Raw genomic sequence first — 288,358 nt, forward strand, 5'->3', positions numbered from 1 at the left:
ACAATTTATTCAGATCTATAGTCAACTATCAAAATATTCAAAAGTAAGATAAATATGCTGATTAAAATCTTTGTATAAATAAGTGAAATTTAAATACAGTTGAACTTCAATGGCTCGAACTCGGATCTTTCGAACACCCGGGATCGCTCGAACTCTTCGCCCGGTCCCGAATTTATTCCTTCTTTATTCTATGTAGTTCTACCTCGGATCGCTCGAACTTCGAAAATTCGAACTCTCGAACTCATTTGGTGGTCCCCTTGGCTTAATTACAGTGATAATTACACCTTTTCAGTCGAACAGACAATTTATCGCCGGAATGGTTTGTGTTTACAAAGTTTTTCACACCTTTGCCTGACATTCGCCAAGCTTCCCCTTTAACCGGTCCGTGCGTAATTTTCACACGCTTATGTAATTAGCGTCGGTATGCGACAAACAAATTAAACAAAGTGACTTTCGTTCACTGCAATGCTTTAATGAGCTTTGATTTATACGAATAAAATTATTTAAAATAATTGATCAGTGTCGGTCTTTATTTTTTTCTGCATAAAATCGGGAGATCCGATGTCGGCTTTCATACTGCTTTAGCATGACTGAACAACTTAGTAAAGGACCCGGAAACGGGAGGATAGCAAAGTCGGGTACTGGAAAGCAATATATTTGATTATATTTGTACTGAACTATGATTCATAAAGGTTTGCTATTCATGACTTTCTATTTGACGCTGTCTTCACCAAAATTCTTATAATTATATTAGTGTTTTATCTGTGTTTTATTTTCGTATCTATGTCATGTTTGAAAATAAATAATAAGGCTTATTTCAGCGTTCGTATTTACTTATCATCTTATCGTACACACATTTAGGTACAATATGACAATATATTACGATGTAAGGTTTGTAACACATCATGCCCTCGAATTCCCAAATTCAAGATGGCCGCCAACTGGATGGCTCGAACAACGGAAAACTCGAACTAATTTCCACAGGACCCTCGAGTTCGAGCCATCGAAGTTCGACTGTATCATGATAAATTTCTATACATGCGACAATAATTACAGGCAATTTAGCAATGTTGCTAAACGAATTTTATCATTTTCCTAACTCTTAACTAGCATATGTTCTAAAAGAAGCTCACCTGTGTTTTGCTTTATTTTACAGTTATTGGTTTTGTGAAATATGGATGTAACACGGGTTAAAGAAAAAGTTTTGGAGGAAGAAAGGAGAAGTGCCACTACAAAGGCCGAAATAGAATTAAAAAAGACTTTCTATGAAATGTGAAAATTGTTTAGTTTAAAATCCTATTCTCCTTTGTTCTTGTTTACATTAATTGCATAAATGACTTAAGATTTTTTCTTTAACACTGTTTTTTAATATCATTCCTTCAGATTGTATTCTAATGTTCTTGATCATATTAAATATTATTCTACATGTCATATTGTAAGGCGATAGATAGTACTTCAAGTCTGAAAAATTTAAATTTGCAATTCAAATTTTTCCTTTCGGTGGGTAACGAGTGTAAAATAATGAAAGATTATTTTATTGTTTGTAAACCAGCTACACACCTGTCAAGTTGATATATTGTTGGTGCATTTATGTAATTGTTTATTTTATCAAACCCACACGTTTTATACGTCAAGTTGTCAGACTGATGTTAGAGAACTGCTTATATATTGATGGTTAGATATTTTGGGAGATCAGAAGGGTCTAGAGAGACCAGGTGAGACCTACGAAATGGGTTTCGTAGATATTAATATTAAGTTAGGCTTTAGATATGACATTTGTTAAGGCTAAAGAAGTTACGAAATAAATTATGGAAGTATGTACGAAATATTCCACCGTGTAAATAAACATCAAAAATGTACAGACTCGTGTTGTGTCGTGTTGTGTTATGCTACACCTGTATCTCAGGCTGCAAGCAGAGCTTTGGGTGTTTTAATAGCTAAATATAAACTGTTTGGCGGTATGCCTCATCATGTTTACAAGAAATCATATGACTCTATGGTTTGGCCGGTTATTGCATATGGAGCCTCCATTTTGGGAACAACAAGATTTACTTGTATTGAGGCTGTGGAAAATCGTGCCGTGCGCTTTTTACTTGGAACAGGAAAATATACCCCTAACTCTGCTGTGTCCGGAGATATGGGCTGGGACCCAGTATTTGTAAAACAATTGAAATCTGTTGCTATTTATTGGTCAAGATTGTCAACTATGAGTCAGACGAGGCTTAATTTGAAAATCGCAAAATTTTGTTGTAGTACAGCAAATAGAAATTGTAGAAACTGGTTTTTTAGAGTTAAAAGTTTATTTCACAAATTTAATAGTGCTGACTATTGTGACTTTAGCTTTCCAGTTATTAAAAAAAGACTTATCCAAAATCTTACAACTTCTGCCATGGACTGTTACATAGATGACTGGGTAATGTCTGTACACAGTATTTTAGGGAAAGATGGAAAAAGTAAAAATAAGTTGCGTGTATATCAAAATTTTAAATTTGATTTTGATTGTGAAAGATATGTTAACATGGTTTTACCATATTGTCAAAGGGCAGCTTTAGCTAAATTTAGAATGGGTGTCGCACCAATTCGCATTGAAACCGGGAGATATGAGAGACTTGATATCAGTGATAGGGTTTGCCCAATATGTAAGATAGAAGTAGAAGATGAGAAACATGTTCTCTTACATTGTTATTTGTATAATGATGTACGCCAGGTGTTGTTTGACAAAGCAACTAGTAGTAGTATAATAAATAGCGTTTCTGGCCCTATTTCACCTAATTTAACATTTAGTCTTTGACCTAAACCGACCAATACCAACCAATTAAAAACCCACAGGTTTTAACTTTACTTTCGTTTTCTCATATTTTCAGAAAACCTGGTTATAAATAGCTGACATATTTTCTGAAAATGTTATATTGGAATTTACGTTGTATTTTCTGAAAATGACTATGTGGGAAACCACAAATTCAACCAATCAAAAGCCTGCCATTTTTCTGCCAAGTTGGCAGCAAACTGTCATTTGCTTTTACTTTGGCCGAATCTTTGGCCGAATCTTTGGCAAACTTTTGGCAAACTTTTGGCAGATTATTTTTATTAATAAAATGTAAGGTATTTGATCTTATCTTCAATTAGTAAGTACATTATCAGGGTACACATAGTAATTAAAACTTTAATTAAGCTTTTAATCCAAAAGTCTGTTTCTATCATAGGATACAGGTTCATCCGATATGTAGAATCTGATGTAACTACCCATCAAAAGCATAAATGTTAATTCTGTAGATGCTGAATCGTTATAAGGATGAATATCAAACATTGTCCCTTGTTTTAGATAAATTTTAATTTTTTTCTTATACATAGATATTAACTTATCAGTGTCAAAGTCCTCAGCTGCCTCAGCTGTTATATTTACATTATCAAATATATCAAAAAATAAAACATTATCCTGAGGTCTATAATTCCGCCACCTAAATATAAAATGTGATATTGGGCTTTTAGTCGGTTTATACGGTTCACTTAAAGAGCTCACACCCTTTAATAAAAATTTAATATCTATTATATAAGTTCCGGTTTTTCTGACTATAAACACACCACTCAAAAGCATATCTAGTACATCTATTTTATATTTTTTGGTCTATGAGTTATAAATCTTCATAATCTACGAAAATTCCAGGTCTTACTTGAAATTCATTTAAATAGTTCATAATACAGCCATATTTTCATATGTTGAATGTATCCAGGCACCACGACGGTCAAAATACTTTTTCATTTGTATGTAATCAAAAGGATGATTATAATAGTATTCAAAGAGAAACACTTCATGTCTCACTTCCTCTACCCTTTTTTCTATTTTCCTGTCTTTCTTTTTAAGTTTAAGAATTATGTCAGCTAAATCATCAAGTCGTTTTGTTGTAGCAACTTCAGAAGCAGATAAATTGTCAACAACGCCTTTTGTTCTAGCTAATTGTGTTTTTTGTTTTAAGAAAACATTTTTTACTTTTGTAATTTCTTCAGCATTAGTGGTAATTTCTTCGACATTAGCGGTTATTGCTTTAGTATTAGCAGTAATTACTTGGGTATAAGCAGTGATTGATTCTCCTTGTTTAGCTGATATTTCAACTACAGAGTCCAAATCATTTATTATTTTTTTAATTTTATCATTAATTATCTTAATTGCTTCAGTATTAGCAGTAATTAACTCTCCTTGTTTAACTGATTTTTCAACTACAAAGTCCAGTTCATTTTTATGTTCTTCAACTTTAGCATTAAATTCATTAATATCTTCTTGTAATTTTTTTTATAATATTACTTAAGTCTGCATACTTTAAATTGTGACGGTTGTCAACAGTACTAATCCAAACTCGAATTTGTTTTTTAAAGTCATCTATTTTAGAATTAAACTCTTCTTTAAGGTTATCTAATGCTGTGTCGTGATCATCACCTCTTTGTGAAGCTGCCTTTTCCAGTTCAGATTTATATTCTGCAAATTTATTTGAAAATGTATCGAGTAAATCTTGATTCCCTTTTATCATTTCAGTATTTAGTTTATTTATTTCTGTTTTGATTTCTAACTGATACATATTTTGTAACTTTTTCTCGGCTTCAATAATCTTGTCTTTTAGTTCTTCATGTTTAATCATACTATCTTTTAATTCTTGAACTTGAGTGTATAACTTTTCAAAATTGCTTCTAAATACTTTTTTTATATTGTCATCTGTCAAATCAGATTTTTCTTCAAGTTCTTTAATAGAATCAGTCATAGCTTTCATTTCTTCTTCAATTTTACCTTGTAATTGATTAATTAATAATGAATTCTTTTTAAAATCTTTTGTTAATTCTTTAATATTCTTTACTTCTTCTTCTAGTGTTTGTTTTATACTTTTGACATCTTCAAGATTATAGTTATCTATTACATTTTGATTTTTTTTAAACACAAATCGTCTTGAAACTGCATCGTTGGGTTTATCTGGATTTCCTAGGTTGATTATTTCATTACCTCCCATATCCAATGCTCTGTTCATTGTGTTATCAAGTTCCTTATTTCTGTGAAGATACGATTCCGTTTCCTTTTTAAGCTTTTTGAATTGTTTTTAGTAGCATAATCACTTAAATCAATATCAAATTTAACTTTACTTATACTTTCAGGTTCACTTATTTGTTTTACATCATTAAAAACTCCCATTATATAATTATTATATATTACCAGTAAAGTTTTTTCTTAAAAACTTCCTTGGTTTGTCAATATATAAGAAATCATATTTTTTATTTGTTGCATTAGCAAAAGAATCACGATCTATATTTTGTTCATTACAAATCCTATCATTTTCCATTTTACCTGGACTTTCAAATAAAATATAATGTGAACAGTTAATTCGAATATCTTTTGGTGTTTTATAGTAAGACTGACTTAAATAAATAACACAACAGTTTTTGTGACGTCCTTGAATAAAGTATTTTGTTATTTCATTTTGAACTTTTTTATCTTCACATACAAAATCATCAAATATTACTACTTTTTGTTTTTCTGATTCAAGATTCTCACAAGGTTCAATTTGGTTGGGATCAGCCGAATATTCAAGTATTTCATTTGGATCTACTTTAATTTTTTTTGCAATTTGGTTTAAGTTGTTAATTAAATCTTGATATTTAGATTGTTCTAGGTTTTTAGCATATAAGTATAATTTATCATAATATATAAGAGGTTTTCGAAGTATATGCATTAAGGTATTTGTTTTTCCAGTTCCGAGATCCACATATTAACATTCTAAAACATGAATCTGGCATAAAAGGATAATATTGTTTAAAATTATTGGATTTATCACTTTTTGTATCATAATTTGGAATTTCCATTTATATAATATTACATTATTTTACATTATTTTACAATATCTTACATTATTTTACATTATTTTACATTATCTTACATTATTTTACATTATTTTACATTATCTTACATTATTATATAAATGCAATCAAATCTTAATGAAATAAGAATAAGAAAAAAATTAGTCGGGCAAAAGATGAGGGATCTTAGAGAAGAAATAATGAGAGAAAAAATAAGAAAAGCTACAAATCGGGATATGTACACTGAAATTTATAAGCCAATTACTGAAGAAATAGAAAGTCAAAAAGAACAATTATCAAGTCAGTTAAAAGCATTACCTGGAATAAAACAACAATTAGCGTTACTAGGTGATGAAATGAAAGACATACAAACATATCAGGGTTTACCACAGCTATTCCAAGAACCACCACCATTATTACCATCAAAACCGGCTCCCTATACACCAATAGATTGGGGAGATGAATTACAGGAATTAGAAGATTATGGAAAAAAAATGGGAATAACTGAAACAACTGATGATACAACTGAAGAATTTCCTGAAATTGTTGGGACAAGACCGAAAGCAAAGGAAATACCTACAGTAGATTTAGATGCTTTTCTGGATAATAATGTTTTAAAAGAATATGATTATTCCAAACCGTCTGAAATATTTGACTTTTTAAATGTAGATGTACTTCATCCTAATAAAATTAATAAAGACGATCTTAAAGACACAATAAATGATGTTACTGAAGATATTAGAAAAATAAATGGTTCAATAACTGGCAAATCAAATTCAAAAGATCCAAATAAGCAAGAAGAAGTAAAGAAATTAAAACATGATCAAGGTGAACTTATAAAGTACAAAGACCGGTTAAATAATATTCTTGGTATGGCTTCTACATATGGACAAGGAATAAAACATCATAACCCATATAAAGTTTCACCAAATGGACAATATGGTAATTTAATTATTAACTTAAATAAACTTTATGGTCAAAACAAATTAATTGCTAAGGATAGAATAACTGGAAAAGAAGTAATTAACACTAAAGTAGATGATGATTTAATTGATTTGATTAATAAAAGATATAACAATAATAAAAAACATTCAATTCATTCAAGAAAAATATTCAAAGAATTAACAGAAAAGTCAGGATTACCTATCAATAAAAGATCTATGAAATTTAAAAAAGTAATTAGGGGACAAGGTTATGAGTATGTCCATGTAATCCAAAAGATTGGTTAATGACTTGGAGTTAATTTGTGGTTCAATTGATGCTGGAAATAATAATGAAGAACTAAAAAATGAAGGTATTAGAATAATTTATGATACTATTAAAATGAATTCTCTTTTACCAGAACAACATGAAAAGTTATATAAAAATTATTTTTCTTGAATTTAAACTTTAATTAAAGTTTTAAAACTTTAGTTTTTAATTATATATAAATGGAACAAAAAATAGTATTAAGTTCTGAAACACTTAAAGATAATAAAAATACTCCGAGTGATTTTACAATCAGATTTAGTCGTTCTTTAATTTTAGATAAAAATAACTTATGTTGTTGGTTTGGATAGTATTAACACTATGACCTATTCTTGGCATAATATTAGTGATGAATATGACAATAAAAGAATTCGTTACAATAATGGTAAAGAATGGAAAGATATTATATTTACAAATGGTTCTTACAGTTACACAGATATTAATAATTATATTAGGGAAACATTAATAAGTAATGATGATTTTGAATTTAATAAATCAGAAATTGCTCCAATAAGTTTGGAATTTTATTTAAGTAGTTTTAAGATTTTGATTTCAATTACAGATAATTTTAAGTTGGATTTGGAAACATCAAATTTTCAAACATTGCTTGGATTTGAGAAAAAATTTGTAAACAAAACTGAATGGGGAACTACAACACCAAATATAACTAACTCTGTGGATACAATTTACATTCATTGTGATCTTATTGATAATTCACTTGTTGATGGTAATTTCAGTGATATTATCTATGCTTTAAGTACTGCAGATTTAACAAGAGCTATCCTTTTACAAAAGAACCACAATAGAGTTGGATATCTGAAATTAATAAATATATTATAAATTCAATAAGAATATATATTACAGATGTATTCGGTAGAATAATTAATTTTAATGAGGTTGAAACAAGTTTTACACTAATTTTAAAAGAAATTAATTAAAACTAAGTTTTAAAACTTTAATTAAAACTTTTATTAAATTTTAGTTTTATATTATGTACAAGAAAGTTTATGACAAAAATAAAGGAATATTTATTTATGTTGATGCTCACACGGGAAAAGAAATCATACATGGAATACCTGTGGTCTCCGAGGACGCGGTCCTTGGAACAGGTATCTTTGACACTTTAACGAAATTGTTTTCAAGCGGAGTTGCATCTTCAATTAGCACAGCTGGGAAAAAAGCTTTGGAAACAGCAGGAAAAGCAGCACTTGAAGTGGAACAAAAAAGGTTGGAACAGAAGTTGGAAATTTAGCTGCAGCTAAAATTGTTGAAAAACTTAAAAAGAAAACCTGCTCCAGCAGTTGGTAATTTAATTGCCAAGGATTACAAGAAAAGATAATAATAGTAAAAATGATGATAATGAGGGGATATTCATATGAGAATAAATAGAATATTGTCAGGATCTGGAGCTTTAGCTCCCTATGGGCATAATGCTCGTGCTGGAACTTCAGCTCAACAAAAACGTATTAACAGATTAATTTATAAAAAATAAAAATTATATTAATATATACATGTTTAGAACAAAACAATATTGTGAAAGATATGAATTAACTCCTATTCAATTAGATACAGCTTAATATCTGTCCTGGGAAATAATGTTTAAACAACAAAAAAAAACGGTTATCACTTTACAATTAATGATAGAAGTTCATATTTTGATTGGTTTAATGCTTATTTTGAAGTAAGTTTTAAAGTAATAAGCTTGCTAATGGTAATAATTATGATGGTAATGATAAAGTTGCTTTAATTAATAATGCAGCTTCATTAATTGATCAGTTAGTGGTTAAACAAAATGGAAAAATTGTTTATGATTGTAATAATTTATACAAAGTAATAAATGTAAAGAGTTTGGTTGAACTATCTGAAGATTATGCAAAATCAACTGGAACAAATGAGTTTATTTATTTAGATACTAACGCTAGCACTGAACTCAGACCTGCCCAAGCTGGATATAATAGTGGTTTCGCTATTAGAAAGGCATTAATCCAAGATAATAAAGAGGTAAATGCTAAGATTCCATTAAATAATTATTCATTTTTTCAGGGTTTAGAAACTAATATTATACCTCCAAGTCAAATTCAAATAACACTGCAGCTGACAGATGATGATGAATTAATTTTTAGAGCTAATGCTGCTGATCCAGGTAGAGTAATTGTAACAAAATTAATTCTATGGGTTCCACGTTTAATTTTCAATGAATTTGGGTTTGATCTAATTACTACTGAAAGATTTAAAAAAGCAAGATGGTCATACCTTCGGGAAATGATGACGCAATCAACTGAGACACAACAAAATAATATAACTTTTAGAATAACAGCTGGTGTAACAAAACCACAACATGTATTTGTTTATTTACAACGACCTGACAAAAGTAATAATCAAGAACACAACCCACATTTATTAGATACATTTAAAGTTAATGCAGCAAATGAAAATTGCACTTTGAGCTCTTGTCGTCTTGAAGTTGGTACGGTGTTTTTTATCCAGAAACAGAATACACAAGTATATCAAGAATATATGATGATGTAATTAATTATTATTATAAACAAAATAATAGACTACTGGAAGTCTTTTAAATAGAATCAAATTTTTATAATTATTTTGGATTTGTTCATTTTAACTTAGAATATAAAAGGAAGTAACTACAGAAGATCCTATGCATATTACATTAACAGCTAATTTAAATATTCCACGCAGCATAATATCGTGTTTACGCAATTGTATTGTATGAAGAAACAGTTGAAATAAATACTATTGGAAATGAACTTGTTATTGTTTAAATAAAATAAATATAATTTATATATAATGACATCAAATTATATTGAATATAAAGTTAACCTAACAGATTGGACAAAAGAAAATTTAGGCACAAGCTTATAATAAAATTCCACATACTTTTAGATTAAAACATGAACATTACGTGGAAACTTCCCTTTACTTTTAGCAAAAACACAAATTAATCAAATTAAAAAAGCTGTTGCAAATAATAAGGGATTAGAAATTACAATTTCAAAGAAACAAATGTCCAGTCAAGGTCAAAATGGTGGATTTTTAGGAGCTTTGGCTGGTTTGTTAGGAAAAACAATTCTTCCAATGGCAGCGAAAATAGCTCCAAAAATATTAGCCCCTCTAGGCATTGGTGCTTTGTCTGGGCTAGCCAGTACTGGTGTTAGTAAAATACTTGGGAATGGTATGGTTTCAGTAGCTAATGATAAGAGAAATATAATATCACCATATCTTACACCTAATCAAAGAAAGCAACTAGTAGGATCTGGAGTGATTAAATTAACACAAAAACAAAAACAAGACGGTGGGTTTTTAGGTATGTTGGCTGCTAGTCTAGGAATACCTTTGATTACATCTTTGTTGAGTGGAAAAGGACTACAGATTGATTCACAACGGAGACCTTACAGACGAATTCCTATAGTAAAAAAAAAATAAAATTTATAAACAAACCTATTTCTAACTTTGAAATTGAACAATGGGTAAAACAATTAAAAATTAAAAACTTTAGGGGTGTATTTAGTAGAAATAATTTATTAAAATTAAAAGAAAAGGACGAGTGTGGAATAATCAATTTAGATGACTCTATTGGTCCTGGAACACATTGGGTTTGTTACTTTAATACTTTGTATTTCGATCCGTTTGGACTTCCTCCACCAAAAGAAGTAATTAAGTATATACCAAATGTAAAATACAACAATGTTCAATATCAAGACAAAACAAGTACACTTTGCGGATATTATTGTTTATTTTTCATTAAAATTTACAAAGATAAAGTACGTTGTATGATTTATTGTATAAAATACTAAAAATTCATAATCAAAGAGTAAATGAACAAACTATTATAAATTTTTTTAATAAAAAAGGACATTTATTTAACTGGAATAATTAATATAATGGGATATTATAATAATATAAATGAAAAAGTAAATAAAATAGAAAAACAAAATAGAAAGGCAATTAATAAAAAAACCTCCATTGTTTTTAACATGTTATACCAGATACCGATGGTGGATTATTTCAATGAAAACTGTAAATGCTAGTCCTGGTTTAGTTCAAAATGGTAATAATGTAACAATTAATTTTAATTGCATCTTAATTATTCTTGTTGATGCAATTAAATTGATAAGGAGAAGCTAAATTACAATTAGAAAATAAAGAAAATGTAATTCTTCAAAGTTACAATGCAAAAATAACAGAAAAAATGAATCTATTTCTATAATTATGCAAATGAATTTAAAATAAATGATGTTATTTATATTAATTCTTTAAACGTTATGAATATTCAGTTAACAATTTATGGTTCTATAATTTAAGTTTTAATTTAAGAGTTAATTTAAGTTTTAATTTAAGAGTTAATTTAAGAATTAATTTAAGTTTTAATTTAAGAATAAGCTAATGTATCAACCATTATCAAGAATATATCTTTTATCGTCATAACATGATAAAGATGTTTTATTTATAACATAACTGGAAAGATTGTGTTTATTAGAACGAATAACTTTAAAGGTGTGATTACTTTGGGTTGAATTAAACAAAGTATCTTTATAATTTTTATGAACTATTGTTTTCTTAACAACAAGTTTTTTAATTCCTTTACATTTTTTAACATTTACTTCGTTTTCTAATAAATATGAATACATTTTACTTCTTAATCCGACAAATTCAACAATGGGAATGCCGGCAGCTTCATCTTTAAATTTTCCAATTACTTTTTTATTATTATCAAAATAAAATTTTGAATTAATATCGTAATCACTATTATCAAATAAATCTTTGTCCTTATAAAAATCCTCATATGCATCTTTGGTTTTTATTTCATAACATAATGAATCAGTGTCAGTGAATAGTAATTTACAATTACCCTCGTACTTTTCTTTAATGTAATTATAATGAAAATCATACATTAAATATTTTGATAAATCTAGAATGCACATTCCAACATAACAAGGTCTGTTTATAACAACTTTCTTTTATTCTATGAATACCAAAAAGGTTAGAGTTAAACATCGTTGAACTAACAAATGAAGGTTTGGCTATGTATTTTAATAAAATATTTTCATCATGAGTTAATTTTAATATTAACCCTCTTGCGTAAATTCTCCATCGTCTTACCGAATACAGAATTGTTCATAACTTAAAAAAGTCTTTTTCAAATTAATTTTTTGCTTTAGATCTTTTTTGAGTATTAAAATCAATATATTTTTTTAACCAAGGAGATGAATCAAAAGTTAATATTTTATGTATTTTTGTTACTTTTAACCCTAATTGTGTATATATTCAAGATTTTTAAAATGAAACTACATAATTTTGTTTTTTTCATTAAAGTTGGAACTAATTTTTTTACATTACTTTTTCCTATTTCAAATTCTGTTTTAATATTTTCACTATAATCAGAAAGCCATTGATCTGGTATTTTAATTTTTCAGGAGCTAAAGGATAATCATTGTGGGTTTTATGTAATTCTTTTGGATATTCAAGATCACATTCAACTATAAAGTTACTTTTACCTTTTGCAATTAATTCTTAAATTGTTTTTCGGATATAAATTTAAAGTTTCCAGAGGGTAAAGGTTGACACATAGCCCAACCGTAAAGGTTATTGGCGTCGAGGTACATAATGTATTTGCTTTCTTCTTTTGAATTATAATCCTTCATATATTTATTGTTTGCTTTACTGTATCTGTTTGAAATATAACTTATTCCTCCTCTCAGTCCCTTTTCAATAAAAAGATACATATCAATATCAGTTATTAAATCTAACTTAATTCCAGTCATTTTTAACATTGCATCCCAAGCTAAACCAGGACTACTAAAATAATGACAAGGATCTAATTTGTAGTACTCTAAACATAGTTTTCTAAAATTTTCGAATACATCAGCTAAAAGTAATACGTCAGTTTTTAAATATAGATCATGATATTCTCCCATTGTTTTAATTTTAAATTTATTCCAAACATTTTTAGTATGTTCATATTCGTTGTCAGATGTATGTGTTTCATTTAAAATTGAATAAAACTCTTCTTTAGAAGGTAATTCTGCTTCTTTGAATTTTTTAAATGAATCCATGTAATCATATGGATAAACACCTTTTGTTTTTAATAAATTAATGCTTTCGCAATCAAATTCTTGAGATAAATATTTGAATTCTGGAATATTTTTTACTAAGTTATCCAATGATTGAGACATAAATTGGAATGAATCAATAAAGACCAAGTCAGAAATCATAAATGCCATATATCTTTCCATATTGTTAGGAATAACATTAATTTCTTTTTTAAATTTCCCTATTTGTTGCATAATAAATGACGTCATAACCTCTTAAATTATGAAAAATAACACGAATTTTATGTGTTAGTTTAAATAATATTACATTCTGAGTGAGCACTTCCTCTGAATTTTCCTGTTATATGACAATGATCACGTACTGGCACTTCACTTCTATATATTTCTTTTTCACAGATATGACAAAACTTTTGTTTTTTAAATTCACTTTCATCTTTTTAGACATTCTTAGTTCTTTGTTAAAGTTAACACTAAATATTTCTTTACAATATTCCTTTCCTCAAGCATTTTTTCAATAAACTTATAAACTGCATTAGGGCCTCTATAAATCTGGGTTGGTTTAGTATATTTATCGTCATAACAACAAACAACTTTATAGCCGTAACCACAATCTATATGATTTTGATATGGTTCAGTAAATGAAGATTCAGTTGATGGTAAAGCAGTTAAAACTTTTTTAGTTATTGATTCAAAATCAGCATAAATTACAAAAGGTACTGCTAAACCTTTATGATAATTTTTAAATTGTACTTTACTTCCCTCTTTTGGCATTTTTACGCCTTGGATACCATTAATAGCTAAACAATTTGGAATATGTTCATTTAATATTCTTTCTTGAGTAAAATGTTGTAAGCAACTTTTACAAAAATATTTTCTATGTTGATATTTTGTTTTTTGAAACATTAATCTATTAAAGTCTTTTATCCAAACATAATGTTGGACTACAGTTCTTGAGGGCTTACAGTCATCATCAGTTATTTTATCATTTATTTTATCGTTAGTAATTAGCAACATGTCACAGTGTTCTTCGTATTGATATTTTGATATGTACAATGGATAAATACTATTTTCTTCATATCCAAATATATTAAATGATATTTCATTTAAAACTTCTATTTTAGGTATTTGATTTAATGTAACAGGAAACTTTATTCCAGTATAATCAAGATCGTTTATATGTTTTTTATAATTTGAAATTTTTTGAGGATTTTTTTCAACAGGAAATTTGTAAGCTAAATGACACCATCTAAAACATTCATTATCATCATTCTTTATATTCATTAATCCTTTCTTCGGATTTTGTAATGGTTTTGGTAATTCTAAATAACTTGAAGCAGCCAACGGACTATACTTATATCTATTTATATAATGAGCATCAACTGACTCTATTCTCCAGCCACTTCCTTCAGAAATCCAATTACCAATTCTATTTATTATTTCATCAAAAGCTTGATGTAAAGTTTTTTTTATTTCGTTTGTGTTAATAATTTCTAAAGCCTTTGATTGAAAATAAGCTGATTTATATATTGTATCAGTTTTATCCATTTTTGCAAAAGTTATTTTTAAAACAACGTTTATTTTTATACCTTTTAAAGTTTTAAGTTCAGATTTAAGTATTTCATAAGAGTCGTTTATAGTTAAATATAATTGATTCTTTGGATCTTGTCTATATGTAATTTTAATTTCAAATTTCTTATAATATTGTTTTGTAGATCTCTCGATTTCCATCTATATATTATATTTAGAAAAAAAATCTTCAAGCAAAAAAGAATTAAAAAAATAATTAAAAAAATAATTAAAAAAATAATAAAATAAATAAAGTTTTAAATTATCTTTAAGAAGAAATAAAATATTTCAATTTATATCTTTTTCCATTAACTTTTGATATTCCACATTTTACTCGGTTTGTCCCTTCACAACACATTTTTATTAACCCAGCATTAATACCAAATTCTTTGGATGCTTTGTAAGTGCTTCTATATATTTTTTCTTCATTAGTATCACAATCGGTTACAATAACTTTTTTAGGATTGTTTCGATAATTATTTGGTCTGGGACAATCACATAATCTTTCAGCATTTTCTTCTTCAGTTAATAGACAACCACAGTCCCATTCAAATAAAGTTCTTTTACGAAGATAAGGATCTATAACATTTTGTAATTTATCAATAACGTGATTTTTATATTCATCGCTAACTATTTGATCAAGTTTTGATTTAATAACATTTCTTCTTTTAAGAACTTTCTTATATGAATTTTTATCTGGATTCATTATTTCTCCTAAAGTGCTAGATAATTTTGACATAATCATTCTATCTACCTTTCTATTAACCATCTATATATAATATACTTATAGAAAAAAATCTTTAAAAACGCACCTAAAGAACATTTAAAAAATAGGTTATATTATCTATATCTTTTGAATAAGATTTTAAAGTCATTTTTTCTAAATTGTTATCAACTGTTAAAATTTTAATACCTTCTTGAGACATTCTGTTTAACCATTCTTCGTGTAATTTGTGTAGTTTTTCTAAATAATCTAAACCAACTTTGTTTTCTTCCGTTCTGTTTCTTTTTTGGAGTCTTTTAAAACATATTTCTGGGTCGGTTTTAACATAAACAAATCCATCAATTGGATTTTTTCCGTATGGTTTTATAATATGATCAGTTAAGAAAAGATTGTATACTGCCCACTCGGGGTCATTTATAACACCGTTGTCGTGATGTTGTTTTGTAAAAACGTTACTGTTAGTTAAATAACAACGTTCAAGGACAGAAACACCATCAAACTGTTTAGCAGAAGATAACATTTTTATATGACTGTTTAAAGTTGTTAACTGAAAAGGAAATAAATATTTGGAAGGTTCTTGAGCAGCAAGTTCAAAAAGGTTATATGAATTATAACTTGCGAAGCTGGAACCTTCGGTTGCACGTGGATCCGTAACATTTTGCCATTCGTGAATTGGTTCTGGAATTATATTAAAATTAGGATTATATTCTTTAATAATATCTAAAAACGTACTTTTTCCTGATGCAATATTACCTTCAACTGATATAATTTTTCTCATTTATATAAAATACTTATAGAAAAAATCTTTAATTAAAGTTAAAGTTAATACAGCTCTTCTTCTTTTTTACTTTTATATCCGTTAAGTTTAAATTCCTTCATATGCATTTCAAGAGGTGTTGAATAATTTTTTTCTTTCTGCATTTCTAATAGTATTGTAAAAATATCCTGAATAACTTTATTTGGATCTTCTTTATTTACTTTTCCAATCCGTGCTTTTGTTATTAGTTGTTTTATTTTGTGATGATGTGCTTTTAAAGTAAATTTCTTGTCGTCAAGTTTAAGTCTGTTAGTAAATATGGTAATTACTGATGGAACAGCGCCAGCAACTGCTACAAATATAGGAATAGCTGGAACAAGTGCTAATGCAGCTGAACAACCAAAGACACCTGCTGTAATATATAATCCGGTACTTACTCTCCCACAAAATTTATAACTTTTTCTGTAAGCAGCAGCTAGTTTAGTTAAGTGAATAATTAACTGATCTATTGTTTCTATTCCATTATTATTAGAAATTAGATTTTTATTGCTCATTTATATAATTAAACTTTTTATTTTCTAAATTAAATTTCTTCCAATTCATTAAATGGTACCCAACTATTAAATTTTTTATTGTAACCTTTCCATTTTACTAAAGCTTGTTTTTTCTTATAGTCTCGTCTAATAACTTTTTCTATTCTAAAAACTTCTTGTGTAGTAGGTAAAAGTTCTTGTTCATAAAATGAACCTTGAACTATTTCATCATTTAAATCTTTAATAGTGTATGTTCTGGGATTTGTATTATTAATTTTATAAATTATAAATATTTCCTCTGTCCAGTTTGGTGTATATCCTTTTTCAACATGTCTTTTAAGTTTGCTTAAACGAACTCGATCACCAATTTTAAATTTTGTTTTATTCTTTGGTATTTTTAAATCACCATATAAATTAAAGTAAACAGTACCTTTATTTAAGTTTTTACTAGCTTCGATTGGTGTCATTTTTATACTAGAATGTTTTGTTTTGTTATATTTATCAACCATATCCTGCAAATTATCTAAATAAGTATAAGTATTATTTGCTGTAAAATATTTCCACATTATTCTTTTTAAACTTCTATTAAATCTTTCTATTACTACAGCCTTTCCTTCATTAAATGTATGATACATATTAATTTTATTTTTATTCAAAAATGATTCAAACTTTTTATTATAAAATTCTTTTCCTTCATCTACCCATAAATTTTGTGGAATCCTTGCAGTCTTCGGAGACTTTTGTCCCTGAATTCTATCTTTTAAAATTATTTTTTCAAATGCTTCAGTAACAGATTCTCCAGTTTTATTCTTTAATGGAATAACCCTAGCATATTTACTAAATATATCAATAACGGTTAACAATACTCAATTACTATGTATATATATATATATATATATACAAAAACAATTACTCCTTTATTATATTTTGAAAAAGCTTGCATGTCAACTAAATCAGCTGACCAAGTATCATCAATATCATTAACAATCACTCTTCGTTTTTGAAATTTTCGTTTAATTGGTTTGTGTAATTCTTCTGCTAATTCATCGCTCCAGCGGTAGCTTGGTGCAGTGATTCCGGGGGTATACTCTACCCCCTTTTCCCGTTTTTTGACTTTCGTTTTTGTCTGGGCGTTAAGCCCATAGGGAACTGTTGTTCCTGTCCCAACCCAAGTGTGTATTTCGTTTTAATTATAGGTTTTACTACTAAATGTTTTGCAATCTTTTCTCCAAATGTTTTTGATTTACTTTTATTTAAATTGGAAAGCATTTGCTTATCACATGTACCCTTTTTTACACCACTGTCATAGCAAAAATCATGGTCCATACATACTGCATCCAGTTCATTGACAGGGGGTCCATTATCTAGGGGGTTCCCCGGCCCACAATAGTTATATCCTGGGAGGGTAAGTCCTTTTTTAGGTAACAAAGGTAACATTGCTTTATGGATATCTAATTTACCTCCAGTTTTGTTTTTAATTAATTTTGATTTCGTTTTTCCGCAAGATTTACATTTTGCTTTTATCATTAACCTCCCGTTTTTTGCTGTAACATAGTGAGGATTTACATTATCTGTAAATTTTCTTTCTTTCAAACAATATATTTTATTTTGTAAACTCATCTATATCATATGTATTTAAAATTATTTAAAGACTAATAATGTAGTTATTAATTCAAAATAAGTTTAAATACCTTTACATTTTATTAATAAAAATAATCTGCCAAAAGTTTGCCAAAAGTTTGCCAAAGATTCGGCCAAAGATTCGGCCAAAGTAAAAGCAAATGACAGTTTGCTGCCAACTTGGCAGAAAAATGGCAGGCTTTTGATTGGTTGAATTTGTGGTTTCCCACATAGTCATTTTCAGAAAATACAACGTAAATTCCAATATAACATTTTCAGAAAATATGTCAGCTATTTATAACCAGGTTTTCTGAAAATATGAGAAAACGAAAGTAAAGTTAAAACCTGTGGGTTTTTAATTGGTTGGTATTGGTCGGTTTAGGTCAAAGACTAAATGTTAAATTAGGTGAAATAGGGCCAGAAACGCTATTTATTATACTACTACTAGTATATGTCCAAGTTTCAACAGGTATTCTGATACTGAAAAAATATGCTTCCTTCTGTCAAATGAAAATATGGTTAAATACACTGCCAAATCCTGTTCAGAAATTTTAAAACTTAGGAAAAATTGTTTATACCACTAATATAGTTTGTTTTTATATTTTATTGTAAATAGAGATGATGTTAAATTCTTTTAAAAGAAAAAAAAGAAAAGAAAAATACTAGTACGCGTTTAATATAGAAAGTATGATCTACTGCTCTGAAAAATGTTGAATACATGATGGAAATTTACAAAAACTGTTTTTTGTTTTTTTTTTTCTAGCTTTGTTCAAAAAGTGCTATTTAAGTGAGTTTGGGGGGGGGGGGGGGTTCTATTCGCAAAGGGTAATTGTTGTATTTTATTCCTGATAATAAAGGGGAAATTGTTTCCCGTTTTTTTATTCTGTACAATTTTAAGGTCTTTAAGTATTGTTAGTTTTTTGGTTAAATGTTATTTACTTGGGGTTAACCGGAAAAAAAATTCCACAAAAAACTTGTTTGATTTTGACAGAGTTTATCCCCCCTTTTAAAAAGGGGTTTTAATTTTATTTAAAGGTTTTTTTTTTTTTTTTTTTTTAATATCATCAATATCTCTGTTGCTAAAAGGTTTTGTTTGAAGCGGGGAATAGTTATTTATTGTCAAAAAAATCCGAATTTTCCCCTGTTATGTATCCACATAACTCTGATTCAAAATTTTGTAGGCTATCCCCTTTTTTTTTACTTAAAATTTTTTTTTTTAATTTTTGATTAAGTCTCTGCTCTATAAAAAGCGTTTGACTTGAAACATAAAGGGGTTTATACTAAAAAATTTTACCGGGGGAATGTTCCCCATAATTGATTTGAAATTTGACGGTTATGCCCTTTTTAAGTTGAATGTCTTGACCAATGTATCTTAAAATTTTCCTTGCAATTCGAGTCAAGCAGAAAGGGTTTTTTGCGCTGTCTTCGGACGTTTTTGTTTTAAAATTTTTTAAATTTTTAGATTCTTAAAAAATTTTTGTTCTTAAATATGTATAGATTTTTTTAATTTGTTTACGTCTCTTATAATCAAATTGTTTAGTACATACTTTGTTTTGTAATCTTTTTTGTGTTTGTTTTGTTTATAGTATTTTTGGGGACTCTAATTTAAAAAAAAATAATAAATAAACCCCCTTATAGAAATTTTACATCCAAACTGCCCAATGGGGCGTTTATGCTGGCGCTAAAAATAAAGCGCGAAGTAGGCTGTGAATCCCTATTGGAAAAAACATTTTCAAAAGTCCAAACATTTTTTTCATTCCACTTCGGGGTTCATTTGTCTTTTCGGCACTTAGTTCATTGTCTGCCGAAATTGAAAATGTTTACCTGAAAATGTTGTGTTTTTCTAAAAATTTACTTGAAATTTTTGAAAAAAAAAAATAGCGCTTGGAAAGCATCAGAAGCCCTCAGTACTTGAAACACGAAGAAAGGGTGCCTCAAATTGCCTAGGCCTCCGACCTTCGGGCCTCGGGGAAGCCCGCAGACCCAGGGCCTCCGCCTGAAAAGTTTGTCCCCGCCTGTGTGTTCGCTTGACCTATCAGTTTGATTTAATAGTAATAGTTTTGTTGTGTGAGAGTGTGTTAAGGATTTTCAGGTGGGAAACATCGGGGGATTTTTCTCCAATATGCGGGCCGGTAGGCCGAGACAGATTGTGCGAGAAAAAAAACCCATATGTACCCTGTTGTTTTTATTCTCGTAACACAGGCTTCTATTATAACTGTTTATGTAGTTTTTTCATTAAAATTTAATTTTTATTTTTATTTAAAATTTTTTTATTATTTTTTTACTCTTTTGATTCCCCTTTTTGCGCCCCGCTGACTGAACACTAAAACTTTGGGTTTTAAATTTTGTTCCCCAGATAAAGTATCAACGATTTTGCATTGTTTTAAACTTTGCATTTCAGTGGCAAAATTGTAAAATTTTTGGTTTTTTTTCGTAAAAAAAAAATCAAAAAAAAAACATTGAGAATCTCAGTATTTTATATTTCTGACTGTATTTTGAATTTGGCGATAACTATCGGTTTTGAAAATTTTTTTTTATTTTTTACTTTATAAATTGGTGTTTTTGGGTAATTCTTTTTGAGCTAAAATATTTTTTCTTTTAAAGGAAAAAATTTTTTCTCCCCCGATAGGAAAAAGGTTTTTGGATTATTTGGGGCAGTTTTCTGTGTGAATTTTTCAAACGTTTTTTTTTTAATGAACTTAAGAGTTTCTGTTTGTATATATCGTAACATTTTTGTAAAATTTTTGCCGTTTTGTAGTTTTAATGTGTGTTTCCCTGTTTAACTTTCTGCAAAGATCAAAGGAAAACTGCCCCACTATGCGTTTAAAAAAATTTATTTCAACCTATTCTTTTTCAAATCTTACTTTTTTAAATTATATTCAAATATATTTCCCGTGGTTGAATCAGGTGCTTTTTTTCAAACAAATTTCAATGGACCTTATTTTAGTATTTTACTGCTCAAATAAATGTTGAAGTCAGTGCCCATTTTTTAAATTCTTTTTATTGAACAGGTTTCGTTTGCCCCAAAAAGCAGGAAGTCTATAAGCATTAGAGCATCTAAACGACATACAAATTAAAAAATGGGGAAGGCCCCATCAATGTGCCATTTTGGAAAAAAATTTTTAAGAACAGACGTGATTTTAAACATTTAAGGTCATGACTGGGAACCCCTTCTTTACGTGCATGGCCAACTTTCCATTTTAGCCAGTAGTTTCGGCAAAAATAGTTCCCCTTTTTATAAACCCATCGCGGGCCGATAACGTTTATCGTAAACAGTTTTTCTATAGTTTTTTATGGAAAATTTTTTTAAAAAAATTTTTAAAGTTTTTTTCGTTATTTAACAAATTTTTTTAACCTCGTGAAGAATTTTTCTTTTACCCTTTATTTTTTAATATATTTTTTTTCGATGTGAAAAAACTTATTGCTTCCTTTTGTTGGAAGTTCATGACTATGGTTTTTTGTAATTCTATCAGAAAATTTTTAAAAGTCGGTTTTTTTCAGGTTTTAAAGGCTATAAAAAACTTTTCTATTTAAAATGCTTATTTTTTAAAATCGTGAAGTATTTTCCATTGTCTGAACATTGTCTGGGTTTTTTTTTTTTAAAATTTTTTAATGACAAAAATTTCTTCCCTTTTATTTTTAAATGAAGTAATGCAAACTTTAGCACGTTTTTCCCAAAAAAAATTTTTGCGGTCGACGGAAAGACAATGTTTCAGTCTGTTGCTATTTTTCGAGCATTTTATTTATTTTTTTTTTAATTTGATTTAAAAATAAAATTTTTTGAATTGGCAAACTTTAGTACATCTTTAAATTTGGAAAAAAAAATTAGCTTAAAAAGTCCCCATTAAATTAAAAAAGGGAATTTGATTAAATTTAGTAAATTGTTTACAACTGTGTGCGGGTCGCGTGAAAATTTCCGCGTGGTATATTCCCCCGCTTGATTTTTCGTGCGGCGTGAGAAAACCCCGTTCCGGGGATGCCCTGAAATTTTGCAGGGGGGTTTGTTTTGATAAAAATTCCAGTATGACAAAAAAATTTCGGAAATGATTTCTCTTCAAAGGGTTAAAAAAATTTTGGGGGTTTGGGGTATCAATTCGGGGTTTTGCTTCAAAGCCCCATACTTTGGAAAAAAGGGGATTTTTTTTTCATAAATATAATTAAGTTTTTCTTTTTAGAATAGTTTCAATATTTTATCTGAATTGGACTGATATGAATATTAGGAATCCAGGGGCGGACAATGATGGGGAAAAACACGAGCGTGCATACTAAATATAATAATATTTCGGTAAAATTTTTATTAAAGGGAAACAATTATACTCTGTATAAGCGGACTATTTATGTGCGTGGAAACATAATTATAGCATTGCATGCTCTCCTTTTTTTGAAAGAAATAAAGAAATCTATCTATCTTCGAAATCAATTATAAATATGTTTGTGTACTGCAATAAAACGAAATATTTTATGATGAGCTAATAGGTCTTTATAGAAACAGGGGCGGATTATAATTCACGCCTTTTTGATAGAGAAATATGACGTACAGCGTATGTTAAAATCACACGGGTGTTGTTAGTTTTAGACATATATACAGAAACCACGTACAAGGTTATCAGGAATGATATTTAATATTCAGGTGCGTAGCAACTCGGTGTGTGCATCAAAGCAACATAGTTTTAAGAAAAAGGAAAGTGCTGTTTGTTTTTTTTTTTTTTTTTTTTTTTTTTTTTTTTTTTTTTTTTTTTTTTCATAAACAAAATGATTCAGACCTTTTTAGATAGTGTTAATACGTGTCCGTATATTTATTTTTAAACCGAATATTATGAACTGATACAATCTTTAATAATCCAGGGGCGGCTAGAAAACTGATACGAACTTTAAAAATCCAGGAGCGGCTAGTCTGGAGTATACTACGATAAATGTCTATGCAGGCGGCGTAATTGTAGGTATATATGATATACCTATATAATGCAAAAATGATTCAGAATGACTTCTGTATCTATTTTTAAAACTTTATTTTCTGATGCGTGGCTTGAGGCCATCGCAAGGGTGCACACTAAAATGTAATAACATTTTGATGAAAATATATTTATTTCTATTTAAAGAAAATAATTATTCTGTATTGAGCAATTATCTGCGTGGTAACACAGCATCCTGTGGAATTAATTTCGAAGTGATTTTTTCCGTGTAGTGCATTAAAATCAAATGTTTAATGACGAGTTGATTCATTAAAATAAACAGGGCAGGGCGGTTACTTAGCATTTTTGCGGTTCGGCGTGTGGCCGTTAAAATCGTACGGACGTTGTTAGTCTAAGCTGGAACAACTGATACGTATTAGACCTTCTAGGCATTTTTGCGGGGTATTTATTTATTTATTTACTAAATATTCAGGTGCGTAGCAACTCTAAAGTGAGCATCAAAGCAACATATTTTGAAAAACAAAATGGGAAAAGTAATAAAGTATTTCATATTAAAAGTTGTCTCAAGGTTTCCGTATCTTGCGATAACTACGCGGCGGCGTGAGAATCACACGGTTTCGGGTATAGCCGTGATAATCGCACGGGTGGTCTTAGTTTTAGACATATATATACCAATATGATAAATGAAATTATTCAGGAATGATTTCTGCATAAACGGGTATAAATAATTGGGTATTCAGGCGCGTATCAAATCGGGCGTGTGCATCAAAGCCACATCCTTTGAAAAAAGGAAACGGCGTGAGAATCACACGGTTTCGGGTATAGCCGTGATAATCGCACGGGCGGTCTTAGTGTTAGACATGTATACTTTGAAAACGAGATGCCCAAGGGTAACATGTCGAGCCGGCCGGCTGTCAAAAGGACTGGGAGTTGCGCACGAAACTCTGTCTCACTGAGACAAACATTTGTGCCAAATAAAACAATTGTGTCAGGTTATTTTATAATCCCACATTCAATGACAAAGCTATTGTCCGAACAAGGTCAATTATAGCCATATTTGAACTTTAAACTCCAAGTGTGACCTTAACCTTTGAGATATTGACACAGGCGTTGCGCGCGATACGCCGTCTCATGGTGGTGAAGAATTGTGCCAAATTATTTTAAAATCCCACATTCAATGACAAGGTCAATTATAGCAATATTTGACCATTAAACTCCAAGTGTGACCTTGACCATTAAGATATTGACGCGGTGTTGCATGCGACACACCATCTCACGATGGTGAACAACTGTGCCAGGTAAATTTTATAACCCCAAATTCAATTGACGAAGTTATTGTCCAGACAAAGTCAATAATAGCCGTATTTGACCTTTAATCCAGTGTGACCTTGACCGTAAGATGTTGACTCGGGTGTTGCGCGCGACACGCCGTCTAATGATTGGTGAACAATTGTGACAACTTATTTTAAAATCCCACAATCAATCGATGACAAACTTATGGTCAGGACAACGAAATACGGACGGACACCGAACAGCCATTTGGACAACGGGCTCTACAAAAAACGGCGTGAGAATCACACGGTTTCAGGTATAGCTGTGATAATCGCACGGGCGGTCTTAGCTTTTAGACATATATACCAGTATGATATATAAAATTATTCAGGACTGATTTCTGCATCAACGGGTATAAATAATTGGGTAAGTAGGTCAATCAAAAAATATGAGCCGTGCCATGAGAAAACCAACATAGTTGGTTTGCGACCAGCATGGATCCGGAACAGCCTGCACATCCGCACATTCTGGTCAGGATCCATGCTGTTCGCCTTCAAAGCCTATTGGAATTGGAGAAACTGTTAGCGAACAGCATGGATCCTGACAAGACTGCGCAGATGCACAGTCTGGTCCGGATCCATGCTGTTCGCAAACCCACTATGTTGATTTCCTCATGGCGCGGCTCAATTATAGTTATCAGGTATGAAACTCTAAGACTCTTTTAAAATATTTTTCAGTAAGTGTTTAACAAACTGGATGGGTTTAAACTGGATTGGAGTTAAATGGAAAATCATATTAAAGAAACGATCTTTTATGAAACTTTCAACATTTATTTTATGTTTTACAATTATAGGAACTAAACACCAACTGTTACAATGTAGAATGTATAATAACGTGTCTTTCCTAGTAATGCCATAGAAGCACAGATGCAAATTTATTTCAATATTAAAGACTTATCCATCATTTAAGGGAAGAAATTCTCAGCCGATTAAGATTATAGATCTATGTACTGAATTTGCACAACTCAAAAGCCACTAACCCACACACCCTGTGGTGAGAATTTATGAATTTACCTATATTCACCTTTATGTTGCATATTTGAAGTTCTAACAATGTACTTTTCATCATTTTTCAATTAATCTAACTTTAAATTGAAAACCTCCTAGAAACTGTGATTCTATAAAGTGCACACTTGAAGATAATCTGCTGAATATAATCATCATATATGAAAGTCCTCCTTAAATCAAATTTCACAAATTGAATAACAAATTCATCTTCTTTGACCATGTATAAAGGCCTGGCATATGGTATGAACTCCACTGGACAGCATGATGTGCCAAGAAAGCAACTTCAAAAGCTGATGTCTGACCTAAAATAGATAGAAAAATATTTTATAATGATGTCACTTAATTGCAGTATCAAATGACAAATATATTGCATACAGAAATAGCTAAATTTGGTTTTATCCAAAACATTTTCCTCATTCTTTTGAACAAGTCGGCTTTTTGCTTAATAATATGCTACTTTATATGAAGGTCACACTGACATTCAACATTTTAATGTAGCGAAAAAAAACAACAACAAGAAAACAAAACAAAAAAACAACAACAAGAAAACAAAAAAAAACAACAAGAAAACACATGATATAACTCATGATAGTGTTAGTTCTTGTGTTCAATTCTCTTAAGTCAAAAAAGGACCATAATTCAAGATAATTTCAACCAAGAGTTACCTAACTTGGTTTTTGGTAGGTTTGTTGACAAGATCTTATATAAATGCTCATTTTCTACCAAATTCTGATCAAACTAGCTTATTTTTATCAATATCTGGACAATTTTAGCCTATATTTTCTTATAGGTCAACTAGCATATTCCCTATATATCTATAATCCCCACTAACCAGGATCCTGTCCAAACCAATCTGATAAGGATCCATAAAACACCTGTGGACTTGACATGTAGTCCATGTCAGAGGATCATAAATTTTAGAGATATGTACTTTACATAATTGGTTATTTCCAGTGTTTTGCATTTTATTGATTGAAATGCAGCTTTTTTCAGAATACACATATTTTTTAGTTGATGATATACTAATTGTAATTTCTCAGTCATGTTGAGTAATGTCCCAACCAATTAAAATTTAACTCTTACAGCAATGCAATTCTCATCCTTCTAGAAAACTTTACCTGTATCTAACAAAAATAATTAAAATGTTTTTATAAAACACATTAAGTGAAGTGGCAAGTACTTTTTATTCAATTATTATTATCACTGCTGGATTTTATTAGAAATTAATGAAGCGCTCATTGCGTTTTAATTAAATTTATCATTGTAATAAAAACTTGATTCATCATAAATGAAAGTATTATTGTATCTTATCACTATTAAGCCCTAATTTAATCAAGTCTTCTAAACTTGTTGTAAAGGTAAGAAGTGATTGGCTGTAAAGATGAAAATGGTCACATGCAATCTGTGTACTGAACAGCAGCTTTATAGTAGCTTATTATGATAAAACAGAAGCTAGTCTATCAATAGTCTAGCCTTGTAAATTGTCCCTTACTGCAATGCATTGCAGAGATAATTATCATTATGGATAATGTTAATCAAATTTCTAAATAAAAACGGGGCATAACTCTGAAAATATTGCTGACAGCCTCCCTTGTCAAACATGTGCATACAGTACCTTTGAAAGCTAAAATATATTTAACTTAAGAAATAAACTTGAACCAATGCTTACGCCAGGTTGATGGATAATCCACCTATGCAGTTCACAGCTCGATGAGGTGAACATATTTGTCAGGTTTGTTTGAAATCCTTCAAGGGGTTCAAGAGTTACAGAACGGAAGGGAAATTGCTAACCAACAGACAGACAGACGACACCAAGCGATAACATAATACGCTCCTTCAGGCGTATAAAAAGGAATCGAGATCTTTATAATGGTGATACAAGTTGTGCGCAAGTTTGGTTAAAATCAAATCATAAATGAAGGTGCTATTGTGTAGACAAGGTCAAAATAGCTAATTTTGGCCCTTTTAGGGGCCATAACTCTGGAACCCATTACGGGATCTGGCCGGTTTAAGAAAGGAACCAAGATCTTATAGTGACACAAGTTTTGTGCAAGTTTGATTAAATTCAATTCATAAATGAAGCTGCTATTGTGCAGACAAGGTCAAAATTGCTAATTTCTGGCCCTATCAGGGGCCATAACTCTTGAACCCATAATGGAATCTGGCCAGTTCAAGAAAGGAACCAAGATCTTGTGGTGATACAAGTTGTGTGAAAGTTTGTAGAAAATCACATCATAAATGAAGCTGCTATTGTGCAGACAAGGTCAAAATAGCTAATTTTGGCCCTTTCAGGGGCCATCACTCTGGAACACATGATGGAATCTGGCCGGTTCAAGAAAGGAACTGAGATCTTATGGTGACACAAGTTTTATGCAAGTTTGGTTTAAATCAAATCATAAGTGAAGCTGCTATTGTGCAGACAAGGTCAAAATAGCTAATTTTGGCCCTTTCAGGGGCCATAACTCTGGCACCCATAATGGGATCTGGCCAGTTCAAGAAAGGAACCAAGATCTTATGGTGATACAAGTTGTGTGCAAGTTTGGTTAAAATAAAATCATAAATGAAACCACTATCGTGCAGACACGAAATTGTGGACAGACGACGGATGAAGGGCGATCACAAAAGCTCACCCTGTCACTATGTGACAGGTGAGCTAAAAAGGCAAAACAAAATATTGATATAAAACATTACAAATATCACTGACCTTGAAAAGTTCTCTATCCAATTAGAAGTACTTCCACTGATGCAAGTGTTAGCATGAAGTTCTTCGATTTCATTGTCTTAACTGGAAGTATATTAATTTTTTAGATTACTGTGTTAAGAAAAAAATTATAGTGCAAAAATGATATAAAGCACAGAGGTAAAAAAAAAACAATAACATGTTTATAAAGCAAATAAAGGACTTAGTTTTACATACATGTACCTACATTTGGTAAGTATTCCATGTTCAAAGACATAGGTTTCATATTCATAAAGTTCTCCAGATTTCCTTACAAGAGAAATTTTGCATTATCAAAAATATTTTATGTCAACTGTCACCATAGTAATTACATACATAATATAATGAAAACACTTTAACTGCTTTACAAATTTTAAGTATTTTACTCTCTAAATCTTAACATTAGAATGATTTTAAAGTCTAAGAACTTTCAAAGTTTGATAAATATGGGCGAAGTTTTTTTTTTTCAAATCCTATTGTCATACTTTTCCTTTTAAAAATATCTGTCTTTACTGACACTACAAATTATCATGTCTATATAATGCACTAAGGCATATTTGCCAGTAAACACACTGATATCTGTAGACTAGCTCCTAGACTATAATATATCTTTTTTTGAAATATTTCTAAAATTGTGAATATAGCTAGTCTACATCCTGTGATTACATAAAAGTAATTTCTCCAAAATAAAATCACTAAATTGGACTGGCATCTGACACTATTACATCAAAGTAAGAAAAATGACAAAGGTTGAATTTTTTTTTTTACTAATTCTTAATTATCAGTCTAGTGGCTAGTCTATGAGATTTGTAACTTATATAGTATAACTTACAAATACTTTTATAAAGAACCATTCACCATGTTCATATAGATCTGTAAGTATGTCCATCCTTACCTAAATCATTGAACTGTTTTGACAGCCTGTCCAGCTGCAGATATTGGTTAATCTTTCCCCATTAAATTAAAGATGGTCAGCATGATCAACCATTGACTTTCAAGTACCAATCTGAAATATGCATTTATATGTGTTGATAATATAGGTTTGTTACAGTGGACCTGGGATCAGCTATGAGAAAATATCTGAAATGCAGACAACAATTTTATTTTATATATATGGAAAAAAAAGCCACCACTTGGAATATACTATTTCTAGTTAATATTAATTTAACTCAATATCAATAAATGGGAAAGTATCAATGGTCATTAAAGTTATATAAAGTTTCACTGTAGATAACATAATGTATAACGATGCAAAATTTTTTTTAGTTAGCATTAATTTTGTAGTAACTATATATACATTAAAACTCCTGATTAAAATGATCTGGAACACATGCTTTACTTAATAAAAATGTATTAGTGATAACATGAGAGCCCTTCTGAAAAAATGTTAATGTAGAAAATGTAATACTTAGGACTGGTGAATATTAAGTTATGTTGACACCCCCCATGATTTCTGAATGAAGGAATAAGCTGAACAATAATGGTAGACAGTTAAACCCTTATATATCACAGGCAAGATAGACATAGGAAAATATGTGTAAAATTGTTTTAAAATTGGCCCTGCTGTTTCTGACCAGAACATTTTTAAAGTTTCCAATATTACAAATATGGAAAAAGTGACAATTACCCCTGACACCCACGTTTATAACAAAAAAAATAAAATAATTTGTACAGTTGTACAGTCTTTATAGAAGGTCATAAAAGGCCCATTTGTGTGAAATTATTTCAAAACTGGAACAGCATTTTCACATATAGATGTTGAGCGCAAATAACCAATCTGCGCTATTTACCAAACGCGCAGCGCATATAACAAATTTTTGTACGTTGGTTATATGCGCAACGATTTACCAATCGTTGCGCAGGATAAATTTAACCTGCCCGATTTACCAAATGCGCAGCGCAAATAACAAATGTAACTTTATATATCAAAAATTTGCATTTCGTGTTTGATAAATCATGCAGTTGGTCAATTTATTAATAAATATAGATGTCAAATGCTGAATATCTCGGTACTTTAATTAAGTGTCATAAATTTTTTTCTACATCAGTAAATTCACGGCAGTCGGTAACCAGGTTTCAATACCTCCAATCTTATACAAGATGCAATAAAACCCAAACATGCGTGAAGGTGTGATTTCCTCCAGCTTGCACACGTCGTCCCCTGGTATGTTTTATGCTATTTTGATAATTTTCTACTTCACCCGAGCACACACTTAGCAAAATATCGTTTTTATTATATTGAAATATCTTGAAATTTCCCAATAATATTCTTTCTACCAACGGGAGCATATCTCTCAACATGTCTAAGATAAAAGATGAAATAAAAAAGTCACAGAATTAAAAGAAAATTCTTACAGATCTTATCTATATTATTATTATTATTATTGTTATGATTATTATTTTATTGTACAAAATCGATTGAATAAAGAGTAGGCCTTTGATTACAGACTAAAACTATAGAGTGTTTTTACAAATCTAAATGGATCTATAATGTTACACCTGTAACTTACGTGGGAGGTCGGTCCTGCGCTAATAGTAAAGTTTGAAATTACACTGTATTTCAGATATATTTCATTCATAAAACATACTATTTATGTAACTTTCAAATGAATACTGTAGAAAAATGAATAGAAAAAAGAGTGATTTCTGTCATAACGAGAACGAAATATTACATTTTTTATCTGCGCAAGATGTGTGTCTGCGCTAATAATAAATCTTGAAATTACTCGGATAACTTGAATATCTTTTATAAATCATATTAACTTTTTACTTTGATTAACGATTACAGACTAAAACTATAGGTTTTTTTACAAATCAAAACGGATCTATAATGTTACACCTGTAACTTGCTTGGCAGGTCGGTCCTGCGCTAATGGCAAAGTTTGAAATTACACTGTATTTCAAACATATTCCATTCATAAAACATACTATTTATGTAACTTTCAAATGAATACTGTTTGAAAAATGAATAGAAAAAGAGTGATTTCTGTCATAACGAGAACGAAATATTACATTTTTAATCTGCGCAAGATGTGTGTCTGCGCTAATAATAAATCTGGAAATTACTCTGATAACTTGAATATCTTTTATAAATCATATTAACTTTTACTTTGATTTACGATTACAGACTAAAACTATAAGGTTTTTTTTTACAAATCAAAAAGGATCTATAATGTTACACCTGTAACTTGCGTGGCAGGTCGGTCCTGCGCTAATAGCAAAGTTTGAAATTACACTGTATTTCAGATATATTTCATTCATAAAACATACTATTTATGTAACTTTCAAATGAATACTGTAGAAAAATGAATAGAAAAAGAGTGATTTCTGTCATAACGAGAACGAAATATTACATTTTTAATCTGCGCAGATGTGTGTCTGCGCTAATAATAAATCTGGAATTACTCTGATAACTTGAATATCTTTTATAAATCATATTAACTTTTACTTTGATTTACGATTACAGACTAAACTATAGGGTTTTTCTCGTTATGACGGAAATCACGCTTCTTTCTATTTTTTTTTACTCCGAAAACATTTTTATGAAGTTACATAAATAGTATCTTTTAGAATTGAAATATGTTTGAAAGATCAACGTCAGTTCAGAAATTGCTATTAGCACAGGAACAACTCCCGCGCAGGCTACGAATGAAACATTATATTCAGATTTTCAAAAGCTACATTTTTAGATTGTAATCGAAAAACGAAGTAAAAGTTAAAACGGTTTATAAAAGATATTCAAGTTATTGGAGTAATTTTCAGATTTCTATTAGCGCAGGACACACATCTTGCACACCTACAAAAAGTAAAAATTTTGTTCACATTTTGAGGAATTTTATTAGTTATTCATTCTATTTATCTCACTATAAAACATTAAACAATTATATAAGTATAAAAGATCTGTAAGTTCGTCTTTTAATTCTGCTTATTTTTGTTTTATTTTTAATCTTGGCATGTCAAGAGATATGCTCACGTCGGTAAAAGATTGCGCTTTTCAATATGATGAAAGAAAAGCGATATAGTGAAATGTGGTAAGTGTGTGGCAATTCAGTCTGTTATGTAAGTTCTCCTTTATGTTCTAATATTCGGTATAAATGACTGCGTGTGATCGAATGAAGTAAAATACTTTAGTTATAAAAAGAATAGAGAGGACGATGTGGCTATCCGAAGGAAATCACACCCTTTACGCATGTTTGAGTTTTATTGCATATTGTATTTATATTGCAGGTATTGAAACCAGGTGACCGACTCCATGAATTTAATGATGTTGAAATAAATTTATGACACATTTTTTTAAAAACCAAGATTTGCAATATCAGTCTGTAATTGTTAAACAATGTAAAAGTTAGCATGGTTTATGGCAGATATGCATATTATCAGAGTAATTTCCAGATTTTCTATTAGCGCAGGATCGACATCCCGCACAGGCTACGGCGTTTAAAAGTTAAAAAGTATAAAAATAAATAAAAAATACTTGTGTTATTAAATATACTTGGGATATTTTGTATCATTTTAATGTTTTTTAACACCTATGACAAATGACTCTTAATACCGTCATCAACAGAAATTTATAGGCCATAAACTACCAGGGACGTGAGAATCTCATTGAAATTACCGCATAAATACGCTCATTTACTTTAAAAAATGTTTTTCTTTTTCTTTACAAATTCACATCTTTACGCGTGCCTGATCACCGTCAGTTTTACAATTTTATGTAGGCCTACAAGTCTAACACTCTAATGATATTCAATTTTATCGGGAGATATCATCCATATGTTAAAAGCGCAGACTCATTTACCAAACGCGCAAGACAGTTGCCCTGCGCATATAAGAAATATATAAGGTTGCCCGATTTACAAATCGTTGCGCAGATAACAAATTGGTTATTTGCGCTGCGCGATTTACCAAATGCGCAGATTGGCTATATGCGCGTAACATATATACATATCAGGAAAAGTGACCATGCCCTCTGGCATCCATGTGTTCATGCTCAGATGAGCTTAAAATGCAATTAATGTAAGAACATTTTTAATAAGATTTGAAAAAAAATACCAGTAAAATTTGACATGTATATGGAATAAGAAAGAAGACAGGGAATTTGAATAAGTAAGAAGAGAGGGAATTTGCCTATTAACACAGACCATTCTGCTTTTTAATTTAAATATACCACCAAATAGTTTTGCATAAAAAAGGAGTTTTGCATATCTTTCTAAAATGTGTTTATTTTATAAATTCATTTTTTAATTTAGTATAGTTACATAGACATGCACATGTGGAGAATAATAAAATGAGGGTTCCAGAGACAAAATAGAAAGAAATTCATCATGTTCATCATATTTTCCAATTTGCAATCACATAACAATAAGATTTCAATCACAGAATTAGGTATAATTATACTTGCTATCAGAAGTCTAAAAGTGAAGAGACTTAAACTGCATAAAAATGTTTTATCAGCTGTTTAAGAGATTTGAACCTGTTTGAAGATAACCATAGACTTAAAGTAACTTTTACATATTTTGTTACCTTAAAAGAATAATGATGCACAAATTGTTATTAAGATAGTAGTATGGTATAGTTCATCCTTCACCTTCATTTTGGTGTGAGGGGGCACTGTGAGTGTGGCCAAGTGGTTAAAGTCTCTGGCTTCAAATCACTTGCCCCTCATCAATGTGGGTTTGAGTTGCACTAGAGGCGGAATTTACAGATTTTTCAATATATATGTTTACATATATTATGTACAAAGCCTGCTGTAATGAGATTTTTCTTCTGGGTTTAATGAATTGTTATTAAAAGACAAAGAAAATCTCCTATATAAGTGACCCCTCCCCCACCCACCCCTCAAATACCAGACTTTTTAATCCCCAATATACAAGATCCTGTCTGGTTCAGTCTGAGTATATATGGTCCATAAAACTCCTGTAGACTTGACATGTAGCCTAATTATTGTCAGAGAATCATAAATTTTATTGCCTACAGATAAGTTAGTTATTTCCTGTGTTTTGCATTGCTGTTTTTTTTTCTTTTTTCTTTTCAGAATGTACACAAAATTATTTTAACTGATAATATACTAATACTGATTGCTCAGTCATGTTGAGTAATGTCCTGGCCAGTTAAATTATAACTCTTATAGCAGAGCAATTCTCACTCCTTAACAATAAAATAATTATTTAAGCGAAATTACAAGTTTGTTTATTCAATGATTATGATCTTCTTATCAAAAGTAACAAAATAAAACCAGAAAAAAATGATAATTGCTGAATTTTATTAGAAATTAAAGAAGCGTTCAGTTGCATTTTAATAGATAAAAAAGGGATATGGACAGAAGGATTTTACATATTAAAAATGCATAATTCCCCTAGTGCTGTCTAAATAATGTTTCTTTTATGTATAATAAAATCCAGCAATAAAATTATATCATTGTTCAAAATACACATAATTTATTATTTCTAAAAGCTAAGTGCCTGAATGCATTTTTTACATTTTTGATAAAAAAAACAGCAATGATGAGATGTGTTGAAAAACGTAGGTTCGGGTGAGGGGGTTTACCCATACACATTTAACCCTTTGTCATGTATTTGCAGAATATATTTTAAATATTTGTTTTCTCAGAAACTATATTCCAAGTGATTGCAAAGTATTTGCATCAGACTTTCGCAAACAGTCTGCAAAACGTATCACACTGAAGCAAAGGGTTTGCAAATAAACACTTAGATAAATTACAGACTGCAAAGGTTTTGCAAATAAATACTTTATTAAATTAGCAGACAGCAAAGCATCTGCAAACAAACACTTAGCTCATTTACTTAGCAAAGGTATTGCAAATAAACACTTTGTACAGAAATGAAAAAAGCAAAGCATTTGCAAATAGTTAACACAGATGAATTTGCTTTCCTAGCTGGTTAGACTCTAGGTACAGGAAGTAATTAACCATTCTGTTTTCTGATTGGTCTATATTCAAATGGCAGGATTTTTGAAAATATTGTGAGGAAATGTTTACATATCAGTTAGTAGAAATATTTTGGTGATGCAAACTTGTGTTAAACAGATTATTAATATTCTAATTATTTTTTTCTGGATATAAACTTTGTTGAATAAGGATAATGCAATACCATGTTGTTAAGCAATAAGACTTCCAAGAACCAGAGAATATTGCAGCATGTAGAAAGGTAATGTTAATCAAAACACTTTTTACTCAAGCAATTGTTGAAACTTACATTATTACATGATTTTAGTTATTGTTACTGAATGATCACTGAAATGATTGACTTTTAATATTTATTTAAACTGCAAAATTTTAATGGTTTTGTGAATTTACATCTGTTTTTCAGATATTAAACAAAATCCTTTTCTTTGAACCTCAGAAATTCATTTTATGCTGTTTGTTACGTATTTGCGAATACTTTGCATATTATTTGCATGCAAGTTGCAAATACTTTGCTATCACTTTGCGATTACTTTGCTATCAGTTTGCGATTTATTTGCCGAAGTTTCAGCTGCGAATTCTAAATTGTTTGCGAAGTATTTGCATTCTGTGTGCGTTGTGTATATTTGCAAAAGCTTTGCAGAATAGTTGCACGTTTCGTTCCATTTCTACTCCTCTGCGGAATATATTCAGCAATCATGTGCTGCAACTGTTCTGCAAAGGTTATGGCAAATATTTGGCAAAGATAAAAAGTATATTCTGCAAAGGCCTTGTTTTTGCATGGGTATACTCCATTGATAAAATACACTTTATTCCAATTTTCAATGTTAGTTTATTATGAGATTTTGTCATGTGATGGAAAGAAGTCATCAAAATTATAATTTCTCTCATTCCTCTGGTCTAAAGTCACTTATAATTATAACTGTAAATATTTCATTTCTTGTTTCTATGATCTGTCATTTTCAAAGTCCGAGCCAAAAGTAAAGAATCCCCCTCCCAAGTTCTGACCTAGGCTTATATACAAAAGCATGTACCCTCCCATATTTGGAGTGTATCATAGTGATGAAAGACAAAGATTACCCCTAATATTTATGAGGATAACCGTTGACTGATGGTACCATCCCAAATATGGAACCACCTCTAACTCTAACAAACCAGACATGTTTACGATGGTACATGATGACAACATACCCAGATAAAATGATACAAAATGATACACACTCCAGTCCCAAACAATTTATGGGGGTAACTGGTGAATGACATCTCTAGTAGCAGAGGCCAAAGTTTCACATCAGTAGAATCAATTAATAAATCAACTTTAATAAGACTAGCTGCTAAATTTACAACAGATGTAATTGTTAAAAAACTTGATTTATTAAAAATATGATAAAAACACTGTTTTATCTTATAACTTTGTTTATTTAGCCCTAATTCAATCAAGCTTTCTAAACTCCTTATAAAGGTGAGAACTGATTTGCTATAAAGTTGAGAAATATCACCTGCAATTTATTTACTGCACAGTAGCTTATTATGATAAACAGAAGCAAGTCTATCAATGGTCCAGACTTGTGTATTGGCCCTTACCTCCAATACCAGACCTTATCATCCCCATAGGCCACATACCAGGCACACCAGAATCAGTGTCTTTAATTATTACTTACTGTAACAGTAAAACAGAATTAAGTTAGCTCTGTGTATATTTAACTGTTCTTGAAAAAGGGTCGCTAAAAAGCTCTATGGAGCTTATGTTAATTGTTTCACAAAGCAAAGGTAAATAAAAAATTACCTTTACCTCTACCTATTCCAACTTAGTTAAAATAATTGGACGTTCAACTTGTTCTATATTTGGGTGGTTTTCAAAATAATGAAGAAAACGTGGGACATAGAGCTGAAAACCTATTTCTTACGGTGGTCACCTATTTTATATGATAGCAAATACTTCAAATTTCAAGGAAATAACTTTGGGAAAGTGTTGAGAAAAAACTATCAGAAAAAAGTTCAGCCTTTATTTTGAAAGTTCAGTGAATTTCAATTGCAGTATGATTGGTGATAAATGTTGCAGTGTTTTATGATAAGGAAATATATTAACAGTTATATTTTCAACATATATGATAAGTAATAGGTTAGACTTACAAAGCCTGTTGAGATCAAATAATCTGTAATAATATTAATTTCTTCATACTTACACTGACATTTTCTCAGAAAAACATTTTCTCTCTAGGCTCATCTCAACAGAGGCAAGAGATATTGTAAATTTTGTCAGAAAGTGGTATCAGAGAGGACTGATTTTATGGCCAAGCGCTTTACATTTAATGACTCTAACCACTGATGCCAGTCTAGTAATAGGTGTAATTTGTATGGTTTGAAACTTATTCAATCAAATGTTTGTGGACATTGGTTTTTTAAAATCAGCCTTTCTGCACAAATCTGACATGAAAATAAAATTTTACCTAGAAAATTTTTTGCTTAATGAAAATTCATTAATATATTATTATAAAACCTATTTTTTCCTCAAATTTTGAATGTTTAAAACATGCCAAATTTCAAGAATGTCCAGTAATCTTAATTTCTAAAATTTTCAACTCAAAATTGAGTTCTATTGCAGATGCACAGGGGACACATACTGAAAATCAGTATAATATTCATTCATTATTAGTTTACTGTTCATAAAAAAAAAATCACAACAAACACATGCTTATTCAACAGCATGTGTTCCTTTAAATGAAAAATAAGTGACTTTAAACATAACCAACACATTGAAATCATTTATTCTACATGCGCTGCTTACTGAGAGTAGAAAATGACAAAATGCCATGCATGGTAAAATGTGACAGTAAAATTCATACATACTTTATTATGTTACTAAGAAGATGCACAGGGGACAAACTGCAGCAAAATATATATTCATAGAATATGTTCACAGTAAGTATTTTTTTTCAACTACACAGTATTCACTTGTGAACATTTACATATATAGGTAAACTTAAGAGCTTGAGAAGCAAAAAAAAATGATGTTTCCACTTTTTAACTTGAAAACTGGTTACTTCTGAAAAAATGCAAACAATGCATTTTAAATTGTCCAGAGTTTCTTATATAATGGTAGATTAAATAAATGTCAAAAAAGGGTGCACAGGGGACACCACTTCTGGCTTTGTGAATGTTGAACAGTCCTTAATATGTGAACTCCCTTTTAAAGAAAAATTTGAGGCGTGCCATGAGAAAACCAACATACTGGGTTTGTGACCAGCATGGATCCAGACCAGCCTGCCGTCCGATCAGTCTGATCAAGAACCATGCTGTTCGCTTTTAAAGCCTATTGGAATTAGAGAAACTGTTAGTGAGCAGCATGGATCCTGACCAGACTGCGCAGATGCGCAGGCTGGTCTAGATCCATGCTGGTCGCAAACCAACTATGTTGGTTTTCTCATGGCACGGCTCAAATAAAGTATAATCTAATTCTATTTAAAAAAAAAATAAAAGAAATCTGACACTTAACAACTAAAAAGTTACAAAGGGGACATTTTTGGGTGTATAGACATTCATCAAATGTCTGAGAAAGTTGATCTATTAAACAAAAAAATACATACTGTGTCTTCACAGCTGAAAGGATAAAGATCTTAGAAAAACATTAGGACTTTAGAAAACTAATGGGGTTATGAAATTGTAGTGTTCCACATTAAAATTTGTACTTTTTCACTATATTTTTGTGAAGAGGGTTCCATCACAAGATGTGAAATATTGGTTAGAGTAAGATGTTGTTGGTAATGAAAAAAAAGAGTATTTTGCTTTAAATGTGTAGAGTTTAAGCTTACTGGAACCACACTCTCGAGTCCGCTTCTTGGAATAACCAGTACTAGTGTCATATGAGAAGTACTGACCCCACTGCGGCTTGAACCCACGACCCCTGGATTGAGCTGAGCCAACAACTTACATACTACATAATTTAACATAAATCAATGAGGAACTCATGCGGACGCATTGGTTGATAGGGCTAATACATTGTCCTACAGAGGTGAAGGCCCCAGGTTCGATTCCTGGCAACTCCAATTGCGGTGTGACTTTGGGTAAGGCACTTTATCACGATTGCCTCAGTCGGCCCAGCTGTAAATGGGTACTCGCAAATTGCTGGGGGTAAGGTATAATTGGTTTTAAATGTTCTTAAAAAAGGGTCGGTCAAAAGCTCTACAGAGCTTATGTTCATTGTTTCACAAAGCGACGTTAGATAAAATTTACCTTTAACCGAATCCCCTTTTGATCAATGTAAGTTTTTTTTTAAATTAATTTCAAAATTGTGACACAATAGGCATTTAAACCTATAGAATTTCATGGGTCAGCAGCGATGAAAATTTTATCAGAAATTAACTACTTCCAATATTTTGGTCTTTCGAGTGTTTAACGCAAGTGGGGACATTGCCCATACAGTATATCTATTATCATATACAGCTGCTCAGTAGACCTAGATCTATATTGTAAAATTATGTCACTCTGGCCAGTCTTTGTCTGAAGAAGTCTTAAGAGCATCCACACTACCAGTAGGTGTTATTAAACTGGTTGTATGTAATCTACTAGATCCATATTATATGTGGAAACAGATAAATAAGATAAACAAGTGACTGTCAATCAGAAAGATCTAAAATCTACAATATTTTATTTCAAAAGTGCAGATCTACTTACTTTCGATTTCGCAAGCTCCGCCATCTTGTCTCTCCAGGCGGCGAATGATGAAATTAAAACGTGCGAATCACGCTTTTCTCCAAAGGTGTAATTACACCGATAACAGATATTTGCCTATGGGTATGTCAAGCAAGTTATTAGAGTCTTAAATTAACAAGAAATTTTACTGAAAAATAATAGGACAGTTTTGAAATAAGCAATTCATTATTTGCACACCGCGGCCATGTTTTTCGTAGATTTTTAGACAAAAAGGTCATTTTCAGAGCGTGTAAATCTTATTATTTTGAGTAGCTATTCACAAACAACAGTCCCATGCACAATATTTAACACCTCTAGCAAGTTTTAAGACAGTCTGATCCGTGAAAAAGATAAGTTACTGTGTTCTGCAGGTTTTTTTAGAAGCACCATAAAAGCCGGTAAAATACGCCAAATTGGGCATATTCAAATCAATATATTTAAATTTCAGGAATATAAAATCAAAATCAAATTATGTAAGTTACAAAAGCTGTCTTTGAGAATTAAATATGCAAAATTTTGCAAATATTGGACAAAGAATAAGCATTTGGGCAGGTTTTGAAAAACATATATAAACCGTGGACCTGGTCACGACCGTGTGATAATCACGCTACACCTGTCGGTATAATTTTTGACGATATTACAATAAACTGCTCAATAATTGAAACATTTCGCGAAAATTTTGTTATATATAGGCTTAAAAATATTACATACAACTATGGCTTTTTTAAGTATAAATTACAAATTAATGAATGATGGACATTATTAACTGTGGTGATAATTTGATTTATTTACTCGTGCGTGCATTTCAGTTAAAGATGAAAAAAGGTACACTTTACGGAACTTATTATTCAAATTGTATAAAACAGTATATATTTATCAAATACAAAAATCACTTTCACCGGTATATGACCTTTTTCATTATCATGATATTGACAGAAATCTTTTATGAAAACAAAAACATTTTCCTACTCCACAAATCTTCATGGTCCATGGACCCCTGTTATGCAAAATTGCCCATCAATTAGCGACTATTACATAATCGCTGATAAGCAGCAGATAAAACGGGGTTTTTAGATCGGTTTATCGTGTAGGGCACCTCTTCACAAATGTGTTATGGTCTTACTGCGAATATTGTGAAAGTGTTATTGTAATACAATAATTTTTAATAGCAAATAGATACTTTAGGTTAATTGTAAAATGTAAGATAGTATGTGTTTTAGCTGGAACAACTGATACGTATTAGACCTTCCTGGTTTTAGACAATTATAAAATGTGTTGTTGTATGTGGCCAAACTTGCGGTAAATGCTTTTCGAGGAAATTCACACTTTATCAACAAGAAATAATTCACGATGGTACAAGTGTAGTAAATGTAAAAAGTTCTACCTTAAGTCTTCAGCTCTGAGGAAACATTCCCAAGTTCATGAAAAGAAAAATAAGTGCGACAAATGTTACATCTAGACGAACACATCAAGTCATGCGGACTAAACATGCGTTGTGAATGTGAAGTTTGTGGGAAAAATTCAAACAGAAACGATATTTAAATAAACACATGCGGTGTGTGCAAAGACAAGTTGAACTTTATGAGTGCAAAAAAAAAAAATTTGGAAATAAATATAACCACAAAGCATCACTTCATTGTCACTAGAAAAACTTTTCATGAGCCAGTCATCCCCATTAGGAAGGTGTCTACGTTTCTAATCTTGTTCAGTCCATATGATGCTAAAAACTAGATACTAATTCTTTGACCAGTTTTACGAAGATAAGCTACAGTGCACATGATTGAAAAACAATATGTATGCGTAGCAATTTACTGTTATTTAAAATGCTATACATCAATAGTTTGAGTATGGAGTTAAAGCAACTTTGCGAATAAATACCTGGAGCCCTTAATATGCTAATAACGTAATACAGACCTTAGCCTGGGAATCCAGACTGACAATTTCTAACTTTTTTTCTACCTGCAAATTGATAATATCAGAAACTCGACGAATGCCAATTAACACTAATTAGCGCAAATGAAGTCGGATCAATGCATAGATATTATGTATTATTTCTTCTAACAAAGCACACATATTATCAACGGCTTCCCAGGCTATACAGACCTTAGCTTTTTATGTCAGGCTCTAATGACTTTTTTAAGACGAATAAGACTTTGCTAGTAAGACACAGAACGGCATCCACTTGATTGCGTTGCGTAGCGACCCGCTCGAAACTGCGTTGCATCAGGTTTTCAGCCGATTTTTCAGAAACAAACCCGAATAATTTTGTGAAAATATACACGCTTTATTTTAAGAGGTAGCCCTTTACATAAAAAGTGTTTTAATAACTACTTGTTCCCGATAAACACTATAATATTTGATGCAATATTGTCAAAAATCTCCTTCCCCCGCCGGACTGTACAGAAGTGTTTGAATAAACGGCACAAATCTCAGTTAAATGGACACATTTGCTAAAAAATGGACACATTTGCGCTTTAGGTTCACCTATCGTTTTCATTTGATCCGTTATTTAACGGGTAGAAAGTCCTTTAAATCATACTTACAAGACCGGAAATTTATAGTAACGGCCATATTTCGCCATCTGATCTGCGTAAAATTCACCGCTCAAACAACGTTGGAACCACTTGATCTGATAAAGCTATGGCCAGTGTGGATTTGGTCGGCCGTTCGAATCTAGCATTAGCAGAATTATGTGGCATAACTGAGATGAGTCAATAAAATTTTATTGTTTTGAAAAAAATAAGTTTTTGTTTTTTCTTAATTGACGAAAATGTGATGTATTCGTTGAAAATTTCGTTTTTCTTTGCCCATTTCTGGATGTGAGATATTCGATTTGGGGTGCCTTTGAAAACCTTAGTCCAACGTATACATCACATATTATGTATCATATACGTTTCATGTGCGTGCTTTTTTTCACATGTGATCTATTCGATCGAATTTTTCACTCGTGCTACATATTCGCTCTTAGACTAGTGACGCGGCAAATATGCCACTCATACTTCTAAATTAATTCTATCAGTTTTTGAACACTATACATGTTTTTTATATTGCTTTATTGGTATTTAATCCGGATTTCCTTTCATGGGATATTAATAAAAGATAATCTGTTAATCTCTGGTCAATTTTTAAAAACAATTTCTGCATTCACCTTTAAGATTTTAACAAGTTTTAGCTGTCTGTCCTGTGAATCTATAAAACAGCTAGTTTTAATAAGACAAAAAAGATGTAACAGAACAAGTTATATTTATTTTGTACTAATATAAGACAATCGGGATTAACATGAAGAAAACCTCATTGCACCATGCAAAATGACGTGAAATGTTTCGTGCAGCTTATAAAAATATTGTCGATATGATTGAGGATTTTTTTTACTGGAATATTCATAGATATTTCTCAAGATGGGCTGGAAAATATTTGCGTACCTTAGTTGTATTATCCTTTGTATTAGCGGTAAGTTTACATTTGCTATGAATTTTCCAACTCTCATCAAGATCGGTAATTGCCACTAACCAGTTTTCACACTATCATCAACCTCTACATAACAGTCAATATTTGTATCTCCCAAAGGGTGTTGCTCTACAGAAGTTGCACTGTACAAGCTTATGACACTCGTACGGTATATCTTAGAAAGCGATTAACTACATCATTTAAGCATTTCTAAATCACAAAACACTAAATGTTGTACATATTACGCAGCACAAATACCAGCATTACGGTGGCATGAAGTCCATTCAATATCTGTGTTATAGAATTCCGGTTCTAGGTTACGCGAGGGGCGTTTCACTTTTCATACCGGATCTGCTATTGCATTCTATGTTCCCAAAGGATCTTCTTACTTTGGTACTTCACTGTATTCTCCCAAATTCACCGCCAAAGTAAAACTCGTAATTTCAGGAATTTCACACAATCCTAGAGGCTCCTTAAATTTTTAGATGTTTACCATTTGTTCAAGGAAATAACGGCAATCCAGTCTGACAATTTCTAACTTTTTTTTTCTACCTTGCAAATTGACATAATATCAGAAAGTCGATGAATGCCAATTAACACTAATTAGCTCAAATAAAGTGATATCTTTAATGAATAAATATTAGGTATGATTTCTTCTGACAAAGCACAAATATTATCAACGGCTTCCCAGGCTAACATGTATGTAATTTTTGTCCCATCAGCATGTTGAACAATTCTCCTCTTTGGCGATCTTATCAGTACGTCTACGGCACATATTCTGCTAAGCCACCAGACTGATAAATCCTATTCCTAAACTTACATTGATTTATATAGGAAAATGATACATTTACCATAGAAAATGTCATAAATTACACATTTCTATTTATTATATACCATCCCTGATATTTCCTTAAAAAAACAATTCAATACCTTTACGATAGTATATTTTTCTTTAAAATAAGTCAATATTTGGTTGCTTCTAAATTCGTTTGAAAAAAGTCTCTCAAATTCAATATGCTCTCTCTATATATTTGGCAGAATTACACGATAACCCTGTTTTTACTAATTATTTTTTATGGAAAAGTTAAAGTTAAATTTCCATCCCTGATATCTTTGGAAAGTTCAACATGTCAAGAAATAGTTTAACAAAACTGATATACACAATGAAGAAAAGAAATAGATTTATTCGTTAATTTATCAGCTAATACATGATCTTCCTACGAACTCATATTGGTATTCGAGAGTTAAAATCCATGTGCTATAATGAAAATAATCAAAGCCTTGAGATGTCTGGTGGTTGCGGGTTTTGCTAGAGTTATTTTCATTTTAAATGCCAATCTATAAATATACAAGTATAAGAAACAAATACTAATGTGCCTCATATCTAAGATAAACTCTGCCTGACCTTACATGAACAGCTGGAAGTCAGTGATGTAACCATGTGCTGGAATATCTAATCATTGACAGATCTTATATAATCTAAATGGCCAGCGTGAATGGATAGAGGATGAATAAGAACTGCTTGATCATTGATAATTAATCCGCATTGTTCATGAATGGGACTACTTTGTGTAGCACATGAACAAATTCCTTTGGATGTGATTTGGAATCAAATAAAGATGCTACATGATTGTCAGAAATACACTTAACTTTGGTAGCGGGATAAACCCGCAACCAAAAATGAAAATTAGGCCTATTAAAGGTATAAAGTGTGTGTGTGGAAAGGGGCAAAGGGAACGGAGAAATTTTTCGGTTCATACAAGCTGCGACTGAGTGTGTGCGGAAAGGGGCAAATGTAACTGAGGAATTTTTCGGTTCATACAAGATGACTTTTTCATTTTCATTACTTGAATCATCTGACTACACATCTTACACCAACTAGTTCATTTGCTAAAGTTTAGCTCTTAATACTGATTTTGTAATGCTGAAAGTCTTGCTGTTATATTTAACAAACCACTAAATGTAACTTTGTGAGCTTTTACACCGATATCCCACATTTCAATTATGTTAGCTACTCTTACTTGTTTTTAGTGATGATAATTAAATGATAGAAAGATAAGATAATATCTCTAGTTTCATCACCATATTCGTGTTTTTACTGTAATAGCTATGTATTTTACCGCAGCAGGGACTTCTGCTACATTCTGTCACTCATAAATTATGAATCGTTTTTAGATATCTGATTCTATGTTTTAACCTTTAGGATTCACCAAATTAAAAAGTTGTTCATCGGATTTGCCGCTCGTATTTTCAGAAACACATTTTTTTGTTGTTTAGTTTTGGGCTTGCGCTCGCCCCACTGAAAAAATCAATCCAAGATTTGTTGGTTTTTAAAATAAGGTACAGTCTTATTGCAGTACGTTGACCATAACCACCTCACACCTACAAGGGACCCCACAATCTCACACGCAATACCATTCAAAGAACAATTCATTCCTGGAATGGTCTCCCGGCCCCTACATATAGGCCTACAGTCCAGCCCCAGTTTGATTCTATTCACTGGCAACTGTAACTTTCTAATCTATATCTATGTTTTTATCTTAGTAATTGTAGTTCTTTTTAACTTTGCACCTATAATGAGCTTGCTCATCTTTTAACAGTCTGTCCCAAACAAAGCGCCTCCCAGTTATAATCAGAATTGACTGATGGGCAGCACACAGTAGATGTAGATTTTAAAAGGTTATTTCCCCTTAATTAAGCATTCTGTACAGTACGACATTTTCTGCGATTTAGTTTACCAAATTAAGTTGCTGCAAAAATCGGATTTATTTCATTGAAATAGGATGAAAAAAAAAAACCCCAATTTATTTGATAACATCAATCTACATTATTTTGGTAAGGGTAAATACGTATTGATCACTGGCACTAGAACCGCAAATTTAGCTTTGAGTGGCTTATTTTCATAAATATGTGCATTAGTTTTCAATTTATAAAGAAATATAAAAGAAATGGTGCCTTCTTATATATTACGTCCCATCCTCTGTTCTTATATTAAGATTATTTTAATATAAGAACAGAGGATGGGACGTAATATATAAGAAGGCACCATTTCTTTTATATTTCTTTATAAATTGAAAAATAATGCACATATTTATGAAAATAGGCCACTCAAAGCTAAATTTGCGGTTCTAGTGCCAGTGGTATTGATGCATGTCTGTTTTCTGGTTTTCCTATCCAAAATTATGATCAGCATTTGTATAAGAAAATGGGTGGGGTAAGGAATTTACATTAGGAGTTGTGTTCAGACCAATGTAGATTTTCAAATTTTCCAATCTTTGAGTAGAATAATGTCAATGCAAGTTAATCTCCATTTCAGACCTTAATTGAGACTTTTTTTCCGTTGACTTCAGAAATTTTGAAGTTAGAAGTTAGTGTTGTGCATAAAACAGCACGCTCGACTTTTCTCAGTGCCTGACTCTGAATTAAGAGCTTTGCCAGTAAAAGGGACATAAAAGTCAATAGTTTTTAAAGTAACAGAGATATTGGACATTATATAAAACTTAAACAAAAATATTCTAAGTTAAAAAGGGACATGACTCTGTCAAAATTCAAATCAGAGTTATGGGGAATGTTTCTCCTGGAGTAGACTTTGATAGTAAATAACTACTGGTTGGCGACCCAGAATTTCGGACGACCCAGAAAATCGAACAGTCGCGTAAACGCTTATTTTGGCGTAATTTTTTATCATTTCTTGACAAGTACATAGACGTTTGCATTATGTGCAACATCATCTGCAATAATTGCAAATCAGTAAGTTAAACTTTCAAAAATGGAATATTTACATTTGTTCACGAAATGTTGTGACAGCTCTCACACGGGGGGAAGCTGCATATGTTTTCAGTGCGCATGCGCATACACGTTTTGATGCCCCAACATTATTCAAGGGGAACTCATCTACAATCTGCTAAATGCCGACGAGAGTATTGCGTGTTATAAAACAAGTATCAATATTTTCCCATCAATACCACGAGTAAAATGCGTTTAAATCAAATTGTTTTACCTAAAATTTTGTGTCGTATGTAGGCCAGCTGGATTTTTCAAACTCTCAGCAGCATCAAACATTTACAGTTGAATGTAAACAAGGTTAACAATACTTAAAATGTCTTTTTATCATTAAAACCGACCTAAACGTGATTCTGCCAAACAGAAGTGATGATAATTAGTATTTTCCTACTGTCCGATTTCTGGGTCCTGCAACACGCTGAAAACGTTAAATTTACGTACCCTCTTTCGGGCCTCAGTGACGTGTTCAGTTTATTTTTATATACAAACAAATTTGTGTTTAGCAAAACCGAAGAACTGAACTTGATTCAGGTATCATTTCATGAATCTTGAATTAAAAATAAAAATATGACAGATGAAAAGGTTGTAAAATTGTCCGAATCTGGGTCGGCAACCAGTACTTTAAGTTTCAAGTCAAAAGCTTTAATAGTAACAGAGATATTTGACTTTATCAAAAACTTTACAAAGTCAAGTTAAAAATGCTACATTTTCATAGCAGTAAATATAAAAGTCACATATCTATGTCATAATTATGGTTTAAGGTTATGCATTGTTGTATATTACATATTTTCTAACAGCATTTTCAAACACACATTATTTGATTACACTGTACAGTACTACATGCCAGTGTTATAACCTTTTTTTCACGTGTTTGCTTTGCAGGTCAGAATGCACAGGCACGGGTCCAGTGTACATTTTTTTGTTTAACAGTGTTTAATATAATTTTTCTTCAAACAAATATACTTTATATATGTTAATCAAATGAAAAAAAAAGTCGATGGCAAAAAATCCGGTCATAGTGTCATATACATTGAAAAGGTGAACTATGCCGAGCGTAACGCAATGGGAAGCTACTCGGCAAACTTGTGGAACAATGTAAATGATACTATGACCGGATTTTTTGTCATCGATTTTTTTTTCTTTTGACTAACATATATAAAGTATATTTGTGTGAAAAAAATTATATTAAACAAAAAAATATACACTGGACCCGTGCCTGTGTCAGAATGTACCCAAACCAAAATGTACCCATGTTTTCTCAATCCCTGGTGAATTATTTTTAGTATAAAAGGGCTGTAGATTCTATTTTAAGGTTTTTATTAGTTGTTCGAAAGCCACAACAAGAAAAATATATTTCTTCGCTCTTTGCTCGTTCCTGATTTTCTCAAAAACAAAAAGAAATATTTTAATTATTTTTTTGTTTGCCGCCTCAATTTTTTCAGAAAAAAATCCTATGAACAACTTTTCACTTTGGTGTGGCCTTAGCCTGACCAATGCAGACCAAGATCAGACTGCACCTCCATGCAGGCAGATCATGGTCTGCACTGTTCGTTGTTCAGTCAGTAAATTTTCAGTGAACACCCCTTGGAATAATAAATGGTTTTGCCAAAATTGAATGATGGACAAGTCCATTTTAAAAATTTAGCAGGCTAAGGGTTAAAGTGTTTATAAACATGTATTTGAATAAATATACTAGATCTAAAATTTAAATAATGACCATTTTACCATTTAAGAATCAAATTTCTAATATGACTAGGCAACAACAATATTATGTTGACGTCAAGCCGATCACGGTACGCATCGAGAAATAGCGCTTTCAAATTTGATCAAATAGCTAGTTTACTTTTTAACACGTTTAAAACGAAATGTCACATCGCACAACTACAGTCTAACCCCTCCAAACGGTCACCCCTGATCGGTGGTCTCCCCTTTCCAACAGTCAGTCTGTGATGCCCCCGTCAGTTTTTACTCTATTTAATTACCTGCTTCAGCAGTCACCCCTCATCCGCGGTCAGCGATTTTGCCTCCCGGCCACCATATTTACCCCTATCAGCGGCCAATCATTTTTATTTTTCCAAAATCTCAGGACCGTTCGAGCACAAAGAACGTATCCGAAAATATGTACATTTGTTTATTTAGCGACGGATTGTTTATTTTGCGTGATCTTTGATTTTAGACAAAAAGTGCGTAGAGTAGTTTCCCTTTACTGAAATGGCGAAAATGACAATTTTTGTTGTTTACTATAACAGGCCGGAGTTGTCGATTGCGAAGAAGACATTAGTATTGCGAAGTTAAATGCACGTCAATGTTTTGTGGTAAAATGATGAGTAAATCGAAAAAGAAACAGGCCTTAAGTTATGATTTAACACTGGTCAGAAGTCTGAAATATATAAATATTCTGGCTGCCCTCTGATCAGCAGTCACCTTGCTTTAGCGGCCAAATTGTCTGTTTCCCCTGGCTGGCTGCTTAAGAGAGGTTAGACTGTATCTTGATTAATTTAGACACACATTTAAGAAATAATCTGTAGCAAAACAATGTTATTAAACTATTTATACATGATGGGCGGTTATACGTCGAGCGTAATGTAGCCTGGGTGATTATTTCGTATGACATATAACCGGCGGAGTGTATAGATAGTGTTAAAATACAGTTTTGCTATAAATTATTTCGATTCTAATACATCTTTTATTGAAAAATGAGATAGAACTGTTTCTTCACCAAATGGTAGGTAGTTATACAAGCCTGAACCTGAAATGATAATACGTCTTGCGGAATAGTTCAATTAGAGAATTATTCTGCACACCGAATTACCAGCTCAGTGTGTGTGTAAATTAATCAAGACAGTTGCACCGGGTGACATTTTGTTTTAAACATGTTTTTATGTAAAATATTTGATCAAATTCAGGGGTGGTATAGTACGTCATCAACAGGTGCGCGCAACACTTCCCGATGCGGCTTTTTTATGTCAAAACACCTCGATTCGGTAAGTAAACTTGCGATTATTTCATTGGTAACGAATAGATTTGGAAATGACATATAGTCAAAAGTACCAAAATGTGTCTCTAGTTTATCACTGACGTTTGCATTTTTCAAGAAAGTCTTACATTTAAGAGAACATTCGAGCACAATGCACTTCATGGAAACACTTCCCCATTCACCACACCGTATTATATCGCATAAAAAGAGTTTTCATGCATTTCTAATGACTAAATGCCTTGACGGGTGTTCTTTTATGGCAAACAGAGGTCAGTGATACCTTAATTAATTATTGGAATCTATAGTTTCAAAGGATTCAGTAATATTAAATTTCGCCTTCCCGGTTCACCAGGTAAAACAATGCACTTCCCGGCTCACCGCCCATGTGACATCGTGTTTGACTTAATTATATGTTGCCTTTCAATTTATTTTGACGCATGGTACTTCGGTTGCCATACCAGCAAAACTAGTATTTAGCAATGAACGTTTATGTCAGTAAAAACAGTGCTTAATTTACCTTCAAGGGCTATATTATGACAGATTTCTCTTTCTTTTTCAGATCACAACAGAAACACCTGAGCTATTCTGTTTATCAGAATTAAATTACGAAGCTAAACACTTGGGGTTCAGCAGTATGATATCCGTAGACAGATGAACATAAACTGCATATAGTAATTCATGCATTTCTCGGGAATAAAGTGACACGTCAAAAAAATTTTTTATCAGAATTGTAGAAAGAACAATACCTGCTTGTTGTGGATGTTTGTGAAAAAGTCAGAAATGAAGACCACAAAAGTAGTCGTTGTTTGAGGTTCACTCACTGGCAATATGTGCAGACACCGTTCAAAACAGCTCACTGTTACGTGTGACCACTACCGTACCATATTTTGCCATGAATAGCTTTTGTAGACGGAATTTAATGTGATTTCAAACAATTGTGATTTTTAGCTCACCTGTCACAAAATGACAAGGTGAGCTTTTGTGATCGCGCAGTGTTTGTCTTCCGTTGTGCGTCCGTAAACTTTTTGCTTGTGACCACTCTAGAGGTCACATTTTTCATGGGATCTTTATGAAAATTGGTCAGAATGTTCATCTTGATGATATCTAGGTCAAGTTCGAAACTGGGTCACGTGCGGTCAAAAACTAGGTCAGTAGGTCTAAAAATAGAAAAACCTTGTGACCACTCTAGAGGTCACATTTTTCATGTGATCTTCATGAAAGTTGGTCAGAATGTTCATCTTGATGATATCTAGGTCAAGTTTGAAACTGGGTCACGTGCAGTCAAAAACTAGGTCAGTAGGTCTAAAAATAGAAAAACCTTGTGACCACTCTAGAGGTCACATTTTTCATGGGATCTTCATGAAAGTTGGTCAGAATGTTCATCTTGATGATATCTAGGTCAAGTTTGAAACTGGGTCACATGCGGTCAAAAACTAGGTCAGTAGGTCTAAAAATAGAAAAACCTTGTGACCACTCTAGAGGTCACATTTTTCATGGGATCTTCATGAAAGTTGGTCAGATTGTTCATCTTGATGATATCTAGGTCAAGTTCGAAACTGGGTCAGGTGCGATCAAAAACTAGGTCAGTAGGTCTAAAAATAGAAAAACCTTGTGACCACTCTTGAGGTCACATTTTTCATGGGATCTTCATGAAAGTTGGTCAAAATGTTCATCTTGATGATATCTAGGTCAAGTTCGAAACTGGGTCACGTGGAGGCAAAAACTAGGTCAGTAGGTCTAAAAATAGAAAAACCTTGTGACCACTTAAGAGGTCACATTTTTCATGGGATCTTTATGAAAGTTGGTCAGAATGTTCATCTTGATGATATCTAGGTCAAATTCGAAACTGGGTCACGTGCCTTCAAAAACTAGGTCAGTAGGTCTAAAAATAGAAAAACCTTGTGACCACTCTAGAGGTCACATTTATCATGGGATCTTCATGAAAGTTGGTCAGAATGTTCATCTTGATGATATCTAGGTCAAGTTCGGAACTGGGTCACGTGCGGTCAAAAACTAGGTCAGTAGGTCTAAAAATAGAAAAACCTTGTGACCACTCTAGAGGTCACATTTTTCATGGGATCTTCATGAAAGTTGGTCAGAATGTTCATCTTGATGATATCTAGGTCAAGTTCGAAACTGGGTCACGTGCGGTCAAAAACTAGGTCAGTAGTTCTAAAAATAGAAAAACCTTGTGACCACTCTAGAGGTTACATTTTTCATGGGATCTTCATGAAAGTTGGTCAGAATGTTCATCTTGATGATATCTAGGTAAAGTTCGAAACTGGGTTACGTGCGGTCAAAAACTAGGTCAGTAGGTCTAAAAATAGAAAAATCTTGTGACCACTCTAGAGGTCACATTTTTCATGGGATCTTTATGAACGTTGGTCAGAATGTTCATCTTGATGATATCTAGGTCAAGTTCGAAACTTGGTCACGTGCCTTCAAAAACTAGGTCAGTAGGTCTAAAAATAGAAAAACCTTGTGACCACTCTAGAGGTCACATTTTTCATGAAAGTTGGTCAGAATGTTCATCTTGATGATATCTAGGTCAAGTTAGAAACTGGGTCACGTGCGGTCAAAAACTAGGTCAGTAGGTCTAAAAATAGAAAAACCTTGTGACCACTCTAGAGGTCACATTTTTCATGGGATCTTTATGAAAGTTGGTCAGAATGTTCATCTTGATGATATCTAGGTCAAGTTCGAAACTGGGTCACGTGCCTTCAAAAACTAGGTCAGTAGGTCTAAAATAGAAAAACCTTGTGACCACTCTAGAGGTCACATTTTTCATGGGATCTTCATGAAAGTTGGTCAAAAACAATGTCATACTCAAAACTGGGTCATGTGGGAAGAGGTGAACGATTCAGGACCATCATGGTCCTCTTGTTTATTGAAACATCTTTTGTTTTGTCTGTCTGTGTTGAAGTCACAGAGTCTATTCAGTGCTTCTTCTTTCTTCTAAATAACATTTGACAGATTTTGATGAAAGGCAACAGCAGTATTAAACTTTGTTTGAAATCGTGTAGTTGACACTAATGCTCATAACGGGTAAAACACAACAATGTAGATATTCTTGTTATTTCTATGTTTCGGTCAATAAACATTCACAGATTATACTACATTGCCACTTTATCAATTTTTGTGTGTTTTTAATGAAATTTCTGAGTTATAATTAGTGTAGTTGCGCAAAACCTCAACATTTTCCAGTTTAATGGTTTCAAGAGGTATTATATTCTGATTTTTGTTGATTTTGAAGTATAGGCAGTGCATCTCCACTTAACCTTTTTATAATTTTCATAATTACAAAAACATGTACATGGTGTATATCGTGGCAATAATTGGTTTTAACGGTAACTTATCAATAACATTCAGAGCTTTCTTCTCCGTGTAATTCCTTCCTCTATAGATGTTGACATATTCTTTGACATTTTTTTCCACAGCTGTCGTCTATTCAGAATGTGGATGAAAACAAACGGCCATTTAAAATAAAAACACCTTTAATTTCATAATAACCATGTTGTTAAGGGTATTGTGCATTTTAGAATATGTGATAATAAATTACCAATACATGTAGTCTTTTATCTTTTTCTTTTACACTAAAATTACCACAAAAGTTTTGTAATTATTTGAGGGTTCCCTGTTGTGTCTAAATATTTCCAATTTTTGAGAATATGTGACATAGAGATGTACTCTACTTCTTGATCGAAGAAAATTAAAGCATACAGTGTGGAACAAAGTTGTCAGATATGCGATCTTAAAGGGCCGACTTGGTTCTCCAGGCAACTTTTATCAGTAATCTGCTTACCACTATAACATGGAAAGATAATGGCCATTATGCCCAGCATGAATTGCAGGGGGGCAATGGATTTGGTCACTTTTCTGAATCAGGTGTGTGTTATTTCATGTAGAAACTTCACACTAGAAAGATTTTTCTGAGAAAAAAAAAGAAGTCAAACCCTGACTCTCAATTATACATGTATTCACAAAGAACAATATCAAAATGTACAAATTTAAACTATTCAGCACTATCGTTATTATGATGTTATGGTATTTCTGCAATGTTCACTTTTCCCTATCAAAAGGGTACTGCCATATTGAAATAGGAAGTTTGTCAAGCATTAAAAATAACTTTGTCCAATTGTTATAAAATGAATAGAACAGAACAAAACAGAACAGAAAATATATTATTCCAGTCTCATTTTCTTCATGACAGGCATACAGACAGACACACACATTACTCCCATTTATGGCCCATATATGGTTGTCCATCAGGGTTTGGATATAATCCTCTTGTAAATAATAACACACATTCAGGCATTATTTCACGTTTACAGTAAACAACATTCTGACGCTGTGCAAGTTCTCGTTTTTTGTTCTGTTAAGGTAATAACTTCCATCCTCCTAAATTATCAATAACTCTCCAAAACCGTTTATAAATACATTTCCGTATTGGAGGATTGTATTCAGAGGGTTCTTGTCCTTCTGCGCCTAAATAACTCTGTGATACTGTGACACATGGGCTCATATAGCAGTGAATACATTTCAAATCATCATTGTCATCACTAGGATCTGGGTCATTATTTGGGTCTTCTGGGTCTGGGTCATAATTGGGTTCTCCTTGATCTTTGTCATCTGCAGCTTGTCCATAAGAAGTTGCCGCCTCTGCACTAGATGCACACACTGTCTTTTTCCTTTTGCGGGTTGTGTTTTTACCTTCAGGACAAAAATAAAGCAGACATTTAGTAAGCATAACTTCGAATAAAATTAACAACCTTCCAAAATACATGTTATGTTATATAATCATTATTTTGTTTCTGTGATCTTACACTTTACACAATATCAATACAAAATAATATATCATCATCAAATGTCAACAGAATGGACTGTTACATTCAGATTTTACTTCACAGCAACTCTAATTATTTTGCAGAAATAATGTTTTTTTATGGCATCAGTCCGTAATGAAAATATATTTCATGTTATTATTTCCTCAATTAATTGATTATTCCTTAGTGCAAACTTACTTATTGTTATATAAAATTGTCATTATAATATCAAAATATTTATTATTCTTGATAAATGTAAAAAAACAAATTCCAGGAATTGAAATAATTACCTTTTTGATCCAACTCGTTATATTCCCAATTATTATGAGCAAACAATGCTTTTATTGTCTCCTCCTGTTCTTGTGTCACTTCAAGAAAAATAGTTCTTGTCGTCATTATGTGGGCATGTATGCAAAGGCTTCTTAGCAGAAATGTAAGCAGGGCTAATATGCTGCTGTATGTTCAGGTCAAATTGGTCAACTGCTGATGGTCAATCTTGATAAACCGTGTTTTTGTCTTAGCCAATGAAACACTTTGAGAGCAAAATGAGCGGACAGTTTGAATTTAGATTTTGACAGTTACTGTCAGAAAAATATTTCAGATTATTTCATTTGGATATTTAGATCTGTTTAAAAAAGAGACTATAGGAAATTTATTAATTATTTGGAAGTATTCTACCATAGCACTGTACACTGACATTTTTAGCGCTAATTTTCAGAACATTTGGATATTATATACATGTACTAACTGGAGGAGCTGAGAACATTTACTCATATTGTTTATGAAATACATTTGTACTAGATTCTAGCATACTTAAGGTGAATTTCAATTTTTAGCTCACCTGTCACATAGTGACAAGGTGAGCTTTTGTGATCATGCAGCGTCCGTCATCCGTCCGTCCGTCCATCCGTAAACTTTTGCTTGTGACCACTCTAGAGGTCACATTTTTCTCGGGATCTTTATGAAAATTGGTCAGAATGTTCATCTTGATGATATCTAGGTCAAGTTCAAAACTGGGTCACGTGCCATCAAAAACTAGGTCAGTAGGTCTAAAAATAGAAAAACCTTGTGACCTCTCTAGAGGCCATATATTTCACAAGATCTTCATGAAAATTGGTCAGAATGTTCATCTTGATGATATCTAGGTCAAGTTCGAAACTGGGTCCGTGCCATCAAAAACTAGGTCAGTAGGTCTAAAAATAAGAAAAAACTTGTGACCTCTCTAGAGGCCATATACTTCGCAAGATCTTCATGAAAATTGGTCAGAACATTCACCTTGATGATATCTAGGTAAAGTTCGAAACTGGGTCACGTGCCATCAAAAACTAGGTCAGTAGGTCAAATAATAGAAAAACCTTGTGACCTCTCTAAAGGCCATATTTTTCATGGGATCTGTATGAAAGCTGGTCTGAATGTTCATCTTGATCATATCTAGGTCAAGTTTGAAACTGGGTCATGTGCCATCAAAAACTAGGTCAAGGTCTAAAAATAGAAAAACCTTGTGACCTCTCTAGAGGCCATTTATTTCATGAGATCTTCATGAAAATTGGACAGAATGTTCACCTTGATGATATCTAGGTCAAGTTCAAAACTGGGTCACGTGCCATCAAAAACTAGGTCAGTAGATCTAAAAATAGAAAAACCTTGTGACCTCTCTAGAGGCCATATATTTCACAAGATCTTCATGAAAATTGGTCAGAATGTTCATCTTGATGATATCTAGGTCAAGTTCAAAAGTGGGTCATGTGCCGTCAAAAACTAGGTCAGTAGGTCAAATAATAGAAAAACCTTGTGACCTCTCTAAAGGCCATATTTTTCATGGGATCTGTATGAAAGTTGGTCTGAATGTTCATTTTGATGATATCTAGGTCAAGTTCAAAACAGGGTCATGTGCAGTCAAAAACTAGGTCAGTAGGTCTAAAAATAGAAAAACCTTGTGGCCTCTCTAGAGGCCATACTTGTGAATGGATCTCCATAAAAATTGGTCAGAATGTTCATCTTGATGATATCTAGGTCAAGAACGAAAGTGGGTCACATGCCATCAAAAAGTAGGTCAGTAGGTCAAATAATGAAAAAACGTTGTGTCCTCTCTAGAGGCCATATTTTTCATGGGATCTGTATGAAAGTTGGTCTGAATGTTTATCTTGATGATATATAGGTCAGATTTGAAACTTGGTCAACTGTGGTCAAAAACTAGGTCAGTAGGTCTTGAAATAGAAAAACCTTGTGACCTCTCTAGAGGCCATACCCTTGAATGGATCTTCATGAAAATTGGTCAGAATGTTCATCTTGATGATATCTAGGTCAAGTTCAAAACTGGGTCACGTGCCATCAAAAACTAGGTCAGTAGGTCTAAAAATAGAAAAACCTTGTGACCTCTCTAGAGGCCATATATTTCACAAGATCTTCATGAAAATTGGTCAGAATGTTCATCTTGATGATATCTAGGTCAAGTTCAAAAGTGGGTCATGTGCCGTCAAAAACTAGGTCAGTAGGTCAAATAATAGAAAAACCTTGTGACCTCTCTAAAGGCCATATTTTTCATGGGATCTGTATGGAAGTTGGTCTGAATGTTCATTTTGATGATATCTAGGTCAAGTTCGAAACAGGGTCATGTGCAGTCAAAAACTAGGTCAGTAGGTCTAAAAATAGAAAAACCTTGTGGCCTCTCTAGAGGCCATACTTGTGAATGGATCTCCATAAAAATTGGTCAGAATGTTCATCTTGATGATATCTAGGTCAAGTTCGAAAGTGGGTCACATGCCATCAAAAAGTAGGTCAGTAGGTCAAATAATGAAAAAACGTTGTGTCCTCTCTAGAGGCCATATTTTTCATGGGATCTGTATGAAAGTTGGTCTGAATGTTTATCTTGATGATATATAGGTCAGATTTGAAACTGGGTCAACTGTGGTCAAAAACTAGGTCAGTAGGTCTTGAAATAGAAAAACCTTGTGACCTCTCTAGAGGCCATACCCTTGAATGGATCTTCATGAAAATTGGTCAGAATGTTCACCTTGATGATGTCTAGGTCAAGTTTGAAACTGGGTCACGTGCCTTAAAAAACTAGGTCAGTAGGTCAAATAATAAAAAAACCTTGTGACCTCTCTAGAGGCCATACTTTTCATGGGATCTGTATGAAAGTTGGTCTGAATGTTCATCTTGATGATATTTAGGTCAAGTTTGAAACTGGGTCAACTGGGGTCAAAAACTAGGTAAGTAGGTCTAAAATTAGGTCACGTGCCGTAAAAAACTAGGTCAGTAGGTCAAATAATAAAAAAATCTTTTGACCTCTCTAGAGGCCATATTTTTCAATGGATCTTCATGAAAATTAATCTGAATGTTCACCTTGATGATATCTAGGTCAGTTTCGAAACTGGGTCATGTGCGGTCAAAAACTAGGCTATAAAAATAGAAAAACCTTGTGACCTCTCTAGAGGCCTTATTTTTCATGAGATCCTCATGAAAATTAGTGAGAATGTTCATCTTGATGATATCTAGGTAAAATTCAAAACAGGGTCACGTACCTTCGAAAACTAGGTCAATAGGTCAAATAATAGAAAAACCTTGTGACCTCTCTAGAGACCATATTTTTCAGTGGATCTTCATGAAAATTGGTCAGAATTTTTATCTTGATAATATCTAGGTCAAGTTCAAAACTGGGTCACATTTGCTCAAAAACTAGGTCACTATGTCAAATAATAGAAAAAACAACGTCATACTCAAAACTGGGTCATGTGGGAAGAGGTGAGCGATTCAGGACCATCATAGTCCTCTTGTTTAAATGTTGAGTTATAAAGAATTACGTCCAAAGTTAATGAAACCTTATCATTATACTCGTATAAGTGTGTATAAAATTTAGAATTGCTACAATCAAGTAATAAATCTACTTTCGTTGATTTGTGTAAATATATAACATTAGCTGATAAAAAGGAAAATGTTGCTATGTCTTGAAAGTGTATGTGCGTATGTTTATGTCAACGGCTTCCACTGTGTAAGGGTTTAAATAAAAAATCAGTAAAATTTCCTATTTTAAATAATCTTTTATACAACAACATTTTCACCAACTAAACAGTTTAAGAAAAGTAAAATAATTTACATTGCAAGTAAAATTGTTCTACCACTGTTCAAGCTCACTTCGATTTTTAACATGTAGCTGGGTGCACTAAGATTTGCAAGCAAAATCTGAACATTAGTCAAATGTTAAATCCTGAACCGCTTACTAGTGTAGATTCAATCGATGTCCCATTCTACTACGTGGTAATTATAATTCGGTTGCAGTCACTCTTGTTCTTTCCCTGCGCACATCTAAAACTCCTTAATAAGAACATTTCATTTAAATGCCATCAGATTGACTTGGACAATCAGTGAAGATACATATTGACTGAATTTATGACAAATTACCTCCCTTTATTTTCTATGTAAATGAGCAGCTTCTAATGAGATTGGTTTGAAACGTTATTTATGTCTTCCATGGTAAGAAATAGTCATGTAAGATAACTCTTGATTGAACGTTTTTTGATATGAATACTTTTCTAATATATTGTTGTAAAAGCTTGTACTCTGTATCTTCTACATGCATATACCAATGCATGATTACCTCCCCTGATTTTAATAAAAAATGGATTTATCTCAGTAAGTATTTATAGGACTCATTTGAAATTTCATTATTGTCATTAGTTGGACTGGGACAATCAGGGTAGATAATTATGGACTGATTTTATGTCAGATTACCTCCCTTTGTTTCAAATTAGAATGGGTGTATCTCAGTAACCAATGAAGATACTGATTTGAAATGTCATTTATGCCATCAGATGGACTCGGACAATCAGGGTAGATAACTTTTGACTGAAATTACCTCCCTTTATTTTATGTAAATGAATATACCTCAGCAGCATCTAATGAGATTGGTTTTAAATGTTCTTTAAGTCTTCCAGGGTAAGAAATAGTCATGCTAGTACAAAAATGCAGCATTTGAGCATAGGACCTTCAAACTTGATATGGAGATTGGCCCTGACTAGTATGTGACCCATAGGTCAAGAAAATATTTATCTTGATGATATTTAATGTGTATGCCCATGTGATCTGTGTCAAACAATGGTTCTCAGGTGAGCGATATAGGGCCATCATGGCCCTCTTGTTACTCTTGTCCGCGCTCTAAGTTGAACATTTCTCATCCGATCTTCATCAAACTTGAACCAAATGTTTTTGACCATAACTCTTCGACCAAGTTCATTAACTAGCCAAATCGCCCGAGGCACATTAGAATTATGGCCCTTGAATTACCCAGAGTCAGCCTTTTTACTCTTCAAAGGTATATTTGTAGTGAGTAAACAGTATATTATAAAGACTGACTGGCTATTTAGATGATTAGGCAGTTGTGGGAGACATGCGCTTTTCACAAAAGCAGCTGTAGTTGGCACTGTTACCAGCAGTATAAACTCTAGACCGGATGTTTCGTGATTTGTTTAAATTGCTCTGTTATCAACAGTATCGACCAAGACTGGATGGTTGGTCAAAACTGGCAGTGTTACCAGCAGTATCGACATAAACTGGATGTTTGATATTTTATATCGGCCTAGATTGGACATTTGATAATTTACTAAAATTGGAACTGTTACAAGCAGTATTAACCTAGACTGGATGTTTGGACAAATTTGCACCGTTACCAGCAGTGTCGACCTAGACTGGATAAAAGGAACTTTGAATATCTTCTTTTCTGAATCCATAATAGCTAAAGCCTTGATATTTATATAAACTTAACTCTACTCTTGTACCATTACCTTATACAAAAGCACTTAAAGCCTTTTACACAGATGAGCACTTTAGGGTCAATGACCCTCTTGTTTTATTCTGATACTGATGAGTGGTGTTTTACTATATTTATATTGGCATTTCATTTTATAGCAAGAACATATTTGCTAATGTGTATTTTTAAAATTTTCAATTTTCGCTTTAATGAGGGTTTTTTCTAATAAGGTGGGTTTATGAGTATTGCTAACAAATGATTTTTTTTATTGGTTCCAGGAGTAATATCTTACTCTACCTCAAGTGCCGGATCACTGTACACAGCTTTGACATTTGGCTATAACAACCTTGTGCGTCCATCCGGAACTACTGCAGTCACAGTCAGCTTCGGAATCCTCAGTGTTAATCACCTGGTGAGTTATAACATGTCCATGTACCCGTTACACTCAGCAATGGTGAGTTATAACATGTCCATGTACCCGTTACACTGAGCAAAACTTTGTTTAAAGCACACTGCAAAATAAGCATTCTTATTTCCAACAACATTTAGCTGACCAGACAGGAAAGGCTACAATCGCTAAATTGAATCGTTTATATAGATAAGATATTTGAAAAATACCTAGCCAGCTTACAGGCCTTGACACTAATTTTTTTCAGTGGTGTCCCAGAAGGCACCCTACCTGTAGTGGTGTCCCAGAGGGCCCCCTACCTGTAGTGGTGTCCCAGAGGGCCCACTACCTGTAGAATTTGGTGTCACTCACCAATACAAGGGATCCCTCCAGTTTCACGGTGAGGATGCGTACACCGGATATTGCCATTTAGTGATAAGGTATTTTCCGAAAACGTGTTTATTTTTCGTCAACAAGGTAAGTAAAACACCTATTTACTATTGTATTATACTTCTATAGAAGAAAAGATCATTGTTTTTAATAACTAGATACTGTGTATATGCTCTCACAAGCGTAAAATGAGTCAATCTTATGAGGAAACACTAAAATTTGTGATAAAATGACATCTTTATCAACTGATAAATTTAGGTCGGGGACACATTTCTCCCGGTATCATCACTTATTGTCTTGTGATAAAAATTCTGAATCGTATGATTTATTTAGTTACATACAAAGAAAATATGTGCAAAATTTCAGCTTTGTAAATGTTCAAATGACGGAGAAATCGATGATAAATGAGCGTCGATGGTGTACTGTGTATTGCAAATATATGTACTGAGTATTGACTTGTATCACATTTTACTGTACTGTGTATTGTTTACATTATCGCTGAGTTTTATAGAATTAATCTTACAAAATGTACATTATCATTTCCTTTCCAAAGTACAAAACAGTAATTTCTTTAGCCCTGAAGATACGTGATGTTTTACATTGATATTTATAGCGTTTACTCTGTTGTAATTCATGTAATAAGCTCTAAACGTGACTCTCAGTCACCATAGTGCAACAGCGGGCAATATGTTTTGTTACGTTTAGCAGTTGTTAATGTATATATATTTTCTATTCTTCCATTGAGCATTGATTAAGTTGATTTTACACGAATTATCTCAAAAACAGTTAAAGGTATCTTTTATAATTTTGCATTGGGATGCCACTAAGACTTACTCTCAATATCTAGCAGAAGGCCCTACTTATAATTACTATATTGTGATTTTTCGTTGCAGATTCAACTTGTTTATGTGTGTTTATGCCTGGCTCGACGAACGAATTTAAGACCATTGTATGTCATTTTGTTGAACACCACCCAAATGACGAGAATATTATAGAGACCAAAACGGCAAAAAAAGTAAATTACAAGATAGTACCAGACATATGCAGAGAAAAAAAGCAGAAAAAACTGTTGATTCAGAAAATATCAACATACTTGTTTCAAAAAAGGAACCCGCTTACAAAAGGGACCAATTTGCAACAGAAAGAAACCTTTGATTTGGACAAATGGTGAGTAGCCTGTTCATTGACGGCAGTGGAAATGTATGCAACCTACCTCGCCATCTAGCAGAACTCAACATTTACACATGCTACCAGTACAAAAATATAATCTAGAGACACATACACGGCGGTGTACATGGAACTTTCAATGTTACACAGAGTGCAATTCCATAGACAGGGTTTTCAGAGAGTATTGTTATATAGTCTATGAAGAATGTGACAAAATAGATGGATGAATAAATAGCCTTTAATCAGTTTGGTTGCCAAGAAACGTTTTCTTCGATTTTATAGTTTCCTATATTTCTTGACGTCACAAAATGTTTTCATCGACAACTTGGTTGATATGAGGTATAGTGAAGACTACAAGTTGTTTTAAAAAACAGGCTTATAACTCTTCCACTGATTTTACAATTATACAACTTCTTGCATAACAGAGACCGCATTTCTGACGTTAAATTAAGAGGAAAGAGAAAAGCAAGACAGATGAATACTTATTGACATTAAAAGAAGCAGCTAGTTACTGCATAAATGTGATGAATGTACATTACTTCCACATAAGATTGGGCATTGATACTGAAATAGGTTCTGTTGTGACAGATTTATTTTACCACCAAGTAATATTGTAAAAGTCATGTTTTACTTTGATAAAGAACAAAAGTCATGTACATTGAAATATTTATTAAACAAACTTGAAACGTAAACACAAATTCATAAAATAGCAAAGATAATAATAAGATAGTAGAAGAACTCTATAAGATTTGTCTTTCGTTCTAATCCTTTCCACCAACTGTACTTGTAATGTTAGTATATAAATATAGTTATGTATATTGTTGGGAATAAATATGTTTAAACCAAAGATTATAAACATTTGACATTCAACATTTTGAATACATGAAAATAATCAAAATGATCTTCAAGTGAGTTCCCGATCGTTTTTTATAGTTCGAAGTTGACCTTGACAATAAATATACAATTTTTGTCAACAGGGAAGTTGATCACATAAAAGTGATAACGAATTGTTTGCATAGAAATGCCATATATCTTGCAAATGAAGTGTGCAAAATACTTTCAAGAATAACACATGGCACTGTTCCTCCTACTTTTGACACAAATTGCTCAGTGCATATGACACCCATTTTGTTTCGTATGAAGCAAGTGGTGAGCTAATTACCTTTCAGAACAATGCATTTAAACCAATAAAATAGCTTTGACTATATTATTTAAGAAAATTTCAAGTGAAACTAGTTTGAAGGTTCTACGTTAAATGAGTCTAGGGTTATTGAGGAGAAACAACTTTAAAAGTTCAAAGCCCCTACCATATTGACCTTTGAACTATTGACACCATAATCGATAAAGGTCGTCTATTGACCAAGGTTTATGTCTCTTTGTAGTATGAAAGCAAAAGGATAACATATTTTCATGTTTGCTCTTCATATAAGGTGAGACCTTTTCCACACCTGTCGTCATATCCTGTGTTCCATTATTATAAAACATAAATTCACGGCTGAACTTGTGGCTGGGTCTTTACTCGGCAGTGGCTAGTCTTTAGACAGTTTCTCGGAGTGACTATTGGCATGCCGCTGTAATTGTAAGCTGTAATATCAGTGTTCAAACTGGTGCTTGTTATTATCGCTGTGAAGTCTAATTTCATCTGCAAACAGAAAAAGACATTCCATCATTTAGGCCAATGGAATTACATGCCTCGTCTATCTTATGACCATAAATGCTGAAAACATGCTTTAATTTTGGGCTCACTGGATCAAAGATCAAAGTCACAGGGGCCTGAAAATGGAAAACAGTTTACTTGAGAACAACTTGACCCAGAATTTTGTAACTTAATAGTGTGACTGGACATGCCAAGTAGATGATCTCTGTTGCAACCATTAGTGTCTCTTTGTCTTTCGCTCCTATCCTCTGTTGACTTCTTGCCTATTGCGACTATGCATTGGGGGACTAGGGAGACATGGGCATCTTCTAATTTGAAAATGAATTGCCCTCCTTCGAAGGAGGATGGGTATATTGTAAATATTAATGTTTGATGATGGATGTTGGTCGGTCTGTAGACAAATCAGTTTCCGGATGCTAACTGGAGAACGCTTGGTCTAGGATCATGAGTCAGGAGATTTGTCATGACCAGCAAATGACCCCTATTGATTTTGAGTTCAGTAGGTCAAAGGTCAATATCTTATTGACAATAGAACTTTCTTGCCAGGAAACTAGATTATGCTTTGGTCTAAGATTACATTTGATACGGAGGTCATTTAAGACTGGTAAATGACCCATAATTATTGATTTAAGGTCAATACGTTAAATGCCCAGTGGGCAGTGACCAAATAATTTCTGTTCCTTGTCAGTTACTTCATGCAAGTGTTCTACAAGCTCTTGTTATAACTAGAATCTCCAAACATCACATAATTATCAATTAGTCTATGACCTTTGCTCACATTTACTGTTATTCCCCTTGTTCCAGTAAAAGCAGGGTGTTTCCCATTGATTTGTTAAAAAAATGCTTATAATTCAAAAAAGATTTTGAGCAAAATTAACCAAACCTAACAACATTTTCAATTAGCTTTGCTCATATATTATTTTGTTTTACCCCTTGATTTGGTAAAAGAAAGGTTGAAAATGCTTATTGAATAAAAGTAGTTTAACTAGAACCTCCAAACTAAAGCTAACTGTTCATACCCATTACCAGTAGCTGTCAACCGCTGCCCACATCAGTCCTCTCAGTGCTTTGATTTTTTATAGTGCGCATTTTAATGCAGTTTTTAAACTTTGGATTTAGCAGTAACAAAGATATTTTAAGGATATGTATGATAACAGTTGTGACTGCTATTCATACAGTAATGTAGATGTCTATAAGTAGTTTATTAAAAGTCTCTTGTAATTCATTTATGAATGGCAATGTGCTTTAGTTATATGTAAATTCTTAGTATAACATGTTTTAAAGTGATAACAGCGGGGAGCGGTGGTTTAGTGGATAAGGTGTTGGCTGCTCAATCCAGGGGTTGTGGGTTCGAGCCCCACTGGGGTCACGACCATGACTTCTTATATGACACCAGTACTGGCTTTTCCAGGAAGCTGTCTCGAGAGTAGTTCCAATTGAATAAGCTTGAAGCTTTCTTCACAATTTAGTATAAACTAACAGGATAACATGTTTAGTTCCATGTAACTATATTGTACATTGATAAGACTATAATAATTATATAATAAAATTGTAATGTTAATAGACAAAGAGATAGAATGTTGGGCTTTTAATTGAGGGTAATGCCAAACTTGTTGCTTCAGAAATGAGAAAAAATCCTCGGTTCAGTATCCAAAACAATGATAATCAGGCTGTAGATTAGCCATCTGTGTGATTATTTGGTGGGCTTTTTAATCAGAAAACATTCCTTTAGACGCCTCTTTCTATCCTCGAAACCAGGTAGGAATCTGGTTTTTTTCTGTGGTGACAAAAAATTGTGTCTGTAAGACACTTTTTTGTATTAATTTTTAGTGTATCTCTAATATTAGAGATTTTTGTATTAGTCTTGAAACTTTGAACATTCAAAAATGGCTCAATGGTGGTCGCCAAGATCACTCTGTGATCTCTTGTTTGGTTAGTAATTACTTTTTTAATATTAAATAAATCATTTAAATCATTATGTTGATTTTCCAGTAAATGTTTTGACTACTATACAATTCCGATATAATAAAATAAATATTGCATTCCCGAGAGGGTGATATAAAAAGAGTTCACCCCACAAAATATGAATATAGACCTTGGCCAGCACCTGTCTCACGGTGAACATTTTTAGCTCACCTGTCACATAGTGACAAGGTGAGCTTTTGTGATCACCCTTCGTCCGTCGTCGGTCTGTCCATGCGTGCGTGCGTCCGTGCGTCCGTCAACAATTTCTTGTCTGCACGATAGTGGTTTCATTTATGATTTTATTTTAACCAAACTTGCACACAACTTGTATCACCATAAGATCACGGTTCCTTTCTTGAACTGGCCAGATCCCATCATGGGTTCCAGAGTTGTGGCCCCTGAAAGGGCCAAAATTAGCTATTTTGACCTTGTCTGCGCAATAGCAGCTTTATTTATGATTTGAATTTTACCAAACTGGCACACAACTTGTGTCACCATAAGATCTCGGTTCCTTTCTTGAACCGGCCAGATCTCTTAATGGGTTCCAGAGTTATGGCCCCTGAAAGGGCCAAAATTAGCTATTTTGACCTTGTCTGCACAATAGAAGCTTCATTTATGATTTGATTTTAACCAAACTTGCACACAACTTGTATCACCACAAAATCTTGGTTCCTTTCTTGAACTGGCCAGATTCCCTCATGGGTTCTAGAGTTATGACCCCTTAAAGGTCCAAAATTGGCTATTTTGGCTTTTGCAGCCATATAGAGACTTCATTTATGGTTTTATTTGATACAAACTTCCAAAATATCTTCAACAACAATAAATCTTGGATTCCATGACAAATCAGATCCAATCGTAGGTTCCAGAGATCCTGTATATTTATATCTTGATTACCTCCCCTGATTGTATTCAAAATGGATTTATATCAGCAGGGCTTCAGAAATTTGCCGGTTTGTCGGTTTTGGACCGAATTTTGACTTTTCAGACCGATTCGTGAAGTGAAAAAACGAAAAAAATCGGTCCCGTAAAAATGGAGAAAAGTATAAATTTCGGTCTGATATCTCAATACACGATCACCTGCCAAGTAGGAAATTGTTGGTCACACCTTCAGATAATCAATAAACGTGTCAATCGGTCTGATTGTCACTTTGATAATCGGTCCGTAATTAGCGCATGACGCAATCAGTGCTCGCCCGGCACATCCTTTAATGTTTGCAGACAGCCCACTGCAGTGTATTAAATATTTTCGACTGGTTTCCTAACGTTTCTGACTGGATCCAAATCATTTCGACGGGGATCCACTTCTTTTATTTAGAATCCGACGGATGGTTTATTTCAAAAGGCTATGTTTGATCACGGTAACAAACAAATGGTCGCTGCATTTAATCAAAGAGCTATAATTGTACATTATAGGTCTTTGATTTAATGAGACATCACACAGAAAACCGATAAAAATAATTTTTATAATTACTTGATTTGAAAAAATTACATGATTCATTTGTTGGGGCTCCAGTTGAAACAAATGCAGAAAATCGTCTTTGCAACCCGACTGTACAAAAAAGAAAAAAATGGACGGGCAACCACGAATGATAAAGAAAACTGGAGTGGCACAGTTTATCAAATCGGTCTTTTAAAAAATGTTTCAAAATGAAATTTTGTTTACATCAGAAGAGCATATAACTTTATAAAATGTAGTTGCTTATTGAAGTAAAACGTAAGTGAAATGAAATATCCGTGGCCAACCCGCGTGACGTTTTGGTACTATACATGCGGGAAATTCGATCTCAGCGTTCAAATAACGTACACATTCGGTCCGCGGCAGAGTATTCTTTAAATACTGGGGCTGTTTAGCAGAGAATATGTGTCGTGTAACTCACTTTGACGCATTGTATTTTATAGAATTCCGTCAAAGAATGAGGAAATATCACAAAGTATCTGCCGTGTATACGGTAGTGAAGTCACGTGCGTTGGCTTTTAGACTAGTTACGCACACGGTGTCAATGCCTCGTATTATCTCGGAAAAACATCGAAATTTAAACAAAGTAACGATCACAAATAACACTGAATAACTGTCTTCATTGCATGGTAACGCGTGGTGACTGGTAACTCAGTTTTAATGCATGACATGCTTATTTCTTTACCCTATCACGTTTTACAAAATATGTAATATTGGGAATGCGGTGGTGGGGTAGCGCCGATGTCAGGATTTTCGTTTCGGACCGATTGAGTTATCAAAATTTCCGGAGCCCTGTATATCAGTAAGTACTTATAGGACTTATTTGAAATTTCATTATTGTCATTAGTTGGACTGAGCCAATCAGGGTAGATAACTATGGACTGATTTTATGTCAAATTCCCTTTATTTCAAATTAAAATGGGTATATCTCCGTAACTAATGAAGATACTGATCTAAAAATTTCATTTATGTCAACAGATTTATTTGGCAGATCCTTCTTTTGTTCACTTACAATATTTTTTTTATAATTACTTCCCTTTTACATTACTATAAATAGCTTATTTTTAGTAACTTTTTTATTATTGGCCGTAGGGAAAAACCGAGACCACTTTTCTGTGGTACAACATGGATAGTACCTCCAATTTTTCGGTGTATTTTGACATATCTGTATCTTGTAAGAATTGTTTTTTCTTTTTGGTTAAATTTCTTCCCTTTGTTGTTCCTGTCCTTTGGACTTAGATATTTTTTCTGAGGACCTTCTTGTCCTCAAGTGCAATGATAACAGGTGAGCGATATAGGGCCATCATGGCCCTCTTGTTCATATCACCCTCTCAGGAATGCAATATTTATATAGAGTCACTGAAAAGGAAACGGCTTCTTAAACATAGATTGACATTTCAAACATGACACTGTCCCTGTTGCTTTGTATAATTTTAATACAAATCTTTTATTATGAACAAGAAGTACACTCTGATCAGATCAAAAGATTATGTCTTAATACTGTATAGATAATCCAAATTCCATTTATACCTTAATACCTAGTAATCGCTTGTTAATCTGAAAGGTGTGTAGATAGGATATCAAACTTTATAAAGACCGATTTGTTTGTGTCTCAAATGTGGAAGAAAAATTACATAGAACTAATTAACCATAAGTCTTGAAAGTGTGCAAATACATGTGTACTCAAAATACAAACCTCATTTTAAACTGAAAAGTAGTTCTAAGCCCTCATAAAATTATCCGTTTGCAAAATATTACTTAGAGACGCACCACAGAGTACATTCTAATGTATTCTTTTATATTTCTGTGATGGCAATTATTGTACGACTACAGTTACCTGAATCAGTGGGGCACCAGAATCGGTGTACTTTCAATTTTGTTTAAGCATGCGCTTTGTTTGAACAGGGAGTCGTATAACATCATAAGCTTTTGCACTGGTTGTTGAAAATATAATAACTATCCTTCTTTTGTTCACTTACAATATTTATTTTTTTTTAATTACTTCCCTTTTACGTTACTATAAATAGCTTATTTTTAGTAACTTTTTTATTATTGGCCGTAGGGAAAAACTGAGACCACTTTTCTGTGGTACAACATGGATGGTACCTCCAATTTTTAGGTGTATTTTGACATGTCTATACCTTGTAAGAATTGTTTTTTCTTTTTGGTTAAATTTCTTCGCTTCGTTGTTCCTGTCCTTTGGACTTAGATATTTTTATGAGGACCTTCTTGTCCTCAAGTGCAATGATAACAGGTGAGCAATATAGGGCCATCATGGCCCTCTTGTTTGAATAAGTAACTCATTGTGTATATATAGAGATTTCAATACACTCAGGTGCCTGCGGGTTTGTTTTTCTTCTGGAATTTGATTTCAATGTTCAAGTGTATTTATAAATACAGGTCTGCAATTAAACATAAACTTAAGACCCATGAAATTAACCAAATACATGTGCATGTATTAGCAAAATATTTGACATAGATTACTTTAATACAGACTAGATAACAGATCTTTTCTTCGTTTTAAAGAGTAATATAATGTACATAGCTAAATTTCTGATTGTTGTTTCACTTGTACAAGACATAAGATTACAAAATCCAGTATACAACGGATTTGCAGAATAATGCGCTGGTATATATTTTTCACGAAGATCATGGTAAAAAGGACATATTAACAAGAAATGTAACTCATCCTCTACAATGCATTCACAGTAAAAGCAGAATTGATTTTCCGGTGGAATATTATAGTACCTCCCTTGCTCTATCATATTATACTATAAGGTGAGAATCTAAATGCAGCTAAACTCTTTCTGTATTTACTAATATTGACACAAACTATATAGTTTTCTTTTCCATGTTGTAATTTAAATCTTTGTAGTAAGACAATTTAACACTATTGCAACATTGATTTCTCCAATTTTGTAGATATTGATCCTTCAACCTTTGAACATATTTATTTAAAAACAATTGGTGGTTTTCGACATACTGTGCTTCCCATATATACCCAAAACCATTTTTAGCTCACCTGTCACATAGTGACAAGGTGAGCTTTTGTGATCACCCTTCGTCCGTCGTCCGTCGTGTGTCCATCCGTGCGTCCGTCAACAATTTCTTGTCTGTACGATAGTGGTTTCATTTATGATTTTATTTTAACCAAACTTGCACACAACTTGTATCACCATAAGATCACGGTTCCTTTCTTGAACTGGCCAGATCCCATTATGGGTTCCAGAGTTATGGCCCCTGAAAGGGCCAAAATTAGCTATTTTGACCTTGTCTGCACAATAGCAGCTTTATTTATGATTTGATTTTTACCAAACTGGCACACAACTTGTATCACCATAAGATCTTAGTTCCTTTCTTGAACTGGCCAGATTCCATTACGGGTTCCAGAGTTATGGCCCCTGAAAGGGCCAAAATTAGCTATTTTGACCTTGTCTGCACAATAGCAGCTTCATTTATGATTTTATTTTAACCAAACTTGCACACAACTTGTATCACCATAAGATCTCGGTTCCTTTCTTGAACTGGCGAGATTCCATTATGGGTTCCAGAGTTATGGCCCCTGAAAGGGCCAGAATTAGCTATTTTGACCTTGTCTGCACAATAGCAGCTTCATTTATGATTTGATTTTAACCAAACTTGCACACAACTTGTATCACCACAAGATCTTGCTTCCTTTCTTCAACTGGCCAGATTCCATCATGGGTTCCAGAGTTATGGCCCCTTGAAGGTCCAAAACTGGCTATTTTGGCTTTTGCAGCCATATAGAGACTTCATTTATGGTTTTATTTGATACAAACTTCCAAAATACCTTCAACAACAAGAAATCTTGGATTCCATGACAAATCAGATCCAATCATAGTTCCAGAGTTATTTATATCTGATTACCTCCCCTGATTGTAATCAAAATGGATTTATATCAGTAAATACTTACAGGACTTATTTGAAATTTCATTATTGTTATTAGTTGGACTGAGACAATCAGGGTAGATAACTATGGACTGATTTTTATGTCAAATTACCTCCCTTTATTTCAAATTAAAATTGTTTAATCTCCATAACTAATGAAGATACTGATCTGAAATTTCATTTATGTCAACAGATTTATTTGGCAGATCCTTCTTTTGTCCACTTACAATATTTTTTTTTTTTAATTACTTCCCTTTTACGTTACTATAAATAGCTTATTTTTAGTAACTTTTTTTATTATTGGCCGTAGGGAAAACACGAGACCAGTTTTCTGTGGTACAACATGGATGGTACCTCCAATTTTTAGGTGTATTTTAACATATCTATACCTTGTAAGATTTTTTTTTCTTTTTGGTTAAATTTCTTCCATTTGTTGTTCCTGTCCTTTGGACTTAGATATTTTTTCTGAGGACCTTCTAGTCCTCAAGTGCAATGATAACAGGTGAGCGATATAGGGCCATCATGGCCCTCTTGTTGTTAAGATTCTTCCTAACATAATATAAATGTAGCCCAGTTTTCATATCCCAGTCTATCAAAGTGTGGAAGCATATTATAAGCTAGTTTTATATATCTATTATTGCCAGTTTTAAGTATCCCCAGTGAAATGGAATTCATGAAATCATGAATTTTTCATCACCATTATGAATTATTTATGAACTGTTCTGGATTACTTCCTAATCTAACTTCATGAAGTTTTATGCATGAAGTGTCGTTTGATCTACTTCATGAAGATATCAAGCATTGTTGACAGATTCATAAAATCCTGAAATATTCATGCACTAGTTTAAGAATGAATCAAGATTTTTTCACGAATGTCAATATACCTACAGAATTCAAGAAAAATCCTTGAAAAAAAATGATGAACATTTTATGAGCAGTTTAAGAATATTAAATTCTTAAAACATTCTTTATGTGTTCTTAAGAAAAAGTCATGAATATTCAATGAGTATATCTATGATTCATTAAAAGTACTAAAATTCAAAACCTTTTTCAGGAATGTTCATGAACATTAAATTCATGTCACATGATCAGTTTCCATTATTTTGTTGCATGCTGGGAAATTTTTTGCACATGTGATTCAGCAATTTTTGAGAAGTTTGTGCAGAAAATGAGAAGGAAATATTTATCATACTACAGTTAGGAATGGTTTAAAAGGAACATGAGTATACTGAATATCAGATAAGTAATTATGGTGTTGTTATAAATCGTTCATTTTAAAAATAAAAAATCCTTCTAAAATGTCACAAGTTTATACGACCCTGAAGCAAAGCTAGTATCTAAATTTCAATCTTGAGATTAAAGTAAATTATACATTGTTTAACTTAATGTTTTGTTTTTTATACAGCAATTGTTTACTTTTTATTATGCTCCCAATCCCACTCCAGTTTACTGTTTGACTCAACATCTCATTTGTTGAGGGTGGAAAATTTACATGAAGTCTTCATGAAGAATTATTAATGCACAGTTCAAGAATTTTTCATGCAAAATACCCATGCTTGATTTCATGCATTTTTATGCATCCATCAATTTTACTGAAAATAACTCATGAAGTATTCATGGCAAACATGTGAACTGAAAATGAGACAATGAAATTAAGAACAAAAACTTCATGCATTATTCATGAAGAGTTTTTTGAAGAATAATTGCATGAAGTCTTCATGGACATTAATTAATGCATAGGTCAAGAATTTTTCATGCAAACAATACATGCTTGATTTTATGCATTTTGTTGTTCATAAATTATTCATGAAGTTACATTTCATGAGTTGTTGATGAATTTGTCTCATTTTCAGTTCACTTCTTCCTCATGAAGACTTCATGAAGTCCTGCATGAAGTAATCATGCAAACTTCATGAATCCTTCATGAAGTATGAGTATTCATTTGACAGGGGTTATTGCTGTGGCGGGTCAGGGTTTGATTCCTGACGCAGTCATCCTTTTTTCTTGATTTAGAATTTTTAAAATATTTTAGAAACAAAAATTCATATTCTAATGTTCATAATATGACCAAAGCTTCAATTTGAAAGAAAGATTATTTTTTAGCCAAATCTGGAAGCATGTCGCTTTAAACTAAAAAAAGATTAAATTACGTGTTTTTAGCCCACCATCATCAGATGGTGGGCTATTAAAATCACTCTGCGTCCGTGGTCCGTCCGTCCGTCATTCCGTCCGCCCGTCAGTCCGTCCGTTAACAATTTCTCGTTATCGCATCTCCTCAGAAAACTACTGGGGGGATTTTGACCAACTTGTCAAATGATGTATTGGTCCCTATTTTGTGTCCCCTGAAAATCAGACTGGTTCAACAATTTTATGAGTGAGTTATGGCCCTTTGTTTATTTCTATAATTTATATAGATTTATATAGGGAAAAACTTTGAAAACCTTCTTGTCCAAAACCACAGAGCCTAGGGCTTTGATATTTGGTATGAAGCATCATCTAGTGGTCCTCTACCAAGATGATTCAAATTATTTCTCTGGGGTCAATATGGCCCCGCCCTGGGGGTCACATGGTTTATAATGACTTATATACGGAAAAACTTTGAAAAAACCTCTTGCCCAAAAACCACAGGGCCTGGGCTTTGATATTTTGTATGTGACATCATCTAGTGGTCTTCAACTAAGATTATTCAAATTATACCCCTAGGGTCAACTATGGCCCCGCCCTGGGGGTCATAGGGTTTTTACATAGACTTATATAGGGAAAAACTTCTTGTCCAAACCACAAAGCCTAGGGTTTTGGGATACTTGAATGTAGCATCATCTAGTGGTTCTCTACCAAGTTTTTGTTCAAATTATCCTCCTAGGGTTAAATATGGCCCCGCCCCGGGGGGTCACATGGTTCATATAGACTTATACGGGGAAAAAGCTTTTAAAATGTTCTTGTCAGTAACTACAACATTCAAACTTGGACCACATGTATATTTTTGAGTGGCAAGATGAACCTTGACATGAGATGACCTGTTTTTTGACCTAGTGACCTACTTTCACATTTCTGTAGCTACAGCCTTCAAATTTGGACCACATGCATAATTTTGTGCACTGGAAAAAACTTTGACCTTTATTTTGACCTAGTGACCTATTTTCACATTTTTGAAGGTACAGGCATCAAATTTTGACCATATGCATAGTTTCGTTTTTTCAAAATGAAATTTGACATTGATTTTGACCTAGTGACCTACTTTCACATTTCTCAAGCTACAGCCTTCAGATTTGGACTACATGCATATTTTTGTGTACCGAAAAAACTTTGACCTTGACATTGACCTAGTGACCTACTTCCACATTTTTGAATGTACAGGCTTCAGATTTGGACCACATGCATAGTTTTGTATTCTGAAAAAAAATTTTTGACCTTGATTTTGACCAAAGTGACCTACTTTTACTTTTTCTCAAGCAACAGCCTTCAAATTTGGACCACTTGCATAGTTTTGTGTACTGAAATGACCTTTGACCTTTACATTGACCTAGGACCTACTTTCACATTTTTAAGGTACAGGCTTAAAATTTTTGGACCACATGCATAGTTTTGTATCCGAAGTAAAATTTGCCCTGGATTTTGACCTAGTGACCTACTTTTACATTTCTCAAGCTACAGTCTTAAAATTTTGGGACCACTTGCCATAGTTTTATGTACCGAAATGAAACTTTGCCCTTTAAGATTGACCTAGTGCCTACTTTCACTTTTCTGTAGCTACAGGCTTCAAATTTTAACCACATGCATAGTTTGTGTACTGAAAACAAACTTTGACCTTGACATTGACCTAGTGACCTACTTTCACATTTTTGAATGTACAGGCTTCAAATTTGGACCACATGCATAAATTTGTGTTGTGTACGGAAATGAAATTTGACCTTGAGCTAGTCAATAAGTCTTGAAATTTGGAACACTCAAAAATGGCACATTGGTGGGCGCCAAGATCACTCTGTGATCTCTTGTTGTCATTTTGGACATTGCGGTTTATAGATTTTGTACCATACCCTGTTACCAAGGTGATCTAGCAAGGTGTCAGCAATATGACAAGATTCTGCATACATATGAGCCGCTGATGCGCGTTGTGATAAATGGAAGACCGCTGTATTTATGGAACTATATTTTCTAGCCGTTTCAAAAAATTACAAATTTGGCATTTTACTGTTCCTCAAAACATTGGGACGGCAGCCCCATCACAGCTCCTATGCCCATGTAAAGAGCCTATCATAAACAGTAATTAAAATTACTAAACTGGTTGGAGTAAGACATAAATTACCTTAGTCAAATCATTTTATTTTGTGTGTACAGTAGCTATATTCATGTTCAAACACACGTCACACTCTATCACTTGAGGTAGAGCTATATCACGGGTACTAAACAGTGCCTGCGGCACTGCCTGTGCCGACGAGGATTGAAGGCACTTCGCTTCCTGTACCGCGGGTACTTCGTAAATTTTTTTTACAAACGAGCGAGATGGGTGAGTGATTTTTTGTCATTTTTATCATTTTGAAACTGCATGAAGCATTTTTTTTCAAAATCGGGGAATGTAGCGGGGTGTAAATGTATCTTATCTACATAGACATGCTTAAATTTGTGCAAAAGATCAATTTCCTAGAAACGTAAGGACAAATAAGTTTGGAATGAAACGTGATTTTTTTTCACATCATGACTGTTAGACTCATTTCTTTTCGCTGACCAAAACGTTGCCGTCTTTGCCGTCGTAAATCATATTTATAATGACATGTGATCTGCTAAAACAAAAAAATTTGTCCAGAAAATTCCGAATTTGAACGTATGCCAATTTTGAAAGTGCCGCGGGCATTCGACGATGCCGCAGCCCCTTCGAGGTGCCGCAGGCACTTCTAAAGTTTCATAAATTTGGCCCATAACTAACCAAATCTCAAATAACTCGCATTCGTACGATTATATTTTATATTCACAATATAAAAAATTATAGCAATCGGTTATCTCGCGGGTAATCTTAAAACTCTAGTACGCGATTGTTCCGGTCAGTTGTTTTCCCAACAGTAGCCTTTGAAAATTGCCTCTCCTGTCCGTCCTATGCTGCCCGATATGTTTTTCCCTTTTTTTCAAAGTTTTGTTTGCAGGAAACGAATAGGTTTTTACGTACATGTAAAAATTCTCCGTTTGATCGTTTATGAGCTTACTTATTAAGTTTCTCCATTTTTCTGAAAACATTTTTACAAATATTATATAATTATTATAATATATATATATATATATTTTAATATTTATATTTTTTTTTTTTTTTTTTTTTTTGGGTAGATATACTTAATATTTCCAGAACGTTAGGCTATTAAAATAACTACAGAAAATTTCAACTCAATATAGTTTCTGATTTTAAAACCGAAATAACTGTCTATAGTAAATGTTAGCTGTCCACAATGGGCTCTTACACAAATGGTATCGAGATTATAATGTGAATCATCGCAATAATATTTACAGGAAACTTCTGACTATTGAGACTCTTTTTAGAAAACTTCGCTTTTTCTTGAAATTTCTTGAAGTATCGCGACAGCTACCTACCTATCTCATGGCAGAGTTTATAATGCAGAAAATTCGGTCAAAAATGTGCTTCCGTGATGTAGTCGGAGAAGTCTCTAGTAAATAGATCCTAATTTTTCCTTTTTTTTCGCGCATTTGCGCGTAAATTGGGAGCCAAATGAGCTTTATTTAACTCGTGGAATGAATTTTTTAAATAATATAGGACACTTTTCATGCTAAAATACTCGCATGTTTTCGAGTTGTTTACGTTGAAAACAAAGTGGGGTTTTTTTTTCTGCTGACCGCTTTCTGAAATGCGCAATATGAGGGTACCTGACTTCAGTTGACTTGCATTTCACTGCATACTATTAAACATCCCTTTTTCTTCGTTTACTTGAAGGAAATGTACGGGTATCTTGTGGAAAATAGGTCTACGAGGGGAGGGGAAAATCTAAAACTGTAACAAATGTTCTAAAGTAGCTGAATTTTTACTGAAAATTTTTATTGGTATTAGCCTATACCACCATAATGGATTGAATTTAAAGCCTTAAAAAGGGTTTTTTGGTTCCTTTTATTTTACAACTATGAAGTCAATTTACTACAGTATCAGGGGGCATTTATTTTTCTGCCCTTCTATTTCTCTGTTCTTCCATTTGTCTAGTTTCGGCCAAATTATGTGCGCGGCGATACTTTTTGAAAGTGCCTGCGCACCTCGAAGGGCCTGGGGAAATCGTCGAAATGCTGCGGAAACCTTTCCAAAATTGGCATAATGTTCAAATTCGGAATTTTTCTGGACAAATTTTATGTTTTTTGGGAGATCACATGTCATTTTAAATATAATTTAAAACCGGCAGAGACGACATCGTTTGGGTCAGCGAAAAAAAAATTTTGAGTCAAACATCACTGATGTGAAAAAATCACGTTTCTTCCCAACTTACTTGTCCTTAGTTTCTAGGAAATTGATCTTTTGCCACAAATTTTAGCACGGATATGTAGATAAAAATACATCTACACCCCGCTACATTCCCCGATTTTGAAAAAAAAAAGGTTCATGCAGTAACAAATGACAAAAATGACAAAAATCACTCACCGTTCCCGCTCGTTTGTAAAAATTGACGAAGTACCTGCGGTACAGGAAGCGAAGTGCCTTCATTCTCGTCGGCACAGTCAGTACCGCAGGCACTGTTTAGTACCCGTGTATATCTGCCAATAATTTTCGAAGGTGATATGCACCCGAATCCAACTAAAAACTCCACACCCCACTACAGTAACTCACTGAATCCGCCCCTGGTCGCTGGTGCATTTATGGGTGGGTGGAGAGTGATTAATTTTGAGCCCTGATAACACAAGGAATAAATGATATAATAATCAAATAAAACAAGTAACTGTAGTGTAGACGAAACATACCTCAAGATGTAATTTGTTAAATGTCCAGCATTGAAACTGAATACATCTATATGTACATTTTGTTTGACGCTGCCGATAAACAACACTATCTCGGACCCATTGTAAGACAGTCTATGATTGGACGATGTAGCTTATATTGCGTCACCAATAAATTCACAGTATTGGAAGGTGTATTACAAAATCACATATCAGTTGGGCTAAGTTTTCGTAATTTATAGCGGAAAATCACTGAAAAGCGCAAGATACATGGGTGCCGCCATTTTATTTTTGCACGTAGTTTTTGTCTTAAGACAAAAGATAAAAGTTAGGGGTGCCCTGAGGCACCCCTAGGAATAGTCCTAATTTTAGTCTTAATTTCACATATAGTGCGCATTTTTCTTGAAATGCAGTTTTCACCTAGTTTTGCACTTAGGAGTGAAAACAAACTTAAGATTCTTTATGAAACGCACCCCAGTTTATGCAGAAATGGAATGAGCAGTTACAGTCATCTAGCAAATGTATTACCTACAGAATATTTAAAACAGACTTCACTTTTGAAAATTATTTTAATTTACTTCCAAAAGACTTGGGTTTGCCATTTTGTCATTTTAGATGTCGTAACAATAAATTACCAGTAGAAAAGGGTGTAAGATATGACATTGATCTTAAGTCAGAGAACTTGTCAGTTGTGCAATAATAACTTTGTAGGGGATGAGTTTCATTATATTTTTTGATTGTGTACACTTTATTCCTGAAAGAAAAAAATACATCCCAAGAGATCTAAGAACACGCAATATTGTATCTTTTCAAAAACTGTTCCAAATCTCTGATAGAACTGTTTTGTTAAAACTTGCATTATTTGTTAAAAATGTGATGCAAAAGGTAAAGTAATGTTACCACCTTCCATCTACATATTCATAATATAACTTTACATTTTCACATATTTACACATGTCTAGTCACGTTCAGATAGAATTATTATTTGAAATATGTTTGAACTCTCTTGAGACTATTTTGTAGAAATTGTTTTGTGCCATGCAGGTGCCCTTAGGGGCCTTGTATTGAAAATAAACTGAAACTGACACTGGTACAAGATAACAGTTAGGCCTAATATGTGACACACTGTCTCCAGCTAATTGCATTATTAGTTGTATTCTTTACAAGGATCTAACATTAAAATACAACATTTGAAAGCAAAACATGTTTGGGGAAAGATCTATTTATATCTATTCTCCTGTGCTTGCAATTGTTCTTTAATGAACACCCAGGAAAAGTGTATGACTTTACAGTGTGCTAAATGCCACTTGTTCATGCATATATTTGATAGCTGTTTTTCTATAGGTAATATAGTCCGTGGCTAATTGTCTAAAATGACGAGTTTGTGATTCTTTTTGCTATTTTATGAAGTTGTATTTTTCTGAAAGTTCAAACAGTCTTTCAAACTCCATTGATAACATTTTTTTATCATTAAGTATAATAAAAATATTTAACGACATAATATAATAAAAGATGCACAAGATGTAAAGATAAAATCACATGATGAAAATAATATATGACATGATATAATATAGAACGGACACAATGTAATAATTAAAGTATGGACATAATATAGTAAAGAATGCACATAATGTAATAAGTTGTCTACATGATGTAAAGATGTTTTTATATAAAATAACCAAAAATATCATAATATTACTATAAATACACAACATATAACAATATAATCACATAACATAAATATGTTTGCACAACAGGTAAAGAAATTTTCGGTACATAATATAATAAAAACAAACATAATAATTGATTTTCATGACTACAAAAGACAGTGCCAGTGTTCCATAACATATTGTCTTGTAATTAATCATTCATCTTGTTCTAGTTAATGTTGTTTTTTTTTTTATAAATTTTGAAAGGATGCTACTGTCCTATTATGATTGAATAAATGGTTATACCCTATAGAAAATTTTCTCTGGATTTCCAGTGGAATGCCACTGGTCTTTCAGCTGAATTCCCCTGGAATCCAGCGGTAAAATTGGGCCCCGGGATTTCAATGGAATCAGTGGAAAACCCCGTGGTTTTCCACCGGTTTTACCATTGTATCCAGTGGAAAAGCCACTGGATTCCAGTGGAATACCACTGGAAATCCAGCGGTAAAATTGTCGGTATTTCATTGGAAACCAGTGGAAAGCCACTGGTTTTACCACTGGTATTCAGTGGAAATGCCACTGGATTCCAGTGGAATCCACTGGAATCCAGCATAAAATTGTCCGGTATTTCATTGGAAACCAGTGGAAAGCCACTGGTTTTAAACCCCTGGTATTCAGTTGGAAATGCCACTGGATTCCAGTGGAATACCACAGGAATCCAGCAGTAAAATTGTCCGGTATTTCACGGAAACCATTGGAAAGCCACTGGTTTTTACCACTGTATCGAGTGGAAAAGCCACTGGTTTCCATAAAATACCATTGAAAAACTTGTGTAGTTTTTTAGAACATCACATTGTTCTACCAGTTAAATGCCCATACTCAGAAGGGCAACTGAGTTTTTTCAGGTAATTATAATTAAACAGTCCCAGAAATAAATCAGAAAATTTTTGAAGTTTTTTTCCTATAAAACTAATAAAAACAAATAACCCCCCGGCTGGGGCCTCTTTTCATCCCAGGTGCATAATTTGACCAATCTTGCAAAGAATCACTAGGCAATGCTAAATACCAAGTTATCAAGGCCAAGGCCTTGAACTTTCAACATGAAAGATTTTTAAAAAAAAAATCCTATATATAAGTCTGCGTAAAACTTGGGACCCCCCGTGGGGGCCCTCTTTCCCCCCCACCCCCCCCTTGGGTAATAATTTGAACAATCTTGGTAGAGGACCATAAGGCAGTATTGCGTACCCCAAAAATCAAAGATCTAAGTCTTGTGGTTTCAGGCAAGAAGATTTTTGAGTCGGCTAAAGGCTGAAAGCCTTTGACGAGTCCTTGTATCCAACGATTCTCTAAAAGGGCCAAATAACCAGTGAAGGGATGTAGTTTCCATTAGATTTCTCAAACTTCAAACAGTTCACTGCATGAATGAAGTTAAGTTGCGTCAATTCCCTATTGCTATGACCAATATACGATGTAACTGTCATATTTATGACTTGTAAAATTTTGCAATTCTCGAATGTGACTACCTTAAGCATAAATTGTGCATTTTAAGAATTGCTTTAGGCTTACAAAGCTTGGGGGAACATCCAGCGAAAGACAAAAAATAAATTCCAGCAGGGCTCCAGATAAGATGCGTATTAGTGAAATTACGTATAGAATAATGCAAATACGCATGTCTAATAATTTCTAAGCGTAATAAAAACGTATATAAAAAATTTTTAGAAACGCACACAATGCTTTTTTTTAAAAAAAAAATCTGAATCGTCTGGATGCGTTAGGTAACATAGCCAATCAGCCTTAATTCTCCCACATTGAACGTAAACACGCATCGTATGATTTCTATAAACTTTGCGTGGGTTGAATTTTGCAGTCAGTAAACGGATAAATTATCGGAAGAAGAAGCTCTTACTGGTTTGTTTAGTTACTACTGATATTAAAAATGATTTTAATTCTTATTTTTCGAGAAATAAACAAATCGGCGAAACATTAAATTGTATTTTCTTGTAGTTTTTGAAATCGAAAGTAGATTCCCATGCAAAAACAAGGCCTTTGCAGAATATACTTTTTATCTTTGCTAAATATTTGCCATAACCTTTGCAGAACAGTTGCAGCACATGATTGCTGAATATATTCCGCAGAGGAGTAGAAATGGAACGAAACGTGCAACTATTCTGCAAAGCTTTTGCAAATATACACAACGCACACAGAATGCAAATACTTCGCAAACAATTTAGAATTCGCAGCTGAAACTTCGGCAAATAAATCGCAAACTGATAGCAAAGTAATCGCAAAGTGATAGCAAAGTATTTGCAACTTGCATGCAAATAATATGCAAAGTATTCGCAAATACGTAACAAACAGCATAAAATGAATTTCTGAGGTTCAAAGAAAAGGATTTTGTTTAATATCTGAAAAACAGATGTAAATTCACAAAACCATTAAAATTTTGCAGTTTAAATAAATATTAAAAGTCAATCATTTCAGTGATCATTCAGTAACAATAACTAAAATCATGTAATAATGTAAGTTTCAACAATTGCTTGAGTAAAAAGTGTTTTGATTAACATTACCTTTCTACATGCTGCAATATTCTCTGGTTCTTGGAAGTCTTATTGCTTAACAACATGGTATTGCATTATCCTTATTCAACAAAGTTTATATCCAGAAAAAAATAATTAGAATATTATATAATCTGTTTAACACAAGTTTGCATCACCAAAATATTTCTACTAACTGATATGTAAACATTTCCTCACAATATTTTCAAAAATCCTGCCATTTGAATATAGACCAATCAGAAAACAGAATGGTTAATTACTTCCTGTACCTAGAGTCTACCAGCTAGGAAAGCAAATTCATCTGTGTTAACTATTTGCAAATGCTTTGCTCTTTCATTTCTGTACAAAGTGTTTATTTGCAATACCTTTGCTAAGTAAATGAGCTAAGTGTTTGTTTGCAGATGCTTTGCTGTCTGCTAATTTAATAAAGTATTTATTTGCAAAACCTTTGCAGTCTGTAATTTATCTAAGTGTTTATTTGCAAACCCTTTGCTTCAGTGTGATACGTTTTGCAGACTGTTTGCGAAAGTCTGATGCAAATACTTTGCAATCACTTGGAATATAGTTTCTGAGAAAACAAATATTTAAAATATATTCTGCAAATACATGACAAAGGGTTAAATGTGTATGGGTTGTCTATGTTTCTATGACTCAACTCATGTTTGGCGAAACGAAACAATTTTTTTATGAAAAGATTTAAATAAGAGGTAATTTAACCGTAAACTTCAATGTCAGATACTGCCAATTGCTGCTAAATGTCTTCGTATCATCACAATTTGTAAAATATATTGTTCAAACTGGAGAAAAGTGTAATCGTATCCGGATATAATATTTTGGGTAAATATCAAGCTGTGTTATGAAATTTTAAGAAAAAAAAAACTAAAAACAAACTGAAACTGGTAGACTATACTGTCAGTACATCAATCATTAGCCGACTCAGGCCATTCAGGCCTTTGATTAAAGTCTTTTTTCCTTTACAAGTCTATGCAAAACTTGGGACCCTATAATGTAAAACTAATGGAACCCCCAGGGTGGAGCCTCTTTTCACTCCAGGGGCATAATTTGAACAATCTTGGTAAAGAACCACTAGATAGTGTTGCATACCAAACATGAAAGCCCTAGGCCCTGTGGTTTTTGACAAGAAGATTTTAAAATTTTTCACTATATACAAAAGTCTGCATAATCCATGTGACTCCTAGGGCGGGTCATGTGTGACCCTCAGGGAATAATTTGAATAATCTTGGTAGTGGTCCACTAGATGATGCTACATAACAAATATCAAAGTCTTCCTTTCACCACCTTTAATAGCACCTTATCTCACATTTGTCTTCTTTTTTACTTCTACATTTCCCCACCCGCTTGTTTACATTCATGTTTTCTAAATTTTCAGCATGTTTGAAATGCTTTAAACACTTATTTACTGTGCAACTATCTATTTTAAATCATTCTGCAATTTTTCTTCCACTACAACCATGTTCATGAAATGATAATATGGTATTTTTCACAAATCTTCTACTCATGTCACTTTTGCAGACGAAATATGTAAACACCAGTTATTTCCCTTTTAAGATCTTCAGTGCTACTATAAATTGTTACCCTGAAAAATGATCCTACCCTTAATTGGATTTTAATTGGAAGAAATTTGCAGTCCCCTATAAATTGATAACTTGGTGGTCTTTTTGAGGACATTAATTTGGCATATGAGTGTACATTATTACTAAGGAAGGCTTTAGTTCTAAATAATGATGTTTATATTATAACATTTATTGTATCAGATGATTCAATAAATATAATCTGGCGACAGGCTATATATCTGAGATTTTACTAACCCAGAGATAAAAATAGGTATAATGTGAACAAGTTTCAAGATAACATTTGAAAAAATAATCTAAGTATTATTATTTTACATTACAGAGAAATTTCATAGGAATGCCACTGGTCAGTTGAAATCCAGTGGTATTGGTTCCAGTGAAACTCAATGCCAGTGGACTCCACTGGAATTCCAGTGGACTCCGCTAGAACTCCACTGTCAGTGGAATGCCAGTGATGATACCACTGGAATTCCAGTGGAATAACTATAAACTCATGCTTTCAGTGGAATTCCACTGGAAACCACTGGAAACCGCTGGTATTCCACTGACTTTTTTCTATAGGGTACGTAAATAATTTGCTATGTGATAGGACTTTGAAACAATTAAAGAAAGAATAGCAAGAGAAATATCTTCCTATGCTGATAGAACCTTATTTTGGAACTAAGTTTATAATAATAAACTCATTGAATGTTATATAGCTTAGAAATGTAAAACGTCTATTTTCGGTCCATTTTTGCAGTGATATTTTATTTTTGACAATCAAACTGGTCATCTAGTGCACTTAACAAGGTGCCTCAGTGACCAAGTTGTTCAGGTTTTTGGTATCAAATTGTCAAATTTGGTATCAGTTGACTGTTACAGTAGTCTCTGTGGGTTCGAGCCCTGCTTATGTCGTCATGTGAGCCATCCAGCCGACTTGCGGAATTTCAGCGGTTCTACCAGGTGGCCATCCTATGCCTAAAATAATGTCTTGCTCGAAAAGTGTTGTATGCCCTCAACTGTGTTGATGTTATGTAAAACTTTAAACATACATGTACAACATAAGATGGACTGTCTTCAAGAACTGGGCAATAAAGTTCCCTTTTCAAACCAAAACAGTTTAGGAATTTGGCAATTTCCCAGCTTTGAATGGTAAAGGAAGACCCCTGGTGCCCCTCCGGAAATTACCTTTGATAGAACAAATCAGCTGTATTTCTACCTCACACAAAGCAATTCTGTGTCACTTAAAGGATTATTCATTGCTCTGAGATTTCCACCATTGAATAAATGTATAACACCTTAAAACAAGGAAATTCATTGATGCAAGCATCAAAGACACCGCCAAGTGTTATGTCTAAAGTACATTTACTGCAGTATGAGAAATTACCTAATCATTACTGTGTTAGACTGACAGGTTACAAATTATCATCATTAGCACATAGTACAATATATGTTATAAACTGTTAAAAGACAGTCAAGAATAAACATGATAAAGAAGTATTACCCTCTACTTGCAATGACCTTGACATTGCGAGTTGGCGGTCCCTTTACATACAAAATTAGTTATTATTTCATCAACTAAGGTCAGCACCTGTGGAAAATTCTTATATGCAGGTGCATGTGTATGAAGTTTCACATAAATGCAATTTGTTGCGAAATGAGGAAATACTGGAAATTAATTATTTTAAAGTTGTGGTTTACAGAAACCAAAAAAATAACTAAAAACAAAAACTATTATCATTTTCTATTCACTGATAAAATTTCATTGACCTTAGTCACCTACATTATAGATTTCAGGATTCAAATTATACACAGTATTTTGCTGTTTCCGTTGCCGAAGCAACCAAAATTTTTGTCCAAGAAAAGAATGATATAACATGCATAATCTCTATATTGCCCCTACACACAAAGCAAATGTCATGAACCTTTCTTATATACTTTTGGAATATCATAGAATTCAGTTTTTTTTTTCGGACGAACGGTGAACCTGAAGTCCTCTTTGGTTGAACCAAAATGTTACTAGAAATATGTCAGAGTCTGCATGGTCTGGTTACTTTAAAATATACATGTTGTTCATCACATTTCGAAATTTCAATAAATTTAAATTATGCGATCATAAGATTTTTTTTTACATTCACAGGTAGATCTATTAAATTTATAAACACTTAAAACGGAAGATTTATTTTTACAAAAATATATTAATATATGACGGTAACTTAGAAGAAGAATTTGGATATGTGAATACATTTTTGTTTTAAATAACACTTTCCATTTGGTATTAATACATTTCTCCGAGTTATTCTTTTTTTCTAAATATTCTTTTTTAAAACTGGATGTGTCACAAAATGAACAGAATAATATAATAACATCATCCATTCATACATATATATTGATAAAAAAGCAGTATGTTATTTCTAACATGGATATAAAATAAAGAGTTTCTCGGCTAGTTTATTGGAATAAAAAGTGAAGAAAAAACATTTGTTTGTGATGTGCAGGCTAGAAACCTGAACAAAAATAACGAAATAAATGCAAAATCTATGGTTTACTTATGCTATTGTACAATGAATGCACTGATTGTTTGTCCACAAATCGAGTCCTGTGCTGTGTTTAGATAGCAGACCTTATCGGTGACGTCACAGATCTTTACATACGGGAGTGTATTATTTAGCAACCATAATAACCCACTGCTAACTGTGGTATAAATGCCATTGTATCAGGTATAAAGTAGGTTATACTAAGGTCAGAAATAGAAAACTTGATTTACAGTAACCTCCCTTTTCAATAAATCCGATCAACATTTTGACGAATTTTTAAATAAAAAAAAGTATTTGTCTGCTCTTCAAATAAGGAGAGGAATGATAAATAACATCGTTTTATATCACTTGATAATTTGCTTAACATACATTTTTGATCTTTTCTTTTTGCCATTTTTTGTTTATTCACTAAAATCTATTGTGCAATATCGTTGGTCCTTTAACACACTATTCACTGTGTTCTATTTATCGTTTCGAAACTATTCATAACTATCTTTACAAGGTCCAAAATAAAAGTGTATCCTATATACTCGACACCGCCTCCTCACGCCATGTACCCGGATAATCTTAACTCTGTTCTGCGACCCTAACTCAGTGCCAACATGGCTGACAGAAAGACTATGTATATAGTTAATTTCCTTGTCTTTTTTCATGTTTTTATGTGAGTATGCAATGTTAGCGTAAAACTTTTGATAGTCATAATATCCTGTATTGATGACATGTTTTGTGCACTGAATATTTCAATCGAAATGTTACACTATGTGGCTGGAATTCATTAAAATGTACTCAAAGAAGTCTTCAAAATGTACATGTTTTATGTTTCTAACTGTTTTAAAGTACCAGAAATTGCAGTAAGACCTTACTTATTAAATGTATTAGTTCCATAAATATCTCTTTGAAAATGTTTAAAAGTATCAACGTTTGAAATTGATTTTTATAGCTTAAAAATTGTATTGATAATGAGGTAGGTTTAAATTTTCGGATAATTCCTAACTGGTATAGGAAACCGTGCTGGATAAATACGAACTTAGAATGGATAAACACCTAACCAAACGAAAACGGCTGTTCTCTGCTTTTTTTGGACTGTGGACACTCAAGTTCTTTGTACTACCCACCCCTGCAGGGATGTGGGAGATTCATATGTCCAACTTATCCGACTCGTGAATTTTTTTGCCGGCGACAAGTGCATTTTCATCTGTGTGTCCGCGGACAAGCATACTTTTTCAGGATATAAATGAGAAAACATAAAATATCTTTTAGATTGTGTGTTGCTTAAGTGTATGGAGGTGATAAAGATAATGGGTCTTTGTACTAGTCTCGCGCACACTGTAACTCGGTGACTATGATAAAATATCAGAGAGATTTAGATTCAGAGATTTATTTAACGTGGATAAATATAAACTATAACATAGCTTTAAAGCTTTTTTCGACAAACACATGTAAATAAGCTCAAAACATAAGTAAAACAGCTGAAATAAAATGCCAAATATGTTAAAGCCTTTAAAGCAATTAAGCATCTGGCTCTTATCCCCCCCCCTCCCCCCCCACCCCCAAGTAGGTAAGAAACAAATCACAAGTATCACATACATGTACAGCGCATTAAAATAAAATAGCACATAAGTACTTGCAAATAAGGATGAAAAGTAATTTACACATACAGATTTAGCACATTTAAAGCTAACTTAATAAAAAAAGTTTAGCTGACACTACACAAAAGAAATAAGAAGAGTTCACTTTTTTTTTTTTTTAACAACATGCATTTACAAAAAAAACAACATAAAAGAAGAATTTTTTTTTTTTTTTTTTTTTTCACATATCATGCTAAAGGAACATAATCGTGGCGTTCGCTAAGACTACTTCACGTAGCTGTAAGAAATAAGTATTTGCATCATCTGCATATAGCATTTCTGTAACTAAAACTAAAAAGGGGAAAACTAGGGTACACACTGAGAGAACAAAAAGGACATTTAAAGACATAGAAACGTAATCTACTTAAAAAGTATGACAAGTTTGTAAGTTGATGATTCCTCGCTACGGCTGAGACGCATAAGGTCACTGTCATGGAATTATTGAGCCAGTAGTCAGCCAAATTAAAATCATGCACACAGAGATCGCATGTTAGACTAAATTAAAGTCGGAAAGTTTTAGAGCTCTTTCTCTGAATTCATCTGCTTTGCTCATTGCGTGGGCAGTGTTTCGGGCATGACCCCATATGATCCAAAGCTACTGCTTACGCGATTTCTGACTGTTATAAACGTTAAAAGGCATATTTCAAACAGCTTATTTTTTACACAGTTACTGAGATTTGTTTTCTATTTTTATTTGTCATAAATAAAGACCTCGTCTCCAGTCTATTTGCGATTTCATGAAGGTTTAATATTACAAATAGAGCAAGTTAAATTGGACTATGGACAAATGGGTTTTAAGTGTCCGTGGACTAAGTGAAAATATATAAGGATTACCAACACCCCTGTTCCGTCAGTCCAGGCATCATTCCCACTCACACCCACACACATACACTCTTTTCTTTTCCTATTTTCCGTCTGAAAAATATCTTATTTAATAATTAATCATTATCTAATCCATTTAAACAATATCAAAAATATCAATATTATTCCATTAGCACCTCTATAAAAATTATTTACTTATTCGATATACAAGATTTGAAACAAACACAATTCTTCTGAACAGTGTGTGTGTGTGGTGTGTGTGTGGTGTGTGGTGTGTGGTGTGTGTGTGTGTGTGTGTGTGTGAGAGAGAGGAGGGAGAGAGGGTTGGATTCAGAACTTCGAACTTCGGGGGTATTAAAATAATTTCTTATATAAATTATGATAATTTTTGACTTTTTTTATGAGTTATTTTGGAGGGTTTATCCAGATTTTCCTTATATTGCTATTTGCTTGATATTAAAATTTTTGAATTTATATTGACTGTAGTGGGAATACATATAAATCTTGTAAAATTAGTGACAAAGTTTGAAGACAATATGCTTAAAGTAATGTTTACGCAATAATCAGACCATGTACATGTCAACTTCATTCATTTCTATAGATATACTAGTCTAGTTATGTTTTTATCCGTCACGCAATTTTCGTGTAAGTTAGGTTTTTATCCATTCCTCATGTATCTGTGTTTTGGTTTTTATCAAATCAAAGTTATGTTTTTTCCACTTTTCCGCGGTCATTACATTTGAACATGTATTATGGTCAACATGATGTGGGTTAAAAATAGTGTAAACGGGCCTATAAAGCAGTAATTCTTTGCTTTCAAACAACAAAATAGTCGAGCATCTATATGCTAGAAGTATTTTAAAGATTTTTGGTAAAGTTTTCATTGAAAAGGTTGCTTGTTCGTCGTTTTTTCACTGAAAAAACAATGATTTGATATATTTATTATGATACATTTTGAAATAAATATATACTTGATCTATGGAGATAGATATACACCCAACCCAGAATATTCCTTTTATATCATCGTAATATACAGTATAACAAAGTTGTATCGGCTTTACATCCGCCATGTTGGCACTGAGTTAGGGTCGCTGAACAGAGTTAAGATTATCCGGGTACATGGCGTGCTCCTGGCGTCATCGAATTACTTCTGTTTCATGTTAGTAAAAGACTGTGTATAACACAAAATGCAGTTGATCTTTTAGAGATAAAAGGTAAAATGTGAATGTTCATTCTAAAATATTTGGATTTACCATTTGTATCTATTCCTTTTTGCATTTATCTCCATGTTATCAAGGCAAAGAATAATTCTGTTTAATTTATATCCTCTCATTTTATTATTATAATAAATGCTATCAAATTTCACTGATATTGAATAGTTTTGATATATGATGCCAAGTAGCAAAATCATTTTTTTATTTTGTTGCCTCCTCTGATTTTGTCTTTAATCACTATCCGCGATATATTTAAAATGGTAAACTTTTACGTTATAAAACATACAATATGGTTGATTTAGACATATTCTGATAAAGGAATTTATTTTGTTTATGTCAGGTCAACTTTTTGAAGAAGCAAAAGAATACTTAATTAGAAGCGATTTATCTCCCTTTATATATAAGCACAAAATCTACATTTTAAAGACACAAGTTCCATTTGAACTTGTTTAACAGACTCTAGCATTTATGTAACATATAACATACGTACTGTATATTTTGGAAATATGATTGCTAACGAATAATGGAAAATAACAAAAATTTGAAATCAAGATCCCACCATTTATTAATTGATAAAAAATGTTACAGGATTTTTGAAAGATGTTTGATTAATTTCAGAAAATTCTCTTCATAATATATAGCAAAAGATGCCACACACTCGTCTTTTTAGACAATTCGCCAAAGACTATATTACCTACAGCAAATTAAAATATTTCTTTCATTTCTTATACTCTGGAGCGTACAATTGATGTTGGGATGTAAATCACTAATGGTTACACTGTTCTTGAAAAACAGACGTAGCTGAGTTGGACATAATATCAGGCTGAAATTAAATGATAGTAGTAATTGCGTCACAAGTTGGACTAGGGTGTACCATAAAATATAATTTGTTATTTTTGCTTAGTTGCATTCTATGCTTCCAAAAGAATCTTCTAAGATTTTGTTATTTAATTTACAGGATGTGAGAGGTCAAACGTTTTCAGCAACAGGCTGGTTTGATGTGGTAAGTTTACTAGACTTATAATGGTCAGCCTGGTTAGATCTTTTCATCTTTTAAAGATCGTTATTATCTTTTCTTGCAAGAGTTACATTGGTCAACAATTGAATTTTGATATGAGTCATGCATTGTCAGTGCAGATTTACGTATGTAAATAAAGCCTTGACTTTTCTATTCTTTGCTAAAATCTGTGACAGGACCTGCTTTATATCTAAACGAAATTCCGCAGTTTTGAATTATAGGGTTTGTACATTATCATCCTCCTCCAAAACAGAACCGCTGATAGTAGACCAATGATCATTGATAACTTGAAGTCAACAGAGCTAATTTTGTAATTAGAAAAATGTGGGGTATGACAAAGTTTATCTTCAAAAAGAAGTAGATCTACGTTTCAGTACATGAATTGGATACTATTTCAACTCTTTATTAGTAGACAAAAGAATGCTCACCTAAATAAAGATAAAAAACTGAAATAAGAAAGTAACTGTTGACTTAAATAAGTTTGCTTTCTTTATTTTCCTGCTGAAACACCCCATTTGTAGTGCATTTGGAAGGATAGGTGGTCAGATATACACAGGGTCAAAAAATATATATTAATTATTAAATTCCCTTAAAATTTAGTGTTAATGGTTACTGAACGCTTGCTATAAGGGCATAGAAATGATTCTTTTGTTGATCTAATACTTCCGAAAAAAAGCATTTAGTATCAAAACTCATAAAACGAAATTCAGTTTACTTACTTGTTTAAAAATGGGCATATTGTTTTAACAAGGATCGATGTAAAGCTGGTTATTTATTTATAGCAGGAGCTACGGCTCGCGGCGCTACCATGTCTCATTATGGTTAGACGTGATGAAAAAGCTAACCGATATGTGTATACCAGGGCTCCGGAAATTTTGAGAAATCAGTCGAAATGAAAATCATGAACCTTTGGCGGTTAGCCCCACCACCGCATTACCAATATTTAACTCTATTTGTAAAAAGTGTTAGAGTAAGAAATATGCAGGGCATGCATTAAAAAATGATTTACCTGGTCACCGCGAGTACCATACAATGAAGACTGTTTTTAGGTTACGTGTGATATTACTTTGTGTAAATGTCGATGTTTTCACCCGAGAAAAATACGTGCAAGGATAAAAATTGCAGGGGCATTGAACCGTGTACCTTAACTACTCTAAAAGCCACGCACGTGGACTTCGGTACTGTATACGCAGCAAACACGTCGATGATGTTTCCTCATTCTTTGTCAGGAATTTTATAATATACAATGCGTCAAAGTGATTTACTCGGACACATTCTCTGCCAAAACATCTCTGTCCCACCCCCCGTATTTTAAGGAATACTCTTGCCATAGTGACTGAATGGCGTATGTGATGTGAAGGCTGAGATCGTGCAGCTATTTCGTTAATTGTTCTCTTCTGAGGCAAACAATATTTCATCTGGAATCTCATTTTTTAAAAGTCCAGTTTGATAAACAGCGCCACTCCGGTTTTCCTTATCATACGTGTTTGCCAGTCCATTTTTTTTCTTTCTTTTTTTGTCTTTTTTCTTTTATGTACAGTTGGGTTGCAAAGATAATTTTCTGTACTTGTTGCAACTGGATTCCCAACAAATGAATCATGTAATTTCTACAAGTCAAGTAATTATAAAAATTATTTATTTCGGTTTCCGGTGATGTCTCTTAAATGCTGTGTCCATTTGTTTTTACCCATGATGCAAACATAGTCTTTTGGAGAAATAAAAAACATACGTTGGTTTTCTAATTTAAGAAGCGGATCCCCGTCGAAACCAGTTGGTTCAGTCAGAAACATTTGGAAACAGTCAAAAATGTTTTAATACATGGCAGTTGGCGTCTGCAAACATTTGTAGGAGGTGCCGCGCGAGCACTGATTGCGTCACTGCAATTACGGACCGATTATCAAGGTGACATCAGACGTTTGTACGTGTATTATCTGAGGGTGTGACCAACTGTTGCCTGACTTGGCAGGTAATCATGTATTGAGTTTTTCAGACCGAAATTTATACTTTTTTTTTATTTGTTACAGGACCTGTTTTTTTTTATTTTTTCACTCCAGGAATCGGTCTGAAAAGTCAAAAATCGGTCCAAAACCGACAAACCAGCAAATTTTCGAAGCCCTGGTGTATACTATAATTTTAGGTTGAAACCGCAAAGAGGTTGAAACCTATTTTATCACGCCTCCTACAAGATTCTTGCATTTCTATTGGTCAATAGATGTTCACCTGGAGATCAGGATATAATCCATATCCAGCATGTTACATTTTCAGATATGAACTTTGATTAAAACAAAATGGCTGCCGCATCGCTGACATACGTGAATCAAGTATAATAATAATAATAATAATAATAATAATAATAAAGACTTTATTTAACGAGGCTACATATTTCGCCAAAACGATCTTCCATATGTGCCCTCAACATTTTTACAACTTTTACATCAAATTACTAGTGAAGCAATAATATTAAATACAGAATTAAACAATTACAATATGAAATAAAACACAAAAATGTTAATCGTGTAGAAAAATCACAGAAACAAAATTACAAAAATATAATTATATATAAGCATGGAATTTTAATTTTGACTGAAGGATAGTTACCAGAGTACTTCCACTTTAAATAAGCTCTTTTTGTATTTTCAGTTTTTTCTGATTGGCGTACAAGAGAGTTAGATTAATTCCAGATTTTAGTTCCAGATATATGAAAGTGATTTTCTGATTAAACTCTAGATTAGTTAGGAATTATATAGATTAAGGAATCTATTTGGTGATCTGAGATTTCGGTTATGTAGAGTTGAAGCAAATGTGAAATTTTTTTTCATTTGCATGGCGAGTTTTCGTCAGTCATGTATTTGTAAATTATAACAGCTTTTTTGTACTCAACTCTGTCGTTATGATTTTATCCATTTGTAATTCTTTGAAAATAGAGGGTCAGATGGTGCATCTGCCTCTTATACTAGATTTATGCGTAGTCTGCACGTATCTGAATTTTTTCAGTCTCTCAAAGAAGTTCTTTTTGTGCAGTTTCCTCCATTTTGAACTGCAAATAGTCTAGATAGGGGTATGATGTACGCATTGTAGAAAAGGTTTCCCTGGCATGTATATTAAGGAATTGTTTTATCGTAAAAGAAGATAGAGATTACTGTTGCATTTTTTATTGTTTGTTCCACTTGTTAGCTTTCCAGTTTAGGCAATTGTCAACTTGTGAACTCAAGAAGTTTTTCAGATGTAGTGAACGCTCTATTATTCAGTGTTATAGAGTAACCTCGAGAGGTGATTTGTTGGTGCTTGAATCGTCCATGTTGGGGTATTTTTGGAGGACTCTGTATGTTACATAGCTTTGGTTTTGTCTGTATTAGGTTATCATTGCACTATTGATTCAACCATTCTTGAATAGAGTTCTAGGGTTCTTTTGTGCTAGTTTTAAGTTTAATGTTTCTTGGTTGATTGCCCGTAGCACTGATGGTAGCATCATCTGCAAACAATTTCCGCATTTCGATTGTTCATAGTTGTAGGGTAAATCATTTTTATAGGTAAGGATATAAGTTGGGTGTCCTAAGACAGAATCCTTGATGGTATGCTCCAGATGATACTTCCAGAGCCTCAAGTAAAAGGTGGTGGGACACTTGTTACTTTCTGAGATCTTTCTGTTAGGTATGATTGAAGTTCACTGTTAGACGTATGGTTTGAGATATTGTAACATACTAAGTTTTTTCACATGGTGTTGGGTATGGGTTTTCTCGATCAAGGCTTTGTTAAGTCTAGTAATATGGTACCATACATGATTATTGTTATTGAGTAGCTCAATCCTGGGTCCTACTATGGTGTCTTGACCAGTTTCACAATGAGTGATTTGTTCTAAACCCAGATTGTTTTTTATGTTAAAGGTTTTTGTCTTCAAGAAATTGTTTGAAGGTTATCATGAAGACTGCTCTTGTTCATTGCAGTTTGATAAAACAGTAAAATAGAAATAATGGGTCTATAGTTCTTTTATCAGATTTAGATCTCGTTTTTTGTGGATTGGGTTAACTTTAGTCCATTTTAAATGCCAGTAGAGGAATTTAGCTGTATCAATACTGTGGTTAAATGAGTTTTTTAACTAAAGTGTCTTGAAATAACATGACAGCTTAGTTTCTAAGATCGAGCATTATTTGGTCAATGGCAGGAGCTTGTACAGTTCAAGGGTTTCAAGTCATTGTTTCTCTTCGATCAGTATATTTTCAGATGGACCTCGTTGGGGAGTTTTGAAACTTTTGATTCAGTTTTTAGACAATGTGATTTTATGTTTTCTTTTATATAGGGTTTGGTATGTTTCAGGATAGCTATCAACATTCTGGTGCTCTCTTATTGAATATATTGGTAAACGAATTCATTAATACTGTACGCTGCTGCACTTGATAAGGCTCAGTTATTGAGAATCTCTATTTTTCATCATTTATGTAAGGATGTTTGAGTATTTAGTACTGTGTTTCCGATAAGTTCCTTTAAATTTTGCATATTTTTCTTTTGTGTTATTATTTTCGTTGATCACTGTGTTGAAAATAGATTTTTTAGACATCTATTGTTTGGTTGCTTCACTTTTTGGTACGTTTGTTATTTTATAAATTCTCATAAATTACCAGACTTATTGCTTTATCCCTTTCTTGAATTGTTTCAGCTATTGTATTTATTGTTGCTCCATTCAGGTTGATTAGCATTGTTTAACTCGGCATTGTTATTTTGTGGTGCGTGTTTGTTTAAAATGACGTAAAAGTATTAGTAAAATGTCTTGGGGCATCATTCAGCTTCTGGAAATTCGGTCAAGGACAGACACAAGGTCGCTTTGATTTTGTAAATCAGTTAAATAGTTGTCTTTCATTAAATGTTTTCATGCTTCTAATAAGTTCTTTAACGAGTGTTACAGGGCTCAGGTTTTGGCCTTTCTTCTAGTCGTTGGCCACATACCTCAGAAAGTGATAGTGTATTCACTCAGGGTGAGGACTGGTGTACATGTATTTTTATATATGTTATCAGGAACATTTGAATAGATCATGATCAATTTATAGTATGTGGTAGGGGTAGTAACTCTGGTTGTGTGAATTGAACAAGTGTTTAAGGTTATGGTTTTCTGTTACATTGTGCTTCCATGTGGTATTGACTGTTGACTGAATATGTACATAATTATAGTTAAAGTCTCCAAATAATATAACTTTCTTTCCCCGTCTATAAAATATTTTCTCAAGTTATTTCTTTCATTATCATCATCAGCTTGCAGGTCGATGAAGGAGGTCTATTAGATATATCCAATAATATGAAAGATTTTTGATTTTCACATTAACCTCATCCATATTGCTTGCTATTGTTGATATTTATTCAAATCTATCCTTGCGATAGCAAGGGTAACGACAAATTTTGCATTTAGTACAACACCACCTCCATTTGAGCCTCTGTTCTATGTACGGATTATATGATAATTTTCCAATCATTATTTCATTGTCAAGATTAATTTTTCATTAAGAAAATGTTTCACATTAAGCCAGATAAATCGTGTTCATTTTACACTTTCAATTGTTTGTTACTTATTCATCGCAATTTTGTTGCCTTATTATGGTTCATATTTATTTAGGATGCTATATAAGTGTCTTAATACCTGATTATCAAATAGATTATAGGAAAAGAGTTTATGAGTGATTATTTCGAGTGTTAGTAAGCTACAGAAATTATTACTAATGTAAACTTCTGACAGAGTGTTCATTTATGCCACCAGTAATGGCATACATCATTGGTTTTGATTGATGAGTGCCCTTTTCCTTGATTTGCCACAGTGCTTGTTGATGTCTCCCCTTGTGGCGGTTGAGATACGGTTGTTTCCGAGGGCTGTCTGTTGATTGGAGGGTTGCCTTCTGTATCCTTGGGTGTCTCTTGTTGTAATGGGAGGCTTGCTTGATGAATATTTTCTTAAGGTTGCAGAGATTTTGATTTCGCAAATGTGTTGTCCTTTTCATGTTTTTAATCTAGAGTTAGCCTTGCCCAGTTTGGTGTAAGATGTACTTATCATGGTACTGTGATTTGTCCAACTGAACCTTTTTTTCCATTGAAACTATCTGGTGTTCGTCGAAAGAACAAGTGGTCATTGACTTTGCAAAATTTCGTGAGTTTTGAGTTTATTCTGTTTGTGTTTGAGTTTGCGTGGAGAGTTTATCATGCTTCTTTGGTTAATATGGGAAGACATAACGTTCTTGTATTTTCTGATATTGATTGATTTTCAATACTTGAGTAAGAGCCTTTGTATGGGTTCAATTTACTCTGATCGCTGTAGTTTCAGTGCCTCTCGAGACAGTTTTGATACGACATGAAGTTTTTGTTAACATCTCTTGAGTTATGTATTCTTTTGTATCATTCTTCAGAGTTCGTATTTGTTAATGATGTCTGTGGTCTTTGGCTTTCTGGGGGTAAGATGTTTATTTGGTGATCAAAATTTTTCGCTTCATGAGATAGATTTGGTTTCTTTCTATTAGTTTATCTTTGTGACAGGAGGTGCGCCTAGAATAGCAGATTTTTAGGTTTTTGGTGGTTGGGGGGTTCGTGGGTTGATCTATAACATTGGGAGTTTCCTTTTATAATTCTGGACGTAAGTTCCTTTTTTACGGTCAAGGTTTTGACTGTGTTTGTTGTCTTCTATTGTTCCTGGCAGATGGAGTTTGCGTTTTCTGCATGTCTTTGTTTCATTCTCTTCACGTGACAGTTGTTTCCGTTCAGCTGTATAGTCTATAATTCAGCTAGTAAGTAGATACAAGTCTGTGTTTGTTGGCAAATTGTTAGTTCTGTTCTGTAGCAGCTGCAGCGTTGAGACTCGAAAATGTGAAATAGGGTTTTCATATGTAATTTCTGTTTTCATACTTCCTGGTTTTGGTTTTTTTTTTGGTGTTTGTGTCCTCATACTTTTCTTTCTTCTTTCTCATTGGTATGCCATACCTTTTCTCGGTAGAACTGTTGTTTTCCTGCTTTATTGTCTGATTAATTTGTTTGCTGTTTTGATATTTCTTCTTCTCCTGTGTTACAATCTGTGAAATAGTCACTATTGTCAGTGTTTTTGGCAAGTTTTTTTGATGAGTTCAGTCCATCTGCTCTTTATTTCTTTAGTGTGTCTTTTGAGAACTTTGTAATTTCTTTTTTTAAGGGTTGTTCTTTGATTGCTCAGTTGCCATTGGGGAATATCTAATCTCAATTCGTACCAATGTTCATTTTGGGATGTTTGTGTTTTCTGTTGTAAGCTGAATGGTTTTGTACTAATTTCATATTCTCATTTAGTAGAGTTAATTCAATATAAAGAATTGGCTGTTTTGGTTGTTTTAGTTTGTAGTATTTTCAGCTGCAAGTTGTTATTTTTGTTCTGTAGCTTTTTAATCGTCTGTCGCGTATTCATGTTTGATAATTTCTATTGTGCTCTCCGCACTTTTGTGGGTTTTTTTCAAATGTAGAAATTGTTCCTGAGTATTTTGTTTGCTGCTGGATGTTAAGTGTGTTTTGAGTTTTTTGCCGATTGAGTCATAGAATTTTGATATCTATTGATATTGTGTCTGATGGGAGACATATTTGGACTTCTGTGTGTTTTGTTTGTGGAGTCGACGTGGTTTAAAAGAGCAGTTCTATTAGCTGGGGTGGCATGTGAATTGATGTTTGTCGCTAGAAAACTAAGAAGCTTATAGACACGTTTCTTCTTTTTCTTTATTTAGGTTATAGTGCTGTGAAGGTGGTCATCATATAAACCACTCCTAAATGTTTCTCCTTTGTTTTCTCAGTACACTGGGTTGTCTATTTTGTTGGGACTCTTTGCAGATTTGATGTGTATGTATTGTAGCAGCATCATTCAGAGTTATATTGGTTTGGAGCTGTTTATACTTTGCACGTGAGTTTGTCTTGGGCGTGTGATGTGTGGGTTGAATTGTCTTCGTCATAATGGACGATGATGGAGAGATGTGCGTTTCTTGCTAGATTTTATTTTGTGTTGTTTTTCAGTCTCTCCTCTCTGCACTTTCTCATGAAAAGTTTCTATCCAGTCTTCATGCTTGAAGTGCAGCAGCCGTGACATTGTGTACGATAGTGCAAGGGGTTGTGTGTATAATCGCTTCGTAGTCACAAGCGCGTTACGGTTTTGGCGCCGGCTAGACTCGTGGTAATTCGTGTGTTCGTGAGTCCCTTTGCTGTACGCAGAGGTGTTTATTTCTCGCAGTACGTTTATTGGTGTAGAGTGTTTGTTTGGTTCGACTATGATTGCGCAAGTTGTTTTTTTTTTGCGTTGGTACGTGGTTATGTCTAATACGTATTGTTTATTTGTTAGTGTTTAGCACTTTTGATGTTGGGAATCTTGATACATGATAGTGATAAGTGTGGATATGAATCATGATTGTCGCCGCTACTGTTATTTGTGTAGCCTTGGTCGTATGTTTGTCTGTGCTGGCTTCAATTAAGTCGCTTTGGAAAGATCCTCGCATAAGACGTGCCGCATAGTCATTTAGAATGAGGTCTGAGATTGGTGCCGATTTGTTTAGAGTTGTTGTGCTAGACTTTGTAGATCCTATTTGTTTAGATGTTTTTAGTTTGCCCTTCTTAGTCACAGCTGTTAGCGTTAAGGTATCGCAATAAGGTTGTTTGTGTATGTAGATTTACAGTGCGCCTTGGTTATTTAAGCCTTATATAGATAGATTATTTTTGGTTATTTGCCATAGCGACTTTGTTTTTGAGAACTGCAGTGTTTCATACTTTTTGAGTTGTGTTCTGTTTTGACTTTTTAAATATTGTGTATGAAAAGTGGTAGTGACTTTTAGTATGTATGGAATAGATAAATTCTAAGAAATCCTGGGGGGTGATTATAGGAATATTAAAGTCCAATTATTCACATGTGTTATCCATTTAGTATAAAGGACATTCTGATTTTGGTGAGTATTGCACTCAAGAAGGGCATGTCCTACACACATCGGGGTCATCCGACACTTCTTAGAAGGGTCAGATTATTTATTAATCTACTCAGAGTAGTTATCGTTTTGGCTCGTGTAATGTTTTGACTAAATAGTTAGCCTATAAAAGCGGATATTAACTTTATTATGGAGACAAGATTGGTGAAATCCATGTTTATGTTTCAGGTGTTTTGAATAACATCAATAGAGGAAATTGATACATATTTTGTTACTCAGCAGTTCGTTATTGGACAATTTAATCTAGTGCAAGATAATTAAAGAATTTTTAAGCAGGGAAACTGGATGAAATGCTGTTGTTTTCAAGAATTATTTGCTGGACATCGTGAAGAATACGGGTGATTTTCGAATCAAGGATGATAATAACAGAAAGCTGTGTTTGTGTTTCTGATACTAACCCGTTCTATAACTGTGTGTAAATGGGAGCTGTAAATTGGGTTTTGGTGATTATATACTATTGAAATACAAGTAGTTGTGAATTTTAGAGGTGCTGTGTTAATCAGACTATAAAACAATAACATGATGTCCTCTTTCAAAGTGTTTGCAGGCATTTCTGTCACACCCATTAAACTCTGGAATCCATCCGAATAGAAAACACTAGAATATCACGGTTTTAAAATATCGCATCTTGTCACGTAGTATTTGACTGGAGAGAAGAAGTACTCGCTGTATTTTTTTTTGATATAAGTGGTTATTTTTGTGGGAGAGGGGTTTTTGTGCAGAAGTTCAATTTCATTCAAAAAGTTATTAATGTTTAAATTTATGAAAGGAAAATAAAATACGTTTCGTGCAAAATGATTTTATAAGAGATTTGAAATTTGCGCGGGCGTACAGGCAATGTCCATAACCTAAATTACACTATGTATGGTTTTTAATGTTAAAGGTTATTTTGACGGGTTTTGACAGATATTTCATATCTCTAATATACATAACAATTGATTTTTAACATGGTATATAGAAAATTCCTTTTGGTTGCGCAAAATTGATTTTTACTCGGATTGAATTCGGCGAGCACCGGAGACATAATTCCAGATTATCCGATAGTCGGCGGGGGACCCCGCGCCTCATATTATTTGTAATATAAATTGTATTTTGTGTGTAGGAGTTTTATGCGCAGTTATTCTTTCATTTTATACTTACAGTTATTTAATTAATTTACAAAAGTGAAACATAAAATACGTTTTTGCCGCATGAACTTATGTTATAGAGAAGTTTGGAAAATCGGCTTGAGCGCACTGGAATTTCGCGATTCGTGTATAAAATTCCATGATCCGCTTAACTTCTCTTTAACATAAACACTTTTTATCATTTTTGTAAGTTATACATCCTGTTCAATCAGATTTAACATAAATGAATAATTTAGAGAAGTTTATTAAAAAGTTATTTCTGTATACGAGTTACTTTAAGATCTTACGAAAATGTTGTTCGCTTATGCTAATGATTGAAATAAGAGTAGATATCTCCAAGAAATAATTTATAATCATCATCTTGTCCGTTCGGGTCTATTTTAATACCCATTGCATGCTTTTTAGCTCACCTTGAGCAGAGCTTTTGTGATCGCCCTGTGTCCGTCGTCCGTCAGTCGTCTGTCATCAACAATTTGACTGTTAACACTCTAGTAGGTCACCAATTTTGGCATAATCTTAATTTAACTTTGTCAGAATGTTACCCTACTAGAAATCTTGGCGAGTTCGATAGGGGTCATACTGGGGTCAAAAACTCTAGATTCACCAGGTCAAATCATAGGAAAACATTGTTAACAATATAGAGGTCACAATTTTTGGCCCGATCTTAATGAAACTTGGAAAGAATGTTACCCTCAAAAAAATCTTGGACAAGTTTGATATTGGGTCATCTTTGATCAAAAACTAGGTCACCAGGTCAAATCAAAGGTAAAGCTTGTAAACACTGTAGAGGCTACATTTAAGACTGTATCTTCATGAAACTTAATCAGAATGTTACTCATGATGATCTCCAAATCAGTTTTGAATTGTGTCATGTAGTTTCAAAAACTAGGTCTCAGATCAAATCAAAGGAAAGCTAGTTACACTCTAGAGGCCACTTTATGACCGTATCTTAATGAAACCCTGGCCAGATGTTAATCTTGATGATATTTAGGTCATGTTTCTAAAAACTGGGTTACGTGGGTCAAAAAACTAGGCCACGGGTCAATTCAAAGGGAAGCTTGGTAACACTTTGAGGCCACATTTATGACTGTATCTTCATGTAAATATAGTCAGAATTGCCAAATCTTGATGATCTTTTGGTCATTTCGAATCTGGGTCATGTGGGGTAAAAAACTAGGTCACCAGGTCAAATCAAAGGAAAAGCTTGTTAACACTCTAGAGGCCACATTTTTGACTGTATCTTCATGAAAACTTAGTCAGAATGTTAATCTTGGTGTTCTTTAGGTCAAGTTCAATGGGGGTCTTATGGTGTTCAAAAACTAGGTCACCAGGTAAATAAAGGAAAAAGCGAATGTTAACACTAGAGGTCGCTTTTATGACCATCTTAATGCAATTTGCGTCAGAATGTTAATCTTGATGATCTATAGGTCATGTTCAAATCTGGATCAGGTGGGGTCAAAAACAAGGTCACTGGGCCAAATCAAAAGAAAAGCTTGTTAACACTTTAGAGGCCACATTTATGACTGTATCTTCATGAAACTTAGTCAGACTGTTGTTCTTGATGATCTTTAGGTCAAGTTCGTATCTGGGTCATATGGGGTGAAAAACTAGGTTCCCAGGTTCTAATCACTGGAATCAGTTTGTTAAACACTTTAGTGGCAACTTTTAGAACATATCTTAATGAACAACTTTTTTGATGATCTTTAGGTCAGGTAAGCGATACAGGGCCTTCTTGGCCCTCTTGTTTAGGTAAATAATAAACTGTATCGTGTATTGATATTGGCTAAAAGACAGATTCCAAATCAGCATATTCTTTGAAAAGTTCGAAGCCGAAGCATTGATTTTTTTATTCTAAATCATTTTTGTACATTAATTTTTCAATTTTTAGTTAATTGTACACTAATTGTCCGTCTAATCAAATAAATTACAAGTATTGCAACCGGGTATGAAATTTAGTAAAGTAGTTTTTAAGCAAAAGTTGTTTGCAAATTAACTGATATTTGTTGGCACTAAAATAATTTGCATTAATTGCTTTAGATTCTTCGAGGGAAAACAGTTATTTTTAGCTCAACTTAAGCAAAAGTGCTCAATGGTGAGGTATTGGTAGTCACTGGTGTCAAGTCGTTCCGGTGCGTATGCGTTCGGTCGTCAACCAAATTGTGTTTTAATGTCATCATCTACATAACCACTGAATGGATTTTGATGAAACTTGGCATGGATGTTCCTTGGATGGTCCTCTGCTTGTTCAAACTGATCCGATTGGTTGCACATTGGGGCCGCCAGAGCTATAAATAGAAATAATCTTCAATCAACAGCTCTTCTAAACCAATGGTCAATTTTGATTTAATTTACACAAATGGTCCTTAGGTTCACCCTCTACCATGATTGTTCAAAATTGTACTGATTTGTCAAAAAAACATTGTAGCCAGAGGGCATTGGTCACTTTTCTTTTATGTATATATTATGGAAACTATAAATTCTTCTTTGTGTGAAACTGGCCCTTGCCCGATTTAGAATAATTTTTACACAAATGGTCCTTGTGTGACCCTCAACAAGGATTGTTCTAATTATGTTGAAATCATCAATAAAACATGGCTTGCCAGAGGGCGTGGGCACTTTTCCCTATATGTATATAGTAGAGACTTTAAAAATCTTCTTGTGTGAAGCTGCTGGCCCGATTTAAGAATAATTTTACACAAATGTCGTTGTGTGATCCTCTACTGTGATTGTTCAAATTATTTTGATTTTGTCAAAAACTTGGCCGCCAGAGGGGGGCGTGTCACTTTTCCCAGTATGTTTATAGTAGAAAACTTTAAAAATCTTCTGGGTGAAACTGCGGCCTGATTTAGAATAATCTACACAATGGTCCTTGTATGACCCTCTACCAAGATTGGTTCAAATTATTTTGATTTGTCAAGAACTGGCGCAAGAGGGCCGTGGTCACTTTTCCCTATAGTTATATAGTGGAAAATTTAAAATAATCTTCTGTTTGAAACTGCTGGACCAATTTGAAATAACTTTAAACAAATGTTTCGTGTGTGGACCCTCTTACAAGATGTTCAAATTATTTTGATCTTCAAAAAACATGGTGCAGATGGTCTGTGGCCACTTTTCCCTTTATGTATACCCATACTTTTAACCCATAGATTGCCCATAAGGTAAAATTAAAATGGCCACAACCTGTCGTTCTGACATGTACTTTCTTTAGGCTTTTTACATATAGAAACTTTGAAAATCTGATTCTCTGAATCATAATAGCTAGAGCCTTGTAATATTTGGGTGTGATATCAGATTTGATAAGTCTACCGTAATTGTCCAATTATTGCCCTAGGTTCATAAAATGTGTGTGACTGTATATAATATAGGCTAACATAAAGAAACCTAACTCAGTATTTATCAATACACACATAATAAAGCCTTTTACTACAGGTGAGCGATTTTAGGGTCAATGTCCCTCTGTTTATATTTTAAAAACCAATTTTGGTTTGATTGTATATAAATGAAATACGTACATAAGTTAAATATGTTTTAAGAACATGACACACGTGCTATTATGCCCCCCTTTGAAGAAGGAGGAGGTTTATTTGTTTTGCAGATGTCGATCGGTCGGCTTGGTCTGTAGATAGGTCGGTCGTAGGTCGGTTGGTCGGTCGGAATGTGAGTCAATCCGTTCGGTGATAACTCAAGAACGCTTTGGGTCTAGGATCATGAAAGTTGATAGGGAGGTTGGTCTCACAGCAGATGACCCCTATAATTGAGGTCTGTATGTCATAAGTCGAGGTCACACTGACCCTGAATAGTGGTTAAACGGTTTCCGGATGATAAATCAATAACATTGGGCTATGATCATGAAAGTTGATAGGGAGGTTTGTTCATGGACCAGAGATGACCCCTATGATTTTGAGGTCAGTATGTAAAGGTCAAGGTCACAGTGACTCTGAATAGTTAAACGGTTTCCGGTTGGTACTCAAGAACGTTTAGGCTTAGGGTCATGAAAGTTTCTAGGAGGTTGGTCAGACCAGCAGATGACCCCTATTTGATTTTGAGGTCATTATGTCAAGGTCAAGGTACATTGGCCAGGAATAGTTAAACGGTTAATGATCTTTTTGTCCAAAACCACAGGGCCTAGGGCTTTGTATTTGGTATGTAGCAAAATCAAATTGGTCCTTTACCAAGATTATTCAGATTATTTCCTGGGGTCAAATATGGCCCCAACCCGGGGGTCACTTGGTTTATATAGAATTATATGGGAAAAAACTTTGAAAAACCTCTTGCCCAAAAACCACAGTGGGCCTAGGGCTTTGATGTTTTGTATATGACTTCATCTAGTGGTCCTCTACTAAGATTATTCAAATTTTATTCCCCTGGGTTTCAATGTGGCCCCGCCTGGAGGTCACATGGTTTTTATAGACTTATATAGGGAAAAACTTGGAAAATCTTCTTGACCAAACCACAAAGACTAGGGCTTTGATATTTGTAATGTAGCATCATCTAGTGGTTCTCTACAAAGTTTGTTCAAATTATCCCTCTAGGGTCAAATATGGCCCGGCCCCAGGGTACATAAAGACTTGTATAGGCAAAAAACTTAGAATCTTCATGTCCATGACCTACATCATTCAGATTTGGACCACATGTATAGTTTTGAGTGGCAAGATGAAGCTTGACATGATTTGACCTTGATCTTGATCTAGTGACCTAAATTCATTTTGTACCACATGCATAGTTTTTTGTTCCAAAATAAAATATGACCTTGATTTTGACCTAGTGATCTTTTTTTCACATTTCTCAAGCTACAGCCTTCAAATTTGAACCAAAAAGCATTAGTTTTATGTACTGGAAAGAATTTTGGGATCTTGAGATCGACCTAGTGACCTACTTTCATTTCTAAAGGTATAGGCTTCAAATTTGGACCACGCACACAGTTTTGTGTTCCAAAATAAAATTTGCCCTTGATTTTGACCTAGTGACCTACTTTCACATTTCTTAAGCTACAGCCTTCAAATTTGAACCACATGCATAGTTTTGTGTACTGAAACTAACTTTGATCTTGAGATTGCCCTAGTGATGTACTTTCACATTTCTGAAGGTACAGGCTTCAAATTTGGACCACATGCTTTAGTTTTTTGTACCAAAATTTAAAATTTGCCCTTGTTTTTGGGACCTAGTGACCTACTTTCACATTTCTCAAGCTCAGCCTTCAAATTTAAACCCACGCATAGTTTTGTGTACCAAAATGAACTTGGATCTTGAGATTGACCTAGTGACCTACTTTCACATTTCTGAAGCTACAGCTTCGAATTTGGACCGCATGCATATTTTTGTGTTCTGAATTGAAATTTGACATTGATTTTTAGCTCATCTGATTTTTTGAAAAAAAATGATGAGTTATTGTCATCATTTGAGCGGTTGTCGGCGTCGGCGTCGGCGTCTGCGTCGGCGTTGCTGGTTAAGTTTTTGTTCAGGTCAGTTTTTCTCCAAAACTATCAAGCTATTGCTTTGAAACTTGGGAATACTTGTTCACCATCATAAGCTGACCCTGTATAGCAAGAACATAACTCCATCTTGCTTTTTGCAAGATTATGGCCCTTTTGTACTTAGAAAATATCGATTTTTTGGTTAAGTTTATGTTTAGGTCAACTTTTCTTCCTAAAACTATCAAGCTATTGCTTTGAAACTTGGAATACTTGTTTACCATCATAAGCAGACCTGTACATCAAGAAACATAACTCCATCTTTGCTTTTTGCAAGAATTATTGCCCCCTTTTGGACTTAGAAATCAGTTTTCTTGGTTAAGTTTTATTTTAGGTCAGCTTTTATCCTAAACTATCAAAGTATTGCTTTAAAAAACTTGCCAAACTTTTCACCATATAAGCTGACCCTGTACAGCAAGAAATAACTCCATCATGCTTTTTGCAAGGTTTTATGGCCCCTTTTGGAACCCTTTGAAAAAATCAGATTTCTTGGTTTAGTTTTTGTTTAGGTCAACTTTTTCTCTTAAACTATCAAAGCTATTGCTTTGAAACTTGCAACACTTGTTCACCATCATAAGCTGACCCTGTACAGCAAGCAACATAACTCAATCCTACTTTTTGCAATAATTATTGCCCCTTTTGGACTTAGAAAATCATTTTCTTGGTTGAGTATTATGTTTAAGTATACTTTTCTCATAAACTATCAAAGCTATTGCTTTAAAACTTGCAACAGTTTTTCACCATCATAAGTGGACACTGTACATCAAGAAACATAACTCTATCCTGCTTTTTGCAAGAATGATGGCCCTTTTTACACTTAGAAAATCATGGGTAGGACAATATTTCTATTATACAAAAAAAATCAGATGAGCGTCAGCACCCACAAGGCGGTGCTCTTGTTATCTATTACCTTCCTTCACATTTCTCAGGCTACAGCCTCCAAATTTGAAGCACATGCATAGTTCTATTTACCGAAATTAACTTTACCTTGAAATTGATCTAGTGATCTGCTTTCACATTTCTAAGTCACAGCTTTTAAATTTGGACCATAACACATTGTTTTGTACTGAATGAAATTTGACCTTGATTTTGCCTTGAGCTAGTCTTGAAAATTTTGGGAAAATTCAAAATGGTCAGTGGATGGCGCCAAGATCACTCTGTAAACTCTTGTTAGGTTAATAGGTTAAAGGTCAGGTCAGATTAAACCAGAATGGTAGAACTTTTGTTTACAGTTAGCATATAATTTCTGTTCCTTGTGCAATTACTGAATGCATTAAGGGGGGCATTTCGTGTTCGACGAGCTCTTGTTCAAGCTACAGCCTCAAAAGAGCTTGGTTCACTAATGTATGTAAATGGCACCGAATTTAGCCATATTATACATTACTTATTCTACATTGATACATATGCTGTCCGTAACAAGTAAGCACCATGCTTCATATATAAGTAATAAACTTTGAAAAATAATGTGTTGTTGTGTTTATATCCCGGTGTAACCCAAATTCGGCGCTTTAAGAATGGTCCGCGCTCCCGTTTCAACAGAGAGTATTGTTTTTCAAAAGAAACAAACTCATTATGAACAAATACCTCTTAGCATTTACTTTGGAATGTATTTCATTCCCAACGGGCATTTATCAATCGCTAAAATAATAACAAATATGGCTGTAATGACCTCTTTACCCCTCTCTCTGAAAAGTCACCCAATTTCGGCGGTTTTGATTGGTTGAAGCGAACACAGCAAAATCAACTTTGTATGGTGTACCAGAGGTGCCAAAGTCAAGTATACAAATTGTTTAACGTCCAACTGTTTTAAAAAGTTAAAAACTTGAAAACTTGATTTTTTAAACCTGTTTTAAATTATTTACATGTTTAATTTGCAGTTTTCTGTTTATTCCTGGCTACATGTGGGGCAGAAAAACTGTCTCCACGCCTTTAAAACCTTCACTGGTGTGCAAATTTAGGTGGACCCACTTGTTACATTTGTCACACTGCCCCCATTGAACAATTTGATAAATTCACACTGTTCTTTGTCTGGGTTTTGAAATTTCCCACAAACGCAAAATTTACTTTCTTCAGTATCAGAATCACTATCATAGGAATCCTCTGGAATAAACTGTTTTACTTTCTTAGGCTGTGGTTGTTTTCCTTTTGAGCTGTTTGGTTCTGATGATCCTTTCCTTGTAGATTCAGGTGCTTTGATTGGTGGGACAAATTTTCTTTTCCTGGAAGAGGTTTGCACTTCAATGTGGTTTCTGATCTTTGTTGCAACAGCTTCCTCTGTAATAGCCTTTCCACCAACAACTTTGCTGAGAGTGTTTCGAACTTTTGCCACTTTAATATTTTCCAAAATTTTACCACCTCTGCTCTCAAGAAATCTACCAGGAGAGTTAGAACTTGGTTTCACTGTTTCGGATGTTTCAGTAGTTGAAGCCGTCTTACTCTGGTTTACATCTGTTGCAGTAGAGAAACTCAAAGAGGGGGCAATATCAGAGTCCTTCACTACATTTGGATCAAAGGGATATATGCCACTTTTCTTGAAAGCTGCCTGAACATTTGCTGGTGTAAATGTGCTGGAATAAACTTTACAGGCCAGCCTACAGACATCAAAACGCCTGATCACCCTGCCACCGGATTCCCTCATGTATGTATGGCATGCAGCATTCCAAGAAATTTCAAATGGTCCAAAGCAGCTGATATCTAACGGCTGAAGTAAATGGCTACAGTGAGGGGGTAACACAAATAATATAACAGGAATATAAATTAGCAGGGGCCCAGTAGCCCACGGCCCCTAGATTTTGGGCTGGGCCCCTAAATTGTTGGAGAAAATGCCCATATACCTAATGTTAAACATTTATTTTTGACAGTCTGGGCCCCTAAATAAAAATAGCTAGTTTATATCTCTGTATAATATGGTTCTCTTTAGCCCAGTCTATTAGTGTTAGGGAAATATGACTTTTGTGTCCATCATACAGTACAAGAACTGGTGAAGTAGCATCATGTGATGGTAAATATTTTATAAGGTGTTCTTTCATGTACTCGCTGAAAATTTCTGTGTTTGACCAACCGGACTCGGAAACAACACCTGTAGCACCTGCAGTAGCACCTTCAAGTAATTCAGGTAGCATTCTCTTACCTGGAAAGATGAAAATGGTGGTACTTGATTACCCATGGCATTTGCCCCACCAATTACTGTAACTGTTTGAGATCTTCCAGAGGTAACTGCCTGCACCTTATACACTGTTCCAGAGACAATTTTTGGCGGTTTATGATCAATTGACAGGCCCTTCTCATCTACATTAAATATGGCTTCTGGACGATTAAGCAAGTTATTGGCAATAAGAATTGAGTCCAGTTCTTTGAAGTAATTAGTAATGGCCTGCTTTGTAGCACTTCTAGCTCTTGCAGATTCTAGACTTCTTGGCTTTTTAACTGACAGCTCTGGAAATCTACCCAAAAATTTGTACAGCCAACGCAAACTGAGAGGATGTTCCCTTTCTCTGAGGCCCAAGTGCACAGCGTAATCAGAAGCTAGATTTATAGTTTCTGCCCGAGAATAACCATACCCAATCTCTGCCATGGTGTTGAGGTGCTTAGCTAATAATGTTCCTTGTTCTGTAGTAAACAGCTGAGTACGTCCAGACTTGACATTTTCAATAGGAATATTACCATATACTCTGTCTTTAAGTGTGGACACTGGAACCCCATATGACCTTGCTGCCCTTTGAATTGGTAAATGCTGTGTCTTTACTGCATTGTATGCTTTGGCAATTGTGGTCTGATCATATCCCATACGGTAAGGTCCCCTCTTTGATTCAGTAATCTGAAAGCAGAAAAAAAATAACAAAAATCTGATTTATTTCTGATGGCCCTTCTACGGTTTCGTAGTTTTTATTTTCGGCGGGAAATCTACGTCACTGGTCACATGATTTCCCAGTAATGGCAGACGAAGAGCGATAAAATAATGAATGGAAATAACTTTTTTAAAAAGCCAGGTATTAAAAGTTAGACAATTGCATAAGGTAAAACATGTAAAAATATTAAAAAGTATGCATGATTCAATTTTTTTTACCTTTCGTATCTCCATAATTCCATAAAAATCCTAGCGAATAGTAAACAACATCCTTTGACACATAAACATGACCTTTCACCCCCGAAATCTCGCGGGTTTTCACGTAAACATCAAAAACAAAACATCGCTGAATTTAGGAGAACGTCGAATTTGGGTTATGGTAGAAATTTTACTAGGAATATTACTCCAAACATGCCCCACTTTCCAAAAAAATGTGAATTTTCCATGAAATTTGCGACTTTAATTATGATTTTCGCCTTGGCGACATCCTTTACCAGTCTTAATATTTTAACCACTACTTCGTACATTAAAAACCAACAAAAAGTGCAAAAAATCATCGCTGGTGAGCAATGCCGCCATATTCAAAAACGAAAAAACGTCCATCTCAGAGATACATTTTTATCCAAAATTACACAAGCCTCAATTTCGGTAAAATGACATTGAAGTTGACGTCACTTAATTAGATATTTGTTTTCATTAATTTGTTTTTCAAGCAACAGCCATTAGTGTTAAAATCAATAATATTGGACGAAGATTTTTAAGTTTAAACGTTTCAACATTTAGTTATATCGCACTAGTGAAATATCATTTGTAAACCTAATTTTTGAATTAGCGAATTGTTTCCCTTAGAAATCAACACTACACGCCATTATCGGTGGATACATGTCTGAAACTGTGTGTGAGAATACATGCAGTTATTGCTCTGAATATACGTGGATATTTAAAGTGCATGGCGGATTTAATAATTGTTATGGTAAGTGTTAATTTTCATTATAAATTTATTCGTAATTGGAGGCAAAACAAAATGGACAGACCGCTTCGTTTGTTGACATATCGAAGATACAACTCTGCAGTGAAAAATAGCAGTGTTGACATTTCGATTCAACTGTCTGCTGTCAAATACTTTTAATATATTTTCTGTGTATTTGTAAGCTTTCATGATGGCAGAATATACTTGTAGCCAAGACATTCGGGCATCTACTATGTTAAGTACGTTCTGTATGAAACTTTCTATCTAGAAATTGTAAAGAGGTAAATGAACAGGAATATTACAAGATATTGTACATTGTTTAAACTGTCACAGATGTAAACAGTTTAATAATGCACAGTAGAATCTATGAAAATTGAAAATTATAGTACAATAACACAGGAAAAGTGGTGTTTTAAATTGTCACTTTTTGTTGTAATTATAGTAACTAAAATAGACCTCCTGAAAATTTCTTAAAAATTCTACATGCAAATTACAATAAAAACTACTTTTTTCATTCTCACTACTGCCATTACTAGTAGACAGCATGCTGGTAGGCTACTAAATAAATGAGAAATTCTTTTTTTATATTTTTCAGGATAACCTCCAGCAGTAAGAAATTTAAAGGCTAATTGCAGTTTTGAGTGCTCAACAAGTATTGACCCCATACTATGTTCAGCAAGTAGGGCCCTTGTATTTCTGTGAATCCTCATGCAGGTATAAGATTTTGAAGTTAGTGTTTACATTCATATCAGTGTCAGTATCCTCAAATGCACTTTTTCAATATCAATTTTAACTATGAAATTCCATATATCACTAAATTAAATTCCATAGTCTTCAAACAAATCATGACTCTATGAATAAAAGCTTCAGGCATGCAGCGCACATTTTACATTGGAATTATAGTGACACCTTTGCAGAAATTTTGTCAAGTAAAATTATCTAAAGGAAGTTATGTTTTGTTAAGACTTGATGTTACTAATTTCTATGGGTTTTCTTTTCACTGAACTTTCTGTAAATCCCTGAAATTGGGTTGAAAATACTGCATTGCTTTATAATAAAGATGCTATATCCACAGGAGTCTGAAATTCTATCAATAAGACCAGAAAAGTCAATACCTCCTATATATATAAAATAAACACCAGGAATGAAACGTCAAAAACCCAGGGTCCCCGGAAAATACGCACGAAACACAGGGTGATCGCAATTTAGCGAGCGTTGTTAAGAAATAACACTAAAATACACCTACCACACTGGACAACATTCAAATCTGATACACTTTACAAGAGTATTCAGACATTTTCTAAGGTTTTCTGAGATTTTCAGCTGTCGCCGAAGCCATTCGCTGACGTCACAACAACAACAACAATTACAGCGCCGAGATAAAGATAAAATACTTATTTTATCCTTCAAAATTTGTTCATTGAGTAAATAAGTATTAAAATATTTATATGTTTACATCAGTTGATAATATCCACTAGATTCCTTTTGCAATAAAAAGATAATTTACAAAATTTGATCGGGAAAACCCGTAAAGGGAGGTTACTCCTGGGATAAAGCCATTTTACGATGCAGCGGAATATCTAAATTTCAGTAGTAAAATTTGATACTTGGTGTACAATGACTTTTTTATATGAATAGAGCAATATGAAAATGTCTGTTATGTAATTTGAAGGTAAGACAGTACGGGAATTGCTACTTTCTAATTTTATCCCGGACAGGTGTAACGGTCAGTTTTTTCCCCAGTCAGTTTTTTCCCCGGGGAAAAAACTGACAAGTTAGTTTCTTCCCCGGGGGAAAGAATTGACTAGTCAGTTTTTTCCCCGGGGAAGAAACTGACTGGTCAGTTCTTTCCCCCCCTAGTCAATTTTTTCCCTCCAATCGCAACTGGTTGCTCTTGATCATTCTTATGGGGGGAAAAAACTAACTAGTCAATTCTTTCCCCCCTCATCAATTTTCCTGGCTAGTCAGTTATTTCCCCTGTCAGTGAATTGGAACTGGTTATTCTTGGTTATTCTTAACTAGCCTGTTTTTCATTTCCGATAGTCGGTTTTCATTTAAATTTCATATAAAATAAGAAATATGTTTCAGATTTTGTGTAAATTAAAGAAATGTTTTTAAAAGAACTTATTTTAATTTCTGTTGTATTTTTTTATTTGCCTTTTTCCTGTTTCAATTTCTTCTAAGGTAAGGAAATTACTGCTGGTCAGTTCTTTTCCCACGTAGCCAGTACTTGACCAGTAAGGTGGGGGAAATAAATTGACCAGTCAGTTCTTTTCCCCCTAGCCTGTACTTGCTCTGTTAGGTGGGGGAAGAAATTGACCAGTCAGTTCTTTCCCCACTAACCAGTACTTGACCTGTCAGGTGGGGAAATGAAATTGACCAGTCAGTTCTTTCCCCCCTAGCCAGTACTTGCTTTGTCAGGTGGGGGAAGAAATTGACCGGTCAGTTCTTTCCCCCCCCCCCCAGCCAGTATTTGCTCTGTTAAGTGGGAAGAAATTGACCAGTCAGTTCTTTCCCCCCTATCATATACTTGACCCGTCAGGTGGGGGAAGACATTTACTGGTCAGTTCTTTTCCCTCTAGTCAGTACTTGCTAGAAAGAACTGACTGAATCTTCCCCCTCTAGCCAGTACTTGCTCTGTTAGGTGGGCGAAGAAAATGTCTGGTCAGTTCTTTACCATCTAGCCAGTACTTGACTTGTCAGGTGGGGAGAAGAAATTGACTGGTCAGTTCTTTTCCCCACTAGCCAGTACTTGCTCTGTTTGGTGGGAGAAGAAATTGACCGGTCAGTTCTTTCCCCCCAGCAAGTACTTGACCTGTCAGGGGGAGATGAAATTAACCAGTCAATTCTTTCCCCCCTTGCCAGTACTTGACCTGTCGGGTCGGGAGAAGAAATTGACTGGTCAGTTCTTTTCCCCCTAGCCAGATGTTGACCTGTCAGGTGGGGAGAAGAAATTGACCAGTCAGTTCTTTCCCCACTAGCCAGTGCTTGATCTGTCAGGTAGGGGAAGTAATTGACTAGTCAGTTCTTTCCCCCCGAGCCAGTACTTGACTTGTCAGGTGGGGGAAGAAATTGACCGGTCAGTTCTTTCCCCCCTAGCCAGAACTTGACCTTTCAGGTGGGAAGAAGAAATTGACCGGTCAGTTCTTTCCCCCCTATCATATGCTTGACCTGTCAGGTGGGGGAAGAAATTTACAGGTCAGTTCTTTCCCCTCTAGGCAGTACTTGCTAGAAAGAACTGACCGGTCAATTTCTTCCCCCTCTAGCCAGTACTTTCTCTGTTGGGTGGGCGAAGAAAATGTCTTATCAGTTCTTTCCCCCTAGCCAGTGCTTGACCTGTCAGTTGGGGGAAGAAATTGACTGGTCAGTTCTTTCCCCTCCAAAGCCAGTACTTGCTCTGTTAGATGGGGGAAAGAACTGACCGGTCAATTTCTTCCCCCACCTAACAGAGCAAGTAATAGCTAGGGGGGGGGAAAGAACTGACTGGTCAATTTCTTTCCCACCTAACAGAGCAAGTACTGGCTAGGGGGGAAAGACCTGACTAGTCAATTTCATTTTGCCTCTTGACAGGTCAAGTGCTGGCTAGGGGAAAAAGATCTGACTGGTCAATTTCATTTCCCGACCTGGACAGGTCAAGTATATGTCAGGGGGGAAAGAACTGACCGGTCAATTTCTTCCCCCACCTGATGTCAGTATATGTTAGGGGGAAAGACTGACTGTCAATTTCCCCCACCTGACAGTCAAGTACTGGTTGGGGGGAAAAGAACTGACTAGTCAATTTCTTCTCCCCACCTGACAGGTCAAGTACTGGCTAGGGGGGGGGGGAAAGAACTGACCAGTAAATTTCTTCTCCCCACACCACAGGTCAAGTACTAACTATATATAGGGGGAAAGAACTGACTAGTCAATTTCTTCCCAGACATGACAGGTCAAGTATATGTTAGAGGGGAAAGAATTGACCAGTCAATTTCTTCCCCCACCTGATATGTCAAGCATATGCTAGGGGGAAAGAACTGACTGGTCAATTTCTTCCCCCACCTGATAGATCAAGTATATGCAAGGGGGGAAAGAACTGACTGGTCAATTTCTTCTCCCCACCCAACAGGTCAAGTACTGGCTAGAGGGGAAAGAACTGACTGGTCAATTTCTTCTCCCCACACCACAGGTCAAGTACTAACTATATATAGGGGGAAAAGAACTGACTAGTCAATTTCTTCCCAGACATGACAGGTCAAGTATATGCTAGAGGGGAAAGAACTGACCAGTCAATTTCTTCCCCCACCTGATATGTCAAGTATATGCTAGGGGGAAAGAACTGACTTGTCAATTTCTTCCCCCACCCGATAGATCAAGTATATGCAAGGGGGGAAAGAACTGACTGGTCAATCTCTTCTCCCCACCCAACAGGTCAAGTACTGGCTAGGGGGGAAAGAACTGACTATTCAATTTCTTCTCCCCACACCACAATTCAAGTACTAACTGTCTAGTCAGTTTCTTCCCCCACCTGACAGGTCAAGTACTGGACTGGCTAGGGGGGAAAGAACTGCATGACTAGTCAATTTCTTCCCCAACCTGACAGGTCAAGTATATGTTAGGGGGGAAAGAACTGACTGGTCAATTTCTTCCCCCACCTGACAGGTCAAGTATATGCTAGGGGGGAAAGAACTGACCAGTCAATTTCTTCCCCCACCTGATATGTCAAGTATATGTTAGGGGGAAAGAACTGACTGGTCAATTTCTTCCCCCACCTGACAGGTCAAGTACTGGCTTGGGGGGAAAGAACTGACAAGTCAATTTCTTCCCCCACCTGACAGTTCAAGTATAGTGCTAAGGGAGAAAGAACTGACCGGTCAATTTTTTCCCAAACCTGATAGATCAGGTATATGCTACAAATCTAGGGGGGAAAGAACTGACTAGTCAATTTCTTCCCCCACCTGACAGGTCAAGTATATGCAAGGGGGGAAAGAACTGACTAGTCAATTTCTTCCCTCACCTGATAGGTGAAATATATGCTAGGGGGGAAAGAACTGAAAGGTCAATTTCTTCCCCCACCTGATAGGTCAAGTATATGCAAGGGGGGAAAGAACTGACCGGTCAATTTCTTCTCCCCATCCGACAGGTCAAGTTTATGCAAGGGGGGAAAGAACTGACTGGTCAATTTCTTCTCCCCACCCGACAGGTCAAGTACTGGCTTTGGGGGAAAGAACTGACCGGTCAATTTCTTCTCCCCGCACCACAGGTCAAGTACTAACTCATACATGTGATACGTCCCGGATTGTCCGGGATTGTCCCGGAAATTACATACTCGTCCCGGTGTCCCGGACAGTCTTAAAATGTCCCGGAAAAATAAAAATACAGGAACAAATGAAAACAATCCCCCAAAAAACTTGTTTTTGTCTATAATTTGTTAAATTTTACACAATAAACAGTCCCCGTTGTCACATTGTTTATTCCTAATCACTTTATGCCCTCGAGCGGGCGAGCGGGACACGTGTTGATTAAGCCTGCTTTGATCACGCGACGATCTTTTGATGACACTGATTAAGTTACAGTCAGTTATTATGATGACCCTGGTATTTGGGGGGGGGGGGGGGGGGGGGTCGCTTATATAGGAGATTTTCTTTGCCTTTAAGAACTGACAGGATTATGCAATCAATAACTGTTTTATGATAGTTAAATTAGTCGTAAATCACTTTGTTTTTAGCACGTTTGCGGTAAAGGTACATGTAGCCTTTATGGAAGAGATTATTGAAAACGGTCGATTAAACGATAATTATTTTAAAAGGTTGTAATTATTTAAGATCTAGATCGATTGTCACACATATTTTAAATTAAAATGCTGAATGCCTTTGCCGACCGACCCATGAAAATTGACCAGACTCCAAATATTTTATATTGTCGATTTTATCTACAAGATTTATTTTATTCCTTTAAGGATTCATTTAATTATTAGATAAATGTTTAAGCTTTAGAATGATACCAAATTAGCAAGAATCTAAATCACGATGACCAGGTTGATTCTTCGTATATAGTAAGTCTCCTAATTCTGTTCACCTCGGGAACGCAATAAATTCACGTGCCGAACTATAGATGTATTACCCGTATACATGTATACGGTGTATGTCCCGGACAAAAGGTAAAAATCCCGGAAATTTTAACTCAGAATCCCAGAAACGTTCTGAAAAATTATGGCATGTATGACTAACTATATATAGGGGGGAAAGAACTGACTAGTCAATTTCTTCACCCACCTGACAGGTCAAGTATATGTTAGGGGGGGAGGGGGGGGGGAAGAACTGACCGGTCAATTTCTTCCCCCACCTGATAGGTCAAGTATATGCAAGGGGGGAAAGAACTGACTAGTCAATTTCTTCCCCCACCTGATAGGTGAAATATATGCTAGGGGGGATAGAACTGACTGGTCAATTTCTTCCCCCACCTGACAGGTCAAGTATATGCAAGGGAGGAAAGAACTGACTGGTCAATTTCTTCTCCCTACACGACAGGTCAAGTACTGGCTTGGGGGGAAAGAACTGATCGGTCAATTTCTTCTCCCCACACCACAATTCAAGTACTAACTATATATAGGGGGGAAAGAACTGTCTAGTCATATTAAATAGTAATGGCAATCAAACAGAAGTTAAAAAATTTGATTTGACAAAAAAAAACATTGATTAAAGTTACAAAAAAGAAACATACAGGTTTATTCAAATGAAAAACAATACCTGTTTCATCTGAAATTTAAATGGAAAATGAATAGACACTTGTATCCCAAATAACAATACCGAAAGAATCCAGTACTTGAAGGGAAAACTAGGGGGAAAGAACTGACTAACTAGTCAGTTTCTTTCCCTATCAGAAAACTTATTCCAAGGAGGGGGGGAAGAAACTGACTAGTCAGTTTTTTCCCCGGGGGAAAGAATTGACTAGTCAGTTTTTTTTCCGGGGAAAGAACTGACTGGGGGAAAAACTGGGCTGTTACCGGCGCTGTAATTGTTGTTATTGTTGTGACGTCAGCGAATGGCTTCGGCGACAGCTGAAAATCTCAGAAAACCTCAGAAAATGTCTGATTACTCTTGTAAAGTGTATTAGATTTGAATGTTGTCGAGTGTGGTAGGTGTATTTTAGTGTTATTTTTTAACTACGCTTGCTAAATTGTGATCACCCTGTGTTCCGTGCGTATTTTCCGGGGACCCTGGGTTTTTGACGTTTCATTCCTGGTGTTTATTTTATATATATAGGGGGTATTTTTTGTAAAGATAGACTTCTATGGTCTTATTGATAGAATTTCAGACTCCTGTGCTATATCATAAGCACTGTGAATTGGAATTCAATTAAATTTGATAAATACAAGTTAATGTTAAGCAATATCTATAAGAAAGGATGAACTGTTTGGTCAGTGTTGATTCACTCCATTTTTTGATGAGAATTTAATACATTTCTTATAAACTGTTCTTGTTTTTGTATGAAAAGTACAGGACTGCTGTTGGAAGAGGAGCAAACAGTGTGGTATCTATGGTCCACCATCTCTTCAAGCATCATGGCTATGGAGAAAAGAATGTTTCATTACATATGGACAATTATAGTGGACAAAATAAGAAAAGTGTTGTAATAAGGTAAGAATTCCCAATAAATAAAGAAATATTTATTAAGCACACAGAATTTGATATTGAAATATATAATTTTACAGTGTGTTCATACACTTCAGTTTGGAAAGTCACTAGTTTCCAGTTTATATATATAATGTGCATAATTTTATGTAAATGAAAAATAATATCTCCACTGATAAACATTGAATTACAATTTGAATATTGCATACTTACACAACATACTTTATTAAGACTTAGGTGTGTATGTAAAAAAATAAACTGTGTAGCTGGCATTTATTTGTTTTAATAAAGTGATTCTATGTTATATTCTAAGGACTCACTATTGCTAGTTAGAAGTTTTTGTTTAAGAATTCATTGTTTAAATATACCCGTTATTTTAGCTATGGAATGTGGCTTGTTATGATGGGTCTACATGATGACTTGGAGTACAACCAGATTGAGGCCCGGCATACAGAAGTCAGTCCTGAACATGTTTAGGTATATTTGGCTTGAGCCTCTTTAATCAATTATGTTTTTATTAATAATCAAGTATTGATAAAACTTGCTGCAAAGATCATGTCTGTAAAGAGGCCACTTACATTAAAATACCACAGTTTCTGTTTATTTTTGTGTTGTTAAAGAGTGTCTAGCTCACTGCAAGCAAGTTAAACAGAAATAACATAATTCTAATAAAGTAACTGATTTTTCTTAACCAGGTTAAAGAACTATTTGTTAAAATGAGATCAAAATCATGGCCCTTACTTGATGTAGAATATGTGCGATGGTTGAATTTTTTCATGAAAAGAAGTTATTACTGTAATAAAATTCTAAAATGTTATTTAATGTAATTATGTACGGGCTGTCTTTTGGACAGCTGTTGTTCAGGATTGATGAAAAGGTTATGTGTTCTTTGTCTTAAATATTTGATACATTTATCATTACAGAATGTCTAATGCATGACCTGGTATAGTATTCTTGAAGGATTATAACTTCAACACAGAGACGGAGATTAATATTTTTAGGCAGGGGGTTGGCATGACAGGCAAATTCACCAACCGTATTACCATTACTGATTTGGATGCCAGTCACAGTGGTACCTGTATAATGAAATAGCGCTCCTTTGCAGCAACAGCAATGTATGCTCAAAACCAGCAGTGTCAAAGCCATTAATTTGTTTGTTTGTTTGTTTTGGGTTTAACGCCGTTTTTCAACAGTATTTCAGTCATGTAACGGCGGGCAGTTAACCTAACCAGTGTTCCTGGATTCTGTACCAGTACAAACCTGTTCTCCGCAAGTAACTGCCAACTTCCCCACATGAACCAGAGGTGGAGGACTAATGATTTCAGACACAATGTCGTTTATCAAATAGTCATGGAGAACATACGCCCCGCCCGAGGATCGAACTCACGACCCCGCGATCCGTAGACCAACACTCTTACCTACTGAGCTAAGCGGGCGGGCGTCAAAGCCATTAAAATTGAGAACTCAAGTCATTTAAAACGAAGAATGAATGGAAAAAGTGTTTAACATTTAAAGTAATACAGAGAAAGAGCTCTGAAATTTTGATTAATTTGAAAGTGTTTTTGATTTTTTGAAGATGTACTAGACCCAAATTCCATATATTTGGAAAAAAACAAATGATACATATAGTTTATGTAAACATTGAATTAACAACTTTATGGTGTCAACAGTACTATGCATTTGTTAAATATTGACACACTATATACATGTAAAGCTGAACACAGTATAAATGTGAAATTCCTCTAAAACACTGGAAGATTTTTCAACAATAATTGTAACATATATGGTAGTAATGTACATTTTTTTTCATTACAACAGTTTGATTATGTAGATCTACGAATATTTTCTGCTGTATTCAAACTGCATGTAATCATTTCTGTCGGCAGTATCATGTTCATTTTCCCTTTTCATGAACAATTAATTTAACCTGTCTGAAATCACAATATATGTATAATTTGTAAAACATACATTGGATTATTGTGGAAACAATTTAGTGTTTGTATGCCTAATTATATGTTATTGCAGTTAGTATCATCTAACTCTTTTAATACGATCAAGACATTTGATAAGGCAGTTTTCTTAAACTATTACTGTGTGTTAAATGAGATTATGTAGTATTATGTTTACGGAATTAACTGCACAACCATGGAAACATTTTTCTGTTGTTCTATATTATGTCTTGAAAAAAACATTGTTTGAAGAACACTTTTCAATGGTGCATTTTTTTATTTTTACATGACTGTAATGGTAAATGCTGAAAGTGTTCTACAATAACTTAGCAAAAATGTCATTGTTGTCTCATTGAAGCATATACTGCAACTCCATTGTAACCATAGCAACAGAAATATATTGTATTATTTATGAATAATGATCTTCACAAACAAATTACATATCTTATTTTTCTAAAAGAATGACCTAAATTGTTTTTATTCCATAAAAAACAGACATAGCAAATATTCTCATTTTTATCTCCGTTTCCATGGCAACCATATTTTTTTTTGCCTCAAATTATAGGCGTTGCTTAGGGTTATATCTTAGCATATCTGAATGTTAATTATACATTCTGATGTAATTGTTATAAGAGATTTTCATGTTTCCATAAAGAAAATCAATCGGTTGCCATGGCAACAGCACAATTTCAAATGAATTAAAATTTGAGATTTTGCATTCTGAGTTGTTGATCATTCATTATAATAATATTTCAACATTTGATATTGTGCCATTTTAACCTGTAAGTGAACCAAGCCCTTTGAAGCACATGCATAGTTTTGTCTACCGAAATTAACTTTGACCTTGAAATTGATCTAGTGACCTACTTTCACATTTCTCAAGCCACAGCTTTCAAATTTGGACCACATGCACAGTGTGTTGTACCGATATGAAATTTGACCTTGATTTTGACCTTGAGCTAGTCTTTAAATTTGGAACATTAAAAAATGGCTCAGTGGTGGGCGCCAAGATCACTCTGTGATCTCTTGTTAGGTTAATAGGTTAAAGGTCAAGGTCAGATTGAACCAGAACGGTAGAACTTTTGTTTACAGTAAGCATATAATTTCTGTTCCTTGTGCAATTACTGAATGCATCAAGGGGGGCATTTCATATTCGACGAGCTCTTGTTGCTACCTTATTATCAAGAAGTGTTGACAACTCTGTCTCACACAGCAGTCTTTGAATTGCTGACTGCAGTTTGTCACAGGAAACCGCGTGTCTTTGGTATAGATTAAATTACCCAGAATGAGTATTAACACCCCCAAATTGAAGATTCTTTATGTTCTGTTATTGTAAAGTCAAAATGTGGAGCACAGAATAAAATATATGAACTTGACAGATTTAAAAATAAAGGAATTGAAATTCACGTGCCCGTTTTCAAATTACACATTAACCTTTACTGAAAACAAAACAAACAAAACATTTTAATAAGAATATACCGACTTGCAAATGATACGCATATTACTCGAAAGACTTAATGTTGTGACATATTTGCTACCAGATTTGAAATATAATTTTAATAATAATATAATTATGCGACTATGCACGAGCAAATGATGTAGCTGTATAATTACGTGAAATGTTATTTTTATTGAAATATAACCACGCATAGTTGACGAAATATTGAATGCCGCAAGTATTTTTCCGAAATATATTAATTAACACTATACCGAAGTTCAAAAGATATGCATATTACACAAAATGTATGATTTGTAAGTCAGTATATTTTTTATTGAACTATAACCATGCATAGTTAGTGTTGATATTTAACCCTTAGCCTGCTGCAGGTGAATTTAACAGCCTTTGCAAACAGCTTGGAACCAGATCAGATGCCGATTAAATCGGCGTCTGATCAGGTTCCAAGCTGTTTGCTATTCTGACAATATTTCTTCCAATTTTGGAGCAAATTGAATGAACTTTACAATTTAAGCAAAGGACATTTCCAGCAGACGACAATTTATCTAGCATGCTAAAGGTTTAATAAAATTTGTTTATTTTATTATCGTGTTGATATTTAAATAAAATTTGTTTATTTTATTATCTAAAAAAGCTAAAACATGCAGAACAGAACAGATATATTATTTTACCCGTGTACAACAGAAAGGAAGCTTGTTTATTTGTTAGTACATTGGTATCAGGTGTCACCACCATACATAATGCAATCAACAAAATACAATCACTCTGATTAGAGGTAAACATTGATAACACGTGTCAGCTTGTGCAATCCAATCATTTGACAATTTTTAGCTCACCTGAGCACAAAGTGCTCATGGTGAGGTATTGTGATCACACTGTGTTCGGCATCCGTCGTGCGTGCGTCAAGTTGTCCATCCGTCGTCAACATTTGTGTTTAAACAACATCTCCTTCCAAACCAATGAATGGATTTTGATGAAACTTGGCCATGATGTTCCTTGGTCGATCCTCTACCAAAGTTGTTCAAACGGTTCCACTTGGTTGCACATAGGGGCCAGAACTAAAAAAACGAAAAAAGCTTCAAACGACATCTCCTAAACTGACGGTCCGATTTTGAAATAATTTCACACAAATGGTCCTTATGTCACCCTCTACCAAGATTATTCAAATTATACTGATTCGTCAAAAAACATGGCCGCTGGAGGGCGTGGTCACTTTTCCCTATATGTATATAGTGGAAACTTTAAAAATCTTCTTGTATGAAACTGCATTCCCGATTTTAGAATAATTTTACACAAATGGTCCTTGTGTGATCCTCTACCAAGACTGTTCAGATTATTTTGATTTGTCAAAAAACATGGCCACCAGAGGGCATGGACACTTTTCCCTATATGTATATAGTGGAAACTTTAAACATCTTCTTGTTTGAAACTGCTAGCCCGATTTTAGAATAATTTTACATAAGTGGTCCTTGTGTGACCCTCTACCATTATTGTTCAAATTATTTTGATTCGTTAAAAAATATGGCCGCCAGAGGACGTGGTCTCTTTTCCCTATATGTATTTAGTGAAAACTTTAAAAATCTTCTTGTATGAAACTGCAAGCATGATTTTAGAATAGTGTTACACAAATGGTTCTTGTGTGACCCTCTACCAAAATTGTTCAAATTATTTCAGTTCGTCAAAAAAAATGGCTGCCAGGGGGCGTGGTCACTTCTCTGAATCAATAATAGCTAGAGCCTTGATATTTGGCATGTGATATCAGTATTGTAAAGTCTACCATAATTGTTCAAATTATTGCCCTAGGTTCAAAGTGTGTGTGACATGTATATAATATAGGCTAACAAAGAAGAAACCTAACTCTGTACTTATACAAACACACTTGAAGCCTTGTACACAGGTGAGCGCTTTAGGGTCAATGACCCTCTTGTTATTAATGTGTTAAATATGATTACCCCTCAAAAGGACGTACGATTCTGTTTTTATGCCCCCCTTCAAAGAAGGAGGGGTATATTGTTTTGCAGATGTCAGTGGGTCGGTCGGTATGTAGACCAATCCGTTTCCGGATGATAACTCAAGCATGCTTGGGTCTAGGGTCATGAAAGTTGATAGGGAGGTAAGTCATCACAAGCAGATGACCCCTATTGATTTTGGGATCAGTATGTTAAAGGTCAAGGTCACAGTGACCCTGAACAGTTAAACGGTTTCGAAATGATAACTCAAGAACGCTTAGGCCTAGGATTATGAATTTTGATAGGGAGGTTGATCATCACCAGCAGATGACCCCTATTGATTTTGAGATCAGTAGGTCAAAGGTCAAGGTCACAGTGACCCGGAACAGTTAAATGGTTTCCGGATGGTAACTCAAGAACGCTTTGGTCTAGGGTCATGAAAGTTAATAGGGAGGTTGTTCATGACCAGCAGATGACCCCTATTGATTTTGAGGTCAGTAGGTCAAAGATCAAGGTCACAGTGACCCGAAACAGTTAAACTGTTTCCGGATGATAACTCAAGAATGCTTGGGCCTAAACTGTTTCCGGATGATAACTCAAGAATGCTTGGGCCTAGGATCATGAAAGTTGATAGGGAGGTTGGTCATCACATGACCCCTATTGATTTTGAGATCAGTAGGTCAAAGGTCAAGGTCACAGTGACTAGGAACAATAAAACGGTTTCCGGACGATAACTCAAGAACGCATGGGCCTAGGATCAGGAAAATTGATAGGGAGGTTGGTCATAACAAGCAGATGAAACATACTGATTTTGAAGTCATTAGGACAAAGGTCAAAGTTATAGTGACCCGGAACAGTTTAACCGTTTCCAGACGATTACTTGAGAACGCTTGGGCGTAGGATCACGAAACTTGATAGGCAGATTGGTCATGACCAGCAGATGACCCCTATAGATTTTTAGATAAGTAGATCAAAGGTCAAGGTCACATTGACCTGGAACAGTTAAAACTCTTTCCGGACGATAACTTGAGAACGCTTGGGCCTAGGATCACAAAACTTGATAGGGATGTTGACCATGACCAGCAGATGACCCTTCTTGATTTTGAGGTCAAAGGTCAAGGTCACATTGAACCAGAACAGTAGAATCTTTGTTTACAGTGAGCAAATAATTTCTGTTCCTTGTGCAATTACTGAATACATCAAGGGGGGCATTTCATGTTCTACGAACACTTGTTGAACATAGAGTTGATTGATTCAAAAATAATTACTGAGGCCAGAGTTTTTTTATCTTTCGTTTTACGGGAGATTTTTGAAAAATGAGCAGGGGGAGGAGGGAATAAAAATTAAAATAAAAAGCTTGAAAGTGAGCATCTCGGAAAAAAATAAAAATAAAATAGAATTTTTTAAGATTTTTTATATTTTTATTAACTTTCGTTTCAAGTTTTGTTTACTTGTGTTTGTGTGCAGTATTTAATATTGTGATGTATTGTTATGTTTTAAGACTATAAAAGCCATTTATACAGGATGAACATTGAATAAAAGTTTTATGCATGCTGGTGAATAAACTGCTTCAGGCACTGTAACTCACACTGGCAAGTCTTTAAAATTCAAAAAGCTTGTTTTACTTAATTTAAGTGGAAGACAAAAATTATTTTATCTGTTACAACAGCCACAGTAAATTTCAGTAACAGTAAGTAGAGACTAAACACGTCTGGTATAAAGTGGCTTAGTAGTATAGTAGTTTTGGTGGTTTGGTTTGCTTGCATCTTCTGCTGTGTAACCTCGGCTTTTTATACATAATATTTACTTATTGTATCTTTCACCAATATCATCTTTAACGAGCTAACTTTACAGTTTATGCCAGCTCATAATATACTGGATTTATCAGCAAAATAAAGTATTTAATAACTTTGAATAACAGTCACAGTGCAGAGGGCAAGATTTTTTTTTTCAGTGATGAAAAACAAAAGATAATCTAGCAAAAAGTAATCTGAAAATTTACCTCATTTAACTCTGTAATTTGCACCTTTTTATAATACACTTAGTTCAAGTACTGAAGTTGCTTCTGTAATTTGCACCTTTTTATACTACACTAAGTTCAAGTACTGAAGTTGCATCACTTTTTGTCAAAATATTGTCTCCAATAAAAAGTATTCTTTATTATTCTTTATACACTTATGAATTCTATTGAAGTTACAAAAGAAATGGACCATCTGTCTGAGATTTTGCCAACACTACCAGCTGCTTTATGCCAGACAGTCCCAAGCCTGTGTAAAGTGTGAGGGGTCACCATTGAAATAAAAATGTAAAAAAAGATCTGCTGTGACAAACATTTATTTGTTCTGCAAACAACTTATGTTTTGAATAAAATTTAATGTCAAAGCACCTTTGATATTGTAGCTATTACCTTTCTATGGCAAACTTGTAAGTTGAATCTATTGAAAACAAAATGTGAGTAAGACAATCCTTAGACAATTTAATACTTCTAATACTGTCACTTTTATGAAAGGAGTATTATGTACAATAGTATTATTTCCCGAAAAATATATAGTTTGAAAAGTGTCTAAAAAAATTTGGACACAATCATCGTCCATCCACCCGTGTAGAAAGAGAGAAAAAAAACGTTAAAGATTATCGGTAATTATTCAGTGATAAACTAAGTAATGTTGACCTTGTTTTCATGATCAATTTACACCCCCTCTAAGAGCTAAAAGAAGTGTGTCAGTATCTTGACATCTGAAGCGGAGATCAAAACGGTATTTTTGCTCGAGATTGTCATGGCATTACGTCATGTTTTCGCGCCATGTGACATATCACTGTCTGATCGTACCGCATCGGTTCTTAAAATTGCTGAGAAATAGAAACCAATAAAAAATTTCTTCTTTAATTTGTTATCAAAAGCGAATGTGCTATATCCCGTATAAAAGGTAAATGTCTCAAACGATAGTTACTATAGTGGATATCCTACCTCTGTGACCTATTTGCCCTCAAGGAATTTATATTAATGTTTGACAAGAAAAACTTTTAAATTGTTGGTCAAAAAATACATGTACAAAGATTCATTTAAAACTTATTAAAAACCGCAGTGACATCACATTGCTTTATTTTAAAATCGCATTTCTACTTACGTTCACGAGGTCACGTAACCTATTCTGCCGCACTAACATAAATCTGTTTGCCAAAAATCGTCTTACTCCATGTATTGTAATCGCAGCCGCTTCTTCATTATTTAAGATTTTTTTATTCTGTTTTTAGCTCACCTGAGCAATGCTCAGGTGAGTTTTTCTGATCACTCAATGTCCGGCGTCCGTCGTCTGTCGTCTGTCTGTCGTCTGTCTGTCGTCTGTCTGTCAACATTTAGCTTGTGTATGCGATAGAGGCTGTATTTTTCAACTGATCTTCATGAAAATTGGTCAGAATGATAACCTTGATGAAATCTAGGTCGAGTTTGAAAGTGGGTTATCTGGGGTCAAAAACTAGGTCACTAGGTCAAATCAAAGAAAAACCTTGTGTATGCGATAGAGGCTGTATTTTTCAATTAATCTTCATGAATTTTGGTCAGAATGATTATCCTGATGAAATCTAGACCGAGTTTGAAAATGGGTCATCTGGGGTCAAAAACTAGGTCACTAGGTCAAATCAAAGAAAAACCTTGTGTATACAATAGAGGCTGTATTTTTCAATTAATCTTCATGAATTTTGGTCAGAATGATTACCTTGATAAAATTTAGGCTGAGTTTGAAAATGGGTCATCTGGGGTCAAAAACTAGGTCACTAGGTCAAATCAAAGAAAAACCTTGTGTATGCGATAGAGGCTGTATTTTTCAGTTAATCTTCATGAATTTTGGTCAGAATGATTATCCTGATGAAATCTAGACCGAGTTTGAAAATGGGTCATCTGGGGTCAAAAACTAGGTCACTAGGTCAAATCAAAGAAAAACATTGTGTATGCGATAGAGGCTGTATTTTTCCATTAATCTTCATGAATTTTGGTCAGAATGATAACCTTGATGACATCTAGGCTTAATACGAAAACGGGTTATCTGGGGTTAAAAACTAGGTCACTAGGTCAAATCAAAGAAAAACCTTGTGTATGCGATTGAGGCTGGGTCCTCTGGGTTCAAAAAGTAGGTCACTAGGTCAAATCAAAGGAAAAGCTTGTATATGCGATAGAGGCTGTATTTTTCAATTGATCTTCCTGAAATTAAGTCCAAAATGATAACCTTAATGAAATCTAGGCCGAGTTTGAAAATGGATCATCTTGGGTCAAAAAGTAGGTCACTAGGTCAAATCAAAGAAAAACCTTGTGTATGCGATAGAGGCTGTATTTTTCAATTGATCTTCATGAAATTTGGTCAGAATGATAGTCTTGATGAAATCTAGGTCAAGTTCGAATATGGGTCTCGTGCTCTGGGGTCAAAAATTAGGTCACAGGTCGAATCAAAGAAAATACTTATTTATACTCAAGATTTTTGCTCCAGTTTTAATGATAATTGGTCAGAATATTTATTTCCATGAAATCACTAGGTCAAACATGTTTACAACACTGTTATGGTGTCTTATGGTGTGTTTCTTAGGTGAGCGACCTAGGGCCATCTTGGCCCTCTTGTTTGTACTTTCTGGTCAAAAGTCTGAATTTTAAGCCCATAGTATTCATCATTTATTTACTTTTAGAAAGAAATAAGTAACTAAGATCGCGCTGTTTGAATTTTTACAAATGATTATCTGAAATTCGACCGCTTTTATAGAATTTTGTCAACATTTCTGTCGATATCTTATTAAAATCATTATAGAATTCAAAAAGAATTATTTCTCAAAGGGTGTTGAAAACTTGAAGCGAAAATATTAAAAAATGAATGCACTACGCACGGTTTTTGTGTACGTGTCGATGTAAATTAGATGTTACGATAGGTCACACGTGCTTATGGAATGGAAAATTACCGGCATGACGTTTTGATATCTTTACGATTAGCGGGTAAATTCCAGTCAATCCAGGTAGCGACTGAACCATCTCAAAGTTTGTTGACGTTTTGTAGATGTAATTTCTGAATTGTGGTAAAGTAAGGACGTAAAAAAAACACTCGCCTGATCGGTCGAGTACACAGCGAGGTCCACTCGTCCTACTCAGACTTAACTCGCCAATGCGAGCAGGCGAGTGGAATTTTACACCCTGTTAATGCCGATAAATGTACGGCAAAACACGATATTTTGCACGATCCTTCCTGTGAAATTACATCCAGGTGAAAATACACTAATTTTATTTTCTTTGAGACTGTAAACAACCGACCGGCGGAAAAATTAAAATAAAATTCGGGAAAATGAATTTTAATTTTATTCCACTTTTGCAATATTTAGGACCGGCGCTCCCGTAAAACGAAAAATAAAAAAACTCTGGCCTGATTAACTGTTAAAATTAATTCTTTCAGTTCATTTGTATATTTATTTAGATCTTTCTGTAGTCAGTCATAGTTGTATAATGGAAAATATATGACCAACTATTACCCTTACATTTACATTATTAATAATCAGTATTTGCCTCTCATCCTACTTGTATAAATTAACAAATGAAGCGGTTATACAAAAAAAAATTCTGAAAATTCATAAGAGATAACACTGCGTTAATTCTGTTTGATCGTTGATTGTCTGCTGCAAACTTTGTTGCGCAAACGTATTTTAATTTCCTTTCGTAAATTAATTATTCCCCGTCCATGAAATCGGGAGGGGGTATTGAAATGGCGTTGTCAATCCGCAGCCATTTCTCAGTAACTAGCAGGTAGAATTTCATGAAACTTGAAATCAACATGAACCAACATACTGTGATGATGCCTGTCAAGTTTTTAGCTCACCTGAGCAATGCTCAGGTGAGTTTTTCTGATCGCTCGATGTCCGGCGTCCGTCGTCCGTCGTCTGTCAACATTTAGCTTGTGTATGCGATAGAGGCTGTATTTTTCAATTAATCTTCATGAATATTGGTCAGAATGATAACCTTGATGAAATCTAGGCCGAGTTCGAAAATGGGTCATCTCGGGTCAAAAACTAGGTCACTAGGTCAAATCAAAGAAAAACCTTGTGTATGCGATAGAGGCTGTATTTTTCATTTAATCTTCATGAATATTGGTCAGAATGATAACTTTGATGAAATCTAGGCCGAGTTCGAAAATGGGTCATCTCGGGTCAAAAACTAGGTCACTAGGTCAAATCAAAGAAAAACCTTGTGTATGCGATAGAGGTGGTATTTTTCAATTAATCTTCATAAATATTGGTCAGAGTGATAACCTTGATGAAATCTAAGCCGAGTTCGAAAATGGTCATGTCGGGTCAAAAACTAGGTCACTAGGTCAAATCAAAGAAAAACCTTGTGTATGCGATAGAGGCTGTATTTTTCAATTCTTCTTCATGAATATTGGTCAGAATGATAACCTTGATGAAATCTAGGCCGAGTTCGAAAATGGGTCATCTCGGGTCAAAAACTAGGTCACTAGGTCAAATCAAAGAAAAACCTTGTGTATGCGATAGAGGCTGTATTTTTCAATTGATCTTCATGAATTTTGGTCAGAATGATTGCCTTGATGAAATCTAGGCCGAGTTCGAAAATGGGTCATCTCGGGTCAAAAACTAGGTCACTAGGTCAAATCAAAGAAAAACCTTGTGTATGCGATAGAGGCGGTATTTTTCAATTGATCTTCATGAATTTTGGTCAGAATGATTACCTTGATGAAATCTAGGCCGAGTTCGAAAATGGGTCATCTGGGGTCAAAAACTAGGTCACTAGGTCATATCACGTAAAAACCTTGTGTATGCGATAGAGGCTGTATTTTTCAATTGATCTTCATGAATTTTGGTCAGAATGATTGCCTTGATGAAATTTAGACCAAGTTCGAAAATGGGTCATCTGGGTCAAAAACTAGGTCACTAGGTCAAATCAAAGAAAAACCTTGTGTATGCAATAGAGGCTGTATTTTCAACTGATCTTCATGAAATTTAGCCAGAATGATTACCTTGATAAAATCTAGGCTGATTTCGAAAATGGGTCATCTGGGGTCAAAAACTAGGTCACTAGGTCAAATCGAAGAAAAACATTGTGTATGCAATAGAGGATGTATTTTTCAATTGATCTTCATGAAATTTGGTCAGAGTGTTTGCCTTGATGAAAACTAGGTCGGTTTTGAATATGGGTTATCTGAGGTCAAAAACTAGGTCACTAGGTCAAATTAAAGAAAAATCTTGTGTATGCGATAGAGACTGTTTTTTTTCAGTTGATATTTATGAAATTTGGTCAGGTTGATTGCCTTAATGAAATCTAGGTCGAATTTGAATATGAGTCATCTGAGGTCAAAAACTAGGTCACTTGGTCAAATCAAAGAAAAAACTTCTGTATGTGATAGAGGCTGTATTTTTCAGTTGATCTTCATGAATTTTGGTCAGAATGATTGCCTTGATAAAATCTAGGTCGAGTTTGAACATGGGTCATCTAGGGTCAAAAACTAGGTCATATCTAAGAAAATGCTTGTTTTATCGCAAGAGACCAATTTTTTGGTCCAATCTTAATGAAAATTGGTCAGAATATTTGTTTCCATGAAATCACTAGGTCAAACATGTTTTACACTGTTATGGAGTGTTTCTTAGGTGAGCGACCTAGGGCCATCTTGGCCCTCTTGTTTTTTGGATTGGTCAATTTCCCTTAAGAGTTTAATTGCCTTTTATTTAAGAAAAATGCCCAAAAATGTCCGTCCGCAGCCATTTCTCAGTAACTAGCAGTTAGAATTTCATGAAACTTGAAATAAACATGAGCCAACATACAGCGATGATGCCCGTCATTTTTTTTTGATTGGTCAGTTCTCCTTAGAGTAATTGCCCTATAATTGTTTAAAAATCTACAGATTTGTACATATCAAACAAACCAGTTGGTAGAATTTCATTAAACTTCTTTCATTTTTTTCCATGAACATTTATTATAAACATATGAAGTTGTGTACCCACACCTGGCCACCACCTTGCCTTGGTCACACCCACTCCCCCTACCCCCCCCCCCCCCCCCTCCACCAAAAAAAAAAAACATTCCTTTGTTCAAACCTTCCATGAATATTTATCAACTTGCAAAGTTGTACTGTTCCCCCACCTCAATCCTCCACCCAGCTGACTAATGCCCACCACCCCAATCATGCATCCCCCCCACACCTGCCATTTTTAGCTCACCAGAGCCAAAGGCTCAGGGTGAGCTATTCTGATCAGTCACTGTCCGGCGTCCATAAACTTTTACTTTAAACGACATCTCCTCATAAACCGCTAGGCCAATTTCATCCAAACTTCATAGGAATGTTCTTTGGGTGAAGCTCTACAAGAATTGAATTCCATGCAGAACTCTGGTTGCCATGGCCACCGAAAGGAAAAACTTTAAAAATCTTCTTCTCAAAAACCAGAAGCCTAGAGCTTAGATATTTGGTGTGAAGCATTGCCTAGTGGACCTCTACCAAGTTTGTTCAAATTATGACCCTGGGGTCAAAATTGACCCCACCCCAGGGGTCACTTGATTTTACATAGGAAAATCTTAAAAAAACTTCTTCTCAAAAACCAGAAGCCCTAGAGCTAAGATATTTGACATGTAGCATTGCCTAGTGGAACTATACTAAAGTTGTTCAAATCATGACCCCGCCCCAGGGTTACTTGATTTTACATAGATTTCTATAGGAAAATCTTCAAAAAAATTTAAAAAATAAACCAGAAGGCCTAGAGCTTAGATATTTGACATGAAGCATTGCCTAGTGGACCTCTACAAAAAAATTTCAAATCGTGACCCCGCCCTATGGGATTACTTGGTTGTACATAGGAAAAATTTAAAAAATCTTCTTCTCAAAAACCAGAAGCCCTAGAGCTTAGATATTTGACATGTAGCATTGCCTAGTGGACCTCTACTAAAGTTGTTCAAATCATGTTCCCGGGGTCAAAATTGACCCCGCCCCAGGGGTCACTTGATTTTACATAGATTTCTAAAGGAAAATCTTCAAAAAAATTTAAAAAATAAACCAGAAGGCCTACAGCTTAGTTATTTGACATGTAGCATTGCCTAATCGACCTCTACAAAATTTGTTCAAATTATGACCCCCGGGGTCCAAATTGACCCTGCCCCAGGGGTCACTTGATTTTACATAGGAAAATCTTCAAAATTTTTCTAAAAATAAACCAGAAGGCCTAGAGATTTGACATATAGCATTGCCTAGTGGACCTCTACAAAAAAATTTCAAATCATGACCCCCCGGGTCAAATTGACCCCGCCCCCATGGGATTACTTGATTGTACATAGAAAAATCTTCAAAATTTTCTAAAAATAAACCAGAAGGCCTAGAGCTTAGATATTTGACATGTAGCATTGCCTAGTGTACCTCTACAAAAAAAAATTTCAGATCTTGACCCCCCCAGGGTCAAACTGACCCAGGTCCAGGGGTTACTTGATTGTACATAGGGAAATCTTCATAAATTTGCTAAAAATAAACCAGAAGGCCTTGATCTTAGATATTTGATATGTAACATTGCCTAGTAAACTTCTACAAACTTTGTTCAAATCATGACCCCTGGGGTAAAATTGGCCCCGCCCTAGGGGTCACTTGATTTTACATAGGAAAATCTTCAAAAAATTTCTAAAAATAAACCAGAAGGCCTAGAGCTTAGATATTTCACCTGTAGCATTGCCTAATGAACCTGTACAACATTTATTCAAATCATGACCCCCGTGGTCAAATTGACCCTGCCCCATAGGGTTACTTGATTGTACATAGAAAAATCTTAAAAATTTTCTAAAAATAAACCAGAAGGCCGTAGAGCTTAGATATTTGACATGTAGCATTGCCTAGTGGCCCGCTACAAAATTTGTTCAAATCTTGACCCCCCCCCCCCCCCCCCCCCCCCAGGGTCAAATTGACCCAGGTCCAGGGGTTACTTGATTGTACATAGGGAAGTCCTCATAAATTTGCTAAAAATAAACCAGAAGGCCTAGATCTTAGATATTTGATATGTTACATTGCCTAGTAGACTTCTACAAACTTTATTCAAATCATGACCCCAGGGTTAAAATTTGCCCCACCCCAGGGGTTACTTGATTGTACATTGGAAAATCTTCAAAAAAAATTCTAAAAATCATCAGTTTGAGATTTGAAACATGTAGCTCATATTACTCAGGTGAGCGATCCAGGGTCATCATGACCCTCTTGTTTTATTTTATTTACTTTTTTTTTTTTTTTTTTTTTTCATTTTTAATTTTTCATCAGTATTTATTATCAACATAACTGTGATGTTTCGTACCCTCACCCGGTCACCCCCGCTGCCCCCACCAAAAAAAAAACAAAACAACATTCATTTTCTGTTAAATTGATTTTGACTTTTGAAATTATTTGCTTCTTCGTAACATCCTTAACTAACTTTTTGCCGGATATATTTTTTGCCATTCCTCACCACAAACCCTATCGGTGGGGGATACCAATTCATCGTATTTGCTTGTTATTTATGTTATTTATGAATTCTGTCATAAACCCTTACCACAAAAATACGATTTATTAAAGAAATATTGGGGTGTATATTAGAGAAGTTTAAGTCATGGAAATTCATTCACGAATAAAAGGTTAGGCACTAATATATTTTAATTTCCTTTTGTAAATTAATTATTCATGTAACAGTTACATATATATAAATTTTGTCATAAACCCCTATAAAAAGACCATTTTATCGAAGAAATAGAAATACGTGTGTATTTCGGTTATGGAAATTTCCCATGCACTCGCGAGATTTCAATCTCGTATAAAACCGTTTTGCGGGAACGTATTTTATTTTCCTTTTGTAAGTTAATTATTTATGTTATACAAAACAAATGGATTGAATTCTGTCAAAAACCCTTCACAAATACCTTTAATTAAAAATATACAGGTGTATTTCGGTTATGGAAATTGCCCCTGCGCTTGCCAAAATTCAGTCTCGTATAAAATCGTTTTTGCGCAAATGTATTTTATTTTATTTTCGTAAGTTAATTATTTATGTTATATATGATTGAATTCTGTCAAAAAACCCTTCAAAAATACGTTGAATTAAAAAATACAGGTGTATTCCGGTTATAGAAAGTGTATTCCGGTTTTTAGGTGGATTCCAGTTTAATGTGTGACCCCAGGATTCCAGTCAGCACTGTAAGTAGCTTTGACCTTTGTTAATTTACAAAATGTGTCGATTTTAGCATGTAAGTAAAGGATAGTCTGCAAGATAAAATCGTTACACAGCTTGTTGGTGACAGGATACGGGATATACGCTGTCTCGAAAATCCATATCAGGCGAGAGCGAATATGGATTTCCTCGACAGCGTATATCCCGTATCCTGACGCTCGAGCCTGATATGGATTTTTGAGACAGCGTATATCCTGTATCCTGTCACCAACAAGCAGTGTAACTACCGTAAAAACTTGAATATATTACGCTAGCGTGTATATTACACACACCCGATCTAGTATCAAAATCTTGGAAAAAATGCTTACATTGGAATATAATACGCACTGAAAATCAGTCAGAAAACGTTGTTTACAAACTCGAAATCATGCGGCATGCATAAACACAATTTCTCGTGGAAATCGCAGTTGCTGCATAATCGGTTACAGACTACAGTGACAATATCTGAGAGACAAATTCTTTCTAAAGTATTTATGGACCCCAGAAGGGCCTGGGTTTGTCCTGAAAAGGACATTTGGTGTCCCTTCGAAGTCGCTTGCATCGTCGTCGCTGTCGAAAAATCGGCGGATATCGTCTTCAGTAATGCCCGTAGTCGCTGTGTTGGTTTAGTAATCAATGTACTGGTCCCCCTCATCGTCATCGGCAATTTCAGTACCCTCTCTTTCTAAACTATTTTAAAAATGCCAAATCTGGAAAAAAAATGACGGCATCGGGAACTGAACCGGATACTAATTAGAGCTATGGAGGCATAATATACTGTAGATAAGTTTACTGTGAGTAAAGCGTTACAAACGCTTTTTGATTTTCATCGTAAAAAGTAGTAAAAACAACTACAACGTATAGTCTGTCAGTAATTAAACTTCAAAACATTCTTAAGAAATATAACATTTATTTTCAGATATCTAAAAATCTTTTTTATTTTTGTTGTTGATCGATCTGGAGGCCAGTGCATTTAACTGTTAAATTTGAATATCTATATTCTCTTTGAGAATAGTTGTATTTTTAATGAAACAGACACTGTATTTCTTATTGGTATCATTATAGTAAATTTTAATTAAGCCGATATAGCCTTACCCAGCTCGTCAGTGTGTTTCAAGACACTTTCAAAAGATGGTTTTAGTCAGAGCAGAATTTCTAGTATATAATGTAACATGGATTCAAATGGTTTGAATGTTATTACCTGCAGTCCGCAGGTATATTGGAAAGCAACAAGTAGTGTAGCACATAGGTGGTTTCACATGATATTTTACCAATATGCGATTATTTGCTATATAGCTGGCATAGATAATTTTCAGGCAACAATTTATCAATAAGAGTAAGAAAAAATCAGGTTTGTATACTGTTTTAGATATTGTTTATAGACAGCAATAAACTATTGTTTTTAGCCCACCATCATCAGATGGTGGGCTATTCAAATTACTATGCGTCCGTGGTCCGTCGTCCTTCCGTCCGTTAACAATTTCTCATTATCGCATCTCCTCAGAAACTACAGGGGGGATTTTGACCAAACTTTGTCAGAAAGATGTATTTGTACCCTTGTTGTGTCCCCCTGAAAATCAGACTGGTTCAACAATATTTGAGTGAGTTATGGCCCTTTGTTTATTTTTATAATTTACATAATTTATATAGGGAAAAACTTTTAAAATCTTCTTGTCCAAAACCACAGGGCCTAGGGCTTTGATATTTGGTATGTTACTAAGCATCATCTAGTGGTCCTCTACCAAGATTGTTCAAATTATTTCCCTAGGGTCAAATATGGCCCCACCCCGGGGGTCACATGGTTTTGATAGACTTATATAGGGAAAAACTTTGAAAATCTTCTTGTCCAAAACCACAGGGCCTAGGGCTTTGATATTTTGTATGTGACATCATCTAGTGGTCCTTTACTAAGATTATTTAAATTATTCCCCTAGGGTCAAATATGGCCCGACCTGGGGGTCACATGGTTTACGTAGACTTAATTATATAGGGAAAAACTTTGAAAATCTTCTTGTCCAAACCACAATGCCTAGGGCTTTGATATCTTTAATGTAGCATCATCTAGTGGTTCTTTACCAGGTTTTTTTCAAATTATCCCCCTAGGGTCAAATATGGGCCCGCCCCGGGGGTCACATGGTTTATATAGACTTATATAGGGAAAAACTTTAAAAATCTTCTTGTCCATAACCTACAACATTCAAATTTGGACCACATGTGTAGTTTTGAGTGGCTAGATGAACCTTGACATGAGTTGACCTTGATCTTGACCTAGTGACCTACTTTCACATTTCTGTTAGTGTAGCTACAACCTTCAATTTTGGACCACATGCATAGGTTTGTGTACTGAAGTAAACTTTGACCTTGACATTGACCTAGTGACCTACTTTCACATTTCTTAAGCTGCAGGCTTCAAATTTGGACCACATGCATAGTTTTGTGTTCTGAATTGAAATGTGACCTTGTTTTTTACTTAGTAAAGTACAGGCTTCAAATTTGGACCACCTGCATAATTTTGTGTACTGAAATGAACTTTGATCTTGATCTTGACCTAGTGACCTACTTTCACATTTCTTAAGCTGCAGGCTTCAAATTTGGACCACATGCATAGTTTTGTGTTCTGAATTGAAATGTGACCTTGTTTTTTACTTAGTACCTATTTTCACATTTCTCAAGCTACAGCCTTCAAATTTGAAGCACATGCATAGTTTTGTGTACCGAAATGAACTTTAACCTTGAAATTGATCTAGTGACCTACTTTCACACGTCTCAAGCTACAGCTTTCAAATTTGGACCACATGCACAGTTTTGTGTACCGAAATGAACTTTGACCTTGATTTTGACCTTGAGCTAGTCTTGAAATTTGAAACATTCAAAAATGGCTCATTGGTGGGCGCCAAGATGACTCTGTGATCTCTTGTTATTTTGAAAATTAATTTTATTTTCGTCAGTGTCCGTAATCTTCCGGAAAACAATCGCGAATATCTTAATACGCAACACCTACCCAGTTAAGTATTTTAATAGTCAATGAATGTGACCAGTTGAGCTAAAAGTTATGTTGTACTTGAAAGGGAAATACAGTTATGTTTGCTGAAAACAATAACCTTCAGAATTAAGAAATACATATTTCATTGATCTACTTGTAAAACGTAGAATGGAGTAATATTTCCTACATTAAAGCGTAATGGTGTAATAAAAAGCAAGCACGCTATTCACCCATAAGTTACTTTTTAGGCTGAGTTGTTACACATACATCCATAACAATTTCTGGTCTGTATAAGTCTTTTGACTTATACTGTTTCATATAAGTGACTTGAACTGTTACATGGGAGTGGTTTATTGCACATCAAATGCGGGTTTCAGCGTTTCTGTGCTGTCAGCGCTTTGATTTGGAATCGGTGTTGTTCGGGTTTTTTCCAGTAGACTTTGCCATAGTAATTAACAGTCAGTAGACGCTTACTGTTTACGGATGATAGAAGTGTCTCGCTTATTGCTTTGGACATTGAATAACAATGAAAATGAGCATTTGATAATAAGAAATTAGCGCCTTATATATTTTCTACTAGGGCTCCGGAAATTTTAGAACTCTATCGGTCTGAAACGTAAATCATGACATCGGCGCTACCCCACCCACCGCGTTACCAATATATAACATATTTGTAAAACGTGATAGAGTAAGGAAATAAACATGTCATGCATTAAAAATGATTTACCGGTCACCGCGAGTTACCATACAATGAAGACAGTTATTCAGTGTTATGTGTGATCGTTACTTTGTTTAAATTTCGATTTTTTTCCCGAGAAAATACTTGCAGGATAAAATTGCCGAGGCAATTGACACTGTGTACCTAACTAGTCTAAAAGCCAACGCACGTGACTTCGGTACCTTATTTATGATGTTTCCTCATTCTTTGACGGACTTTTATAAAATACAATGCGTCAGAGCGATTTTCCCGACACATATTCTCTGTCAAACATACTCATTATTTTAAGAATACTCTGCCGCAGACCGAATGTGTACGTTATGTGAAGGCTGAGATCGAACTTCCTGCATATATAGTACCATAAGGTCACGCGCTTTGGCCACAGATATTTCATTAAGCTGGCGTTGTACTTCAACAAGCAGCTACATTCTATAAAATTCTCTTCTAATATAAACAAAATTTCATTTTGAAACATTTTTAGCTCGACTATTCGAAGAATAGTCTAGCTATTCTACTCACCCTGGCGTCGGCGTCGGCGTCACACCTTGGTTAAGTTTTTGCATGCAAGTACATACAGCTATCATTTAAAGGCATATAGCTTTGAAACTTATTTATTCTTTTTCTAGGTCAATTACCAACTTCACTGGGTCAAGTTCCATAACTCTAACATGTATTTTGAGCAAATTATGCCCCCTTTTGGACTTAGAAAATTCTGGTTAAAGTTTTACATGCAAGTTACTATCTCCAAAACTAATGCAGATATTGAATTGAAACTTCACATGTGTCTTCGGGGTTATAAAACTAGTTGATAGCACCAAGTCCCATAACTCTGACCTTCATTTTGGCCAAATTATGCCCCCTTTTGTACTTAGAAAATTTTGGTTAAAGTTTTGCGTGCAAGTACATACAGCTATTACTAAAAGGCATATAGATTTGAAACTTATTTTTTCTTTTTCTAGATCAATTATCTACCTCACTGGGTCAAGTCCCATAACTCTGACATGTATTTTGGCCAAATTATGCACCCTTTCGGACTTAGAAAATTCTGGTTAAAGTTTTGCATGCAAGTACATAGAGCTATTACTAAAAGGCATATTGATTTGAAACTTATTTTTTCTTTTTCTAGATCAATTACCTACCTCACTGGGTCAAGTCCCATAACTCTGACATGTATTTTGAGCAAATTATGCCTCCTTTTGGACTTAGAAAATCCTGGTTAAAGTTTTACATGCAAGTTACTATCTCCAAAACTAATGCAGATATTAAATTGAAACTTCACATGTGTCTTCGGGGTTTTAAAACTAGTTGATAGAATCAAGTCCCATAACTCTGACATGTATTTTGGGCAAATTATGCCCCCTTTTGGACTTAGAAAATCCTGGTTAAAGTTTTGCGTGCAAGTACATACAGCTATTACCAAAAGGCATATAGCTTTGAAACTTATTTATTCTTTTTCTAGGTCAGTTACCAACCTCACTGGGTCAAGTTCCATAACTCTTAACATGTATTTTGAGCAAATTATGCCCCCTTTTGGACTTAGAAAATTCTGGTTAAAGTTTTACATGCAAGTTACTATTTCCAAAACTAATGCAGATATGGAATTGAAACTTAACATGTTTCTTCAGGGTTATTAAACTAGTTGATAGCATCAAGTCCCATAACTCTGATATGCATTTTGGTCAAATTATGTCCCGTTTCGAACTTAAAACTCTTTTGATATTTAACATTTTGGGTAATAATTTCCTGCTTCTGTGACAGTATTTCGAATAGTCGAGCTTGGCTGTCTTACGGACAGCTCTTGTTTAAAAGACCGATTTGATAAACACCGCCACTCCGGTTTTCTTTATCATTCGTGTTTGCCAGTCCATTTTTTTCTTTCTTTTCTTTTTTTAATGTACAGTCGGGTTTTTGCAAAGACGATTTTCTGTACTTGTTTCAACTGGAGTCCCAACAAATGAATCATGTAATTTTTAGAAATCAAGTAATTATAAAAATTATTTATATCGGTTTCCGGTGTGATGTCTCATTAAATGCAGTGACCATTTGTCTTTTTTACCCGTGATCAAACATAGACTTTTGAGAAAAAAAGACATCCGTCGGATTCTATATAAAAGAAGTGGATCCCCGTCGAAACCATTTGGATCCAGTCAGAAACATTTGGAAACCAGTCAAAAATGTTTACCACATTGCAGTCAACTGTCTGCAAACATTAAAGGATGTGCCGCACGAGCAATGATTGCGTCACACGCTAATTACGGACTGATTATCAAGGTGACAATCAGACCGTTTGACACGTTTATTGATTATCTGAGGTGTTTCCTGCTTGGCAGGTCATCGTGTATTGAGATTTCAGACCGAAATTTATACTTTTTTTTCATTTTTACGGGACCGATTTTTTTTTATTTTTTCACTCCAGGAATCGGTCTGAAAAGTCAAAAATCAGTCCAAAACCGACAAACCGGCAAATTTCCGGAGCCCTGTTTTCTACATAGAAAAAAACTGTAATACAATATTTTCAATGTGAAACGATCTTCGTCACACTGCCATAACTGAAATTTATTATATATACATATGTTTGTATGATATGACAACATAGTTCCACTGTAACCTAAAGGTTAGCGTGTCCGCTTGAGAGGTCAGGAGTTCGATCCCTAAGAGAACAAGACATTTTTTCTTTCTCTTCTTTATTTCACTATTTTTAGCTCACCTGAGCACAAAGTGCTCATGGTGAGCTATTGGGAGGCCAGAGTTTTTTTATTTTTTGTTACTCGGATTTTGGGCAGAAAAATGTTGACAGGAGGAGGGAAAAAAATAAAAACAAAAATTTAAGGCAGTAAAATTTACTAAAACAACAGACGATAAGTGATCACTTCAAATGTGTTTAATACGCATTTAACATGTAATACAAAGAAAATTACCATTCTGTGTTTAACTTTTTTATTATCTTGAACATAAAATTGATGATTTCAAAAACTTTAACAAAATCACTTTTTGGGCATGGGTACTATTTGCCCTTGGTCATAACATCTCCGGTGAGTATTAAATTGATGATTGAATAGCAATTTTCAATGGTCTGATCGGCAGGTTTCATTTTTAGCATGTGCATACTTTTATTTTTAATTCATAAACTTTTCTGACCAAGATCTTTATTTAATACATTTTGATATTTATTTGTTGTGTTATAAGTCACACTGACACAATTTTATAGGTCATATGGTGACTTTCCAGACTTAAATGGTGCAGGAAGACCCCAGGTACTCCTCCGGGCATCATCTCAGGCAAGAATTGGCATATGGGTAGAATGGCCTACCTTCCGTCAGCCAGCTGGATATCTTTTTCACATGATGACCTGAGTGGGGCTCGATCCCACAGAGGTTAGGGGCAAGTGATTCAAAGTCAGGCCACTCTTTATTTTATATTCGATGGCCAGAAAATGACTGAAAGCATAAGTAGCTAGATAGGTCCCTGAAAAGGATTTGTATGCAATGGAATATAGATAAATACCTCCAATCAGGCAACTTGTAATATATATATATATGTCTATATGTCTTCATAAGCTTATCCCCCTTCATAATAGGGTCCTTCCCTCAGAAAATATCTTTTAAATTATGCAGTTTTCCCCAAAAACTGACTTTACATCAGGTTTTTTATTCCCCTTTGCCCAAACACCAAGCTGTTTTTGCTCCAAATCACAGGCCTGGGCCCCCTCCTGGTAAAAAAAAAAACAACCCAAAATCTGAAACGGATGACTCCTTTGTTTGGCAGCACTTTGTTGCTCCTATACCTCATCCTCATGTAATATATAACTGCCAAAGGCATGTCAAATTCACATTCAGTATTGCCGTTGTTATTTACATCGGGTAAATCTATGTTTTTCTAACATTTTGAGACACCGTTACTGACCGTAACCTTTACAGAACTTGTTTTTCATTGTTTTATTGTCTATATACTAGATCACAAACCAAATATTCCGCTTTTCCATCGCGCATAAATCGTTCAAAGACAATCTTAAATTTCACTCAAGTTTTTGTTTACGTACGGGAGACGCTTCCATTTAAGCGGAAATTGCGCCTATATGACACTGACGGATAATGCGCTGACGAATATCGACGTTGTCTTCGTCGTCAGAATGCAGCAAAACATCGATCGTCGCCCGAAAATAATTTTGAAATTTTTGAAATTTCAATTTTTATTTTTTTCAAAAATGACGGAAAATAGGGTCGGCGGGTCTGAGTAACGAAAAATCAAAGAACTCTGGCCTGATCATGCTGTGTCCGGCGTCTGTCGTGCATGCGTGTGTCCATCCATCCGTCAAGTCGTCCAGCATCAACATTTGTGTTTAAACGACATCTCCTCCAAAACCAATGCAGGATTTTGATGAAACTTTGCCATGATGTTCCTTTGGTGGTCCTCTACCAAAGGTGTTCAAACGGTTCCGCTTGGTTGCACATAGGGGCTGCCAGAGCTAAAAATAGAAAAAACTTCAAACGACATCTCCTCCTAAACCAATGGTCCGATTTTGAAATAATTTCACACAAATGGTCCTTATGACACTCTCTACCAAGATTGTTCAAATTACAGTATTTTCCCTAAGACTTGGGACACCCTAAATCTTGGGACACCCCTAAAATCTGGAAAAATTATTATTTTTCTTGTCCCTAATTTTTTGGACATGTATTTTCTCAGCGTATTTTTCGTCCCTAAGTGTTGGGACTATGGTTGTGTACTGATTCAAGATGTAACTCAAATACCGTTATTATACAGTGTATGGTGCTGTATCGATCAAAATATCAAATAATTTTAAGAACCAAAGACTATTTTTTTAACATTTTCTATGACATCTTTGTCCGGAGCATTTCTTCTTCATGCATGGAGATGTCGCTTGGCACAAATGTTCACCACCATGAGGCAGAGTGTCATGCGCAAGAACCAGGTCCCTAGGTCTAAGGTCAAGGTCACACTTAGAGGTCAAAAGTCAGATATAAGAATGACTTTGTCTGGAGCATTTCTTTTTGATGCATAGAGGGATTTTGATGTAACTTGGCACAGTTGTTCATCATCATGAGACGGAGTGTCATGCGCAAGATATTAGAATTACTTCCCTTTGTTGTTACTACAAATAGCTTATATTCGTAACTTTTTTATTACTGGTCATAGGGAAAAATGAAGACCACTTTTCTGTAGTACAACATGCATGTTACATCCAATTTTCAGGTGAATTTTGACCTATCTCTGCTGGTGAGGATTTTTGTGTGGACTAAGAATTTTTTTTTTTTTTTTTTTTCTTTAAGATTTACGTCCCTTTGTTGTTTCTTTAAGTAACTTATATTGTAACTTTTTGAAATCTCTTTTTTTTATTTGGCATAAATGTTTGCCTCAATGAGACAGGGAGTGTCTTGTGCAACTCCCAGTCCTTTTGACAGCTGGCGGGCACGACATGTTGCCCGTGGGCATCTAGTCAATTAACACCTTTCATTGCCTTTTACGTCAGTCCGTGAAACATGATTTTCATTTCTTTGACAATATCAGTAATTACTTCAATCAACGATGACATGTAAAGTCGGAGCTAAATAATTTTGCCGATAAAATACGTCACACGTTCTACATCCAAAGCTGTCATTGGTTTATCACATGTTTAAATAAAAGTCAAAGATCGAGAGACACGTGGCAGCATTGTGGAATGGATGTCGAATCGCTAATCACTCAGTTGTTGACATGCTGTGTATTGTGTATTATGAACGGAAACGGCAGCAGGTAATATTGATTTTTAGGCTCGATAAAGAGTGCTTTATACAAAGAAATACACATTTAAAAAAATACATTTACGGCAAAAAAGATTTTTTGCCATTGGCGAATTGCAACGGAAACCCTGGGTAGAATATATGGATTCACTTACTTGGTAAATAACTAGTCCTGAGATACTATTAGGGGATATGTTTAGTGTCGGGTTATCATGGTATATATGCGTAACCACGGCTTCTGAAAACGTGTTATTTCTATTGAATGTCAAAATGCACAATTACCATTCAACACATCGCTAAATCCGGAAAGGCACGATGCATGCTTACCATTAACAAATACAGTGAATGTGCAGGTCACATTGTGGCATGACCGAAAACATAATGAATAATGCAGAAGGCACGTGGTTAAAAGGATATGTAAGGTTTCAATTGTCGGAGAGTGAATGCAACGAAACAATCTGCAAATTTGCCTCAATACCTTTTCATAGTGAACAGTCCAGGTGTTGTATATCCGCTTCAATGGAGTTGAAAGCATATCGGTTTTGATACTCGGCTCTGCCAGCCTTTTTTACAGAGCAAGGGAAGTCGATTCACTTTATGAAAGTTATCAGTTTCTCATGAATTTCGAATGTCAGTTGTCTGGACCAGTATCATTTGACAGAATGGTTGGAGACCAGGGATGGATAGATAGGTGCTAACTGTAAAGCTGAATTAACTTTGATTCCAATTGTTAGTTTCTCTTTCCCATCTTCTAGTACTTAGAGCATTGATACTAATCAAAGCCCTGAAAGGCCTGATAGCCAGTGCTTATTGAGTGATATTTCAACCGATACACCTGAAGAATCAACATTTCATTGTGCATAGACAGGTCATGATTTGAACAATGCTGGTAGAGGCCCACTAGACGATGCTACATGCCAAATATCTTAGCTCTGTGCATTTTTGTTCAAGACAATAAGATTTGTAAAGGTTTACCCTATACAACTCTATGTAAAACTAAGTTTGCGCTAGGGTGGGGCCAATTTCAACCCTAACCCTAACTTTTTTTTGTTATACTGGTATTTTCCAAAACTTCTTTTTCTTCCAACAAAACTTTGATATCAAAATATCAAAGTTTTGTTTGAAGAAAAAGGAGTTTGGAATGTACTTACATAAAGCCTAATGGTTTTTATGTTTATGGTACCAAATCCTTACCCATTAATTACTGATTATCACACATGCACAGTTAAACTTTATCAGTTTAGGAACAAATTTTCACCAACCCATCAACAATTTCTTTAAAATCCATCCCTTTCTTATTATGCCCCCCTTCGAAGAAGGAGAGGTATATTGTTTTGCAGATGTTGGTCGGTCTGTATGTAGACCAGTCCGTTTCCGGATGATAACTCAAGAACGCTTGGGCCTAGGATCATGAAAGTTAATAGTATGGTTGGTCTTAACCAGCAGATAAACCCTATTGATTTTGAGGTCAGTAGGTCAAAGGTCAAGGTCACAGTGACCCCGAACAGTTAAACGGTTTCCAGATGATAACTCAAAAATGATTGGCCTAGGATCATGAAAGTTAATAGGGAGGTTGATCATGACCAGCCATGACCCCTATTGATTTTAAGCCAGTAGGTCAAAGGTCTAGGTCACAAAGACCCAGAACAGTTAAACGGTTTCCGGATGATAACTCAAAAATGCTTAGGATCATGAAAGTTGATAGGGAGGTTGGTCATAACCAGCGGATGACCCCTATTGATTTTGAGATCATTAGGTTGAAGGTCAAGGTCACAGTGACCCGGAACGATTAAACATTTTCTGGACCATAACTTGAGAACGCTTGGACCTAGGACCACTTGATAGGGAGGTTGACTGTGACCAGTAAATGATCCCTATTGATTTTGAGGTCAGTAGGTCAAAGGTCAAGGTCACAGAGACCCAGAACAGTTAAATGGTTTCCGAATGATAACTCAAGAACTTTTGGGCCTAGGATCATAGTTGATAGGTTGGTTGGTCATGACAGCAGATTACCCCTACTGATTTTGAGGTCAGTAGGCCGAAGGTCACATTAACCCGGAACAGTTAAATTGTTTCCTGACGATAACTTGAGAGCGCTTGGGCGAATATCATTAAACTTAATTGGGAGGCTGATCATGACCAGCAGATGACCCTATTAATTTTGAGGTCAGTAGAACAAAGGTCAAGGTCACATTGACCCAGAACAATAGAGCTTTGGTGTACAGTGACCAAATAATTTCTGTTCCTTGTGCAATTACTAAATGGCATCAAATGGGGCATTTTGTGTTTTACGAGCTCATTTTTTATGCAAAGATTCTGAAAGCAGAAATCTGCGTCCAGTATGATTTATTAAAAATGTAGCAAAGATAGGGTTTTTAAAAAAAAAAGTCTGCAATTATTGCATTTTTAGCTCACCTGAGCACGAAGTGCTCAAAGGTGAGCTTTAGTGATCACCCTGTGTCCGGCGTCCGTCGTCGTCCGTCGTCCGTCCGTCCGTCCGTCCGTCGTCAACAATTTGACTGTTAACACTCTAGAGGTCACATTTTTGACCCAATCTTAATGAAACTTGGTCAGAATGTTACCCTCAATAAAATCTTGGACGAGTTCGATATTGGGTCATCTGGGATCAAAAACTAGGTCATCAGGTCAAATCAAAGGAAAAGCTTGTTAACACTCTAGAGGTCACATTTTTGACCCAATCTTAATGAAACTTGGTCAGAATGTTACCCTCAATAAAATCTTGGATGAGTTCGATATTAAGTCATCTGGGGTCAAAAACTAGGTCATCAGGTCAAATCAAAGGAAAAGCTTGTTAACACTCTAGAGGTCACAATTTTGGCCCAATCTTAATGAAACTTGGTCAGGATGTTACCCTCAATAAAATCTTGGACGAGTTCGATATTGGGTCATCTGGGGTCAAAAACTAGGTCACCAGGTCAAATCAAAGGAAAAGCTTGTTAACACTGTTGAAGCCGCATTTATGACTGTATCTTCATGAAACTTGGTCAGATTGTTAATATTGATGATCTTAAGGTCCAGTTTGAATCTGGGTCATGTAGGATAAAAAACTAGGTCACCAAGCCAAATCAAATGAAAAGCTAGTTGACACTAGAGGCCACATTTATGACCATACCTTAATGAAACTTGGTCAAATCTTGATGATCTATAGCTCAAGTTCAAATCTGGGTTAGGTGGGGTCAAAAACTAGGTCACTAGGTCATATCAAAGGAAAAGCTTGTTAACACTCTAGAGGCCACATTTATGACTATATCTTCATGAAACTTAGTCAGAATGTTAAACTTGATGATCTTTAGGGCAATTTTGAATCTGGGTCATGTCGGGTCAAAAACTAGGTCACCGGGTCAAATCAAAGGAAAAGCTAATTAACACTGTAGAGGCCACGTTTATGACCATATCTTAATGAAACTTGGTCAGAATGTTAATCTTGATAATCTTTAGGTCAAGTTTAAATCTGGGTCAGATGGAGTCAAAAACTAGGTCACTAGGTCATATCAAAGGAAAAGCTTGTTAACACTCTAGAGGCCACATTTTTGACTATATCTTCATGAAACTTAGTCAGAATGTTAAACTTGATGGTCTTTAGGTCAAGTTCGAATCTGGGTCATGTCGGGTCAAAAACTAGGTCACGGGGGTCAAATAAAAGGAATAGTTAGTTAACACTTTAGAGGCCACATTTATGACCATATCTTAATGAAACTTGGTCAGAATGTTAATCTTGATGATCTATAGGTCAAGTTTAAATCTGGGTCAGGTGTGTTAAAAAACTAGGTCACTAGGTCAAATCAAAGGAAAAGCTTGTTAAGACTCTAGAGGCCAGATTTATGACTGTATCTTCATGAAACTTAATCAGAATGTTAATCTTGATGATCTTTAGGTAAAGTTCGAATCTGGGTCATGTGGGGGCAAAAACTAGGTCACCGGGTCAAATCAAAGGAAAAGCTAGTTAACACTTTAGAGGCTACATTTATGACCATATCTTAATGAAACTTGGTCAGAATGTTGATCTTGATGATCTTTAGGTCAATAGGTCAGGTGAGCGATACAGGGCCTTCATGGCCCTCTTGTCATTTGTGTCTCTTTAAAATTGTGCTTGGTTGAAACACATTGATTTATCTTTATTTCAGAGTTGGACGGACGGTCGATTCTCATGGACACCTAGTAGTTATTCTGGTATCACTGAAATGTACCTTGATTATACGTACTGCTGGAATCCAAAAATTATCATAGATAATAGGTAAACTTAGTAGTTCTAGTACTTCAGGCAAAATTCTTTCTTCATGTAGCAAGATAGGTGAGGTCTTTATTTGCAGGTGTTTTTATTTGCTAATTAAAATACTGCACATACTGACATAGAAAAAAAACGGCCTTTTTATCCAGCTAGTCTTTTTCACTGGTTTGAAGATGTGATTGTAGTTCATTACAGTGTGTAAGGAAATTTGAAGTTTATTATGCCACCCTTCGAAGAAGGAGGGGTATATTGTTTTGCAGATGTCGGTCGGTTGGTCTGTATGTAGACCAATCTGTTTCCGGATGATAACTCAAGAACGCTTGGGCCTAGGATCATGAAGGTTGATAGGAAGGTTGGTCATGATCAGCAGATGACCCCTATTGATTTTGAGGTCAGTATGTCAAAGTTCAAGGTCACAGTGACCCGGAACAGTTTAATGGTTTTTGGATGATAACTCAAGATTGCTTGGGCCTAGGATCGTGAAAGTTGATAGGGAGGTTGGTCATGACCAGCAGATGACCCGTATTGATTTTGAGTTCAGCATGTCAAAGTTCAAGGTCACAGTGACCCGGAACAGTTAAACGGTTTCTGGATGATAACTCAAGATTGCTTGGGCCTAGGATCGTGAAAGTTGATAGGGAGGTTGGTCATGACCAGCAGATGACCCCTATTGATTTTGAGTTCAGCATGTCAAAGTTCAAGGTCACAGTGACCCGGAACAGTTAAACGGTTTCTGGGCGATAACTCAAGAACGCTTGGGTCTAGGATCAGGAAAATTGATAGGGAGATTGATCATGACCAGCAGATGACCCCTATTGATTTTGAGGTCATTTGGTCAAAGTTCAAGGTCAGATTGGCCAGGAACAGTTAAACAGTTTCTGTATGATAACTTGAGAATGCTTGGGCCAAGGGTCATGAAAGATGATAGAGAGGTTCATCATGACCAGCAGATGACCCCTATTGATTTTAAGGTCAATAGGTCAAAGGTCAAGGTTACAGCGTCCCGGAACATTTAAACCTCTTCCAGACAATAACTTGAGAAAGCTTGGGCCTAGGATCATGAAACTTGATAGGGAGGTTGGTCATAACCAGGGCTCTCGCGACTGGGCGACTTGAGCGAAATAGGCGCTCTAGAACTTCAAACTTCGCTTAAATCTAACCTCAAAGCGAAATGCAAGTCGCCCGATTTTCTTTGATTTCGGCACTCGCTAAGTACTGATTTCTGCACTCGCTAATTACTGCTACCCAGACTGTTGACAATTTGCACCGTGTCATAATGAGTATCGAATACACAAACACACGCCGGCAGCATAATTTAAGCTCCGCCTAACTCAGGTACTTGCGAGATTATGCCGAGAAGTGTGAAAGCGAATCAAATTATCCGATACACCAGAGTCTATTGTCTTAAGCCAGTCAGCGCCACGTTTACGTCTTTGACACTTCGCGTTAATTGTCAACATGTTCGAGTGCAAGAAAAAACAATGTTTTATTAAAGAAACTGCTGATTAACTATGTGATTAATTGGAATATGGTTCACAATTATTTGTTATCTATGATAAAAGAACGACATGTAATGTATTAACTACGTTAAATTGACTCCCATCGATGAATTTATTTGAATATGTATTTCTAGATTACTGTACACATTTTACTTTCAGTTTTATATTTCGAGTGAGATACTGACATTCTTCGGTGAATGACTCGGTGCAAAGAGCTATAAAAAATAAATACACTTCTACTTCTTTGCTCGGTGTTAATAATAAACACTTCATACATGTACAAGATATAACCAAAATTCGGCGTGTTACATTTATAGCATCGGCTTGAATTTTGAAAACGACTTTTTTCAGAATTTTGTAAGAAAACGATAACCACTGTATGGGAAATGATCTAACTAAGAAAATGAATGGTCACATCAATGTTTTTTATCAAGAAACAAGAAAATTACAGCCACCTTTCGAATCACTCAACATCATTGCGGTAGAAAGTCTTCCCACTTCTCCCTAAAGTCTCCCCACTTCTCCCTAAAACAGCTTGAGGGAGAAGTGACTTCTCCCAAAAATTTGGACCTAGCTAGACCCCTGATAACCTGTAGATGACCCCTATAGATTTTGAGGTCTGTAGGCTAAAAGTCAAGGTCACATTGACCCGGAACAGTTAAACCCTTTCCGGACGATACCTTGAGAACATTTGGGCCTAGGATCACTAAACTTAATAGGGAGGTTGATCATGACCAGCAGATGACCAATGTTGATTTTGAGGTCAATAGGTCAAAGGTCAGTGTCACATTGAACCAGAACAGTAGAACTTTTGTTTACAGTGAGCAAATAATTTCTGTTCCTTGTGCAATTACTGAATGCATCAAGGGGGGCATTTCGTGTTCGACGAGCTCTTGTTTCAATAAGTATCGCGATATCTCAGACATCCGATCTTATTATAGCTAAAATTTTTGATATTTGTGAATTATGTTGACATTGACAGATTAAAAGGTATTACAAAAAATGTTAAAAATTTTATTAGAATGTATGTACATTATCCATCTTCTTACAGAAACTATAAACTGATACAATACGATGTGTAAAATGTCTAACTTCATAAATTTGAGCTAGAATTACTCTGTAAACTTCTTAACAGTAAGAAATACATTTTGATTTTTTCCATGAATGATTATTCTTTAAGTTCTAAACACTGTTTATGAATATTCTATGCTAAATTATTGTTACAGTATTGACGATGCCAGTATTCTGGCTGATGGTGCCTTGTTGTTTCAAATAGACAGTTCAGGTGTGGTCACATGGTCTCCTTCTGAGGAATTCACTGTCCACTGCTCCATGGACGTTACATTCTACCCATATGATACACAGACGTGCTTCCTCAGTAAGTTATTTAACCTTTGTCTACTGGTTTTCGTTGGCCAGAATGACTACATCTTAGTTACTTGTCTTAGAGGCAAAGTCGCAGAAATAGGGTCAAGGCCTAAATACATATATCCATGTGTGAAAGTACTTGCCATAAGTATTTACCTTACACTCGCAAATATTTTCGTTCGTTTTTGTTATTAATCCCCCGCCACAAGTGGTGGGGGGTTATAAGAATGGTCTCAGTCTGTCCGTCCTTCCGTCTGTCCTTCCATCCGTCCTTCCGTCCGTCTCTCACTTTCGTGTCCGCTCCATATTTCCTAAACCCCTTGAAGGATTTTCATGAAACTTGGGTCAAATGATCACCTCATCAAGACGATGTGCAGAACCCATGAGCCATTCTTGTCAGCTCAAGGTCAAGGTCACAACCCAAGGTCAAAGGTTTGAGCCTTCGATTTTGTGTCCGCTCTGTATCTCCTAAATCCCTTGAAGGAATTTTATAAAACTTTGGTCAAATGATCACCTCATCAAGACGATGTGCAGAACCCATGAGTCAGCCATGCCGGCTCAAGGTCAAGGTCACAACTTAGGGTGAAAGGTTTGAGCCTTCTATTTTGTGTCCACTCTATATCTCCTAAACCACTAGAAGGATTTTCATGAAACTTGGGTCAAATGATGACCGCATCAAGGCGATATGCAGAACTCATGAGTCAGCCATGTCCGCTCAAGTTCAAGGTCACAACTCAAGGTCAAAGGTTTTAGCCTTCCATTTCGTGTCCACTCTCTATCTCCTAAACCCCTTGAAGGAATTTTATAAAACTTGGGTCAAATGATCACCTCATCAAAACTATGTGCAGAATTTATGAGTCAGCCATGCCGGCTCAAGTTCAAGGTCACAACTAAGGGTCAAAGGTTTTAGCCTTCCATTTTTTGTCCACTCTGTATCTCCTAAACCCCTTGAAGGATTTTCATCAAACTTGGGTCAAATGATCACCTCATCAAGAACTCATGAGTCAGCCATGTCAACTCAAGGTCAGGGTCACAACTCAAGGTCAAAGGTTTGAGGTCTGTATCTCCTAAACCCCTCGAAGGATTTTCATGAAACTTGGGTCAAATGATCACCTCATCAAGACGTTGCGCACAATTCATGAGTCAGCCATGTCAGTTCAAGGTCAAGGTCACAGCTAAAGGTCAAGGGTTTACCCTTTCACTATCCATAGCAGTGGCGGGGGATTTAGCTGTCTTTCAGACTGCCTTATTTTACGCTATATTTGTATCCTAAAATTATCTACATGAACTAAAAAAAAACCCTTTATGACCCGGTGGCATAGAAACCGACTTTCACGTAAGTTACCATTGGTGCGAATTCAGTCCAGACTTTTTTTCAGATTCTGTGTATTGTAATTTTATCGATATGCTTTTATTCTTATATGATTTTGGGAAACATATTTCACTTTTATTTCAATATTTATGTACGATTTTATTTTTATCGTGTACTGATGCCAGCTGCTTGAATTGTACATTGAATGAGTGATAATTTTCAAGTCTTGAAGATTTTAGTCGACGCAGTGTTGAATAGTAGTGTATTTAAGATGAATCATGATAAGTGTGACAACTTAGAACAAATAAAATAAACAAGAAATATTTTGAAAAAAGATATTCGGCATTTGTGGGAATTTAATGTTTTGATGTATAGATGGATTTACACATGACACAGATCTTTAGCAACGGAAGTAAAATTTCCGCGCCATGCATTTTGTTTTCTTTGGATGTTGTTTAAATTGCACCATTGTTGCACAATATCTGAATTCTGTTAGAGTTTAGTTTGCACTTATCTAACTCATAATCTGATTCATACGTAGAGGAGTCATCAGCATAGAGGTCTATATTGCCACTCTTTGAAGCAAAAGCGATAACATTGATATATGGTAAGAATAAAAGTGTGCCAAGAATAGAACCTTGAATAGAACTCCAGAGGTTACAAGCATACTTTCTCACTTTTATCACTTTGGTTCTGTTTGATAGATATGATTTGAAAAATTCAACACTTTCATCTGAAATTTTTTTTATAAAGTTTCAATTTATGCAATAAAGTGCTATGATCATCAAGATCAAAAGCTTTTCATAGAGCTGAAATACAGTTCCGCTTCTATTAGTCTAGTTAGTGCTGTATGACATTCCTTGAAGTCCTTAAGGTTTGAGAAATCTGATTCTACAAAAGTCGTTTTCATAATAATATTTGATATATTTGAGAAATGTTCATTTAGCATATTTAATTTATAGTCTGTCCCTCTATAACTCGACCAGTACTCATCAACTTAGCTGGTAGGTAATTACTATGCCGTCATCAGCAGTACTCATGTTGGAGATATTTCTAATATTTTTAGCTCACATGTCACAAAGTGACAAGGTGAGCTTTTGTGATCGCGCAGCGTCCGTCGTCCGTCCGTCCGTAAACTTTTGCTTGTGACCACTCTGGAGTTCACATTTTTCATGGGATCTTTATGAAAGTTGGTCTGAATGTTCATCTTGATGATATCTAGGTCAAGTTTGAAACTGGGTCACGTGCCATCCAAAACTAGGTCAGTAGGTCTAAAAATAGAAAAACCTTGTGACCTCTCTAGAGGCCATACTTTTTAATGGATCTTCATGAAAGTTAGTCAGAATGTTCACCTTGATCATATCTAAGTCAAGTTCGAAACTGGATTACGTGTCCTCAAAAACTAGGTCAGTAGGTCAAATAATATAAAAAAAACCTTGTGACCTCTCTAGAGGCCATATTTTTCATGGGATCTGTATGAAAGTTGGTCTGAATGTTCATCTTGATGATATCTAGGTAATTTCGAAACTGGGTCAACTGCGGTCAAAAACTAGGTCAGTAGGTCTAAAAATAAAAAAACCTTGTGACCTCTCTAGAGGCCATACTTTTGAATGGATCTTCATAAAAATTAGTCAGAACATTCACCTTGATGATATCTAGGTCAAGTTCGAAACTGGGTCATGTGCCTCCAAAAACTAGGTCAATAGGTCAAATAATAAAAAAACCTTGTGACCTCTCTAGATGCCATATTTTTCATGGGATCTGGATAAAAATTGGTCTGAATGTTCATCTTGATGATATCTAGGGCAACTTCGAAACTGGGTCAATTGCGGTCAAAAACTAGGTCAGTATGTCTAAAAATAGAAAAACCTTTTGACCTCTCTAGAGGCCATATTTTTCAATAGATCTTCATGAAAAATGGTCTGAATGTTCACCTTGATGATATCTAGATAAAGCTCGAAGCTGGGTCAAGTGCGGTCAAAAACTACGTCAGTATGTCTAAAAATAGAAAAACCTTGTGACCTCTCTAGAGGCCATATTTTTCATGAGATCTTCATGAAAATTGGTGTGAATGTCACCTTGATGATATTTAGGTCAAGTTCAAAACTGGGTCACGTGCCTTCAAAAACTAGGTCATTAGGTCAAATAATAGAAAAACCTTGTGACCTCTCTAGAGGCGATATTTTTCATGGGATCTGTATGAAAGTCTTGACGATATCTAGGTCAAGTTCGAAACTGGGTCAACAGCGGTCAAAAACTAGGTCAGTAGGTCTATGTCGTCCGTGTGTAAACTTTTGCTTGTGACCACTCTAGTTTAAAATTCAGCCTTGAAATTTGGATGACATGTACAGTTTTGCACACCAATCTTTAAACTGTTTTTCAGTGACCATAAATGTGACCTACTGATCTACTTTCTAATATTTTAGCATCAGTTTGCCATTTGAAACATGTGGTTCAATATACTCAGGTGAGCGATTCAGGGTCATTATGACCCTCTTGTTTTCTTTTACAGCCTGATTAAAAATATCTTTTACTTTTCTTAAACATTAATGAAACCTTGTTACGCAGAATTTTATACTATTCAAATTCTTTATTCTTATGCACATGGTCTTTTTGAAAAATCGCATGTTTTATTTCTTCATTAAACCATGCTGACTGAGTATCACGCTTAACTTTTTAGCTCACCTGTCACAAAGTGACAAGGTGAGCTTTTGTGATCGCGCAGCGTCCGTCGTCCGTGCGTAAACTTTTGCTTGTGACCACTCAAGAGGTCACATTTTTCATGGGGTCTTTATGAAAATTGGTCAGAATGTTCACCTTGATGATATCTAGGTCAAGTTCGAAACTGGGTCACGTGCCATCTAAAACTAGGTCAGTAGGTCAAATAATAGAAAAACCTTGTGACCACCCTAGAGGTCACATTTTTCATGGGGTCTTTATGAAAATTGGTCAGAATGTTCACCTTGATGATATCTCGGTCAAGTTCGAAACTGGGTCACGTGCCGTCAAAAACGAGGTCAGTAGGTCTAAAAATAGAAAGACCTTGTGACCTCTATAGAGGCCATATATTTCACAAGATCTACATGAAAGTTGGCCAGAATGTTCACCTTGATGATATCTAGGTAAACTTTGAAACTGGGTCACGTGCCATCAAAAACTAGGTCAGTAGGTTAAGTAATAGAAAAACCTTGTGACCACCCTAGAGGTCACATTTTTCATGGGGTCTTTATGAAAATTGGTCAGAATGTTCACCTTGATGATATCTAGGTCAAGTTTGAAACTGGGTCACGTGCGGTCAAAAACTAGGTCAGTAGGTCTAAAAATAGAAAAACCTTGTGACCTCTCTAGAGGCCATATATTTCACAAGATCTTCATGAAAATTGGTCAGAATATTCACCTTGATCAAATCTAGGTCAAGTTCGAAACTGGGTCACGTGCCATCAAAAACTAGGACAGTAGGTCAAATAATAAAAAAACCTTGTGACCTCTCTAAAGGCCATATTTTTCATGGGATCTGTATGAAAATTGGTCTGAATGTTTATCTTGATGATATATAGGTCAAATTTGAAACTGGGTCAACTGCGATTAAAAACTAGGTCAGTAGGTCTTAAAATAGAAAAACCTTGTGACCTCTCTAGAGGCCATACCCTTGAATGGATCTTCATGAAAATTGGTCAGAATGTTCACCTTGATGATAACTAGGTCAAGTTTGAAACTGGGTCACGTGCCTTCAAAATCTAGGTCAGTAGGTCAAATAATAAAAAACCTTGCGACCTCTCTGGAGGCCATACTTTTCATGGGATCTGTATGAAAGTTGGTCCGAGTGTTCATCTTGATGATATCTAGGTCAAGTTTGAAACTGGGTCAACTGCGGTCAAAAACTAGGTCAGTAGGTCTAAAATTAGAAAAATCTTTTGATCTCTCTAGAGGCCATATTTTTCAATGGATCTTCATGAAAATTGGTCTGAATGTTCACCTTGATGATATCTAGGTCAGTTTCGAAACTGGGTCACATGCTGTCAAAAACTAGGCCAGTAGGTATAAAAGTAGAAAAACCTTGTGACCTCTCTAGAGGCCATATTTTTCATGAGATCTTCATGAAAATTGGTGAGAATGTTCACCTTGATGATATCTAGGTCAAGTTCAAAACAGGGTCATGTACCTTCGAAAACTAGGTCACTATGTCAAATAATAGAAAATCCTTGTGACCTCTCTAGAGGCCATATTTTTCAATGGATCTTCATAAAAATTGGTCAGAATTTTTATCTTGATAATATCTAGGTCAAGTTCAAAACTGGGTCACATTAGCTCAAAAACTAGGTCACTATATCAAATAATAGAAAAAACGACGTCATACTCAAAACTGGGTCATGTGGGAACAGGTGAGCGATTCAGGACCATCATGGTCCTCTTGTTTTGTTAGCTCACCTGTCACATAGTGACAAGGTGAGCTTTTGTGATCGTCCGCCGTCAGTCCATCCGTCCGTCAACAATTTCTTTTCTGCACGATAGTGGTTTCATTTACGATTTTATTTTAACCAAACTTGCACACAACTTGTATCACCATAAGATCGCGGTTCCTTTCTTGAACTGGCCAGATCCCATTATGGGTTCCAGAGTTACGGCCCCTGAAAGGGCCACAATTAGCTATTTTGACCTTGTCTGCACAATAGCAGCTTTATTTATGATTTGATTTTTAACAAACTTGCACACAACTTGTATCACCATAAGATCTTGGTTCCTTTTATGAACTGGCCAGATTCCGTTATGGGTTCCAGAGTTATGGCCCCTGAAAGGGCGAGAATTAGCTAATTTGACCTTGTCTGCACAATAGCAGCTTTATTATGCCCCCCCTTCGAAGAAGGAGGGGTATATTGTTTTGCAGATGTTGGTCGGTAGGTTGGTCGGTCTGTTGGTCGGAATGTAGACCAATCCGTTTCCGGATGATAACTCAAGTATGCTTGGGCCTAGGATCATGAAAGTTGCTAGGGAGGTTGGTCATCACCAGCAGATGACCCCTATTGATTTTGAGGTCTGTATGTCAAAGGTCAAGGTCACAGTGACCCTGAATAGTAAAACGGTTTCCGGATGATAACTCAAGAACGCTTGGGCCTAGGATCATGAAAGTTGATAGGGAGGTTGGTAATGACCAGCAGATGACCCCTATTGATTTTGAGATCAGTATGTTAAAGGTCAAGGTCACAGTGACCCTGAACAGTAAAACGGTTTCCGGATGATAACTCAAGAACGCTTAGGCCTAGGGTCACGAAATTTAATAGGGAGGTTGGTCATGACCAGCAGATGACCCCTATTGATTTTGAGGTCAGTATGTCAAAGGTCAAGGTCTCAGTGACCAGGAACAGTAAAATGGTTTCCAGGCAATAACTCTAGAACGCTTGGGCCTAGTGTCAGGAAAATTGATAGTTAGGTTGGCCATGACCAACAGATGACCCCTATTGATTTTGAGGTCATTAGGTCAAAGGTCAAGGTCAGATTGGCCAGGGACAGTTAAAACGGTTTCTGATCTTCTTGTCCAAAACCATAGGGCCTAGGGCTTTGATATTTGGTATGTAGCAAAATCTAGTGGTCCTCTGCCAAGATTGTTCAGATTATTTTCCTCGGGTCAAATATGGCCCCACCCCAGGGGTCACATGGATTATATAGACTTATATAGGATAAAACTTTGAAAAACCTCTTGTCCAAAACCATAGGGCCTAGGGCTTTGATATTTTGTATATGACATCATCTAGTGGTCCTCTACTAAGATTGTTCAAATTATTCCCCTAGGGTCAAATATGGCTCCACCCTGGGGGTCACATGGTTTACATAGACTTATATAGGGAAAAACTTTGAAAATCTTCTTGTCCAAACCACAAAGCGTATGGCTTTTATATTTTGTAATGTAGCATCATTTAGTGGTTCTCTACCAAGTTTGTTCAAATTATCCCTCTAGGGTCAAATTTGGCCCCACCCCAGGGGTCATAATTATGGTTCATATAGACTTACATAGGGAAAAACTTAGAACCATCATGTCCATAACTTACATCATTCAAATTTGGACCACATGTATAGTTTTGAGTGGCAAGATGAACCTTGACATGAGTTGACCTTGATCTTGACCTAGTGACCTACTTTCACATTTCTGTAGCTACAGCCTTCAAATTTGGATCACATGCATAGGTTTGTGTACCGAAAAACACTTTGACCTTGTTATTGACCTAGTGACCTACTTTCACATTTTTGAAGGTACAGGCTTCAAATTTGGACCACACGCATAGTTTTTTGTTCCAAAATAAAATTTGACCTTGATTTTGACCTAGTGACCTACTTTCATATTTCTCAAGCTACAGCCTTCAAATTTGAACCACAAGCATAGTTTTGTGTACTGAAATGAACTTTGAACTTGAGATTGACCTAGTGACCTTCTTTCACATTTCTGAAGGTACAGGCTTCAAATTTGGACCACTTGCAAAGTTTTGTGTTCCGAAATAAAATTTGACCTTGATTTTGACCTAATGATCTACTTTCACATTTCTCAAGCTACAGCCTTCAAATTTGAACCACATGCATAGTTTTGTGTACCAAAATGAACTTTGATCTTGAGATTGACATAGTGACCTACTTTCACATTTCTCAAGCTTCAGGCTTTCAATTTGGACCGCTTGCATATTTTTGTGTTCTGAATTGAAATAATCTGTCTACCGAAATTAACTTTGACCTTGAAATTGATCTAGTGACCTGCTTTCACATTTCTCAAGCCCCAGCTTTCAAATTTGGACCACATACACATTGTTTTGTACCGAAATAAAGTTCGACATTGATTTTGACCTTGAGCTAGCCTTGAAATTTGAAACATTCAAAAATGGATCAGTGGATGGCGCCAAGATCACTCTGTAATCTCTTGTTACATTAATAGGTTAAAGGTCAAGGTCAGATTAAACCAGAATTGTAGAACTTTTGTTTACAGTGAGCATATAATTTCTGTTCCTTGTGCAATTACTGAATGCATCAAGGGGGGCATTTTGTGTTCGACGAGCTCTTGTTTATGATTTGATTTTAACCAAACTTGCACACAACTTGTATCACCATAAGATCTTGGTTCCTTTTTTTAACTGGCCAGACTTCATTATGGGTTTCAGAGTGATGGCCCCTGAAAGGGCTAGAATTAGCTATTTTGACCTTGTCTGCACAATAGCAGCTTCATTTATGATTTGAATTTAATCAATCTTGCACAAAAGTTGTGTCACCTTAAGATCTTGGTTCCTTTCTTGAACCGGCCAGATCCCATAATGGGTTCCAGAGTTATGGCCCCTGAAAGGGCCAGAATTAACTATTTTGACCTTGTCTGCACAATAGCAGCTTCATTTATGATTTGATTTTAACCAAACTTGCACACAACTTGTATCACCACAGGATCTTGGTCCCTTACTTGAACTGGCCAGATTCCGTTATGGGTTCCAGAGTTATTGCCCCTTAAAGGTCCAAATTTGCTATTTTGGCTTTTGCAGCCATATAGAGACTTCATTTATGGTTTGATTTGATACAAACTTCCAAAATATCTTCAACAACAATAAACCTTAGATTCCATGATGAATCTGTCAGATCCAATCTTAGGTTCCAGAGTTATTTTATATCTGATTACCTCCCCTGATTGTAATCAAAATGGATTTATATCAGTAAGTACTTATAGGACTTATTTGAAATTTCATTATTGTCATTAGTTGGACTGAGACAATCAGGGTAGATAACTATGGACTGATTTTATGTCAAATTACCTCCCTTTATGTCAAATTAAAATGGGTATATCTCCGTTACCAACGAAGATACTGATCTGAAATTTCATTTATGTCAACAGATGGACTTGGACAATCAGTGAAGATACATATTGACTGAATTTATGACAAATTACCTCCCTTTATTTTTTATCTAAATGAATACACCTTAGCAGCTTCTAATGAGATTGGTTTGAAACGTTATTAATGTCTTCCATGGTAAGAAATAGTCATATTAGATAACTTTTGATTGAACATTTATCGATATGAATACTTTACTAATATATTGTTGTATAGGCTTGTACTCTGTATCTTCTAAATGCATATACCAATGCATGATTACCTCCCCTGATTTTAATAAAAAGGATTTATCTTGGTAAATATTTATAGAACTCATTTGAAATTTCATTATTGTCTTTAGTTGGACTGAGGCAATCAGGGTAGGTAACTATGAACTGATTTTATTTCAGATTACCTCCCTTTGTTTCAAATTAAAATGGGTGTATCTCAGTAACCAATGAAGATACTGATTTGAAATGTCATTTGTGCCATCAGATGGACTTGGACAATCAGGGTAGATAACTTTTGACTGAATTGATGACAAGTTACTTTCCTTTATTTTATGTAAACGAATATATCACAACAGCATGAGATTGGTTTTAAATGTTATTTAAGTCTTCCAGGATAAGGAATAGTCATGCTAGTACAAAACTGCAGCATTTGAGCCTAGGACCCGCAAACTTGGTATGGAAATTGGCCCTGACTAGGTCAAAAGGGACTGTTACAAATAAATGTTTATCCTGATGATATTTAATGTGTATGCCTATGTGCTCTATGTCAAAACTTGATCATATCATTGTGAGCAATGGTACTCAGGTGAGCGATACAGGGCCATCATGGCCCTCTTGTTTTTAAAGGCGCATGTTTTGAAAGAACATCATTAATAATATTATTACAGCCGTTTTCCTTTCTGCGGACTCATCCATGCGTGTGTCCATAAACTTTTGCTTGGGACTACTCTAGAGGTCACATTTTTCATGGGATCTTTATGGAAGTTGGTCAGAATGTTCATCTTAATGATATCTAGGTCAAGTTTGAAACTGGGTCATGTGCGGTCAAAAAATAGTTCAGTAGGTCAAATAATAGAAAAATCTTGTGACCTCCCTGGACGCAATATTTTTCAATGGATCTTCATGAAAATTGGTCAGAATGTTTACCTTGATGATATCTAGGCCAGATTTGAAACTGGGTCACGTGCAGTCAAAAACTAGGTCAGTAGGTCTAAAAATAGAGAAACCTTGTGACCTCTCTAGAGGCCATACTTTTCAATGGATCTTCATGAAAATTGGTCATAATGTTCAACTAGATGATATCTAGGTCAAGTTTGAAACTGGGTAACATATGGTCAAAAACTAGGTCAGTAGGTCAAATAATAGAAAAACCTTGTGACCTCCCTAGAGGCCATATTTTTCAATGGATCTTCATGAAAATTGGTCATAATGTTCACCTTGATGATACATGTATCTAGGTCAAGTTCGAAACTGGGTCACATGCAGTCAAAAACTAGGTGACTAGGTCTAAAAATAAAAAAAAGCGTTTTGACCTCTCTAGAGTCCATACTTTTCAATGGATCTTCATGAAAATTGGTCAGAATGTTCACTTTGATGATACCTAGTTCAAGTTCGAAACTGGGTCAACTGCTCAAAAACTAGGTGAGTAGGTCAAATAATAGAAAAACCTTGTGACCTCCCTAGAGGCGATATTTTTCATGGGATCTGTATGAAAGTTGGTCTGAATATTCATCTTGATGATATCTAGGTCAAGTTCGCACTGGGTCAACTGCGGTCAAAAACTAGGTCAGTAGGTCTATGTTGTCCCTGTGTCTGTGTGTAAACTTTTGCTTGTGACCACTCTAGTTTAAGAAATTTGGATGACATGTACAGTTTTGCACACCAATCTTTAAACTGTCTTTCAGTGACCATAAATGTGACTTACTGATCTACTTTCTAATATTTTAGCGTCAGTTTGCCATTTGAAACATGTGGTTCAATATACTCAGGTGAGCGATTCAGGGTCATGATGACCCTCTTGTTTGAGAAGTTTCTTCATCCATTTTTGATAGCAGCTCATTTTCTATTCTCGTTGAGTTTTTCATTTTCGTGATTTTTGTCTCATTTTGACCTTTGTTATGCATTGACCTAAGCGTGTCATAAATCTACTGAAGACATTCTGGAGGGTTGTAGTGACAGTTCGTACTTCATCCTGTAGCTGAATTATATTCCTAGAGAGCTCAGTAATTTTATTGCTGGTAGAATTAGTATTAAGAGATGACTGTTTTTTCACACTCGTTAATTAAGTGATCTTGTAAAGGCGAAAGTTGCATGTTTGTGAAATCTATGTGCTGATTTAGTGTCTGGCGCAGATCTTTCACAGTCAGACTCAGGTTTAATACAAGTTTATAGATCTCTGCTGTTGAAATTGCGCTTTTTTGGATGCCAGTGTTTGTAATGCTGTGCTATGCTTCCTGTGGTTGGGAGCTTTCACATGTATTCTCACATTGCATACTGGCATCTGACATCATACTACTTGTGTTTAAACTGTTACTACATGTATTGTTTTTGTCTTCAGTATTCTGTTCGCCATTTTCAAAACAAGATAAATTTGGTCCTCTTTCTGCTGCTACTTCTTAACTCTAATGGCGGGGGAGCGGTGCGAAAACCCGATGTTTGAAGAGCGTTATTTATCGTGTTTTTGCTCCGCGCTCCCGCTTAAACGCGAAATAGCAGAAATCAGCCACCATAAATGCGCGTTGTAACTGATAATAAGGGATTCATGTTGAACAGGTGATAAAATTTTTTTCAGCAATATTGATCTTCCATCTCAACTAACTTAGGTTTAAGAAAAATGAAAAATTAATATTTCCATCAATACAAAAAGCTTACGCTTGTAAAGACATTTTTAGCTCAACTTTGCGAAGTATGGAGAGCTATCTTTCTCAACCTGGCATCGGCATCCTTCCGCGTCCGCACTTTGGTTAAAGTTTTGATGCACTTTCACTTCATCTCTGTAATTACTTGATGGATTTGTTTCAAACTTAAAATATTTATTCCTCACCCACATCGTATGGCACAAGGGCCATAACTCTCACACCAATATTTCATGAATTATCCCCCCTTTTCACTTAGAATTTTAGGTTAAAGTTTTGATGCACTTTCACTCTATCTCAGTTATTACTAAATGGATTTGATTAATCCCCCACCATGGCGAGGGATTATAGGAATGGTCTGCGTCCGTCCGTCCTTCCGTCCATCCATCCTTCCGTCCATAACAAAATCGTGTCCGCTCCATATTTCCTAAACCCCTTGAAGGATTTTCATGGAACTTGGGTCAAATGATCACCTCATCAAGACAATGTGCAGAATCCATGAGTCAGCCTTGTCGGTTCAAGGTCAAGGTCACAACTCAAGGTCAAAGGTTTGAGCCTGCCATTTTGTGTCCGCTCTATATCTCATAGACCCCTTGAAGGAATTTTATAAAACATGGGTCATATGATCACCTCATCAAGACGATGTGCAGAAACCATGAGTCAGCCATGCCGGCTCAAGGTCACAACTAAGGGTCAAAGGTTTTGAGCCTTCCATTTTGTGTCCGCTCTATTTCTTTTAAACTCCTTGAAGGATTTTCATGAAACTTGGGTCAAATGATCACCTAATCAAGACGAGTGCAGAACCCATGGGTCAGCCTTGTCGGCTCAAGGTCAAGGTCACAACTCAAGGTCAAAGGTTTGAGCCTTCCATTTTGTGTCCGCTCTATATCTCCTAAACCCCTTGAAGGAATTTTATCAGACTTTGGTCAAATGATCACCTCATCAAGATGATGTGCAGAACCCATGAGTCAGTCATGCCAGCTCAAGGTCAAGGTCACAACTTAGGGTCAAAGGTTTGAGCCTTCCATTTTGTGTCCGCTCTATATCTCCTAAACTCCTTGAAGAATTTTCATCAAACTTGGGTCAAACGATCACCTCATCAAGGCGATGTGCAGAACTTATGAGTCAGCCATGTCAGCTCAAGGTCAAGGTCACAACTGAAGGTCAAAGATTTGAGCCTTCCATTTCGTGTCTACTCTATATCTCCTAAACCCCTTGAAGGAATTTTATAAAACTTGGGTAAAATGATTACCTCATCAAAACGATGTGCAGAAATTATGAGTCAGCCATGCCAGCTAAAGTTCAAGGTCACAACTAAGGGTCGAAGGTTTGAGCCTTCCATTTTGTGTCCAATCTGTATCTCCTAAACCCCTTGAAGGATATTCATCAAACTTGGGTCAAATGATCACCTCATCAAGAACTCATGAGTCAGCCATGTCAACTCAAGGTCAAGGTCACAACTGAAGGTCAAAGGTTTCAGCTCTGTATCTCCTAAACCCCTTGAAGGATTTTCATGAAACTTGGGTCAAATGATCACCTCATCAAGACGTTGTGCAGAATTCATGTGTCAGCCATGTCAGTTCAAGGTCAAGGTCACAGCTAAAATCAAAGGTTTACCCTTTTCTCTATCCATAGCAGTGGCGGGGGATTTAGCTGTCTTTCAGACTGCCTTGTTTAAACTTAAAATAGTTGCTCCACCTTATCACCCAGATCATATGACACAAAGCCCATAACTCTGGTACCAATATTTCATGAATTATGCCCCCTTTTACTTAGAATTTCAGGTTAAAGTTTTCATGCACTTTCACTCATATCTCAGTTGTTACTGAATGTATTTGATTCAAACTTAAAATAGTTATTCAACATCATCACTTACATCATGTGACACAAGGTCCATAACTCTTGCACCAATATTTCATGAGTTATCCCCCCTTTTTACTTAGAATTTCAGGTTAAAGTTTTGATGCACTTTCACTCTGCGTCACAGTTTGGTTAAAGTTTTGCATGCACGTATATGGAATGCCCTAGCTGTCTTCTGATGTTGATATATCACTTTATGCTGTACATATACCGGTATATGAAATGCCTCTACCCATATATACAGTGTTTAATGTTTATACATGTATAAAAAGAGCTTAACACTGTATAGGCGGCATCTGTATTAGCGACTTAAATTAACACGTGTCAAAATCGGTATCGAAAATAACTTTATATATGCGAAAATAAGCTATATATATTTATTTTACTCCCACCCCATCACGCACACCAATAAGGTCCCCCAGCCCCCCACCACCATGCTAATTTAAGACAGATTGTATCCAAATACACACAAATGGGGATAAATTCATTCCATATTCAAGTAGATAATAGCTACAAATTTCAGTCTTTTTGTCCATTTTACAATGTGACAAGTAAAGTGGTAAGTATATATGACTGCATGTATTTCAATTTGAAATAACTCGGTCATTTGAATTTGCACGAAATAAACGGATATCGTTAGCTATTGGACACACCATTCAAGTGCAATGAAGTGTTTTAAAAAATACCTGAGATAAAACTACGAAAGCCCATTAGTGAAAGGACATTTTGCAGGACCTTCCTATGCTTCAGTAAATTTTATGATCCGGTCTAATTAGATCACATCCTCAAAATTACAAACAATGGCCTTGGTAACCGAGGTGACCTATGTTTTATCATGTCAGTTGCATAATAGTTACGTAATGATTTCCCATATATTATTTCAAACAGCAACTTGAATGACGAAGAGCAGCGTCCTCTAAGAATTTATAATACTGTGAAATCATTTAAATTCGCTGGCATGAAAATTTGCGCAAACGGCAATAAAGACAGTTTCGTGCGGGCTTTAATTCGCGCATTTTCAATTCAAGAAAGAAATTTTTAAAACAAATATTTTTTTTTAGAAATCGCCAGCATCACATCATGTACCGCCTGTCAATAAAAGCGGGCCGTTTATGACCTTGTTAAAAAACAATATGACAGTCCAAATTGTTGTTTGACACTACGGTTAGGTAAAGTTTGAAAGACTATCAAAGGCTCGATTAAAATAAAAGAAGTTTGAAGTCTTATTATGAATGGCGCTTGTCCAATTACTATAAAACAACAATGGCAGGTGCGAATAATTATGAAGCTATGCCATTACATTCAATAATGCAGTGTGACAAACTTGAAATTTGTGGACGACGACTGCATTTATACACACATGAATTCAAATATTTACAAAGTTTTCTCTCAAAGATTAAATGATAACTAGAATAAATATTTCGTAGCATTTGTAAGACGATGACAACGATAAAAACTAGCGTAAGTAATTGAAGCGTTCGTAAAGAATAACCAATTAACCAGTTAACCAGTTAATATAGATTAATTTAATCAGATTTCATGATCAATTTTGGTAGAAACAAAATAAATTCCTATCAAAACAAGCTTTAATTAACTGCCGATAAACTGTGACATTTTGAGAAAATTTGAAGTACACGGGTCTTATAACATACCTATATTTTGGGCAGGAAATCAATACGGATAACTATATACGAAATGGTTGAATATTAGCGCGGTCTTAAATACACGAAAATTTGTCCTGCGCGAACAAAAATGATTTCACAGTAAATGTCATTCAAGTTGGAGAAAAATATATACAACAGTTATTCAGTTATTCGAAGTCTGAAGAAGAAAACTCCTTTGGCAGATAAACGAAAGAAAATATGAGATTGCAAATGTAAGGAACAAGTTTTATATTTGTTTTGGGAGTGGATGTAGACTTGGGAATGCATGTTCTTTTGTGACGAAAATAAGAATAAAGCCGATATGATTAATACACGGGTACTAAACAGTGCCTGCGGTACTGACTGTGCCGACGAAGATTGAAGGCACTTCGCTTCCTGTACCGCAGGTACTTCGTCAAACGAACGAGATCGGTGAGTGATTTTTGTCATTTTTGTCATTTTGTTACTGCATGGAGTATTTTTTCAAAAATCGGGGAATGTAGCGGGGTGTAGATGTATCTTATCTACATATCCATGCTAAAATGTGTGGCAAATGAACAATTTCCTAGAAACGTAAGGACAAATAAGTTGAGAATGAAACGTGATTTTTTCACATCAGTGACTGTTTAGACTCGATTTCTTTTCGCTGACCCAAACGATGTCGTCTCTGCCGTCGTAAATTATATTTATAAATGACATGTGATCTGCTAAAACATAAAATATGTCCAGAAAATTCCGAATTTGAACGTTATGCCACTTTTGGAAAAGTGCCGCAGGCATATTTACGATGCCGCAGCCCCTTCGAGGTGCCGCAGGCACTTTCAAAAAGTATCGGGACATATATTTGGCCAAAACTAGACAAACAGACAAATGGAAGAACAGAGAAACAACATTTCCTTCAAGAAAACGAAAAGAAAAAGGGGTGTTGAATAGTATGCAGTGGAATGCAAGTCAACTGAAGTCAGGTACCCTCATATTGGCGCATTTCAGAAAGCGGTCCGCAGAATAAAAACCCTACTTTCGTTTTCAAGTAAAACAACTCGAAAACAAGCGACTATTAGCATGAAAAGTGTCCTATTTTATGTAAAATTAATTCACGAGTAGAATGATGCCCATTTGGCTCCCGATTTATGCGAAAATGCGCGAAAAAATAGAAAACTTAAGATCTATTTATTAGGGACTTCTTTCGACTACACCCACACCACGGAAGCACATTTTTGACTAAATTACTGCATTATAACCTCTGCCACGAGATAGGTAGGTAGCTGTCACGATACTTCAAGAAATTATCGTGATAAAGCGAAGTTTTCTAATAAGAGTCTCAATAGTCAAAAGTTTCCTGTAAATATTATTGCGATGATTCACATTATAATCTCGATACCATTTGTGTAAGAGCCCATTGTGGACAGCTGACATTTACTAGCTAGACAGTTATTACGGTATAAAATCAGAAACTATATCGATGTTTGAAATTTTCTGTAGTTATTTTAATAGCCTAACGTTTCCTGGAAATATTAAGTGTATCTACAAAAAAAAAATTATTTTAAAAATGTTTTCAGAAAAAAGGAGAACTTAATAAGTATAGCTCATAAACGATCAAACGGGAGAATTTTAATAGTTTTTACATGTACGTAAAAACCTATTTTATTCCCTGCAAACAAAACTTAAAAAAAAAAAAAACATATCGAGCAGCATAGGACGGGCAGAGAAGGCAATTTTCAAAAAGCATAATGTTTTGGAAATACAGTTTGCTTCAACTGACCAGAACAATCGCGTACTATAGTTTAAGATTACCCGCGATGATAAACCGATTGCTAAACTTTTTATATTTGTGAATATAAAATATAGTCGTACGAATGCGATTTATTTGAGATTTGGTTAGTTATGGGCCAAATTTATGAAACTTTTCCTAGTGCCTGCGGCACCTCGAAGGGGCTGCGGCATCGTCAAAATGCCTGCGGCACTTTTCCAAAATTGGCATAACGTACAAATTCAAAATTTTCTGGACATATTTTATGTTTTAGCAGATCACATGTCATTTATAAATATAATTTACGACGGCAGAGACGACATCGTTTGGGTCAGCGAAAAGAAATCGAGTCTAAACAGTCACTGATGTGAAAAAATCACGTTTCATTCTCAACTTATTTGTCCTTACGTTTCTAGGAAATTGATCATTTGCCACAAATTTTAGCATGGATATGTAGATAAGATACATCTACACCCCGCTACATTTCCCGATTTTTGAAAAAAATCTTCTTGAGTAACAAAATGACAAAAATCACTCACTGATCTTGCTCGTTTTGCAAACATTGACGAAGTACCTGCGGTACAGGAAGCGAAGTGCCTTCAATCCTCGTCGGCACAGTCAGTACCGCAGGCACTGTTTAGTACCCGTGTAATAACATATTTATCTTTAATCAAGGCATTCTGTACAATAAATTTTGTGATCAAAATCTTTCTTATTGTGGCAAAACAATTCATATTATAATGCTGATTTTATGTAGGTTTACCTATTGTTGGGTGGCCTTTTTGCCACATGTAAAGAGCGCATGCGCGTTCAAACCAAAACATCCGGTAAAACATGAGGAAAACCAATAGCGTTGTAAATTGGTCTATAGCCGCATGTTGATTACATAAGAAATGAATTACTTCTTGACAAAATTATGAGGCTTTGCAAAAGAATTCAAATATTCCTGTCGAATTTTAAATTAATACTGCATTTCTGACACTTTCCGGTAGCCCAGCAAATAGATGGTATTTCGTGATTCAAGTCATATGAAACACTTGCATTTACTACTATTAGTTTAACAAAGCAATGGAAATCAATCCGCACGTACATTACCGAATTGTACGGTGATAGTCGAGCTCACCACGACCATCAACTACACTATACATAAAAAGTTCCAACATTCGTGTACTAAAAACAATTACCATCTACAGTAACCTTTTGTGCTTCTCTGGTAAACATCATTAGCGACAGTATCTACAGTATCTATGTAATACTCTATTTAAATATAACGAAACTTTTTTGAAACAGTATATTAAGTTCAGCCAATTTAAAGTATGCATATATTCATTTCTGTCCAGTCCCGCTGATTTAATTGGTTGGAGAATTATAAATCTGCAACTTTTTTTGGTTGTTTAAGTAAGTCAAAAGTTGGCTTAGACAACTACACCGTAAAAGTGATATAGTCAAACAGAAGACAGACCCGAACCCGCTACCCAGAGATTGGTAGCTGATCGTTTTGTCCACACAACTGAATCTGCAAATGCAACATCATTATGTTAATTAAGAAATGTTTATCATCGAAAACATATGAAGTAGTCATTGGAGAAACAGTTCTAAATGACGGACATCCCAAATTTACTGTCACAGACATTTCGAAAATAAAACTAGAAATTCATGTAATCTACTGAATCATATTTTAATTCAAATGCTTTCAAGTATAAATACCAGTTTATAACTCTATAGAAAGTTAAGTTAAACTAAATACACACACTCAGTTAGAAAAAGCCCAGTACAAACGTATAACACACAAAATGTTCCTATTTAAGGAATAGACGACAAACGAACAAGTTTTTATGCCCCCGGCATCTACTGATGCGGGAGGCATATAGTGATTGTCCTGTCCGTTCGTTCGTTCGTTCATCCATCCGTCCGTTCGTACGAGGTTAACCAAATGGGACCGTTTCGTCTAGCATCAATACCCCTTACAATACCGTCCATCTGTATTGTCGCGGCACTTGACATTTGACGTAATGACATTAAACAAGAAACAACAAAACAGAGTATTTCTTGTCTTTACCACAATATTTCATGTGATATGCATTAATTACTGTGTGAAAATGAATCAGATATCATTCAAGATGTACTTCGAACAACAATAGTCAGCCATTGTCATCATGTGACCTCACATCACTAATTTCGCGGTATAGGTCAACAATTGTGGCAATCAAACTATCATAGGTTAAAAACACTAAATATTATTCAAAACATTGAAAAGCTACTTAAGTCAAACTAACAGGACACTCAAAAGTCATTAAGCGCAAATTTAAATGTTTTATATTATCAGTTTACATTGGCACTATTGAAAATATTCTACTCTGGGCAGTGAACACACCAGATATTGTGCAAGTAAACCACAAGGTCGCGAGCGTGGTCATTATGTATCGGAGCCTAAGACTCGTACTATTACTGAATATTTTATATCTGATACTATTCTAACATGTTTCAATTTACTGCTCTGTATCGTGGGTGTATTTTGAGGAGATGGTTGCGGGGCCCCCATCCCCTCCTCCCCCTTAAAATCCGTCGAGTTTTAATGTTTCGCCTGATACTGATATTTCATTCATTTTTGTGTAGCTGGGGGATGTTAGGTAAAATTTAGTGTCCTCTAACCTATAGGCGGGACTTAGTTTGCATAAGTAATGAGGACAAATGCCGATTAGCTGGTAGACGAACTTGCAAACATTGCGAATGTTTGCTTAATTCATGGATTTTTTTTTATTTTTGCAATGGATATGTAAAAAAGTACGATTTTAATAAATATTGACAGATATTTAGCAATGTAACTGCAGGTAAGAACATTTTCATGTAGCATGCGTAAAATAGGTCACGAACTTAACATGTAAACACTACGTAGGCGGCGCAACTCAAATACCGCGAAATTAGTGATGTCGAGTATAGAATGACTTGATACTAATGCAGATGTAACCTGTGACCATTCCTCATCTTCAGACATCAACTGACCTCAGTTTGACCTTGACCTTGACCTCATTTTGGACTTAGGTTGCTTTATATGGGCCATCTCTTGGTTAACCAAATGGGACCGTTTCGTCTAGCATCAAAACCCCTTACAAGAATGAATTGATACTAATGCAGATGTAACCTGTGACCATTCCTCATCTTCAGACATCACTGTGACCTCAGTTTGACATTGACCTTGAACTTGACCTCGTTTTTGACTTTGTTGCTTTGTATCGACAAGGATGCCACCGGGGGCATCAAGCGTTTATTGAACGCAGCTTCTTGTTTTTAAACTATGATGTGTAATAACGTTTCTCATGTCAGTTTTGGACATTCGCTTCTGAACTCGTACTGCAGAATGTAGCGGCCTATAGAACACATTATATATTTTAGCTCGTCAAGACTAATGTTATTAAGTATCCTAGCTCATATATGCAACAAACCCACGTCTGCCCCGCTGCACACCCACTTCCCCTAACTTGAACAAGCCCACGTCTGCCCCGCTGCACACCCACTTCCCCTAACTTGAACAAGCCCACGTCTGCCCCGCTGCACACCCACTTCCCCTAACTTGAACAAGCCCATGTCTGCCCCGCTCTACACCCACTTCCCCTAACTTGAACAAGCCCATGTCTGCCCGGCTCTACAACCACTTCCCCTAACTTGAACAAGCCCATGTCTGCCCTGCTCTACAACCAGTTCCCCTATCTGCCCAGCTCCACACCCACTTCCCTATAAATTTGAATCTCATTTATTTCATACTGTTTCTCAGTATCCTTTATATACCGTTCACCCATTACGGCCCACCATCACCAAAAATAAATAAAAATACAGGCTCTTTCCTCTTTCAATAGCATTGTATGTATTTGTTTAGGTTGGCGTGGCCCTTATATACAGGGACCCTCACCCTGTATTCATGAATCTTGCAACATCAAGTCGTAATAATGAAATGAATGAACTGGCACGCAGAAAAGTGCCATTCAAATATTCCAAATTTAAATGTAAACACAAAGTCACCGCATCCGAATGTTCAAATGAAGTAAGTATAATTATACTTTTGTTGAGCACTACCACACTAATGCATCAAGCACCACCACAATCTGATAATATTATAATACAAAATTAATTCAGAATTAACAGTTCTGTCAGTTCTGTATTCACTATATTATTCAAGAATTTTAAAGGTGAACTTACGTTTTTAAAGGTGTAGCACTGTTGAAACAAAACTGCATGTCCCTTTTTACTAAAATAATTAACCTTAATTCATCTTAAGATAGCTGTATTATTTTTAAGGTAGCTTTCCACAGACAGCATTCATTTTAAGGTATAGATATTAATTTTTAAAGTAGCAGTCCTAAGGTAGTGAGGTTTATATATTTTAAGGTATTAATTTAATAGGAAACAAAAATAAAGTAAAATAAGGTGTCATGCATCCTTAGCCCAGCACTACAGACACTATCTTTCGGTTCAGCCTGTGCTGGAAAAACCCCAAGAATATATGACATTATACATTCCTTGTGAAAATGTAGTGGTGCCTTAAACATGTTTTACTCAGCTGAAACACTCGGCACTCTAATGTCACACATTCAAAATGCAATCAGCACACCAGACATCACTGACTAAGGAGAAGACACAAACAAAGGATAATGGAATATTTAAATAAAGTAAAGATTCTATCTATATTGCCCAGTTTCTTTTTATGTGAAGACTGCTATTCTTTAATTTAAGTTCCCAGTTGTATGGGTAACAATAGTTGAAATTACCATCTATATTTTTTTTTTATGCCCCCAAAGGAAGGCATATAGTTTTTGAACCTTCTGTCCGTCTGTCGGTCCGTCAGTCTGTCAGTCTGTCGGTCTGTCAGTCTGTCCGCAATTTTCGTGTCCGGTCCATATCTTTGTCATCGATGGATGGATTTTCAAATAACTTGGCATGAATGTGTACCATAGTAAGACGACGTGTCGCGCGCAAGACCCAGGTCCGTAGCTCAAAGATCAAGGTCACACTTAGACATTAAAGGATAGTGCATTGATGGGCGTGTCCGGTCCATATCTTTGTCATCGATGGATGGATTTTCAAATAACTTGGCATGAATGTGTACCACAGTAAGACGACATGTCGCACGCAAAACCCAGGTCCATAGCTCAAAGGTCAAGGTCACACTTAGACTTTAAAGGATAGTGCATTGATGGGCGTGTCCGGTCCATATCTTTGTCATCCATGGATGGATTTTCAAATAACTTGGCATGAATGTGTACCACAGTTAGACGACGTGTCGCGCGCAAGACCCAGGTCCGTAGCTCAAAGGTCAAGGTCACACTTAGACGTTAAAGGATAGTGCATTGATGGGCATGTCCGGTCCATATCTTTGTCATCCATGGATGGATTTTCAAATAACTTGGCATGAATGTGTACCACAGTAAGACGACGTGTCATGCACAAGACCCAGGTCTGTAGCTCAAAGGTCAAGGTCACACTTAGACGTTAAAGGTCATTTTTCATGATAGTGCATTGATGGGCGTGTCCGGTCCATATCTTTGTCATTCATGCATGGATTTTAAAATAACTATGCATGAATGTGTGACACAGTAAGACGACGTGTCGCGCGCAAGACCCAGCTCCGTAGGTCAAAGGTCCTAAACTCTAACATCGGCCATAACTGTTCATTCAAAGTGCCATCGGGGGCATGTGTCATCCTATGGAGACAGCTCTTGTTTTTAGTTTCTCTTGAAAATAAAACAGCGGGGAGTGTTGGTCTATAAAATTTAGTTTCTTTTAGTGTAGACTGTGCAGTTCTTTAATTTTAGTTTCTACTTGAATGGGTAATAACTGTTGAAATTACTATATATATAATTTTTTTTTTTTGTTTCTTTTGAAAATAAAAACAGGGGGGAGTGTTGTTTTATAAAATTTAGTTTATTTTAGTGCAGACTGTGCTATTCTCCAACCTTAGTTTCCAGTTGTATGGGTAATAACAGTTGAAATTACTATCTATAGTTTTTAGTTTCTCTTGAAAATAAAACAGGGGGGAGTGTTGTTGATTAATACATGCCTGCTTCCTACACCTATTTATTATCAAAGAGCTATTAAATGAGCAGCGAGCGACCTTGGGAGCACGCACAGTGAGCGGCGACGCAACTCATTATCCAGCTGCCTAGGCCTTATCAGATATCTAATTAGGCCCCCGGAGGGTTATAGGTTGACGGAGTTAGCCGTCAATCGTATCGTATTAACACAATAAACAATTGATAGTCCATCCATCTGTCGGCTACCAGTTTCTCTATTTCAGGTGCAAGGTTTGCTAATACCACCTTTCAAAAATATTTTAGCCTTGTGTTCACTATGAAAACTTAAATACCAGTTTTTCTGCTGTATTAGAATATATATCCAAGAAACGAATGTAACCATGTAGCCTATTGATTATTCTTGATTTTCACAATATTTACATAAACATTTCCTCCCAGTCCTAATTAAATAGCTTATAAATGAAATGGCACATACCTTTGAACAGTTTCCAGTGACATTTTTACTTCTAATTTTCTATATCATGACACACAGTCCAATTTATAATGTATCCTTTCTTGGCGGATTTTATCCGAACATGACTACACTACGGCGCAGTGTTCACAGAGGCAGCATGCACATTTCACAGTCTAAATAGATATTTCTTAAGAAAATTTGACTATTATAGTTAGAGAAAATAGCAATGAAATCATAATAAAACCATGCAATTCATAATACTTTACATAAACTTGATCATTTATTTCGTCTGCTTCGTACACCGGAAGGCACGGAGTGTAGCTTTCCGAGTGTAGCTTTCCAGCCGTACCACAACCATATTTCAGTGTGAGTAAACTGTATACTGACCTAGGGGTCTATATGAAAATGTTCAAAATATCATTAGGAAGTGACAATTATGATAAGAAAACAGACTGATGTAAAAAGTGATATTGTCTGTATTAGAAAATTTAGCTATACAATCATGTACGAGTTAAGACAAAACTGGATACTGAATCAGGTACTGTAACCGCCCATTTTCACCTATCACCAGCTTCCGAATTGTGACGATAATCAATGCATTCTGGTGAAAAACTGTAAAGAATTTAGGAGAATAGTGATTATAAAATTACACCATAGTCACAAAAATATGCAACTATTTAATTAATAAACTGTAAAATATCCATATTCGGATACAGTGATTGTACCCACATTATCTGCCCCGCTCCACACCCACTTAACTTGAACAAGCCCACATCTGCCCCGCTCCACACCCACTTCCCCTAACTTGAACAAGCCCACGTCTGCCCCGCTCTACACCCACTTCCCCTAACTTGAACAAGCCCATGTCTGCCCCGCTCTACAACCACTTCCCCTAACTTGAACAAGCCCACGTCTGCCCCGCTCCACACCCACTTCCCCTAACTTGAACAAGCCCATGTCTGCCCCGCTCTACAACCACTTCCCCTAACTTGAACAAGCCCACATCTGCCCCGCTCCACACCCACTTCCCTATAAATTTGAATCTCATTTTATTTCATACTGTTTCTCAGTATCCTTTATATACCGTTCACCCATTACAGCCCACCATCACCAAAAATAAATAAAAATACAGGCTCTTTCCTCTTTCAATAGCATTTGTTTCTCTAAAATTGTTTCTTACCTCATTCAGATACACACAGCCCGGCCATCACACTTGTTACCAATATTTTATTATTTTGTGTACCTTTTTCCTGTACAATACATTTGCAACTACAATACAGCGAGACTACTGAAACTAGAATACATTTGCAACTACAATACAGCGAGACTACTGAAACTAGAATACATTTGCAACTACTGAAACTTTAATACTAATAGATAGAGCTAAATCAATTAAATGAAGTGCAGCATTAAAACATAACTTTATCTTGAATAATTACTGATTGATTTCCGTTTCAAAAGATCACAACGGCACATGACATTGTGTGATACGGCTGTCTTTAATACTACCTCTTTGTTATTATCTCTGCTGACGGCACATGTTCTTGTTTAGATCAAGGTATGTGGTTGCCAGTCACCACAAATCCATTCAACCTTTAATAAACGCACTTTCAGTCCCCTTCTGGTTGAAAACAAATTTCAGGGACTATAGGAATGCGCTTTTCCATCTGTCCATTCGCAATTTCATGTCTGGTCCATAACTCTGTCATTCATTAAGGGATTTTAATATTACTTGGCACAAATGTTTCCCATGATGAGACGACATGTCTTGCGCAAAACCCAGACCCCTGGCTCAAAGATTACGGTCACAATTGCAGGTCAAAAGTCAACAGGGCTTTTTCCTGTCCTGTCCATAGCTCTGCCATCCATGAAGGGATTTTAATATTACTAGGCACAACTGTACCTCATAATAAGACAATCTGTCTTGCACAACTTTCAGACCCCTAGCTCAAAGGTCAAGGTCACACTTGGAGGTCAAAGGTCAACAGGGTTATTAATCAATGGATTACAATATTACTTGTAGGTATGTATGTATATTACTTATATGTATGTTAAAGGCACTCGCTACAGTTTTTCCGGACGGGTCGATATTAACCCCAACACCGTGCCAATTTGGTTTCGATGTAGCTCCCTGGAGACTTGGTGCGGTCTTCTGCGCATGCCCGGAAGTGATTATCTAATGTCGCGTACGGCAAAAATTCGCAAATTATTGTATGTTTGTATGCATTTAATGTACAAAATGTCTAATATACTGACTAAAGGGTAAGTATCAGCATGGTTACAAAGTATATACATTTAAAGTACTTTTGGTTCAAATTACTTCAGTCCAACATATACTGGAGTCTGTTATTTATACCAGCGCTCAAACTCTGCATTGAGTCACAGCTGTTTCTAATCCCGTACCGTACATTCGTAAACTATAGGTTTTGTTAAAAAAAAGGGCGGAAACTTTCATCGTTCTATATGCCATCAAAATGCTTCAGAAACGCCTTAAAATCCGCTTATTAAGAAATCTGCCGTTTGATAATTTTATATATATATTTCTAAGTCATTTTTTCAAACACTGAATGAGTATTTCGTACCAACCTGCTTTGTATAAATGCCCGCCACACCCCACCTCGTTGTAATTTGATTTAAGCGAAATCTAATATGGTGACCTATCAATTTTCTTTTTGTTTTAAATTAGGTAGACATACCAAAGGTATGTGCAGAGTTTGATTAAATTCTATTATGAGAACCTCGATAAAATAGCAGAAGTACCAACTTAAAATTGACAAAAATATGCAAAAATAGCCCTTGGGTCTGCTGAACAAGTATTCCTTTCTTTACAAAATCATGTTCTTTTGATTTCTCTGAGCATGTTTCAAATAGATATATTGTTTTCCGTTATAAAAATGCTTAGATAATCAAATTTATGCTTATTATTGTACTTTACTGAAATATATTTTAGGATTACAGAAATTTTGAAAAATGTTTAAAATAGCACCATATCTAGGGGCAAATTAAATTGAAACAAAGCTGGTGACCTAGTATTTTTATTTCATTTTTCAATACATCATAACATGATCTTTTAATACAAAACATTTCATCAAAATCTATATTTGAGAAAAAAATTACGAAACTGTAGCGAGGGTCTTTAATGTGGCATGAACAGGGTCTGTTTTGTGTCCGGTCCATAACTCTGTCATTCATCAAGGGATTTTTATATTACTTGGCACAAATGTTCCCCATGATGAGACAACTTGTCAAGCGCAAAACTCGGACCCCTAGCTCAAGGTCAAGGTTAAAATTGGAGGTCAGAGGTCAACAGGGTTATTAATCAATTGATACAGTAAACCTCGCTTATAAGGAACAGCTTGGGACCTCTAAAAATTGTTCCTTATAACCGAGGTTCCTTATATCCGTATAGTGAACTAGTTCCTTGTAACAGAGGTTTGTATAACGGACACAATTTGTATAGCGAACACTATTTGGGACTTCTAAAAATTGTTCCTTATAACCGAGGTTCCTTATATCCATATAGCGAACTAGTTCCTTGTAACAGAGGTTTGTATAACGGACACAATTTGTATAGCGAACACTATTTGACTAACGTTTGAAAAGGGCACACTCACACTCCGGACCGACCATGAATCTTTATGTGAGAAAGTTGCAAGTCTAGTACAGGTCCTTTCCTGGAGAGATGGTAAGGTCTGCATGTATATTGCTGAGATACTGTTGAAACATGGCATTAAACCAGTTAGACTGTAATTTGTGTTTATATTTTGTCGGTTATTTCTATCTTCTTTTTAGAGAGCGCTTCATTATGACTATAAGATATGTTGCAGTTTCTCCCCTGACCTTGCTCGACTGCATGTTATGTGAATAGGCATCAATACTAAAATAAATGTTTAAATTTTTATTACAAAAATGTTAAATCAGACTACATATTAAGATTCAAAAGTAGGGTGTTTTGACATGCATTGTATTGCGACATACATACGGATTAAAGTGTAAATTATACCTATAATTTCCTACTGTCCATTTTAGCACTTGCTTTATTTTTATGCCCCCGAAGGGAGGCATATAGTTTTTGAACCGTCTGTCGGTCTGTCAGTCTGTCTGTCCGCAATTTTCGTGTCCGGTCCATATCTTTGTGATCGATGGATGGATTTTCAAATAACTTGGCATGAATGTGTACCACAGTAAGACGACATGTCGCGCGCAAGACCCAGGTCCATAGCTCAAAGGTGAAGGTCACACTTAGACGTTAAAGGATAGTGCATTGATGGGCGTGTCCGGTCCATATCTTTGTCATCCATGGATGGATTTTCAAATAAATTGGCATGAATGTGTACCTGAGTAAGACGACGTGTCGCGCGCAAGACCCAGGTCCGTAGCTCAAAGGTCAAGGTCACACTTAGACGTTAAAGGATAGTGCATTTATGGGCGAGTCCGGTCCATATCTTTGTCATCCATGGATGGATTTTCAAATAACTTGGCATGAATGTGTACCACAGTAAAACGACGTGTCGCACGCAAGGCCCAGGTCCATAGCTCAAAGGTCAAGGTCACACTTAGACGTTAAAGGTCATTTTTCATGATAGTGCATTGATGGGCGTGTCCGGTCCATATCTTTGTCATTCATGCATGGATTTTAAAATAACTACGCATGAATGTGTGACACAGTAAGACGACGTGTCGCAAGCAAGACCCAGCTCCGTATGTCAAAGGTCCTAAGCTCTAACATCGGCCATAACTATTCATTCAAAGTGCCATCGGGGGCATGTGTCATCCTATGGAGACAGCTCTTGTTTACAGTTGGAAATTTAGTAAACTGGACTGTTTGCCATTGTTAATCACACGTAATTAGCACATTTGTTTTGGATAGTATGACCGTGACCGTGACTGATTTTGTTCACTATTGTTAACATGAAATACCTTAATACATGTAGCTCTAGCACATAATTTTGAGTAAAAATTAGTCTACTATCTTCTAGTAATTGATAAATGTTACTGATACTGTTATATATTTTCTTTTTATCGTATCCATGAGTATCAAAAAAATGAAATAATTTTTGTTTATTCATGTGCATGAAAGCGCGTGGAAGTGTTGGCATTACTCTGACGTCATCAGCAATTCTGCTGTTCATTTCCGGTTTTCAATCATTTTTATTCTTTTATGTCTGTTCACTATAACCGAGGTGTTTTCCATTGAATTTCGTACTTTGGGACTTGAAAAAGTGTTCCTTATAACCGAGTTCCTTATAGCCGAGGATTTTTACATTGAATAAGAAGGAATTAGATCGGGGAATTGAAAACTGTTCCTTATAACCGAGTGTTCTTTATATCCGAGTTCCTTATAGGTGAGGTTTACTGTATTACTTAACATAAATGTTCCCCATGATAAGATGATGTGTCATGCGCAACACCCAGAACCCTAGCTTAAAGGTCAAGGTCACACTTGGAGGTCAAAGGTCAGTAGGATTTTTTTCCTGTCTGGTCTAAAACTTTCTCATGCAAAACAGGATTTAAATATCAATTGGCACAAATATTTCCCTTGATGAGACAATGTGTCATGCGCAAAACCTGGGGCCTTAGCTGAAAGGTCAAAGTCACACTTGGAAGTCAAAGGCCAAAAGGGATTTTTTTTCCTGTCCAGTCTGTAACTCAACAATCCTTTAAGGGATTTTAATATTACTTGAACAAATGTTCACCACCATGAGATGGAGTGCCGTGCACAAGAACCAGGTTCATAGGTCAGAGGTCAAGGTCACACTTAGAGGCCAAAGGTCAGATACAAGAATGGCTTTGTCCGGAGCATTTCTTCTTCGTGCATGGAGGGATTTTAATGTAACTTGGAACAAATGTTCTTGTTTTTAGCTCGACTATTCGAAGAATAAGTAGAGCTATCCTACTCACCACGGTGTCGGCGTCACACCTTGGTTAAGTTTTTCGTACCAGTCCACTTTTTGACAAAGTCTTTTGAGATAAAGCTTTGAAACTTTCAACACTTGTTTACCATCACCATTTTCAGTTATAGGCAAGAGCGCATAACTCCATCAAGAATTTTGGCTGAATTATTGCCCTTTTTGACTTAGAAATCTTGGTTAAGTTTTTCGTACCAGTTCATATTTTGACAAAGTCTTTTGAGATAAAGCTTTGAAACTTTCAACACTTGTTTAGCATCACCGTGTCTAGTTTTAGGCAAGAGTACATAACTCCATCAAGGATTTTGGCTGAATTATGGCCCCTTTTGACTTTGAAATCTTGGTTAAGTTTTTCGTACCAGTTCATATTTTGACAAAGTCTTTTGAGATAAAGCTTTGAAACTTTCAACACTTGTTTACCATCACCATGTCCAGTTATAGGCAAGAGTGCATAACTCCATCAAGAATTTTGGCTGAATTATTGCCCTTTTTGACTTAGAAATCTTGGTTAAGTTTTTCGTACCAGTTCATATTTCGGCAAAGTCTTTTGAGATAAAGCTTTGAAACTTTCAACACTTGTTAACTATCACCATGACCAGTTATAGGCAAATGTACATAACTCCATCAAGGATTTTGGCTGAATTATGGCCCCTTTCTACTTAGAAATCTTGGTTAAGTTTTTCGTACCAGTTCATATTTTGTGTAAAGTGTTTGACATATGGCTTTGAAACTTTTATCACTTATTCAGTATAATAGTCTATATCTGTAGGAAAGAGTACATAACTCTATCATCTATTTTGGCTGAATAACAGCCCTTTTTGGACTTGGAAATCTGTTCTGTTTTCATACATGTCTATGTTTTGTCAAAACTATTTGACGCAAAACTATTGTAACTGTATATAAATAAAGAACAAGATACAATAGTTTCGCGCTCAGCCCTTGATATAGCTTTTAAACTTTGAACATTCGTTTATCATTATGATTTCCATCTGTAGGCAAGAGTACGTAACTCTGACAACTATTTTGGCTGAATTATGGCCCTTTTTGGACTTTGAATATGGTTCACACATTGCCATTTAGTGCAAGACTTGTCGAAATCCACAAATACTGGAACATTGTCTAATCTATTTTTGAGTCGGCTAAACGCTGTCAAGCGTTTGACGAGTCCTTGCTATCGCACGATTTCTCATTCTTAAATGGCCTCACAACACAGTGAAGTGATGTAGTTCCATTGGATTGTCTCTAATTTCAAAGAGTTCATTGATCGAATGAAGTTCATTTATATCAATCCTATTTGCTGTGACCAATATACGATGTAATCTGTCATATTTATGACTTGTAATTGTGCAATACTCCAATAAAGCCACGTATTTTCTTCCGCGGTAACTCATTAAGCATAAACACGCATAACGATTCTGCGGGATTTGGTAATACATTTGCGCATATGATTATGGTGACGAATTTTATGCCCTTTTGTCACAAAATAGCAAATAGCATGTTCACAAATTCAAATAAAAACTGCATATTAACTTATTAGCCAAATTATCCATTTGTTACCCTGTCTGTTTCAAAAAATAATCTTTAAAATCATTGCGCAAATAACAAATTTATTGTGCTGTGCATTTTATGAATTGCGCAGACTTACAAAGCTTGCGTAACATCCAGCGAAAGACAAAATATAGTTCCAAAACATACTGCTAGTATTTTATTGAGTGGGTACCTCTGAAAGCATTGGAATGTCTTTTATCAAAGAGTTTACCACATCGATGAAATTAAATTTTGACAGTTTCATTTTAAATGACCCGAATAAGATATGTGCAGTACGTTAATTCTTCCGCGAGACTTCGCGGATGAATCCTAACTACATTCTGGACACTTCTCGGCGAACACGCGTGACCTGTTTATAACAATGCTTCTACGACTTTGCGTGGGTTGAATTTTGCAGTCAGTAAACGGATAAATTATCGGAAGAAGAAGCTCTTACTGATTTGTTTAGTTACTACTGATATTAAAAATGATATTAATTCTTATTTTTCGAGAAATAAACAAATCGGCGAAACATTAAATTGTATTTTCTTGTAGTTTTTGAAATCGAAAGTAGATCATCTATGTTTGGCTGCTTTGACGAAACGAAACAACTTTTTTATGAAAAGATTTAAATAAGAGGTAATTTAGCCGTAAACTTCAATGTCAGATACTGCCAATTCCTGCTAAATGTCTTCGTATCATCACAATTTGTAAAATATATTGTTGAAACTGGAGAAAAGTGTAATCGTATCCGGATATAATATTTTGGGTAAATATCGAGCTGTGTTATGAAATTTTAACATTCAAGTAACATACATGATAGATATTATTGTAACAGAAATGATTCTAGAATTTATTTTTATTACACCTACATGTAATCTATGTCAGACTCGTATTCTAGTCCTGAGGCATGATCTGAAAGTAAAAAGATGAAGTGACAGTCATACTTTGGATATTGTAATACTAGAAAGAGTCTAGATCGTAACCTTTCTGGAATTTTGACTGGTTTGGATAATTTGCTTACGATTCAGGTTCGCAAAAAAATGAAACCGTCACCCATTCTGATGTCATGATGACACATGGCTTGATTTTTGCAGTCAGTAAGCGGATAAATTATCCCGAGAAAGAGCTCTTTCTGATTTGTTTAATTACTACTGATTTTAAAAATGATTTTATTTCTTATTTTTCGAGGAATAAACAAATTGGCGAAACATTAAATTGTATTTTCTTGTAGTTTTTGAAATCGGAAGTAGATCGTCTATGTTAGAGTGCTTTGAAGAAACGAAACAATTTTTTTAATGAAATGATTTAAATAATTTCACCGTAAACTTCAATGTCAGATACTGCCAATTGCTGCTAAACTGTCTTCATATCATCACAATTTGTAAAACATATTGTTGAAACTGGAGATTTTGGTGGTATAAAAGAAAGTGTAATCATGTCCGGATATATTATTTTGGGTAAATATCGAGCTGTGTTATGAAATTTAAACATTCAAGTAACAGACATGATAGATATTATTGTAACAGAAATGATTCTAAAATTTATTTTTATAATACATACATAGAATCAATATCAGACTTATATAATTCTAGTGCTGAGGCATGACCTGAAAGTAAAAATATGAAGTGACAGTCATTCATACTTTGAATATTGCAATACTAAAAAGAATCTAGGTAATATTTAGAAATTGAAACATAAAATTTTCAGTTAGAAATCGCACCAAAGGCTGTATCAAGGGTCTACATTTTCAAAATTTCCTTGTGGTGATACCCCAAACCCTACTTGCAGGAGGGGGTATCCTCCCACACCCTCCCCCCATATTGCCACTTTACAGTTTGATACATTTGCCCTTTTACCACCTGCCACAATGCCCATTTCAAAATCTGACTGCAGTTCAAAGCGGGATAAAAATGGCTCAAACATTTTTTCAGCCCAGTCTGGGCCTGTCTGTCTACATGAATCAAAATGGATAATTGAAAGTACATAGACTTGGGGACTACTGACATGGTTTTGAAGGGGTTAACAGGTCTGAAATAGAATAAATGATGGTTTTAACTAAAAAAGAACTGCATTTATTAATATTGGTTATCTTTTCCGAAATTGGTATCTAGTCCAAGTAACTTCTCTTAGTTTCGAACGCACAATTTTCCTGTCAGTGTAAACATTCATGACACTATATATTGACACTCAGCAACATTTACATATCTTTAAACACAAAAGTAAGTATACTTTAAATTCACATCCCTTATAATATGATTGAACAATACCTAGCGTGTGACACGGTTATTTCCAGGCCCCTTATCTGTAAAATATCTGAACAGTTCTTTCGTCCATCCGTTACAAATTGTATGTGGCAATCCGCGCTATAAAATTTCAATATATAAATTTTCATATTCAAATCTTATCATGTGCGAATATATACCAGCCGATAGTTGCCTGTTTTGGTAATGCCGGAGGCAAATGTTTACTGGAAAAATATTTATAGTCATGGGCAGTATCTTAGTGTCACCTGTCAAATTGTAGTTTGTACTTTCAACATTTTTATTTTTGCGAACCACTCTTCAATTTTAGAGAAATATATTGGGTTTAAATACTTGTATAATGTCAATCAAAGTTTTACTAGGCATCGATTGAATGTCCATTTCATCTATTGTAACAAAATCTCTGTTCAGTTGGGGAAAAAAACTAAAACCAAATTGAAACTGGTAGACTATACTACCAGTACATCAATCATTAGCCGACTCTCAGGCCCTTCAGGCCTTTGATTTTCTTTTGTCTGAATATCTATGTTAATATTTTGACCCCGTTATTCAATCAATTCTTCGAATAGTCGAGCGCGCTGTCATCAGACAGCTCTTGTTAGCTCACCTGTCACTTGACAGGGTGAGCTTTTGTGATCACTCTTCGTCCGTCCGTCCACATTTTCTTGTGAACATGATAGAGACCACAATGTCATTTTGTATTTGATTTTGATCAAACTTGCACTCAACTTGTATGGGCATAATATCTTGGTTCCTTTCGAAAACTGGCCAGATCCCATCATGGGTTCCAGTGTTATGGCCCCTTAAAGGGCCAGATTTTGCTATTTTTGGCTTGTGAACATGATAAAGACCACATTTTGCAAACAACTTTAATAAAACTTGCACACTAGTTGTATTGGCATAATATCTCGGTTCCTTTCAAAAACTGGCCGGATCCCGTCATGGGTTCCAGAGTTATGGCCCCTTAAAGGGCAAAATTTTGCTATTTTTTGCTTGTGAACACGATAGAGACAACATTTTGCAATCAACTTTAATAAAACTTCCACACTAGTTGTATTGGCATAATATCTCGGTTCTTTTCGAAAACTGGCCGGATCCCATCATGGGTTCCAGAGTTATGGCCCCTTAAAGGGCCAAAATTTGCTATTTTATGCTTGTGGACACAATAGAGACAACATTTTGCAAACAACTTTAATCAGACTTGCACACAACTTGTAATGGCAGAATAATTATGGTTCCTTTCTAAAACTGGCCAGATCCCATCATGGGTTCCAGAGTTATGGCCCCTTAAAGGGCCAAATTTTACCATTTTTGGCTTGTGAACATGATAGAGACCACATTTTGCAATCAACTTTAATCAAACTTGCACACAACTTGTATTGGCATAATATCTCGGTTCCTTTCGAAAACTTGCCAGATCCCATCATGGGTTCTAGAGTTATGGCCCCTTACAGGGCCAAAATTTGCTAGTTTGGCTTGTGCAGTCATATAGAGACTTCATTTATGGTTTGATTTGATACTAACTTGCAAAATATTGTCAACAACAATAAATTTTGGATTCCATGATGAATCTGTCAGATCCAATCATAGGTTCTGGAGTTATTTTATATCTGATTACCTCCCCTGATTTTAATCAAAATGAATTTGTATCAGTAAGTACTTATAGGACTCATTTGAAATTTCATTATTGTCATAAGTTGGACACAGACAATCAGGGTAGATAACTATGGACTGATTTTATGTGAAATTACCTCCTTTATTTCAAATTAAAATGGATATATCTCCGTAACTTATGAAAATACTGATCTGAAATTTCATTTATGCCATCAGATGGACTTGGACAATCAGTGAAGATACATATTGACTGAATTTATGACAAATTACCTCCCTTTATCTTTTATGTAAATGAATATACCTAGCAGCTTCTAATGAGATTGGTTTGAAACATTATTTATGTCTTCCATGGTAAGAAATTTCTACTTTTACTTACTTTTCTAATATATTGTTGTAAAGGCTTGTACTCTGTATTTTCTACATGCATATACCAATGCATGATTACCTCCCCTGATTTTAATAAAAATGGATTTATCTCAGTAAGTATCAATAGGACTTATTTGAAATTTCATTATTGTCATTAGTTGGACTGAGACAATCAGGGTAGATAACTATGGACTGGTTTATGTCAAATTACCTCCCTTTGTTTCAAATTAAAATGGGTGTATCTCAGTTACCAATGAAGATACTAATGTGAAATGGGCCAGATCCCATCATGGGTTCCAGAGTTATGGCCCCTTAAAGGGCCAAATTTTGCCATTTTTGGCTTGTGAACATGATAGAGACCACATTTTGCAATCAACTTTAATAAAACTTGCACACTAGTTGTATTGGCATAATATCTCGGTTCTTTTCGAAAACTGGCCAGATCCCATCATGGGTTCCAGAGTTATGGCCTCTTAAAGGGCCAAAATTTGCTATTTTTTGCTTGTGGACACAATAGAGACAACATTTTGCAATCAACTTTAATCAAACTTGCACACAACTTGTAATGGCATAATATCTTGGTCCCTTTTGAAAACTGGCCAGATCCCATCATGGGTTCCAGAGTTATGGCCCCTTAAAGGGCCAAATTTTGCCATTTTTGGCTTGTGAACATGATAGAGACCACATTTTGCTGTCAACTTTAATAAAACTTGCACACAAGTTGTATTGGCATAATATCTCGGTTCCTTTCAAAAAATAGCTGGATCCCATCATGGATTCCAGAGTTATGGTCCCTTAAAGGGCCAAAATTTGCTATTTTTTGCTTATGAACACGATAGAGACAACATTTTCCAATCAGCTTTAATCAAACTTGCACACAACTTGTATTGGCATAATATCTCGGTTCCTTTCTAAAACTGGCCGGATCCCATCATGGGTTCCAGAGTTATGGCCCCTTACAGGGCCAAAATTTGCTATTTTGGCTTGTGCAGTCATATAGAGACTTCATTTATGGTTTGATTTGATACAAACTTGCAAAATATCGTCAACAACAATAAATTTTGGATTCCATGATGAATCTGTCAGATCCAATCATAGGTTCTGGAGTTATTTTATATCTGATTACCTCCCCTGATTTTAATCAAAATGAATTTGTATCAGTAAGTACTTATAGGACTCATTTGAAATTTCATTATTGTCATAAGTTGGACACAGACAATCAGGGTAGATAACTATGGACTGATTTTATGTCAAATTACCTCCCTTTGTTTCAAATTAAAATGGGAATATCTCCGTAACTAATGAAGATACTGATCTGAAATTTCATTTATGCCATCAGATGGACTTGGACAATCAGTAAAGATACATATTGACTGAATTTATGACAAATTACCTCCCTTTATCTTTTATGTAAATGAATATACCTAGCAGCTTCAAATGAGATTGGTTTGAAACGTTATTTATGTCTTCCATGGTAAGAAATTTCTACTTTTACTTACTTTTCTAATATATTGTTGTAAAGGCTTGTACTCTGTATCTTCTACATGCATATACCAATGCATGATTACCTCCCCTGATTTTAATAAAAATGGATTTATCTCAGGAAGTATCAATAGGACTTATTTGAAATTTCATTATTGTCATTAATTGGACTGAGACAATCAGGGTAGATAACTATGGACTGGTTTTATTTCAAATTTCCTCCCTTTGTTTCAAATTAAAATGGGTGTATCTCAGTAACCAATGAAGATACTAATTTGAAATGTCATTTATGCCATCAGATGGACTCTGACAATCAAGGTAGATAACTTTTGACTGAATTTTTGACAAAATACCTCCCTTTATTTTATGTAAATGAATATACCTCAGCAGCATCTAATGAGATTGGTTTTAAATGTTATTTAAGTCTTCCAGGGTAAGGAATAGTAATGCTAGTACAAAAATGCAGCATTTGAGCCAAAGACTCTCAAACTCGGTATGGAGATTGGCTATGACTTGTATGTGACCCATAGGTCAAAAGGGACTGTTACAAGAAAATATTTATCCTGATGATATTTAATGTGTATGCCTGTGTGATCTATGTCAAAACTTGATCTTATCATTAAGAGCAATGGTACTTAAGTGAGCGATATAGGGCCATCATGGCCCTTTTGTTTCATTTTTATGCTATTTCAAACTCGGTCTTTTTATACAGGTTTCACTTCACTGCAACAGTGTTATATTTTTCTACGTAAAGTGTCCCTAAGACAGCAACCTGCTAGGCATTTTCAGTGTGGATATTTTGAACATTTTTTTCGGGGATGTTGCTGACTATCGCAATAGAACAATAAAGAAGCGTATTTATTCTGTAAATGTTAATATGTAACTTTTCCAGTAGTTTCAAAAAGCAGGCCTTTCTAATGAAGATCATTAATTATGTCATTTTAATTTTGAAATAAAGCATCATTTTCTATTTTGACAATCTACTGTATCAATTAAATAATTTATGGAGAAAAATAGAATTTTGATTTTTGATATAAAGGTGTGAAAAGCTGGTCGTTTCCTGCAACAGCAGTAGAACTCATTTCCGGAGGTATTTACAGCAATCAGTATGCAGAAAATGATGAATGGGAATTAACATCGTCTAGTGTGACCACACAGAATGTCACCACAAATGGAATACAGTACAGGTACTTAATTACTGTCTCAGTAACACCATTATTATTTACAAACAAGATTTATGTCAGATTTGAGCAACATGGTCATCATACACAGGATCTGTCTGACTGCAAAAGCTTAATGACCCATGGTAACTCATCGTTTATACCAGTTTTACAGTAAATTACCAACAACTATTAACAGAACTAGATCAGACAGTAAAAGATATTTCATAATTATCTTGCCATATATAAACATGACAGACTGACAAATTCATTCTCAAACTTTTATAATTTTGTTCTCTATTACAGCAACCTTCTTTACAAGTTTACGATGACTCGGCGGTCTACAACAATATTATTGACTGTTGTTTTGCCATTCGTTCTTGCTTCTTTTCTCGGAGTGTTCGTGTTCATGATTCCTGCTGAATCAAGCAATAAAACTGGCTTTCCTGTTGGTGTACTCGTAGTGGAGGTCGTTCTTCTCAGTATCATGATGGAGGTTATACCTATATCAGCCAGGAATGTTCCTGTCCTAGGTTTGTGCTGTTCATGTTTATAACTGAAATAATTGCAATAGCGCACATATTACAGAATTGTACTAAAATAACATAATAACATTGGGGACTGTAATAAATATCAAGATACATTCAAGGACTTTAAAAGCGTCTCATCCATATATGGCAATTATTTTATTCTTGCAACGTATTCAAGTATTTTCATATTCACTAATCATTTCATTATTATGTCTCCCCACTCCCCCCACTGGGGGAGACATTGTTTTTGCCCTGTCCGTCCATATGTCACACTTCATTTCTGATCAATAACTGGAGAACCATTTGACCTAGAACCTTCAAACTTTATAGGGTGGTAGAGCTGCTGGAGTTTTTTGGGTCACTCCATCAAAGGTCAAGATCACAAGGGCCTGAACATTGAAAACCATTTCCGATCAATAACTTGAGAACCACTTGACCCAGAACAATGAAACTTCATAGGATGATTGGTCATGCAGAGTAGATGACCCCTATTGATTTTGGAGTCACTTTGTTAAAGATCAAGGTCACAGGGGCCTGAACATTGAAAACCATTTCAGATCAATAACTTGAGAACCACTTAACCCAGAAAGTTGAAACTTCATAGGATGATTGGTCATGCAGAGTAAATGACCCCTATTGATTTTGGGGTCACTTTGTTAAAGGTCCAGGTCACAGGGGCCTGAACATTGAAAACCATTTCTGATCAATAACTTGAGAACCACTTGACCCAGAAAGTTGAAACTTCATAGGATGATTGGTCATGCAGAGTAAATGACCCCTATTGATTTTGGGGTGGCTTTGTTAAAGGTCAAGGTCACAGGGGCCTGAACATTGAAAACCATTTCTGATAAATAACTTGAGAACCACTTGACCCAGATGTTGAAACTTCATAGGTTGATTGGTCATGCAAAGTAGATGGCCCCTATTGATTTTGGGTCACTCTGTTAAAGGTCAGGGTCACAGGGGCCTGAACATGGAAAACCATTTCTGGTCAGTAACTTGAGAACCACTTGACCCAGAATGTTAAAACTTCATAGGATGATTGGTCATGCAGAGTAGATGACCCCTATTAATTTTTGGATTACTCTATTAAAGGTCAAGGTAACAGGGGCCTGGTCATGTAAAATCATTTCGCGACAGTAACTTGAGAACCACTTGACCCAGAATGTTGAAACTTCATAGGGTGATTGGACATACAGAGTAGATGACCTCTATTGATTTTGGGGCCAGTCTATTAAAGGTCAAGGTTACAGTGGACAGAAAATGGAAATCCATTTCTGGTCAATAACTTGAGAACCATTTGACCTAGAACCTTCAAACTTCATAGGCTGATAGGACTTACAGAGTAGATGCATTGCCCTTATTGTTTTTAGGGTCACTCCATCAAAGGTCAAGGTCAAAGGGGGCTGAACATAGAAAACTCTTTCCAATTAATAACTTGAGAACCATTTGACCCAGAATGTTGAAACTTAATAGGATGATTTGACATGTAGAGTAGATGACTCATATTGATTTTGGGGTCACTTGATCAAAGGTCAAGGTCACAGGAGCCTGAACAATAACTTGAGAACCACTAGGCCTAGAATGTTGAAACTTAGTGGGATGACCGGACATGCCAAGTAGATGATCCCTATTGCAATCAACCATCAGGGTCTCTTTGACTTTCACTCCTGTCCTCTATTGACTTCTTGCCTGTAGGACTATGCATTGGGGGAGACATGCGCTTTTTTACAAAAGCATCTTCTAGTTATCTTTATTATTAATATCATTTATAATTAATGAATATCATTAGATGATCCGATTTGGTGGTTTCTTTCGTGATACTTGGAAGTTTAACCGTTGTTGCCGGTCCACGTGTAGCTTGTGCTGTAACTTACGTTATTCGAATGTTTACCGCGCATTTATAAAAGTTAAATTATTTTAGCTCACCTGAGCACAAAGTGCTCAAAGATGAGCTTTAGTGATCGCCCTGTGTTCGTCGTCAACAATTTGACTTTTAACACTGTAGAGGTCAGAATTTTGGCCCAAACTTAATGAAACTTGGTCAAAATGTTACCCTCAATAAAATCTTTGACAAGATCGATATTGGGTCATCTGCGTTCAAAAACTAGGTCACAGGGTCAAATCGAAGGAAAAGCTTGTTAACACTCTAAAGGTCACATTTTTGGCCAAATCTTAATGAAACTTGGTCAGAATGTTACCTTCAATAAGATCTTGGACAAGTTTGATATTGGGTCATTTGGGGTCAAAAACCAGGTCACCAGGTCAAATCAAAGGAAAAGCTTGTTAACACTCTAGAGGTCACAATTTGGGCTCAATCTTAATGAAGCTTGGTCAGAATGTTACCCTCATTGAAGTCTTGGACGAGTTCGATATTGGGTAATGCAGGGTCAAAAACTAGGTTACCAGGTCAAATCAAAGGAAAATCTTGTTAACACTGTAGAGGCCAGATTTATGACTGCATCTTCATGAAACTTAGTCAGAATGTTAATCTTGATAATCTATAAGTCAAGTTCAAATCTGGGTCAGGTGGGGTCAAAAATTAGGTCACTAGGTCAAATCAAAGGAAAAGCTTGTTAACACTCTAGAGGCCACATTTATGACTATATCTTCATGAAACTTAGTCAGAATGTTAATCTTGGTGATCTTTAGGTCAAGTTTGAATCTGGGTCATGTCTGGTCAAAAACTAGGTCACTGGGTCAAATCGAAGAAAAGCTATTTAACACTTTAGAGGCCACATTTATGACCATATCTTAATGAAACTTGGTCAGAATGTTAATCTTGATGATCTTTAGGTCAGTAGGTCAGGTGAGCGATACAGGGCCTTCATGGCCCTCTTGTTAAGTTTTTTTTACATAAAGTCAAATGCAAACTCATGAACAACATTTTTATCAAATTTTCCTGACTTCTGCTATATAAAAGACCTTTTTGTTAAAATCTGTATTATTTTTAGCTCACCTAAGCACAAAGTACTCAAGGTGAGCTTTTGTGTCTGTCTTCCGTCGTCGTCTGTCAGTCGTCAACAATTTGACTGTTAACACTGTAGAGGTCACAATTTTGGCTCAATCTTAATGAAACTTAGTCAGAATGTTACCCTCAATACAATCTTGGATGAGTTTGATATTGGGTCATCTGGGGTCAAAAACTAGGTCACCAGGTCAAATCAAAGGAAAAGCTTGTTAACACTCTAGAGGCCACATTTATGACTATATCTTCATGAAACTTGGTCAGAATTTTAATCTTGATGATCTTTAGATCAAGTTTAAATCTAGGTCATGTGTGGTCAAAACCTAGGTCACCAGGTCAGATCAGAGGAATAGCTTGTTAACACTCTAGAGGCCACATTTATGACCATATCTTAATGAAACTTGGTCAGAATGGTAATCTTGATGATCTTTAGGTCAGGATTAAATCTGGGTCAGGTGGGATCAAAAACTAGGTCACCAGGTCAAATCAAAGGGAAAGCTTGTTAACACTCTAGAGGCCACATTTATGACCATATCTTAATGAAACTTGGTCAGAATGTTAATCTTGATAATCTTTAGGTAAAGTTCAAATCTCGGTCAGGTGGAGTCAAAAACTAGGTCACCAGGTCAAATCAAAGAAGCTTGTTAACACTCTAGAGGCCACATTTATGACTGTATCCTCATGAAACTTAATCAGAATGGTAATCTTGATGAACTTTAGTCAATTTTTAATCCGAGTCATGTAGGGTTAAAAACTAGGTCACCATGTCAAATCAAAGGAAAAGCTAGTTAACACTCTAGAGTCCAAATTTATGACCATATCTAAATAAAACTTGGTCAGAATGTTAATCTTGATTATCTTTAGGTCAGGGTTAAATCTGGGTCAGGTGGGTCAAAAACTAGGCCACCAGGTCAAATCAAAGGAAAAGATACTCAACACTCTAGAAGCCACATCCATGACCATATCTTAATGAAACCTGGTCAGAATTTAAATCTGGGTCAGGTGGGGTCAAAAACTAGGTCACCAGGTGAAATCAAATGTAAAGCTTTTTAACTCACTAGAGGCCACATTTATGATTATATCTCTATGAAACATGGTCAGAATGTTAATCTTGATGATCTTTAGGTCAAGTTCTAATCTAGGTAAAGTGAAATCAGAAACTAGGTCACCAGGTCAAATCAAAGGTAAAGCTTGTTAACACTCTAGAGGCCACATTAATACTATACTCGTCAGAATGTTAACCTTGATGATCTTTAGGTCAAGTTCAAATCTGGGTCAGGTGGGGTCAAAAACTAGGTCAATAGGTCGAATCAAAGGAAAAGCTAGTTAACACTGCATATCTTAATGAAACTTGGTCAGAATGTTAATCTGGATGATCACCAGGTCAAATCAAAGGAAAAGCTTGTTAACACTCTAGAGGCCACATTTATGACTGTATCGTCATGAAACTTGGACGGAATGTTAATCTTGATTATCTTTAGGTCAAGTTCAAATCTGGGTCAGGTGGGTCAAAAACTAAGTCACCAGGTCAAAAAAAAGGAAAAGCTAGTTAACACTCTATAAGCCACATTTATGACCATATCTTAATGAAACTTGATCAGACTGTTAATCTTGATGATCTTTAGGTCAAGTTTAAATCTGGGTAAGGTGGGTTCAAAAACTAGGTCACCAGGTCAAATCAAAGGAAAAGTTTGTTTACAATCTAGAAGCCACATTTATGACTGTATCTTCATGAAACTTGGTCAGAATGTTAATCTTGATGATCTTTAGGTCAAGTTCGAATCTGGATCATGTGTGGTCAAAAACTAGGTCACTAGGTCAGATTAAAGGAATAACTAGTTTACACTCTGGAGGCCACATTTATGTCTATAATTTATCTTAATGAAACTTGATCAGAATGTTAATCTTGATGATCTTTATGTCAATAGGTCAGGTGAGCGATACAGGGCCTTCATGGCCCTCTTGTTTTTATTCTTCTCAAAAGTTGGCATTTCTTAAAACCTTTTATTGAAACGCTGAAATGCGTAAATATCAAAAACCAACCAGTAATATTGGTATTGGAGAGTCGGACAAGCTGCAACTCTTGGGATCCACGTTCAACACCACCATGTGAACTTTTTTTTTTTTACATCAAATGTCTTCTACGTTGGCGTGTTGCAACATGAAAATCAATTAATCCTTTTATCATTGATCAAACTGGTCAAGTTCTTTATCTTTCAACAGTATAACGACTTAAACGAATATTTGATAGTCTTATCCAGCAACAAAAACCTATATATCCTGAAAAAACTTACCCGAATAAGAGCTTTTTGAGCCGTATAAGTCAGGCTTCAGTTAGCACAGACAAGTACCCTTAGTTATTATGCATATTTCATAAATACACTTGGGCATTTCCATGAGAAAACCTGTATAAGTGACGTGATATAATAAATGCATAGTAAGTAGCTTAAAAGTTGGAAAATCATTGTTTTTCTTATGTTCATGCAAAAACTAGAAACTAGAATATTGCAGTTCAGTTATCTAAGGCAAAACAAATTCTACCATATTTTACAAATAAATCGAGGGCTGAGCGCGAAACTATTGTATCTTGTTCTTTATTCATATACAGTTACAATAGTTTCGCGCTCAGCCCACGAAATGTCATTTGTGTAATGTTATGCAGCCAAAAAGGTTTAAAGATAAAAGACCCGTGATGAAACCAAAAATAACGGTTAAATCACCAAATCCTAGAAAGAAAGAGTCGTTTTACATGAAAATTAAACAGCATATAAAAGATATATGTAAGTCTATAAAAGCATCATCAATTTGCTCACATATGTATTGAATTCTGGAAAGGGACTGCATGAAGGGGCCATACTTTTGGACAGTTCAACGCTTTTAAACATGCACTCACCATTTTTAAAGAACTGTTATATGTCTTTGTTTTGATGCAGTTGCAATTATGTCCCAGTGCTAGGTTAAACATCAATTTGAACAATTGTCTACTTTTATTTCTTTATAAATTGCATTCTTTTATAAAGGGGGAAACTTTTGAGAATATTTTAAGTATCCAATGGTACAGGACAGTAACATAAAACATGTATTAGACAGGTAGATTGTTGGTAAAAATGTTGTTCCTTTACCAATCATTTCTGTGATTTGGTGATATACTGCTGAACCTTAAGTTATTTTTCAGAGAAATCATTTTAAAGCATTTCTAAATATTTAAATGATACGCATGGTTTGTCACATAAATGACATGAAATTTACATGTACATGTCATTGACGACGACCAGGAAAACAACCATGCTTTGTTTCTATAGTGAAATTGTTGAAAGAACACCACTTGTCAATTCTAATCCTGTCCATGTTATTGCCATTGGCCTGGCACTCGTTAATCTTCGCCAATATTTCCGGAGGGGGTGGGGGGGGGGGGTCCGTTATTTTACGCATTTACTGATATAACCTATATAAATAACCAATGACATGGTGGCGTAGTGGTAAGCTGTCTGAGTTCAAAATCACCTCAGACCACTTTTTTTTTTAATTCAATGTAATGTTATGTTACCGATATTGCTTTTATTCTTACAATATCTGTGTAACATATTTCACGAATTCTGATTGTTTTCTCTTGTAGTATTGATTTTCTAGAAAGTCTGGTGACAAGTACTTTGTCTTTTTATCTAAGAAACTTTAAAAAAAAATCAACATTTACTGTAACGGTTAAATTGACTACAAGTGTATTTTTTCAAGAAATATACTAGTACCATGCCCATAAGGTTTGATCAGATAAGTGTGGCATTATTTCTACCTGTTAAGTTTGCAGATAAAATTTGAAAAAAATGGTCCCACACAGGACTCGAACCCACAACACTGTGATTGGCAGCTAAACGTTTTGTCCGCACAGCTACTTGCACATGCAACATTGTTTAAATTATAAAGAAATATACACACAATAGTTATATTGCTATTTAGCTTCGGGCACCGAGAATTAATTTACGGAAACAAATTTATGAGTGCCACTGGTCAGTACTTATGGACAATATATTAGCGCAATGGAAAAGTAAGCTATCTATGTTAAATGCTGTGCAGGATAACAGCCGTGCATCTAACAGTCCTGAAATTGTTTTCTTTGATTTTCTTATATTTCTAGATATATTTCCGAAGTATATTTCCCATACTTCCACTTATATATATGGGTAGCAGAGATTGTGATCTTTCCAGCAGTAGCTTTTTTCAACATATTTTACCTTGTAAAATTCTGTGGGTTTTGAATTTTTAAAAAGATAAATAAATCGTATGTTTGTTAAAAAACTTCACCATAAAAAATGTCTCACTTTCCCATGGGCATTAACTGATTTGATCTTTACATAGTTTTCTTTTCAGTAGTAATTAGGCATTTTTTTCTCATGAGAGGTTACAAAAAAGTGCATGATATGCATGAGGTACTAGGTCAATAGTCACATTAGCCTGCAATAAAGTGTCAGCGGAGTTGTCTTCATTTTTTGCCAAATAATTTACCCAGGATCATTAATTTTGTTCAGCTCAAATAATTCTTTTTCAGAAAATGATATTTCTATTATTTATTTAGACTGTATACTTTGATGCTGTTAGCTATATCTAAAATAGGCTATACCTACTTGTTGTTCGCATTTTTAGTTCCACTGCCTATGTCATACTGCTTTCACAACATTCTTGACGTATCTAAATTCCTTCAGTTACTTTAAAGCATTTGGAAGTCTTAAATAGTGAATTTTCAGAGTTGAAAGGTAATGTTCTTAATGGATATGTTGTTATCTAAATTTTGATGTTTTATCAGGGAATGGCCCATATGCATTACGAAAATATTCTTGGATCAAATTTTCCAAGTGCATAGATGGGGTGTTTTTAAAGTCCTTTAGTTAATATACTTCACCTAAGTAAGAAATAAGATGAAAGGTTAGTGGAAGTCTTTTGTACATGCAATAATTTACCCTGCGGCTGATATTTACTGACACAAATAATCATGAACAAATATTTTATTTTCAGGTACATATGCACTTGTATTAGTGATATTCAGTTTATGTGAGACATTCATGACAATCATCATCATAAAACTGTATCACAACAAAGACAGAAATAAGCGTGTAACTTACATTTATGAACGACTTGCAATAGTGGTGTTTGCCCTGACTTGCTTCTGGCACGGAGAAAACCGATCAGGAAATTCAGCAAGTCCAACCACTGAGTGTGAATCGACTTCCATTGAAAGTCCCCATGTTAACGAAACTCCACCAGAGTTCAAGAATTCTATTAAAAGGAGACTAAGCATAAAAACAATAAGTCCTGATTGTAGTTTTGCTACTTCTAGTAAAGAAGAGTTTGAGCGATCTGGTAGACGCTCGAGAGCATGGGATGGTGGTGGCGCCCTCTGTGGTGGTGGCGTAGAACAGAAGTTTACATGGGAACAATTTTCGTCTGCAGTTGATAGATTTTGTTTCTTCATGTTCATGCTTTTACGACTTATTCTTGCCATTATATTTATGACTATGATTTCAGTTGGCTCAAGTTAGTATAAAGTTGTTATACAGGGAAATAGTGGTAGAGGTTATATATCAAGGACCTACGTACCATTGTTAAGAGTTGAACTAAATTAAATAGGCTTTGATTCTAAATTGCACGAAATCGGACAAGAAATTATAATATATGAAAAGTTAGAACATTATCTTTTTAAGATAATTATTTTGTTATATAAGTTATTGTTGTATTTCATATACAGTGCTCCTTCTCTACTGCGGCCCTCTGAACAACAATTCCCTTGCAACAACGCTTGCTACTGACTCCAAAATATGCTTATTGTTCTTTATTTTACCTCTCTACAACAACTCCCTCCAAACAACAACCAATTTTTCTGTCTCCCAAAGGGTGTTGTTGTAGAGAGGGAGCACTGTATAGCATCTGCATTCATTTACGGGTACATAACGGTATTATTACTAAACAAGAATAAATCCCTTATTGGCTCATTTACTACATTTATGTAAGTTTGTAAATAAACTAAGTATTTTAGTGGATATTTTGTATCTGTATTTTTCTTCACGGCTATAAAACTAGATTTTTTTTTCAATTTTGAATAGGGTAATATTACATGGTATGTTTTCTCATCTTTTCGCTAAATATGGAGTGGTGTTTAAACATGGAGGGGGAACCAACATAATATTATGTATTCCCAAATGGGCTCTGCTTAAAATCATATGTTGTGCTTCCGGTAGTACATATGTCGTAAACATTTCACAGAAAAACAGGTGAGATTTTTATTTGTAGGTGAATTTCGTGAAAATGAAATTGTTTTGCCAAAATATCGCGATGCAGTGCAACCAAGTATACATTACCAAGCACGTAAGTGCATTTACCTCTGTATTTGTAGAAATGACAGAGAAAAACTTATCCTCCATGAAGCAGTATGACTGAAAATTAGCAACATTTTTATCAATAGATGGAAATATGTTGTAATTGCCCCGCGTCTGCTTAAATTTTGCCCTTGAAACCTTCCGTAATGCTAAACCTCACCCAGAAGAAAAATTATATGGTGATCACTTTGCTAGAAAAATATTTATTGGCAAAAACATAATGTTGTTCATGGGCTACATATGTGGTGCATTAAGTTTTTTAAAAGTCCGCAGATCTTGAGCTTGAATGGTACCTGGATAAAGAAATGAACTGGAAATATGTATCAAGTGTATGTCATATCATTCCAAATATTATTATGTCTCCCCCAGGAGACATATTGTTTTTGCCCTGTCCGTCCGTCCGTCCGTACGTCACACTTCATTTCCGAGCAATAACTGGAGAACCATTTGACCTATAACCTTCAAACTTCATAGGGTTGTAGGGCTGCTGGAGTAGACGACCCCTATTGTTTTTGGGGTCACTCCGTCATAGGTCAAGGTCACAGGGGCCTGAACATTGAAAACCATTTCTGATCAATAACTAGAGAACCACTTGACCCAGAATGTTGAAACTTCATAGGATGATTGGTCATGAAGAGTAGATGACCCATATTGATTTTGGGGTCACTCCGTCAAAGGTCAAGGTCACAGGGGCCTGAACATTGAAAACCATTTTCGATCAATAACTAGAGAACCGCTTGACCCAGAGTGTTGAAATTTCAAAGGATGATTGGTCATAAAGAGTAATTGACCCCTATTGATTTTGGGGTCACTCCATCAAAGGTCAAGGTCACAGGGGCCTGAACATGGAAAACCATTTCCGATCAATAACTAGAGAACCACTTGACCCAGAATGTTGAAACTTCATAGGATGATTGTACATGCAAAGTAGATGACCCCTATTGATTTTGGGGTCACTCCATTAAAGGTCAAGGTCACAGGGGCCTGAACATTGAAAACCATTTCCGGTCAATAACTTGAGAACCACTTGACCCAGAATGTTGAAACTTAATAGGATGATTGGTCATGCAGAGTAGATGACCCCTAACGATTATGGGGTCACTCTGTGAAAGGTCAAGGTCACAGGGGCCTGAACATTGAAAACCATTTCCGGTCAGTAACTTGAGAACCACTTGACCCAGAATGATGAAACTTCATAGGATGATTGGTCATGCAGAGTAGATGACCCCTAACGATTATAGGGTCACTCTGTTAAAGGTCAAGGCCACAGGGGCCTAAACATGGAAAACCATTTCCAATCAATAACTTGAGAACCACTCGACCCAGAATGTTGAAACTTCATAGGATGATTGGTCATGCAGGGTAAATGACCCCTATTGTTTTTGGGGCCACTCCGTCAAAGGTCAAGGTCACAGGGGCCTGAACATTGAAAACCATTTCCGATCAATAACTTGAGAACCACTTGACCCAGAATGTTGAAATTTCATAGGATGATTGGTCATAAAGAGTAATTGACCCCTATTGATTTTGGGGTCACTCCATCAAAGGTCAAGGTCACAGGGGCCTGAACATGGAAAACCATTTCCGATCAATAACTAGAGAACCACTTGACCCAGAATGTTGAAACTTCATAGGATGATTGTACATGCAAAGTAGTTGACCCCTATCGATTTTGGGGTCACTCCATTAAAGGTCAAGGTCACAGGGGCCTGAACATTGAAAACCATTTCCGGTCAATAACTTGAGAACCACTTGACCCAGAATGTTGAAACTTCATAGGATGATTGGTCATGAAGAGTAGATGACCCCTATTGATTTTGGGGTCACTCGTCAAAGGTCAAGGTCACAGGGGCCTGAACATTGAAAACCATTTTCGATCAATAACTAGAGAACCACTTGACCTAGAATGTTGAAATTTCATAGGATGATTGGTCATAAAGAGTAATTGACCCCTATTGATTTTGGGGTCACTCCATCAAAGGTCAAGGTCACAGGGGCCTGAACATGGAAAACCATTTCCGATCAATAACTAGAGAACCACTTGACCCAGAATGTTGAAACTTCATAGGATGATTGTACATGCAAAGTAGATGACCCCTATCGATTTTGGGGTCACTCCATTAAAGGTCAAGGTCACAGGGGCCTGAACATTGAAAACCATTTCCGGTCAATTACTTGAGAACCACTTGACCCAGAATGTTGAAACTTAATAGGATGATTGGTCATGCAGAGTAGATGACCCCTAACGATTATGGGGTCACTCTGTGAAAGGTCAAGGTCACAGGGGCCTGAACATTGAAAACCATTTCCGGTCAGTAACTTGAGAACCACTTGACCCAGAATGATGAAACTTCATAGGATGATTGGTCATGCAGAGTAGATGACCCCTAACGATTATAGGGTCACTCTGTTAAAGGTCAAGGCCACAGGGGCCTGAACATGGAAAACCATTTCCAATCAATAACTTGAGAACCACTCGACCCAGAATGTTGAAACTTCATAGGATGATTGTTCATGCAGGGTAAATGACCCCTATTGTTTTTGGGGCCACTCCGTTAAAGGTCAAGGTCACAGGGGCCTGAACATTGATAACCAGTTCTGATCAATAACTTGAGAACCACTTGACCCAGAATGTTGAAACTTCATAGGATGATTGAACATGCAGAGTAGATGACCCCTATTGATTTTGGGGTCAGTCTGTTAAAGGTCAAGGTCACAGTGGCCTGTTCATGTAAAATCATTTTTTGGAAATAACTTGAGAATCAATTGACCTACAATGTTGAAACTTAATAGGATGATTGGACATGCAGAGTAGATGACCCCTATTTATTTTGAGGTCACTTGATCAAAGGTCAAGGTCACAGGAGCCTGAACAGTGACTGGAGAACCACTAGGCCAAGAGTGTTGAAATTTAGCAGGATGACTGGACATGCCAAGTAGATGATCCCTATTGCAGCCAACCATCAGTGTCTCTTTGATTTTGCTCCTGACCCCTATTGACTTCTTGCCTATAGGACTTTGCCTTGGGGGAGACATGCGCTTTTTTACAAAAGCATTTTCTAGTTATACATGTGTATTAAAGGGTTAACCTGTGACCTCAGGACAATTAAAAACGAACATAGCTTTAAGCTTAAATTTGATGTTGTAGAATATTCCAGTTAGGAGTTAGGAGTCATCGCATCTCGCCTAAATCCGAAGGCGTTTATGTGTTGCTTATGTGTGTTGACCTGTGAATACATGTCGGAAATATACATGTATAGTTTGGTGTATAGTGTATTAGCTGCCGATACAGTCTGCGAAATTATATGTTCTTGAACCAAGTGTTCTTTTCATGTTTGTTTTACCTGTTCATGTGCGCCTGTATATATATCTTCGGCAATATTTTGCATCATTACATGTGGAAATTGTCTATCATGAATCGTGTACATGAACTGAGTAATTGGGCCAAATATCTGTGTCTCCGGCAATGGTCTCAAAAATAAAATGTAATAAATACTTTAGGGTCATGGTGTTTCAGGAAGTAATTTTGGTTTGCCCGATACAGAAAAATGTAATAAAGGGAGCCCGGACTAAATTCAAGATAAAGTGAGACACCTTCAAGCGTTCATTTTAGCTCAAGATCTGCGGAGTTTTAAAAAACTTTATGCACCACATATGTATTCCATTCGGTTTTTCGCCAATAAATATTTTTCTAGCAAAGTGATCCCCATACAGTTTTTAGCTCGACTATACGAAGTATAAGGAGAGCTATCCTACTCGCCCCGGCGTCGGCGTCTTTCCACGTCCCCACCTTGGTTAAAGTTTTGGTGCACTTTCTCTTTTTTCAACTTATCTCTGTAATTACTTGATGGATTTGATTCAAACTTGAAATACTTATTCCTCATCATCATCCACATCATCTGACATAAGGGCCATAACTCTGGCACCAATATTTCATGAATTATCCCCCCTTTTCACTTAGAATTTCAGGTTAAAGTTTTGATGCACTTTCACTCTATCTCTGTTATTACTGAATGGATTTGATTCAAACTTAAAATAGTTGTTCAACATCATCACCCACATCATATGACACAAGATGCATAACTCTGGCACCATTTTTTCATGAATTATTTCCCCTTTTTACTTAGAATTTCAGGTTAAAGTTTTGGTGCACTTTCACTCTACCTCTGTTACTACTGAATGGATTTGATTCAACTTAAAATAGTTGTTCAGCATCATCACCCACATCATACGACACAAGATGCATAACTCTGGCACAATTTTTCATGAATTATTCCCCTTTTTACTTAGAATTTCAGGTTAAAGTTTTATGCGCTTTCACTCTATCTCTGTTTTTACTGAATGGATCTGATTCAAACTTAAACAGTTGTTCAACATCATTACCCTTATCATATGACACAAGGTGCATAACTCTGGCACCAATTTTTAATTAATTATTCCCCATTTTTACTTAGAATTTTAGGTTAAAGTTTTGATGCACTTTCACTCTGTCTCTGTTATTACTGAATGGATTTGATTCAAACTTAAGATAGTTGTTCAACATCATCACCCACACTATATGACACAAGGTGCATAACTCTGGCACCAATATTTAATGAATTGTGCCCCTTTTTGCTTAGGATATACTTATATAGTGTTTTGATACATTTTATCTTTACCTCTCTTATTACTTTAAGTTGATATTTTTGACATAGACACAGGCTATTGTGCAATATCTTCATCCACAATTGGAGTCATTAAACACTCCAGTGACAGCTCTAGTTTCCTCAGATGTGCCCAGTTTCACTATCCAGCATCGAAATAGTCGAGCGCGCTGTCTCCTGTGACAGCTCTTGTTCTTCTGGGTGGGGTTTAGCATAAGGAAGGTTACAAGGGCAAAATTTAAGCAGACGCTGGGCAATTACAACATATTTCCATCTGTTGATAAAAATGTTGCTAATTTTCAGTCATACCGCTTCACGGAGGATAAGTATTTCTCCGTCATTTCTACAAATACAGGTACGGTAAATGCACTTACATGCTTGTTAATGTATACTCGGTTGCACTGCATAGTGATATTTTGGCAAAACAATTTCATTTTCATAAAATTTACCTACAAATAAAAATCTCACCTGTTTTTCTGTGAAATGTTTACGACATATGTACTACCGGAAGCACAACATATGATTTTAAGCAGAGCCCATTTGGGAATACATAAGTTGGTTCCCCCTCCGTGTTAAAGCAAAAAATAAAAAATAAGAACCATTAAGAATTCCTAATTAAACTGATCAAATTAAACCATTATCACTTTAATGTTGAAATGATTGTGCAGAAATAGCCTTGGTTTTCTGTATGAAAACTCATGCATCGTGCTTTTCTTTGTAGACGGTTCTACTTATCATCAGTCATGCTTGATTCGTCATTAGGTAGCTCACTGCATTTCTCATCGTATTTCTTAGAGTATGTAAATACGGCAAGTGTACTTGTCTGGCTTGCTCTATTATGAATTATAGCTCACCAGAGATGCAGTCTCAAGGTCAGCTTTTTTGATCACCATTCGTCAGGCGTCCGAACGATAACAGTTTGAAAATCCTTAACACAATCAACATTCCGATCCATAAGCATTCTTAAACTTGTGTACAGTTACATATAACTACCAGATATTTGACGAGTTTGATCATGGGTTAGATCGGATTAGTAAGAAAAAAGTGACGTTGAATAGCACTCTCTCGTGTTCTATAAATAGAACACACAGTAGTTATACCATAATGCAATGCGCGAATTGCGGACAAGGACAATCTCAGTATAGTAAACTTCGAAGGGTATTAAAATGTAATATGCCACCTGTATCGTCTCACCTGTTTAAAGAATGAATAAAAGAAACAATAACTAATTAAAGAAACATATTGGAACGAATGAAGGAAATGTACAAAATGACGTACTTTTTTAACGAGACGATTCAAAACAGGGTAAGCAAATAAAGAGCACTGTTAAAAAGTATGTTGCATGCACATTACCCCATATTCTGCAATAAATACTATTAAAATCTTGCATCAGAAGAACAGTTTAAACTCTTAATAACAAATTACAATATTTTCAAGTTTCGAAACGCCGAAAGAAGCATTTATGGTTAAAATTTAAAAACCTGATTCACAAAACACAAGACGCAAACTTGATGATGATCCCCAATGAGGTGGTTGAGATGTCAGCTGTGATCGGTGTCCGTCAAACATTTCCTTATTGAAAATACATATTTATGCATGATTTGGTAGGGGAAAAAATGGTGCTGCATTAGATTAGCAACATGTTTTATCAGATAACATCTAAATATTACCTCCGAAAGTCAAATATCTATATGTCATACCAAGGGGTCATTTGTAATAAAACAGAACATATGTATATCACAGAGGTGTTAATTGTTTCAACGAAGAACTGAATATGTGGCCGAATACGAAATGTGTATGACAGTTTACTTTAGAATATACATGTTGTTCATCACATTTTGAAATTTTAGTAAACTCAATTATGCGATAATAAGATTTTTTACATTCTCAAGTATTAAATTATAAACATTTATGGATGAAACAAATTACAAAAATATGGTGTTGATATATGACGGTAACTAAGAAGAACAATTGGGATTTTTTTTCTGTTCTGTCTAAACATTTTTGTTAATAAATTTTTGCGAGTGGGCATCTTTTTGTTTTCCTAAATATATCTGAAAACTGGATGTGTCACAAAATGAACAGAATAATATAATAACATTATCCATTCATATATTGATGAAAAATCGGTATGTTAAAAAAGTAAAGACTCTTTGTTTCTCGGTCTAGTTTATTGAAATTAAAAAGTGAGTAAACAACATTTGTTTGCGATGTGCAGGCTAGAAATTTGAACAAAAATAACGAAATAAATGCCAAATCTAAGGTTTACTTATGCTATTGTACAGTGAATGCACCGATTGTTTGTCCGCAAATTGAGTCCTGTGCTATTTTTAGATAGCAGACCTTATCGGTGACGTCACAGATCCTTACATACGAGAGAGTGCTATTAGCAAAATGTAATTACCTCTTTATTAAGATATAGACATTGTTCCTAGAGCAGTCTTAATCTAACTAGGTCTGATTGCATTGGGCCACAATATATCATACAAGCTTGATAATGTGCCACACCGGATTTGTTACTACAGAGATTTGGCAATGAATTATGATACATGCCCTAACAAAATAGATAATTAATTTCTTGAGCAGTCTTCATCAAACTTAGTCAGATTGTGTATAAGATCAGATTTATTTCCCATGTTTTCATAAATAAAGTTTTAAGTATTAACAAAATCTCGAACAAGATTGATAAAGGGTCAAATTGGATTAACTGCACTTGAATTTACAAAACTGTCATAAAAGGCCTCATTAACACGACATAGATTTTATTTCTTTAGAAGTCTTCACCAAACAGATTGTGGTGATCCTTATTTTAATTTTAGCCAGAATATCATCTTTTGTTGTGTTAACACTATTCTGATATCTTGAGGAATGTTAACCTAATAAATAATATTACATAATTATGACAACAAAACTTTCAACAGGTGTTATAACTACTATGACCGGTTGTTCCTAATCCCCATACCGTACCCGTACCATACATCCATATTCAGGAACAATCGGGTTTTGTACGGAGAATGGCGGAAAAGTACGGAAACCGCAATCTATTTTTAGTCCACCATCATCAGTTGGTTGGCTATTCAAATCACTCTGTCCATGGTCCGCTGTCCTTCCATCCATTATAATTTCTCGTTATTGCATTTCCTCAGAAACTACTGGGGGGATTTTGACCAAACTTGATTAGAATGATGTATTGGTACCCTAGTTGTGTTCCTCTAAAAATCAGATTGGTTCAACAATTTTTGAGTGAGTTATGGCCATTTGTTTATTTTGATTGCTAATATAATTTTATATCCAGTGGCCCTCCAAGTACTTAATTGTTTTTTTATGACCATACCTGTAGAAGGGTCATAAAGTCTGCAGATACTAATGAGATAATGATTCAAGTTATTTTCCTATTACACCTCAGCAGTGAATGGACTACCCTAGTAGATTGATGATTAATTCGTTTAGTACTCAAATTTCTGGGTTTAATTATTAGATATGATATAAGTAATTATATGTGCATTCTTTGTTTCCATAATAAGAAAAAAAATAATAATTGCATATAACTCATTAATGGTGTCATCTCTCTTGTTTAGGGTATGGGTTTAATTATTAGTTATAATATAAGTAATTATTAGCAAAGTAATTAACAAAGTTGTAAGGGGGGTATACTGGTTTCAGGTTGTCTGTCCGTAGACACAATCATGTGCGCTCCATCTCTCCTCATCCCCTTGACAGAATTTAATAAAACTTCACATAAGTGATCAGTAACAACAGAAGTTGTGCATGGGGCATGTTAGGTTCTTTCAGAAAAAAAAATTGCAGAGTTACGGGACTTTGTTTTTTGTTACTATACTATATACATAGACACAATCTTGTGCGCTCCATTTCTCCTCATCCCCTTGACAGAATTTAATGAAACTTCACACAAGTGAAAGTAAAATAAAATAAATATCGAAGTGAGAATTATAATATTTTATAGCTCTTTGATTTGATTATGTAGATGCAAGAAAATGTATGAATAGATCTACTTATTTTACGAGTTGTTTTATCTTCGTTGATAGGAAAATACATTAACTATTAGCTGAAAAGTAATTACATCGCCTCTTCTACAAGTTCCTTTCTGTACTTTTCATTTTCAACATGGACAAGAACATGCTATAAAGTGTTTACAGAATTCCGTTAAGGATATTTCACGCATAATGTTAAACGTGTAACAACCCTTTTCAGAGAGAATGACTAGTTTGGATTTGTTCTTGCTAAGCTGCAAATAAAGGAAGAACTACATTATCTCTTTTATTTACACTTATTAAATCTTCTAAAATAACGTTCGATACTTTACCAATATAGTTTCTAATGTACAAAAGTGCACTTTCGAAATTTGACTGACATTCAGAACTTTATGGTGCTCAGTGATAACATTTCAGACGTTCAGTAAAGTCAATCTTTCTGTGCCATTATATGCTTTTATTCATTAAAAAAAACGTCACATTTTTTTAAGAAATTACAAATAAGCAAATCCATAACAAAATCAATATCATTGCATAGTCTTCCCGCATCATTGATATACTTCTAATTTTGTTTAAGAAATAATATATTCCAAACAGTGATTTGTCATTGAATAAAATGATTATTTGGAGTTTAGATGCGAAGGAATTATATCAAGAGGGCACAGCCCGAGTGATATAATAATACGCATCTAAACGACAACGATTTAATACACGCGAAAATCACTGTTTGAGATATATTATTTCGATTCTCTCACGTTATCAAGGATTATTGTGTACGTCCTTGCCGATATCCATCAAATAATGACCCATTTCAGAGAACAAATCCTTACTAGTTAAAATAAATACACATTCTAGAAGACAGAAATGCGCTTTCATTCCTTTCAGCATATAAACTTAATGGATCATTTTCATACTTTCATTTCTTTCAGCATATAAACTTAATGGATCATTTTCATACTTTCATTCCTTTCAGCATATAAACTTAATGGATCATTTTCATACTTTCATTTCTTTCAGCATATAAACTTAATGAATCATTTTCAAACTGTATTAGATATAAAACATTCTGCTGAAGTTATCATTATGCCTCGAAGATGAAATGCAAAACATAATAAAATAATATATCTTTATTAAATCCCTTAATTCCGAATATCTTGATAATCTGAATATAGCACCGGAGTTTCATAAAATAGTAGTAGCAGTAGCAGGTAGCAGCAGCAGTAGCAGTAGTATATTCTCCCTTTAAAATCGACAATGAGTAGTATATTCTCCCTTTAAAATCGACAATGAGTAGTATATTCTCCCTTTAAAATCGACAATGAGTAGTATATTCTCCCTTTAAAATCGACAATGAGTAGTATATTCTCCCTTTAAAATCGACAATGAGTAGTATATTCTCCCTTTAAAATCGACAATGCAATGTTACAAAAGAGCCTAAGTTTAGCATTGATTTAGATATCATTTGCGGATCCAGCAAATTTTCTTAGGAGTGGGGTGGGGGTCCAACCGAACCCTTACTATGACAAACACGTGTCTTTATACACTAAATAATTTGATGTGATTTTTATGGATGTTAGCTGTTTACAAGTACAGGGTTGTCAATAAGTTTTTGTTGAATAGGCTGAAATGGAAAAGGAGCCGACCAGCTAGGGGGGTCCTAGGGCATGCCCTGCTGACAATTTTGAAATTCAGCGCTTCATTTCCTGCATTCTGGGGCATTTTTAGGAGCATGTAAGAACACCTTTATCACTGTAATTTTATATACAATATACCCCTTATTTTCACATTTTTATGAGCTCACCTGTTAAATTTGGAAAAAATAATAAAATTAAGTTTTCTTAAAGGTAAAATTCTTTGTTTCTGTAGGATAATTAACATAAATATGAATTGCGTCGGGGTCGTATGTAGCAGCAGCCACAGACACTTGAATGCGGTCCTAAGGTTGCCTTTTCGAAAAACCATATTTTCTTACCTCCTTCTCTTCTTTCCTTTTTAGCTCATCTGTCACATAGTGACAGGGTGAGCTTTTGTGATCACCCGTCGTCCGTCCGTCTGTCCACAATTTCTTGTGAACAAGATAGAGACTACATTCTGCAAGCCATTTTAATCAAACTTGTACAAAACTTGTATTGGCATAATATCTCAGTTCCTTTCAAAAACTGGCCAGATCCCATCATGGGTTCTAGAGTTATTGCCCCTTTAAGGGCTAGAATTTGCTATTTTTGTGTGTCAACAATTTCTTTTCTGCACGATAGTGGTTTCATTTATGATTTCATTTTAACCAAACTTGCACACAACTTGTATCACCATAAGATATTGGTTCCTTTCTTGAACTGGCCAGATCCCATTATGGGTTCCAGAGTTATGGCCCCTGAAGGGCCAAAATTAGCTATTTTGACCTTGTCTGCACAATAGCAGCTTCATTTATGATTTGATTTTTACCAAACTTGCACATAACTTGTATCATCGTGAGATCTTGGTTCCTTTGTTGAACTGGCCAGATTCCATCATGGGTTCCAGAGTTATGGCCCCTGAAAGGGCCAAAATTAGCTATTTTGACCTTGTCTGCACAATAGCAGCTTTATTTATGATTTGAATTTAACCAAACTTGCACACAACTTGTATCACCATAAGATCTTGGTTCCTCTCTTGAGCAAGCCAGATTCCTTCATGGGCTCCAGAGTTATGGTCCCTGAAAGGGCCAAAATTAGCGATTTTGACCTTGTCTGCACAATAGCAGCTTCATTTATGATTTGAATTTAATTAAACTTGCACACAACTTGTGTCACCATAATATCTCAGTTCCTTTGTTGAACCGACCAGATCCCATAATAGGTTCTAGAGTTATGGCCCCTAAAAGGGCCAAAATTAGCTTTTTTGACATTGTCTGCACAATAGCAGCTTCATTTATGATTTGATTTTAATCAAACTTGCACAAAACTTGTGTAAGATCTTGGTTCCTCTCTTGAACCGACCAGATCCCATAATGGGTTCCAGAGTTACGGCCCCTGAAAGGGCCAAAATTAGCTTTTTTGACCTTGTCTGCGCAATAGCAGCTTCATTTATGATTTGATTTTAACCAAACTTGCACACAACTTGGAGCACCATAAGACCTTGGTTCCTTTATTGAAATGGCCAAATTCCATTATGGGTTCCAGAGTTATGGCCCCTGATAGGACCTGAATTAGCTGTTCTGACCTTGTCTGCACAATAGCAGCTTCATTTATGATTTGAATTTAATCAAACTTGCACAATACTTGTGTCACAATAAGGTCTTGGTTCCTTTCTTGAACTGACCAGATCCCGTTATTGGTTCAAGAGTTATAGCCCCTGAAAGGGCCAAACTTAGCTATTTTGACCTTGTCTGCACAATTGCAGCTTCATTTATGATTTGATTTTTTTAGATATTTTTTTCTGAGGACTTAGATTTATTTTTAATTTCTTCCCTTTGTTGTTCCTGTCCTTTGGGCTTCATCAGTCAAAATTTTGCTCCTATCCTCCTCTGATGTAATCCTTCGTGCATGAAACTACTGGCCTGATTTGAAAATAATTTTATTTGAAGTAACTTTAAGAAAATTTCAACTATTTTCTAATAATTCTTTTGATTGATCTTATGATTTTTTGACCTTCTTGTCCTTAAGTGCAATGATAACAGGTGGGTGATATAGGGCCATTTTGGCCCTCTTGTTTAGGATTTTCCAGGGGGGAAGTGGGGTGTCTGAACCCCCGGACCCCCTCTGGATCCGTGCTTGGATATCATATAACGAAACTTTTAATTAAATCAATGATGATTTAATTGAAATAAATAAGAAACATTTAACAAGAATTTCAGAATATTTCAGGATTGTCGTGTCACAAGTGAAACAAAGATCCCAAGTAAAAAACTTTGAATTTTTTACTCATTCATCACATTAAGTATAATTACTTTAATTAATGTTAACGCTGTTTTCATGTTACACACATTGATTCTAGATAATAACTTATTATCGTTTGGATTTTTCAACAAATTTCAAATGTATGTTAAAAGTTCTAATATAACAATACCTACTACAAAACATCTGCCATTTAATTCATTAAATATAACTATATTTCATGATTTATTAAAATTATTATATTAGTATTATCATATTTATTTAAAATTATTATATTAGTATTATCATAATATTAACCGCGAAATGCATTTCTAAAAATAGACTGCGGTTTCGGTACATTTCTGCCATTCTCCATACAAAACCAATTGTTCCCGAATATGGATGTACGGTACAGGGATTAGGAACAACCATTATGACCCAAGGAAAAGCCACTTTCACTTCGTTAACAATACTTAAGAAAAAATCCATCCTTTAGCATTCTTGTATCTTTTCTTAAAGGGCATATCACGTCGAAAAAATTTATGTTGCCTTTTTATATAAGTATAAGTCGGCATCTACAATGTGTGATTTTGTCGTTTAATTTAAGTCATAAAGTCGTGTAACTAGTACAGCAAGTTTAGTTATCTTTTGACAACATGACACCTTGTATATAGACTTGACAACATGACACCTTGTATATAGACTTGACAACATGACACCTTGTATATAGACTTGACAACATGACACCTTGTATATAGACTTGACAACATGACACCTTGTATATAGACTTGACAACTTGATACTACTTATATGTGCACTTGTCGTCTTACTGCATCTCAAAATAGGCGGCATGATATTGTCATCAGGGTGTACCATATACCCTTCCATAGACTAGCTTTATAACAACTTACACGCATCAAAGATGATCCCTCATTTGTGAGTTTTCTCTTCTTCAACAGAACTGATTCCAAACAGTATCTAAATTTCAAGTCTTAAATTGCCATCCTAAACACACAACAAGAGGGCCATGATGGCCCTATATCACTCACCTGTTATCATTGCACTTGAGGACAAGAAGGTCCTCAGTAAAAATATTTAAGTCCAAAGGACAGGAACAACATTGGGAAGAAATTTAACCAAAAAGAAAAAACAATTCTTACAAGGTACAGATATGTCAAAATGCACCTAAAAATTGGAGGTACCATCCATGTTGTACCACAGGAAAGTGGTCTCGGTTTTTCCCTATTAGTAAGGCCAATAATAAAAAAGTTCCTAAAAATAAGCTATTTATAGTAACGTAAAAGGGAAGTAATGAAAAAAAAATATTGTAAGTGAACAAAAGAAGGCTCTGCCAAATAAATCTGTTGACATAAATGAAATTTCAGATCAGTATCTTCATTAGTTACGGAGATATACCCATTTTAATTTGAAATAAAGGGAGGTAATTTGACATAAAATCAGTCCATAGTTATCTACCCTGATTGTCTCAGTCCAACTAATGACAATTATGAAATTTCAAATAAGTCCTATAAGTACTTACTGATATAAATCCATTTTGATTACAGTCAGGGGAGGTAATCAGATATAAAATAACTCTGGAACCTACGATTGGATCTGATTTGTCATGGAATCTAAGATTTATTGTTGTTGAAGATATTTTGGAAGTTTGTATCAAATAAAACCATAAATGAAGTCTCTATATGGCTGCAAAAGCAAAAATAGTCAATTTTGGACCTTTAAGGGGCCATAACTCTGGAACCCATGATGGAATTTGGCCAGTTCAAGAAAGGAACCAAGACCTTGTGGTGATACAAGTTGTGTGCAAGTTTGGTTAAAATCAAATCATAAATGAAGCTGCTATTGTGCAGACAAGGTCAAAATAGCTAATTTTGGCCCTTTCAGGGGCCATAACTCTAGAACCCATAAAGGAATCTGGCCAGCTCAAGAAAGGAACCAAGATCTTATGGTGATACTAGCTGTGTGCAAGTTTGGTTAAAATAAAATCCTAAATGAAGCTGCTATTGTGCAGACAAGGTCAAAAAAGCTAATTCTGGCCCTTTCAGGGGCCATAACTCTGGAACCCATAACGGAATCTGGCCAGTTCCAGAAAGGAACCAAGATCTTATGGTGATACAAGTTATGTGCCAGTTTGGTAAAAATCAAATCATAAATAAAGCTGCTATTGTGCAGACAAGGTCAAAATAGCTAATTTTGGCCCTTTCAGGGGCCATAACTCTGAAACCCATAATGGGATCTGGCCAGTTCAAGAAAGGAACTGAGATCTTATGGTGATACAAGTTGTGTGCAAGTTTGGTTAAAATAAAATCATAAATGAAACCACTAATGTGCAGACAAGAAATTGTTGACGCACGGACGCACAGACCACGGACGAAGGGTGATCACAAAAGCTCACCTTGTCACTATGTGACAGGTGAGCTAAAAACAAACATTCCATTTTCTTAAGCACGGAGAATACATACAATTGTTTCAGACAAAAATATACTTAAAACATGTTTGAAAAAACTTAAATTGCCGCCATTCTCATCAAAAGAAAATATCCATTACGAGTTATTAAAACAGGAATGTAAATTCCTAGAAGTACTTTATTAAGTGTAACTTGACCGCGATGGTTGACCTTAGGCTAATTATTCATATCGATTATTTCATTTTAGAAATCAAGGGTGCTTAGGGTAGCCGTATATATTTATATGGTATTAGTTTGTTTACAGAGCATTATCAAAGTACATATACTTGTATTTGATCAGTTAAAGCTTTCCAATACACTAATTTATATTTACACAAATTAATATTTCCTTTTTCTCGTGCAGCTCGCGTTTTACGTACACTCCTTTTCAATAATAGGTTGTGCCTCATTATGTATTATAATACAAAGGTCAACCATCGGGGTCAAGTTGCGTCCACTATACAAAATAACAAATGTGAGAACATCACACCATATATTTCAACACATAATAATCGGAATTATTTGGAATGCTAAAAGGCAACAGGGGTATTTTAAATAATGATGATACTATGAAAAGAATAAAAAACAACACAAATTTAAAATGTCTTCTTATTAAATCTGAATTTAATGAAAACAGAACTTCTCCATCAGTACAAAAATGCAGTGACCCTAGATGTAGTTTATGTATTTGTATTATTGAAGGGTCTTCTTTCAGGTTAAAAATAGAATATTTCATGTTAAAGAAAGTATGGACTGCTCTGTTCAAAATATACTATATGTATTTGTTTATACTGGGTGTAATGAATTTTATATTGGTCAAACAGGAGATAAACTCAGAAATAGAAGGACAGTACATGACCAACAAATAAGGGACCCATCTACAAGACAATTGCCTTTAAGTACACATTTAGATATATGCTTCAAAACCGTTCCAAAATTTTCAGTACTTCCTTTTTACAAATTTCATAGTAATGATGTTTCAGCTAGGTTATCTAAAGAACGTTATTTCATTGACATTTTCAAACCAAAAAATTGATGATGTCACAATAATTACGTTGTGTACACATGTGTACGCATAAAATGACGTTGCTTTATAGCAATTACGCATTTTATGATTATTATTATTATTCCCTGAAGAAGGCATGTAGCTGAAATGTTGGAACTATAGAAATTTTGAAATTGACAGCATGTTTGGTCTTTATCTACTTCATTATGATGCCATATTGTATTATTTGCCTTGATGAGTAAACAAACGAAACCTGTTGGCAAATATGAAATTACCCATGTAATGTTATTTAATTTTTAGCTCACCTGAGCACAAAGTGCTCAAAGGTGAGCCTTGTGTCTGTCCGTTGTCAACAATTTGACTGTTAACACTCTAGAGGTCACATTTTTGGCCCAATCTTAATGAAACTTGGTCAGAATGTTACCCTCAATAAAATCTTGGACGAGTTCAATATTGGGTCATCTGGGGTCAAAAACTAGGTCACCAGGTCAAATCAAAGGAAAAGCTTGTTAACACTCTAGAGGTCACATTTTTGGCCTAATCTTAATGAAACTTGGTCAGAATGTTACCCTTAATAAAATCTTGGACGAGATCGATATTGGGTCATCTGGGTTCAAAAACTAGGTCACCAGGTCAAATCAAAGGAAAAGCTTGTTAACACTCTAGAGGCCATATTTATGGCTGTATCTTCATGAAACTTGGTCAGAATGTCAATATTGATAATCTTAAGGTCCAGTTTGAATCTGGGTCATGTAGGATCAAAAACTAGGTCACCGGGTCAAATTAAAGGAAAAGCTAGTTAACACTGTAGAGGCCACATTTATGACATATCTTAATGAAACTTGGTCAGAATGTTTATCTTGATGATCTATAGCTCCAGTTCAAATCAGGGTTAGGTGGGGTCAAAAACTAGGTCACCAGGTCAAATCAAAGGAAAAGCTTGTTAACATTCTAGAGGCCATATTTATGACTATATCTTCATGAAACTAAGTCAGAATGTTAAACTTGATGATCTTTAGGAAAAGTTCGAATCTGGTCATGTCGGGTCAAAAACTAGGTCACCAGGTCAAATCAAAGGAAAAGCTAGTTAACACTTTAGAGGCCACATTTATGACCATATCTTAATGAAACTTGGTCAGAATGTTAATCTTGATGATCTTTAGGCCAAGTTTAAATCTGGGTCAGGTGGGGTCAAAAACTAGGTCACATCAAAGGAAAAGCTTGTTAACACTCTAGAGGCCACATTTATGACTGTTTCTTCATGAAAGTTAGTCAGAATTTTAAACTTGATGATCTTTAGGTCAAGTTTGAATATGGGTCATGTCGGGTCAAAAACTAGGTCACGGGGTCAAATCAAAGGAATAGCTAGTTAACACTTTAGAGGCCACATTTATGACCATATCTTAATGAAACTTGGTCAGAATGTTAATCTTGATGATCTTTAGGTCAGGTGAGCGATACAGGGCCTTCATGGCCCTCTTGTTCTTTATATATGTATATATATATTGGGTCTTTCTTTTGTCTTTTGAGGACCCAATAGATGCTTACAACAAAAGAAAAAATACCCAATAAACAGGTAGAGACCCAATATCTACAGAATGATCTAATCTGAGACCCAACAGGTGTGTAAAAATAAAAAATAAAATTATATATAATTTAATTTAATAAGGGGCCTACCATTTAAACGGGGAGAGGGGGCTAGCATATCTGGCCTTTAGCACATTAAAAGATAAATTTCAGCTCCAAAATCATTGAAAATAAAAAGTGGACACAGTTATGTTGCTCCTTCACCCCTTGGGCCAACCTCTATATGGTAACAAAATCTTTTTTAGGCCCCTGTGACTTTGACCTTTGATCTAGTAACTCCAATAATATTAGGAGTCATCTACTCTGTAAGCCCTATCAGCCTATGAAGTCTGAAGGTTCTAGGTTAAATGGTTCTCCAGTTATGATCAAGAATAAAGTGTGACGGACAGATGGCCCCTGTGACCTTGACCTTTGATAAAGTGACCCCAAAACCAATAGGAGTCATCTACTCTGTAACTTCACTATGACTAGTGCGAAGAAGAAGATCTACTGTGTAAGTCCTATCTAGGTCAAATGCTTCTGACTGGAAATGGATTTCCATGTTCTGGCCGCTGTGTCCGTGACCTTTAATAGAGTGACCCCAAACTCAATAGGGGTCATCTACTCTGCATGTCCAGTCATCCTATGAAGTTTCAACATTCTGAGTAAAGTGCTATTGATCGGAAATGGTTTTCCATGTTCAGACCCTTGTGACCTTAACCTTTAACAGAGTGACCCCAAAATCGATAGGGGTCATCTATTTTACATGCCCAATCATCCTATGAAGTTTCAGCATCCTGGGATAAGTGGTTCTCAAGTTATTGATTGGAAATGGTTTTCCATGTTCAGGCCCCTGTGACCTTGACCTTTGATGGAGTGACCCCTAAAGAATAGAGGTCATCTACTCCATAAGCCCTACCATCCTATTAAGTTTCAAGGTTCTAGGTAAAATGGTTCTTTAGTTATAGATTGGAAATGAAGTGTGGCGGACGGACAGGTCAAAAACAAAATGTCTCCCCCAAAGGAGACATAATAAGTATGTCGGAAAAAATTATATGGTAAACCCATAATTATTATGTAGATAAGACAAGCTGGTGTACAAAATATTTTTTATGCCCCCAAAGGGAGGCATATTAGTTTTCAACTGTCCGTACGTTCGTCACACCAATGTTAACTTTTTGCATGAAGGCACTTTACTCGCAAACCACTGCACCCAGGACCTTCACACTTCACATGCTGGTAGTACTTATTGAGTACACTACCCCTAATTGGGGTCACCAGGTCAAAGGTCAAGGTCACAGGGGCCAATGTTAACTTTTTACATGAAGGCTCTTTACTCGCAAACCACTGCGCCCAGGACCTTCAAACTTCACATGCTGATAGTACTTATTGAGTACACGGCCCTTACTGACTTTGGGGTCAAAGGTCAAGGTCACAGGGGCCAATGTTAACTTTTTGCATGAAGGCACTTTACACGCGAACCACTGCACCCAGGACCTTCAAACTTCACATGCTGTTAGTACTTATTGAGTACATGATCCCTACTGACTTTGGGGTCACCAGGTCAAAGGTCAAGGTCACAGGGGGCAATGTTAACTTTTGCATGAAGGCACTTTACTCGCGAACCACTGCACCCAGGACCTTCAAACTTCACAAGCTGGTAGTACTTATTGAGTACACGACCCCTACTGTCTTTGGGGTCACCAAGGGCCAATGTTAACTTTTTGCATGAAGGCTCTTTACTCGCAAACCACTGCACCCCGGACATTCAAACTTCACATCCTGGTAGTACTTATTGAATACACAACCCTTACTGACTTTGGGGTCACCAGGTCAAAGGTCAAGGTCACAGGGGCCAATGTTAACTTTTTGCATGAAGGCACTTTACCCGTGAACCACTGCACCCAGGACCTTCAAACTTCACATGCTGATAGTACTTATTGAGTACACGACCCCTACTGACTTTGGGGTCACCAGGTCAAAGGTCAAGGTCACAGGGGCCAATGTTAACTTTTTGCATGAATGCACTTAACTCGCGAACCACTGCACCCAGGACCTTCAAACTTTACATGCTGATAGTACTTATTGAGTACAAGACCCCTATTGACTTTAGGGTCACCAGGTCAAAGGTCAAGGTGCTGCGGGGGCATTTGTCACAATTAGTGACAGCTCTTGTTAGAAAATGTCGGAAAAACTTATGTCGAAAAGATCACTTTATGAAGATATATGGAATAGAACTTAGTGGTAAAGCTGTATTAATTATATAGACAGTACATATTACATAAACACATCATCCGGGTGTACAATATGCGTTTCCATAATATAAACTTCCATATATTTCACCTGCGACTTTGATGAGTATAGGTCACTTCTCAGCCGAGTGGGGAAGGGGGGCAAGGGTCACTCGGGCTTTGTCCTGGATCGCCCCCCTCCCCCATCTCCAACCTCACCTACATAAACACTCTGACACTCCCAGACATTGAATCCACCCTCTCTAGAGAATGGAATGAATATTTGTGTTTACTAAGCCCCTGGTTTGAGTTCAGTTGACTTAGTGCAAGAAATAGGTTGGGTGGAGTCAATAATGTTTGTTTACATTTGAAATTAACTGAATTGCTTTTTAGCTCACCAGAGCCAAAGGCTCATGGTGAGCTTTTGTGACCGCTCAATGTCCACCGTCCGTCGTCAGTTGTGTGTCCGTCAACATTTTATAAAAAAATCTCCTTCTTGAAAACCACTCGGCAGAATTACACCAAACTTCACAGGAATGATCCTTGGGTGGCCCCCTTTCAAAATTGTTCAAAGAATTGAATTCCTTGCAGAACTCGGAAAAACTTTAAAAATCTTCTTGTCTGAAGCCGCAAGACCCAGGCCTTTGATATTTGGTATGAAGCATTGCCTTGTGGTCCTCTACCAAGATTGTTCAAATTATGCCCCTGGGATGAAAAGAGGCCCTCGGGGGTCTCAAGTTTTACATAGACTTATATAGGAAAAAACTTTAAAAATCTTCTTGCCTGAAACTGCAAGGCCGAAATTCTGATATTTGGTATGTTTCATTGCCTTGTGGTCCTCTACCAAAATTGTTCAAACTATGCCCCAGGGCTGAAAAGAGGCCCTGCCCTGGGGGTCTCAAATTTAACATTGACTTATATAGGGGAAAAAAATAAAAACCTTCTTTTGTGAAAGTTCAAGGCCTAGGCCTTTGATATTTGGTATGGAGCATTGCCTAGTGGTTTTCTAACAAGATTGTTCAAATTATGCCCCTGGGGTGAAAAGAGGCCCCGCCTTGGGGTAACTTATTTAATGAGTTATATAGGAATAAATAGTTAAAATTATCAGGACATATTTCCTAGACTGTTTAATTATAATTACCTAATGACTCCAAGCGATTGGGAGTCACTCGACCTGGACCTACTGACCTACTTTCTTCTTTTTTTAAGATACAGCCTTGAAATTTGGATGACATGTACACTTTTGCACACCAATTTTAAAACTGACTTTCAGTGACCATGAATGTGACCTGCTGACCTACTTGCTTATATTTTAGCGTCAGTTTGCCATTTGAAACATGTTGCTCATATTACTCAGGTGAGCGATTCAAGGTCATCATGACCCTCTTGTTTTCTTTTTGGAGTCATAAAATATGACCCATTTTTCTTTAAAAACACATATACATACATATTTATTATTTTATAAAAATTGTTGGTTCTACAATAATATTCATTTCGTAGCTGTTGGATCTCTACCTACTTATTGGGTCTTCTTTCTATTGTTACTAGCCATAATAAATGGCTAGTAATACAATACAATACAATAATTTCATGACATTAATATTTCTTGTCCTCCTTTCACTTATCATATAAGATTCCTCCTTTCACTTATCATATAAGATTTATAAATATTAAAGCCAAAATGACTTAGAATAATGTTTACATCTTGATAAGCTGTCAGCTTTGTTTTACATCCAAGGACAAAGTATTCTAAATCATCAAAACGTTTACATATTTTAAGCTTTTGGAAAATGACATGAATTACATCCCAAAGAGGGGTGACAAGTTAACAAGTTTATTGTCAGACCCATGTGGTACATAATTTCTTAATATTTAATATAATCTAATTATGGCTGAAACCTAAAGTTACATATTTGTCTATAGAATAGGGCTCTGCTGGAATCGTTTAATCTTTCATTCCAATTTTGTAGAAACTGGCTCAGATATATAGCTATAACAGGGGGTGGAAGTTGTGACTTGGTTTCTATTGGGACACTGACACCATGCATTGCATGATTATTGACATTGGCAGGTACACTGGTAGGACATAAAACAAACCGGAAGACACGCATTGAATTGTGCAGTGTAGGACTACTATTTTGTGCTAAACCTGAAAGTGATGCAATCTCCTGATGCAACATTGGATTCAAATTCAAAGATGAATTTGTGTGGATTACTTGAGGATTCAAAGAATGGGTTGATGATGGGGAGTGGAGCATTCGATATTCAGAGAATTGGACAGTGCACAACTGCTAACTGATTGAGGTTAGGTATTGATTTCAAAATTGTCACCTGTGTTTATCACTGCATTCGCTCCGCTTTGTGAGATGTGTTCAACTGTATTTACACTGTTATGAGATTTAGGGTAGCAAACATTTGTATTTTCGAATTTGGGGAGCCATGTTTTAATTGTTTATATTTGGGCCATTTAAGGCGTGTGCGAGCTTCCTGAAATCAAAATCAACCTTTAAGCATTTTAATCTTCTGTCACAGTAATCACGGAAACTGACGGTTATGGGTCGCTTCTGAACTTGTTTTCTTGAATCAAATTTGCCAAGTCTGTGAGCTTGAGCGATGTAAATACCTCTTCGGGTCAATCCAGGTGAACTGTTTTCTCCTCTGTTCTCAATAAAACCTCTGAATAAGTTGTTCCTTCGAGATCTGGCCTCCATATCTATTGATTTGTACGCAAGAGTCCTCATAAGATCTGTTTGTGCATTTGTAATGTGAATGATCTGACCAAGTCTTTTGTCCATACCTGTGAGTGATTTTTCAAAGACAGCCAAAAAAAACAAAGACAAATATCAAACAGGGAATGCCACGCACCAAAATCACAGCCTCCTCAAACCGAAACCCACTGCACGCAGACGCATGCACCACACACACACACACACACACACACACACACACACAGCCAACACATTAGGACAAAATTTAGAAACCATTTTTGCAGCTGATTTGTTCGTTTCTAATACCTTAGAAGCTCATCCAACACATATGTCAATTTATTGTCTGTCGAATAGTTTACAAAATCTTGTCTTGTAACTTCCATAAATGTCAACTGGAAATAAAGTTATCTCTGAAAAATTTTCAAGCTCTTGAAAAATTTGAAATATGTTTTGAGTTTGTATCCCATAAACACCGTTTTTCACTGTTCCAAAACACACCAGACAAACAATAATCCACTATTTAGTCCACTATCTATTCCATAAATAATCAAGTTATCTGCAGTATTTTTGATATTTTTGTGCCCCCCCCCCCCCCAACCGAAGGTGGGCATATTAAAATCGAACTGCCATCCATGTGTGCGTCCGTGTAAATTATTGTCCGGGCTGTAACTCTGCCATCCATAAAGGGAATTTGAAATAAATTGGCATAAATGTTCACCATAATGAGGCGATGTGTCATGCTTAAGACGCATAGTGACAGGGTGAGCTTTTGTGATCATTTTCTCTGTCGTCCGTCCGTCCGTCATCCTTTCACAATTTCTTGTGAACATGATAGAGACCACATTTTGCAATCAACTTTATTCAAACTTGCAAACAACTTGTATTGGCATTATATCTCGGTTCCTTTCGAAAACTGGCCAGATCCCATCATGGGTTCCAGGGTAATTGACCCTTAAAGGGCCAAAATTTGCTATTTTTGGCTTGTGAACACGATAGAGACCACATTTTGCAATCAACTTTAATCAAACTTGTACAGAACTTGTATTGGCATAATATCTCGGATCCTTTCGAAAACTGGCCAGGTCCCATCATGGGTTCCAGAGTTATGGCCCCTTAAAGGGACAAAATTTGCTATTTTGGCTTTTGCAGCCATATAGAGACTTCATTTATGGTTTAATTTGATACAAACTTGCAAAATATCTTCAACAACAATAAATATTGGATTCCATGATGAATCTATCAGATCCAGTCATAGGTTCCGGAGTTCCGGCACCTGACTGATCCCTGAAAGGAATACCGGACGTTTCCCCCCCAAGACAGTTCCCCCTTAAGACATTTCCCCCCCCAAGACATTTCCTCCCAAGATGTTTCCCCCACAATGTAGTTATACCCAAGACGTTTCACCCCCAATTTTTAAATAATTTGTTTCTTAAACAATTTCACCTTAATATTAAATCTTGGATTGTATTGAAATAAAGTGTACATTTGTAATGAACTTCAGCAAGTATTTAGTGAAATAATTTGGACATTCAAAGAAAAATATAGCTCTTGTTGAGTCAAACTTTTATCCCTTAATTTCATCATTTATTTTGAGGTACGGCTTCAATGAATATGGTTAAAAGCTTTCATATATATTAACTAGTCTAAATAATGAGACCTCGGGTAGATTGATTTTACATTTTGATATTTTACGTTGTCTACCTAGAGGTAGGCGGATATTGACAAGTCAAAAAATATTAACGATATTCAACTCTCGAGTACAATTTATTATTATTTGGACTAATATACTAACAAAAATTATTTTTTACTCCAGTTCCTGTTCTTCGTGATTTTTTAATCAATGTTCTTAATTTGTTCAAGTCAGATGCAAATTCTCAGATACAAAAATGTGAACTCCCTTAGTTTAGCACTTAAATTATCAAAAGGTGTGTTTTACACCTTTTGAGTAAATTAACACCTGTGATTAAACACACAGGTGTTTAATGATTATGATATTTATGGCTACAAACCAATTTGCAGGAGATATTTTTTATATTGAATGATTTAGAATAAAGTTTTGGATATTTATGATATAGTCACCAGGGACACACAGTTAAAGTGACCGTTATATATCTTACAAAGCAGTGACACAGTCAGAAAAAAAACATCATAGAAAAGTAATATTATCAAAACATTATCAGTATTACCTGCCCTAAAAAGCTTATATTTAATGTTTCGATAAGCTTTAGGATTCCATGTTCAATATTGAAGCATTTTCATTGTAAACCTCTTGTGGAAAGAAGTTCTGATAATTAATTTACTCATTATTCATATGTCTATTGTGGAAAACAATACTTATTTTATTTTCTTGCCTATAAATTGTATATATAGTAAACTCTTCCTGGGTTACTTACTCAATTGAAAATATTTGTACTTTATGTCATAAAGAATCCTTCCTTTTGTTCTGAGATATGACTGCTTAAAATGTATACATAAATTAGTAAGTTACTCACCGGCAGTGATTAGGGCTATAATCTCATTGTAAAACTGTTTTTATGCCCCCGAAGGGAGGCATATAGTTTTTGAACCGTCTGTCTGTCGGTTTGTCCGCAATTTTCGTGTCCGGTCCATATCTTTGTCATCGATGGATGGATTTTCAAATAACTTGGCATGAATGTGTACCACAGTAAGACGACGTGTCGCGCCAAGACCCAGGTCCGTAGCTCAAAGGTCAAGGTCACACTTAGACGTTAAAGGATAGTGCATTGATGGGCGTGTCCGGCCCATATCTTTGTCATCGATGGATGGATTTTCAAATAACTTGGCATGAATGTGTACCACAGTAAGATGACGTGTCATGCGCAAGACCCAGGTTTGTAGCTCAAAGGTCAAGGTCACACTTGGACATTAAAGGATAGTGCATTGATGGGCGTGTCCGGTCCATATCTTTGTCATCGATGTATGGATTTTCAAGTAACTTGGCATGAATGTGTACCACTGTAAGACGACTTGTCGCACGCAAGACCCAGGTCCGTGGCTCAAAGGTCAAGGTCACACTTAGACGTTAAAGGTCATTTTTCATGATAGTGCATTGATGGGCATGTCCGGTCCATATCTTTGTCATTCATGCATGGATTTTAAAATAACTATGCATAAATGTGTGAAACAGTAAGACTATGTGTCGCGCGCAAGACCCAGCTCCGTACGTCAAAGGTCCTAAACTCTAACATCGGCCATAACTATTCATTCAAAGTGCCATCGGGGGCATGTGTCATCCTATGGAGACAGCTCTTGTTATTCAAATTAATAATGCAAAATAGTCAATTTACATAATAAAGACACTTGTAAGCAGAAATCATTGAAAATCAATCTCTGTATTTGGTACTTAAGTTTTCGTAGAAAAAAATTGTATGTTTCTGGTCAAGATTTAACAAAAATTAAAAATGAGCTTTTTCCAATCAAACTTTCCTCAGTTATATATAACAATATGTGCATGTATGATTGAAACAAGCTTTTTTTTTTTTTTTTAGTTTTTACTTGAAATATATATTGGATAACTAACAATGTAATCATGGTCTAAATAATGAGTAATTGGTATTTTTATATAGAAATGCTATGCGAAAAGGAGTTATATTTTTCTGCATACTGAATATAATGCTTTTTTTCAACACAATATTACTAAATGGTTTAATCACAAATTAAAAATGTTTTCATGAAAAGGAGTTATATTTTTTTAAATTACTGACTTTGACGCTTTTTGGTAATAATATGAAAACTACAATAAAATTCTATTGTCAGTAAAATTATCTTAGTAACAAAAATAATAATCCTAATAGGACAGGAAAATATCCTGGTGTAACAGTTAATGCCATTAAACAGAAAACTCCGTTTCGCACAGGGAAAACTTCTTTTTGAATATGTTAATTCTTTGCAGAAAGGAGTAATGTATTTCTAAATACTGAATATTTTACAATTAGAATCGCACGCATATTTTTTCGACATTTTAAAAATCGACGAATAATCAGAAACATATGAACAGGGAAATATATAACATTTACTTACTATAACTTTCAATTTAATTGGTATTTCTCAAAGTACCGGGTAATATTTGAGTGTAAACAAATTGTACTGACAATTCCCTTGATGAATGTTACAGAAAAGGATCCACTGCATTCACTTAATAATTAAGGTGTTAAATGGTAATTACTGAAGGTGATAAATGCCACATTAATTATGTGAGATAATCCAATCAAACATTAATTTTAATTTAAATTGAAGACTTCATTTAATCTTTAGGTTATATTATAAATTACTGAAAGAAAAGTAAATTTTATTATCAAGTAGTCTTCTCGTAAATAAAATCATCTTCAAACTAAGTCTTTTTTAATTTTTTTTAATTTTTTTTAACTTCTAAACATCAATGGCAGTTATTGTATATTGATCTTTATTAATATTTTCCTTCATGTTTTGCTGATAAACATAACCTGTCTCCTTACCAAATTTTGGTATTTTTCTTCTAAACACACTTTTTAGAAAGAATTTCTGCATTATGACTTTTAATACTTTAAATGAATTTGGGGGTGAAACGTCATAAAAGCTGAGACAATTCCCCCCCAAAATGGGAGGGGGAAAGTCTTGGGAGGAAACGTCTTGGGAGGAACTGTCTTGGGGGGGAAACGTCTGGACACCCCCTGAAAGAGCCAAAATTTGTTAATTTTTACCTTGTCAACATGATAGAAGTGACATTTTATATTTGATTTTTGCCACACTTACACACAACTTAAGTCACAATAAGATCTCAGTATCTTTCAAAAACTGGCTAGATTCCATCATGGGTTCTGGAGTTACTGCCCATGAAAGGGGCAGAATTTTCTAGTTTGGCCCTTTTAGCCGTATAGAGGTTTCATTTATGCTTTGATTTGAAACAAACTTGTACAGAATGATAATCTTGATGATTTCTAGGCCTGGATCGAAACAAGGTCATGTCAGGTCAAAAACTAGGTCATCAGGTCAAATCAAAGGAAAAGCTTGTTAACAACCTAGAGGCCACATTTATGACCCTATCTTCATGAAACTTGGTCAGAATGTTTATCTAGATGATTTCTAGGCCAGATTCGAAACTGGGTCATATGGTGTCAAAAACTAGGTCACCCAGTCAAATCAAAGGAAAAGCTTGTTAACACTCTTGAGGCCACATTTATGACCCTATCTTCATGAAACTTGGTCAGAATGTTTATCTTGATGATTCCTAGGCTAAGTTTGAAACTGGGTCATATGGGGTCAAAAACTAGGTCACCCGGTCAAATCAAAGGAAAAGCTTGTTAACACTCTTGTTCATTTGATGTGCATGAAACTTGGTCAGAATGTTTGTGTGCATGAAATATCGAATGAATCTTTATCTGGGTCATGTAGGGTCAAAAACTAGGTCACCAGGTCAAATCAAAGAATAAGCTTGTTTACATTCAAGAGACCACGTTTTTTGGTCCAATCTTAATGAAAAATTTTCAGAATACTTGTCTCCATGAAATCACTAGGTAAAACATGTTTACACCGTTATTGTGTGTTACTCAGGTGAGCGACTTAGGGCCCTCTTGTTCATTTTGCAAATACAGTAAAACCTGTGAACTAAGATCACTGTCCGTAAGAAGCTGAAGTGGGCTTTGTTGACAAATGGTCTCTATTCACATCCGTTTCTTCTTTAATGTATAGTGTACAGTTTTATCCCAGTTGGTTTTTATTCATAGGGTTGTCTTTGTTCGGAAGTGGCTTTTAACACAAGTTGACTGTAAGCGAAATACAACAATTTATTATATATCTATTTTATCTATCCAATTGTAAATGTTCGTCTGCAACCTTTGACCGTACAATACATTACCTTATGGGACGCACGTGCGCACAGGCACCAGTATCGGACCTGGGACAAAAATGTTTGTTTTCATCCTAAATGAGTTCAAAATGAAATATATGTAGTGAAATATGAGCCCCCTTCAAAAGATACATATGTCTACAGGCACCAGTATCGGACCTGGGACAAAAGTATGTTTGTTTTCATCCTAAATGAGTTCAAAATGAAATATATGTAGTGAAATATGAGCCCCCTTCAAAAGATACATATGTCTACAGTAGACATACGTATCTTTTGAAGGAGGCTCATATTTCACTACATATTTTTCATTTTGAACTCATTTAGGATGAAAACAAACATATTTTTGTCCCAGGTCCAATGCTGGTGCCTGTGATTTGGACGGTTAAAAAAGTCCCATGTTAAACATACGATAAAGCCCGAAACGCGTGAAAATTTTCCGAATGTAAATCGGGTGAAGTAGGCGCTCTATGTACAGAGTTTGATATTGTGCTCACTGCTACAAGTAGACACCGTCGTTTATATGACTGAAAAATTGTTGAAAAACACGTTAAACAAACACGCACGCACGCACGCACGCACGCACACACACACACACAGTTTGATAATGAGTCAGGCAGAAATACAATATTCAGTGATTTAATTCAGTATTTAATTTAAACTAAAATAATTTAAACTAAAATTAAATAGATATTGAATAAAAAGGTTATTTAACATTGAACTGTACAATACGAGACATATTTGGAATCGTACCCAGCTGGGGAAACCATATTAGGACAAGTTCCCAGCTGGGGAAACCATATTGGACTCACCTAGCGGCTCGTCCAATCTGGTTTTCTCAGCTGGGTACTTGTCCAAATATCTCCGCATTGTACAGAACAATGTTAAGTAACCTAATATTATACAACAGCACTATAAATATCACTATTCATGGACAAACACCTGTAATTTCTGTGTATTATTATATTCCCCTTGTTCTATTTTATCTATTTCTGTCATCAACTTCTCTTTCTTCTAGATCTAATTCCATACAACTGATGACTATTTTAAATTCAGGCTATTTATATGTATGAATGTTATTGTTTACATTATGATGTCGTCCAAAATCAGGTTTTTCCCGTAAAAGCTGGGTCGCCCTCTAGATTTCTGGGAAACAAAACGGCAGACATTCATAACTTTGTTGCAGGAGCAACTTCAGCTAAAAAAACCTGCTCAGACACGGGTGGTAAACGCGCAATCCAATTCCCACTGGGAATACGCTAAAAATGGGTTGCGCGACTTCCGGTGCTGGTGTTGCGCATCAATATATACAAAATCGAGGTAGGTGGGTTTTTGTTTTTGTAAATAATGACACATTTTCGAGTGCTTTCGAAAAAAAAAGCATAATGCTATTCGACACAAAAATGAATAAAGATCATATGTGTGAAATACCAACCTATTAATTTAAGAATCAGCTCTGTTATCATGGAAACTCTGCTGGCTCGAACTGTCAAAAAAAAGCATGGAATCATGAAAAATGCAAATTTTCTAACTCTAGTGCCTTCTTTCTGGAAATGTGATGCTTCTAATGATCAAACACGTGTAAAACAGTCATGAATAGTACATACACTTGAATGAAATGTTGCTTTTGGGGGAAAGATTGGCAAAAAAAATCGGGAATGGGGTTGCGCCCCGGGAATGGAGTTGCGCGTATACATTATATACATTATGATGTATACCACCAACTCCATTCCCGGTGCGCAACCCCATTCCCGATGATTTTTTGTCAATTATGTCCCCGTAAGCAGGATTTGAAGCAAATAATTTTGATATTCGTTACTTCAAAACAGTTGAGTTATCATAAAAAGCATCAGATGTCCTCAGATTAGGCATACGAGGTCAGAAACTTCCATTTTTGTTGATTTCATACTTTTTTCACGCTTCTTGTCGCCTGAGTTTTCGTGATAATAGAGCCGAATCATAAATTACAAACCAGATATTTTACACTTATGATGTATTATCATATTTGTGTCGAATAGCATTTTGCTTTTTTCGAGAACATTTATTCTTGTCTTATACTAAGCAAAAACATAACTTCACATAGGGTAAAATGGGGTAACTGGGACAATGGGGAAACTGGGACACTTTACACTTTTCAGTAAATTGGGGTAAATATTGGTTACGTTCCCTAAATAAGATCATATGTTGAAAAAGGACATTCAGTGTTAAAGCCTAATATGACAAAACTTTTCTGCCGATGGACTGGAAAATATTTTAAGAATCGATTTTCTTAGACATATGTTGAGAGTATTACTAATTAAATAAAAATAAGAAAACATAAAATTACACGCTGTAAATAATTATGCCTATTCTTTCAGATGGTGCATTAAAATATTCTCGTTATGTTCCTGTCTAGTGAAACGCACAGTGGAAATAGTCGTCTGACTTTCTAGATATATTTGCTTGTATGTGGTCGGTATATCAATAAGATCTTAATGATATATTTAATTTCGGTACCCTAACGGCTTGATCATAAATGTGACGTCAATTTTGACGCTGGTTCTCGTATACATGTAATATCGCATTTAACTTGTTTGAAATATTGAAGCGTATTATGTATCATTGCAAATCAAGGACATGGCATTATTTTTTTAAAATTCTATAAAAAAGTATAATGATTTTGTTTTTTTTTTTGGCTTTCATTTTGAATAATAAAGTGGCCTGCCATGAACCGTGCGTTGACGTCAGACAACGACGTTATAAAACAGGTGCTTGTTTGTGAAATATGGCATGTCCAAAATATTTATATTAGTATGTGTTGATACCTTCAGTTATGGGAAGAGTTGCAAAACTGTAGGTATCACATTACTATTTCATACAATGAGATTTGTTTTTGAGAAATTACAACATACTTTATTTTTGAACGTTCCTTTTCAAAAGTGTCCCACTTACCCTAATGTATTGGGGCAAGTGGGACACTGTCGTTAAGAACAAAGTTCTCCATGATTTTATTTTTGTACAAACTGGATGCTGGAAGAAAAAGGGGATATGCTCCAATGGACAGTAAATAAAATGTTGTACATAACTGGACAAAACCACTATAAATTGTCAACTTTTAATCTTTTTCCACAAATGAAATGAAAATAGGAAAGAATGTCTAGTATATGATGACGAAACTCTGATATTTTGTAAGTATACCACTAGTTCACAGGCGTGGTCATAATATATATTAGCTTAACTGTGGTGCAACTACTGAATTTTCTACCCGATACCAAGTTTACATGATCTAAGTCACTGTTTAGTCACATATGTTTATTTAAAGGGAGATCGTTCCGTGAACCCCTCCCACTCATTCCGCGTAAAATCTGGTGAGTTAGAATTTTTGATAGTGTCATGCGGTGACATTAGTGTTTAAAACTTTCAAATAATTTGTTTTAAAAAATGTTTAAAAATGGTTGTACATGTAAAAACTCGAACTTTGTCAATAATTTTAAAAGAACAAAAGGAATTTACATGCTGTCATTATAAAAATGTTTTATTTCTTACTAAACATTGATAAGATCTTGCAGTGTCAAACTAATTGCTATTATACGTCTGTTAATGGTCTTATTGCATTTTATTATATAATCTTAATATCTGTTTATGAGATAGTAATCTTTTGACACGCAAGGACAGAGGTACCTGGTTACGTGAAATCACGTGAAATCTCACTAGGTATCGCGGTATGCGAGATTTGTTGCTAGGGGACATGTAGGTTTCCTGCAATATTATTGGTTGATTTTATTGTTGTCATGAATATCATAAAAAGTCAATGATAACAGTGGACAGAAGATTTTTACCTACGAAATAAGAAGGACATATACTTCTGTGTTTCATGTTGAGATATCCGACTAGATAATTACAAAGTTTTGATTACTGTAGTTGTGTTTTTAGAAATTATTGTTATTATGTGGACATCCATATATTGTTGTTGAAAATTGAATAAAAGAAAAAACAGAATCTGGATTTGCTAATTCCCTCAATTAAGTGGACTTGAGCTAAACAACTCGAAAAACTGAATTTGAGCTAAAAATATTCCCCAAAGAAATTTCACGTAACACGCGCAGCGTAACACTTGGTGCTAGAAACCGGGTACAAGGAGCTTCTATGTTCACTTGACTTTCTTGGTACCATCACAAAAGCGAGTGCATCTATACGTAAATATTTGGAACTTGTGATTTCACAAACAGGTGGAGATAATTTTATTTGAAAAGATGAATATTTGTGGACGTAAACCGGACTTCCGAGAACAAAACAAATGGACATACTGGAACAACACTGCCAAAAACTGTGTAACTTGTACGCGATGTGGACTTACACACAAATATGAGAAGTGCCGCGCGCAGTCCGCTATGTGTAATAAATGTCTGAAACAAGGACATTTCGCTAGAACCTGCTCGGCAAACAGAGTGCGGAATACCATCACAAAATCAGCAAGACAACAAGTACGAGACAGGCTACGAATGACAGAATTTGTGAACCGGAAACTAATGGAATTGGTATTTCCATTCCATGAGGAAGACGACATGTTCTTCGTAAGTTGCATTACGAATACATCCCTGCTTAAATGTAAAGGGTCGAGAAAACGACAATGTAATACTCTGAATGCTAGCACACTTGCGAAGCAAACGCAGGAGGAAATTGACAGAGTAAGACATTCCCTTGACGAGATCAGCCGAGAAAAGGAGGTACTCATCGCAGAAAATGAAAAGCTAAGGAATGCTGCAGCTGAGATGGAGTCCAGTGTAGCAGAATTGAAATTGGAAATGGCGTCTCGACGAAACGAGTCTCGGAAAAAAGACATCGAGGCGGTCAGACAATCATATAAGAAACAAGATGAGAATTTAGAGACACTCCTTCTCTGGTTACATGAAGATACAGGGAATCGCTTCATAGGATCGGCCAGTGAGCAACTTATGCAGTATTTCTACCATTACATATCCGTAAGACGGAATCATGAAGAACAGTTGAAGAAATTGACAGAAACTGTGTCCGAGTTAGCAAAGAATATGAACGGTGTAAATGACCGAAACTGTAATACAAACAATGGCAGAAGTACTGGCAAACAATGGAATTACAATAAAAGAGGACGTGGTTATTTCAGGAGATAACAAATAGTGATAATTGGTGCGTCGACTAAAAATTACAAAGACTGGAATTTATAGTTCAAATGTATAAAAAAAATCTTCCTTTTTGATAGCGGTGTTAAGATTAAAAAACTGATAATTTCTAAAAATATTATACATACGTATATTTTTTATATTTCATTTCACGGGAGTGAAAAAAAAAATAGACGCGGGGGTGATGTCATGCGGTGACATTAGTGTTTAAAACTTTCAAATAATTTGTTTTAAAAAATGTTTAAAAATGGTTGTATATGTAAAAACTCGAACTTTGTCAATAATTTTAAAAGAACAAAAGGAATTTACATGCTGTCATTATAAAAATGTTTTATTTCTTACTAAACATTGATAAGATCTTGCAGTGTCAAACTAATTGCTATTATACGTCTGTTAATGGTCTTATTGCATTTTATTATATAATCTTAATATCTGTTTATGAGATAGTAATCTTTTGACACGCAAGGACAGAGGTACCTGGTTACGTGAAATCACGTGAAATCTCACTAGGTATCGCGGTATGCGAGATTTGTTGCTAGGGGACATGTAGGTTTCCTGCAATATTATTGGTTGATTTTATTGTTGTCATGAATATCATAAAAAGTCAATGATAACAGTGGACAGAAGATTTTTACCTACGAAATAAGAAGGACATATACTTCTGTGTTTCATGTTGAGATATCCGACTAGATAATTACAAAGTTTTGATTACTGTAGTTGTGTTTTTAGAAATTATTGTTATTATGTGGACATCCATATATTGTTGTTGAAAATTGAATAAAAGAAAAAACAGAATCTGGATTTGCTAATTCCCTCAATTAAGTGGACTTGAGCTAAACAACTCGAAAAACTGAATTTGAGCTAAAAATATTCCCCAAAGAAATTTCACGTAACACGCGCAGCGTAACACTAGTCTAATAGGCTAATACTGATATTTCTTTCATGTTTGAAGAAACTGTCGGCAAATCTTATATTAATAAGTAGTATTTATACTAGGTGAAGCGCAGGAACCAACAGACAGTCAAGCCAACATGGTAGTTCTTTTAGTTAGTCTTCCTGTATGCTCCATTAAAAGATGACGTTGTGTCAAATATTTAGGCTAAAGCAAATACCAAATATTGGCCAGACACATTTTAGGTACAGTTGCCAATAGTTTCCGAGAGCGTATGCCCATGTGACCCTCTAGATCTCCTTAACCCTGCCTTCATTCCCCTCACATTTCATCCCCTCCTCCCTGAGTCTTCCTGTATGCAAAAAGCTAGTTAATGTCCTTATTTCTTTGTGAAAAAAGACACACATTTTAATTTTCCCGTTAATATTTGATAAAATCTATGTTTTAAGACTGTTTAAAATTTTGGTCAATTTCAAGTGTAAAAATCACATATAAGTACATAATGGATTATGTCAAGTTTATGTTTAATTCATACATAGTTATTTACACTTATAACATTTTTTTATTTTAAACGATTTATATAATAAGCATATATTGAAACAAATAATAACATAATTTAGGCAAAAATTGGACATACTGATTTCTTTATGCATCCTTGTTTTACAAAACAGTCATAAATTGTAATTAATACTGAGCTATATTTTCAGTTTAGAATTCTTTTTTGATCTGTGGACATGAATGGTTTCATTTGTCATAAATGCGACTGTAATATACATAAATTCTAATAAAACTAAAATGTCCCAAGTTACCCCAACTGGGTGGGGTAACTTGGGACACTTGACCAATGTTTAATTAATTTATAGTTAATCACAGGTTATCAGGTATTTGTAAAAGTTTATATTCGTCATATATTATATAGGTTGCGCATACTGAAATATCAATAAATCAAGTTTATATTTTGTCTTTCTAAAATATTACTCAACAGTGTTTCTTTAAGTGTCCCAGTTACCCCATTTTACCCTACCTCAATTTCGTCTTTTTTTTAGCGCAACACCAGCACCGGACGTTGCGCAACCCATTTTAAGCGTATTTCCGGCGGGAATTGGATTGCGCGTTTACCACCCGTGTCAGAGATATTTGTATGCTGTTACGGATCTTTGAGTGGACGCGACCATCAGAAAATAAAAACGGCATCAGTTAAGTTATGGTAGCCAGAACTAGAGCAACTTTAAACAATTAATATAAGATAATACATAAATGATTCAAATAATAACTATGTATATTACTTAAGAAGGTACATTTCTTAATGTTATTATCAACACGGTTACTAAATATTTTTATCGACAAGTATTATTTTTGATTGAAAAGACATTACATAAAGTAGGCGGGGAACAGCACATTATTACTCTCACCTTTCAAGAATTGTCCCAATTCTTCATGGAAAAATACATTTATTTATTTATTTATTCGGGTTTTACGGCGCACCAACACAGCATAGGTTAAATGGCGCCAAACAGGACTACAAATTTTGGTTCCACATCTCATTTACATCGAAATAAAAACATGAGGTATGGAATCAAAATGTGTATACCTGCTGGAATCACAGTTACAGCAGAACCAAGTGTTAAGACCCTATCAGTCGCCTCTTACGATCATGCAAGGGTAAGACAGTGGTTCCAATTCTTTTCATACACAGATCGTCCCAGAACCAACCACATGGGACGTTCATGGAAAAATACAGGTAAGATATTGTACTTTTAACATATTGTACCTAGAATATACTTTGCATTTAAGAATATTTAAACAGAGTTAATTTTGATAACAACATGTTGTTATAAGACTATTTTAAAAAGAAACAGTCTTATTTGACTAACAATATATCAAGTTTTAACAGTAATATTCATATTACAATAATGTTTTTTTTTTTTCGTTTTGCACTACTCAAGTGTCCATATATATAATTCCTGTAATGTTGGTACTACTTAAAGTGTCCATAATTGTAAAATGTTAAATACATGTACCTGTATTATAATAGTAGATGTATAAGAACTCATAAATGTTAAATGTGATATTAACACTTTAGTCTGAAGATTTGTTTTCCTAACTCGAACAATCTGTTTTCCTTACATCATTGTCATTGTCACAACAGTTTTCCTTTATTTCCTTTAATATCTGTTTTCTGTTTTAAATTTCTTAACAATTGTGATAATTTCATATTCATATTCCTCATTTTCTAAAAATTGTTTGTCAATTTTTTTCACAGATTAATTTTCTTTTTCTATTTCTTTCACTTTCCTTCATTTCTTGGATTTTTTCAATGTCAGTCATGGTTTCATTCCTTTCCCTTCTTTCTTTCTCCTGCCTCTCCTTCCTTTTCTCTTTCCTCACGTTACTTTCTTTCTTTGTCCTCTCTGTCTTTTTCAACTTTTTCCTTCTTTTCTTTTTCTTGCTTCTCATTTTCATTCTTCCGAGATTTTGCTACTTATTATAGAAACCAGAATCACACAAAGAAGAAACAAGAGTTTTATTTATCATAGCGTCACAAAAATACCCATTCTGTTTGCCTAAACTATCTACTTGAATGGCTTCAGACCGTATATATTCTGTTTGGTCTGGGTGTAGCCCTCCTTTTTGTCATTATCAGAATTAAAAGTCCTATTCTGGCCTCTGATACTGTTGAATCTTCTGATTTTGATAAGACCTATTATTGTTGAACCTTTTCCTATAATTTTGACCACCTCCTGGCCTAAATTGCCCTGACTGATGATTTTGTACAGGTAAATCCTTTTATCTTGTCTAGTATTGTATGACCTATAAGATTGATCATTCTGTTGTTTTGTGACCCTTGTCTGTGAATCTAACTGCTCTACTCTCTCTGTTAACCTATCTATTTTTCCTAGAATATTTTCTAACTGGGGTGTAGATTGGTTTTTCCCAGTGTAAGCATTTGCAGGTACATTATCATGATTATGTATCCTCTGCTGGTCAACCAACTTATGTGTCTCTAACCTGACTGCACTTGTTTCAGCCTCAGAAATAAATTTTGTACAGCATTCTCTAAGACGTAACCTAATGTCTGAATCTTCCAGACTATCAATGAAAGTTTCTATTAACTCAGAATTTGCATCTGGAAATGCCTGTTGAGTCAGCTTTTCTAATGCGCTGAGCTAGCTCTGGAATAGACTCACAGTTTCCCCTTGATAAAGATTATAATTGTGACCTAAAAATGTCAGCTTTATTTCTAGTACCAAATCTTGCCCTCAGGACCTCAACTAGACTATAATAATCCCTTTTCTGAAATTCTGACATTTGGCTCAAAAGTGACCTAGCATTTCCTGTCAGACTGCCTGCCAAATATAGAAATTTTGCTGAATAGTTCCAGTTATTTATCTTGGAAACTATGTTAAACTGAGTCAAATATCTGTAGACCCATCATACATCTACGGTTTCATTTTAAGGTTATTTACACCATTCACAGAAAAACTGGATTGGACATTCTGATTATCGTTTACATTTCTGTATGTTTGTAATTCAGGCGTAGAATAATTTTGTCTTGGCCTTATATCAGTATTCAGACCATTTGAATCATTATCTTTGAAGTTGAAATTAACTTCAAGATCTGGGTGTGTCCTCTCAGAAAAATTTACCATTTACCATGTACAAATCTGATTCAACTGAATCTGTATTCTGCATTTGATCATGTAACTGTTTTAAAGTACTGGTAATGGAGCTCATTTCCTTTGTCAAAGCACTTAATTTATATACCTGCAATAAGTTGTTCTGTCAAATATCTCTGATAGGACTATACTTGTTCTATCCCCACTGAGCACACTATCATTTTCTATGTCTGTTTCCAAATTTTCAGTGTTTTCCATATTTAAATCATAAATATTTTGATAACACTGCAATAACCCACTATCAAGTATTTGCAGTCAATTCTGATTATTTGTGTATTTTTTCCTGTTTTCAGGTTTCTCCACAAGGCTGAGTGCGACTATGTACCTTTGAAATAAGTTGTTCAAATATTTAATAAAATATTGCAAAACTGAATTTTTATATCAATTTTCTATTATTCCTGTGAAAATTTTCTTTATTCTTGCTGAACAAGACTTTCCTGAAAAAAAAATCACAATTTCCTTTTTTAATCAAATTTTCTTATAAAACTTTTCTTACTCTAAAAAACATAATCCTTCCCAATTCTGACACCAAAATGTTAGGATGCACCTAGGGTTAAAGGCTAAATAATAAAAGCACTAAAAGTTTACCATCTTTTTTTTACACTCAACCTGCTGTCAAAGTATGTCACTTTTTATTTATACAAAAGCACTATAAATATCACTATTCATGGACAAACACCTGTAATTTCTGTGTATTATTCATGTTATATATCCACGCCATGTACCCGGATAATCTTAACTCTGTTCAGCGACCCTAACTCAGTGCCAACATGGCGGATGTAAAGCTGATACAACTTTGTTTTCTGTATAATTACGATGTATAAAGGAATGTTTCTGTTGTTATATCTATCTCCATTGATCAAGTGTATATTTATTTCAAAATGTATCATGTTAAATATATCAACCTTTGTGTATTCAGGTGGAAAAACGACGAACAAGGCAACTTTTTCAATGAAAACTTTTACAAAAAATCTTTAAAAATACTTCTATGCTTTTGATGCCTCGACTATTTTGTTGTTTGAAAGCAAAGATATACTGCTTTATAGGCCCCTTTACACTATGTTGTTAACCCACTACATGTTGACACAATACATGTTCAAATGTACTGACAGCGAGAAAAGGGATAAAAACCTAACTTTGATTTGATAAAAACCGAACTCAGTTTACATGAGGAATGGATAAAAACCTAACTTACACGAAATTGTGTGACGGATAAACACCTAACTGACTAGTATTCTATAGAAATGAATGAGTTGACATGTACATGGTCTGATTATTGTAAACATTACTTTATAAGCGGTATTGTCTTCAAACTTTGCCATTAATTTTAAGAAGTTATATGTATGCCCACTACAGTCAAATATTTTTTCATAATTTTAATATAATGCAAATAGCAATGTTTGGAATAAACCCTAAAAAATAACTCAGTATAAAAGTCAAAATTATTATATTTACATAAGAAATTATTCAATACCACCGATGTTCGACGTTATGTAGTCCCCAACCCTCTCTCCCTCCCTCTCTCTCTCTCACACACACACACGCACGCACGCACGCACGCACGCACACACGCACACACACACGCACACACACACACACACTGTTTCAGAAGAATTGTGTTTGTTTCAAATCTTGTGTATCGTATAGTGTAAGAGATTTTTATAGAGGTGCTAATGGAATATTTTTGATATTGTTTAAATGGGGTTAGATTTATGATTAATTATCAAATATGATATTTTTCAGACGGTAAATAGGGAAGAAAAGTGTGTGTGTGGTGGGGTGGGGTGGGGTGGGGTGGGGGAGTGATGCATGGACTGACGGGACAAGGGTGTGGGTATCCTTACATTTTTCACTTGTCCACAGACACTTAAAATCCACTTGTCCATAGTCAAATTTCACTTGCTCTGATTTGTAATATCAAACCTTCATGAAAGCGCAAACAGACTGGAGATCGAGTTCTTTTTTAGGACAATGAAAAGAAAAGCATATCACAGTAACTGTGGTAAAATAAAAGCTGTTGAAATATTTGCCTTTTAACGTTTATAAAAGTCTGAAATCGCGTAAGCAGTGTTCGGGATCTTTTGAGGTCATGCCCGAAACACTGCCCACGCAATGGTGCAAAGCCAGATGAATTCAGAGAAAGACTCTTAAAACGTTCCGACTTGTTTTAGTCATACTTGCGATCTCTGTGTGCTTTTGATTTTAATTTGGCTGACTACTGGGTCAAATATTTCCTTTGGCAGTGACTTATTGTCTCAGCAGTTGGAATTCTACTTACAAACTTGTCATAATACTTTTTATAAGTTGTTTACGTTTCTGATGTCTTTAAATGTCCTTTTTGTTCTCTGTGTGTAACCCTTGTTTTCCTTTTTATAGTTTTAGTTACAGAATGCTATATGCTGATGATGCAAATATTTTTCTTCAGCTACTTTAAGTAGTTCTTATGTTCCCTTTAGCATGTATATAATTTCTTCTTTTATGTTGTTTTTTTTAAATGCATGTTGTAAAATGTGACTCTTCTTATTTTTGTGTAGTGTCAGCTTTAAATGTGCTAAATCTGTATGTGGTAAATTATTTTTTCGTTTTATTTGCTAGTACATATGTGCTATTTTGTTTTAATGCGCTGTAACATGTATGTGATAATTTGTGATTGGTTTCTTATCTACTTAGAGCCAGATGCTTTATTTGCTTTAATGTGCTTTAACATATTTGCATTTTATTACAGCTGTTTTACTTATGTTGAACTTATTTACATGTGTTTGTCGGAAAATAGCTTTAAGCTAGTGTTATATGTTTATACTTTTCCGACGTTAAATAAATCTTCTTGTATCTAAATCTTCTCTGATATTTTATCATAGTCACCGAGTTACATGTGCGCGAGACATAGTCAAAGAACCCATTATCTTTATCACCTCCATACACCTGAAGTAACACACAATCTAAATGATATTTTATGTTTTCTCATTTTATACCTGAAAAAGTATGCTTTTCCACGGACACACAGAATGAAAAATGCACTTGTCCGCCGGCAAAAAATCACGAGTCGGATAAGTTGGACATAGGAATCCAACATCCCTGCAGGGGTGGGTGGATCAAAGAACTTCGAGCATCAGCAGCCCATAAAAAAGCACAGACGAACAGCAGTTTTCGTTTGGTTAGGTGTTTATCCATTCTAAGTTCGTATTTATCCAGCACTGTTTCCTATACCAGTTAGGAATTATCCGCAAATTTAAACCCACCTCATAATCAATACAATTTTTAAGCTATAGAAATCGATTTCAAACTTTGATACTGTTAAACATTGTCAAAGAGATATTTATGGAACTAATACATTTAATAAGTAAGGTATTACTGCAATTTCTGATACTTTAAAACAGTTAGAAACATAAAACATGTTCATTTTGAAGACTTTTTTCAGTACATTTTAATGAATTCCAGCCACATAATGTGACATTTCGATTGAAATATTTACTACACAAAACATGTTATTAATACAGGATATTATGACTATCAAAAGTTTTACGCTAACATTGCATACTCACATAAAAACACGAAAAAATACAAGGAAATTAACTACATACATCGTCTTTCTGTCAGCCATGTTGGCACTGAGTTAGGGTCGCTGAACAGAGTTAGGATTATCCGGGTACATGGCGTGTATATCTGCTCCTTGTTCTGTTTTATCTAGTCTGTGATCAATTTTATCTTTCTTCTAGATCTATTTCTATACAACTGAGGACCATTTGAAATTTGGGCTTTTTATATGAATGTTATTCAAATAATAACTATGAATATTACTTATGTAACAGTCTCAGGAAAAATGTGCAGCCTCGACCGGGACTCGAACCTCGGACCTTCGGCTTACCGTGCCATCGCTCTACCAATTGAGCTACCAAGGCAACCCGATACGAGAACCGCGACACACCTTCCCTTTTATTGCGAGACATTGGCACTCCTGGCCACTGTCTGCTGCAGACTGTTTAACCGAATTCAGATGCACACCCCAGCCAAACTGCTTAGCCCCGCATGGGCTCCAAGGGTGAACCTCTCGGTAGAACCTCCAGATGTAACAGTCTCAGGAAAAAATGTGCAGCCTCGACCGGGACTCAAACTCAGACCTTTGGCTTACCGAGCCAACGCTCTACCAATTGAGCTACCAAGGCCACCCGATACGAGAACCGCTACACTTATTAAAGCCTATGCTATTTTGAAATTCTGAATTAGAGGGTTGGGGTACATGATATTATTTCTGAGGAATTTCGAAGTTACTGTAAAACAAATTTTATTCCATTGTGACAATACATTAAAACCATGCAGTGCTGAAATCTTATTTTAATTAAAAGACTAAAGTTGGAAAAGTTATCAGTATGTTAGGGTCACAATTTTCGGGGTAAGTATTCTATATCATCAAGCATAAATGCGAAAAAGTATAACATACATGATAAAACTGAACTATCCGTGAAAATGAGCTGAGAGCTATTTTTCTATTTCCACTTATTACTTTTCTAAAAAACACATTAGAATTAACCAAGTGTCCGTAAAATTTGTCATTTTTGTGCACATGCCTTTACACATTAAAGAAGTCCGAACTATAGGTATGGTGTACTGAGCGCTTACGTAGTGTGCATTTACAGAGATTGTACTGCTCCGATTAATATATATATATATAACTTTATCATAAGTCCGCAAAGTGCACCAAAAAATATAGCATTATTAATTTTGTTATAATATCATGTATTTACAACCGTATGTCTGACAAATGGCATCGAGAATTCTAACTGGCCTTTTAGAAAGCTGCATTTTCAAGTACCTGATATTTTCCACTTTGGTTAAAAACGCATTTTTAAATACATTTGTGTAGATAATGACTGACAACAGAAGGAATATCACGTTAATAAAAATACGCTTGACCTAGAGAATGCTACAACCTACTTAATTTCAAAGTTTAAGTTTAAAATTATATTAAAGACTTTTGCTTTAAAGGGAAAGGCAACGTCGTTCTAATGTTAATTTTGTCAGCTGTGATTTCTTAGTAAATCATATAAAGAAGTGAAGAAATTTCAAAATCGGAGTAAAAATGATAAAGTTATGAGCATTTAAATGTTTGGTCAAATTGGTGGCCATTTTGTTTCCATGGCAACAAAAACAAAATGGCGGATTTATTAGATTTTTAGATACACATTTGAACAGCATTTACTTATTACTTTAAAATCATTTCTCTACTTTTTCCAGCTATAATGAAAGGAAATACCATGTTTTACACCTTATACCCAAAAGACATAAGAAAATTAGTCTTTTTTAAAGGTTATTTGCTAAATGAATTATTCAACAGTGTGTAAATGACATCATAAACACACTTAAATGTCTGCCTCCATTATCAGCCATTTTCTTAAATTTCAAACTGCCATATCTTTTTCGATAGTTGTCCGATTTTAAAAATTCTTTCAGCGTTAAGAAAGACTTGATGATGGCTTTCATATAAAATTAACTTATTTTCAAGCTTTCCTTACCCTTTAATTAAAGGTGAAAAATAAATTCTAAGAACTCTACGATAAAAATCGAATAGATCGTTTCGGAAATGTTAGAGAGTGAGAAAGCAAACCTATCGTACGTATTATTAAGCATGGATGATTTTGCAATGGGATCATGGGACTCGTTCCGAAAAGGCCGGTTCGTCAGCCGCGAGCTAGTTAAATGAATGGTTAAAGACTTCTATCCGCATGGCGCCTGGCATAGTGGTAGGAGTTGGGAGGTAATTGACAAGCACAATAAAGGTGTCTCATAAGCCAAATTGGCTGGCCAATTCAATAGGGATGACACTATAATAAACAAGACCTTTACCTTTATACAGAAGGGATATGTTTCTTTTACATGTAACATCAAAGAATTAACCCCTCGTGAAAATATAATGTATGTGGCGTTCACTGTTGATGTATAATTGTAATATTATATTTTGACGTTATACTGAAACAAACAAATACCCTTTTGCATATTCATTTATATAAAAATATAAACAAACAAACAAACAAAAACGGGAATAATGTTTATCTACTGTAAAATCATTAAATTTCGTGGGCATGAAATTTCGTGGTTTTGGTCAAAACAGCAAGTTCGTGGGGATATGAATTCGTGGATTTCAACTGTTGAACATGAAATGAATGGAATTTTACTTGTTCATTGGGATTAAATTTCGTGGAGTGACTCAACCACGAAATCCACGAAAATTAGGCCCCCACGATTATTAATGATTTCACAGTATTTTATTTTGTTGGGTATAGAGTAACATCGAAACGACACAATTAACTTTTCCCAGGTTTTGTTGGTAGGGAAATACTCAAGTGCCACTCCATACATTTTTTTCGGGCTCAGGCGAGTACCTAGATAGAGACACCAACCTTCGATAAGTCAGCTGGTGGCTTCCTTTACCTGAAGAATTTTACACCTCAAGTAAGGTTTCGATCCCACGTCGGTTGCAAGGAATTCGAACTTATCGACATTGGCCATCCGGTCATGGAGGCATCTATAGAAGTAACGTTTGAAATATTTACCATTATGAAATATTCACGCTGATTTTCATATCCTGTGAATTGAACAATTATTTCCACGTTTTTCTTTTGCAAGTATTAAACTTATATATTCATTTAAATTTCGTTAACATAATGATACTCGCAATGGTATTTACCGTTAGAAACAAAAAATGGTTTGTCGAATACACCATACTTTTAATTACAAAAGTTTACACACCATGAGGGTCGGAAAGCACGAAATTTACGTTCTTGAACGTATGTATGAATCGCCATGCTTGAAATGTAAATAAAGGAATAAAAGTAAATGTTTCCATGATCGTGGAAAAGATCGAACTGTGACTGTCAATGTTCCCGATATGGAATATATATGAATGTATTAACACGAGCCGTTTCATCTTATGGGACTTACAGGAACACAGTAAGCGATTGTTTATTTTATTGTATTTATGCAGTTATGTTCTAGTAAACTTTGACACTGATTTCGAGGACAATCCAGATCTGTGGCACAAACATGTATGTTGTTTGGGCTGGAAAAAGATAGCTAGGTCCAAAATTTAAACTAAAAGCTATATTGCATAACTTCTTCGTTATTTCTGTGCATACAATTCGGTTGCTTAAACGTTAGAATATCAGAAAATTACTGGAAATAAAACATATCTTTGAAAAAGTCCCGATCTTTCATCATTTGTTTGGTTGGCGCATGTTTACAAATTTAAGGTACTTCCGCCATTTTGAATTTACAGTGACCTTCATTTGCGGTGTGAAAATATAGTGAACAAAAGCTTTCAAATGCAGCTGTTCCATAGCACAAAAACAGCTCATGCCGCCACTATTTCACGACGAGACGCGACAGTATTTTATAACACTTTCATGGTTGATAAATTTCTAGTTTCCAGATTACGGTAACATTCGAGTTTTGGCAGTTTTTCTCACATATTTTATAAACCGTTGTAACACTATTTTGTAAAAAAAATAGAACGAGACGCGACAGTATTTTTTTATTATACCTCACTTTTGTCTACAATGATGAAATCCCATTACCCGAGAAAGAGATATTTTGACTGTCAGAAACGTTTTCAACCTTTTGGACACCTGACCAAGCGAAAGTGACTGCCAGGTCATGTGACCGCGCTGATATTTTGAATGTCATTATAGGCTGAACACCACTAAATCCAGCTGTTCTTTATTTCATATAAAATTCACTCACTTCATAACGGTTTTCCAACATTTTCTAGCATATCAGATTTTCAGAGACTTATATTCCCATAAAGAACTAGATCGCTACTTTAGAAAAACAAAAAGAAAACAAGTGTTAACTTTTATATAAGAAAACTACAGTTCGTTAAATGCAACCCGCTGAATTTACTACTTTTGCTTCTTTCAGTTTCTCTTTTTGTGACATTAAATTCTTACGCCGCCATTTTTATCTAGCATGCGATAGGAACATGCCGATTTCAATAGAATGCAAAGTGATACATACTGAAACGCGGTAGGGTAAAGGTGAGCACGTTGCTGCGGAGAAAATGCACTAGGAAAGGAAAAAAGATTGGTACTGTTTATATTTGGACTACTTGTGATTCTATCTGGGCTTACATTATAGTTGGTAGTGATCAGCCTATAAAGGCAAATAACTGCTTCAAGATTTTGGCCAAATCATGAAATGATTGCCTCCCCTGTACACATATAATAATGACGTCACTATTCAATGTGTACACAGGCGATTACCGCGCTAAAGGTATTACTGTTGAATTAAATGAATTAAAAACAGTTTTAAAACTTTTTATGTGCTTAATTTTGTTCGGTATAATAAAATAAATATCATATGACAGCGTGTTTGACATTGGTATTGTCAACCCTCGAAACAGAATGTCACCACTCGGCTTTCGCCTCGGGTGACATTCTGCCCTCGGGTTGACAATATCAATGTCAAACACGCTGCCATATGATATTTATATAATAACACTTTCATCACGTGTGCAGCTAACCATATACTGTGCTTGCGTATATTTTGCTTCCGTCACTATAGGTATCGCACATTAATATGTCGTTTTTAATTAAAAAAAGAACAATCAATAGCACTCTCGTTTAAAGTAAAGATATACGCTGGATATTAATAGTTAGACTGATGGCGCAGAAGGTGGAGTGGATGGATACATATTCATTTTATAGTGATAGTTTTGACGGTTCGAACCTTGTATTCGGCTAATATCAACGTCATTAATTTTCCACGAAATGCGCGGGAATGTCTGGGTTGTTTTTTACGTTGACGTCATTTCGTTTTGAATTATCCGTTCTGGGGCCGAATGACGTTTACGCTTTGCCACGGATCGCGCATATATAAAAAGGTGTTATAACAGCACGCGAGCGCGAGAATCTCTGTTAACACACGTTTTCTCTCCTGTTAAAACACCCCCGAAAAATGACAAGAACAGCAGTTTTATGCTAGAATGTAGGGATATCGCATGTTTTTTCGTGTAATAACATCTGCAGAATCCCGAGGGATTGGTTGGTACACGAACCCGTTAGGGCGAGGGTACCAACGTATCCCGAGGGATTCTGCAAATGTTATAACACGAAATGAGCATGCGCTAATGCTATTCTAGTATATAACGCGTAGAAACTGCTGATAAATGGATAAAATGTCTCTCAACGTCATTAATTTTCCACTATATGCGCGTGAATGTCTAATTTGTTTTTAACGTTTACGTCATTTCGTTTTGAATTATCCGTTTTGGGGCCGAACGACGTTTACGCTTTGCCACGGAACGCGCATATATAAAAAGGTGTTATAACAGCACGCGAGCGCGAGAATCTCTCTGTTAACACACGTTTTCTCTCCTGTTAAAACATCCCCGAAAAGTGACAAGAACAGCAGTTTTATGCTAGAATAAAGGGAAGTGTAAGTTTGTTATAAAATTTATAAAACTAACCCGTACATGTTAAAAAAATATCACAGGAAAGCTTGAAAAACATTATTACATGACAATAGTGATATGAACAAGTTAGAACTAGATTAACTTAACTCCATTTTGTTTTTGTTGAATCGTATTGAAGAAAAAAATACAGTTTTAAAAACAAAATTTTAACGGGTCTAGAAATCGAACTCCCAACGAAAAACTATACTATGTAAATATATTTGTCCGCAAGTATTGACCTGGCACTCATTAATCTTCGCCAATATTTTCGGGGATTTTCGTTAGTTTACGCAATATTTGTATCCTGAAAATATCTATATTACTGAAATAATCTACATGTAAATAACCGATGACACGATGGCGTGATGGTAAGGTGTCTGACTTCCATGCACGTTAGCACGAGTTTAAAAACATCTCGGACCACTTTCTTAAAAAAAATCGGTGTAATTTTATGTTATCAATATTGCTTTTATTCTTACAATATTTACGTAACATATTTCACAAATTCTGACTGTTATTTCTTGTAGTATTGATTTTCTTGAAACTTGTCTTTTTATTTGAGAAACTTTTACAGATTTTTTTATTCATTTTGTTCTCCAACGGTTAACACGTGCATTTCTTTCAAGAAATGGACCATAAAGTTTAATCAGATAAGTGTGGCAATTTTTCTACTTGTAAAGTTTGCAGATAAAATTTGAAAAAAAAAGATCTGATGCAGGACTCGAACCAACAACCCCGAGATTTGTCCGCACATCTACTTGCACATGCGATATTAGTTAAATTATAAAGAAATATATGTGCAATAGTTATATCGCTGCTTCGGACACCGAGAAATTATTTATGCAATATTCCTGAGTGCAAGGTCAATACTTACGGACAATAGTGTACTGACTTCATTTTACATTATTCGACGCCGCCAGGAGGCGGTGTCGAGTATATGGGATACACATTTATTTTGGACCCTGTAAAGATGGTAATGAATAGTTTCGAAATGATAAACTGAACACAGTGAATAGTTTGTAGAAGGACCATCGATATTGCATGATAGATTTTAGTGAATAAACAAAAAAATGGCAAAAAGAAAACTTAAGAAATGTATGTAATGCAACTTATTATGTGATATAAAACAATGTTATCTGTCTTTCCACTCCTTATTTGTAGAGCAGAAAATGTTTTTTTAATTCACAATTTCGTCAAAATGTTGATCCGATTTATTGATAAGGGAGGTTACTCTGTAAGTCAAGTTTTCTATTTCTGACCTTAGCATGACCTACTTACCTATCTAATTTTCTGTAAATAGAACACACCGCAGATATACCATACTGCAACGCGTGATTTGCGGACAAGAGAGAGTTCATGCATTTTACAATAACCTTTCAGTAAACTTCGAAGAGAATATTAAAAAATAAAAATACGGAAAATTACACTTTGCCTGCATGAAATTCCTTGAGAAAACGTTTTAACAAATTAAATAAAGGAATCAGTAAGCATATATATGTTTAAACGAACGTAGGAAGTGCCGCTGTTAACTTATTGTTAATCTTTTGTCTTATTTTCTTTGTTGATAGGTACAGTGGTGTAATTTCAGAATGCGCATATTTTTGCAGATTCCTTTTATAGTTGTATATTTACATAATAATTGTTATGGTTACCTTAACTTTGAAGCATAGAGTTTCCCATTTGTGACCACATGTACAACTGGTCAGAATATTTCTAAATATTTTATAAACTCATCTTGATTCTAACCTTTGACATTTTTTTTGCTTATGTGTCATATACTTATTGTTTACAGATATTCACTGTCGACTAAAGTGTGCAATAAAGGGCCATCATTTTGGTTGAGTTTGTCAGTGACAAGTTAATACTTCTTTAAAATGTGGTTAGATCGAAATATCAAAAGCCATGGGACCATAACTTATCAAAGCATCAGTGATTTTCAAATACATTTCCTTATTGAATTTATATTTTCATTAATTTTATATGACTAGCCAGTTGCTCCGTTTGTATTATACATGTATCTTGTTACTTGTTTCTTTTTTCTTTTTTTTTTCTTTTTTTTTATCTTGTGTAGATAGTTTGTTTTTGAATCTGTCCATTCCTGTCTAACTTAAAAAAAAAAAAGATTTTCATTAAAGCCTACGCGATACCTATACTTGTACGCTCTATTGCTTATCATGTTCTCAGTGTCACGGTACTCGCTTTTATAAATCAAAGCGCTGATGGTGGCTGCTAAATCAATGTGTAAAATATTCGAAAGAAAGTGACATCTGAGGTGCGGCTCAAATTTTCTAGAACTACAACTTTATATCAACCAGAAGAACTTTTTTGCAAAATATTCAGCTTTTGTTTCAAAATTAATCATTTTTCGCTGCCAGTCATGTACCTCAGAATGTCAGTTCTGCAGCCAGTGTATTTTAGAGGTGCATTAATTATCACTCGACACTCCATCTCTTATACTCAAAAGTCCGCTGTACATAACAGCAGACTTCGCAAAAATGCTGGACATTCAGTCAGACAAACTTACAACTTTAGTCGGACCGAGAAAAAAAAATCGAAAAGTATTTAACTGGCGAAACAAAACCGTTTTAATTTTGATACATATATTTGTATAAACCCAGACATATTTTTTCTAGAAAATTTGAGCCGCACCATGAGAAAACCAACATAGTGCGATCCATGCTGTTCGCTTTCAAAGCCTATTGCAATTAGAGAAACCGTGGGTCAGGATCCGTGCTGGTCGCAAATGCACTATGATGGTTTTCTCATGGTGCGACTGAAATGAATTTAGCTGAAGTGTGAGCAGAATCTGTCTTAAAACAATTTGAATGTTTCAATGAGAAAACGTTATGGAGGCAGGAAAGAAATTTAGGCTGAAAGAAATTGAAATGTTCATATTTTGAGGAAAAAATCATTGAACTGTTAAAATTTAAAATTAAAAAAAAACAAAACATTTTAATGAAATCAAAGAGGTTTACACGGAAAGAAATCCAACATCTTATACCACTGTCAAGAAACTTAAATATCTATGAGATTTTTCTTAATTTTGAGAACATTTGAGATGAACAGTGTAACCGTTAAATACTACAGGTTTTCATCTAACAAAAATCAGTTATTTGTGAATAATGACGAAACAGGTATTTGTTTATCATCGCCAATTTTTCACGGGAAATTAAGTTTAAAATTTACTTATATCTCAAGATCTTAATTTTTGGTAAATCAACACTTGACTGAGCAATTGACCACTGTTGTCATTACAAGCTGGCCAATCAGACTCTCTTTCCTAATTGAGGCGACTCTCCGGCAGAACGTGCTCCGCGGATTACATATTACTAAACCCGAGGACGGAAAAGATGCGTTGTTGAAACATGCCAAACATATTATTTGTCACAAAAGTTAACTCCGAATGCATGGCCAATATGTGAAAACAAAAGGAAGTGTCTAGGGGTACGGATCCGTACCGCTAGAATCTGATTCTAGAGGTACGGATCCGTACCTCTAGACAAGCCTGTTAGAGTTTTTCTAGGGGTACGGACCTCCGTTTTTCTAGAGATTCAAGGTCATTTATGTTTCAAATTTTGTTGAAAAAGAAATAACAAATAAGACTTCATCAGTATTCACCTAAAACTTAGATCTAAATGGTTTACAGATAACAGCGTTCATCCGTTTTGTTACACTTTCTTTCGGAACGTAAATAACCGAGGAACACCAAATAAATCACGAGAATTCGAACCGGCAGAAAGAAAGATATAAAAATTAAACAAAATAATGTGAAATATGTTGGGAAAAAACTATTTTTAATTGATAATTAACCCCAATGTATTTATGTTTTTCACACATTTGGTAGCCGTTACGAGATACAAGGGGCGTTTTCACAAACAGTTTCTTTTACTTTATGTCGCTTAATTGATTAATAAACAATCAGTTCCGTGCCAGTTATCATTATACCTTGTTAAATAACAAAATAAATAGGTGCATATTATTATGCCTATTTTTTTGTTGTTGTTGATTTTCAAATATAATTCATTTAAGGGATAGATTCATTCTTTAATCTAGCTGTTATCAACAGTTTACTTTACAACAAACTAATCGGCACGGAACAGTGTATTCATTTGAAGTTCCTCTGTTATTTAGGTTTTGAAAGAGAAGGTAAACAATCAGGTGAATGCTGGTATCTGTAAACCAATTGGATCCAAGTTTTAAGTGAAGAGTGGTTAAGTCTTATTTGTTATTTCATTTTCAACAAAATTTAAGTTATAAATAACCCTAAATATCTAGAAAAAAGAGGTCCGTACCCCTAGAAAACCCCTAACAGGCTTGCTTGTCTAGAGGTACGGATCCGTACCCCTAGACACTTCCAAAACAAAACCATTGCGACCCTCTCATTGTGCGCTACATTAGGATGCTGAACAGAAAAAAATAAAGCGAATATATGTCAGTAAGATAGAATGGTCTTGTTCTTGCGTCCAATCCTGGGGTTCCACACAATGATGACCAATATTTAAAACAGAAATTGCAACAAAAATTTTACAAAATGACAGTTATATATTTATAAAGATGAGCCCTAGAAGGAACTTTTGCTATGCTTTAACTTGTTAAATCTGTTATCCGACGACTTGCTACAGATCGACCCATTTTCACGAGCTTACAAGTTGATAAAATTGTGAGACAGTAGTACCACTTAGTCAAAGCGAGCTCGCAACCCTAGCGATCTACGAATGTTGCCGAACACGCGAACATGACCACATGTTAATTAGGCTTTTGATAGAAAATCGATAATCAGCAGTGACATGGATTTCCTCAGGCGTTGATACTATTTGGTGAGAGTCGCCCAAACTGACAAATATTGCATTAATATAATATCTTACAATTTGATAGCTAAATCTAACTAAATATACTGATTACACATTGAACTCTTGTGAAAAGGTCTGAAATGGATTTCGTCATAAATCTATAATTTATAACAGAAATGAGCAAAAATTTAAACCGATACAACTATTGGTTTAATTTTTTTTTTTTTTTTTTTTTTTTGAACCACGTTTAAGGCCCGTTTATTTGTCACAATATATTTTACATTACATTTCAATAATATACAAATATCTTGTACTATTTTTAACATGTACATATAGTAGTTGTTGGCCATTTTAAGGAACGTAATGGTTAAAAATAACAACAATAAGGGGGGAAAAAAGAGAAAAGTAAGAAGACTACCGTGGTATGTAGATTTTGTTGTTTAAAGTAAAGGGAGGAAACATTTCCAATCGTTATTGAAATTATCAAGACGATCGTTACGGAACGCTGTATATTTTTCTAGTTTTAATCTATTTATCAGCTTTTGTTTAAAATTAGTTGTTTCTGGTACTATTTTCTTTATTTTACATTTGTATATAAAGTATTTTGAGAGCATGAGGATATATGAGATGACCTTGTTTTTTGAGTGAAAGAATGTCAGGAACTTATTCTGTTGTACCTGAATATCACAATCGTTCAACCATTTGAAAATTTGGTTCCAAAATTTCTGAATCTTTGTACAGTTCCAGAACAATACTTTCAACTTCCATATTACAAAAGTCACACAGGCTCGATTCTGTTAAGTTGCATTTAAATAAAAATTTGTTTGTTGCAATATTTCTGTGGAGAACATTAAAATGGAAGTTTTGTAAACTGTTATCTTTGCAACAAGTAATAGAATTTATGAATATATCTTTCCAACAGAACTGTTTTTCCGGAAAGAATAATTCCCATTTAATTTGAGATTTTGTTTTTTCCTCTGACAGTTTTTTGTTTTTTTGAATTTTAGTTAGGTTTTTATTCAAGTAACAGGATTTTGTTGTTTCTAATAATCTATATAAGTTTATTTCGTCTGTTGTATCGTTTATATCAATTGTTCCTAATTTCATTTTCCATTCTTTTGGAATTGATGCAATTAATCTATGATAGTTTAAAAATTCTGAGTTAGGTATATGATATTCGTTTTTTAGTATATCAAATGTTTTGAATTGTTTAGTTTCCGCGTCGTAGATATCTTTAATATAAATTATGTTTTCCTTTATCCATAAAGGGAAATTTATTATTGATTTATAATTTTTAATAAGCGAATTATTCCAAATTATTTGCACTGTTATGTTTTGTGGATTTTTGTTGAAATTTATTTTACTCCATGAAATGAGTATATCTTTTAAGAATGTATTTTCCAATTTTAATTTTAAAATATCTTTTTCATTTAAGTTACATTTAAATAGATTCATCTCAGATACTTTTTCCAATCTCTTGTTTGTTATTTCTTTCCACTTTCATTATTGGAATTGTTTTTTATCCTTTTTATCCAGCTAGCTTTGATAGAATTCAAATATATTGGAATGTCTACCATGTTTATACCTCCACAGTCATAATCCTGTATTAAGATATCTCTTTTGATTTTATCTCTTTTGGAATTCCAAATAAATTCATAACTATTCTGTGTCAGTATTTTGATTATTTTTTCAGAAGGTTTGGAAGTACTGAAAATAGGTATGTTAATTTGGGAAGGATTAATGATTTTAGTATTGAAACATTTCCTATTGTTGTTAAACGCTTTGATTTCCATTTATATCGGTGTGGAATTGATTTATCCTTGATTCACAATTCAGTTCTATTATTTTCTTTGTATTTGAATGGAAAATTATACCTAAAGTTTTTGCTTCTTCTGAAGTCCAAGTTATATTCTCAATTTTTTTTTTTCACAGTAAATCAAATCATGTTGGTTTCTCATTGAGCCTATTCTGAGTACTGTACATTTGTCATGGTTGGGTTTAAGGCCTGAGATATGGGAAAATTCCTCAAACCTATATATCATTTCGTTGAAACTTTCACAGGAACCGTCGAGTAGTATAGTAGCGTCATCTGCAAACATACTATTCTTAACTTCTATATCAAGCATTTTAATACCTTTGATATTCTGATTTTCTCGAATTGCTATTGATAGTAATTCTATCGCTAAAATAAAGATATAAGGGGATAAAGGGCATCCTTGACGAACTCCTCGTCTAATGTAAAACATATCTGATAAAAATCCGTTATATAAAACACAGCTTGATGGCTTATTATAAAACAATTTAACCCAATTTTTTAGAGTTGGGCCAATATTAAATAGGTCTAATGTTTCCTGTATAAAGTTGTAGTTAAGGCTGTCAAAAGCTTTTTCGAAGTCTGCAAAGAAAAGAAGTCCAGGAGAATCGTTATGTTCAGAGTATTCAATAACATCATATAAGAGTCTTATATTTTCTCCTATATATCTACCTTTAATAAAGCCAGTCTGGCTATTGTCAATTAATTTATCTAAAATCTTTTTTATTCTATTTGCAATTACTTTGGTTACGATTTTGTAGTCTACATTTAATAAACTTATTGGTCTCCAATTTGGAAGGAAAGATAAATTTTTATTTGGTTTTGGTAACAGAGTTATTAAACTCTGTGCCTGAAGCTGGCTAATGAAACCTATTTCAAAAGAATAATTAAAGGAATTTATCACGTCCATTTTTATTTCGTTCCAAAATATCTTATAAAATTCTATATTTATTCCATCAGACCTTGGGCTTTTACCATTTTTCATATCTTTTATTGCTGTCTTACATTCTTCCTCAGTAATTTCCCCTTCACATAACTGGCTTTCATTTTCTTCTAATTTTGGTATTTTAGTTTCATTGTAAAAGTTATACATTGATTCCGTTTGTTCCTTTTCATTATAGAGACTTTCGTAATACCTTTTTTGTTCTTTCAAAATTTCATTTTGGTTTGTCATTATCGTGCCATTTATATTAAGGTGTTTTATAATTTTACTTTCTGCGCTTTTTGTTTCTAAATTTTTAAGATACTTGATATTTCGTTCCGAGTTATCTATTTTATAACTTTTAATTCTTGTAATGATGCCGTTAATTTTGTCATCATAATACTCTTCCAGCTCTGTTTTCTTTAAATTCAGTTTTCTGGATGTTTCATCATTAAAGTTTTCATTTAATTTACTTTCTAATCTTTTGATCTCTTTTAAAAGATTATTTTCTAATTCCTTCTCCTTTTTCGTTTTATATATTGAGTATTTAATTGTTTCATTTCTGATTGTACTTTTTATAATTTCCCAGCGAGTTTGCGGGTTTGAGTCTTTATTTATGTCTCGTATTTCTTTTATTGAGTTCGAAATCTTTTCTTTATACTCAGCATCTAACAGGATGCTGTTATTTAATTTAAAAACACCCGGTCCCCTCTCTACTGGATCGAAATCTATTTCAATAAGTACGATGGAGTGGTCCGATCTTAAACTTGTTTTGATGTCTGACTTTTTCATTAAGTTCAATATATCATTTGAAATAAATATATAGTCTAATCTACAGGCAATATCCGGTTTTACAGCTGAACGCCAAGTAAACTCTCTTTTGTCTGGATTTAGAATTCTGTACGAATCTACGAGATCAAATATTTCTATAATAGATTTAAAAAGTTTACGGCACTTCAAATGTGTATTACTATTCCCACCAGTTTTGTCAATGTCTGGGTTTATGGGTAAATTAATATCTCCACCAATTATTAAACTTTGGTCTGACTTGTCTTTTATAAAGGTTTCGAGTTTTTGAAACAACGATATATCGTCTTTATTTGGACCATAGATATTTATAATAATAACATCTCTGTTTTGAATGTTTACTTGAACAGCCAGTAATCGGCCGATTTCTATTTCAAAAGTTTTTATGACATCTACATTTAAACCCTCTTTAAATAATATTGCCATCCCTGTTTGACTGGAGCTATTTCCACTACATATAATATCACCCTTTCCCCAATCTGTTTTCCATATATCTTTAAAGGATTCATGATAATGTACTTCTTGCAGTAAACAAATATCTGCTTTCTTCGACTTAATCCATTGAAAAACCTTATTTCGTTTATTCTTGTTTGAGATTCCGTTCACGTTATATGTATAAATTGTTGTACTAACCATATAGTCTTTATGTCTTGAAATAAGATATAGAAACAAGAGCACCGCCTTGCGGGTGCTGACGCTCATCTGATTTTTTTTGTGTAATAGAAATATTGTCCTACCCATGATTTTCTAAGTCTAAAAACGGGCATCATTCTTGCAAAAAGCAGGATAGAGTTATGTTTCTTGATGTTCAGTGTCCACTTATGATGGTGAAAAACTGTTGCAAGTGTTAAAGCAATAGCTTTGATAGTTTATGAGAAAAGTTGACTTAAACATAATACTCAACCAAGAAAATGATTTTCTAAGTCCAAAAGGGGCAATAATTATTACAAAAAGCAGGATGGAGTTTTGTTGCTTGTTGTTCAGGGTCAGCTTATGATGGTGAACAAGTGTTGCAAGTTTCAAAGCAATAGCTTTGATAGTTTAAGAGAAAAAGTTGACCTAAACATAAAACTTAACCAAGAAATCTGATATTTTCTAAGTCCAAAAGGGGCCATAAATCTTGCAAAAAGCAGGATGGAGTTATGTTTCTTGCTGTACAGGGTCAACTTATGATGGTGAACAAGTGTTGCAAGTTTTAAAGCAATAGCTTTGACAGTTTAGGAGAAAAGCTGACCTAAACATAAAACTTAACCAAGAAAACTGATTTTCTAAGTCCAAAAGGGGCAATAATTCTTGCAAAAAGCAAGATGGAGTTATGTTTCTTGATGTACAGGGTCTGCTTATGATGGTGAACAAGTATTCCAAGTTTCAAAGCAATAGCTTTGATAGTTTAGGAGAAAAGTTGACCTAAACATAAAACTTAACCAAGAAATCTGATATTTTCTAAGTACAAAAGGGGCCATAAATCTTGCAAAAATCAAGATGGAGTTATGTTTCTTGCTATACAGAGTCAGCTTATGATGGTGAACAAGTATTCCAAGTTTCAAAGCAATAGCTTTGATAGTTTAGGAGAAAAGCTGACCTAAACATAAAACTTAACCAGGCAACGCCGACGCAGACGCCGACGCCGACAACCGCTCAAGTGATGACAATAACTCATCATTTTTTTTCAAAAAATCAGATGAGCTAAAAACCACGGTAGTCATAAAATTCTAAACATGAAAAACACAATGGTAACATAACAAAGAAAATGCTTCCTGAATACGAAAAGGTAGAAAATATACTGGTTAATAATTTCATATAATCATAGTTAAATATGTAGATGCTTTCTAAGCTTTATCATACAAATAACATATTGTCTTATTCAATAGGTTGACAAAATATTCCCTTATATTGGTGTGGAAGAGCAAAAAACTCAATACAAAAGAATAACAGGTTAAGACAACATGATACATGCGCTGACACTTTAACAACCGCCCATCATTTCTACCTTCTATCGAAAACTAAATAAAAGAAGGATTATATAGATTTCTATTTAATTTAATCATTTACTTTCGTATCTCGTTTGAAAAAAAAATCTTTTGTACTTTTTTTAGTAATATAAATATATCTGAATATTGCTTACACACGAAGTATTGAATATAACCTGTGCTATGTTACATTTTTATGACATTTATATAAAACTATATATTTTATACAACAAGTACAAAAAAATGCAAGCATTGAACTGCAAGAAAACAATATTAACGTGTTTAGAAAATGAATCACTACTGCTTTTAGCACACTGTTTATTAATGCGGCCGGAAACAACTAAGCTCAAGTAGTACACATCAAGAGTTAATTAATATATAATTTTGTTTCCAAAAATCGACCTCTAGAGCATTAACATTCCTTTACAGTACCAATATCATGTTTCAATAATTCTAATTCATATTTAATTTTGTATAAATGAACAAAATAGAATCTATGTTAATATCTAGTAGAATACATCTGATTAAAAAAAAAGAAAAAAAAAGAAACGAAACTGTATTTTGTCAAATAAAGGTGCGTAATTGGTCGCTATACTCTATGTTTTGTAAACACATACAAAGAACCTTCCAACGAAACTACGCTTTCATATCGGTGTTGAAGCGTGATTGTTATGTAGTTAAATTGTCGTGCAAACTGAAATGACGTTTATATACAATTGTCATATCTGATACCGACAAGTAAAATAAAAATAATCTTAACACCAGTAATATTTTGAAAACAGTAGCACATATATTTTTTATCAGGATGTAGATTGATTGAAATTGATTTTACATATTATATCCTGAAAATACTTGATATATAGTATTTTATCATGATAAAGGGGAGTAATCACTATATTTTCACAATTACATAGTCTATGTTCATTGATGAATTACGTATGAACTACAACGAAAGCATTTGGCGCCAAAAATGTCAAATCACTTCAGATCTAAGTCTATTTCTTATTTAGCTATCAAGGTAAAGGACTGTCACATTTGTAAGTTGTTACAGGTGGCAGTAATAACTTTCTGGTCTGAGGTTTTGTTCACCTATGGACTTCGCTGAGTTGTCCCCTCCTTTTCCGGCCAGGGGATCGACAACCAGTGATCAAATTCTGGGTATTTGATCTGCCGTGTGATGGTGTTTCTGGGGTTTTGCGGATTCGTCGATTTGAATGTTGCATATATTTTCCCTTCAACTGTCCATGCACTTTCTACTCTGTTTGGTACCTTTAAGCGTAATGACATTAGCACTTGTTGGTTTTTGTGCGTTAGGTCTTGGTTAAGGAAAATGCCTGTTCCTTTCAAAGATTTTGCCTTTTTCATTAAATCTTGTTTTACCTCCCTTCTTACTAGTTTCACAATGATTGGCAAATTTTGGTTGGGTTTGTATTTACCGATTCGATGCGCAATATCAATTTCTGCCTCCGGGACCTCAATCTTTAATTTGTCCTTGCACATTTTTCGAAACAGGTTGTTAGTTTCGGCGGAAGATTCGCGCATCTTATCAGTTTTTATGCCAACTACTCTCAAATTGTTTCTTCGGCTGTATTGTTCTTGTTCGTTTGCGTTTTCATGTAGATCTAGCATTTCGATTTCTTTTTTGAGCATTTGATTTTGTTTATTTAGTTTTTCTTCTGTTCTTTCTGTTGAACACTGAAGCTCCGATTTATTTTCTGACATTTGGGCAAATATCTTTGATGTGGAAACCAATTTGCTATGAAGTTCATTTTCTAATATTTCAATGCGTTTAACAACAGATCCAAGCAATTGGTCTTTCATTTCTTCTACCGTTTCTTTAATTATTTCTCTTATAAAAGAGCGGTCATCTTTGGTCAATACTTTGTTTAGTTTTTCGTCGATTTTGTCTAGTTTGTTCTCAAGATTTATTTCCATACTTTTTTCTGGAGAGGACATGGTTTTTTGCTTTTTATTATTTTTCTTTTTTTTCTGTTTTAATTTGCTTTCACTCTGATTATCACACTGATTTGTTTCTTTATTTTCTGCAGTCTCTAAAGTGTCGCTATTGTCCAGGTCGCTGCAGCCTGTAGTGGATTCTTTTTTCCTTTTCCCAGATTGTTCATTCATGTCGCTTTATACAGTTATATTGATCAGTCTTTCAATCCGTACATCAAGTCATGCGTGACGAATTTTGTATTATAAAGGGTGTGCGATGTGTTCACTTGCAATCATCAATATATCTATATCCCACCCGGTAATTTAACAATTGTAAAAACTTTATCAACTTATTGTCAACTACTGTTAATTTTTCTATTAAAAGTCTTACATCCTATAAACGACTGTCAATACGCCTTTCTTCTACATATTTTCATTCCATTGACAATCCAGTATTTCTCTAACAATTTCTACTTTTTTTACATCCTATTTTTTTGCTTGTTTACATCTTAACGGAAGCGGAAGCTCTGTTATAGATGCACCTTTTATCACCAAACTTGATGTGTATATAGTTCACGTTACGCCAAAGGGTGGGATTGTATTTGGGACCGCTTTGATCAGGGCCAAGGTCATCGCTACAAATATAGAAAATAGACTCAACAACTTTAACATGCATTTATATCCATATCAAATTGTCAGATGTCAAACGTTGAAAATCTACTTTGGTGGTGGTGCCGAGTTTCAAATGATTTTTTTTTTTTGTTAAAATTTTCTTTAGGTCCAATTTCGTTGAATACTATGAGTGCAATGGTTTGAAACTACACATACTGATATGTAGACATAGGGATCAATCAATGATACAATGCAACCTGTACACCTGCATTAAATCAAAGTACTGAGAGGACTGATGGGGGCAATGCTTTGCAGTTTCAAGACTTGATGTAACCCATTCATGTCAGGGAAGTACATGCAGGCATTATGTAATGCACTTGTGTGTGGCAAGAAATGGAGTGGTCACAACTTTAAGAGTGCACAACAATAAAATTTATTAACTTTTTGTTCAATACACTTCTATATTTTGTTCAAAAGGTAAAGATAAAAAATCTAGTCTTGTTTCAATAGCAGTTGTTCATCGACAAACAAAATTGCCAGGTTTGATAAAATGAAAAAAATAAAGCTATACAATGTATTTCAATTTCTTCAATACTTCTGTTTGCACTCTATGTCCTGACATCATGTGTTCTTGACACTCTAACAGAAACAGGCAAACTTTGTAACACTTTATGAAAGTTTGGAAAGAAAGTCAAAATATTCAAATATGTGAAAGTTTAAAGGAACAGGATTTCCTTGAACTGACATTGAAAAAATCTAGGCTATGTTTTCTAATGTGTACAATACTTATCAATTAAAGAAGTCAGGAATGTTTTTTGTTACAAATAAGCATCATTTTAATCAGGAGTCGTCATTACTTAACACACAAACACCTGTAAAAATATTTTTATAGATCTACCTTTTTTCCATTCCAACTATTGCTAAAATTCAGTAACTGTTTTCTTAAAAACATACATGATATATGATGATATTATTATTCATATTGTTTGTTATGTTTGTTGATCAAAATAACATTGTCTTTTTCAATTTTAGGTTATTTAATATACACCTGTATTTCAAACTATCAATATCATGATATAAGAAATACATTTAACACTAAAAAAAAACGTGATTCGTCATATCAATGAACCTACCGAACTGGCGTATACAGTTAGGTTCGATTAAATTAGGATACCGTAAACGCCCGTGGAAAAAGAACAAGATTTCTGGTGGTTCTGCCTTCGAATATAACCATCAGAAACCATTTGCACCCTCAGATAGATGAAATACATTAAACTGGTAACATAAATGTATATCTGCAGGGATAATTACCAAGAAAATTAGGCCAAAATATAACGGGCACCTGTGGCAAGTTATCATCGCGGAGTGGTGGATTACCTCCCATAGCAAAAATTACTCGGTCCGAAAAATGATGAAATACGTATATGTACGCGCAATTATAACAGTATTTAGCGCACTTTTTACGTTAAACGATAATTTTCCTGCAGATAAATACCAGTTTGATCAGCGTATATGGCGTGTTTTTTTTAAAATAAAAATCTGGGAATGAATGTTTTCTTCGGTCCTTTTTCAAGGATTTCCCGAACATTATAATTATGTTAAACAAGTCATATACATAATGTTCTAATCTTTAGACTAAAGAATCGGGCACATGTTCAGTTTGGGAAATGCTGTACTTTTCCAGAATAAGCGTGTTTCTATTGGCCCTATTGTGAGGTCGGATTTCAAGAAAAAGTTAAAAAAAATATCTCTCCCGATTTGCGGTGGCGTGGTGGTTCCAACTGAAATTACTGTATGCCCGCAAAATTCTGATACCATAACTTTTGACAACATCTCCATGGATTCAAACCTCCCCTATATGACATGCATATTCTGGATGCTCTCTCCAATTTACAGTACATATCCATATCGACGCACTCTTTGCGAAATCTGCTATATCGGCGGTTTCTCTGTGTCGGCACCGGCTATTTTTTGTAATAAACAGTGCCCAGGTTGGTATGGGAGGCGAAAAATCGAGCTGCCATCCATGATCATAGGTATGCTGCTCAAAATAGGTAGAGCACGGAACATTAGAATGTCCTTTCTATATTTTATAGTGTTTACTTTTTAATTATCAGCGATTTTGCTCGCAACTCGATGAAATTTGTTGATGGTCTACTGACATGGAACACTAGCCCGACTTTTTCCACAGTCTTTAACCAGTTTTTGCTTTGATATCATACATATTAAGCGCACTATTTGTATTCATCTATCGATATTCTTCCAAATAATAAAGATAAATAGGCCGAAATGTAAATGGAATTTTTCAAAACTACTTACTTTCGGTTTTGTCGTGGCACCGGCGGTCTGTCTGCATACCAGTTTTTTTTTCTTTTTTTTCAATTTTTGGGGCGGTGCGTAAGCTCCGCCTCCAATGGAATTAAGACGGGAAAATGAAAGCCCGTCACTTCTTAGTGCAAAACGGCAAAGCGCATCCACTTTCTACATCCTCTCATAAATAAGAGCACCTACAACAAAGCGCATGAATATGACCTATATTACGGCTATTTTAAACTAGTCTGGTTCCCGTCCTACTATGTATTTTAGTACGACAGTGAAGAGGCAGGTAAGCCAGACTATTTTTAACTCTGACGTCATGAGGGAAAACCCCACTTGGTTTTAATCTGAATTATCTAAAAATATATACAGGTCAGTGACTTGTAAGCTTGGCGGACTACTTTTTTAAATTTTTTCTTAAAACGACGCCATCTTGTTCTTTAGAATAACTGCAAAAAGACATATCTATGCGATTATTATTATAAACTGGACTTTTATTAGGTTCGTGAGACCATGGTACATGATATAGTGTATGCATACCGTATTTGCAATTACTACATAAAAGTTTTTATAACGGAAACGCTTGAGGAAACGGAAAGTGACTCATGTTAGCATTTGTTCAGGATTTTAGCTTTCTGCACTTCAATCTAGGAAGGTATTGCACCTGGAATGGAGTGTTATTGAACAAAATCATCGAGGGTACGGGTTGCCTATTTGTTCTGTCAAGCGGCGTTATGGCGTGTGTATAAGTCACGTCATTCGTTTGCTTGGTGAAGATGGGTAATTCAGTATACAACTGAACTTCGGACAAAATTTTGCATGACAGCAAATCAAAATTATTCAAACATGTTAAGCAGAACAGAGAGGTCGGGCACAAAGCTAAACAAGGTTAGCGTTTGTTTTTCAGCTCTTATTTTATAATATTTTTGATTTATTTCAAAGGTTCTATTCAATATTTCAGCTGTTCAGCTATTTGTGTATTCTACTGTCCATTCTACTTTTAAATTTCTTGTATAGGCACGCAGCTGCACATAATACTCGTAAAGAGGGGTAATGCAGTATAAATAGATAGATTACGGTTTGACGTGTTAATCTTCAGATTTCTATGCAAGGTAGTCGAATGTTTTTGATGATCATCATGAACGAGCATAAAAATCCATCGTCAAAGCCAGTTGTTCTTTGAAAGTCAACATGTGTACGACTCCAGTCGCATTCGGTTAAACAATATTACAAAACGCACATTTTCACAAATTGGTATCCCATCAATTGGACCACATCCTATTAGTGTACACTGAAAAACAAAATGTTTGTGCAACAAATACCACTCCAATTAACTGTTTTCCCGTCGATTTGCCATTTTCGGAATCGATAATAACTTAGGTATTCCGTAAACCACATGACCGATTTTTGGTTTCCCAACCTTTTCCATATCGAATTAAATTTTAATTAAGAAAGAAATCAACTGTTGTTTGTAGCCAAAGTTTTTCCTTATCAAATAGGATAGATCAAAACCTGACGTAAACGCATCAACACCTGTTTATTGATGGTGGGCAAAAAATAATTTTGCATTGTTTGTGTATGGGATTAGAATTTTTAATTCTTAACTTATTTTAGTTCATTTATGGATTAAAAAAATCAAAATGTTTCGAAATGCTTACGATATTCAGTTTCGTTACTCAAATATCTTTTGAAAATGAATAACCGTTTTAAATAACATATGATTTAAATAGCGCCGTAGATGCCCTCATCTTTTAGGAAAAACACGGTAAGCAATTACGCGTTCAAAATTTAATCCGTTTTATTTCAAAATAATAATTAACGTGATCAATACATGCTTATTTTATATCCTTTCCATTGATCAAAAAATTATTGATATCATTTGTGATTTTAGAAATTATAAGCCTTTAGAAAAACGTCACTGTTAACCAAAAACATGGACGCTCGGCGTCTGTCCATCCGATCTTTTCTTATCAGTTCTATAAATAGAATATAGAAGAAGAAGAAGAATATTTTATTGACTACAACGGATTTGTATACAAACACGATCTCCCCTATTAAATCTTATGAAATTTAATAAATAAATCAATATTTTCCATGAACACATTTAAAATTGTGTTTTTGGTGTTGTTGGTGTCATTTATAAACTAAAGCCTTTTCTATTTTATCAAGGATTTTCCAAAAAAAAAACGCAGAGAAAAAACTTCTCCAAATGCAAGATAACATTTTCCCAAAATCAAACCAACAAGGGTTTTTAAATTTTGTTTACATTTGAGGGTTTTTTCGGGGAAGCGGTTGTCAGGTATCGATTTTTTGGTCTTACTATATCGCAAAGTACTGCGTGTTGCGCATTACCAGTCTAATCCGTTATGTTCTGTGTAAATTCGAAAAAACACGGCCTGTGATTAGATTTGTGAAACTTGGAAGTCTGAAATATAAAGTGCTGTAAAGTCTATTCTAATATGCTTGCCTCTGTTAAAACACCATTACGCTAGAATGACGTCACGTTTACATGCTATGACGTCAAAGTTTTTGTTGCGACCAAGAAAGAGCGCTTCTATATTCAACCTAATGTTTGAGATAAAGGGCATATAAGAATCGAAATAATTTATAGCACAAGCGTGCATTAACACTATTTATACACTCGGGTGGTAATACGTCGTTCAAATAATGCGCCCTCGTGAAATTATTACGCCCAACATATAACCACCCATCGTGCATACATAGTGTTAAAGCATTCTTTTGCTATATATTATTTCTTAAATCTATAGCAGTAAAAATTAAATATGAGTCTAAAATATTTATTACTGTTAACTTTTTTACACTAACAACATCTTTCCATAAAAGGCATTTTTTCCCAATCTGGACAGATATCGGTAGAAAATTTCCCATTTTTAAAGGCCTAGGCCTCTTCCCAATTTGCTGGTGAAAAGCCCTGGGAAAATAATGCAATTTCAGCATAAAATCATTATAATTGTAGGTTTAGTACAAAATTCTTTTTACAAAACATTGATTAATATTACAATTATATGTAGACATTACTTTTTTGAAATATTCTAACAGTAAACTCGCATTTTATGTGCTGATCTTAAACAGTTGAATTTAAGAGGACAATTCCTTAACTAAATGATCGCTGTCAGTATAAAAAAGGGACTTTTTTTTAGTTATGATATCCAGAAATTATATGCAAGGCAGATTCGGATAAAATTTGGGAATGTAGTAAAAATGATTTTTGAGCCTCATTTTTAGCTCATCTGAGCACAAAGTGCTCAAAGGTGGCTTTTGTGATCTCCCTCTGTCGGTCATAGGTCGTCGTTGTAAAACAATTTGACTGTTAGCACTCTAGGGGTCACAATTTTGAGCCAATTTAAATGAAACTTGGTCAGAATTTTTACCCTTATAAAATTTTTGATGACTTGTAGATTGGGTCATCTTAGCTCTAAAACTAGGTAACCAGGTCAAATCTAAGGAAAAACTTGTAAACACTCTAGAGGTAAAATTTTTTTGGGCCCCAAATCTTAATGAAACTTGGTCAGAATGGAACCCTCAATAAAATCTTGGAAGAGTTTGACATTGGGTCATCTTGTGTAAAAAATCTTGGTCACCAGTTCACATTAAAGGAAAAGCTTGTTTACACTCCAGAGGTCAAAATTTTGGGACCCAATCTTAAGGAAACTTGGCCAGTATGTTACCCTCAAAAAAGTCTTTGACGAGGTTGATATTGGGCTATCTTTGGTCAAAAACTAGGTCACCATTAAAAATTAAAGGAAACGCTTGTTAACACTGTAGAGGCCACATCTGTGACTATATCTTCATGAAACTTGGTCAAAATTTTTTGATCTTAATGTTTGTAATACCCCAATTTGAATCTAGGTCATCTAGATAAAAAAGAACTAGGTCACCAGGTCAAATCAAAGGAACAGTTAATTTACACTGTAGAGTCCACATTTATGACGATATCTTAGTGAAACTTGGTCAGAATATTGATTTTAATGATCTTTATGTCAAGTGTAAATTTGGGTCAGGTGGGGGTTAAAAACTAGGTCACTAGGTCAAATCAAAGGAAAAGCTTTTGAGGCCACATTTATGACTGTATCTTCATGAAACATGGCCAGAATGTTAATCTTGATGATCTTTAGGTCAAGTTCGAACTTGGGTCAAAAACTGGTCACCGGTCAAATAAAAGGGAAAAAGCACTTTACACTTTAGAGACCACATTTATGACCATATCTTAATGAAACTTTGTCAGAATGTTAATCTTGATGACTTTAGGTCAATAGGTCAGGTGAGCGATACAGGGCCTTCATGGCCCCTTTTTTATATTTTCTCTGATCACTTAATAAATTTAAATTTATATGACAGAAAACATAATATTTTCTATTTATTACATGTTTGGACGTTGCAGGAGTGTAATACAGCCATTAAATAAAAAACGATACTACACTATTGTAAAAAAATTTGACATTGACGGTCATTTATAGAAATAGGCGACGTGGGTCAAATTGATGTGTTTATATAGCAGAAGAAGTCGAATTTTTGGGTGTTTCGACAAAAAAGGGTTTAAACATGTGTTAAAAAATTCATTTTTACATTTGTGACTATCCACATTGAATTTATTAAACTCGTTGAATATAATTGATAAAATGTGGTGTTTCACATTTTTTCATGCAATCTATCTTATATTTGGCATGAATGTCATCCTCGGTCAGACGAAGTCTTTTTGCGCAAACCAAACAGGTTCCTATCTCAATATTTGACTTTCATCTAAGAATGTTACAAAAAAACAGCTGAAATGCACCGCCCCATCAGTACTCTCAGTGCTTTGATTTTGTTATGATGCACAGGCAGGCTCTCTGCATTACGCACAGAGAGGCTCTAGGCTAATGACTATCGGGAAACATTATAGCTTAATTAATTTGGTGTGTTTATCTCACTTTTTAAATGCCAACCTGTTTATAGCAAAGAATCGCCGGTCCCGAGCAAGAAAGCCGCCGATAAAGCATATTTCGCAAAGAGTCGCCAATAGGGATATGCACCGTGCAATAGTGTATTAAATTTTAGTAACTATTTGAAATTCAATTCATTTTTATGCAAGTTCTGTGGACAAGACATTTTGATTAACGATTTACAGCTGATTTCGAGACCAGAATATATAATTATACATAATAAACAATCACGAATAAGGACGGTCCGACCAAGTACATAAAAATGCCTTTAAATGTTTAAATTTAAATTTAAAATGTTCTTAATAGTTGGTGTAAAACAGAAGAATCTGTTCATAGTGATTTTACGAATTCCAAATAGAGAAAAATCTACTGACGATTTTTAGATTAGATAATAATTACAAAAAATCAAACTGTCAAATTAATCCCCGCCCCCACCCCACGAACCAAATAAGTCATAAATTCAAACTGACGAATAAGTAATGAATTTTTTCTACCTATTCTAAAAAACTTAAGTAATTGCTAAGCTAAATCTGGTATTTGAAATGCTTGTTTTGCCCTTTTTGCGTCTTCAATGTTGACTTTTTCATCAATATCAGACCCATACATAGACTATTTCATAGTTCAGAGCACAACAGATCTGAATTTTACAGAAAATGAAGTATAGAAATAAGAAATATACTTAAGCAAATACTTAAGTTGGTTATCTTGTGCTTAAACAGATATATCGTATTTGCGAGACTGAAATAAATACTGCAGACAAATACTACTAACCATTGTTTAATTTAGATAAAAATACAATGGAATAGAAAAAATCAACGTTAAATAACAATAGCTTAAGTAATAGCATGATTTTAAAATAACAGACTTAACTAAGTAATTACTTAAGTTTTTTCGTGAAATTGGGGCCTGATCGCCACAAACTGATAAAGTTTCTCCGTAATACACATCCACAACAGTGTCGAGGCACGGTGATGAAAAAATCAATAATCTATCGGCTTATCAGTGGCGTTGCAATTCCTTAGTAGTTGCCATTTTCACGCAGAATCATGAACACATTTTTATGAGCGTATTGAAACTAGTAATTGGATTTCAGAATAGGTCACATGATCAAAACAAGTGCCGGTTTCAGAATCGATCACGTGATCAAATCAAGCGTCTTTATTATTCTTACGCTTAAGAAGATCTATTAAATTTTAAAATTTATAATGCAGTTTAGATTTTTAACACACTTTGTTGATATAAATGTGTAGATCTATTTAATCATATTGGATCGAAATATAATTGAAAAAATGCAATATAAAGTTAGTTTGGTAAATACTTGGAACTTGTTTTCTGTGTGTTGTCAGTTTGGTCATAAGCTCGACAAGAAAATTGAAAGACGGTTTGTTAAAACTGGGGGCATTGCCCCCAAAAACTGGTAGGAATAATGAAGTAAATGTATGGTTAAAAACTTAGTGATAAGTCATTTCATTGTAATGTCAATTTTCATGGTAAATACTGCAGAGTTTTTTCTTGTTTTTATATATTAAATATGCAGCATAAAGGTGAATATATGTAAACGTTTGATTTTATAAATTTTTATGATATGTGATACGGTACAAATGACATTTTTTTAAAATTTTTACATAAACAATATTTTATCAGTGCATGAACCACTAGTTGTCATTTACAGCACGAGAGTCATCTGGCATGGGGGGTGCCAGATGGGTTTTGCGGGTGTAATGAAGTATTTCGACCCCCATAGAATAACGACCCCCGGTCATTATTCTATAGAAAATGTGACTCCTTTCCTGTAAAATATTGACTCCCCTTATAAAAAACTGACAACCTTTGAAAACTCTATAGAATAATGACCCCTCCAAGTGAAATACTGACTCCCTAAAGATGACTCCCTTCGAATCTCATAGAATAACGACCCCGGTTATTATTCTACAGAAAAAGTGACTACTTCCATGTAAAATACTCACTGCCGAAATTACTACATTCGAACTCTCATACAATATCGATTCCCGGACATTATTCTATTTAAAAAAGTTACTCTTTCCGTGTAAAACACGGGATAAAACACCGGCTCCTAAAAAGACTTTCGACGTTTATATCTATTAAAAAGTGATCCCCACCAAACCTAACGGACAATTTTACTAGATCTACAACTCTAATACCCTCCATTTCCAATAGTTAACATTTGATTGTACTACTACTACTGGTGCCGCTACTTCTATTGCTATTACTACATGTACTTCTTCTTCTACTACTTCTACTACTACTGCTACAACTGCTACTACTGATACTACATGTACTTCTTCTTCTACTACTACTACTACTTCTACTACTACTGCTACAACTGCTACTACTGATACTACTATACCTGCTTCCACTAATACGTCTTGTACATCTACCCCTTCTTCTCCTGCTGCTGTTGTTGCTGTCACTTATTCCTCTGCTACTGCTGCTGCTGCTGCTGCTGCTGCTGCCACTGCAACTGCCACTGCCACTGCCACTGCCACTGCCACTGCCACTGCCACTACCACTACCACCACCACCACCACTACTACTACTACTATCTATCTATCTATCTATCTATTGTTGCCGCTACCGTACTTTACTGCCACTGCTAAGTATTGCAACTTCTATTAATACTAAGTTCTATGCTAGCAGTTTCTTGTGCAGTTTTCTTCTGAAGAATTACTTCATACCGAAGTTTGCAGGGATTATTGACACTGGTGTGTTTTGTGAACGTATTGTGAATTGTTATTTTCCTGAAAAAAATGTATACACCAAGATACAGCGTCTAGAAATAGAATCCCTTTTTCCCCTTGCGGAATGCTCTTTATTTCTGTGTCAAGTGATGGTATCTGGCTTAATGGTCAACGGGAAAGGGCGGACGAACGGACAAGGGGAAATCTAAATGCCCCCCCCCTCCCCCGAGTGGGGCATAAAATGCAGCAATTAGGCCTTAGATACATGATTTATCACTAAATTTGACCAAATGACCGGGGGTCGTTTTTTTATGGGAGTCAATATTCTTCGTGAGGTTCAGTTTACTTCACGTGGGGGAGTCATAGTACTATGATCTGGAGGTCATAATACTATGACCGGGGGGTCACTTTTTCTATAGAATAATGACCAGGGGGTCATTATTCTATGGGGTCGAAATACTTCATTACACTGGCATGGGTTAAATCACCGGAAACGCCAGTCCGGTGTGCAAGAAACAATAATCTTGTATTTGATCACTTTTTTTGCATAGGGTAAAAAGGATATTTTCTTGATCTGTTTGTACATTTAGGACAATAAGGCATTGTAAACAGCATCTCTTCTCAAAAAACATTTTCATAATCCATTTTCTCTGTTATTTTTCCACTGTAACATGTCATTCAGTGAATTTAAGAAAGCAAATTCAGTCATAAGCGATGATTTCTTTTTCTGCCTTATACCGCAACTTGTAACAATAGAAAAATCAAGCATCACAAAATACAAAGAACATTTTAAAGATTGTTTCAACATACTACAAAAATAGCCAGTCATTAACAAGATACTACAAAAATAGCCAGTCATTATGATTAGAGTGTTCACCATATTTCTAACATTTTACATGAGTTAGCATCTCTTGCAATGTAAGTATAAGTATAAGTGTTCAAGGAAGACATGTATTCCAGACACTAAACGGTAGCCTTTTATATTTCGAAAAGATTATAGAACTACAACCTATTTAGATACTTGTTGATTCACTGAACAAAAGACTAGCGAGTGTTCTTGACAATCAAAGCTCATCTTTGTCCATTCTGGTAAGTTTTCGAGCAAAGGTATGGTTGTTGACAGTCCATGTGGAAGTTGATATCCATAGTCTAAAAAACGATGTAAATTTGCCATAATATACCTGTAAATCTCTCCATAAGCTGGTTTGATTTGGATCTTCTGTATCAAATGCTCGTTCTACCCGAAATACTATCACCATAATAGTATCTTAATGCCATTTAAAGATCTTGTGCAACAACTGCACGAACAACGCTCGAACTTTACCTATTGACCGATTTTAGCGGATCTTTTTTAGTATACGATACTCGTAACCTTAATATTTTCTTGAGTATCCATGAGTGCCCAATGTACAGAAATTCCAAAAGTTTTAGCTTGTAGGTGATCATCCAAATGAATACTAAAGTTTGGTTCCCCTTTAGATACATGAACGTCTGCGTAACACACGTTTTGACTTTAAAATCACACCAGCTGTGTCCATGTCCACGCCTGACTGTTTCTTGAGATGCATTCACTCTGTCTAATGACTTAAACATGTTCCATATTGTACCAGCTAGACTGGCTCCCGTCCCTATGTTTGTTTTACATATATATGTTTATTCATTAAGAGGGAAGTAACTCCAGCAGGTTGTTTCTTCATTGACTTTTTTTATTGCCTCTGGCTCCGAACATAGGTATGGTTCAGCCATCAGAAAAATGTGCTATTTAAGAGGCTAACGATTTTCTTATTTTGCTTTCAGTATTTATATAAAAAAATAACCATGCAGCCAGGGAGCCAGGCTATGTACCAGCTGTTGCAAAGCTTTCTCATCTTCATTTATTACATCATGTTACGGAGAACCAGTCCTGTATCTCTTCGCTTCAAGGCGTTCGACAGTTCGTCTTACATGTCGAAGAGTTACCACAATGTTATATATAAAATACAAAACAAGGAAATTCATTGATTCAAGCATCAAAGAAGCCGCCAAGTGTTGTATCTGAAGTACACTTTTTGCAATATGAGAAATCACCTAATTATTAGTTTGGTTAGTCTGACTGGTTACAAATTATCAACATTAGCACATAATACAATATATGTTAAAAGCATGAAAAATAAGCATGATAGAAAAGTATTACCATGCAATACAAATCCTCTACCTGCAATGACATTGACTTTGCGAGTAGGTGCTCCCTTTACATACAAAATTAAAGTAATTATTTCACCAACTAAGGTCAGCACCTGTGAAAAGTTCTTATATACAGGAGTATGTGTATGAAGTTTCACAGAAATGCAGTTTGTTTGGAAATGAGGAAATATTGAAAGATTATTATTTCAAAGTTGTGGTTCACAGAAACCATTAATTTTATCATCATATAATGTAAATCTAATGAGTGTTTTCTATTCACTGATGAAGTTTCATGGTCCTTAGTCACCTACATTATAGATTTCAGAATGCAGATTATACAATTTCCGTTGCCAAAAACAACCAAACATTTTGTCCAAGCAAAGAATGATATAACATGAATAATATCTAAATTGCCCCTAGTCACAAAGCAAATGTCATGCATCTTTCTTAGCACACTCCCGTATGTAAGGATCTGTGACGTCACCGATAAGGTCTGCTATCTAAAAATAGCACAGGACTCAATTTGCGGACAAACAATCATAGTAAAGGCCATTTATGAAAAAAGGGGAAAAAACTCGCAAAGAATTGATTTTTGGTGAAAGCATTATACAATATGCATGTAACAGCATACTAAAAGTATAGACTGTTATTATGGTGCAAAATGCATTTTTTGGGGTAAAATGTTTAAAAATATAATTGAAACTGTGAATTTCTGGAATCAGCCCATAATGATGTTAATATTTTTTATTAAGAAAGCGAAATTTTGCATGGTAGTAGAGAATTATAACACAAACAAATTAAGCTCTTGACTATTTTAAAAAAATCCAAGATGGCCGTCAAAATTCAAGATGGCCGCCATTAAATTCTCATTACACAGGAAAACCGTTTAAGTATTTCACAAAGTTCAAATAGTGTGAAAAATGACCAGCATCATAGAAGATACACACATTTTATTTAAAAACACACAAACTTCAGTCTTAAACAAATTCAAGATGGCTTCTCAATTCCAAAATGGCCGCCACAGGGTCATTTAGACAATACAGACCCCGAATAAGAAAATGGCGGTAAAATGGTTTGACTGAAAATATTTTTCTTGCATCAAACATGACCCCCATGTTTTCTGATTTTTATTCAGCACTGACAATATTCGTCAAGAGAATGTAAGATTCAGACATTTAAAGTAAGTCCTGATGTGTGCTGCAGCCATTGGAAATATGACAATTTTATATAGAATAATGAAGAACAGCTATTTATTGTGCTATAACATACAAGGGAACATTTGTAAAAATTGAAATCTGGCCAGATGAGGATGGAAAATGTCTACTTAGACTAGAATTTGATAGAAGATGACAAATTTATTGCACTTTTGCTTTAAAATTTAATATTGATAAACACAAAAAGACTACATTTTCAATGTATTTGTGTGCATGCACAGTATTTTTTCTCAAAACTGCATTTTGGTATCCTAACGATTGCTAATTTCTAGTAGTTTGAGGTACAGTTGAACATATTTTACAGTTTAAATGTGTAAGTTACCCTGACAGTGAAGCAGATCACAGTAGAAAATGACAAAACAGGGCAAAAGTAGGCTACAGTTATGATAACTGATTGAAAATTATGCTGTGACAGCTATTTTTGCCAACATTTGACGAGTTGTCACACATTACTGAAATTGCCATAAAACCTTAGAAATTGTTGGTATAAACTAAAACCTTGTATTTAGGTTTTTGTACATTTCAAATGAAACTGGCACAATCATAGAGAAAAAGTTTTTCTTATAGGCATACAGACACTTAATAGGAAAATGGTCAAAAAATTGTAGCCGCATAATGACTGATTCACATAGTCCTCATTGTTTGCTCTTGAGAGCTATTTTCCTTATTTTCTTTGCAATATTTGCTGAAATCAAATGATAGATCTATGCTTGACATGTAGGCAGCATTTTCATAATAAAATAATAACACTACAGAATGTGTCATGTTGACTTAGATCATACACTACCACTATAGTTTGGGATCTCATTGTTTAGCTAATTTTGCAGTTTGTGTTTGAACTGATTCAGTGATTCATTGTACAATAGCATAAGTAGACTGGTCTCAGTTATTTGCCAGTCATAGTCTCTTCTCATATTTTATGTTAAATGACTTCCCTTCATAGTTATAACATGGTTACCTTTTCTTGCTGCCGAATGTAAGGACTGATAATACAGCCAGATATTCAAAAGGGAGCAGTCTATAACAGGGAGCTATCTATAAATGAAAGATATCTGACAAGGAAATACATTAGTATATAAAAAAAAATTATTATCAGACTAGTAGCTAGTCTACAGCATAAGTAAACCATAGATTTTGCATTTTATTCGTTATTTTTGATCAGGTTTCTAGCCTACACATCGCAAACAAATGATTTTTCCACTTTTAATTTTAACAAGAGCCATGTTAGACATGGCTAATCCCCCCACCGGGCATATTATAATTGAAGGCTAAAGTTCCTGGCAAGTTAGTGTCTGAAAGTATTAATTTTGGGGAAAGCTTTGAAGAACCGTTTAGTTGTGGTCCGCATCAGAGGTTTTAAAGATGTGTAAGAAAGAATAAGTCAGTGATGATGTGGTTTACTGGTAAATTTTATTAATTTTCATGAACAGTAAAGCTAGAATGTTTTTCTATATGGCTACTGTAAAAAGAAGGAGTGGAAAGCTAACAGGGAACAAGAGTGCCAGAATGTCACAATATAGGCCCGTCACAGCAAATTTCTTTACTCTAGCAGCTGTATTTGCAAATGGAATTTTAATTTTGTGGTTGTTTAGTAATCATTGTAAGTCTTTTGTTTTTCTAAGTCCACAAAAAACTCCTTACCAGGTAGAGATACCTTAAAATACACCTAAAATTGAAAGTAACATCTATGTTGTACCACAGAAAAGTGGTCTTGTTATTTCCCTACGGTTAATTATAAAAATGTTACAATATAAGTCATTTATAGTAACAACTAAGGGAAGTTAATCTTAAAAAAAAATAATAAGTCCACACAAAAATCTTTACCAGGTAGAGATTGGTCAAAATACACCTCAAAATTGGATGTAGCATGCATGTTGTACTACAGAAAAGTGGTCTCGATTTTTCTCTACGACTAGTAATGAAAAAGTTACAATAAAAGCTATTTAAAGTAACAACAAAGGGAAGTAATTCTAAAGAAGGGAACTGCGCATGACACTTCGTCTCATGATGGTGTATAATTGTGCCAAGTTACATCAAAATCCCTCTAGAAATGTTTCGGACAAAGTCATTCTTGTATCTGACCTTTGGCCTCTAAGTGTGACCTTGACCTTAGACCTAGGGACCTGGATTTTGTGCATGACACTCCGTCTCGTGGTGGTGAACATTTGTGCCAAGATACATCAAAATCCCTCCATGCATGAAGAAGATTTGCTCCGGACAAATTTTTTTAAGAAAATATGATAAAGGGGAATAACTCAAAAAATAGACAAGGTACAGTTATTGTTCTTGCACACTGCACTTCCTCCCAATGTGTTCTATCAGTGTATGAAGTTTGAAGAAAATCCCTCCAGTACTTTTGGAGTTATGCTCCGGGCAAAGATCGTCGCGGACGGACGGACGCACGGACGGAGAGCATTTCTAATATCCCCTTCGCCTTTGGCGGGGGGATAATAAACTAGCCGAGAAACTATTTTTTTATATTCATGTCAGAAATAACATACCGCTTTTTCTTCAATATTTATGTTAATCTGTTCATTTTATGACACTTTCAGTTTTAAAAAAGAATAAAACAACTCGAGAAAAAATGTATTAATGCCAAATAGAAAGCGTTAAAATTTAAAACAAAAATGTATTTACAGAACAGAAAAAAATCAAAGTTGTTCTTCTTGGTAAAAAAAATCTTCCGTAAGTGTTTATAAATTTAAAAGATCCACTTGTGAATGTAAAAGGAAATCTTATGATCGCATAATTTAAATTTATTGAAATTTCGAAATATGATGAACAACATGTATATTTTAAAGTAAACTGTCATAAACATCGTTATTTTCTGCCACATATCTAGTTATTCGTTGGAACAATTAACACCTCTGTGATATACATATGTTGTGTTTTATTACAAATGACCACTTAGTGTGACATGTTATATAATAAAACATGTTGCTAATCTAACGCAACCCCATTATTTTCTACCACACCATGCATATATGCATTTTAATAAGGAAATGTTTGACGGACACTGACCAGAGCTGACATCCGGGATCATCATCAAGTTTGTGTCTTGTGTTGTGTGAATCAGTTGTTTAAAAATGATATACATGTAGTTATTGTAGTTATGATTTTAATTGTACTGATACATTCTTTGAACGCCATGAATCAAAATGATTTAGCATTAAAAGTTTTAACCACAAGTGCCCTTCGGTGTGTCGCATTCGAAAATATTGTATTTTTATTAAGACTGTAGAACGTTCTTCTGATGCAAAATTTTAATAGTATTATTGCAGAATATGGGGTAATGTGCATGCAACATGCTTTTAAACAGTGCTCTTTTTTTTTTTCTTTTTTTTTTTTGCTTAGTCGACCCGTTTTGAATCGCCTTGTTAAAAACCTGTCTGTTTATTTGGTATAGTCCTTACCTTTCCAATATATTTCTTTAATTAGTTATTTTTTCATCTCTTTTATTTATTCTGTTAACACGTGCGACAATTTTTTACAGGTGGCATGTTACTTTTTTAATTCCCTTCGAAGTTTACTGAGATAGTTAATGATTCGTTATATATAGAAAACGCTCCCTTGTCCGCAATGCGCGCATTGCATTATGGTATATTTATAGAACACGGGAGTGTGCTAATCATTTTTTTTTACCAACGATAACCTTGATTCAAATCTAATATAACAAGAAATTTAGCAAGCATAATCATCCACTGCCAAAGTGTAGAAAATGTTTTAATGAAAATCTTTTTTTTTTAAGTTAGACAGGAATGAACAGATACAAAAACAAACTATCTATAAAAGTAAAAAAAAAAAGAAAAAAGAAACAAGTAACAAGATAACAACCAGAGCAACTGACTAGTCATATAAAATTAATGAAAATATATATTCAACAAGGAAATCTATTTAAAAATCACTGATGCTTTGATAAGTTATGGTCCCATGGCTTTAGATATTTCGATCAAACCACATTTTAAAGAAGTATCAACTTGTCACTGACAAATTCATCCAAATGATGGCCATTTATTGCACACCTTAGTTGACAGTGAATATCTGAAAACAATAAGTATATGACACATAAGCAAAAAAAAACAAAAAAACTCAAAGGTTAGAATCAAGATGAGTTTAAAAATATTTAGAAATACTCTGACCAGTTGTACATGGGGTCACAATTGGGAAACTCTATGCTGCAAAGTTAAGGTAACCATAACAATTACATAAATATACAACTGTAAAATGAATCTGCAAAAATGTGCCCATTCTGACATTACATCACTATAATCAGCAAAGAAAATAAGACAAAAGATTAAAATGAGTTAACATATATATGCTTACTGATTCCTTTATTTAATTTGTTAATACGTTTTTTCAAGGAATTTTATGAAGGCAAAGTGTAATTTTCCGTATTTTTATTTTTTTAATATTCTCTTCGAAGTTTACTGAAAGGTTATTGTAAAATGCATGAACGCTCCCTTGTCCGCAATTCACGCGTTGCAGTATGGTATATCTGCGGTGTGTTCTATTTATAGAAAATTAGATAGGTAAGTAGGTCATGCTAAGGTCAGAAATAGAAAACTTGACTTACAGAGTAACCTCCCTTAACAATAAATCGAATCAACATTTTGACGAAATTGTAAATAAAAAAATATTTTCTGCTCTACAAATAAGGAGAGGAAAGACAGATAACATTGTTTATATCACAAGTTGCATTACATACGTTTCTTACGTTTTCTTTTTGCCATTTTTGTGGGCAGCGAAGCGTGACCACAGATTTACCATACCATAAATTTACGGTCGAAACGCTTATCCGAAACCGAAGAACAAGTAGTTCCATGTCCTCCATACATTTTACGTAATTCAAGTCTGTTTAACTTTCAGAAAGCTTCTGAGATTCAACTTTTATCAAAAAATGCATTGCTTAAGTACATATTTGTCGTAAAATGTACTTTATAACAAAAACAACGCGTATGAAAATGAGCATGCTTGCTTTGATCACATGATCAAAACAATTCTTCATCACGTGACCAAAATAAACTATAAATAACATGTAAAAATGGTATGTGTACTTCAGCACCATCCGCGTCGATCTATAATCGGTATTAAACCAAGTTGCCTCTTTTGTAAACGGTTTAAATTAAAACTCAGTTCCTGCTACAAAAGTTAATCGAAATTTTATTATTATAACAACAACAAAGAGCTAGCTAGCAAGGCGTGCGTTCTATTTCGGATAAAATTGCACCCGTGTATCCGTCGAACTTTGTAGCATAGAAATGGGTTTATGGAAAGAAATATAGCATGAAATCAACAAAAGAGGTGTTATCGTATTTATTTCTCATATAGAAAGATACGATCCTTTCATAATATTTACGTAATTAGTTTTTATTCGCACGACTTAGGAAAATAATTGCAGCCGTAACGGAGGGGGCGAAAAATTCGTACCTGTTTCCCGAAAATACGAAAGTATGCACTTCAGTTTGATTTAATGTTATATTCCAGCTGGTGTTTGTGATTGACATAGCATTAAAGAGTATAATTAATTCGAAAGAAACAATATTTTTAACAAGTTCGCCTTTTAATCGCCGGTAGATCTGCGGTGTTTTCGTCCCCAAATATTATTATTGACACCAAAGTCAGGCAACACCGCTTTTCATAACAGAACAAGCAAACATATAACTGAAATCACAAAACAGAAATTTCTTACGCATTTGATATATTAATAATGCATTTGCTACACTTTTGTATTATGAGCTACGATCCTTCGTGAAATGGCAAATTGAATAGCATTGGAGAGCAACAACTATTATCTGAAAAGTAGCTGATTTTCCTTTCATTTTGGGCTCGAAAAATATCTCAAAATACTCTCAATACTAGTATATATATATATATATATAAGTTCAATTTGTAAGGAATAAACAGCAGCAGACTTCTGTGTTTTACAATTATTTTAATTCTACACTGCAACACATATCTTCAGGCAGTTTACATTTTGAAATATATATATTTGAAACGCCAAGACTTTTCTAAATTTGGTATCCATGTAGAGCGCAAATAGCCAAATCTGCGCGATTTACCAAACGCGCAGCGCATATTATAAGAATCTTTCACTGGTCGCGGGTAAAGATGGGAATATCCGGCACGAGGGTAACTGTTTAGGCGGTAACGAGGCTTCCAGCCGAGTTACCGCCTAAACTGTTACCCGAGTGCCGGATATTCCCATCTTTACCCGCGACCAGTGATTGATTCTTTTTCTTGCATACCGATTTCAAGAAATAATAATAAAAATAAAATCAATCGAACGGCTTTCCTTTTAGAACTATTTCTTATAGCAGTGTATTTAAACAAAGCGCGGGAAACCAACGTCCGTAAAGAGGAAAGACGTCATGACGTTTCAAAACAAATAACAATGTTTAGTTCCGGTTTTGTTTTATCAGTTGCAGCGTAACGTTATGAATTTTTGATAAAATAACGTGATTTGAATCGAGAAATATACTATCAAGAACTAATAGGAACAGTCAAGGTACTGAATTTTTATTCCGTTTTTTAAATAAAATATCAATTACTACATAAATCTTCTACATATATGTAGTTCGTAATACGTCATTTACAGCACGAGAGTCGGGGTGTAAGATGGAGTTTTCCAGCACCGGTAAAAATACCGGAAATCCCCGTCTGGTATGCAAGAAAAACAAAGTTTTGTACGTTGGTTATATGCTCGACGATTTACTAATCGTTGCGCAGGATGAATTTACCCTGCGCAAATAACAAATGTAACTTTAAATATCAGTAATTCAGTTATTAGAAGAGACCCGGAGAGAGAGAGTAGAAACTACTCGCACACTAGGTGGCTCCAATTACATGGTAGTTGAAGTGATGGCCAGTTTACCAGCATGCAGTCAATAAAAAGCAATAAATCACATGTAGCAGTGTTGATAAGCCTTGATGCAGGAATTAATGAATAACATATATAAAATGATAGTGTGCTGTTTATAGTGAAGGCATGTGCATTTAACTGCATGTCTTTTAAATTTGCCCATATTTTTTCAGAAAACTTGATATATGGATATAAGACAAAATTAATCAACATCAATTTTGTGCAAATATAGTTAAAAGCTATGCCAATAAAATGGGTCTTATTATTAGAATATAATTCAAAGCACAAAATATATTTCATCACAAAATTTTCTAATTAGAAGACAATATTGAAAATATCTATGTTATTTAATTTTCTAGCTGTGTATGACTGTCTGCCTGTCTATCAGTCAATAAGGTAGATCTTGCTGCGGCTTTATAAATCTGTTTTTACATATTAAAACCTGTTTTATAAGAAGATGGCAGTCTGAAGAATATGCTTATCATTATAATACATGTCTGTCTGTCTGTCTGTCTGTCTGTCTGTCACTAAAGATGGAATATGCAATAACATGTCCTTGAAATGGAAAATGTGACGACAAGCAAGAGCAAAAAGAACCATTTTCAGATTGGACCAGATGTTGTTTATTATGCATGCCGATGTACCATGAACAGGTCTTTAATAACATTTTATATGTATGACGCCAGTTATATCAACTAACGAGAAAAATTAGGTAAGCGTAACATAATTGAAACTTTGTCAACAAGACCAGAATCAGTTCTGGCATGAAGTCTTAATAATTTCCGAGATGCCACGTTATGTCGAGATAATCTATCCTGACATGTCTGTCATTTTCACGTCAACTCGGGGGTCAATTAACGCTTCCATAGGTAAGGTATTTTCAGCTGAAAATAGGCAACAAAATACAAAAACATCTTTATTCTTTATTTTTCAAATGCTGCATACCCACATTTCTTGTGCAGTGTTCGTGTCAAAAAATATATTGTCATAAAATACATTTATTAAAGTCCTACCCAGAAATGTGCAATTTCACCTTTCTACTACAAAGACAAAGAAAATTAAGTAAAATGTCCTAAAGTTTTACTACACGGAAAATTTAGCCGTAATGATCTTATCACGATGATACAATTTTCTTGTATTAACGATATTAGTTATTGTAGTAACGAAATATCTTCTCCTAAAAACGAGATATGAAGTCGTCATGTAGTTATGTGACACGGGTATAATAATTTCTTGTAATAATGATAGAATATCTCGTAATTACGCGAACGATTTTCTTTTTGTAATAACGATATATTTTATTGTAATTACGAAATATTTTCTCGTAAAAACGAGGCAATGAAGCCGTCATAACGAGTATAGATTCTTGATGTAATATGATAAGGGTAATTTTCTTATAATAATGACATTTTTCCGAATTTTGTAGGTAGAATATTGACGTAAAAATTCCATTTTCTGTTTTGCAAACACCAGATGAATTAAGAATTGCAATATTGTTATGTAGGAGTTTCTCATACCAGTCATAAAAGTGAAAAGTGCAACGTTTGTAATTTTTTGTAAAACATAATTTTGCAATTTTCATGAGATTTCCTTTTTAAAAGTACATTTGTTTATGATATATTATAATAAAAGACGTCTCCAGAAATTTTGTAAATGTTTTATTGGTGTTAAAAACAAACATCTAATTATGCGATTTTTGGAGAACTGCATAGATTTCCATTGTCCGTTTTATGTGAAGAAAGAGCATTGAAATTTTGGATTAAGATTAAGAAACAACCCATATCACACGCCATGTACCCGGATAATCTTAACTCTGTTCAGCGACCCTAACTCAGTGCCAACATGGCGAATATAAAGCCGATACAACTATGTTTTCTGTGTAATTACGATGTATAAAGGAATGTTTCTGTTGTTATATCTATCTCCATTGATCAAGTGTATGTTTATTTCAAAATGCATCATGTTAAATATATCAACCCTTGTGTTTTCAGGTGGAAAAACGACGAACAAGAAAACTTTTCCAATGAAAACTTTTACAAAAAATCTTTAAAAACACTTCTATGCTTTTGATGCCTCGACTATTTTGTTGTTTGAAAGCAAAGATATACTGCTTTATAGGCCCGTTTACACTATGTTGTTAACCCACTACATGTTGACACAATACATGTTCAAATGTACTGACAGCGAGAAAAGGGATAAAAACCTAACTTTGAGTTGATAAAAACCGAACTCAGTTTACATGAGGAATGGATAAAAACCCTAACTTACACGAAATTGCGTGACGGATAAACACCTAACTGACTAGTATTCTATAGAAATGAATGAGTTGACATGTACATGGTGTGATTATTGTAAACATTACTTTATAAGCGGTATTGTCTTCAAACTTTGTCATTAATTTTACAAGATGTTATATGTATGCCCACTACAGTCAAATATTTTTTCATAATTTTAATATTACGCAAATAGCAATGTTTGGAAAAATCTGGATAAACCCTCAAAAATAACTCAGTATAAAAGTCAAAATTATTATATTTATATAAGAAATTATTTAATACCACCGATGTTCGAAGTTCTGTAGTCTCCAACCCTCTCTCCCCCTCTCTCTCTCTCTCTCTCTATCTCTCTCTCTCTCACGCACGCGCACGCACACGCACACGCATACGCACACACACACTGTTTCAGAAGAATTGTGTTTGTTTCAAATCTTGTATATCGTACAGTGTAAGAGATTTTTATAGAGGTGCTAATGGAATATTTTTGAAATTGTTTAAATGGGATTAGATTTATGATTAATTATTAAATATGATATTTTTTCAGACGGTAAATAGGGAAGAAAAGTGTGTGTGTGGTGTGGTGGGGTGGGGTGGGGGAGGGATGCATGGACTGACGGGACAGGGGTGTGGGTATCCTTACATTTTTCACTTGTCCACGGAACTTAAAAATCCACTTGTCCATAGTCAAATTTCACTTGCTCTGATTTGTAATATTAAACCTTCATGAAAGCGCAAATAGACTGGAGATCGAGTTCTTTATTTAGGACAATGAAAAGAAAAGCATATCACAGTAACTGTGGTAAAAAATAAGCTGTTGAAATATTTGCCTTTTAACGTTTATAGAAGTCTGAAATCGCGTTAGCAGTGTTCGGGATCTTTTGAGGTCATGCCCGAAACACTGCCCACGCAATGTTGCAAAGCCAGATGAATTCAGAGAAAGACTCTTAAAACGTTCCGACTTGTATCTCTGTGTGCTTTTGATTTTGATTTGGCTGACTACTGGCTCAAATATTTCCTTTGACAGTGACTTATTGTCTCCACAGTTGGAATTCTACTTACAAACTTGTCATAATACTTTTTTAAAGTTGTTTACGTTTCTGATGTCTTTAAATGTCCTTTCAGTTCTCTGTGTGTAACCCTTGTTTTCCTTTTTTAGTTTTAGTTACAGAATGCTATATGCTGATGATGCAAATATTTTTCTTCAGCTACTTTAAATAGTTCTTATGTTCCCTTTAGCATGTATATGATTTCTTCTTTTATGTTTTTTTTTTAAATGCATGTTGTAAAATGTGACTCTTCTTATTTTTGTGTAGTGTCAGCTAATCTTTTTTTATGTTGCTTTAAATGTGCTAAATCTGTATGTGGTAAATTACTTTTCCCTTTTATTTGCTAGTACCTAAGTGCTATTTTGTTTTAATGCGCTGTAACATGTATGTGATAATTTGTGATTTGTTTCTTATCTACTTAGCGCCAGGTGCTTTATTTGCTTTAATGTGCTTTAACATATTTGCATTTTATTACAGTTGATTTACTTATGTTGAGCTTATTTACATGTGTTTGCCGGAAAATAGCTTTAAGCTAGTGTTATATGTTTATACTTATCCGACGTTAAATAAATCTTCTTGTATCTAAATCTTCTCTGATATTTTATCATAGTCACCGAGTTACAGTGTGCGCGAGACCTAGTCAAAGAACCCATTATTTTTATCACCCCCATACACTTGAAGCAACACACAATCTAAATGATATTTTATGTTTTCTCATTTTATACCTGAAAAAGTATGCTTGTCCGCGGACACACAGAATGAAAAATGCACTTGTCCGCGGGCAAAAAAATCACGAGTCGGATAAGTTGGACATAGGAATCCCACATCCCTGCAGGGGTGGGTAGATCAAAGAACTTCGAGCATCAACAGTCCATAAAAAAGCACAGACGAACAGCCGTTTTCGTTTGGTTAGGTGTTTATCCATTCTAAGTTCGTATTTATCCAGCACTGTTTCCTATACCAGTTAGGAATTATCCACAAATTTAAACCCACCTCATAATCAATACAATTTTTAAGCTATAAAAATCGATTTCAAACTTTGATACTGTTAAACATTGTCAAAGAGATATTTATGGAACTAATACATTTAATAAGTAAGGTCTTACTGCAATTTCTGGTACTTTAAAACAGTTAGAAACATAAAACATGTTCATTTTGAAGACTTTTTTGAGTAGATTTTAATGAATTCCAGCCACATAATGTGACATTTCGATTGAAATATTTAGTACACAAAACATGTTATCAATACAGGATATTATGACTATCAAACGTTTTACGCTAACATTGCATACTCACATAAAAACATGAAAAAAGACAAGGAAATTAACTACATACATCGTCTTTCTGTCAGCCATGTTGGCACTGAGTTAGGGTCGCTGAACAGAGTTAAGATTATCCGGGTACATGGCGTGTATCACAATTATTCAACATTTATATTTTGAACAGCTGAATAATGTTAGAGGTAATCGCTGGGCTACTTATATTCATACACTTATTAATAACTTAGGATATTCAGTTGTTATGGAACACTTCGACAATAATGTTAACTACATAGAGGATATTTGTTTGTTTTGAGTGAATATGGAATATATCTCACTGAGAAGTGAGAAAATTTCAGATATTTTCACGAGCGCGTAGCGCGAAAGAAAATGTGAAAATTTTCTCACTTCGAGGTGATATATTCCATATTCACGAAAACAAACAAATTTTCTATTTTATGCTCAATTACGTTGAGATTTGCATTTTGCAACTATTTTTAATCTCATCGCGGGAAACAGACGCGCGTAAACAGACATGACGTCAGACGTACTGTGACGTTATTAAGACGCATACAACATAAAGGTCGATTTTATTTTATTTTTTTGCTGCATAACGTTATGAAATTCTCTTAAGGTAAAATAATTTGAATCGAGAAATAAACTATAAAGAACAAAGTGCGACAACAATTTTCATCCTGTTTTAAGGAAATAATTTAAGATTCATACACAATGTAATGAGGGGATGGAGCTATATCTCCCACAGTGTGAAAATATAGATTTCATATTTTCACAGTGTGAGTGATGAAATATGAAAATATTTTACTGATAGAATACAGTATTACATTAGTTAGCATAAAATAAACAGCTATATTTAAGCAACGTTTACGTGACCAGTTCGTACAGAAATGGTACGACCCTATTGAAAATATGTCGAAACTTGATATTTACAGAAAGTACAAAAATGTTTTTTGTTTTGAGATTATGTAGGAAACAATAAATTACGTAATAAGTTTGGAAGAAATTTCTTACATAATAAGTTTGGAAGGAAATTTCTTTCAAGCTTTTATAGAGATAAAGGTGTTAAACCTAATAGTTATTCCTTTTCAGTCGTTTCTGAATTCAGTGTTTTAAAATATTTAAATAAGCTTAGTGCCAATAAAGCTACTGGCTTAGACCAAATGCCAGCTCGGTTTCTTCGAAACAGTGCCTCTCCTCTTTTACTCATGTTATTAATTTGTCAATTATTAAAGGTGTAGTGCCGGATGATCTGAAGTCTGCCCATGTTGTACCATTATTTAAGAAAAATGACAAAACAGAAGTTGGCAATTATTGCTCAGTGTCTACTTAATATCATTTCATTTTTCTTTTTTGAAAAAGTAATATATGATCAACTTGAAGCTTATCTTAATGATAAAAAATTCCTAAATATTTTTCAATCTGGCTTCAGACAAGGTTTTTCGACTGATACATGTCTCCTACATTTATCCGACTTCATGCGTTTACAGATGGATAAGGGTCATATGGTAGAAATGGTACTTCTTGATCTGCAAAAGGTTTTTGACACCGTTGACCATGGTATTTTATTTATGAAATTAGAATCCCTTGGGTTAAGTGATGATGCCATTAGATGGTTGAGGTCTCATCTGAGTGACAGACATCAACTGCTTGATGTATCAGGTATTTTATCTTCTTTTTATCAGATGTGGTGTTCCACCCATAATTGGACCTCTTTTATTTCTAATCTATGTGAATGACATGTCGGCGGTGGTAAAACATAAACTGCTATTATATGCTGATGACTCTGGCATATTGGTAACAGGTAAAAGCAAAAGTCAAATTGTGAGTCTGTGCTTACTAGAGAACTGGAAACAGTCAGTGAGTGGCTTATAGGTAACAAATTATCTTTGCATTTAGGCAAAACAGAGTCCATTTTATTTGGATCTAAACCCAAACTAAGGACTCAAACCAATATGAATATGACTTGCTATGGTAAGGTCATAGATGCTGTTCAGTCTGTCAAGTATCTTGGTGCCACTTTGGACCAAAGCTTAACTGGTTTATGGCTAGGTCTGTAATTAGTAAAGCCAATGCTAGGTTAAAGTTTTTATATAGAAAGCGTGATTTTTTTAACACAGCATACCAGAAAGTTATTGGTTAGTTCCCTTATTAAGTGTCACTTGACTATGCCTGTTCCTTCTTGAATCAGGGTCTGACACAATATCTGTAGAATTAGACTTCAGACAACACAAAACAAACTGATAAGATTTGTTTTGAATATGGATCCAATGGCTCATATTAGGTCTAGACCAGTTCAAATATTTAAAATGGTTGCCGTTTGAAAAAAAAAGTTGACCAAATTTACATTGTGTCATGTATGTAAGGTTAAATCAGGTATTGCACCGGAATATTTGGGAGATCATTGTTACCCTGTTTACTCCATGCATAGCCATAACACACGATTTAGAGTAACTGCTTGTCCCCAGTCTGATTCGTCTAAGCTAAATTTTAGTGACAGTAGTTGTTTTTGTATTCCTAAGGTTAAAGGGCTTGGTAAGAAGTCTTTTGCATATCAGGGTTGTACGCTTTGGAATAAGTTGCCCCACCAAATACGCAGCATTACAGCTTTTAAACAGTTTAAGACAGCTGTCAAAAATCACTTGTTGGTTTCATTTTTTTTGTTTTCTAACTGCTTTTATAAATGTTAAATGCTCAGATAGGTTAATTCAGTAT

At 34.7% G+C, this 288,358-nt stretch overlaps 1 protein-coding gene and 1 long non-coding RNA gene across 7 annotated transcripts; one reads left to right on the forward strand and one right to left on the reverse strand.

Moving 5' to 3' along the window:
• Positions 1–25,345: 25,345 nt before the first annotated feature.
• Positions 25,346–40,543, reverse strand: LOC123552053 (uncharacterized). 2 transcript variants are annotated; one of them, XR_008368498.1, is made up of 5 exons: positions 40,518–40,543; positions 39,919–40,032; positions 29,218–29,328; positions 28,308–28,388; positions 25,346–25,905 (listed from the first exon to the last, which is right to left on the reverse strand). It is a non-coding gene; the product is annotated as an uncharacterized LOC123552053 (long non-coding RNA). The 2 variants fall into 2 exon arrangements; XR_008368497.1 differs by lacking the exon at positions 40,518–40,543 and having other exon boundaries at positions 39,919–40,434.
• Positions 40,544–46,062: 5,519 nt separating this feature from the next.
• On the forward strand, positions 46,063–200,216 carry LOC123537788 (neuronal acetylcholine receptor subunit beta-3-like). Of its 5 annotated transcripts, none has more exons than XM_045321591.1 (9): positions 60,989–61,124; positions 61,369–61,577; positions 62,384–62,657; positions 91,496–91,540; positions 149,654–149,763; positions 152,483–152,634; positions 190,569–190,716; positions 190,996–191,222; positions 199,195–200,216. In XM_045321591.1, exons 3-9 carry the CDS (start codon positions 62,655–62,657, stop codon positions 199,716–199,718), a joined length of 1,209 nt encoding a protein of 402 aa, XP_045177526.1. In that variant the 5' UTR covers positions 60,989–61,124; positions 61,369–61,577; positions 62,384–62,654; the 3' UTR covers positions 199,719–200,216. The 5 variants fall into 5 exon arrangements, with proteins under 5 accessions (XP_045177525.2, XP_045177524.2, XP_045177526.1 ...); XM_053530678.1 differs by having other exon boundaries at positions 61,369–61,540; XM_045321589.2 differs by lacking the exons at positions 61,369–61,577; positions 62,384–62,657 and adding an exon at positions 46,064–46,218 and having other exon boundaries at positions 60,991–61,124.
• Positions 200,217–288,358: the final 88,142 nt, after the last annotated feature.

This window comes from Mercenaria mercenaria, chromosome 18 (genome assembly GCF_021730395.1).
Source record: "Mercenaria mercenaria strain notata chromosome 18, MADL_Memer_1, whole genome shotgun sequence".
In the NCBI taxonomy this organism is placed as follows: Eukaryota; Metazoa; Mollusca; class Bivalvia; order Venerida; family Veneridae; genus Mercenaria; species Mercenaria mercenaria.

Coding starts and splice junctions, on each gene's coding strand:
- LOC123537788 (XM_045321589.2), top strand. CDS start 46,167: ATGAAAAAAAAAAACCCCAATTTATTTGATAACATCAATCTACATTAT. Junction 46,219..60,990: donor CATCAATCTACATTATTTTG/GTAAGGGTAAAT, acceptor TATTGGTTCCAG/GAGTAATATCTTACTCTACC. Junction 91,541..149,653: donor CAACAGGCTGGTTTGATGTG/GTAAGTTTACTA, acceptor TCTTTATTTCAG/AGTTGGACGGACGGTCGATT.